The 288,358-nt window shown below is 38.1% G+C and overlaps 1 long non-coding RNA gene across 12 annotated transcripts; it reads right to left on the reverse strand.

Annotated features, from left to right (window-relative positions):
* Positions 1 to 59,442: 59,442 nt before the first annotated feature.
* On the reverse strand, positions 59,443 to 61,881 carry LOC127128368 (uncharacterized). Of its 12 annotated transcripts, none has more exons than XR_007805867.1 (4): positions 61,327 to 61,881; positions 60,903 to 61,210; positions 60,564 to 60,589; positions 59,443 to 60,418 (listed from the first exon to the last, which is right to left on the reverse strand). It is a non-coding gene; the product is annotated as an uncharacterized LOC127128368 (long non-coding RNA). The 12 variants fall into 12 exon arrangements; XR_007805876.1 differs by having other exon boundaries at positions 60,711 to 61,210; XR_007805882.1 differs by having other exon boundaries at positions 59,443 to 59,781; positions 59,913 to 59,978; positions 60,054 to 61,210.
* Between the last annotated feature and the right edge of the window lie 226,477 nt (positions 61,882 to 288,358).

The raw sequence follows: 288,358 nt of genomic DNA on the forward strand, positions 1-288,358 counted from the left end.
TATACCGTATTTTGCATTAGGATTACTTATATCATATATATAACTTGATCGATCTCAATTGCATAACCTATGGACGATTGATGTATCACTGCATCACCATACTAATGTCGGATTCCAAAGCATAGTCAACATTAATCATCCAAATCATACACACATGATGCCAAATTTAATTACTCGTTTATTCTTTGATTCATTCTGTCTTTTAATCGTATTAATACAGAAAATATAGGAAATAAACAGCTATCAGATGTATGGTTTCGTAAGTGGCTCTGATACCATTGAAGGAGAAGGGCGATCCAAAATGCAGCGAAATTTAAAATTTCTCCTTTAGTGATCCTTACGAATGGGCATGATCAGTGATAGAATCATTACCTCTTGTGGCGATTGTAACCTTTGATGCAGATCTACGAAGCGATCACGAACGTTGAACAATGACAACGCCTCTACTCAACCCACACGAACGGGTTCCTTCAATCTCAGTGCTAGCTGCTACGAATGAAGGCTTTGAGTGAGTGAGAGAGAGAGAGAGAGAGAGAGAGAGAGAGAGAGAGAGAGAGAGAGAGAGAGAGAGAGAGAGAGAGAGAGAGAGAGAGAGAGAGAGAGAGAGAGAGAGAGAGAGAGAGAGAGAGAGAGAGAGAGAGAGAGAGAGAGAGAGAGAGAGAGAGAGAGAGAGAGAGAGAGAGAGAGAAACAAAATTGTAACTGCACAAATGCTTCTACACAAGGGTTCTATTTATAGAACCACTTGTGTGGGCTGCAAGCTAAAAAGCCCACTCAAGTGTATGTGGCCCATATGTTATAATATGCCAAAATCACTTAAGCACGTGGTACCTTACCATATTTCGTATTCTGTTTAAGTACACCGTACCTTATGATGTTCTACAATTCACTTTAGGACACCGTACATTACGGTATTCCTTAGTTACTCTATCTCTCATCAATCCGTCCTTTTGTGTGTGACCCTATAGGTTTTCGCGACATTGGTAATTATATTAAATCACGTATTTAACATAATAAACAGTGAGCGACATCTAGCAACACATCACTGCTACCCAAGACACGAAAATGTCATGTGATCCAACAAATCCTTCTGTGATAATACTTTTGTGTACAATTACCCTTTTTCCCTTATGTTTATATTGAACACAAGGCATAGACTTTGTCATCCTTGTCCAGTTCAATATTGGGCCCATAGACATTTATCTTGTTACGCTGGATGGGCAAATTCCATCTAGGTCACTCATGTCCCTCAGCATGCTTCGTGGAGTACCCATCAACTGTCTTTATGGTCATCCAATTACGGACAACATTTTATCAGCAATAAGGCACTTGACTCTACATCTAGGGTCTATAGTGGTTTCAGGTCGAAGGGTGGTATACACCATTATCACCATGAGAATAACTTATGACACTTTGCATAACATTCTATATAGTATTCTCATAGCGGGTCAATCCAGTATAAATATTAATCTTAATATTCATACCTATGTTTAAGACTTGATAACTCCTTATCCATGATCCATGAGATGTGATCATCAGTCTATATACATAATAGTCTTAATGCTTTAGTGTTATCCCACTTCACAATAAAGCTCGACTACGGATACTTTAAGAATAGTGTCCTTATGTTTAATGTGATCTCATGATTAAGTCACACTTGATACATTAAACGGACTATCTATTATAGGGACTTTATTAAACAAACATAATAAAGAAAAAGCCTTTTATTATTAATAAACAATTCGATACAAGTACCAAAAGTATTGGCCTCTAGGGCTTACACCAACACGGAGGAACTGTCTTGGCTAAATTCTCCACCAACACGTGCCATGCTAGGGATGAAAAGGGGAATAAACCCTTCACCAACTGCTCTAGGCAAATACTACTGAGAGATAGCTGAAAGATAGCCATGCAGGGAACACATGCTCACTCTGCTGAGGACTTTTACTCATGCTGGGAATTCCTGCTCACTCTACTGGAGATTTCCATTTATGCTAGGGGGAAGACCAACTTCCTCATGAATAGATAGCATATCAAGTTTTATCAATTTATAAGGGATTTTAGGTCAGTCCATACAAGGGCTGACAACCATATAATTGATAAAACACAAATTCTAGACTCAGACTCTCCGGGGAGTTGAGGATGTTTGAGATAGAGGTATACACATCTAAAAGATCAAGGCCAAAACTCCAGACCCTTTGGGGATTTGATGATGTGTCACCCTCCTCTGCGCTCTCTGGGGAGACAACCTGAAAGATGATGAAAGAGGGTACAAACATGCCAAAATATGAACAAATGTCTTACCCTTTTGGAAATCGTACTATCCTTGGGAGAGCACTGAAGACATTCCATTTATCCTTTCAGTCATTGTGAATGTTCACTTTGTTTAAAAACAGTTTATAAAAACCTTATTTGTTTAAAACAATGATATTTATCAATTAAAACATGCAAACATCTGTTAAACAGAAACAAATAAGAATGCAAAGAATTGGATAAAGGCTTAAAATTATTTGATAGAATGGTAGTCCGCGAATAGCGAGACTCCATGGATCTTTACAAATTTGAAATTGGTGATATATATTGGAAAAAGGCTACATTGAACATAATGACCGTTTCTCCACTAACTCTGAATCCAATGTATTTGAAGCTTCAGTTGACGATGACCGAGCGAGAATCTTTGATAGACGACAGCTTGTAGAACAAAGTCTTGTCAGGATGCAGTTACTTGCCAAATCCCTAATTTTTGCCTAGATTGCCCAAGGTGAGGTACTCAATCTAGCGGGATATATATATTCATTTTTTATGTCTCTAACTTTTTCCTGGATCGCCCTTTCGGGTTTTCAATCCACCGAGACGCTCATTTTTTCCTAAATCGCACTTTCGGGCTTTCAACTTAGCAAGCTATTCTGTTTTTATTTTAGGCGAAGTATTTCTTGACTGCATCTGAATTCACAGGACGAGTGAAATCCTCCCCATCCATAGTTGTAAGCATCAAAGCACCGCCTGAAAAGGCTCTCTTAACAACATATGGACCTTCATAGTTTGGAGTCCACTTCCCTCTGGAATCGGGCGCGAAAGACAAAACTTTATTGACCACGAGGTCACCTTCTCGGAACACACAAGGCTTGACCTTCTTATCAAAGGCTTTCTTCATCCTTTGCTGATACAACTGACCATGGCACATGGCAGTTAATCTCTTCTCTTTAATCAAATTTAGTTGGTCGTAACGACTCTGAACCCATTCAGCCTCAGTCAACTTGGCTTCCATCAAGACTCTTATTGATGGGATTTCAACCTCCACGGGGAGCACAACTTCCACGTTGTATACAAGGGAGAAAGGGGTCGCCCCTGTTGAAGTGCGGACAGATGTACGATAGCCATGCAAAGCAAATGGCAGCATCTCATGCCAATCTTTATACATAACAACCATCTTCTGAATAATCTTCTTGATGTTCTTGTTAGCAGCTTCAACAACCCCATTCATCTTGGGTCTGTAAGGAGAAGAATTATGGTGTGCAATCTTGAACTCGCTACACAACTCCTTCATCATCTTGTTGTTCAAGTTAGATCCATTATCAATAATGATCTTGTCTGGCACACCATAACGACATATGAGTTGATTCTTGATAAACTTCACAACCACCTGCCTGGTAACATTTGCATATGATGCCGCTTCAACCCACTTGGTGAAGTAATCAATTGCTACGAGAATAAAACGGTGACCCTTTGATGCCTTTGGCTCTATCATGCCAATCATGTCAATTCCCCATATAGAGAAAGGTCATGGTGATGAAATAACATTCAGAAGTGTCGGGGGAATATGAATCTTATCCGCATAAATCTGACACTTATGGCATTTCTTCACGTATTTGCAACAATCAGACTCCATTATCAGCCAATAGTAGCCTGCTCTCCACATCTTCTTTTCCATGGCATGTCCATTGGAATGAGTACCAAATGAACCCTCATGGACTTCAGTCATTAACAGGTCTGCTTCGTGTCTATCCACGCATCTGAGCAGAACCATGTCAAAATTCCTCTTATAAAGCACATCACCATTAAGGTAGAAACTTCCAGATAACCTCCTGAAAGTCTTCTTATCTTTAACAGGTGCCCCAGGCGGGTAAATCTGACTTTGGAGGAAGCACTTGGTATCATAATACCATGGCTTATCATCTTTCACTTCTTCAACTGCAAATACATGAGTTGGTCTGTCCAAGCGCATCACAGTGATATTGGGGACTTCATTCCAATATTTCACCACAATCATTGAATCAAGTGTAGCAAGAGCATCTGCCATCTGATTCTTATCTCGAGGAATATGATGGAAATCAACCTCAGTAAAGAAAGTTGAAATCCTCCTCGCATAATCTCTGTATGGGATGAGGCCATGATGATTCGTTTCCCATTCACCTTTAATTTGATTAACAACAAGGGCCGAATCACCATAAACATCAAGATGTTTGATCCTAAGATCAATACATTCTTCCAAACCCATAATGAAGGCCTCATACTCCGCCATGTTATTCGTGCATTTGAAAGTTAGCCTTGCTGTAAAAGGAAAATGTGTGGCCTGGGGAGTAATAATCACTGCCCCAATACCATTTCCATATTGATTAACAGCTCCATCGAACACCATACCCCATTGGAAACCAGGCTCTGGCCCTTTATCGAGCGTAGGCTCATCGCAATCTTTCATCTTCAAATACAGAATCTCCTCATCTGGGAAGCCGTATTGAACATACTGATAATCCTCGATTGGTTGATGTGCCAAATGGTCAGCCAAGATACTACCTTTAATAGCTTTCTGAGCTCGACACTCAATGTCATACTCAGACAACAACATCTTCCAACGGGCAATCCTCCCAGTTAAAAAAGGTTTCTCAAAGATATACTTGATTGGATCCATTTTGGATATCAACCAAGTTGTATGATTTAACATATATTGGCGTAAATGCTTAGTAGCCCGTGCCAAAGCACAACATGTCTTCTCAAGCGTTGAGTATCGAGACTCATAATCAGTGAAGTTATTACTCAAGTAGTATATTGCATATTCCTTCTTCCCTGATTCGTCTTGCTGACCCAATACACAACCCATAAAGTCATCAAGTACGGTTAAGTACATAATCAATGGTCTCCCTTCAACAGGCGGAGACAGAATCAAAGGCTTAGATAGATACTCTTTGATACTGTCAAAGGCCTTCTGGCAATCCTCGGTCCAATCATGACGCTGATCTTTCCGGAGGATCTTGAATATAGGCGCACATGTGGCAGTCATGTGGGAAATGAATCTGGAAATATAATTCAAGCGGCCAAGAAAACCTCGGACTTACTTCTCAGTTTTGGGCGCAGGCATCTCTTGTATTGCTTTGACCTTGGCAGGATCAACCTCAATACCTCTTTCACTGACAATAAAGCCCAATAACTTGCCGGAACGGACTCCAAATGTACACTTGTTCGGATTCAGACGGAGTTTGTACTTCCTCAAACGCTGAAAAAGCTTCAACAAGTGCTCTACATGTTCAACTTCCGTTCTTGACTTTGCAATCATATCATCAACATATACCTCGATCTCCTTGTGCATTATATCATGAAATAAGGTAGTCATAGCACGTTGATACGTGGCTCCGGCGTTCTTCAAACTGAAGGGCATCACTCGATAACAGAATGTTCCCCAAGGTGTGATGAATGTTGTCTTCTCCATATCCTCGGGTGCCATTTTAATCTGGTTATAACCGAAAAATCCGTCCATAAATGAGAAGACATTGAATTTAGCTGTATTATCTACCAACATATCAATGTGTGGTAGAGGAAAATCATCTTTCGGACTAGCTTTATTCAAGTCTCTATAGTCCACACACATTCAGACTTTTCCATCTTTCTTAGGCACAGGCACGGTATTGGCTACCCATTGAGGATATGTAGAAGTCATCAGAAACCCCACATCAATTTGCTTTTGAACTTCTTCTTTAATCTTCACTGCCATATCAGGATGAGTTCTTCTGAGCTTCTGCTTCACAGGCACACACTCAGGCTTCAAAGGCAGGAAATGTTGCACAATATCAGTATCTAGACCAGGCATGTCTTTATATGACCAGGCAAAGACGTCGACATATTCTCGTACCAACTCAATCAACCCCCTTCTTCACAGACTCTTCAAGGAGTGCCCCAATCTTCACTTCGCGAACACAATCTTCAGACCCCAAGTTGACTGTTTCCAGATTTTCAAGATATGGCTGAATGATCTTCTCCTCGTGCTCAAGCAGACGAGCAATCTCATCAAGAATCTCTTCAACATCATCTTCTTCGGCCTCAAATACAGGGAACTCAAAGTTGGGAGATGGTGTCAGATCATTATGTTCAATGGGTTTGATCAACCTGCATAATGATTTTGAGTATAAAAGAGATTTCAGAATTCAAACAAGGAAAATCATTATGCAAATGAAAAGATTGATTTTATTCTCTTTTTTTGGGTTTTATTGTGATCACCCATTTCATGCAAAAAAGCAAAAAGGGAAAATAATTTGGAAAAAGCAAACATTTAACATGTAATTTTTTAATGAATATCATTGTATTAATGTTCCAACAATGTCATCACTTCTCCTTTTGGCATGGTAGAAAGGTTTTTAAACAAAAGTGAGCATATTACGCTGACTTATGGATAACTGTCAAAACATCAACAGTGACCCAATTATTGCAGATTCCTCCAGGGATGACAAAGTCGCCAAAATCTTCCTCTTTATCATCTTCCACTATGGAAGCAGCCTCTTGGTCTTCAATAGTGTGGATGAAACCTCCACTCTGGAACAACCCACGCTTGTTGGAAATTCCTGAAGAATACCCTATGCCAGCCCGGGATTTATTATCTTCCAGCTTTATCATTTATCCTAAACTAGTAGTTGCACCATGCTCAATGGCCAACTTCGCATCATTGTAGGAAGCAAATGAAGAAGGTCCTTTCCTTGAAGGCTCAGCAATAGACAAGGCTTGGAATGGAGTCCCAACCTCATCCTCAGCATCTATGTAGGAAAAGGAAGATAAATGGCTAACCAAAAGAGCCTTCTCTCCCTCTATCACTGCCAACTTCTTATTTTTGACGAATTTTAACTTCTGGTGTAGGGTGGATGTCACGACGCCTGCCTCGTGAATCCATGGTCTTCCAAGTAAGTAGCTATATGATGGATGGATATCCATGACCTGAAAAGTGATCTGGAAATCACTAGGTCCAATCTTGATTGGGAGTTCAACTTCGCCAATCACAGTTTTGCGCGATCCATCAAAAGCTTTGACTACCACTCCACTCTTCCTCATGGGAGGCCCCTGATAAGAAAGTTTTGCCAGAGTGGATTTTGGCAACACATTAAGCGATGACCCTGTGTCTACCAACACATTAGACAAGGCATCTGTTGGTGTAAGCCCTAGAGGCCAATACTTTTGGTACCTGTATCGAATTATTTATTAATAATAAAAGGCTTTTTCTTTATTACGTTTGTTTAATAAAGTCCCTAGAATAGTTAGTCTGTTTAATGTATCAAGTATGACTTAATCATGAGATCACATTAAACATAAGGACACTATTCTTAAAGTATCCGTAGTTGAGCTTTAGTGTGAAGTGGGATAACATTAAAGCATTAAGACTATTATGTTTGTAGACTGATGATCACATCTCATGGATCATGGATAAAGAGTTATCAAGTCTTAAACATAGGTATGAATATTAAGAGTAATATTTATACCGGATTGACCCGCTATGAGAATACTATATAGAAAGTTATGCAAGGTGTCATAAGTTATTCTCATGGTGATAATAGTGTATACCACTCTTCGACCTGAAACCACTATGGATCCTAGATGTAGAGTCGAGTGCTTTATTGCTGATCCAACGTTGTCCGTAACTGGATAACCATAAAGACAGTTGATGGGTACTCCACAAAGCATGCTGAGGGACATGAGTGTCCTAGATGGAATTTGCCCATCCTGCGTAACAGGATAAATGTCTATGGGCCCAATATTGAACTGGACAAGGATGACACGGTTTATACCTTGTGTTCAATATAGACATAAGGGCAAAGGGGTAATTATACACATAATTATTATCACAGATGGTTTTGTCAGATCACATGACATTTTCGTGTCTTGGGTAGCAGTGATGTGTTGCTAGATACCGCTTACTGTTTATTATATTAAACACGTGATTTAATATAATTGCCAACATCGCGAAAACCTACAGGGTCACACACAAAGGACGGATTGATGAGAGATAGAGTAACTAAGGAATACCGTAAGGTACGGTGCCCTTAAGTGAGTTATAGAGCATCGTAAGGTACGATGTACTTGAGTAGAATACGAAATATGGTAAGGTACCATGAGCTTAAGTGATTTTGGGCATATTATAAGATATGGGCCAAAATACACTTAAGTGGGCTTTTAGCTTGAAGCCCACACAAGTGGTTCTATAAATAGAACCCTTGTACAGAAGCAAAAATTAGCGGTTGCATTATTTTCGTTTTCTATCACTCTCTCTCTCTCACTCAAAGCCTTCATTCGTACCAGCTAGCACTGAGACTGAAGGAACCCGTTCGTGTGGACTGAGTAGAGACGTTGTCATCGTTCAACGTTCGTGATCGCTTCGTGGATTTGTATCAAAGGTTTTGATCGTCACAAGAGATCTGCACCAAAGGTTTCAACCGTCACAAGAGGTAAATATTCTATCACTGATCATGACCATTTGTAAGGATCTCTAAAGGAGAAATTTATATTTCCGCTGCGTTTTTTACCGCAATTCTCCTTCAGCATCATCCTTGCAGTTCATTGAAATGTGTAGAGCCAAATTGTGGTCTTTTCCCTCCTCAGGAAGATCAACATCGCAAAAGCTCAAATTGTTACAGGCAGTTATGTTTGCAACAATGCTATCAAACTGTTCAATTGTGACATCGTGGTCCACGTATGCCACGTCCAACACCCTCTACAAAGCTTCATGGTGTGGCTCAGAATTCATCAACAAAGACAATACATATATCTTTTATGGAGTTTGAAGTAGCTAATCAACAACATTATACTCGCTCCTCTTGATGAGCCTCAGCATCTCATCACAATCCTCTTTCAAAAGGCCACGCTGGCTAACAGGGACAGGAGTTTTCACAGATTTATCAACAACAGTAGGGTCAACACCCTTCACAATAAGTGCCGGATTCGACGAAGTCCCCATAGGATCGGCAGGATAAACATCAATTTTCACAGCGTCTTCATGGGGTTTCGGTGGCGCCGAGAAAACACGACCACTGCGGGCCATACCACTGACATCTGATATACTCACAACAGAGGTGGAGGGAAACGACACCTCCTTCCCATCTTCTAACTCCACTGCGTTATACCTGTAGGGAACATCTTTATCTGAAGAATACGGGACAGGACCCGCTAGCTTGATCACAAGAGAGGGAGAAACCTTCTTCTTGCTGCCATCATATTTGACAACAACAGGCTCTGGTATTCTGAACACAGGAGAAATAACATCCACTTCATCCTCATTGCGATTCTGAAGTATCTCTATCATACCCTGATCCAGCATCTCTTGGATGTCCTTCCTGACTTGGCGACATCCTCTCTCGTTGACAGTGCACACCTGCACCTGTCATGGTCATGCTCATAATGACTGTATCCACATAACAGTCTGTGTATCTCGACCAAAGATTGCCTGATATCATTGATGTACAGGACTTTATATTTTCCAGGACCACCCTGGACCATATTCACAACAGCTCTCTCATGCTCGGGCAATGGGTTCTTCTTGACATTAGGACCTACGTCCTCGAAAAACAAAATCCCACTTCTAACAAGGTCTTGCACCTTGGTCTTCAGGGGATAGCAATTCTCCACATCATGTCCGGGAGCACTGGAATGATATACACAATGTAGCTCAGGCTTGTACGACCATTGAGGATTGGTTGGTACAGCAGGTGGGTCACGTGGAGTAATTAGTTTTCTATCTATCAGAGACGGATAGAGTTCAGCATAGGTCATTGGAATTTGATCAAAAGTGACCCTCTTCCTATCGTAGCTGGTGTTGGTATTGTTGTTGTTTTGAGGCTGGTAGGCATGCTGTTGTGGATGATGATGTTGTTGATATTGTTGATGTTGTTGTTGATGTTGATAATGTTGAGCTTCCTTGAAGGTAGGTGCTACATGAGCCACCTGGTGTTGGTTACTGGCAGGGCGAACAGTCTTCCTCTTCACATAGGGTCTTCTCTTGATATGGGAAGACACATCATGTGCCTCTCCCTCTTTCTTCTTTGCAAAACCCCCATATCGCTTTCCAAAAGAGCCTTCATCCCTGGTCATACGTCCTTCTTGGACTCCTTCCTCTAGCCTCATTCCCATGTTCACCATTTCGGTGAAGTCCGGGGGAGCACTAGCTATCATCATCTCATAATAAAATGAACTCAAGGTCTTCAGAAAGATCTTAGTCATTTCCTTTTCTTCGAGGGGTGGCACGACCTGAGCGGCCAACTCATGCCATCTCTGGGCGTACTCCTTGAATGTCTCCTTCTCTTTCTGGGACATCGCCTTCAGGTGGTCCCTATCAGGAGCCATATCAACATTATACTTATATTGTTTGACGAAAGCTTCGCCAAGATCATTGAAAGAGCGGATGTTCGCGCTGTCCAGACCCATGTACCATCTAAGAGAGGCACTGGATAGGCTGTCTTGGAAATAGTGGATGAGAAGTCGATCGTTCTCTGTCTGTGTTGACATCTTGCGAGCGTACATCACAAGATGGCTGAGAGGGCAAGTGTTTCCCTTATACTTTTCAAATTCAGGCACTTTGAACTTAATAGGGATCTTGATGTTGGGCACAAGGCACAACTCAGCAGCAGATTTACCAAAGAGGTCTTTCCCCCTTAGAGTCTTCAGTTCCTTGCGCAGCTCAAGGAATTGGTCGTTCATGGCATCCATTTTCTCATAAACATCTGGGCCCTCAGATGGCTCAGAATGATAAATGGTGTCTTCTACTCTTGGTAACATGTGCACAACGGCAGGTGGCACAGCAAGGACCGGGCTAGATGCCGACAGAGAAGCGAAGGTAGGAGCGAGACCCTCAGGCACGAAGTTGGCGGGCATCCCCCATGGGATCCCGGTTGGCATAGTGGGTGCAAAGTGAGTAGTGGTGGAAGGCACTGTAGAGGAAGCTACCTCTAAGATGACTGTCCTCGCGGGAGGAGTATTAGGTGTTGGAGAAGATTGGCTCTAAGCAGCCAACACTGACTCCATCATGGCAGTCAGCCTAGCTACCTCCTCTTTCAGCTCTTTGTTCTCTTGTTCAAGGTGATCCATCAGCTTTGGAAGATTTTCCCTGGTGTAATACTGGTGCGTCAGCTTGTCTTCAAAATAAATGAAGAGCAAAGAGTTAGACCACTGATCAGAGCTGGAAAAAACCTGCTTATGCATATGATGCATGCATGTTTGTGCATATGATTTATTTTTAATCAGAGGAACTTTATAGAGACCTATTTGTAAATATTTGGAAATATTAATCTTTTAAGACATATATGGAATACTCATAGCAATGATATTTGGAAAAAAAATTTACACCAAAGAAGTACAGTCTTGGTAACCAAATACAATACAAGAAGAAAGGAGAATAAACATCATATGGAACCCTAGAAGCAATCGTCCAAAGCTCTTGAGACTGAAAGATAAGTTGCACGAAGCCTCTTCACCTCTCTCTCATAGGCTGCCTCCATATCTTCCTTCTCCTTGACGAGTTGATCATACTTCCTCTTCCAAAACTTGGATGACTGAGGAAGAAGAGAAGTGGCTACATCATCAGGCTCATCGATAACCTGATGCTCTAGAAACACTATCACAACATCCTTATCTCTGAGTTGCTGAAGTAGTTCCTCACGCTCACGAACCCAAGCACGCGAACGGTCTTCATCTCTCAACTCCTCTACTCCTTGGTTAGGGAGGGTTGGAGGTCCAACCATAACCATAGGCGTAGGTCTCGGATAGTCATAGGGCATGCGGTACTCAAGCGCTCTCCTCCTCACCCAAGAGGTGTAGGGTTCCAAAGCAATACAATTCTTCGGACCGAGCTCTTTCCTTCCCTTCCTATGAATCTTGCGCCAAGTGCGGACCATTCTGCCCTTCAAGTTCTGGGGATCTTTACCCTCTTAAAAGAACACACCTTCTAACAAAATGTTATTAGGTTTATCCTTTAAGGGGAACCCAAGCTGACGGCGAGCCAATATAAGGTTGTAGTTAATTCCACCACATGTACCAAGAAGAGGCACATTGGAGAATTCACCACAAGAGTCGATAATCTGGACACCATCATACACACGGTTATACCAAAAGATATCATCATTAGTGAGAGAAATAAGTCTCGTGGACCACCGTAGACATCCTTTGTTCTCCTAGAAGGCAAGCGTATGAGGCAAGTGCGCAATAAACCACTTGTACAACAGAGGCAAACAACACACAATGGTACCACCACCCTTTGTATTCCTCATATGCAAAGAGAAATAAGTGTCACCCAACAGGGCAGGAACGAGATTAAGAGTAGAGAAAATCCTAATAGCATTCACATCAACAAAATTGTCGATGTTGGGGAATAACACTAGCCCATAGATGAGAAGTACGAATATGGATTCAAAGATATCCTCACTCATGGCCTTCCCAAACAGAGTAGCTTAGGTAATAAGAAAATCAGATGGGAGACCTTGAATTCCACCTTTGGTAGTCGTATGAGCAACAATCTCGGATACATCTATGTGAAGCAGATCAGCAATCTTTTGGGAAGAAGAAACCCTCTCCAAACCACTAAATGACACTGATCCAAAATAGGTATACCCACATGATAGGCATACTCCTCAAGCGTAGGCAAAAGCTGGAAATCCGGGAAAGTGAAGCAACAATATAAGGGATCATAGAACTTCACCAATACACTCATCATACCTTTATCCACCTGAGTAGAAAGAATAGACAAAAGCTTCCCATGACGAGCTTTGAACTCCAAGGGATCTAATACATAAGATGTCAAACTCCTTAACTCTTTCAAGTCGGGTTGTCTGAAACTGTACTTCTTCGTATTCCTTCTTTGCTTATCCATGTCTGAAAACTTGCAAATAGACCTCTTAAATTCCTTGACATTTTCTTGTTGATGATATGGATGCAAATGAATGCATGAATGCAAGGATGCAACAATCACACTCAAGGATCAAGCAAGTCAAGCCACATAAAGGTCACGGGATGGATCAAGTCATCCTTAATATCAATCATCCATTTTGGTGGATTATGGTTTACACCTTATCAACGCCCAAGTTCCATTGATATTGAGGATATACGAGAGCGGATCAACCGCGAATCAAGGGTTTGTTGCAAGTCACGAGCATGGAGTCTCGGTTAAGAACCATCCAAAGGGAGTGTACTATGGTTAAACCTGACAATCATGTTCTACAAGAGGTTCCCATAGTCATCATCTCATCTTTCGGATATTATAGGATAAAACGACTACTCGTATTCCAAAAATATTCTCAAGAGAGACTCTTATGAGTGTAGTATCGCGTAACAATCGTATCAAATCTTACACTTGAACGACCTTCGCACTACGTCCTAAAATAGGCCAAGATGGGCTAGGTAATCTAATGTCCTTGGCTTTTAAGGTATATATTGGAAAGAGTAATGCCTAACCACGACTACTCGTGTGAAATTATTGATCCCAACAAGACCTCCACCAAGTGAATGGATTTGCAAGTCAACTTGCTAAGGAATAACTCCACACAAGTCAACAAGACTATGCCATTCTCCTATCATAAGTGCACTCGAGTTCGAGTATAAAACTCATCTCACAAGAGACCGCCAAGCACACAAGCAATTAATATATATCAAGCAATTCGTACATTACAAACAATACAGTCATCCCAAATTTGCACAAAAATATGTCAGAAGATGAATATAAACATACAATACAACAAAGGCAAAAAGTAGGCTAAACCCACTAGGAATAAGTTCCCCAGTAGAGTCGCCACTTTTCTGTAGCGGGGTATTCGTTACCTTTAGATTTATTGACTAAATCAAAAGTAAACATACAATTCGAGTCGCCACCGCACTTCTATTTATCCAAAGGAAAGGTTAGAAAGCGAACAAAAACCAAGTAAGAAGTTTTATCAAATCAAAAACTAATAAAAATTTCAGAGATCTGGGTAAGGGGGTTGGTTATGCAATAGGAAGGTTTTAAGCACCCAAAACATCCTTAGTACTCTAAGGGAACCTCTTTTTGCAAGTGTGTATTGTAGGTTGGTATTTGTGAAAAGATTTGTGCAAACAAGATTGGGGAGATGAGAAAAGAATATACATATTATTTACAATTTTGTTGTTTGAATGGATAAATCCATTACCTACGTACCATCATAAAGGTAGGATCAAAACCTCGTAGTTCGGGGTAAAAATCTCAAAATATGGGTGAATTGATTTGATCAAAAGCCTTAAGGTCTTTTTTTATCAAAGGGAGAAAACTCAACCTAAACCAACAATCCACCATGTGAGGAGAGCTTCAACATACTAGTGAGGGATCCACCCTATAATAAGTATGGAAGACTTATAGTCCAATTACTATGATAACTCAAACCTATGGCTACTGTTTATGAAAAGGTTTAGCAGAGGTGGTCATTGGAACCACAAAACAACTTAAGTGAGTTGTATTTACAAATTAGAAGTATTCACAAAATGAGGTCAATGTTGACTTAAGGTTCATTTACAATGAGTATTAGTGAAAAGAGTTTGAAAAATCAAAGGCATATGGCCTAAGTTTCTAATTTGAAAACAATGCCAATGTTTGCACAATGAGTTTGGCTTGGGTTAGAGTGGAGAGAAGAAGAGAAGGGGTAATCCTAAACATGCAAAGATTGGAGAAAAGATAAAACCCTTGGAGTTCCTTTCTTGAGATCATAAAGATAATTCAAGATGCTCCTTTCCTTTGGACTTAGCAAGCAACAAGCAATTAACTCGAGTAATCAATCAAGTATCACATTCAAGCTCCTAGGATATCCAATAGGCTTGTCTCTCATAACTTGGCTATCCATGAAAATGGTCCTTCTTACTATCTCAAGATTGGAATCCCTATCACACAAGAGCAAACAATCAAAAAGGTTCACAACACAAATAAGAGAAATGGACAAAGAAAGAGTTTTGGATTAGGGGTCCTTTGAAGTCAACTTTGAGATTAAGCATTCTAAAGGCATGAGGCCTAGTTGCTCTTCAACAAGTTTAGCATTCTAAAGGCATGAGACCTAGTTGCTCTTGAACTTCATTAAGCATAGGTAAGGTCCTAATTCTAAGTCCTTTCTCCTTTTTGCATTGGATTCACAGTAACAAAGACAAAACAATCACAAAGCAACAATATATTTATTCACAATAATGAGCTCAAGTGAGCAAAAGGAAAATAGCATAAACATAAAATATGAGCTCAAATGAGCAAAGGGAAAAGTCAATATGAATAAATGAGCAAGAAAATAAATTGCATTAAAGTAAATTGCAAGAATTAAATGCTTGAATTAAAGTTAGTAATTAGTAGTTAATGTTAGTGTGCCATAAGGCAATTTAGCGCTATGTTAAGCAATCGTAAGTGGACTAATGTAGTAGTCACACCTATCTGAGATCGGTCAATAAAACTATAGGCAAATAAACATAAGTTAGAGGTCATGACTAGTAAGCTAAGCTCCTACAACTTGCCATGCAAAAATAAAAAGAAGGAAAGGGCTTGTATGGATTTTAGGTTTTTTGCTTGACCAAGAAGCAACCTATCTTGGACACAAAGCAATTTACTTGATCTTTGATCAAGTTGAATTTGATTTGGATCAAAGAAGGTTAAGCCTCTCATATGTCAAGGCTAACCGCAAATCATTAACTCATTGACCAAAATAAAAAGAAGGAGATGAAGATGAAATGAAATGGACAAAATGAGAATTCAAATGACATAAACAAAACACAATGATCAAATGTGAATGAAATCAACATCAACCAATGGTATACAGAAGAGAAATGAAGATTAGAAGTCAATAAAGGTCAAACATATTTTTGGTATCTTTGGAATTAAAATAAAATGAACAAAGTAAGGTCAAACTTCAAATTTAATTCAAATCAACTTGCACAAGTCCAATTGAATCATCATAAGTCTAACATGGTCAAACAAAGTATGACAAATTTTCTCAACATTTTTTGAAAACAAAAACTATTTTTAAACAATTAAAAATCAAGAAAAATAACATAAATGAATTAAAATCTTAAATAAATCTCAAATCAATTAAGAAATTGATGAGAATATTTTTCATAGACTTATCATCATCCATATGTGTTGAGAAAAATATTTTTGGAACTTTGGGATATCAAAAAGTATTTAAAATGAATTAAAAACTATCAAAAATAAAATAATTCACAAAAAATATTAAATAGAATCACAAAAATAATTAAAAATCAGATTATGAAACTAGATTTTAAAAGAAATGTTTTGCAATTGGTCTCATATTATTGTGATTCCAAATAAAATAGTTATGAATTTTGGAAAATAAATAGAATAAAAGAAAAATAAAATTGAAATTTAAAAATATGAAAAATTAGGAAACGCTGGATGGAACTCATTAATTGACGTGGCAACATCTAATGGTCCAGAAGCACGCGCGTACCATGGTCCACAGTCAAATGCATCACACCATGAATTAAAAAAATCATAAGAAACAAAGGCCAGGATTAGATCGTGCATGTGAGATCCAATGGACACGAGGCATCCACGTGGGGACGGTGGTGGAAACCACCGTCTTCTCCGGTGAGCCAACTGATTCCGGCCACCAATTGCAGGTTTTCAAACCTCAACCAAAATGCACAAGCCTTATATCAAAATGAATCTGGGGTGATGTATATCACCCCTGTAACCTTGGATTATCCTCAAGATCTCTATGGAATGAGAAATCTGAGATGGAAAATCCAGGTGTGAAAACTGAAATGCTTCAATTCACAAAATCAAAGCCACCATTAGCTTGCCTCTCACACGAGGACTTCAGAGAACCAAATGAACACAAGCAATTCACAATATATGATGAGATATAGCTCAAAACAGTTGGATCATAAACCTTTGAAGTGCAACTTTAAACAACACGATCTACTCTAATTCTTGCTTCCAACTTGATCAGGAGATAATGGTGATGATAGACTTAGGAATTAGAAACTGAAGATCAATCAAGGAAGTTGAAATTCAAGTTTGAATTTGAGAAAATAAAATCAGAATTCCTTTAGTGTGGTTAGGTTTCCAATTCTGCAGAGCTTCAGGTTGAATTCAGGGTTCAATTTGAATGAGGCAAGACTCTTATTTATAGCTGAAGTGCAAGCAAATGAGGTGCCAAACTCGTGTGCATGAAGCTTTGGGTCCTCCATGCATGGGCCTGTACAGGCGCATGTGAGGCCCAGAAGCTTATGGAAATGAATGTTGAGCTCATACCAAATGGAAATGGATGTGTAATTTGAATTGTATTTGCTTGTGCATGAAGATTTCATGTGAATTGCATATTTGGTCACAAATGTTCCCCTCTTTGAAAGTCACTCATGTTAAATCCAAACATAGGCATGTGAGTAATGGTTGGAAAGATCTTGTCATAAGTAACAAAAGCTATGTTGGGAAAAAATCCATTTGGAGTTTGGAAAATTGTGAAAACTGGTCATGAAGCTTGAGGTACAAAACATGCCTTTGAAAAATTTGCCGAAAGTGGCCAACTTCAAGCCCTTCTGTTTCAATTATTCAAGCCTCAAATGGAAACACCTCCAAAATCAAAGTTGTAGATATTTTCAATATTATAAATTTGGACTTAAATTTTGCATCATTTGGATTTTTGATGAGAAATTTATGGGCACTTGAAGTTTGACATTTTCAAGATTCAATGGTTTTGGTCCAAAGTGACCTATAATGTTTTGTATTATCACATGTGTTTCTTTTAGGATTATGAAATTTTGTCAAACATAAAATTTGAAGTAGGCATATTAATATTTCCAATGAAATTGGTCTAACCTCAAAATAATAAAAAATGAAGGACTTAGGTCCTTGGGAAGTTGACCCAAAATTAGGGTTTCAGTCAAAATGACCTATAATGTTTTGAAATGAATGATGACCTTAAAAGTTTCCAATAGATTTTTGATGAAAATGAAAGTTGTTCATATGGTTCTTAAGAACATGTTTTCTCTTGGGGTCATCTTAATTTGACAAACACATAAAAAGTTAGGTCTCAGTGGATTTCAATTTGGTTAGATGACTTGACTGGTCAACTTCTCAACTCCAAACTTCAAATCTTGATGAATGAATGATTGAGGATACTCACATAACCTCAAATATTCATAATATGATGAATGAAAGAACTTCCCTTTATTTAATTTGATCATGGGTTGAGGTTGCTTCATGAGCAAGGCACAATCAATGCACAGTTGAATTAGGGTTTCCTTGGGAAACAATCCTCAAGCCCTTTGGTTTATCTTAATAAAATTGGCAAAATTGAGATACTTGGGAGACATATATGATGATTAGGAACTTTGTGAACCATTTTCATGCTTCCTTTCATCTTCATCTGGCCACTTCATTGAGCATAGGAGCCTCCTAGGAGCAAGGGCACACATGATTGCTTGAGCTTCAAAACAAAAGAGGTTAGTGACATATTTGTTTACTTTTGGTTAATAAACAAAATGAGAAAAGAAATAATATACAATTCAAGCATGCTTAGTGGTCTCAACTCACACAAGTCCCAACCCTAGGGTAAGGAGCCACACTTGTTATGATCCTTGAGGCAATGTAATGAGCAATGATATGATGCCATGAGGGATCTTAGGGTCAAAATTAGGGTCTTACAGGTAAGACAACTAATTCAAAAGGACCATGCTTTAATTACGGAAAGGCCGGTCATTATAAGTCGGACTGTCCCTTGCTGAAGAAAGACAAAGGAAAAGACAAACGTCACAACAAATCTAGCAAAGCTAGAAGAGCATACATTGCATGGGAGAGCAATAGTGAGTCCTCAAGCGATGATAACTCAAGTAATGAAGAAGAAAAGGCCAATCTTTGTCTTACAGCTCACTGAAAGAAGAAAAATAATGTAAGTCATTCTAAATATGATCATGTTGATAAAATGTCTTATTGTGATTTGTAAAATGCCTTTAGTACTCTACACAATGAGGCCAAGGAAGACTTCAAATAAGAAAATTTTCTTCTATTTAGAAAAGAAGATTTATGATTCCGAAAAGAAATTAGAAACTCTCAAGAAATCAATGGTAGAGGTTACTAAAGGCAAAACTGAAGATGATAAGGGATTTTGGTTTGGATGGTCCGGATGTGAAACCTGTCACATTTGGCAAAGAGAGGTTAGAACTCTTCAAGCCAAATTAGACATGGCTTTACAACCTAAAGTTACCTTTGCTATTGATCAATCACATTTTAGAAGTAACATGAATAATCCTTATAAAAAATACACTAATGTGGTAAAGGATCAAGTTAGCAAAAGCAACTTTCATCCTAACTTAAATTGTCTATATTGTTGCAAAAGGGGACATATTATTGCTAAATGTCGATTTAGGAGATTTCTAGTCCCTAAAGGAATTTTCTAATGGTTGCCCAAATGCAACCTAAGTTTCACTAACACACTAGGACCCAATTAAAATTGGGTACCTCCTTCCCTTGTTTAAATTTGTAGGTGGAATGTCTTGAGGATACAGAGAGAACATGGGTTCTCGATAGTGGATGCTCCAGACACATGACGGGTGACATCTCCTTATTCTTTGACTTTGTGGCTAAGAAGAAAGGGTTTATAACCTATGGTGATAATAACAAGGGAGCTATACTCGGAAAAGGTAGTGTAGGTAATCCCTCCTCTACTACTATCTCAGACGTCCTCTTAGTTAAAAGTCTTAAGCACAATCTCATTAGTATTAGCCAATTGTGTGACACATGATATAAAGTATCATTTTCAAAAGATTGTTTCATGATTGAACATAATGATAATAAGAATGATGTGCTTAAGGGATGGAGGGAAAATAATGTATACATGCTTGACTTGAATGAAGTATCTTTGTCTAGCGCTAAATGTCTCATCTCCATGAGTGAAGACTCGTGGCTTTGGCATAGGAGATTAGCACATGTCAACTTTGACTTGCTAAATAAAGTTGTTGCAAAAGATCTAGTAGTTGGTCTTCCCAAAATCAAAATTTTAAAAGATTACTTATGTGATGTGTGCCAAATGGGAAAGCAAACAAGGATCTCTTTTAAATATAAAATATTGTTTCCACAACGAGACCCCTTAAACTTCTCCATATGGACCTTTTTGGGACATCTAGAATTAAAAGTCTAGGTGGAAACTACTATGGTTTTGTTATAGTAGATGACTACTCTAGATTTTGTTGGACTATCTTCATAGCAAGTAAAAGTGACACTTTTTCTGCTTTTGAAAAGTTTGCCAAGATGTTTCAAAATAAATTGAACACTGCATAATTATTATTCGAAGTGATCACGGAGGTGAATTTGAAAACCACATCTTTGAGGAATTTTGTGAAACAAATGACATTGATCATAATTTTTCTGCTCCAAGAACTCCACAACAAAATGGAGTTGTGGAACGTAAAAACCGAATTTTAGAAGAGCTTCGAAGGACTATGATCAATGAAAACGGCCTTCCTAAATATTTTTGGGCCGATGCCATAAATACGGCTCGTTATGTATTGAGTAGGATACTCATTCGTCCTATTCTAAACAAAACCCCTTATGAATTGCTAAAGGGAAGGAAGCCTAATGTTTCACATCTTCATACCTTTGGATGTAAATGCTTTGTTTTAAACAATGGTAAAGAAAACCTTGGAAAATTTGACTCAAAAGCCGATAAAGGTATATTACTCGGATACTCTCAATCTAGTAAAGCATATAGAGTATACAACAAAAGGTTACTTGTTGTTGAAGAATCCATGCATGTTCCTTTGATGAATCGACACTAAATGGGTGTTTAGGAACAAGTTAGACGAAAACGGAGTTATAACTCGCAACAAGGCTCGCCTTGTTACTCAAGGGTATAACCAAGAGGAAGGCATCGACAAGGAGGAAACTTACGCTTTGGTTTCCCAACTCGAGGCTATACGCCTTTTGCTTGCCTATGCTTGTTCTCAAAATTTCAAATTATTTCAAATGGACGTTAAGAGCTTTTTCCTAAACGATCACATTAGTGAAGAGGTCTATGTATCTCAACCTCTCGGTTTTGAAAACTATGAGCATCCTAACTATGTTTATAATCTTAAAAGTGCTTTGTACGATCTCAAACAAGCCATAGGGCATGGTATGAGCGTCTTAGCAAATTTCTACTAGAACAAGGATTCTCAAGGAAAACACTCTATTTTAATTTAAGTCTATGTAGATGATATTATTTTTGGATCTACTAACATAAATTTGGTCAAGGAATTCTCTAAGTTGATGTAGGGAGAATTTGAAATGAGCAGGATGGGAGAGCTAAATTACTTCCTCGGACTTCAAATCAAGCAACTTGAAGAAGGAACTTTTGTGAGTCAAACGAAGTATTGTAATGAGCTACTCAAGCGCTTCGATATGGAAAACTCCAAGGTTATCGACACTCCAATGCCTACTGCTGTAAATATGAATCGGGATGAAAATGGTAAGGTTGTAGATATAAAAAGGTATAGAGGTATGATCGGATCTCTTCTCTATCTTACCGCATCTCGACCAGACATTATGTTTAGTATATGTATGTATGCTAGGTATCAATCATTTCCTAAAGAATCATATTTAAAAGCCATCAAGCGCATACTTAGATACCTCTGTGGTACGTCAAAGTATGGACTTTGATTTTCTAAGGGAAATGATTGCTCTTTGGTTGGCTACTCCGATTCCGACTCTGCCTGTTGCAAATGGGATAAGAAAAGCACTAACGGCAGTTGTCATTTTTATTCAAATTCCCTAGTGAGTTGGCATAGCAAAAAGCAAGTTTCAGTTGCTTTGTCAACAGCCGAGGCGGAATACGTTGATGTGGGTAATTGTTGCGCTCAAATTCTGTGGCTCAAACAACAATTACTCGACTTCAATGTTCATCTTGAACGTATTCCCATTTTTTGTGACAACACAAGCGCCATCAATTTAACCAAAAACCCTATACTACACTCGCGCACTAAACATATTGAAATTCGGCATCACTTCCTTAGGGATCATGTTGAGAAATATGATGTTGTCTTCGAGCATGTTGATAGAAAAAATCAACTTGCCGATATCTTCACAAAATCACTTGCGACAGAGCCTTTCTTCCACATCCGTAGGGAACTTGGTGGTCTCGATATCTCGGATCGCGTTTAAATACATATATTATGCCTGTTTATTCCTTGATTTATAAGTGCGGCTATGTGAGGGCACTCGTCGTCTATCACCCTTGGAGGTAATATTGTTCCTATCCATTTGACCTATATTTTATGTATATACTTGATCTATGTAACTCTTGATGTCATTTGATGGCTTGATCTAAGTTTGATCAACAACTATGTTTGAATTATACTTGAACTTGCTTAGGTATCATATTTACTGTATTTAGTCATTTGTCCTAAAGTTTATGCTAAACTAATGTGGCAATGTTATTTACTTATTTCTCTTTACTCCGTGTAATATTTATGCCTATACTTATTCCATTGACTTCATGTTATGTGTATGATTGTTGATGTCTATATGTTGCAAAGTCGTTGACTAAGTGCTTATGAATATCTTTATTTCATGTTGACCGTTTCATTGTCTCTTTTTGATGTTGTCAAAGGGGGAGGAGCAATGGAAATAAACACAATGGCTGATCTAATAGAAGGATAATAGTAGAATGTTTGAAGGCATGCATAAAATCAGGAGGAGGATGTCTATTAGAGTACGCGATTGTGCCACGGTTTGCCATCATAAAAAAGGGGGAGTATGTGAGGGCAAATATGCCTAGTCCTTATTTTAATGATGTCAAACCTTTCTAATCACACATAACGTGTACTTTAGACAGTATCATCGTATCATATAATGCATTCATCCTCTAACATGTTCAAAATATAAGTTCAACGTGTCCATGCATATAGAAGCATATCATAGAGGTAAATCATGCACTTGATAATTGTTAATATCCTAGGTTCATAAGAGATTGGTTTAAATTGGTCAAAATACATCTCAAAACTCATTTTTGGGAGTTTAAGATCTGTGAGCCGACTCATGACTCAGAGCGTAACTCTCGGGTCTGAACAGGTCGAGTCACAGGTCGACTCATTCCTGGGAAAAATGAAATGAGTCGACTCATCCACATGTTGCGTCGACTCAATGGCTATTTTATTTTAAACCATGTAGTCACGAGTCTGAACAGGTCGAATCATAGGTCAACTCAACCCTGGAAAAACTCTGTTTGAGTTGACTCATCCCCTGTTTGAGTCGACTCATCACCTGTTTTACTTGAATAATTTTTCCTCGGGTCCATATAGGTCGAGTGATCTGTATGAATAGGTCGAGTGGCCACTGCTTAGACTTGATTTTCTGATGTGTAACTTTGCAAAATAATTATGTTATGTCTATTAGTTGGTCCATGCATCATATAAATATTCTAGAGTCTCTTCTTCAACAAAAACAAGAAAAGTGAAAGATATACACCAAAGTGTTCATCATCTTCATTCTTCATTGTATTTCTCAATAATTACACATAATAATCTTTGTTTAGAATTGTGCATTGCTGTTGTGATAACGTCCAATTAAGATTACATTATCTTAGTTTGGGTTGAGGCTTTGTGTGGGTTTTTCTTGAATAAAACCATTGGGGTTTTGACCTCCAAGAATTTGGGGTTTTTGCACTAACCTTTGCTTTGCAGATTCAGCCGAGTGAAAAGTTTGAAGAATGGAAGGTTTGGTCAAACAAGTAACGGTAACCGGAGGATTGTGAAGAAAGCTTAGGGTTCAAACGACTTGCGTTCGAAATCAATCGAGTTGAAGTTTTAAAGAACGTGGCGTTCTTGCAATAAGGTAGCGGTAACCGGAGGTTTGTTCGAAGCGCTTGAAGGACATGGTTCAACTCGAATCAAGGAGAGAGAATAGAATAGGATATGCAACAACTCTAGGGGTTGATTGGCGGTGATCATTTGTTCTCTTGTATTGACTTTGCAACGTGTTAATAAAAAAATCTCAATTCTATATTTAGAATTGAGGGCAGACGTACCCTAAGCGAGGACGTTAGGGGAACTGACTCAACAAATCCGGTCTTGTTCTCTCTATCTCTTAACTCTTTAAATTCAACATTAATTACGATTTATGTGAAATTAATAGTAAAATCAATATCGCTTGATTGTTATTCATAGTAACTATTTGATAAATTATTGCAATCACTTTGATTGCAAATGAGTAAAATTCTGCACATTTAATTTGAGTGAAATTGAAACTTGGTGTGAAGTGCACAACAAGTGTTCGATAAAATTAATCTCACACAAACTTAGTAATATTTTACTTGATCTCTTATTGTGGTTAAGCATTATTAGAGGTAATGATATCAAGGATTATTGTAGGTGTTTAATTGGTTGCATTATATGGTAAAACACTAGCTGGATTCTAATGTCTTGACTGATGTCATGACATGGTGTGTATGTGTGACTGCATTGTAGGTTAGAATATCTAACTGTACTCTGATGTCTTGACTGATGTCATGACACACTTGAGTAGTTACTGCAGGATTAGCTAATACAGGATTTATTGAATGTCAAATTGGAGTCTGTGACATTCATCCCTGTCAACAGCTACTGAGGAATAGAACAGTTGGCGTTCTGTTAGAGCTCAGTATTCATTTGCAGTCTGGTTATCAAGGAAGAACCAGACCTGGCATAAGGCCTACTGTGTGAATGTCAAACTGGATGTTATGACATTCATCATGGACAGTATATACTGAATAATAGACAGAGTGGTGTTCTGCTACACTTCAGTATGTTTCTTAGTTTGTTCTTCAAGAGGATAACAGAACTAACTTAAGGCCAAATGTGTAAATGTCAAATTGGATACTTTGACATTTATTAATGTAAGTTGCTACTGTAGTATGGTCACTTTGGTCATGTACATGTCAGCAAAATTGTACAGTCTGTTTTCTGGAAAAACAGACTCAGCATATGATCCTTGATGTCTAGCTGAATGTCGTGACATTCATTCCTGACAACATATGCTATATTGTAGGTTGTTCAGTTTTCTTTTTCAGCTTTTTCTTAGGCTATTCTTCAGGAAGTCAACAGCTTAGAGAAAAACCAGGAAATCAACAACCAAGCTACATTTAATGAACCTAACAAATAGCCTATTTGTTAGTAACCTAGATATTGAATTTATGGGAACTCGCGTGACCTTAAATTCAGGAGAATACAAGTGCAAAAGCCCAGGTACTGCAATATAAAAGGAAGTCGTTCCTTCATTCAGTTTTGGGGATTTTGAGGCGTGAAGATTAAGTGTGTCCATCATACTTCACTGCTGTATTTTTGAGTCTTGTATTAGACATATCTTGTAAGCCAAGCCATTATCATGTTGATGATTGTTTTGGTATAGGGTGTTCATTGAGTTGTAAGTGTTGTGTCGCTCAAAGCTTTTAAGCGTGAGTGTTGTGTATCTTGATTAAAGTTGTTAAGCACAATCAAGAGTTGTTTGAAGTGTGACTTAAAAAGTGTCTTTAATATTGATTAAAGGTAGTAATCACTGAGGTGATTTAGGGGGAGTGAGTAGGAACTCTGATCTTAGAGTAAGATTTGCATTGGGTAGGGATTAAGTGACGAGTTGTAAACGAGTGAGTTTAGCTTTGAATTAATACTACTGATAGTGGATTTCCTCCCTGGCTTGGTAGCCCCCAGATGTAGGTCATGTTGGACTGAACTGGGTAAACAATTACTTGTGTTATTTACTGCACTTACTGTTAAGTTCTGCATAATTCTTGTCTGTGCAGAATTGGATGTCATAACAACCCGTGTGACATCTAAAGTCTGATAACTAGAATTTCAATTATAGTGGCTAATCGATTGATTTAGATAGTGGTTGATAATCTCTATCTTAGTAATTCCATTCGGTTTCACGCATATCCGATTTTTCCATTACCGGATCATTTAGACGATTATAATCTAGGATGCTTCCGCAACCGTTGAAAACAATTTTAAAAAGCACTAAATTTCAAAATTGATCTATTCAACCCCCCTTCTAGATCGGTACTATCGCCTAACAATGGATAGCACCTACAAGAAAACAAATATATACCACCTTTGTTTGAAATTGTTGGCATGACATCAACCGAGTTGACTTTTGCTGTCGCATTTGCGTATATGGAGTCTGAGCAGACATAGAATTTTTGTTGGGTATTGGAGAAACTCAAAGAATTGTTTGTGAAGAAAGATTTGTGTCCACAAGTGATTTTGACAGATAGAGATCCTGCTTTGATGAAAGCAATTGAAAATGTGTTTCTCAGGTCGATTAATTTGCTATGTAGATTTCACATTAACAAAACATTGGTGAAAAATGCAAGAAATATGTGGTGAATGACATGCAAAAGATGATAGACACATTATGGATGGAAGTTGTTTGGGCTAGTGATAAGGTTGAGTATGATCAACGGTTGCATCAACTTGAGCAGGCGTGTGTTGATTCTAGTGGATTTATTAACTATGTGAAAGACACGTGGTTTACTCCACATAGACAGAGATTTGTTGGAGCATGGATTAATCAAGTGTTACATTTGGGTAACACGACGACTAACCGGTATGTGTTATATTTTTTACTATGTATTTTTTTATATGTGATATTTCTAATATTTTCAATATGTTATTTTTAGGGTTGAATATGCTCATTGGAAGTTAAAGTAGATGTTGGGAAATAATATAGGTGACATGGTCAAATGTTGGGAAGCTATGAATAACAACTTGAGGTTACAATTGGGAAACATTAGAGATTCTTTTCAAAAAAGTTTTACGAAGTTGAGCACGCGCACATAAGTCCATTTTATGGTAATTTGCGTGGTTCAGTGTCTCGAGCTGCTTTGAGACGTATTGCTGAAGAGTTATTGAGAGTTGATTATGTTAGAACTAACATGCAAATATGTGGTTGTACTCTTAGAACATCTTATGGGTTACCCTGTGCTTGTGAGTTAGGAAGATACACAGTTGGTGGTATACCGATAACAATAGATGTTGTTCATGTTTGTAACACCTCAAAATTTGCCCTCCTCTCTTGGGACTAGCTTAACATATTGCATTTCATTCTTAGGTCATTAGGCATTACATTTTGCATATCATATGGCAACATCAAGCAAGTCATCCTCCTAAGTCTTGATCAAAAGATAAAGAGGTTGAGATTCAAGGTGAAGGTTTAATTGAACTGATCACCAATCATCTGAGGGTTGGTGCTTCAAATTAGGGTTTCTTGGTTCTCAAGGAGATTGATTATCATCTTGGTTGAAATGGTACATCATCATCATCATGGTTTTATCATCACCAGGAGATTCCTTATGCTTGATCAGATACCTTGGGATTAGGGTTTTGACCTCTGGTCAACCCTAATCATCTGAATAGTGCCAATCGGGGCTTGTCAAGGAGATGAGGTTTTCATTGAGATGAGAGATCATTCTATGGTTTTCATGAGCTTATGGAAGCTAGGGTTTCATCATTGAGCCATTTCATCAGGAGATTGAAGCTCAACTTCATCAATGCATGGCCAGTTCATCTATCAGTCAGCAAAAGTCAACCACAAGTCAACTGATGGATTTGGAGGTGGGAGAGGGTTAGATACACTTCATTCATATCCAAACAAGTTTCATTTGACATTTCAAACATCAACAATGAAGAAAATAAAGTCAGATGAAAACTTTCCAAAAATAGAAAGTGACTTGTAATTCAAAATTGCCAAAAATGGAAAGGTTTTCTCCTCAAAATTACATGTCCAAAAATGCTTCAAATGAAATTTTGTCCAACATGAAAGTTGAAGATCTTGCTCTCACCTTTCCAAAAAGTCCAAGAACATGAATTTCTCATGTGTGGTTGGCAAGTTATGATCAAATCATTGTCAAGAAATTTTGAATTTCAAAGGTGCATAACTTTTGATTCACAAGGCCAAATGGAGTGAGACTTTTTGGAGCAAATTTCTTTTGATCTCCTCTATCCAAAACAAGCATTACATTTCATGAATTTTGCTCACACAAAAAGTGCATTTTTCAAGTGGACTTAATTTGAATGTGGGGGGAAAAAAGTGACTTTCAAAACTAAGCATTTTCCATGCATTCCAAGCTTGGCATTTGGTCTTAAGTCACATTTGGAGTATGTTTGGCAAGGGAAACGTGTACTGTAGCAATCATACATGAACATGAAGGTTACTTTGGCCATTTAACATGAAAATGCATTTCACTTAATCACTTTGGTTTTGGCTAATTAGGATTAAGGAAATGATTAAGCCATGCTATATATTGCTAATCCTAACTGTTTTTCAGATTAACATTCATTGCAAACAGATCTAGATCCAAGAATTGCACAATTCTCTCAACTTTTCATCTTCATTTTTCTGCAAATTCTCCAAGAACATTGCATTGGATCTTCATTGCTCAAGCATACACAAGCCTTTTGGAAGTGAATTGAAGCCAGGGATCACCATTTTCGTGCTGTTTTCTGGGACTGTTACATTGAGCATCTTCAATGGCAAGTGTTGATTTGAGCTTCTTCAAGGATAATTGAGCCACGATCCATCATCCATTCATCTACTGGAGCTTGAAGGATCATCTGTTTCAACATTTCAAAGCCAGAAAACCACGATTTCATATCTGCTCTTCAATTAAGGTTGGATTTCGATGCTTATAATTCATGAAATTAGGTTATTCATTGGATAGATCTTTGATTCAGGAGTATGCTGCACTTCGTAGTTTTAATTTTCATTGAGAATTGAGTGAGATATGCTGCATTTAAGTTTGATGTTCAAATCTTCTCTTGCTCGATCTGGATTTGTTAGTGAGAATTAGAGGAAATCAATGTTAGATTAGTGATGTATGTTGCAAGACGAGTTCAATGATATATCATTTGTTAATTTCTGTGCAACTTTGTTCTTGAGTGATGAATATGATGAAGAACATCAAGAACCCTAGCTATTTCATGTCCAGATCGTGTTAGATCCATTTGCCTGCGTTCCTGCATGTTTTTTTGTGTTTTCCGCCCATGAAGCCAACCAAACGCTGCCATGTGTATTAGTGAAACGGCACGTTTCACTTGAAACGCGCCAGATTTGAATCTGGACATAGATCGAATCCGGGCGGTGACATTTTCTCTTTTGGCTTTGCATTATTTTTTCACATATGCTTCCATGTTTCACCATGCTTGTTTCACCTTTTTTTTATTTTGTCTTCTCAATAATAAATTCATAACTTCTTCAATACTTGTCCAAATAATGTGAGGTTTTTTCCATGATGATCCTTGCAATCTCTAGAATTTTTTGATGATTTTTGTGGAAATTGTGCACGTGTGGATTTCTGTTTTGGCTAGGGTTTATGTGAGCATGTCATTTGTTGCACCTTGTTTACCATTTTGATCATGAAATGATGGTGCTTAATTGGAAATTCTTGAGATTTTGCATGTGCAAACTAGAGACCTTAAGTGACATTTTGGCTTTGAGTTTGTGATTTTATGATTCCTGGTTTATGAGATATGAGCTGTTGAATCTAGGTGTGACAATTTGTGTCACACCATTTCTTGTCTAACTTCCTGATTTTATTTGCCTTGCCATATGAACATAATTGAGCTGAGTTTTTGCATGATGATGTTTAGGGATGTTAGGTTCACTTGTGAATTTTTCTGGAATTTTTGAATGCATTTCCTATTTGTTTGAGAATTTCTCCCCTGTTTGACCAATTGTTGACTTCTTGTGATACATGATTTTATATGATTTGTGAAATTCTGGTTGTTTATTGGATGGACTTTAAATTTGGCATGTGTATTATAGACATCTTGAAGTTTGCCATGGTTTTGGTTTCACTCATTTATCGTGTTTGGTTTCTGTTTTATGATTGCTTGAAGTTGATGCATGATTTGATGCCTTGTATGAGCTTGTTTGAGTATGCTTTGGATTGATGAATTTAATTGACTTGCTTCCCTTTGTCCAAATGGCCTGAAATTTGGTGTGATGATCCTTTAATGAGTGCTGTTTAGACATGAATTTTTTGGGAATTTATTGAAATGTTTGTGAGTTGATTTGAATTGGATCTTTCTGTTTGGTCCTATGAGGTTCTAAATTGCATGCTTTGTACTCTTTGCTTCATGAAATGATAATGGTTGATGATATGAATGTGAGACCACTTGGATTTGTTTCTAAATTGATTGAACTTGATTTTTAATAATTTTCATGTTCTGTTTTGGTTTATTGCTCTCATTTTGACCCTAGGCCATGTCCTAGTGGTTAGTGCCTAATGTTTGAGCTTTGTTTCAGGTCAAAGAGCACAATTGCTTATACTTGATAATGTGCACTCAATTGGGATTGGTTTATTGCTTGTTTATGACTAACTTTGAGTTTGTTTTGTAGGCATTGAGATTTATGCTTATGCCTTGTGGCTTGCACCTTTGTGCATTGATGCTTGTTATCTATTTGTGCTATGGACTTGTAATTGTCTATTTGCCTTTTGTTTGTCTGGTGTACTGATTATGTTAGATTGATTTCAGGTACCTTAGTTGCTCTAGTTCATTTTGAACTTGCTTGTGCTGTTGCTTGGTTGCTTAACCAATTGAGGTAGAATTTCTTTTCTCCATGTAGTCTGGAAGACCTGGCCTGTTACTTGGTCAGGCACCTGTCTGAAGTCCTCCTTAAGAGGCAATGCTTGTGCTTGTTTATTTTTGTCCCCAAGCAGGAAAAGACCTTTGTTAAGGCAATTGGCAGATACAAGAGATGTGCAATCCATCTCCTGCTATTCTTGTCGAGTCATCCCTTTGCTCACACAACTGGTGTTGATGCCTTGTGGGTAGTAACCCAAGATCCTTGTACAGTTGTACAGTTGAGTCAGTGTCATAAGTGTAGGAGGGTTCCCACTTTCTGGACCCACACTTCCTTTGTCTGAAGCTCTCCCTGGCCAGGGATAAGAGCTGTGAGGCACACCCCTCACTTCCTATTTCATCTGCTTCACCCTGACTCTCAATGTTAGGGTTAAGAGCTAACATCACCTGATACAGTTGGTTTGCTTTTGCAGCCTAACCCTTGTTTGAGCCCACTTTGTCTGTATATAGTGTGTGCTAATTGTGAATGTTTGCTTTGTTTTGATTATGCTTGCATGCTTTGCTTTGCATGTTTAGGATTAGCTTGCTGCCTGAGCAAGATAGATAGCCAACCTTAACTTAGGGATGATATGCATGATAACATCTAGGCTCGAGTCATAGTCTCCCTAGTTGTGTCTCCCTCTGTATCTGGTTAGGCTAGTCTTTCTCCCCTGTTAAGGGGAACTACGTTGCCCTGATCCTCATACCAGATGAGGTACGTAGGCAGGAGGTCGCACAAGATCTCTCCGGGCACCCTTTTTCTTTTTGTGTGTGTTTGCTTGACAGTTGCTAGGCTCGAGTTCCCGACTCCTTAGTAGCTTGTTGCTTGTTCTTTCTTGTGTGTGTTAGGAGACGGATGTAAGCCCAGCCATTGGCATTCCGTATCCTCTTGTTGTATGCTTGGAGTCTGGTATAAGCCCATCAAGTGGCATCTGGTTTCCAGTGTGGGTTTGTTTAGGTTCGGAACCTGATGTAAGTCCAGCGATTGGCGTTCGGGTTCCATGTTTGCCTTTCGGTGCGTGTGTTTTGTTTCGGCGTGCGTGAGCCGAACTACGGTAGCTCTGATTCTCATTCCAGATGAGATACGTAGGCATAGGATGCGATATCCTAGCGAGCCCTCTCCCCTCTTCTCCCACCTGTGTTGTGTCAGTGTGTGTGTGTGATGTCTGTTTTAGCAACCTTTTTCTATCTTTTGAGCGTGGATCCCGTCGAGTATGACGGATGCGTAGGGGTGCTAATACCTTCCCTTCGCATAACCGACTCCCGATCCCATTCTCTTTGGTCGCGAGACCATGCTTTTTCCAGGTTTACTTCGAGCGTTTCCTTTCCCTCTTTTGGGATAAATAACGCACGGTGGCGGCTCTGTTTGTTTTTTTTTAGCCCGCCGGTTGTTTTTCGCGGATGCGACAGCTGGCGACTCTGCTGGGGATACTAAGAAGTTGACCTATTGCTGGTCCATCTTCCCTAAGAGAGTCTCTCCTAGTGTTCTAGGATAGTTTAGGTTGCTTGTGCCGCTCTGTTTATTGCATTTATTATCATTCTGTTGTGTATATATTTGCATAAATACTTGCATGCATCATACTATCGTGTTGCTGTCCTCTATACAGGTGGTTCCTCTGTTTTGGGGTGGGTGTTCTGAGTGGGGCTAAAACCCAGGCCCGAGTATACACCTAGGGTTAGTGTGGTCTCACGTTCCTCATTTGCTTTATCAGCATATTGTTGCAACGTGACATACCACAAGCCGGACGAGGTTCATTTGATAGTGCCCTTCCTTTGTGGAGTATCCCCTTTGGTTGTGTCACTTCATCTGAACTATTGACTTCGGTGACCGTTCTTTCCCGGATCTTTGGTTTAGACGATCTCAGGAGAGCTACAATGGCACACCCGAAAGGGCAAACCCATTGAGTATCTCTGCCCGATCGTCGAGACTATTATCCGCCTTAGGATGACCTGATTAGAATTTACCTGTGAGGGGAGGGTGATTCTTTCGGATGCATGTTCTGTTGGTGACTTTGATGGTGACTATTGGTTCCGTTGATCAGAGTCATATTTATAAGTCGGATTTATGGGCATTTATTTCTGAGACGCCGGAGTTCTGTCCGTGGTATTTATCAGTGGGGATCCGTTTATTTCAGGATTCCCCGGGCCGATTCAGAGGATTGTGATTATCTGCTCAGAGATTGTCTGGTGATGATGGTGATGTATCTTTCAGTTCCGTTTATTTCGGAACTCCTGAGTTGGATTTGTGGTTACATATTCCTTCAGATGGTTGTGATCAGTTCAGGGGTCGTAACTCAGTGCAACAGATGTTCAGATGACTTGGAGGATGGCACAAAGCATTGCATTCATTCATCAGCATCATCCTCATTTTGCATTCATCGGCATCTAACTCATGTCTATCCATACTCAGGGTACATTCTCGATTAAGATTCTGGTTGAGAGACATCCTGATGTCAGAATGTTATTGTCAAAATATTATCTGTCTCGATGAAACCAGGATCAAAAGACAGAAGCTTCCTTGTACGGATAGACGTTGCATTCATGCATATTAACCTGTTTGCTGTTTTGTAGGTATCAGTTCTAACGTGCTTGATTGTTTCAGGAATCATTGCTCGTGCTCGTAGAGTTGTACCTTTGCACTCAACACGCCCTCACAGATACTTTACCAGACGCAACACTCCCAGACTGATGGATCTCCCAAACACGGATATTCTCGATCTGAAGGATAAAATGAACGAGTTGATCAACATCATGCAAGGTTTTGCAGTTGGTCAGAAAGCCCTGGCTGATAAAGTTGAGAAGCTCGAGCGGGCCTCAGCTGCTAACAGTGGTGTCAACCTGGATGGTGTCTCCAACCAAGGTCTTGGTGGTTCTAGAGACGAAGGAAAAAGAACAACTGTGGGCGTAGTGAACAATGTTGGTGGTTTTGGTGTTGCCACAGGTGGTCAACCTGGCCAGTGGGTAATAATATGAAGGACAGTCTATTCCCTCCATTCTTCGGGGTTGATGATGACAGAGAGGAATACCGAGAAGCTGATCAGTTCTCCATGCATAATGAACCATTCGTCCAGTACGGTGCCCAACCGCAAAACAAGGAGATTCAGGTGCTGGCAGAAAAGATCAGGGCTCTGGAAAGCCATGCCACTCCCGGGGTCGTAAATATGTCGAATATGGGGCTGGTCGAGGGGATTGTGATCCCACAGAAGTTTAATGCGCCTACATTTGACAAGTACAATGGGAGTTCCTGCCCAGAGACTCACCTTCAGGCTTTCGTCCGCAAGATCTCTGCCTATACAACAGATCAAAAACTTTGGATGTACTTCTTCCAAGATAGTCTGTCTGGTGGATCTCTTGAATGGTACACCAAGTTGAAGTCTTCGGATATCAAGAGCTGGCAGGATCTTGGCGATGCCTTCTTTAAACAATACCAATTCAATGCTGACATGGCTCCTAGTCGTACCCAGTTGCAGGGTATGTCTCAGAAGTCAAGTGAAGGGTTTAAAGAATACGCTCAAAGATGGAGGGAGTTGGCTGCCAGAGTGCAACCTCCACTGGTGGATAGAGAGATGTCTGATCTCTTTATGGGTACCCTGCAGGGGGCATTCGCCGAGAGGATGGTTGGTTGTCCAGTGACAAACTTCGCAGACATAGTGGTGGCCGGTGAAAGGATTGAAAGTTGGCTGAGAATGGGGAAGATCCAGGGTGGTAATGCTTCGTCATCAGGATCGAAGAAGCCCTTCAGAAATGGCCAAAGGAAGAATGAGGGTGAATCAAGTGCTGTGTATGCCCAGAGAGGACAAGGTAGGGATCGTTACTGCCAGCACACTGCTGCGGTAACTACCCCTGCTGGTAATCAGTCAGTACGACAGCAACATCAGCCACCTCAACAGAGAGCACAAAGAGCCGGGTACCAAGTGAGGGGAAAAGGGATTGATCGTCAGTTTGATAGGCCGCCCGTGACATATGCTGTTCTGTTCAAGAAGTTGATGGATCTTGGGTTGGTTCAGCCAAGGACGATGGTCCCATTAAGATCAGATCAGAGGCCTCCTAACTATGATGAGAACGCCCAGTGTGAATTCCATTCTGGTACACCAGGGCATAACATTGAGGGTTGTAGAGCTTTTAAGCATGTTGTCCAGGATCTGGTAGACTCCAGGGCCATCAACTTTGCTCCCTCTCCAAATGTTAATGCCAATCCCATGCCGGCACATGGTCAGGCGTTGGTGGGTGCAATTACTGAAGATTCGGATCACGCCTATTCGATAGGTGAAAAGACTGACAGTGACTGCGAGTTTGATGGTTGGATAAAGCCGTGCGCACCAGGGATGGAAGTCCAGAACTGGAGGGCCTAACAAGATCATCACTGTCACTCTACTTGAAGAGTAATATTTCCTGTTTTCAATTCTGTTTGCATGAAAGCCATACGTTTTGCCCGAAACGTAACGGTTCATTGTAAGGGCCTCCTCATGTTTCATTCTGCAACATTTTGCATCATAAATAAATGGATGTTTTTCAATTAAAAGCGGTGTTCCCTGTTTTTCATTTATTTTTACAGTTTAAAAAAAAACAAATAAAAATGGCAATGTTTATTTTCATTTTTCTTTCCTTGCGTCTTGTCTCGTTCCGACTTCGAAAAGTAATTCTCTGGATCTCGTTGATAACAATTTGGTTACACCTCATATGACTTCGACAATCCGGTCTATCATGCCGAAGAAGAAGACGAAGAAGATTGTGATCTGCTGGAAGATTAGCCAGGTTGTTGAAACAAGAGGAGAAGGTGATTCAGCTGCATGAAGAGCGAATTGAGATTGTTATTCCAGGCACCGCCGAGGTCAGAAAGGAAGTGAAAATTGGGAGCCGCTTCAGAGGCGAGTGTCAAGAGCGAAGGTGATGCCATTCGGTCTCAAGAACGCCAGTGCCACGTAGCCATGGTGACTTTGTTTCATGATATGATTTATCATGAAATTGAATGCTATGTTGATGACATGATAGCAAAGTCCCAAACAAGAGAGGGGCATCTGGCAGATCTGGCCAAGCTGAGTAGACCAGTTGAGACAATTCAAACTGAGGTTGAATTCAAATAAGTGCACTATCAGAGTGCGGGCCGGTAAGCTGCTGGGGGTTTATTGTAAGTAAGAGAGGAATCAAGGTTGATCCTGCTAAAAAAAAAAGAGAAAAAAAAGAAAGAAGAAGAAAAAGCAATAAGAGAAATGCCTAAACCGAAAAAAAAAGAGGTTCGTGGTCTATTAGGTAGATTGAACTACATGTCATGGTTCACATCTCCTTTAACATCCACGTGTGAACCTATACTCAAACGGTCAGCTGAAATAATGATTGCCAAGGGGCATTGAGAGATAAAAGAATAAGTTGCAGGAGCCTCCGATTCTGACGTCTCCCTGTGGAGGGACGACCATCAATTCTGTATTTGACGGCCTTCGAGGGGTCTACGAGGTGTATTGGGTCAGCATGACGAGTCTTGTCGAAAAGAGCGTGCAATTTACCTTAGCAAAAAGTTTACCGACTGTGAAACAATACATTCACTGCTCGGGAAAACTTGATGTACTTTGGCATAGGCTGCTCGCCGACCAAGACAGTATATGCTGGTTCATACCACTTTGTGGATTTCGAGATGGATCTGATCAGGTAGATTTTTGAAGAGCCAGCAATGACTGAATGGGTTGTGAGAGTGCAAAAGAATGCTGAATGATTTGTGGTACTCTCGGAAAGAGATTAAGGGGAGTGTATTGTCTGATTACCTCGCCCAGCAACCCATTGAGGATTATCAACCGAGGATGTTTGAGTTCCCTGATGAGGACATCTCGAGGTGCTCAAATCGAAAGATTGTGAGGAACCGATCCCGGAGGAGGGGCCTGACCCTGAATCCGAACGAATTCTGATGTCTGATGGGGCCATTAACATGAATGGAAACGGAGTTGGTGCTGCTTTGGTTACGCCAAAGAGATCCCCACATTCCTTGTGCTGCCTGACTAGCATTTGAATACACCGACGGTGTGATTGAGTAGGAAGCTTGTATCCTGGGTATTGAACCTCGGTGCGCCTACTGGATCAACGCCTTTCTCGTTGGTATATGGAATGAAAGGCCGTGCTACCGGTTGAGGTTCAAATTCCCTCTTTGAGAGTCCTGATGGACGTGAAGTTGCAAGAGGCGGAATGGGTAAGGACCCGATACAAAGAGTTGAGCCTGATAGAGGAAAAGAGGCTGGCAGTCATCTGTCATGGGCAGTTGTACCAGCAGCGAATGGAGCGTGCTTTTGACTGGAGAGTCTGACCTCGGGTATATCACGTAGGAGATATGGTGCTGAAAAGGATCCTTCCTCCTCAAAATGATCGTAGGGGTAAATGGACACCTAATTATGAAGGTACATTCGTGGTCAAGAAGGTTTTCTCTGGCGGAGCCTTGTTGTTGACGACCATGGATGGCGAAGATTTTCCATCCCCTGTGAATGTGGACGCAGTTAAAAAATACTTCGTATAAAGAGACCCGCTGGATGAAAAGAACAAAATAGTCCAGGCAAAAATGGGCATCCCGGCGAACCAAAAACAGAAAGAAAAGGTTCGGGCAAAAATTAGGGATAAAAAGGAAAACTGTACACCCGACAAGTCGAAAACCTGAAAAGGCGACTTGGGCAAAAAAGGGTATCCCGGTGGACTGAAAACCGGAAAGGGCGTTCCAGGCAAAAGAGGGATTGAAACGAACAACTGCGTCTGGCATGATCGTTTGCTTTGGGTAAGGCATCATGGATAATACCCGGTAGGGATCAATCGGAAGCGTCTTGTTCAGAAGGCAGAAAGCACGGAAAGTCTGAGGACATATGGGGTGTAACCGAGTTGGAACTCGATGAGATCACGGGTTTCACATTGCCATTAGGATAGATTTTTCCTTTTGTGCGCAATTACCTCTTTTCAGAAATTGCTTCCTTTGTATTGCTCAATTTGAGCCACACTTTTCCAATCAATAAAATGCATATTCAGTCAAATAATTTTGTTTTTGTTTTTCATTACCGCTTTGATTGCAAAAACATCCAATTATTTTTGATAAAGAATCTTTGCATTTTAAAGACATACAGGTCCCTTCCAGTGCATGCTTATAAGATTGAAAGTTTGAAATCTTATTCGGAAGGTTGGGTGACCCAAGTGTTGAAATCTTGACACGCCTGGGGCACGGTTTTATCTAACGATCTCTTTTGCAGGTGATGTTAGATATTTTCACTCACTTGCAGGGTGTGATGGGGAAGCTTTTGACGAAACAATCCCCATGGAGTCTAATTAGGGATGAATGAATAGAAGAACGATGAAAAGACGATGGAGGGACGTACGACGATCCTGGATATTAATCAAGAAGACTCTTCAAAGTCTGAAGATTAAAAAGTATGTATAGATCCCTGGAGTTCGCGCTTCGTCGAGTACGGAGCGGTTTGGAATACAAGATGATGGAGCAGAAAAGGTCCATACGAGTCTGGGAGTTCTCAAAATTGGAAAGCTGACATGGGAGTTGGATATGAATACCATGGTTCGACGAGTCGTCGGGTGTTCAGTACCAGACTGTCCTTCTCCCCAAGCAGAGTCGGAATGACTAATTCCCCAGCAGATCCAAGGTCTGTGGCTTCCCTAGCAGGGTCAGGATGGTTATCCCCAGCAGGTTTTAGATCAGTGCTTCCCCAGTCGCCAGGCCTGAAGGTTGCAATTCCCCCAGCGGAAGTATCTGTGTGTGGTGGTTTCTCAAGCAGAGTTGGGATTGTTGCATCCCTAGCAAGTCAAAGACTGTTGTTTCCCCACAGAGTGCATTGGTGGGTCTTTCCCCAGTAAAGTCCCCGAGCGGATTGGGTGCAAAGGAGGTCTTCCCCAGCAAGGGTTGCCTTTCCCCAGCAGCAGCGCTATTCCCCAGCAGGGTGGAATCGGAGTGTTGACGAGTTTCTCAGCAGAGTGCCTCGAGCTCCCCAGAAGAGTCCCTTGAGGGGGACGCCTTTTTATACATTCATCATGTAGATAAGCATAGCATATTGCATAAATCGCGTAGCATTTCCATAATTATGGAGCATTACGCTGAAAAGAATATCATGCATCATCATTGCAAGCATCAGCTAGTCTCAAGCCGAGGATGGCGTTTGAGATTTGTGTTTCTCCAGTGGGTGAAGGTGTTACTCAAGCCGTGGTTACTGTTTGAGAGGTGGTTTTGCTGGTTGGAAGATCAACATCAGCATTGCAAGCATAAGTTAACCCCAAGCCGTGGTTACCATCCAAGAATGGGTTTTGTCGGTCAGCAAAGATGTTACTCTGAGGAGTTTAGCATCATGACGTCAGGTCGGCAATGTTCCCCAGTAGTGCGATACTGGAGGAAGCTTTTCCGTCGGACAGAGATGGAAGTGAAGATCGCGATCAGCGCGACTCAAGCCGTGGTTACCATTCAAGAATGGGTTTTGCCGGTCAGTGAAGATGATGCTCCGAGGAGTTCAGCATTGTGACGTTGGGTCAATGGTATTCCCCCCAGTAGAGCGATACTAGAGGAAGATTTCTGTCGTGCGAGACGGAAGTTTGAAGATGTTACTCTGAGGAGTTTGGCATTGTGACGTTGGGTCAATGGTATTCCCCCCAGTAGCGCGATACTGGAGGAAGATTTTTGTCGTGCGAGATGGAAGTTGGAATGTGTTACTCTGAGGAGTTCAGCATCCTTGTGATACCAGTAAGTGTCGTGTCGATCCCCGTAAGGTCGAGTATTCTTTGGTGTCAAGTAAACATCATTGTTCGATGTCCAGTAAACGTCGAGTTCCCTCCCAGTCATTGGTTAATGTCTGGTCGAGTTTTCTTTGGTGTCAAGTAAACATCATTGTTCGATGTCCAGTAAACGTCGAGTTTCCTCCCAGTCATCAGTATATGTCTGGTCGAGTTTTCTTTGGTGTCAAGTAAACATCATTGTTCGATGTCCAGTAAACGTCGAGTTTCCTCCCAGTCATCAGTATATGTCTGGTCGAGTCTTCTTTGGTGTCAGTAAACATCATTGTTCGATGTCCAGTAAACGTCGAGTTTCTTCCCAATCATTAGTCAGTGTCTGGTTGAAGGTGTTACTCTGAGGAGTTTAGCATCATGACGTCAGATCATCAATGTTCCCCAGTAGTGCGATACTGGAGGAAATTTTTCCGTCGGACGGAGATGGAAATAAAATCAAAGGACGTTACGCGATCAGCGCGAACATGCATTTCAAATGGAGAAAGGGAGACACGAGGTGTTTTCTGGAGAACGGGGTTCACAATGGCGATCACAAGTTATCGTCAGGCGACTGGGGTTCAAATGGAGAATGGGGTTCATTATTTTGGCAAACAAGATGTCAGGGTTCAAATGCAGTGATCCGGGATCATTTGCGCGAAGGAAAATTTCGGGGTTCAAGAAAACGAAAAGAAGAGAAAATTTCGGGGTTCAAGAAAAAGCATTAAAAAGAGATGATAATCCCCAGCGGATATGTGGTGTTCAGGCCATGGTTATCCCTGCGTTACCATTTATTTTGGTATCCAGGTCGACATTTCTGTTTCGGTGTTCAGGCCGACTTTCTCCGTACCAGACGGATTTTTCTTCAAGATTGCTTCTTTGCCGATTCTGACAGGCATTGTTAATTATTTTCCCATCAGAGTGCAAATTGTTCGTCTGTTCTTGGTATTCAATCACTCTTCATCCTGATCATCTGAAAGCCGAGGCTATTCATATCGACAGGTTCACAGTGGATTGAATAGGGGCAGCTGTAACACCTCAAAATTTGCCCTCCTCTCTTAGGACTAGCTTAAAATATTGCATTTCATTCTTAGGTCATTAGGCATTACATTTTGCATATCATATGGCAACATCAAGCAAGTCATCCTCCTAAGTCTTGATCAAAAGATAAAGAGGTTGAGATTCAAGCTGAAGGTTTAATTGAACTGATCACCAATCATCTGAGGGTTGGTGCTTCAAATTAGGGTTTCTTGGTTCTCAAGGAGATTGATTATCATCTTGGTTGAAATGGTACATCATCATCATCATGGTTTTATCATCACTAGGAGATTCCTTATGCTTGATCAGATACCTTGGGATTAGGGTTTTGACCTCTGGTCAACCCTAATCATCTGAATTGTGCCAATCAGGGCTTGTCAAGGAGATGAGGTTTTCATTGAGATGAGAGATCATTCTATGGTTTTCATGAGCTTATGGAAGCTAGGGTTTCATCATTGAGCCATTTCATCAGGAGATTGAAGCTCAACTTCATCAATGCATGACCAGTTCATCTATCAGTCAGCAAAAGTCAACCACAAGTCAACTGATGGATTTGGAGGTGGGAGAGGGTTAGAGACACTTCATTCATGTCCAAACAAGTTTCATTTGACATTTCAAACATCAACAATGAAGAAAATAAAGTCAGATGAAAACTTTCCAAAAATAGAAAAGGACTTGTAATTCAAAATTGCCAAAAATGGAAATATTTTCTCCTCAAAGTTACATGTCCAAACATGCTTCAAATTAAATTTTGTCCAACATGAAAGTTGAAGATCTTGCTCTCACCTTTCCAAAAAGTCCAAGAACATGAATTTCTCATGTGTGGTTGGCAATTTATGATCAAATCATTGTCAAGAAATTTTGAATTTCAAAGGTGCATAACTTTTGATTCACAAGGCCAAATGGAGTGAGACTTTTTGGAGCAAATTTCTTTTGATATCCTCTATCCAAAACAAGCATTACATTTCATGAATTTTGCTCACACAAAAAGTGCATTTTTCAAGTTACTTAATTTGAGTGTGGAGGGAAAAAAGTGACTTTCAAAACTAAGCATTTTCCATGCATTCCAAGCTTGGCATTTGGTCTTAAGTCACATTTGGAGTATGTTTGGCAAGGGAAACGTGTACTGTAGCAATCATACATGAACATGAAGGTTACTTTGGCCATTTAACATGAAAATGCATTTCACTTAATCACTTTGGTTTTGGCTAATTAGGATTAAGGAAATGATTAAGCCATGCTATATATTGCTAATCCTAACTGTTTTTCAGATTAACATTCATTGCAAACAGATCTAGATCCAAGAATTGCACAATTCTCTCAACTTTTCATCTTCATTTTTCTGCAAATTCTCCAAGAACATTGCATTGGATCTTCATTGCTCAAGCATACACAAGCCTTTTGGAAGTGAATTGAAGCCAGGGATCACCATTTTCGTGCTGTTTTCTGGGACTGTTACATTGAGCATCTTCAATGGCAAGTGTTGATTTGAGCTTCTTCAAGGATAATTGAGCCACGATCCATCATCCATTCATCTACTGGAGCTTGAAGGATCATCTGTTTCAACATTTCAAAGCCAGAAAACCACGATTTCATATCTGCTCTTCAATTAAGGTTGGATTTCGATGCTTATAATTCATGAAATTAGGTTATTCATTGGATAGATCTTTGATTCAGGAGTATGCTGCACTTCGTAGTTTTAATTTTCATTGAGAATTGAGTGAGATATGCTGCATTTAAGTTTGATGTTCAAATCTTCTCTTGCTCGATCTGGATTTGTTAGTGAGAATTAGAGGAAATCAATGTTAGATTAGTGATGTATGTTGCAAGACGAGTTCAATGATATATCATTTGTTAATTTCTGTGCAACTTTGTTCTTGAGTGATGAATATGATGAAGAACATCAAGAACCCTAGCTATTTCATGTCCAGATCGTGTTAGATCCATTTGCCTGCGTTCCTGCATGTTTTTTTGTGTTTTCCGCCCATGAAGCCAACCAAACGCTGCCATGTGTATTAGTGAAACGGCACGTTTCACTTGAAACGCGCCAGATTTGAATCTGGACATAGATCGAATCCGGGCGGTGACATTTTCTCTTTTGGCTTTGCATTATTTTTTCACATATGCTTCCATGTTTCACCATGCTTGTTTCACCTTTTTTTTATTTTGTCTTCTCAATAATAAATTCATAACTTCTTCAATACTTGTCCAAATAATGTGAGGTTTTTTCCATGATGATCCTTGCAATCTCTAGAATTTTTTGATGATTTTTGTGGAAATTGTGCACTTGTGGATTTCTGTTTTGGCTAGGGTTTATGTGAGCATGTCATTTGTTGCACCTTGTTTACCATTTTGATCATGAAATGATGGTGCTTAATTGGAAATTCTTGAGATTTTGCATGTGCAAACTAGAGACCTTAAGTGACATTTTGGCTTTGAGTTTGTGATTTTATGATTCCTGGTTTATGAGATATGAGCTGTTGAATCTAGGTGTGACAATTTGTGTCACACCATTTCTTGTCTAACTTCCTGATTTTATTTGCCTTGCCATATGAACTTAATTGAGCTGAGTTTTTGCATGATGATGTTTAGGGATGTTAGGTTCACTTGTGAATTTTTCTGGAATTTTTGAATGCATTTCCTATTTGTTTGAGAATTTCTCCCCTGTTTGACCAATTGTTGACTTCTTGTGATACATGATTTTATATGATTTGTGAAATTCTGGTTGTTTATTGGATGGACTTTAAATTTGGCATGTGTATTATAGACATCTTGAAGTTTTCCATGGTTTTGGTTTCACTCATTTATCGTGTTTGGTTTCTGTTTTATGATTGCTTGAAGTTGATGCATGATTTGATGCCTTGTATGAGCTTGTTTGAGTATGCTTTGGCTTGATGAATTTAATTGACTTGCTTCGCTTTGTCCAAATGGCCTGAAATTTTGTGTGATGATCCTTTAATGAGTGCTGTTTAGACATGAATTTTTTGGGAATTTATTGAAATGTTTGTGAGTTGATTTGAATTGGATCTTTCTGTTTGGTCCTATGAGGTTCTAAATTGCATGCTTTGTACTCTTTGCTTCATGAAATGATAATGGTTGATGATATGAATGTGAGACCACTTGGATTTGTTTCTAAATTGATTGAACTTGATTTTTGATAATTTTCATGTTCTGTTTTGGTTTATTGCTCTCATTTTGACCCTAGGCCATGTCCTAGTGGTTAGTGCCTAATGTTTGAGCTTTGTTTCAGGTCAAAGAGCACAATTGCTTATACTTGATGATGTGCACTCAATTGGGATTGGTTTATTGCTTGTTTATGACTAACTTTGAGTTTGTTTTATAGGCATTGAGATTTATGCTTATGCCTTGTGGCTTGCACCTTTGTGCATTGATGCTTGTTATCTGTTTGTGCTATGGACTTGTAATTGTCTATTTGCCTTTTGTTTGTCTGGTGTACTGATTATGTTAGATTGATTTCAGGTACCTTAGTTGCTCTAGTTCATTTTGAACTTGCTTGTGCTGTTGCTTGGTTGCTTAACCAATTGAGGTAGAATTTCTTTTCTCCATGTAGTCTGGAAGACCTGGCCTGTTACTTGGCCAGGCACCTGTCTGAAGTCCTCCTTAAGAGGCAATGCTTGTGCTTGTTTATCTTTGTCCCCAAGCAGGAAAAGACCTTTGTTAAGGCAATTGGCAGATACAAGAGATGTGTAATCCATCTCCTGCTATTCTTGTCGAGTCATCCCTTTGCTCACACAACTGGTGTTGATGCCTTGTGGGTAGTAACCCAAGATCCTTGTACAGTTGTACAGTTGAGTCAGTGTCATAAGTGTAGGAGGGTTCCCACTTTCTGGACCCACACTTCCTTTGTCTGAAGCTCTCCCTGGCCAGGGATAAGAGCTGTGAGGCACACCCCTCACTTCCTATTTCATCTGCTTCACCCTGACTCTCAATGTTAGGGTTAAGAGCTAACATCACCTGATACAGTTGGTTTGCTTTTGCATCCTAACCCTTGTTTGAGCCCACTTTGTCTGTATATAGTGTGTGCTAATTGTGAATGTTTGCTTTGTTTTGATTATGCTTGCATGCTTTGCTTTGCCTGTTTAGGATTAGCTTGCTTCCTGAGCAAGATAGATAGCCAACCTTAACTTAGGGATGATATGCATGATAACATCTAGGCTCGAGTCATAGTCTCCCTAGTTGTGTCTCCCTCTGTATCTGGTTAGGCTAGTCTTTCTCCCCTGTTAAGGGGAACTACGTTGCCCTGATCCTCATACCAGATGAGGTACGTAGGCAGGAGGTCGCACAAGATCTCTCCGGGCACCCTTTTTCTTTTTGTGTGTGTTTGCTTGACAGTTGCTAGGCTCGAGTTCCCGACTCCTTAGTAGCTTGTTGCTTGTTCTTTCTTGTGTGTGTTAGGAGACGGATGTAAGCCCAGCCATTGGCATTCCGTATCCTCTTGTTGTGTGCTTGGAGTCCGGTATAAGCCCATCAAGTGGCATCTGGTTTCCAGTGTGGGTTTGTTTAGGTTCGGAAGCTGATGTAAGTCCAGCGATTGGCGTTCGGGTTCCATGTTTGCCTTTCGGTGCGTGTGTTTTGTTTCGGCGTGCGTGAGCCGAACTACGGTAGCTCTGATTCTCATTCCAGATGAGATACGTAGGCATAGGATGCGATATCCTAGCGAGCCCTCTCCCCTCTTCTCCCACCTGTGTTGTGTCAGTGTGTGTGTGTGTGTGTGATGTCTGTTTTAGCAACCTTTTTCTATCTTTTGAGCGTGGATCCCGTCGAGTACGACGGATGCGTAGGGGTGCTAATACCTTCCCTTCGCATAACCGACTCCCGATCTCATTCTCTTTGGTCGCGAGACCATGCTTTTTCCAGGTTTACTTCGAGCGTTTCCTTTCCCTCTTTTGGGATAAATAACGCACGGTGGCGGCTCTGTTTGTTTTTGTTTTAGCCCGCCGATTGTTTTTCGCGGATGCGACAATGTTCATTGGAGGAAACTAACTATGGAAGTTGAGTTAGAAGTAGGTGCAGATGATGGATCAAAGGTGGATATGATTTGTGCAATAGATGAATTATGGAAACAATTTAGGTCATTATATGTTGTTGGGAAAAGGGCATTAAAAAGTAGGATTTGTGAACTTGCATACCCCATAATGACTTTATTGTGTCCACCACTCGAGAAATTAAAAATAAAAGGAGGAGTGAAGAAGAAAGGAAAAAAATCAGAAGGATATGATGTTTATAGGGACCCTTCGTATCATGAGTATGTTGATAAGGAATCTCAATCTTCACAAAGTCAATCTCAACCATCACAGACTTCGAAGAAGTTGAAATTATCAAAGAAGCAACCACAATCAAAGAAACATTTCACTCTTCAATTTCCTAATCATATTAGGTCATACATTGAAGATGTATTTTCTGTTGTATCAGATGGTAATTGTGGATTTAGAGTCATTGCATGGATATGGTGAAAATGGTTGGTCAATGGTTCGCCGAGACTTGGAGTTGGAAATAATAGACAAGGAAAGATCAATTTTGTATGACAAGTTATTTTGTAATCGGTTAGCAGAAATGAGAGAATCTTTGATGATATAATCCTTCAGTTCACAACCACCATAAAAAAAGTTGACTCTACCAGATATGGGTTACTTGATAGCAAATCTCTATAATGTTGTACATGTCTGTTTAGGCAATCCGTGCATGAATTTCTTTCTTATGACAAGTTCATATTCACCAAATGTCTCCATTTATTGCATTGGTTTTATTAACCAAAATCATTGGGTTCAGGTACGTATTTTATTTTATATGACTTACTGTTTTAATTATTTTGCTTATTTAATATATTAAATATACGTTTTAATTATTGTTATCAGGTAAACATGAAAGAGGGGTTTCCGTTGCCAACGATCACATTAGATTGGAAGAAGTTTCGTTGTCCAGTAGCAACATCTTGGATGTTAGGATTTGCAGGACGTCTACAACATTGACAATTACTTACACCTATATTAGCATGAATATGTAATTGAAACATGAATATTATATTATATCAATTTTAATACATTCAGTTCTAAAAGTTAATACATAAATCAATGTGAACGAGAAATATGCAAAACCTCAAATAAATCAACAAATTGTGGATCTTCTTCTTCGGTATTAACTTGTCTCAGATAACGATGAATAAATGTAGAAACACAAGTCCAATTAGGATCAGATGGTCTTACTTCGTAAATAGGAACTGACACCTCTCTTGGTTCATCATGATGGGGCGGGATCAAACGAGGATATGAAACACAATAATATCACTCCAAGTATCCATCTTCTATATCAGATGGAGTGATGGACAATGTTGTTGGATGGATCACAACAAGAACGCTCTGATGGTAACCAATCTAATCAACATAAATATGATTAGCCATCATAAAATTAGGAGGTGGGGATGGAACATACTGCGTGTACCCGAACTGACGTATACATTTGTCAGGCAAGTATGGAACAACTATGGCACCCCACTTCAAACACCCTCTGTACAGACATAACTCATCAAATTGACTCCATCCTATATGATCCTCAAATGGACGCCATATGACGTCGACATGTGTCATCTCGTCTAAAATAGGTCGCAAGTCATCCACCTTCAGGACTCCTTGCTTATAGGACCATCTCATTGCTCGAGGAAGACCAAAATTATCAGTTGGCTTCCAATTCTCTCCTCTTTTTCCAACACTTGGAAAGTACTCGTGAATCCAGCACTGTTACAATATAAAAACATAATAAACAAAATAAATTAAATTAACATACTTTATAAAATTAATTAACACATAATAAATAAAATTAAATACCTATAGGAGAGTAGTATATCCACCGAGCTGCTTGCAACTGAACATGGACGCATCTCCAAGGTATCTGTATAGGGTAACCAATGCAGCTGCTCCCCAACTGTATCCCGAACATCTATCTAAGTCTGTAAACATTAATAGATATCGTGCCTCGACAAGCGTAAAGGTCTTGTCAGCAAAAATTATGGAACCCACCAACTCAACAAATAAGCTTTAGTCGCATATGCCCAGCTAGAAACAGCTCTATGTTGTATGAATAAATCGTATAACCACTCCAATTTATAATAAGAACCTCTGTAGCTACGAGCATGTGTTTGTGCCTCACTATGTGACACTCCTAAGTAGTCAACAACAAGTTCAACAACAACCTCTTTAGTGACATCTTCAGGACACCAGAACACACCCTTGATGGGCAAGTGAAGCAGACAAGAGACGTCATCCAAATTAATGCTCATCTCACCAAACGACATGTGAAATAAAGATGTCTCTAGATGCCATCTCTCCACAAATTCGGATACCAGGTTTGTGTCTATCTTGTTCAAACTAGTCCTCTGAAGTGAAGATAACCCAAACCTAGAAACCCAACTCTCCATCTGTTGTGGAAGAGCTAGTGGAACCCTCGATGTCAGCTTAAGTCCATGTCCAGCAACTTTCAACTCTTTTTTCAAACCTTTTTCCTGAAAACAATTAAAACACATATTATAAAACACAATATAAAATATTCAAATATTATTCAATTTCAAATATACGTCGTTTATTTACCTCACCAAACCATAAATGTCGAGCAACATGATACTCGTACTTTAACAAAAAAAGGCGTATTGCACGACCCTCCTGGATAGTCAGTCGGCTCTGCTGCAGATGTAGATGCGCCCCACCCTAAACTACGGTCTGGAATCCTACCGTCGGCACCTCGCCTTCGAACCACTATAAAAAAAGATTATAAAAAAAAGAAAAAACCACAAGGGAACACTTCTAAAAAAAGTTCCGGTGTGATGAAAATTGAGTTTCACTTCGGGAACACTTTTCATAAGACTTCCGGTTAATTGAATGAAAACCTGAAGTCTTTTACAAAGAGTTCGGGTAACAAGTCTTCAAAATCGGAAGTCTTCTAAGAAGACTTTTGGTAAATAATCTGAAAATCAGAAGTCTCTTAAAAAGAGTTCCGGTTCAACGCCTCAAATCTGGAGCAAACCGAAAGTCTTATGGAAAGTGTTATGTTGTTTGTGAACCGAAAGACTTACTCTTTTTGTTCCGGCGTACGTTGTCAAAAATGTTGTTTCGGAAGTCTTGAAACGAAAATGAAGTAAAACCTTTTTTTTCTGAAATATAATCTATTTATATGAGGGTATTTTGGTCCAAAAAATCTATTCTAGGGATATGAATATAATTAATGAGATATGGGGTAAAAAATTTCATATTACAATATGAATTTTTTTAGCCGAATCATAAAAAACCTGAAATTCGTTAGGGTTGAGTAATATGTGTTGGCAGCTTTAGCCATGACCATACGATCATATTTGGTGTCTCTAATTGTGTTTCGTAAAATGTATTATATGATTTAATTCTCAATTTTCTCTCTTATCGAGTTTAACTATACATAAAAAATATGTTGTTATGCACTCGAATAAGTGACTTGAAAGGACATATTCTCTTTTTCTGCAACTTATTAACTTGACAAATTTAAAAACACTCTTAGTAAATCGAATTACTTGGATTATTAGTGTAAGGAAATATTTTAGTAATAGAAAAATAAGAAACGAGATATCTTATAAATTTTTATTGGTTAATGCTATGCTATAAATTTCTTTAAATGATTCATTTACTTTTATAATTATTTATAACAATTGTAGTAGGTACTCATATTTTGGTGTTCAACTAGCTAATACTATTGCTTTTACATTTTATAATATAGAGAGAGAGTAAGGAGAGAAGATCAATAAATCATGTGATAAAGAGAGTAGATAAGATGGACAGGGAGAAATCAATTAGGTAAAAGTAAAGGAAGATTTAAGAAAATTATAAAAGAAGTTATTAAGAAAGATCTTGAGTTTAATAATTTAGATAAATACATGATTTTGAATAGAATATTATGGCGGAAATTGACACATGTGACGGATTTCATTATGTTATCCTAGAAGAAATATATTATAATAAATTTTTAGTCATGGTTATATGTGACATACAAGTATAAAGGATCATGTACTCCAACTTTGATGCATATATGTTCGATGAGGAAAGAAAGCTTTTTGGTTTGTCTGGCATTTTATTACAAATATGGAAATATGGTTTCTATGTTGAGGTAACTTGACCTGATGGGCATTCATTATAAGTATTCTAAACTTGTGATATATGAATCAATTAAAGCAATGCAAAAATTCACAACACATGTTCAACTAGTAACTATGGCATGAACTTATAAGGGGAAGTGGTTTTATTTTTTTATTACTTTGTACTTAAAATTTGACAAATGAAATTAGTCTTAAGATATTGATCAAGTTTTCATTAAGTTATAGACAGACAATCACATATTAATGTGTTCTGTTGAGTGTCAAACTGTTATATATACTACTTTATGTCTATAGTATGGTTGGGGTTTAATGTTGGAATCTTATAACTACTAGGTCGGATTGGAGTTTTAAATTTATTCAATTCATTGGATACCTTTATTATTTAAAATTTTAAACTGAAAACAAAATTTGTATCCTCTACTTATATTAGTAGTATCTCAGACATGAAACTAGGTTGCAGAAGAGATACCCCAAATGCATTTGAGAAGGCTCTCTACGGGAGGTTGAGAAGGAAAATTAAGAAAAGGGATGCAGGTTTAGCCTTTATGCATCATATTAAGTATAAACTTTAAAGAAATTGGTTATACTGGTTCATACCTCATTTGCCTAGTGGCTTGGTGGGAATATAACATTTTTTTGTCACTTATAAATGTTTGATGAGAAAGGCCTACCATAATGAACTCGTTACCATGGTTAATTAACTAGAAGAATAAAATATACATCTGAAGAAAGAAAAGGTGAAAGATTTCATTCATGTCTTCTCCCTCTATTTTTTGTATGTTGATTTAATGAGCGAGTCTAGATACTTTTAAATGATCTTGTCAGAGAAGTTATATCATTTTGCAGATCAAGTTAGTCTCTCTCTTATAGATCAAGTTAGTCTGTCTCTTATTTGTGTACTTTCTCATCAAAGCGAAAGTGGACAATTTCAATAACTCATAATTGATTGAAATCCAATACATTTAGTGTGTGAATTAATAATGTCTCATCTCTTTCAAAAAAAAATTATTAGTCATGTGATTCTTATTCTACAAAGTGAAAATCACATCACAAACATTAATTAGATTAAAAATCACACCATAAATTTATCTGAGACATTAATTAGCAACGTGAAAAATTAGGAGGCAAAACACTTGTGACAATTTTTTTGTCAAGTGAAAATCACGTCACAGATTTACCACGTAAAAATCACGTCATAAATTTTCCACATGGTTTTACGTCGCAACAATTTGCCACACGATTTTCACGTTACAAAATTTTACGTCATAAATTTCATGTCACAGAAATGAAAATATGGCTGTTTTGTGTTGTGTTTCCACACCAATAGATTGAAAACATTGTCATTATTTAGCGACGTGTTTGTCATACCGTAGACTAATTTTTTATTAAAAATATTTAATAAAGAATAAAAATACAAAAATTAATTAATAATACAAATATTTTCAAATGATAAGTAGAAATATAAATTCTTTTACAATTAAAAATATTTATTTTAATTAATAATTAAAAATATAAATATTTTCATATAATAATTAGAAATATAAATTTCAATTAAAAATGATTAAATTCAAAATAATTAAAAATATTTTACAAAAATTAACATTAGCATGTTTTTTAATTATATTCAATAAAACAAAATAAAAATAAAAATAATATTATGTTTAAAAAATATATATACAATAGATAATTCTGTTTTGAATTATATTTTTTATACATATATAATATATTCTACTTTTATTTATATATTATAAAAATAAAAAATAATATATTATATTTTTAATAAAAATATAATATATTCTATTTAAAAATAATAATATATTCTGTTTTTAAAAAATAATATATTCTAATTTTAATAAAAATATAATTTATTCAGTTTTTAATATATCTATATATTTTGTTTTAATAATATATTATAAAAATTTGGGTAAAACAGAGAGAGGTGAAATTTTTTGACGATTTCCTCTAGCGATTTCTGATCACCGAGCGGTTTTCTGGCGTTTGTAGACCTAGCGTCCTTCTTTGTGGTTAACGACGAAGGCTTGATTCAGGTTGATTTAAACTCCTAGTCCATGGACTATGGATCAACTGGAAAAAGTTGAGATGTATAATCGGAAGTATTATGGGTCGAGGGAGGGGGAGACCAAAGAAGAACAAGGTTCTATCACCTTTGAGCTTAGCTACACTCTTGCAACAAAGTTTCAGAAGAGATGATTCTGAGAGGGGATCAACGGTGGATACTAAATCCGAGTCAGGGAAGAGTTATGAGGAAAAGAAAGAAACCTTATAAGACATACAGAGATTGCCACTCTGGTGAACAACGAGGAAAATACAAAGGGGAAACAATGTGAGATATCTCCCAATTATGGATAGATGTCATCAGTGGCAACATGGCGCCGACGAATAAAGCCCCAATCGAATTTGTTACGCCAAACCTAGTGGAAAGAGAAATCGAGGTAGCCATTGAAGAAGAAGACATCAATTATGAGGTAAAATTCTAGGACTCAGCTTTAATCATGTATGTTATTGGTAAGGAGCTTAGTATGAATGTTGTTAAGCAATATATGGTTATGTTTTGGAATTTTGTGCAACTCCTTGATCTTTACTACCATGATAAGGGATACTTTTTGTGGAAATTTAGATCCCACAAAGAGAAAGATCTAATAATTATGAGAGGTCCTTACACCATACAAAATATGTCAATGGTGTTGAAAGATTGGAACCTATATTTTGACTTCAAAGGGATATGTTGCGTACCCTACCAGTTTGGGTCAAGTTACCTAATCTCCCTTTACATCTTTGGGGGGCTAGAAGTCTAGGAAAGACTGACAGTGCTCTAGGAAATCCTCTATTCACAGATGAATGCACTTCAAACAAGTTGAGGGGTCGTATGGTAGAATACTAGTGAAAATTTATGTTACACATAAACAACAAGAATAAATTACAATCAAGGATAATTCTGGAAATAAAAGGAAGCAACTAGTTGAGTATGAGTGGAAACCAACTTTCTGTGAAACCTGTCAAAATGTTGGGCATCAATGCAAACCCAAGGCTAAAAAGTAGCGACAACCTCAACCTACTTAGAACCAACCTAGCCAAGCTGAGACAAAGGAGAACAATGAGGAAGAAGAGACAACTGGATGGGAAAATGTAAAAGGTAATGGGATGAACAAAGGCAAGGAGACACTGACTTAGAACACCCAGGAGGACATTGCATGTAGGAATGTATTTGAGGCCCTTATGACTGGGGATCCTGGTGGATCAAATGCAGGCCCATCATGATTATTTCCTGGAATGTTAAGGGGATAAATAACGTAGGAAAGTGTCATGAGGTTATCTCCCGCCTCAAGAAGATGAATCCAGCTATAGCTATTCTGATTGAAACTAGAGTTAAGCCAAATAATGCTAAGAAGGTGCTTAATAAATTTGGTAAAAAGTGGAAGTTGATAGACAACTATGTGAATCACAACAATGACAGGATATGGATATTATGGGATGAAACTAGAATAAAGGTGATCAATCATGGCAGTTCTTCTCAGTTCATTCACTATAGTATTCACTACCTCAATGGTGACTTGAAAATTTAGTGCGCAACTATTTATGCTCTTAACAAGTTGAAACAAAGAAAGAAGCTTTGGGCAGACATAAAGCACATTCACAATAACATCAAAGATCCTTGGTTGCTTATGGGAGACTTCAATAATGTATTTAGAGATCAAGATAGACTACGAGGTAATGTGGTGCATACAAATGAGTATAAGGACCTCACTTCCATGATGGAGCAAGCCAGTCTGTTTGAAAAATACACTACAGATGACCATTTCACTTGGACCAATAACCAACGATATGGGATTATCTACTTTAGAATAGACGGGGTCTTGGGCAACATTAGTTGGCAGCAACAAAACATGAACATCATTCTCTCCATTTTGAATCATGGAGCATCTGATCAACCATGTCCCAGAAGAATCAATAGAACTCCCTTCAAATTCCAAAATATAGTGGTAACTAAGATGTACTACAATGATTATGTGTTGCAGAGTTGGAATGAATCTCCTGTGGGAAATCCTATGTATGTCATATGGAAGAAGCTGCAGAGATTGCAACTTGTCATCAGGGGTATGTGTAAAACTTTTAATGGCATAAATCAGTATTTTGGGGTAGCTAGAGTTGACTTAGCTTTAGCTCAATCTAATTTACTGATGGATAAAATTAATTTCCAGTTGATTGACAAGGTGAAAGAGTGTATAAAAGAGGTCCTTAGACTGAGTAACATTGAGGAGTAGGTTTTGAAGCAAAAGTCCAAGGTGGACTGGCTTAGATTAAGGGATGGCAATAATGCCTACTTCTTTTCCTCCCTTAAGTCTAAGAGGAGTCAAACTCAATTTATCAACCTGAAGGATGAATAGGGGAAGACTTTGTACCACCAAGTGGAGTTTGAGCAAGAGATAACTAGGTACTATAAGAATCTCATTAGAACTGCCCAAAGTAACCTTACTGGTATATACATTGTAGCTCTGATTACTCCTATAACAGAGAGTGAAAAAATTTATAGTCTCAAAAGGATAAAAGACATATACGCTCCTGACATAGATGGGTATAGTGCTAAATTCTTCAAAAGTTCTTGGGAAATTATCAAATAGGACCTCATAAAGGTTGTTAAAGATTTCTTTGAGAATGAGAAGTTGTATAAGTTTATTATCCCAAAGACAAACACAATTATCGAGGTTAAAGATTTCATACCAATATCTTGTTTCACTGTCATATACAAGATACTTTCCATAATTTTGTCTAAGAGGCTTGGCAAAGTCCTTGGCTCCATTATTCATGGCAGCCAAGATGCTTTTCTTCCTGGCAAGAAGATCCATGATCATATTTTACTGGACTTTGAGCTAATTAGAGGGTATAGGGTCAATAGTGGAGCTCCTAGATGTATGATCCAAATGGATTTACATAAGGCATATGATACAGTTGATTATGGGGCTTTAGAGAGCACCATGGGGGAGCTTAACTTTCCCTACCAATTCATCAATTGAACCATGCTTACATTTAGGGTTGTATCCTACAAGTTTCAAAATCAATGGTGTGCAATCCCATGTGGTGGAAGCCAGAAAGGGCCTTATACAAGGGGATCCCCTATCACCCTTGTTATTTGTTGTTGTTATGGAATACTTACAAGGAGTTTTTTAGAACCTTAGGAATCTGTCTGATTTTAATTTTCATTTAAAGTGTGAAAACTTGGCATCTTCAACTTGAGCTTTGCTGATGATTTTCTCCTCTTTTCCAAGGGTGATCAAAAGTTAGTTGATATGTTGATGCAACTCTTTGAAGCATTCTCTAATTCAACTAGGCTCAACGTGAATCCCTCCAAGTGTAAGTTTCGCATCGAGCTAGACTTCACTGGGATGAATGAAGGGTTTAGATGTTCTGTATGTGATTGGATCCATCTTTATTTCCAGGGAAGGAAATTGTCGGTCGTACTATGGAGTTATGGATGAGTACATAAAGCAAGGAGTTGGTTGGACAACGGTTGGAGGATGTAGTGACTTACAATGGTTTGTTGGTGACCATGTAGCAAAAGTTGGATCATCTAGTGGTAACAATCCTTCTTTCATGGGGATTTTAAGTCATTCCTCATAGATAGTGTTTACCATGAAAATTGGTAAACAATCGTTGATCTTCCAAATTACTAGATTTTGTTACTTACAGGATCGATCAAATTGATCCTAGAATGTGCTAATTATTTGTTAAAGTGAATTCTAATGAACATAAACATTTCGGCAGTGTTTTTAATAATAGTAATTCGTGAAAATACTCTAAAAAGGAGACGAACAACATAAAGTAAAGAGAATATTGTAAAAACGAAGATAAATAGCAACAAAGATAAATCCTTTAAATAAAGAAATACTAATCTAAATAATAGTAATTCATAAACATTTCGACGTACATTTCTCAATTTATTGTTTCTCTACACACGGATACTTGGTAAATTTTACAGATTTTGTACACACTTTGAACACACACGATCCTATCACTAAGACCTTTTATTTATACTAATCTAAATAACCGCTTCTAACGACCTTTCTACCATATCGAGACAAATGGCGTTTTGCATGGATGCAACTATCGACTATGCTTCACATGTATCTTCAGTAATTATATAAGAACAAGAGTTCCCTTCTTTATTTGAATTTGAATCTCTCGTCGAACACGTCTTCAAACACTAAAAATATTTCTAAGCCCATGCAACATCTTAACCCTCATCAAGGCATCTTCGACTAGAACTCCCAATATCTGATCTAGTCGAAACGTCTTCACAGGGAGCTCCATGTCTTAATTCAAATATGGGCGTCGAAATTAGGAGCTAACAAATTTCCCCCCAAAAATGTCATTTTCGACACATCAAAGAAAAAGGCATTTTTTGAGAACATGCTTCGACACCTTGGACAATTCTTGCATGTCACTAATGTCCCAATGTTATGAAAAAAAACTTTTCAGTTTCTCCCTGCTGTCTTGTGACGTCAGAGTCATCATTACCCTTTTCCTAACAAAGTCTTTTCAGCCCATACCCAAATCTCTTTAATCATCATATTTCCTAGACCCTAGGAGATCATGGGATTAAGCGTTAATTACCACCTCTTCAACGCATAATCCAGGAAAGACACGTATCCCACTAACTTGTCAACTATTAATGTTGATTTGAACCGTTTTTCCTTCCAAAATGCTTATAAAAGACACACCTCTTACCAATTCCATTTTTTACGCTTTCTGAAATCTCCAAACACTCTAACTTTTCATCTTCTCAAACAACCTTCAAGCAAATCCAGATTTTCTCCTTTCCTTCAAAACTTAACAACAATGACAACCTCAAGCAAAACCTCCAAGGACATAAGTAAAGTCGCTAAGGTGTTTGTCAAATCAAAAACCCCCAAGAAGATTTTAGAACTACCTCTTGTCGCTACATTACCTGGTCTAGTAATGGTGGGCAACCAACAGTATATCCCAGAACCAAAAACTGAAGAACAACGCAGAGTTTACGCCTCTTAGGTACTTACTCCCATTTCTGTTTCTGGTAAAAACCATGCGTTATTTGGACCTCTGCCTGATTTAGATACTGATTTTAGTAAGCTTAAGGAATACTTCCCTACTTATCACAAATGTAAACCCATAGGGCAAGCCAAGAAACTTAGGGTTGAACCAACCACTACTAAAGAACCCAAAACAGACGAAACCATAGATTTAAGATTTATGAATAATGACTTTAGGGTTTTTCGTGCCACTCCCTCATTTAAAGACCCAACCGATTTCATAGAATGGCTAAACAAAATAGAGAAAGTTAAAGCCCAAACTTGGAAAGATATGGGGATTTATGACCTAATAATATTGTCGAAAGTAGGCTTAGAGTATAGCTCATCTATGTTAGTCTCTTCGATGTACTTTTGGGATAGCACACATTACACCTTCCACCTTCCATGTGTTATGATCACACCGGCTCTCTTCGACCTAGCCGCTATCACATGTCTAAAACCTACTAGATACACATACGACCCCGATACTAATTTTGAGGACACTATAACCTTTTCCACCTCCTGGGCAACATATTCGACTCATATCACACACTACCATGACAAGGATACCGACATTGTTTCTGATGTGGAACACATTGCCTTCTTATCTTTGTGGTTATCCCATTTCGTCTTCTGCTCGAAATCCCTACAGGTCACCAAGAAGTACCTTACTCTGGCGAACCAACTGCATGTTGGACGTGACGTTTGTTTAAGAGAAATGATCCTAGTAAGTATTTATGAATCACTGAGTGATGGAGTCACTCAACTAAAGAACTTGGGAGGAAAAGGAAACCTCCTTCTCTCTGGTCCCTTATGGCTACTACAACTCTGGCTCAATGCCACTTTCGAGGCAAGTCTTCCCAACAAAGGCCCCGTTGATGAAGAAGCTAAAGAAGTAAAGAATAGAGGGGTCGAAGGAATTAGATTGGCCCAACTAATCCCCAACGACGAAGGGCAAGCTCTTCGGCCAACCTTCATGCGTTATGTCACGATGTTCGCCAAGCGCCATATATTCACGTCGAGCATGGCCCCCTTTGCAGCCAGAAAGTGTGGTCCATAATGGTTCACATGGCCTTTTCCATCTCCTTCCAAAAATGAGATACATAATCCCTTACGATTTGGGAGGAATTTTTTACTCCCAAAATCTTAACCCTTCGATTAAACCCTTCAAAGATCCAGGTCACTTTGATTGCCTATCAGCCCAATCTTGTGGCTCGACAGCTTGGGTTAATTCAGGCTCTCCCAAAGTTCCTGTATGAAAAAAAAGGCAGCCTTCTCCTCTACAATGAAATTCATAATGAAGCCACCACTCTCAAACAGATGGATAGATATACTAGACACAACTTACCCCTGTCAACTTCGGGACTAGCTTTCTCTGTACTCGAGAATTTGGAAGATGGTGGGACGAATATTATACTGAAGAATTTTATGATGTTCCCTCTTTTATCCAATACATTGATAAATCTTTCCTTTTTGTGCAGGAAAGAACCAAGAAAGGTACTCACACGCTCATCAAAGAAGTTCAAGCGTTCCAAAATTACTTTGAAACTTCCTATAGGTCCGATGATCTTAGTTGAACTATCCGCGAAGCAGCTGTCACACTAAAGGAAACATTTTTAAAGAAAATGGAGCATTTGAAAATCCCTTCGTACATTCCTCTCGAGAAACGCTACGTAATGGATTTCGAATTGTTTCCTCCAAAATTTTCTCAACTGCCAAATGATGACTTTGGAGTGGCCTTTGCCCTCCATTTCCAGACTGGTTTATCTGTGAGGACTCCATTAAAATCCTTTGACAACAGTCACAAAAAAATCCCAGCGGGTGTCATACCCCAATTTTGACCGAAAGGAAAACTTTCATCAGCATCCACAACTAGGGTTTATGATGCATGAACTTCAGTTTGAGACCCACACTTGATCAAGTTGACTCTAAACCCAGATCATGGTCCATGTCACCATAAAGATCCATACTCCTAACTCTATCTTTCATAACGTTAAGATTAGACAACGTTAACTTGACCAATTCTTCCCCTAACCTCTTAAGTGTAACAGGTGTTTATGGGCCCACTTGTGTTTGATTTTATAAGCCTCACACTTCCACATGTGCATCCTATGATTGTATCCCTCAGTTTGGTTCCAAATGCATGTTGAGCTAGTCCATTTGGCCTTTTCCATTTTGAAACATTTGGTTCATGTTTTGCCTATTTTCATCTGGTCTAGTTTGTTCAAGTTTATTCAAATCCACTCTTTTCGATTACCATCGGTACTTGGCCCATGAAATGTCCAGTTAGGTTATGGATCGTTTTGATTCTTGGCCCTTACTAAGGTCTTTGTTTCATAATTATCCAAGTCCTGGTTATTTGGGTTATGTTGGTCTTGCCCAAAGTGAAAGATATCTCCCTTCACGCAAGACTCACAAAGGACTAAAATTCATCAATACATTTGAAATCCAAGGCTTCTCGTTCATAAGCAATTTCATGCAATGCTTGTTTCATCTAAGATACAAATGCCATGTATTTACAAATGACCCGACACATGAAATACATAAAAAGAATGAGTTGCAAAAGCCAAAGTCAAGTTAATCATGTTACAATCCAAATCCTCTTGTTATTCTTCCATAATTCACCTTTGGCCCATTATAGTTCATGATTGAAACTAAAAGAATAATACAGTTGCAGAACATGTTCATGTACTAAATTACATCTTTCATTTACAAACCAACAATACAACATACAATCATTTATTCCAACTTTGACCGGTCCATATACGTCTCAAATCGTAAATACACGGTTAAACACAGATGAATGACCTACCCTAAGACACTAGGTATTACAAACAAAACGTGGCGAGGTGAGGATTACTCCGAACATAGCGAATGGACATCAAAAAAGTGAGGTCTGCAGCATCGCTAACAAATCTTTAACCACGAATAACTGACAACAATGCAGGAGGAATCTACTATAGAACCATCTTGTTTACACCAGAACAATAGGCCAGCGTTTACAACAGAATAATAGGCCAGCTGCAACCTGCATACCACAAACACGGCAAAAGTAATCGTCGGTCATGAGTTAGCAAAGCCAATAAAAGCAACCAATTCACATGGCTCAAATGGTTTAAGTCAATGCTATCACAAGAATGCGACATGAGTTAGTCATACAAACGCGTGGTTAAGCCAAGATCGACCTGCAATGAGCCAAACGAATGCCAAAAGGCCAACTGCAACCTGCACTACACAAAGTCGATCAAATATTGAGCACAAAAGACACAACTATTTATTGACTAAAATCCACTCACATACCAACTTGGTAATGCATGTCTGTCGACAACAACGCAGGAGAAGCATACGGCCATAAGCTAGCAAATAGGCACGAGCCAGGAAACACATTGGCCACAAGTTTTGCAATACCTGAACAGCTCCATAGCAGTCAGATCAGGAGTAAAATAATGAATAAATGAGGGCAAGGTTATAATGTGAAGCATACTGTACAAGATTCTATGCAGGACAAGTATATGTCAAAGTCGTTCCATTGGTTACACCAAGCTAAGCATCAACAACACAATGAAATCATGTCTTGGAACCTCGCAGGATTGATAGTAAGGGCCATGAACGAGAAGTGACAGTAGTGTACCAACTGGAAACAATGGAACCTTATGGCCAATATCCTGCACCGTCAAACAAATCCGTAACAGTCATGCATAGCAAACATCATTCATAAATTAATTAGAATTATTACTCAGTCAAAATTCAGCACAAAGCAAGGCCATAGATATATGCTGTTAGACAACGACGCAGAAGAAGCATGCTAACCAAGCGAGAAGCCTGCTGTATAAGGCCTGCAACAAATTCACGAAATAAAGCCATGAACACAAGTTGTAGAGTCACATAAAGCCATAAGCTACTCTGTCACATCAGCATGACCAAACTATATTATAGTACAAGCATATGTCTGCCTACCAAAGCACAAGTCGCGCATGTTATGATCATATTCAAAACCTGAACCAAACACCTAATTAACAAAGATAAAAAAAAATCCCAGAAAAACCAAAATGACCATATTCAAAACCTGAACCAAAGCACAAGTCGCGCATGTTATGGAAATTTCAAAACTGAATCAAGGCATCAAGTTAATTCCATCAAGATACTCACATAGGAAAATTAAAATTAGATGGTGATGTCATATCAAAAGAGGGACCACTTATGTGGAGAGATTTTTCCACCAACGAATTCGTACATGTTTCCCTCACTCTGGGACCACACGAGATCCAAACAAAATCCGTTCTCTAACGGAAAGATCCGCTAGAATTTTCCAGCTCATGATTGAAGAACCACTCATCTTAGCCCTATATAAGGAGACTCCCAATCATTTGCAAGGGGAGAGCGTCGTTGCCCTGTTGGAATCGATACCTCATCCTTACCAAAAAGCTTTTCTTCTTTTAAAGTTCCGTATTGAAGCTCTGCGGAAAAAAAAAACCTAAAACCTCATCAGTAGAATTCGAAACAGAGGAGCATACTGACAAGAATGGAGTAGGAAAGAAAAAGAGAAAATCCAAACCATGAAGAGAAAGCATACCTTGTCTGGACAATTGGTTGCAATCAGAACACTCGTCGGAAGAACTTGAGCGACATCGCCGAAAGCTGGACGTTCTGATTCTCTAAGTTGGTAAAGTTCATATCACTTCCCTGATTTTTCTCTTACTTTGATTGATATCACTGAAAATTACCTCGAATCGGTAGACATAAACGAGTATCATGCTTAGGTTTTGTTGGATTTCTGTAACTATAATGTTTTATTTGAAGGAAGGTAGTTTAAGATTGACGTTTGATGTAAGGGTTTGGGACGCGATTCCCTTTTGAAAGGTTGAGTTCTTGAACGAGAGAGAAGGGAGCGTATATTTGTTCTTCATTGTCGTTAATTATCATTAACTGCAGATTTTTGTTTTATGGCCAAAGTATTAAAGTGTATTGAAAAGCCACTAATTAAATTTGTAACAACAATAAACTACAATAATCATAGTATGCAACGTGGACCTTCCCGAGGAAGACCACGCGTTTTCCCCATTAGGAATTAGACGGCCACGTGGATAAGGCCAAAAGATTCGCCAGCTACGCGCGGAGCAACTGTAGAGCTGCCCCTTTAGATTCTTTTTCATTTCCTCTGTTTGGGTTTCGTTGGAGTTGGGCTTGAGGCCCACTCCGATCCACTGCATATTTTTTTATTATTTTTATTTTATGTTACTGTTGGGCTGAATGACTTGTTGATAAAATTTTACGTTATACCCCTATATTTATCCTTATACCCCTACATTTTATAAAAAATACCAATTTTATTCTTATATATTTTTAAATAATTTATTATTTTATTATTTAAATATTTTTTAAATTTTATTTTATATATCGGAAGACTTTGTAAAAAAATTCCGGTAGTCATTTTTCACGTATTTTTTAAACTTTTTTTATGTACCGGAAGACTTTACAAAAGAGTTCCAGTACACAAAAATTGACTACCGGAACTCTTTTACAAAGTGTTCCGGTATACAAAAAAGAAAGTAAAAAAATATTTGAAAAATGAGTACCGGAACTCTTTTGCAAAGTCTTCCGGTTCACAAAAATTGACTACCGGAACTCTTTTGCAAAGTCTTTCGGTACACAAAAAAATGATAAAAAAATATTTGAAAATGACTACCGGAACTCTTTTGTAAAGTCTTCCGGTACATAAAATTTGACTACCGGAACTCTTTTGCAAAGTCTTCCGATACACAAAAAAAAATGTTAAAAAAATATTTGAAAAATGACTACCGGAACTCTTTTGCAAAGTCTTCCTGTACACAAAAATTGACTATCGGAACTCTTTTGCAAAGTCTTCCGGTACATAAAAAAATATTAAAAAAAATACTTGAAAAATGACTACCGGAACTCTTTTGCAAAGTCTTCCGGTACACAAAAATAAAATTTTAAAAATATTTATAAAATAAAATAATAAATTAATTAAAAATATATAAGGATAAAATTGGTATTTTTTATAAAATGTAGGGGTGGAAGGATAAATGTAGGGGTATAAGGTAAAACTTTCCTTGGTTGATTGGAGAAGGCTCATTCCGTTTTTTTTTTTTGCTCTAGGGCCTCTTGTGGGCCTTTATAATCTTCTTTTTTTTGGATGCACCCCATTTATTCCCCTGTACATCCCATTCTATTCTAAATTTTATTTAATCATTTATCTCGCATGATTATTTTTGTTGATAAATTAAAATGATGTTAGTAGCAAAATAGACTATTGTTCTAATTTAATTTTCTAGATTGTTTTCTATTATGATTTTTAACCTTTGATAGAATACATGTCAATTAAATGGTTAGTTGAATATTAATAGATAAAATAAATACTCATTTTATCCTAATTATGATGAAGTATCGGTCCAACACCAAGTAATCCCTTTAAAACCTGATTAATTCTAATGAATTCGAACCCCAAATCCTTTTAATCAATAAATCCTCAAAACATTTAAACTTTGGATGAAAAGGAGTATAGTAAGCGCAAGCTTTACTATCTCTCGATTATTCGAATAATTGGCGTTCACCATATTGCTCGAATTTTCGTCATTCAATTAAAACCCTAAAAAACTTACAAATTCAAATCACTTTCCCACATTAAAATTCCTAAAAACTTTATTTGTTATCAATTAAATCTTGGATGAAAAGGGGTATAGTAAGCGTTCACTTAACTATCTCTCGAGCATTCAAATGATGGGCGTACGCCACATTGCTCGAATTCTTGTCACCCGATTAAAACCGTACCAAATGCAAATTCAAATTACTTCTCCAAATCAAATATAATTTCTAAAGACTTTATTTTTATAATCTAAACTTTGGATGAAAAAGATGGGAGGCGTTCGCCTCACTATCTCTCGAATAATTGAATGATTGGTGTTCGTCATATTGTTCAAATTATCGATTTCCGATTAAAACCTTAATCGTACAAGATCAAATCATTTTCCAAATCAAACGTAACTTCTAAGAATTTTTCCTTTATTTAAAATTCGAATGGAAAAGATGGGAGGCGTTCGCCTCACCATCTCTCGAATAATGGAATGATTGGCGCTCGCAATATTTCTCAAATTATCGATCTCTGATTAACATACACTAAATGAATTTGGATAAAGGAATGGGTGGTGCATGCCTTATTGTTCCTTGAATAAAAAATTGGGAGGCGCACACCTCATTACTGCGCATATTCGATTTCTGCAAAATAAAACTTTCAATAATAATTTAAACGAAAAGGCAGTAGAAGGCGTTCGCCTTATTATTCCTCAAAAGAATTGAACGATTGGTGTGCACCACATTGCTCAATCTTTTGTCGTTCCTCTTCAAAATATCAAACACGTTTAACCTAATTCCTCGCCCCCGTGCGATCGAAACTCTTTTAAAAAAGAACACTATTTAATCCTTTCTAACGCGCACAACAAACTAGTGCTTGAGCCTCCGCCGAGAGTAGACAAGCCAACGTTTAGCCTTTAGAACGTGATCTAAACAGTCGTTCATAAAAGACACCAACAAACCGTAGTCCCCGAACTACGAATGCTATGATTTCCTTATTGCACCATAAGGATACCTAGGCACGAGATTCCGAGATCTTGGCGAGCACACTAATAAAAAACCTCCCTTTTCCCCCTTCTGAGGTTTCCATCTATTTTTTCAATCTTTTATTCACTTGAAGAAAACAAACAACATTAACTAACATTCAAATCACAAATTAAACTAAAAGGTTTCTGTTGAGTACAACGGACGTGAATGGTGCTAATACCTTCCCTTTACGTAATCGACTCCCGAACCCGAATATGGTTGCGACGACCATTATTCGATTTTTAAAGGTTTTATCGATATTTTCCTATTCCTTCATTGGAATAAATAAAGTTCGGTGGCGAATCTGTTCGAACTAATTTTTTCCGCGACCATCATGGAGAATCGTATTTTTTGAGATGCGACAGCGGGTGGTTGCGACTAAGCATACTTGTCACGGTGAAGAATCAGAGACCAAGCTATTGATTAGACATGACTCATGAATCAAAGTATCACCACTGCACTTTAATTTATCCAAGGGAAGCGGAAAAGATTAAAAAATAACCCAATATGTATATGAAAATCTAGAAGATTAAACTTAAGCTAAGCAAAAGGGGGGGAGATTCTAAAGTAGGGGGTGTGTTATAAAAAGGGAGGGTATTAGCACCCTAATCATCTTAGTACTCTACAGGAACCTTTTAAATATATGTGTTTGGTTTAAAATTGATTGCTATTTGATTGGGGAGATGATAAAAAGAATATATTTTTATTGTTTGATGATTTGGAAAGACATTGAATCTTATGCCTACATACCCGTGAAGGATCAAAACCTCGTAGTTCGAATTCAAAAGTAAGAAGGGATTTGTTGGGGTTGATTTTATGAGAAAGAGATGAATTGTCATCTTAAGGAGAAAAATCACTTTTAAACCACCACAAACATGTGGAAGATATATCTTTACATCAAATTGAAAGAAGGACTCTCACTTGGATATAGAATCAACATGTATGCCACTTACCTCTTCCAAATGGAAAAGAATCAATATCAATCTCAACAATGTTATGGGGTAGGAGATTTAAATCTCAACTAGGGATGACTCATGTTTAATACTTTTATGAAAAGGTTTTAAACATGGAAAAGCCAAAGTGGCAAAAGGGTTTGAATTAAGTTTGTGTTTTTTAGGTGTTATGAAAAGATCTTTGAATATGCTTAAGTGTTTTGAAACATTTGATTTAAGAAATAAAAGGGAAAACAATGACCTAAGTCAAAGTTTATTATGAAAGTGGTTATAAGAAGGAGATAGAGAGAGATAAAATCCTAAGGTTTACATTGAGGGGAACCTAAGATTGTATCTAGAAGTTTTGGATTAAGGGGAATCAAAGTTTCATAGGATGCAGATGAACACATACATGCAAAACAACAAGAACGTCATGATTCCCTTCCCTTGGATATAAACAATAACAAGGTTGAATATGTATTAACATTAAGGCACAAAATATGGCTAAATACAATGACAATCACAAGGTGAGGGAGGTATAGAAGACAATATTGATCATGGTTTTTAGGCATTGAGATAAACATAAACAAGGCATGATGAAGTTTCACATAACATCACAAGACACAACACATTGATGGTGAAGACAAAATCATATTTGACATGGTAAATGCATTCATTGATACATGGTAAACGCAACATGAATTAATTTAGGTCAAACATGTATCACATTATAAGTCTTCACAAAATAAACATTACACTTGACTCAAAGTTCATGATAAGAACAAGCTTAAGTGGAAACCTAATCACCTCCTACCCAAGCATGTTTTCAAGGTGACTCAATTGATACATCATATGAAGATAATTAAGTTCAAAGATGTTAAGGATAACAATCAACATTTAACAGAGTTTGCTTTAATCCTACAAACTTTCAACATCAAGAACAAACAAGACATAAGCCAAAATAATCAATTAAGAGCCTAAAAAACATTTAAAAGAACATGTCTTCCATCCAATCAAAAGTGGTGAAATAAATAATATTTTTGGGAATTTTTTGGTGTCATCATAAAATAGATATTCTCATGAACACATGGCAAAATGAATGAGTCAAAAATGCTAAGGGATCATGAAGTTATGGATATTTGAAGTTATGAAGAAAAATAAACATTTAACAAGTGATAAAAAATTAACATTACACTGGCCAGGTTCGAACCCGCGTCCTTGAAGTTCCATGTACTGTTTGGAAAAAATAAAAACCAAAGTCTAGGGAGGTGGGGATTCGAACCCTAGACCTTTTGGTTATAAGTGACTTTGGACGTGCGCTTCTACCACTGGGGTGGCTATACATCCATTTGATTTAAGAAATAAAAGGGAAAATAATGACCTAAGTCAAAGTTTATTATGAAAATGGTTATAAGAAGGAGAGAGAGAGAGAGAGAGAGAGAGAGAGAGAGAGATAAAATCCTAAGGTTTTCATTGAGGGGAACCTAAGATTGTATCTAGAAGTTTTGGATTAAGGGGAATGAAAGTTTCATAGAATGCAGATGAACACATACATGCAAAACGACAAGAATGTCATGATTCCCTTCCCTTGGATATAAATAATAACAAGGTTGAATATGCAATAACATTAAGGCACAAAATATGGCTAAATACAATGACAATCACAAAGTGAGGGAGCTATGGATGACAATATTGATCATGGTTTTAAGGCATTGAGATATTCATAAACAAGGCATCACGAAGTTTCACATAACATCACATGACACAACACATTGATGGTGAAGACAAAATCATATTTGACATGGTAAAGGCATTCATTGATACATGGTAAACGTAACATGAACTAATTTAGGTCAAAAATGCATCACATTATAAGTTTTCATAAAATAAACATTAAACTTGAATCAAAGTTCATGATAAGACCAAACTTAAGTGGAAACCTAATCACCTCCTAACCATTCACTCAAGCATGTTTTCAAGGTGAATAAATTGATACATTGTATGAAGATAATTAAGTTCAAACATGTTAAGGATAACAATCAACATTTAAAAGAGCGTGCTTTAATCATACAAACTTTCAACATCAAGAACAAACTAGACATAAGCCAAAATAATCAATTAGGAGCTTAATAAAACACTTAAAAGCACATGTCTTCCATCCAATCAAAACTGGTGAAATAAATAATATTTTTGTGATTTTTTGGTGTCATCATAAAATATACATTCTCATGAACACATGGCAAAAAGAATGGGTCAAAAATGTTAAGGGATCATGAAGTAATGGATATTTGAAGTTATGAAGAAAAATGAACATTTAACAAGTGAGAAAAAATAAACATTACATTGGCCAGGTTCGAACCCACGTCCTTGGGGTTCCATGTACTATTTGGAAAAAATAAAAACCAAAGTCTGGGGAGAGGGAGATTAGAACCCCAGACCCTTTGGTTACAAGTGACTTTGGACGCGTGCTTCTACCACTGGGGTGACTATACATCCATTTGATTTAAGAAATAAAAGGGAAAACAATGACCTAAGTCAAAGTTTTTTATGAAAGTGGTTATAAGGAGAGAGAGAGAGAGAGAGAGAGAGAGAGAGAGAGAGAGAGAGAGAGAGAGATAAAATCCTAAGGTTTACATTGAGGGGAACCTAAGATTGTATCTAGAAGTTTTGGATTAAGGGGAATGAAAGTTTCATAGAATGCAGATGAACATATACATGCAAAACGACAAGAATGTCATCATTCACTTCCCTTGGATATAACTAATAACAAGGTTGAATATGCATTAACATTAAGGCACAAAATATGGCTAAATACAATGACAATCACAAAGTGAGGGAGCTATGGATGACAATATTGATCATAGTTTTTAGGCATTAAGATAAACATAAACAAGGCATCACGAAGTTTCACATAACATCACAAGACACAACACATTGATGGTGAAGACAAAATCATATTTGACATGGTAAATGCATTCATTGATACATGGTAAACGTAACATGAATTAATTTAGGTCAAAAATGCATCACATTATAAGTTTTCATAAAATAAACATTAAACTTGAATCAAAGTTCATGATAAGACCAAACCAAAGTGGAAACCTAATCACCTCCTAACCATTCACTCAAGCATGTTTTCAAGGTGAATAAATTGATACATTGTATGAAGATAATTAAGTTCAAACATGTTAAGGATAACAATCAACATTTAATAGAACGTGCTTTAATCATACAAACTTTCAACATCAAGAACAAACAAGACATAAGCCAAAATAATCAATTAGGAGCTTCATAAAACACTTAAAAGCACATGTCTTCCATCCAATCAAAAGTGGTGAAATAAATAATATTTTTGGGATTTTTTAGTGTCATCAATAAATATACATTCTCATGAACACATGGCAAAAAGAATGGGTAAAAAATGTTACGGGATCATGAAGTAATGGATATTTGAAGTTATGAAGAAAAATGAACATTTAACAAGTTGGAAAAAAATAAACATTACATTGGCGAGGTTCGAACCCACGTCCTTGGGGTTCCATGTACTATTTGGAAAAAATAAAAACCAAAGTCTGGGGAGAGGGAGATTCGAACCCCAGACCTTTTGGTTACAAGTGACTTTGGACGCACGCTTCTACCACTGGGGTGGCTATACATCCATTTGATTTAAGAAATAAAAGGGAAAACAATGACCTAAGTCAAAGTTTATTATGAAAGTGGTTATAAAAGAGAGGAGAGAGAGAGAGAGAGAGAGAGAGAGAGAGAGAGAGAGGGAGAGAGAGAGAGAGAGAGAAATGCTAAGGTTTACATTGAGGGGAACCTAAGATTGTATCTAGAAGTTTTGTATTAAGGGGAATGAAAGTTTCATAGAATGCGGATGAACACATACATGCAAAACGACAAGAATGTCATGATTCCTTTCCCATGGATATAAATAATAACAAGGTTGAATATGCATTAACATTAAGGCACAAAATACGGCTAAATACAATGACAATCACAAAGTGAGGGAGCTATGGATGACAATATTGATCATAGTTTTTAGGCATTGAGATAAACATAAACAAGGCATCACGAAGTTTCACATAACATCATAAGACACGACACATTGATGGTGAAGACAAAATCATATTTGACATGGTAAATGCATTCTTTGATACATGATAAACGTAACATGAATTAATTTAGGTCAAAAATGCATCACATTATAAGTTTTCATAAAATAAACATTAAACTTGAATCAAAGTTCATGATAAGACCAAACTTAAATGGAAATCTAATCACCTCCTAACCATTAACTCAAACATGTTTTCAAGGTGAATAAATTGATACATTGTATGAAGATAATTAAGTCCAAACATGTTAACGATAACAATCAACATTTAAAAGAGTGTGCTTTAATCATACAAACTTTCAACATCAAGAACAAACTAGACATAAGCCAAAATAATCAATTAGGAGCTTAATAAAACACTTAAAAGCACATGTCTTCCATCCAATCAAAAGTGGTGAAATAAATAATATTTTTGTGATTTTTTGGTGTCATCATAAAATATACATTCTCATGAACACATGGCAAAAAGAATGGGTCAAAAATGTTAAGGGATCATGAAGTAATGGATATTTGAAGTTATGAAGAAAAATGAACATTTAACAAGTGAGAAAAAATAAACATTACATTGGCCAGGTTCGAACCCACGTCCTTGGGGTTCAATGTACTATTTGGAAAAAATAAAAACCAAAGTCTGGGGAGAGGGAGATTAGAACCCCAGACCCTTTGGTTACAAGTGACTTTGGACGCGTGCTTCTACCACTGGGGTGGCTATACATCCACTTGATTTAAGAAATAAAAGGGAAAACAATGACCTAAGTCAAAGTTTTTTATGAAAGTGGTTATAAGGAGAGAGAGAGAGAGAGAGAGAGAGAGAGAGAGAGAGAGAGAGAGATAAAATCCTAAGGTTTACATTGAGGGGAACCTAAGATTGTATCTAGAAGTTTTGGATTAAGGGGAATGAAAGTTTCATAGAATGCAGATGAACACATACATGCAAAACGACAAGAATGTCATCATTCACTTCCCTTGGATATAACTAATAACAAGGTTGAATATGCATTAACATTAAGGCACAAAATATGGCTAAATACAATGATAATCACAAAGTGAGGGAGCTATGGATGACAATATTGATCATAGTTTTTAGGCATTAAGATAAACATAAACAAGGCATCATGAAGTTTCACATAACATCACAAGACACAACACATTGATGGTGAAGACAAAATCATATTTGACATGGTAAATGCATTCATTGATACATGGTAAACGTAACATGAATTAATTTAGGTCAAAAATGCATCACATTATAAGTTTTCATAAAATAAACATTAAACTTGAATCAAAGTTCATGATAAGACCAAACATAAGTGGAAACCTAATCACCTCCTAACCATTCACTCAAGCATGTTTTCAAGGTGAATAAATTGATACATTGTATGAAGATAATTAAGTTCAAACATGTTAAGGATAACAATCAACATTTAAAAGAGCGTGCTTTAATCATACAAAATTTCAACATCAAGAATAAACAAGACATAAGCCAAAATAATCAATTAGGAGCTTAATAAAACACTTAAAAGCACATGTCTTCCATTCAATCAAAAGTGGTGAAATAAATAATATTTTTGTGATTTTTTGGTGTCATCAATAAATATACATTCTCATGAACACATGGCAAAAAGAATGGGTAAAAAATGTTACGGGATCATGAAGTAATGGATATTTGAAGTTATGAAGAAAAATGAACATTTAACAAGTGAGAAAAAAATAAACATTACATTGGCGAGGTTCGAACCCACGTCCTTGGGGTTCCATGTACTATTTGGAAAAAATAAAAACCAAAGTCTGGGGAGAGGGAGATTCGAACCCCCGACCTTTTGGTTACAAGTGACTTTGGACGCACGCTTCTACCACTGGGGTGGCTATACATCCATTTGATTTAAGAAATAAAAGGGAAAACAATGACCTAAGTCAAAGTTTATTATGAAAGTGGTTATAAGAAGGAGAGAGAGAGAGAGGGAGAGAGAGAGAGAGAGAGAGAGAGAGAGAGAGAGAAAATCCTAAGGTTTAAATTGAGGGGAACCTAAGATTGTATCTAGAAGTTTTGGATTAAGGGGAATGAAAGTTTCATAGAATGCGGATGAACACATACATGTAAAACGACAAGAATGTCATGATTCCTTTCTTTTGGATATAAATAATAACAAGGTTGAATATGCATTAACATTAAGGCACAAAATACGGCTAAATACAATGACAATCACAAAGTGAGGGAGCTATGGATGACAATATTGATCATAGTTTTTAGGCATTGAGATAAACATAAACAAGGCATCACGAAGTTTCACATAACATCATAAGACACGACACATTGATGGTGAAGACAAAATCATATTTGACATGGTAAATGCATTCTTTGATACATGATAAACGTAACATGAATTAATTTAGGTCAAAAATGCATCACATTATAAGTTTTCATAAAATAAACATTAAACTTGAATCAAAGTTCATGATAAGACCAAACTTAAATGGAAATCTAATCACCTCCTAACCATTAACTCAAACATGTTTTCAAGGTGAATAAATTGATACATTGTATGAAGATAATTAAGTTCAAACATGTTAAGTATAACAATCAACATTTAAAAGAGCGTGCTTTAATTATACAAACTTTCAACATCAAGAACAAACAAGACATAAGCCAAAATAATCAATTAGGAGCTTAATAAAACACTTAAAAGCACATATCTTCCATCCAATCAAAAGTGGTGAAATAAATAATATTTTTGTGATTTTTTGGTGTCATCATAAAATATACATTCTCATGAACACATGGCAAAAAGAATGGGTCAAAAATGTTAAGGGATCGTGAAGTAATGGATATTTGAAGTTATGAAGAAAAATGAACATTTAACAAGTGAGGAAAAATAAACATTACATTGGCCAGGTTCGAAGCCACGTCCTTGGGGTTCCATGTACTATTTGGAAAAAATAAAAACCAAAGTCTGGGGAGAGGGAGATTCGAACCCCGGACCTTTTGGTTACAAGTGACTTTGGACGCGCGCTTTTACCACTGTGGTGGCTATACATCCATTTGATTTAAGAAATAAAAGGGAAAACAATGACCTAAGTCAAAGTTTATTATGAAAGTGGTTATAAGAAGGAGAGAGAGAGAGAGAGAGAGAGAGAGAGAGAGAGAGAGAGAGAGAGAGAGAGAGAGAGAGAGAGAGAGAGAGAGAGAGAGAGAGAGAGAGAGAGAGAGAGAGAGAGAGAGAGAGAGAGAGAGAGAGAGAGAAAGAGAGAGAGAGAGAGAGAGAGAGAGAGAGAGAGAGAGAGAGAGAAAAAATCCTAAGGTTTACATTGAGGGGAACCTAAGATTGTATCTAGAAGTTTTGGATTAAGGGGAATGCAAGTTTCATAGATTACAAATGAACTCATACATGCAAAACGACAATAATGTCATCATTCACTTCCCTTGGATATAAATAATAACAAGGTTGAATATGCAATAACATTAAGGCACAAAATATGGCTAAATACAATGACAATCACAAAGTGAGGGAGCTATGGATGACAATATTGATCATAGTTTTTAGGCATTAAGATAAACATAAACAAGGCATCACGAAGTTTCACATAACATCACAAGACACAACACATTGATGGTGAAGACAAAATCATATTTGACATGGTAAATGCATTCATTGATACATGGTAAACGTAACATGAATTAATTTAGGTCAAAAATGCATCACATTATAAGTTTTCATAAAATAAACATTAAACTTGAATCAAAGTTCATGATAAGACCAAACCAAAGTGGAAACCTAATCACCTCCTAACCATTCACTCAAGCATGTTTTCAAGGTGAATAAATTGATACATTGTATGAAGATAATTAAGTTCAAACATGTTAAGGATAACAATCAACATTTAATAGAACGTGCTTTAATCATACAAACTTTCAACATCAAGAACAAACAAGACATAAGCCAAAATAATCAATTAGGAGCTTAATAAAACACTTAAAAGCACATATCTTCCATCCAATCAAAAGTGGTGAAATTAATATATTTTTTGTGATTTTTTGGTGTCATCATAAAATATATCTCATTCTCATGAACACATGGCAAAAAGAATGGGTCAAAAATGTTAAGGGATCGTGAAGTAATGGATATTTGAAGTTATGAAGAAAAATGAACATTTAACAAGTGAGGAAAAATAAACATTACATTGGCCAGGTTCGAAGCCACGTCCTTGGGGTTCCATGTACTATTTGGAAAAAATAAAAACCAAAGTCTGGGGAGAGGGAGATTCGAACCCCAGACCTTTTGGTTACAAGTGACTTTGGACGCGCGCTTTTACCCACTGGGGTGGCTATACATCCATTTGATTTAAGAAATAAAGGGAAAACAATGACCTAAGTCAAAGTTTATTATGAAAGTGGTTATAAAGGGAGAGAGGAGAGAGAGAGAGAGAGAGAGAGAGAGAGAGAGATAGAGAGAGAGAGAGAGAGAGAGAGAGAGAGATAGAGAAGAGAGAGGGAGAGAGAGATAAAATCCTAAGGTTTACATTGAGGGGAACCTAAGATTGTATCTAGAAGTTTTGGATTAAGGGGAATGAAAGTTTCATAGAATGCAGATGAACACATACATGCAAAATGACAAGAATGTCATGATTCCCTTCCCTTGGATATAAATAATAACAAGGTTGAATATGCAATAACATTAAGGCACAAAATATGGCTAAATACAATGACAATCACAAAGTGAGGGAGCTATGGATGACAATATTGATCATAGTTTTTAGGCATTAAGATAAACACAAATAAGGCATCACGAAGTTTCACATAACATCACAAGACACAACACATTGATGGTGAAGACAAAATCATATTTGACATGGTAAATGCATTCATTGATACATGGTACATGGTTAACAAAATGAATTAATTTAGGTCAAAAATGCATCACATTAAAGTTTTCATAAAATAAACATTAAACTTGAATCAAAGTTCATGATAAGACCAAACATAAGTGGAAACCTAATCACCTCCTAACCATTCACTCAAGCATGTTTTCAAGGTGAATAAATTGATACATTGTATGAAGATAATTAAGTTCAAACATGTTAAGGATAACAATCAACATTTAAAAGAGCGTGCTTTAATCATACAAACTTTCAACATCAAGAACAAACTAGACATAAGCCAAAATAATCAATTAGGAGCTTAATAAACACTTAAAAGCACATGTCTTCCATCCAATCAAAAGTGGTGAAATAAATAATATTTTTGTGATTTTTTGGTATCATCATAAAATATACATTCTCATGAACACATGGCAAAAAGAATGGGTAAAAAATGTTAAGGGATCATGAAGTAATGGATATTTGAAGTTATGAAGAAAAATGAACATTTAACAAGTGAGAGAATATAAACATTACATTGGCCAGGTTCGAACCCACGTCCTTGGGGTTCCATGTACTATTTGGAAAAAATAAAAACCAAAGTCTGGGGAGAGGGAGATTCGAACCCCAGACCTTTTGGTTACAAAGGACTTTGGACGCACGCTTCTACCACTGGGGTGGCTATACATCCATTTGATTTAAGAAATAAAAGGGAAAACGACGACCTAATTCAAAGTTTATTATGAAAGTGGTTATAAGAAGGAGAGAGAGAGAGAGAGAGATAGAGAGAGAGAGAGAGAGAGATAAAATCCTAAGGTTTACATTGAGGGGAACCTAAGATTGTATCTAGAAGTTTTGGATTAAGGGGAATGAAAGTTTCATAGAATGCAGATGAACACATACATGCAAAACGACAAGAATGTCATGATTCCCTTCCCTTGGATATAAATAATAACAAGGTTGAATATGCAATAACATTAAGGCACAAAATATGGCTAAATACAATGACAATCACAAAGTGAGGGAGCTATGGATGACAATATTGATCATGGTTTTTAGGCATTGAGATAAACATAAACAAGGCATCACGAAGTTTCACATAACATCACATGACACAACACATTGATGGTGAAGAGAAAATCATATTTGACATGGTAAAGGCATTCATTGATACATGGTAAACGTAACATGAACTAATTTAGGTCAAAAATGAATCACATTATAAGTTTTCATAAAATAAACATTAAACTTGAATCAAAGTTCATGATAAGACCAAACTTATGTGGAAACCTAATCACCTCCTAACCATTCACTCAAGCATGTTTTCAAGGTGAATAAATTGATACATTGTATGAAGATAATTAAGTTCAAACATGTTAAGGATAACAATCAACATTTAAAAGAGCGTGCTTTAATCATACAAACTTTCAACATCAAGAACAAACTAGACATAAGCCAAAATAATCAATTAGGAGCTTAATAAAACACTTAAAAGCACATGTCTTCCATCCAATCAAAACTGGTGAAATAAATAATATTTTTGTGATTTTTTGGTGTCATCATAAAATATACATTCTCATGAACACATGGCAAAAAGAATGGGTCAAAAATGTTAAGGGATCATGAAGTAATGGATATTTGAAGTTATGAAGAAAAATGAACATTTAACAAGTGAGAAAAAATAAACATTACATTGGCCAGGTTCGAACCCACGTCCTTGGAGTTCCATGTACTATTTGGAAAAAATAAAACCAAAGTCTGGGGAGAGGGAGATTAGAACCCCAGACCCTTTGGTTACAAGTGACTTTGGACGCGTGCTTCTACCACTGGGGTGACTATACATCCATTTGATTTAAGAAATAAAAGGGAGAACAATGACCTAAGTCAAAGTTTTTTATGAAAGTGGTTATAAGGAGAGAGAGAGAGAGAGAGAGAGAGAGAGAGAGACAGAGAAGAGAGAGAGAGAGAGAGAGAGACAGAGAGAGAGAGAGATAAAATCCTAAGGTTTACATTGAGGGGAACCTAAGATTGTATCTAGAAGTTTTGGATTAAGGGGAATGAAAGTTTCATAGAATGCAGATGAACATATACATGCAAAACGACAAGAATGTCATCATTCACTTCCCTTGGATATAACTAATAACAAGGTTGAATATGCATTAACATTAAGGCACAAAATATGGCTAAATACAATGACAATCACAAAGTGAGGGAGCTATGGATGACAATATTGATCATAGTTTTTAGGCATTAAGATAAACATAAACAAGGCATCACAAAGTTTCACATAACATCACAAGACACAACACATTGATGGTGAAGACAAAATCATATTTGACATGGTAAATGCATTCATTGATACATGGTAAACGTAACATGAATTAATTTAGGTCAAAAATGCATCACATTATAAGTTTTCATAAAATAAACATTAAACTTGAATCATAGTTCATGATAAGACCAAACCTAAGTAGAAATCTAATCACCTCCTAACCATTCACTCAAGCATGTTTTCAAGGTGAATAAATTGATACATTGTATGAAGATAATTAAGTTCAAACATGTTAAGGATAACAATCAACATTTAAAAGAACGTGCTTTAATCATACAAACTTTCAACATCAAGAACAAACAAGACATAAGCCAAAATAATCAATTAGGAGCTTAATAAAACACTTAAAAGCACATGTCTTCCATCCAATCAAAAGTGGTGAAATAAATAATATTTTTGGGATTTTTTAGTGTCATCAATAAATATACATTCTCATGAACACATGGCAAAACGAATGGGTAAAAAATGTTACGGGATCATGAAGTAATGGATATTTGAAGTTATGAAGAAAAATGAACATTTAACAAGTGGGAAAAAAATAAACATTACATTGGCGAGGTTCGAACCCACGTCCTTGGGGTTCCATGTACTATTTGGAAAAAATAAAAACCAAAGTCTGGGGAGAGGGAGATTCGAACCCCAGACCTTTTGCTTACAAGTGACTTTGGACGCACGCTTCTACCACTGGGGTGGCTATACATCCATTTGATTTGAGAAATAAAAGGGAAAACAATGACCTAAGTCAAAGTTTATTATGAAAGTGGTTATAAGAAGGAGAGAGAGAGAAGAAGAGAGATAGAGAGAGAGAGAGAGAGAGAGAGAGAGAGAGAGAAAATGCTAAGGTTTTCATTGAGGGGAACCTAAGATTGTATCTAGAAGTTTTGGATTAAGGGGAATGAAAGTTTCATAGAATGCGGATGATACACATACATGCAAAACGACAAGAATGTCATGATTCCTTTCCCTTGGATATAAATAATAACAAGGTTGAATATGCATTAACATTAAGGCACAAAATACGGCTAAATACAATGACAATCACAAAGTGAGGGAGCTATGGATGACAATATTGATCATAGTTTTTAGGCATTGAGATAAACATAAACAAGGCATCACGAAGTTTCACATAACATCATAAGACACGACACATTGATGGTGAAGACAAAATCATATTTGACATGGTAAATGCATTCTTTGATACATGATAAACGTAACATGAATTAATTTAGGTCAAAAATGCATCACATTATAAGTTTTCATAAAATAAACATTAAACTTGAATCAAAGTTCATGATAAGACCAAACTTAAATGGAAATCTAATCACCTCCTAACCATTAACTCAAACATGTTTTCAAGGTGAATAAATTGATACATTGTATGAAGATAATTAAGTTCAAACATGTTAAGGATAACAATCAACATTTAAAAGAGTGTGCTTTAATCATACAAACTTTCAACATCAAGAACAAACTAGACATAAGCCAAAATAATCAATTAGGAGCTTAATAAAACACTTAAAAGCACATGTCTTCCATCCAATCAAAAGTGGTGAAATAAATAATATTTTTGTGATTTTTTGGTGTCATCATAAAATATACATTCTCATGAACACATGGCAAAAAGAATGGGTCAAAAATTTTAAGGGATCATGAAGTAATGGATATTTGAAGTTATGAAGAAAAATGAACATTTAACAAGTGAGAAAAAATAAACATTACATTGGCCAGGTTCGAACCCACGTCCTTGGGGTTCAATGTACTATTTGGAAAAAATAAAAACCAAAGTCTGGGGAGAGGGAGATTAGAACCCCAGACCCTTTGGTTACAAGTGACTTTGGACGCGTGCTTCTACCACTGGGGTGGCTATACATCCATTTGATTTAAGAAATAAAAGGGAAAACAATGACCTAAGTCAAAGTTTTTTATGAAAGTGGTTATACGGAAGAGAGAGAGAGAGAGAGAGAGAGAGAGAGAGAGAGAGAGATAAAATCCTAAGGTTTACATTGAGGGGAACCTAAGATTGTATCTAGAAGTTTTGGATTAAAGGGAATGAAAGTTTCATAGAATGCAGATGAACACATACATGCAAAACGACAAGAATGTCATCATTCACTTCCCTTGGATATAACTAATAACAAGGTTGAATATGCATTAACATTAAGGCACAAAATATGGCTAAATACAATGACAATCACAAAGTGAGGGAGCTATGGATGACAATATTGATCATAGTTTTTAGGCATTAAGATAAACATAAACAAGGCATCACGAAGTTTCACATAACATCACAAGACACAACACATTGATGGTGAAGACAAAATCATATTTGACATGGTAAATGAATTCATTGATACATGGTAAACGTAACATGAATTAATTTAGGTCAAAAATGCATCACATTATAAGTTTTCATAAAATAAACATTAAACTTGAATCAAAGTTCATGATAAGACCAAACATAAGTGGAAACCTAATCACCTCCTAACCATTCACTCAAGCATGTTTTCAAGGTGAATAAATTGATACATTGTATGAAGATAATTAAGTTCAAACATGTTAAGGATAACAATCAACATTTAAAAGAGCGTGCTTTAATCATACAAAATTTCAACATCAAGAACAAACAAGACATAAGCCAAAATAATCAATTAGGAGCTTAATAAAACACTTAAAAGCACATGTCTTCCATCCAATCAAAAGTGGTGAAATAAATAATATTTTTGGGATTTTTTGGTGTCATCAATAAATATACATTCTCATGAACACATGGCAAAAAGAATGGGTAAAAAATGTTACGGGATCATGAAGTAATGGATATTTGAAGTTATGAAGAAAAATGAACATTTAACAAGTGAGAAAAAAATAAACATTACATTGGCGAGGTTCGAACCCACGTCCTTGGGGGTTCCATGTACTATTTGGAAAAAATAAAAACCAAAGTCTGGGGAGAGGGAGATTCGAACCCCCGACCTTTTGGTTACAAGTGACTTTGGACGCACGCTTCTACCACTGGGGTGGCTATACATCCATTTGATTTAAGAAATAAAAGGGAATACAATGACCTAAGTCAAAGTTTATTATGAAAGTGGTTATAAGAAGGAGAGAGAGAGAGAGAGAGAGAGAGAGAGAGAGAGAGAGAGAGAGAGAGAGAAAATCCTAAGGTTTAAATTGAGGGGAACCTAAGATTGTATCTAGAAGTTTTGGATTAAGGGGAATGAAAGTTACATAGAATGCGGATGAACACATACATGTAAAACGACAAAAATGTCATGATTCCTTTCCCTTGGATATAAATAATAACAAGGTTGAATATGCATTAACATTAAGGCACAAAATACGGCTAAATACAATGACAATCACAAAGTGAGGGAGCTATGGATGACAATATTGATCATAGTTTTTAGGCATTGAGATACACATAAACAAGGCATCACGAAGTTTCACATAACATCATAAGACACGACACATTGATGGTGAAAACAAAATCATATTTGACATGGTAAATGCATTCTTTGATACATGATAAACGTAACATGAATTAATTTAGGTCAAAAATGCATCACATTATAAGTTTTCATAAAATAAACATTAAACTTGAATCAAAGTTCATGATAAGACCAAACTTAAATGGAAATCTAATCACCTCCTAACCATTAACTCAAACATGTTTTCAAGGTGAATAAATTGATACATTGTATGAAGATAATTAAGTTCAAACATGTTAAGGATAACAATCAACATTTAAAAGAGCGTGCTTTAATCATACAAACTTTCAACATCAAGAACAAACAAGACATAAGCCAAAATAATCAATTAGGAGCTTAATAAAACACTTAAAAGCACATATCTTCCATCCAATCAAAAGTGGTGAAATAAATAATATTTTTGTGATTTTTTGGTGTCATCATAAAATATACATTCTCATGAACACATGGCAAAAAGAATGGGTCAAAAATGTCAAGGGATCGTGAAGTAATGGATATTTGAAGTTATGAAGAAAAATGAACAATTAACAAGTGAGGAAAAATAAACATTACATTGGCCAGGTTCGAACCCACGTCCTTGGGGTTCCATGTACTATTTGGAAAAAATAAAAACCAAAGTCTGGGGAGAGGGAGATTCGAACCCCAGACCTTTTGGTTACAAGTGACTTTGGACGCGCGCTTTTACCACTGTGGTGGCTATACATCCATTTGATTTAAGAAATAAAAGGGAAAACAATGACCTAAGTCAAAGTTTATTATGAAAGTGGTTATAAGAAGGAGAGAGAGAGAGAGAGAGGAGAGAGAGAGAGAGAGAGAGAGAGAGAGAGAGAGAGAGAGAGAATCCTAAGGTTTACATTGAGGGGAACCTAAGATTGTATCTAGAAGTTTTGGATTAAAGGGAATGCAAGTTTCATAGATTGCAAATGAACTCATACATGCAAAACGACAAGAATGTCATCATTCACTTCCCTTGGATATAAATAATAACAAGGTTGAATATGCATTAACATTAAGGCACAAAATATGGCTAAATACAATGACAATCACAAAGTGAGGGAGCTATGGATGACAATATTGATCATAGTTTTTAGGCATTAAGATAAACATAAACAAGGCATCACGAAGTTTCACATAACATCACAAGACACAACACATTGATGGTGAAGACAAAATCATATTTGACATGGTAAATGCATTCATTGATACATGGTAAACGTAACATGAATTAATTAAGGTCAAAAATGCATCACATTATAAGTTTTCGTAAAATAAACATTAAACTTGAATCAAAGTTCATGATAAGACCAAACTTAAATGGAAACCTAATCACCTCTTAACCATTCACTCAAGCATGTTTTCAAGGTGAATAAATTGATACATTTTATGAAGATAATTAAGTTCAAACATGTTAAGGATAACAATCAACATTTAAAAGAGCGTGCTTTAATCATACAAACTTTCAACATCAAGAACAAACAAGACATAAGCCAAAATACTCAATTAGGAGCTTAATAAAACACTTAAAAGCACATGTCTTCTATCCAATCAAAAGTGGTGAAATAAATAATATTTTTGTGATTTTTTGTTGTCATCATAAAATATACATTCTCATGAACACATGGCAAAAAGAATGGGTCAAAAATGTTAAGGGATCATGAAGTAATGGATATTTGAAGTTATGAAGAAAAATGAACATTTAACAAATGAGAAAAAATAAACATTACATTGGCCAGGTTCGAACCCACGTCCTTGGGGTTCCATGTACTATTTGGAAAAAATAAAAACCAAAGTCTGGGGAGAGGGAGATTCGAACCCCAGACCTTTTGGTTACAAGTGACTTTGGACGCGCGCTTTTACCACTGGGGTGGCTATACATCCATTTGATTTAAGAAATAAAAGGGAAAACAATGACCTAAGTCAAAGTTTATTATGAAAATGGTTATAAGAAGAGAAGAGAGAGAGAGAGAGAGAGAGAGAAGAGGAGAGAGAAGAGAGAGAGAGAGAGAGAGAGAGAGAGAGAGGGAGAGAGAGATAAAATCCTAAGGTTTACATTGAGGGGAACCTAAGATTGTATCTTGAAGTTTTGGATTAAGGGGAATGGAAGTTTCATAGAATGCAGATGAACACATACATGCAAAATGACAAGAATGTCATGATTCCCTTCCCTTGGATATAAATAATAACAAGGTTGAATATGCAATAACATTAAGGCACAAAATATGGCTAAATACAATGACAATCACAAAGTGAGGGAGCTATGGATGACAATATTGATCATAGTTTTTAGGCATTAAGATAAACACAAATAAGGCATCACGAAGTTTCACATAACATCACAAGACACAACACATTGATGGTGAAGACAAAATCATATTTGACATGGTAAATGCATTCATTGATACATGGTAAACGTAACATGAACTAATTTAGGTCAAAAATGCATCACATTATAAGTTTTCATAAAATAAACATAAAACTTGAATCAAAGTTCATGATAAGACCAAACTTAAATGGAAACCTAATCACCTCCTAACCATTCACTCAAGCATGTTTTCAAGGTGAATAAATTGATACATTGTATGAAGATAATTAGGTTCAAACATGTTAAGGATAACAATCAACATTTAAAAGAGCGTGCTTTAATCATACAAACTTTCAACATCAAGAACAAACAAGACATAAGCCAAAATAATCAATTAGGAGCTTAATAAAACACTTAAAAGCACATGTCTTCCATCCAATCAAAAGTGGTGAAATAAATAATATTTTTGTGATTTTTTGGTGTCATCATAAAATATACATTCTCATGAACACATGGCAAAAAGAATGGGTAAAAAATGTTAAGGGATCATGAAGTAATGGATATTTGAAGTTATGAAGAAAAATGAACATTTAACAAGTGAGAGAATATAATTATTTCATTGGCCAGGTTCGAACCCACGTCCTTGGGGTTCCATGTACTATTTGGAAAAAATAAAAACCAAAGTCTGGGGAGAGGGAGATTCGAACCCCAGACCTTTTGGTTACAAAGGACTTTGGACGCACGCTTCTACCACTGGGGTGGCTATACATCCATTTGATTTAAGAAATAAAAGGGAAAACGATGACCTAATTCAAAGTTTATTATGAAAGTGGTTATAAGAAGAGAGAGAGAGAGAGAGAGAGAGAGAGAGGAGAGAGAGAGGAGAGAGAGAGAGAGAGAGAGAGAGAGAGAGAATAGATAGAGAGAGAGAGAGAGAGATAAAATCCTAAGGTTTACATTGAGGGGAACCTAAGATTGTATCTAGAAGTTTTGGATTAAGGGGAATGAAAGTTTCATAGAATGCAGATGAACACATACATGCAAAACGACAAGAATGTCATGATTCCTTTCCCTTGGATATAAATAATAACAAGGTTGAATATGCATTAACATTAAGGCACAAAATACGACTAAATACAAAGACAATCAAAAAGTGAGGGAGCTATGGATGACAATAATGATCATAGTTTTTAGGCATTGAGATAAACATAAACAAGGCATCACGAAGTTTCACATAACATCACAAGACACAACACATTGATGGTGAAGACAAAATCATATTTGACATGGTAAATGCATTCATTGATACATGGTAAACGTAACATGAACTAATTTAGGTCAAAAATGCATCACATTATAAGTTTTCATAAAATAAACATAAAACTTGAATCAAAGTTCATGATAAGACCAAACTTAAATGGAAATCTAATCACCTCCTAACCATTAACTCAAACATGTTTTCAAGGTGAATAAATTGATACATTGTATGAAGATAATTAAGTTCAAACATGTTAAGGATAACAACCAACATTTAAAAGAGTGTGCTTTAATCATACAAACTTTCAACATCAAGAACAAACAAGACATAAGCCAAAATAATCAATTAGGAGCTTAATAAAACACTTAAAAGCACATGTCTTCCATCCAATCAAAAGTGGTGAAATAAATAATATTTTTGTGATTTTTTGGTGTCATCAATAAATATACATTATCATGAACACATGGCAAAAAGAATGGGTCAAAAATGTTAAGGGATCATGAAGTAATGGATATTTGAAGTTATGAAGAAAAATGAACATTTAACAAGTGAGAAAAAATAAACATTACATTGGCCAGGTTCGAACCCACGTCCTTGGGGTTCCATGTACTATTTGGAAAAAATAAAAACATAAGTCTGGGGAGAGGGAGATTCGAACCCCAGACCTTTTGGTTACAAGTGACTTTGGACGCACACTTCTACCACTGGGGTGGCTATACATCCATTTGATTTAAGAAATAAAAGGGAAAACAATGACCTAAGTCAAAGTTTATTATGAAAGTGGTTATAAGAAGGAGAGAGAGAGAGAGAGAGAGAGAGAGAGAGAGAGAGAGAGATAAAATCCTAAGGGTTACATTGAGGGGAACCTAAGATTGTATCTTGAAGTTTTGGATTAAGGGGAATGAAAGTTTCATAGAATGCAGATGAACACATACATGCAAAACGACAAGAATGTCATGATTCATTTCCCTTGGATATAAATAATAACAAGGTTGAATATGCATTAACATTAAGGCACAAAATACGGCTAAATACAATGACAATCACAAAGTGAGGGAGCTATGGATGATAATATTGATCATAGTTTTTAGGCATTGAGATAAACATAAACAAGGCATCACGAAGTTTCACATAACATCATAAGACACAACACATTGATGGTGAAGACAAAATCATATTTGACATGGTAAATGCATTCATTGATACATGATAAACGTAACATGAATTAATTTAGTTCAAAAATGCATCACATTATAAGTTTTCATAAAATAAACATTAAACTTGAATCAAAGTTCATGATAAGACCAAACTTAAGTGGAAATCCAATCACCTCCTAACCATTAACTCAAGCATGTTTTCAAGGTGAATAAATTGATACATTGTATGAAAATAATTAAGTTTAAACATGTTAAGGATAACAATCAACATTTAAAAGAGCGTGCTTTAATCATACAAACTTTCAACATCAAGAACAAATACGACATAAGCCAAAATAATCAATTAGGAGCTTAATAAAACACTTAAAAGCACATGTCTTCCATCCAATCAAAAGTGGTGAAATAAATAATATTTTTGTAATTTTTTGGTGTCATTATAAAATATACATTCTCATGAACACATGGCAAAAAGAATGGGTCAAAAATGTTAATGGATAATGAAGTAATGGATATTTGAAGTTATGAAGAAAAATGAACATTTAAGAAGTGAGGAAAAATAAACATTACATTGGCCAGGTTCGAACCCACGTCCTTGGGGTTCCATGTACTATTTGGAAAAAATGAAAACCAAAGTCTGGGGAGAGGGAGATTCGAACCCCAGACCTTTTGGTTACATGTGACTTTGGACGCGCGCTTTTACCACTGGGGTGGCTATACATCCATTTGATTTAAGAAATAAAAGGGAAAATAATGACCTAAGTCAAAGTTTATTATGAAAGTGGTTATAAGAAAGAGAGAGAGAGAGAGAGAGAGAGAGAGAGAGAGAGAGAGAGAGATAAAATCCTAAGGTGTCGCATCCGCGAAAAACAACCGGCGGGCTAAAACAAAAACAACACAGAGCCGCCACTGCGCGTTATTTATCCCAAGATAGGGAAAGGAAACGCTCAGAGAAACCTGGAAAAAGCATGGTCTCGCGACCAAAGAGAAAGGGTAAGGGAGTCGGTTACGCAAGAGGAAGGTATTAGCACCCCTCACGTCCGTCGTACTCGACGGGATCCACGCTCTAAGAAAAGAAAAGGTTGCAAAAACACCACACGCACACGCACCGAAGACAACACAGATGGGGTTAAGAGGAAGAGAGCTCGATAGGACATCGCATCCTATGCCTACGTATCTCGTCTGGAACGAGAATCAGAGCTGCCGTAGTTCGGCTCACGCACGCCAAACAAACAAACACAAATACAGGCAAACTGGGAGCCTGAATGCCAATCACTGGACTTACATCAGCATCCGCACCAAAACACACACAAGAAGGCAAACGTGGAGCCCGAAGCCAATCACTGGACTTACATCGGCATCCGAACCAAAACACACGCACACTGGAACCCGAATGCCACTCGATGGACTTACATCAGCTTCCAAGCACACAACAACCAAACAAGTTAATAGGGAGTCGGAAACTCGAGCCTATAACCGTCAAGCACACACACAAAAAGAAAGAAAAGTGCCCGGAGAGACCTCGCACGGTCTCCTGCCTACGTACCTCATCTGGTATGAGGATCAGGGCGACGTAGTTCCCCTCAAAGGGAAAGAAATCTAGCCAGAAACCAAGGGGAGACACACTACCAGGGAGCTGTACTCGAGCCTAGTGTTATCATGCATCATTGCCCTATGTTGTGGTTTCTATCTACTTGCACCACGGCAAGCTAATCCTAACCAGGAAGAAAGTAAGCATGCAAGCATCAACAAGCAAAACAAACATTTCACATAGCACACACTATATCCAGTCAAGTGAGGCTCAAACAAGGGTGGACTGCCGAGGCAAGTCATCTGTACAAGGTAGAGTTAGCTCTTAACCTTGCCATTGAGAGGCTAAGGTGAAGCTGATGAGAGGTGAGTGAAGATTAGACTTCACAGCTCTTATCCCTGACCAGGGAGAGCTTCAGACAAAGGAGCGTGGGTCCAGAATGGAGGGACCCTTCTACGCTCAAGACTCTGACACAACTGTACAAAGTACAAGATCTTGGGTTTGTGTCCCAATGCATCAACACAGTGGTGTGAGCAGAGGGACGACTCAACAGAATAGCGGGGGATAGATTGCATATCCCTTGGATTCCGCCAATTGCCTCATAGAGGTCTTTACCTGCTTGGCACAAAAGTAAACAATCACAAACATCGCCTCTTAAGGAGGACTTCAGACAGTTGCCTGGCTAAATAACAAGCCAGGTCTTCCAGACTACATGAAGACAAGAGAGTCTACCTCAACTGGTTTATACAACCAAGCAGCAGCAAGCAAGTTCTTAAAGAACTGTAAGCGACTAAATGTACCTGAAATCAATCAAGTATCATCAGTACTCAGACAAACCAACAATAAACAGCAAAAGTCAATCTATACAGACAACACAAGTTAATGCACATAAGTGCAAGCCATGAGCTCAAGCTCAAGCATCAAACCTACAACACAAAGCCAATGTTAGTTCACAACATCAAACAAAACTCAATTTAATCAACTTGCACTTTTTCCCTTAAGCCTTTTGCATTTCAACCTGAAAATCCAAACCAAATGTGAGAAACTAGACCACTAGGCCAAGCCTAGGGTCCAAAGGGGATGAAAAAAATCAAAACAGCGAGTGAAATTTATCCAAAATCACATTCAAACAAATTAGAAACAAATGCAATTGGTCCCATGCTCATACCATTCACCATTATCATTTTATGCACAAAATAGCACCAAACATGCAATTTGCAACTCCAAATGACCAAACAGAACTATCTCAATCAAATCCATATCAAAACAATTCAATTAATTCCACAAAAATTCACACCTAAACAGGACACATTCAATGTATAGCATGTCAATTTTCAGCTCAATTGGACAAAAGGAAGTAGGTCAATGAAAATCAAGAAATCCAGACACATTTATACAAGCCAATTCAAGGTATCAACACAAGCATCAAATTCCATAAATCATAAAACAGTGACAACAATTAAGAAATGAATGGGATCAAAACCATAATGTCCTATAATGTGTCTACAGTCAACATGTCAAATTTCATTTTCATCCAATACAATATGAGAATTTCACAAATGAATTACCAACATGTGTCACACAATGTCACAAAATGAGCCAACAGAGAAGAAAATTATCAATTAATTAGAAAATGACATCAACAATTCCAGAAAAAATCTCATGTAATCTTGACATATTTATGATCATCCACACAAAATTTCAGCTCAAATCAACATCTCTAGGCATTTTAAATAAAATCATGAAGTTGACCTAGCTTGGTGTGACACAAATTGTCACACCTTAATTCAAAAATTCATATCTAATCAACCAAGTATCCAAAAATCACAAACTCTACACGAAAATCACCAGCAATGAGTCCAGAACAAGCACAAAAAATTTCATCCATTTCTTTAAAGGTATCATCATTTCATGAAGGATTTGGCAAAACATATGCAAATGTGACACATACAATCAAACCTTAGGCCAATTAAATTTCCACACGTGCAAAAAATCCACAAAAATCATAATCAAATTCTACACATCATCATGAGAACAATGCAAAAAATTTCACAAAATTTGGATGAGTTTTGAAGCCTCTATGAATTTTGTAAGATCATGTAATCAAATGAAATAAAAATGAAAAAAAGAAATTGAAATAATACAAATTAAATACGCCAGTGGCATTTTTGTAATACTAATGCCACTGGCCAAAACGACGGCGTTTTGAAAAGAAGCCATGGCGCGCGCTGATTGGATAGCGCTGGAGGGAAACACGAATTCAAACGAGGCAAGGCAAATTATGGATCAAACGCATTTCTCGTCATCTTCTTCAAACACAAATCCAGAAAATTCCAGAAAATCATGAACAATGAATCGTAACCAAATGCCTCGTGCCACATATCACTAGAACCGTCTCAACATGTACATGACGAATACGTAACTCAATCAACCTAATTCTAACCACACATCACGGATCGAACGATTTTAGTTTCACATCCAAACATTCAAACTCAGATTTCTCTCACCTCACTCAATCAATTCACAAACTAAACACATCATGTTCATCTACATTAAGTGATCTTCAAAACGCCTATAATAATGCAAGCAATGGTGAGATTCGAAAAAATACCTAATGATGAAGGCAGTGCTTGATCTTAATGCTTTTGCGTGTAATTTTCCAAAACAGATGGACATCAAGGTATAGGAAGTTGAATAGGACTCGTGCCTTAGCTCAAGGATGCTTCAATTGGAAGAAATCTCAAAACTCCATTGTCGCACAAGCTTTGGACAGTCACGAATCTTGATGTGTTTGGCAATGGCATATCAAAACAGTTGTAGATCTTGGTCCATGGAGCACGAATCAAAAAGAATTATCCAATTTGGTTGAGAATTGATGAAGATTTGATGAAAAATGTTGATGAGGTTCTTGGAGAATTTGGGAGAAAATGGAAGGAAAGTTTGTTAGATTTCTTGGAATGTGCAATTGTGATTAACATTCTGTTACAATTAATGATATATACTCCATCCTTAATCACTTTGTTAATCATAATTACCAAAAATGAGTTGGATTAGCATAATGTGATTTTTAAGTGCAAGGGCAAAATGGTCCATTCCTAATTAAGCCATGTGACAGCAAGATGACAGCTCAAACAACTTCTAAATGATATTTGGAGTGTGTTGGAATGGTTCTCATGTCCAAATTCCTTGTATTGCTCAAATTCACATGTTCACACCAAAAATACACTTAAGTCCACTTGAATTTTGACTTTTTGCATTGACCATTTTTGATGAATTTGGACCATACACCATGAAAGTACATGTGAAATGGAGTTTGCTCATAAAAAGATCATCCATTTTTGACATTCCATGTGAAAGTTATGCCACTTTGATTATAGGCATTTTTGGAAAATGAATGGACCATAACTTGTCAACCATACATGGGAATTTCAAGTTCTTGGACTTTTTCGAAAGGTGAGAACAAGATATACAACTTTCATGTTGAATAAATTTTCATTTGAAGCTTTTTTGGACATGTAATTTTGTGGTGAAAAACTTTCCATTTTTGGAAACTTCCATTACAAGTCACTTTCCATTTTTGGCAATTTTTTGTCTGATTTTATTTTCTTCATTCTTGATCTTTGACATGTCAAATGAAACTTGTTTCAACATGAATGAAGTGTATCCAACTCTCTCCCACCTCCAAATCCATAAAATCAAGCACAGTTGACCACAGTTGACTTTTTCAACTGATAGATGAATTTGGCAATGCACTGATCAATCTGAGCCCCAAATCTCTGATGAAATGGCTCAAGGATGAAACCCTAGCCTCCATAAGCTCAATACAATCATGAAATGATCCCCATATCCATCATAGACCCCATCTCCTTGCCATACCTTGATTGGCCCAATGCAACTGATTAGGGTTGACCAGTGGTCAAAACCCTAATCCCAAGGTATATGATCAATCTTCTGAATCTCTTGGATGATATCAAGACCATGATGATGATGTATCATTGCAAACAAGATGTAGACCAATCTCCTTGAGAATCAAAAACCCTAATTTGGACCACAACCCTCAGACAGTTAATGATCCAGTCCAATGAAACCCTAGCTTGCACCATGACCTCTTCATCTTCTGATCAAGACTTAGGAGGATGCCTTGCACAATGTAACCACATGATATGCAATATGCAATGCCTAATGACCTAAAAATGCAATGCAATATGTTAAGCCAGTCCCAAGAGAGGAGGACAAATTTTGAGGTGTTACATAAGGTTTACATTGAGGGGAACCTAAGATTGTATCTAGAAGTTTTGGATTAAGGGGAATGAAAGTTTCATAGAATGCAGATGAACACATACATGCAAAACGACAAGAATGTCATCATTCACTTCCCTTGGATATAAATAATAACAAGGTTGAATATGCATTAACATTAAGGCACAAAATATGGCTAAATACAATGACATTCACAAAGTGAGGGAGCTATGGATGACAATATTGATCATAGTTTTTAGGCATTGAGATAAACATAAACAAGGCATCACGAAGTTTCACATAACATCATAAGACACAACACATTGATGGTGAAGACAAAATCATATTTGACATGGTAAATGCATTCATTGATACAAGATAAACGTAACATGAATTAATTTAGGTAAAAAATGCATCACATTATAAGTTTTCATAAAATAAACATTAAACTTGAATCAAAGTTCATGATAAGACCAAACTTAAGTGGAAATCTAATCACCTCCTAACCATTAACTCAAGCATGTTTTCAAGGTGAATAAATTGATACATTGTATGAAGATAATTAAGTTCAAACATGTTAAGGATAACAATCAACATTTCAAAGAGCGTGCTTTAATCATACAAACTTTCAACATCAAGAACAAACAAGACATAAGCCAAAATAATCAATTAGGAGCTTAATAAAACACTTAAAAGCACATGTCTTCCATCCAATCAAAAGTGGTGAAATAAATAATATTTTTGTGATTTTTTGGTGTCATCAATAAATATACATTCTCACGAACACATGGCAAAAAGAATGGGTCAAAAATGTTAAGGGATCATGAAGTAATGGATATTTGAAGTTATGAAGAAAAATGAACATTTAACAAGTGAGAAAAAATAAACATTACTGAAATTCTGGTGTAGTTAGAGTTTAGATGTTCTACTCCAAGTAATGACATCTGACCTAACATTGTTACTAATACAGCAAGACAGTTATACAAATTAAAACCTAGTACTGATATGCACACATTCACAGATGTCACGACATCTGCTACTATATCACCATAGAATGGAAGAACACCCAGTTCTGTCCATCTGGTACAAAGACACAGCAGAGATCAACATAGAACTTACTTCTGTTGAGCCTGCACAGTTATCAGCATGATGTCTCAACATTGATTTGAACATCACCTGTTGCAGCATTACAGGTTTACCTTATTTTATAACAGACAGAATTATAACGTACAGAAGGTAAAAACACAGGTAATTGTTAACCCAGTTCGGTGCAACATCACCTACGTCTGGGGGCATACCAAGCCTGGAAGAAGATCCACTATCAGCAGTATTAATTCAGAGTTAAACTCCCCCGTTTACAACTCTTCACTTAATCCCTACCCAATGCAATCTATACCTAGGAACTCCTAGATAGAAACCTCCAGTTTCCATTCCTATCACTACAATTACAATGTAATGCTAACCAGCTTGAACTTGCTTCACAACTTCGTTCAAGCACATAATCACTCTTGCCTACAGGCTTGAGTTACAAAAACTCTCAACTTTGAACACTGAGAAACACATGGTAACCTTCCCACAGATTGGGAGGTTTACCTCACACACACCCCTAAAAATTCATTCTAGGAGGCTTACAAAAACTAGGTTACAATATGCTATTTATAACCTAATCACCCAAGTGGATTTGGGCCTTCAGAAATCGCAGCAAACTTCTCCTTTGCTGTTACAACATCAGCAGAAACTTTCTGCTACAAACAAGGTCTTCAATCTTTTAGTTCCTAAAATATCTCCATATTTAGTTCCTAAAATATCTCCATATTTAGTTCCTAAAATATCTCCATATTTAGTTCCTAAAATATCTCAAGACCTCCACAAATAATGCCACATAGGATTCTAACTAATTTCCACATATTAGTGTGCTAACAAATAGGCTATTTGTTAGGTTCCTTAATTGTAGCTTGGTTGTTGGTTTCCTGGATTTTAGCCTGAGAAAAATGCTGAAACAGAAAAACTAAACAACCTACAATCTAGCATATGCTGTCAGGAATGAATGTTACAACATTCAGCTTGACATCAAGGACCATATGCTAAGTCTGTTTTTCCTGAAAACAGACTGTACAAGTTTGCTGAACTGTACAGGACTAAACTGTCCATTCTATAGTAACAACTTACATTAATACATGTCAACGCATCCAATTTGACATTTACACATTTAGCCTTAAGTCAGTTCTATTATCCTCTTGGAGAACAAACTAAGAAACATACTGAAGTGTAGCAGAACCCCACTCTGTCTATTATTCAGTATATACTGTCCATGATGAATGTCATAACATCCAGTTTGACATTCATACAGTAGGCCTTATGCCAGGTCAGGTTCTTCCTTGATAACCAGACTGCAAATGAATACTGAGCTCTAACAGAACACCAACTGTTCTATTCCTCAGTAGCTGCTGACAGGGATGAATGTCACAGTCTCCAGTTTGACATTCAATAAATCCTGTATTAGCTAATCCTGCAGTAACTACTCAAGTGTGTCATGACATCAGTCAAGACATTAGAGTACAGTTAGATATTCTAACCTACAATGCAGTCACACATACACACCATGTCATGACATCAGTCAAGACATTAGAATCCAGCTAGTGTTTTACCATATAATGCAGCCAATTAAACACCTACAAACTCCCCCTTTGGCAAATTTTTGGCTAAAACACTTTGATCCCCATAACAGAGTTCATAGCAGCGGAATCACACATCTAGCAGGAAATAAACCTAGCTAATACACTCAGAGTGGCAGCACACTCACATACATGGAAGTTAAATAAAAACTTCACAAGGCAGCACACATACAGAGGAGCAGAAGTTAAATACAAAACTAGAGGAGCAGAAGTTAAATACAAAACTTCAACACACATCAGCTGCAGGGGAGGGAATCTTCGAATCTGTCATGAACGTCTGTTTTAACAGACCAATCTGTTGTCTGGGGTATCACCTGTTACTCCCCCTTTTTGTCAAAAATGTTGCCAAAGACAACAACATAAACAGAAAACAACTGACAGACTTACAGACTTGGTTTTACTTCACAGTTTCAACCAAGTTAGCACCCCCTTGATCTTGCTTCACAGCTTTGATCAAGTAATCACCCACTTTTGCTTTACTGTAGGTACACCCATATCAGATTCCATGACTTTGAGTCTGACATCTTTATCCACCCCTGCATGAACACTTTCTTGAACTCCAGCAGGCACATAAGATATCTTATGTTAAGACATCACATATGACATCTTGTGAATACTCTGTCCTTTTTGTTCTATCAGCAGTTTAAGCCACATAATAGTAGTTTAATCAGCAACAGAAGCAAAAACGATTACTAGTTATGGCTACTAGTAATACACACGTGCACAAGGGTACTTCTCCTCCCCCTAAATCTTTGCAACAATCAGAATTACTAGTTATGGATGCAACTAGTAAGACACACAAATGTACAATGCACAAGGGTACTTCTTCTCCCCCTGTCATGAACAACCCACTCTCCTCTTAAAACTGGGAGATCACACATGATCATATCCAACATCCCAAGGTTGGACCTTCACATACTTCCTGATTCAAAGAGAATCCAAACCACTTGATGAATGGAAAACATAAGACGCATCTTCATGTCTTCAAGAGCACACCCTCTGTTCAACCCTCTTAGCTGAACACGTTCACACTCTGTGTCAATCTCTCTTCTAACCAGAACAGAAGACCACTTCACAAGATGTTCTAACATCAGCTGGGACATCCTTCATAACAGGACAAGGCACACCATCTGATAGTCTTCAGATATCACTGAGTCACCAGCTTGATCAAGAAGAACCCAGACATACATTGGGACATATACATTTTCGTCCCATTACAAGAGATAATCTTCCATAGATGGCTCAGAACTCCTACCACAAGCTCCAAGGGATGAATAGAAAACACCTCCTTTTATCTTCAACTTACTACTTTTCCGCTCAAAAGTAATTTGTCTCAGACTTTCCTCAAGAATAATCAGCTGCCATATGTTGATTATCTTGATTCTTCGAACTCACTTCTGAGGTAGACCAACTGCCACTGGTTGATTACCTCCTTCATGAATCCTCATATGAAAAAGTCAAATGCCACTTTTTGACCTCTCCAAGTTTATCAGACTTCTCCCAAAGATATTCTGACCTTCCAAGTGAGATTTGAACTTCAAGCCTGTTGAAGTGTCCAATTTACAACCCTGCAGACCCTTCTATCTCAAGTTGATGTGCCACTTCACCAACTAAGAATCTGATGTTGAACCAAATGTCACAACATTGTGTTTTGACATCCAACTGTTGAATTCAGCTTCTTCTTCTGCCACTTGAAAGAGCTTCCTCCCTTCACAGAACAAGAGTTCAATGTTCTCATAGACTTGATTGTGGAACCAAGTTTAAGTAAACAACCTCCATCCTGCAGGTTTGCAGTTAAGTCATCCAAGTTCACACCTTGATGAATCCCTGCTTCTTCTCCAAAGACATCAGACACTCTGGTGCATGAGTCTTCAGAAGGACCAGTTAGCAACTAACCCTTCAGCTATACCAAGGATTCCACGTCCTAAGGCAAGGCTGTTTCCATGATGTCAAGAATGCTGCCACTTGTTCTTAACTCCACAGTGTGCATTAGCCAATGCACTTCATTACCTAGATCAGAAATAAACTGATCCAAGTAACCACCATCAAGACTATGATGTCTTCTTCTTCTTGTACACACTAAGGCTGAACAAGTTTCTTGCCAGGAAACCTTTTCAGAGATCATATGCTTTCGCTGCCACCAAAGAGATAGATCATACACCAATGTACTATCCTTCCTGTGATTCTGCATAGGATCTTGAAGAAGAGATGTTCCAACATCTTTAAGAACATCAGTTATCTTGAGCTCCAAGGATAATCAATTAAATACTTGTACTTGGCACAAGTAGACATTGATCTTAAATCCTTTCCCAATTATCCTTTCAGATACTTCCATCAAAAGAATATTTTGAAAATACTCTTCTTGTGTCATCATCTTCTGCTTGCAAGCACCTCAACAGATTTGAGAATCTTTCCAGATTAGATTCACCCTTAGGAATGAGAGAGATGAATCCTTCCTTGCAAATGTGTCACACAACAACCAGAACCCATGTGACACAGGTCAACAGCCAACCAGACCCTAGGCTGACCAAACGTGAGGAGGTTAACCAAAACTCCCCCTCAACTTAACAATCATGGAAACTCCACACCAATAACCATGCATTGTATATAAATGTCTCAACCTGACATACACCATCCCTACCAGTGGCAACTAACTCTATGAGTTATACCTATACATACTCCAATCACACCAATCAGACTCCAGCTGACCATAAGTACTAGTGATACAAGACAGCACCAGTCAATGGTAAATATGCATTGCTAGAGCATACTACCTCAACTAACCACTGAATCTTCATATTCTCACTCCTCGAAAGAACTGCCACTTCTGAAACGTGGTGTTTGAATAACGAGATTCATGGTTCCAATCCTCTTAAATGGTATAGCAATCAGGTTATCCCATTATTGACTACTAACATCCAGGGGACTTGTCGTCCAACACAACATAGTACTTCAGGGAACAGCTATCCAACCCTGATCAATCAACAGGAATATGCCAAACAGCAAGAGATTGCACAATGTCACATCTCAACCAGCTCAACTTCTAGAGATCAGACTTCTAAATGTGACCTTCTTGAGCACACACACAGTTGACCCTACCCTTGTCAACTTAGCACACACAGATGTCTCCTCTTCCAGGTCAGGAGTAGGTTCCAAACAGAAGTATCCCTTTGTTTGATACCTAAAAACATCTGCTCTTCAACCAGTAGCTGCATACTTGTTGAACAACATGTTCTAACATCGCATAGAACATTAGTTCCACCTCCTTGGAACAAACCTTCCTTGAAGGTCTTCAAGGTCTTCATACACCCTACTCAAGTGAGTAAAAGAATCAGTGATTAAGTGATTCTTACCATTCTGAAGTGAGAACGTCATGATGAGTGGACTTGAGGAGACTCAAGTATCTTTGACATCTTCAGTAGATTATGATGAGATCTTGAATACAGCAGCCTTTCATCCACATGAGGGGAAACAACATCAGAGTTTGAGTTTTGCCAGGTATTATGCAGCGGAAATCATAATACAACTCAACCTATGAACACACACTTCACCAAATCAGCCTCCAAGACCATACCAAGTTTGAATGTGATTCAATACTGGCACAGTTGTCCCACACACATGCCAATTGCCACCCTCCAGAGACAGGTACACACCATTCCTGTCATGAATAGTCCATCCACCTACTTCAAGGGACCATTCAGGGTAATCACAGAACCTTCCACAGGTTCCAGCATCAGTACTAACATAACTCCTTGCAAGATACCAGAAAGTATCACCCATGGATCTCATCCAGAAACAGAACAGGATGCCTGCTCTGATACCAATTGAAATTCTGGTGTAGTTAGAGTTTAGATGTTCTACTCCAAGTAATGACATCTGACCTAACATTGTTACTAATACAGCAAGACAGTTATACAAATTAAAACCTAGTACTGATATGCACACATTCACAGATGTCACGACATCTGCTACTATATCACCATAGAATGGAAGAACACCCAGTTCTGTCCATCTGGTACAAAGATACAGCAGAGATCAACATAGCACTTACTTCTGTTGAGCCTGCACAGTTATCAGCATGATGTCTCAACATTGATTTGAACATCACCTGTTGCAGCATTACAGGTTTACCTTATTTTATAACAGACAGAATTATAACGTACAGAAGGTAAAAACACAGGTAATTGTTAACCCAGTTCGGTGCAACATCACCTACGTCTGGGGGCATACCAAGCCAGGAAGAAGATCCACTATCAGCAGTATTAATTCAGAGTTAAACTCCCCCGTTTACAACTCTTCACTTAATCCCTACCCAATGCAATCTATACCTAGGAACTCCTAGATAGAAACCTCCAGTTTCCATTCCTATCACTACAATTACAATGTAATGCTAACCAGCTTGAACTTGCTTCACAGCTTCGTTCAAGCACATAATCACTCTTGCCTACAGGCTTGAGTTACAAAAACTCTCAGCTTTGAACACTGAGAAACACATGGTAACCTTCCCACAGATTGGGAGGTTTACCTCACACACACCCCTAAAAATTCATTCTAGGAGGCTTACAAAAACTAGGTTACAATATGCTATTTATAACCTAATCACCCAAGTGGATTTGGGCCTTCAGAAATCGCAGCAAACTTCTCCTTTGCTGTTACAACATCAGCAGAAACTTTCTGCTACAAACAAGGTCTTCAATCTTTTAGTTCCTAAAATATCTCCATATTTAGTTCCTAAAATATCTCCATATTTAGTTCCTAAAATATCTCCATATTTAGTTCCTAAAATATCTCAAGACCTCCACAAATAATGCCACATAGGATTCTAACTAATTTCCACATATTAGTGTGCTAACAAATAGGCTATTTGTTAGGTTCCTTAATTGTAGCTTGGTTGTTGGTTTCCTGGATTTTAGCCTGAGAAAAATGCTGAAACAGAAAAACTAAACAACCTACAATCTAGCATATGCTGTCAGGAATGAATGTTACAACATTCAACTTGACATCAAGGACCATATGCTAAGTCTGTTTTTCCTGAAAACAGACTGTACAAGTTTGCTGAACTATACAGGACCAAACTGTCCATTCTATAGTAACAGCTTACATTAATACATGTCAACGCATCCAATTTGACATTTACACATTTAGCCTTAAGTCAGTTCTGTTATCCTCTTGGAGAACAAACTAAGAAACATACTGAAGTGTAGCAGAACCCCACTCTGTCTATTATTCAGTATATACTGTCCATGATGAATGTCATAACATCCAGTTTGACATTCATACAGTAGGCCTTATGCCAGGTCTGGTTCTTCCTTGATAACCAGACTACAAATGAATACTGAGCTCTAACAGAACACCAATTGTTCTATTCCTCAGTAGCTGCTGACAGGGATGAATGTCACAGTCTCCAGTTTGACATTCAATAAATCCTATATTAGCTAATCCTGTAGTAACTACTCAAGTGTGTCATGACATCAGTCAAGACATTAGAGTACAGTTAGATATTCTAACCTACAATGCAGTCACACATACACACCATGTCATGACATCAGTCAAGACATTAGAATCCAGCTAGTGTTTTACCATATAATGCAGCCAATTAAACACCTACAATTACATTGGCCAGGTTCGAACCCACGTCCTTGGGGTTCCATGTACTATTTGGAAAAAATAAAAACCAAAGTCTGGGGAGAGGGAGATTCGAACCCCAGACCTTTTGGTTACAAGTGACTTTGTACGCACACTTCTACCACTGGGGTGGCTATACATCCATTTGATTTAAGAAATAAAAGGGAAAACAATGACCTAAGTCAAAGTTTATTATGAAAGTGGTTATAAGAAGGAGAGAGAGAGAGAGAGAGAGAGAGAGATAAAATCCTAAGGTTTACATTGAGGGGAACCTAAGATTGTATCTAGAAGTTTGGGATTAAGGGGAATGAAAGTTTCATAGAATGCAGATGAACACATACATGCAAAACGACAAGAATGTCATGATTCATTTCCCTTGGATATAAATAATAACAAGGTTGAATATGCATTAACATTAAGGCATAAAATACGGCTAAATACAATGACAATCACAAAGTGAGGAAGCTATGGATGACAATATTGATCATAGTTTTTAGGCATTGAGATAAACATAAACAAGGCATCACGAAGTTTCACATAACATCATAAGACACAACACATTGATGGTGAAGACAAAATCATATTTGACATGGTAAATGCATTCATTGATACATGATAAACGTAACATGAATTAATTTAGTTCAAAAATGCATCACATTATAAGTTTTCATAAAATAAACATTAAACTTGAATCAAAGTTCCTGATAAGACCAAACTTAAGTGGAAATCCAATCACCTCCTAACCATTAACTCAAGCATGTTTTCAAGGTGAATAAATTAATACATTGTATGAAGATAATTAAGTTCAAACATGTTAAGGATAACAATCAACATTTAAAAGAGCGTGCTTTAATCATACAAACTTTCAACATCAAGAACAAACAAGACATAAGCCAAAATAATCAATTAGGAGCTTAATAAAACACTTAAAAGCACATGTCTTCCATCCAATCAAAAGTGGTGAAATAAATAATATTTTTGTGATTTTTTGGTGTCATCATAAAATATACATTCTCATGAACACATGGCAAAAAGAATGGGTCAAAAATGTTAAGGGATCATGAAGTAATGGATATTTGAAGTTATGAAGAAAAATGAACATTTAAGAAGTGAGGAAAAATAAACATTACATTGGCCAGGTTCGAACCCACGTCCTTGGGGTTCCATGTACTATTTGGAAAAAATGAAAACCAAAGTCTGGGGAGAGGGAGATTCGAACCCCAGACCTTTTGGTTACAAGTGACTTTGGACGCGCGCTTTTACCACTGGGGTGGCTATACATCCATTTGATTTAAGAAATAAAAGGGAAAACAATGACCTAAGTCAAAGTTTATTATGAAAGTGGTTATAAGAAGGAGAGAGAGAGAGAGAGAGAGAGAGAGAGAGAGAGAGAGAGAGAGAGAGATGAGGCTTTTCCAAGCTTTTCCCTCTATTTATAGGGATCCTTGAGGGTTCAAGAAGCCTCAGATATTATAAAGTAATCATGGCTTGCACTTCATTCATTGCTAGGTTGGTTCTTGTATAATTCTCCAAGTGGGAAGCATGGTAAAAGAAAGGAGTTCATGAAGTGTTTTATGCTGTCCTTGCTGAAGCATAGGGGTTGACTTGAGGCATGAAGTTGGTATGTTTTAGTTCCAAGTCTATTTGGGAGCTCAATGATACTTCTTGTTGGATTAAAGCTTCTTCATGCAACAAATAGAATAGTTCATTGTGTATTGGTTTAGTTACTTGGATAATAGCTCAAAAGTGGGTGAAACATTCTTATTATGGGGGATTTAGAAGCAAGAAGTACATGTACTTGTGGATTTGTTTGGATTTGTAATGTATTTTGGCTTGAGATTCGACCTATGAACCATTCCATGAGGTTATCTTCCCAAATTCGATTCTCTTAGCTCAAGCATGGGAAATTCTTCATATTGGACATTTTGGAAAGATGGAATCATGATCTACAACTTTTATGTTGATCACTTTGCTTGAATCAATTGGGATCTAGGTGAAACATTGGCATAAAGTTGGTCACTTGACTAGGTCAGCATGCTGAAAATTTCACTAAGTGTTTTACCACTTGACAAACAAATGAATCATCCACTTCATGGCCACATATATCCTTATTCGTGCATTTTTTGAGGTTTCATCACCTAGGAAAAAGTTGATGTATGAAGCAAGGTATCTAATCTGATAATTGGAGAAAAGAAAATGGTGTCCAGTTATGATGTATTTGAAGTCTTTTAACCATACTTAAAGTTTTAGGATCATGCCTTGGCTAAAAAGTCAACCAGTTGACTTTGGGTCAAAACTCTAGTTGAGGGTATCAGATGAACTATGGTCTTGATTAATTTGAGATGGAATGATATTGAACTTGATTCTTGTTGATGGAAGTCACTTGATAACTTGGGAAGGATGACGAGTTTGAAAATTTGAAAATCATGTCAAGTCTTGATTGATCAATCTTTGAAAACTCTTGGTGCAAAATCCTAGATTTAGACAAAGTAGAAAATCTTTTTTGTATTTTCAAGAGGTTAGTAATGCAAAGATGTTAGATGTCATGCAAATGATACAAATGGTGGTGGCATCATAGTGTTGAAAATTAGGGTATGACAGATGCCCCTATTTAAGTTTCTTCAATCCGGAGATATGAATATTTGAATTTTCATCTCGACGTGATTAGAGAGACTTAAATACAAACATGCACAATTTTTTCCCCTAAGAGGCCACCAAATGCTTATGATATGATATGCATGTAGGACTCAGTAATTCTGTGAGGAACAATGTCATAGGGGAGTAATATTAGTTGAGAAAACACACAGGGATAAAGGAACACCACTGCGGGGACAAAGAAAAGGAAATTCCACTGAGGAAAAGATTACAACTTCAACTAAGGAAAAAGATTTGAAAATTCCAATGTATCCAAGCTTCTGGGGGAATAGATCATTCCAAATGATTGTGACTTCAACTGAGGAAATATCTTCGCATCAAGTTTCTCAAAGGTAGAGATGACTATCTATTCAAATAACGAGTTCTAGCTCTCGCAACAGGTTTCTCAAAGGTAGAGATGACCGCCTGCTCAAATAACGGTTTCTAGCTTTCGCAACAGGTTTCTCAAAGGTAGAGATGACCGCCCGTTCAAATAACGAGTTCTAGCTTTCGCAACAGGTTTCTCAAAGGTAGAGATGACCGCATGTTCAAATAACGAGTTCTAGCTTTCGCAACAGGTTTCTCAAAGGTAGAGATGTCCGCCTGTTCAAATAACGAGTCCAAATAAGCTTACATGATCAAAACATGATTCATCTTCTTCTTTACTTAAGTATTCCACTTAGAAAAGGCAAAATAAACCTATCCCCGATTCGGGTCATAAGCCAACAAATGGGCCTTGGTTTCTTCTTTAACCAAGTCTTTCTCTCGGAAAGGATCAATGAGCAAGCTCCTAAAAAGGTGACCACTTGTTGGGGAAAGAGAATTAACTTCACCGGGGATCTTCGAAGGACGCGGGTCAGTTAATCTTATAAAAAACTGGATTTCTCAAATAAAGAGAAAATCACAGTGAGGATCTTCAACATACTTCCACCGTGATTTATTGGGGAAAGTGCCATTGGTTGTGATTAAAACCTCATTAGTGATATAAGTTCTTGTAACGGAACACCTCACCGGGGGATATAAAGTCTTGTGAAAAAAGAAAGGTTCTTGTAGTAGTCTTCAACAAACTTCTCTGATGAAATTTCCTCGGGAGATGGCCATTTATTAGAAAGAACGTTTGATATGTTGATAACTTCATTGGGGATAAACAAACTTCTCAAAAAGAGGCTTCCATTTGTTATCCAAAATGGGCGTCAATAAGCTTCTCGGGAAAAGACAACTAATTATTAGGGATCATGAAACAGGCTTCTCAAATAAAGAGACAGCTACCTATTGGAAGTCTTCATCAAACTTCCATGGAGAGAAAACCATCTTATGGAAGAAAACTTCTATATTGATAATTCCTTCGAGATAAACAAGCTTCTCAAAAGAGATAACCACTTGTGTTCATACTGGGGAAAAGGATATGTCTTCACTGGCGATAATGAAGATTCTTCTCCTGGGGAGACAGTGCAAAATAAATGCACTCCCGGTCTAGGTTTAACAACCTAGAGAGATTCACCATTAATTTCCAAATATTTGGCTCACTCCAGGAACAACTTGAGAGAAAACAATCAAGTAAGACCCTACCAATAGGGAATGAAGCTCAATTAGGATTATATCCTATCCAAATATGGAAAAGGACAACTAAAGCAACCATCTTCCACGAGGAATAAACTCAGTGGGGAATTAGAAAGGATATAAACTTTCTGCTTAAGGTTGACGACTTTTATGGGGAAGGAAACATAACACCCAAGGATGAACATAGTCAAAGAAATAAAGATAAATGTCGTCAAGGAATGCAAAATGGATGTGAATTTGGTTATTCATGATATATATGCATGTATGCACATTATGTTTATGTTGACAAAAACAGACAAAACATATACGTTGGAGACATAATATGTTTCATAGCTCAACATGAGCCTGGCTAGTCTCATTAAGGTGGAAAACATCACTAGAGATGAGTTAAAGATCATCAAAGGAGAAAAGTATCGTCACGAGGTCCAATTCTCTCTAGGGAGAGGAAGATGCTTCATCTGGGGATGAAATGTGAACCTTTGATGGAGCAAAGATCTTGTTGTAGGGTTCCAATTTCTATGGAGAAGAAGACTTCACTTAGGAAATAGAAAAACATGTATACTCTACCAAGGACGGGTGTAGATTGGTCAGGAAAACCTTCAAAATGATTCTTCCGGGGACATCTGTAAAAACAAAGAGTCAGACAACATACGATCGCAAGTTTCGATGATGACAAAAGACCATCATGCACGTCTACAAACAAATGCAACACATTACCCATCATATCCTTTTCTACGTTTGTCTAAACCTATTATAATGATTAAAAACATATGTGGACAAAGTGTGATCATGACGAAATGCATGAAAATCACAAAACACAGATTTATGCAGATTTGAAGGCCTTGAGTCGACCATAAGGGTCAGCTCAAAGCTCACGGGTCAGCGCAAAACTCAGCTAAACTGGAGATTGGTCAGCGCATGCTTCTTTGCGTCGACCATAAGGGTCGGCGCATAACTCACGGGTTAGCGCATAAATCCCTTGAGTCGACCAGAGGTCAGCGCATGGCATAATGATGCTATCCTGGGTCAGCGCATGGAACCATGGGTCGACCATAGGGGTCGGCGCATCTCTCACGGCTCAGCGCACGCCGACCTATGGTCGACCGCTCGTGCGTAAACTCAGTTTTCTGAGTACTTTCCACTGTTTGAAAAGCTGTTATTTTTGGTTGGTTTGTCAGTTACTATATATAGAAGTCAAAACACTTTTGTCAACCAACATTTGTCAATTTGTATTCAAGTGTTCAAGGAAACAAGAAAGAGTGAAAAAGGTGTCCAAGATTCATCATCTTCATCTTCAACATTTCACAATACATCAACTGCACACAATTACTTTTGATGTGGTTCATGATCGATTAAAGGTGATAAGGTTCGAAGCTGCGATTGGAGAATCCGGTTCGAGTTGAAGCTTGTGACAGGTTCTTTCTTGAATAAAACCGTTAGGGTATTGTCCTCCAATACGGGTTTGTGTTTGGGGTTTTTTGGACGAATCGCTTCATCAATATTCAGCCGAGCGAAGGTGATTGAGAAGAGGAAGTCTTCATCAGTCTAGTAGCGGATTCGGTGACATTGAAGTGAAGGATTCGGGTTCGACTCGTTGTGTTTGAGATCAGCCGGGCCGAGGGTTTGAAGAATGGAAAATTCTTCAACAAAGGGGCTGGAATCGGAGGTCTAGCAACAACGATCGAAGGTCTTGATTCATCTTGAATCAAGGAGCAAGGATAGGAAGCATCATTCAACACATTGGAAGTTCTGTTGTTTACATGCTTTGCAATCCTTGTATAAACGATTAAATTTCACAGGTGATATCTAATTAATCATCTCAATTCTATTTTTAGAATTGAGGGCAGACGTACCCCGAAGCGAGGACGGCGGGGGAACTGCCTCATCAAATCTCTGTCTTCTTTAATTTTCTGCATAAGTGTTTTTCAGCTTAAAAATTAAGTGATTTTAGTTTAAGCAATTTTACCAAACGTTGATATAAGTTGAGTAAGAGATTAAAACTGCTGTTTGAATACACAGTACAATAGTATATTGTACTAGATAAATTTGAATTACTTACTCAACTCAAATATCTCTTGGAGTGTATGCACACCAAGTGTTTGTTAATTTGCATAAGCTAAAGTTGTCTTAAGTTTGCTTCCAGTTTAAATTTGGTATTTTGGATCATTGGAACTAGGCTTGCTAGTTAGTGAAATATATCAATTGAGTGTGCAAATAGTGTAGTGATTTGGATTTCTTTTTATCTCTAATCCATTAGCTTAAACGCATATCCGGTTTTCCAATAACGGTTCGTTTTAGACTAAAATTTTCCTCGGCCGCTTCCGCACTTAAAACATATTTTCAAAACCAATTTTCTTTCAAATTGGTAGCGCCGACTCAAGATTTTAATTGGGATCTATTCAACCCTCCCTTCTAGATCCGTGCCATAGTCTAACAAGTGGTATCAGGAGCTCCGGTTCACTCCGTGCTTCAAAATACAACTTTGATAGAAAATGGCTAACGAACCTAAAGGGGCTTATAATAGAGCTCCCGTTTTCAATGGTGAAAATTATAGTTATTGGAAAGACTGTATGCGGGTGCACATAAATTCCATAGATAGAAAAATATGGAATGTTATTCTCAATGGTCCAATTCAAATAACCATGACCAATGAGAACAACGAAGTGGTGCCTAAGCCCGAAGCACAATGGACCGATGATGATGAAAAGAAATACAATTATGATTGGAAAGCCAAAAATATCCTAATCTCCTCATTAGGTGTAGATGAATACTATCGTGTATCCCATTGTCCTACTGCTAAGGCCATGTGGGATTCACTACAAATTGCCCATGAGGGGACGAATGATGTTAAATTGGCTAGAATCAATACACTAACACAAGAGTTTGATCTCTTCTTCATGGAGCAAGGGGAAACCATTGCTGACATGCAAAAGAGATTCACTCATCTCATCAATCGATTACATTCACTTGGTAGGCCTGTTTCCAATGATATTGCTACTAATAAGATCTTAAGATGTCTTAACAGGGAATGGCAGCCGAAAGTGACCGCCATCAAAGAGGCAAATGATCTTACCACATTGGACTTGACAACATTGTTCGGTAAACTACAAGAGCACGAACAAGTTCTCTTAAGCCTGGAACAACACGAAAAGAAAGATAAGAAAGACAAAGCAAAGGTGAGTGAAAAGAAATCAATAGCTCTAAAGACTTCCTCCTCAAAGTCTCAAGCAAAAGAGCAAAGTGATTATTCATCGAGCGACGAAGAAGAAGAGGACAAGAGTGAAGATATGGGGCTGTTTGTTAAACGCTACAACCGTTACGTGAGAAAGAACGGCATCCAACATTCCGAGAAGAACTTGGTAAACTTCCGGAAGCAATCTAGGTACTCTAAAAATGATGACTCAAAAGGAAAAACAACTAGAGGGTCGTGCTATAAGTGTGGAAAGCCGGGTCACTACAAACCGGACTGTCCGATGAACAAAAAGACAAAAGAAAAAGATTCACACAAATCACATAAGAAACCATCAAAGCCAAGGAGAGCATACATAGCTTGGGAAAGCGATAACGACTCCTCCGATGATGAAAGTTCTAGTGATGAAGATGAAAATGCAAATCTATGTCTCTCTGCTCATCAAAAGAACAAAAAGAAACAGGTACGACATGCTAAATATGAAAAATCCTCTAGTATGTCTCATCATGAATTGCAAACTGCTTTTGATACTTTACACTATGAAGCGAAAGAGGCCTTTAAAAGGCTTGCCTCAAATAAGAAATTTTTTTCTCATTGGGAACATAAAATTCAAGAATCCGAACGGAAACTTGAGGCACTTAAAGCTTCTATAGTGGAAAGCACAAAAACAAGTTATGAGGACCTTAGAAGTAAAATGATGAACTTTGGGTGTGATACTTGTTACATTTGGCAAGGTGAAGTAAGAAATCTAAAGGCCAAACTTGACAAGTCTCTTGAGCCCAAGATTACTTTTGCTATCGACAAATCAAACATTCGAAAAAGTATGGTTAATCCATATCAAAAATATAAATATGTTATAAAGGATGAAGATAGCAAAAGCAATCCAAATGTAAATTTCTCTTGTCTCCATTGTTGCAAGAAAGGCCATTCCATTGCTAAATGTAGATTTAGGAGGTTTTTAGTTCCTAAAGGCATTTATCAATGGATGCCTAAATGCAACCATTTCGTTCCTCACCACTCAGGACCCAATAAGCAATTGGGTACCTTCTCTTGTTAATTATCTTGTCACAGGTACAATGCCTCGAGACTATCGAGAGAAGATGGGTTCTCGACAGTGGATGCTCAAGGCACATGTCAGGTGACATATCTCTCTTAATTGACTTTGTGGCTAAGAAGAAGGGATATGTAACTTATGGTGACAACAACCGTGGAGCAATACTTGGTAAAGGTAGTGTAGGTAACCCTTCTTCCACTACTATTTCTGATGTATTGCTTGTCGAAGGTCTTAAACACAATCTACTTAGCATCAGTCAATTATGTGACAAAGGATACAATGTATCGTTTTCAAAAGATTGTTGCAAAATTGTACATAATGATGATAAGAAGAGTATGTTTAATGGCCTACGTGTGAACATTGTCTATATGCTTGACTTAAAAGAAGTATCATTAACAAGTGACAAATGCCTTGTAAGAATGAGTGAAGATTCATGGTTATGGCGTAGGCGTTTAGCACATGTTAACTTTGACTTACTTAACAAAATAGTCTCAAAAGATCTAGTCCTAGGTCTCCCCAAAATTAAGTTCACCAAGGATCACCTTTGTGATGCTTGTCAAAAGGGGAAGCAAACGAGGATCTCATTTAAATCCAAAAATATCGTTTCAACAACGAGACCTCTCGAGCTTCTCCATATGGATTTATTTGGGCCATCTAGGATTAAAAGTCTAGGAGGAAGTAATAGTGGACGACTTTTCTCGATTTTGTTGGACTATTTTCTTAGTAAGTAAGAGCGACACATTCGCCGCCTTTGAACGATTTGCTAAGCTTTCCCAAAATAAACTGAATACAAACATTGTTGCAATTAGAAGCGATCATGGAGGTGAGTTTGAAAATCACTTATTTGAAGAATATTGCGGTAACCATGGTATTGATCATAACTTCTCCGCTCTACGTACTCCTCAACAAAATGGGGTTGTGGAGCGTAAAAATCAAATTTTGGAAGAATTGGGAAGAACAATGATCAATGAAAGTGGCTTACCGAAATATTTTTGGGCTGACGCCATTAGTACAGCTTGTTACGTTCTGAATAGGGTGCTCATTCGCCCCATTCTAAACAAAACACCGTATGAACTTTTAAAAGGGCGAAAGCCAAATGTTTCTCACTTACATGTCTTTGGTTGCAAATGTTTTATATTGAACAATGAAAAGGAAAACTTAGGGAAATTCGATTCCAAGGCCGACGAAGGTATCTTCCTCGGATACTCTCAATCTAGCAAAGCATATAGAATATACAACAAACGATTACTTACTGTAGAAGAGTCTGTACATGTCACTTTTGATGAATCCAATCCGAGAAACGTCGGAAAGGGTAGTGTTTTTCATGGTGCAGGTACATCTACCGAAGACATACTCAAAGGTGGCGAGCCGGGGATTGATCAACCCGACATAGTCAAAATTGAGGAGGACAAAGATGTACACCATGAGGAAACCGAGGTAGTTCATCCGCCTTCAAACGATGATCTCCCTCAAGCTTGGAAGTCTTCCAAAGACCATCCAATCGACAACATTCTCGGAGACATCTCAAAGGGTGTAACAACTCGATCTAAGCTAAGTAATTTCTGTTATCACTTCGCTTTCGTTTCGCAGATGGAACCTAAAAACCCTAAAGAAGCCCTACTCGATGAACACTGGTTTTTATCAATGCAGGAGGAACTTAATCAGTTCACCAGAAATGAGGTTTGGGACCTTGTCCCTCCTCCGCGAGATCATCGAGTAATCGGCACCCGATGGGTGTTTAGGAACAAGCTGGACGAAAACGGGGTAATAACCCGTAATAAGGCGCGTTTAGTCGCGCAAGGGTATAACCAAGAGGAAGGCATCGACTATGAGGAAACTTATGCGCCGGTTGCCCGACTCGAGGCTATACGCCTTCTCCTTGCTTTCGCTTGTGCGAAAGACTTTAAGCTATTCCAAATGGATGTCAAGAGTGCGTTCCTTAACGGTCACATAAATGAAGAGGTTTATGTCGCACAACCTCTGGGTTTCGAATCCCATGAGTATCCTGATCATGTTTATAAACTAAAAAGAGCTTTGTATGGCCTCAAACAAGCTCCTAGAGCTTGGTATGAGAGACTAAGCAAATTCTTACTCGATCAAAAATACTCAAGAGGAAAGGTTGACACAACCCTCTTCATTAAACGTCAAGGAAAGCACTTGATATTAGTGCAAATTTATGTAGATGATATCATATTTGGATCTACTAACATGAATCTTGTGAGAGAGTTTTCTGACCTTATGCAGGGCGAATTCGAGATGAGTATGATGGGGGAGCTCACATACTTTCTCGGTCTGCAAATTAAACAGCTCAAAGAAGGAACTTTCGTGAGCCAGACAAAGTACTGTTTGGACCTTATCAAGAGATTTGACATGGCAAAAGCTAAGGCCATAGACACCCCCATGCCTACTTGTACAAACTTGAACAAAGATGAAGACGGTAAGGAAGTAGATGTAAAATGGTATAGAGGTATGATTAGTTCACTCCTTTATCTTACTGCTTCTCGTCCCGATATTATGTTTAGCGTATGCATGTGCGCAAGATATCAATCATGTCCCAAGGAATCCCATTTAAAAGCCGTTAAACGAATACTTCGATACCTATCCGGTACTCCGAAGTATGGACTATGGTATTCCAAAGGTAATGATTGTTCATTGGTAGGCTTCTCCGATTCCGATTTTGCCGGTTGCAAATCGGATAGGAAAAGCACCAGTGGCACTTGTCACTTATTTTCAAACTCTTTGGTCAGTTGGCATAGCAAGAAACAGGTTTCAGTTGCTTTGTCAACCGCCGAAGCGGAATACGTTGCCGCCGGTAGTTGTTGTGCCCAAATCCTATGGATTAAGCAACAACTATTGGATTTTAACCTCAAACTTGAACGTATTCCCATTTTTTGTGACAATACAAGTGCCATTAACCTGACCAAGAATCCTGTGCTACATTCTCGCACCAAACATATCGAAATTCGACACCACTTTCTTCGGGATCATGTAGAGAAAGGTGACATTGTGTTTGAACATGTCAATACTGAAAATCAACTAGCGGACATTTTCACAAAGCCGCTAGCCACTGAACCTTTCTTTCATATCCGCCGAGAACTTGGCATTCTCGATATTTCGGAACGGGCACTATAATCTGCTGTTTTACCTTATTCCATATAAGACTTTAATCTTGTACTTCTAACAAATTTATGTTGTTGTAAGCACAAGTTTATCGTTCACCAAGTCACTCCGGCATCGAGGTGATACTGTTCCTCTCTTTCTCTCTCTGCAAAGTCTCATGATTAAAATAGTTATACCTCATAATGATGTTGTTTATATATATATGATCTCTCTCTTTGGATGTTTATTGCTGTATGAATTGTTAATTATGCATCAAAACTGTAATCGCATGTGCTAAATAGTGAAAAATTGAAATTTGGACTGTATGAGTCGACCGCAGCAGGGCTATGGTCGACGCACGCTTAAATAATTTCTGCATTTTCTCAAAAATCAAACAGTATGCGTCGACGCATACAGGGCTATGGTCGACGCATCGCTCAAAAATTTCGTTTTTCTGCAGAAAAATTTAAATCGTATTTCATGTATTCCCATTCAAAAATCATCATTAAGTGTGCATTTACATTCCATCATCTTTCAAACTACCCACTACTTTGTAACTTGCATCTACCTAGTGGCTATTGTTCCTTGATCTTCCATCTTCCCAAAACCCTAACCTTTCCTCTATAAATAGGGAGAAACCTCTCTCTAGTAGAATCACTCTCAAAACCCTTCATAAACCTTCACTCTATACCTAAAAACTTAGTTTTAAACCTGCTCAAATGGCTTCCGCATCACGCAGACCTTCCGGCAAGAGATCCCGAGAATCATCCGCCGCATCTCTCCCCATATCTGTTGTATCACTCGTTCCACCCGCTCGCGTCGAAGCCTTCAACAAAGATATCGGCAAAAGAGGAGTTGTGCAACAACATGCGTTCTACAAACTTACCGCTGAACGCATGCACCTCGCTCAAATCATGGCTCTGCTGCAACATCAAGGCTTTATCAACTTCTTGGAATGCAACACTAAATACAGTGAAGACCTTGTCCGAGTGTTCTACGCCGGTCTTCATGACAACTTTCGCGGGCACAAGTTTTCCTCCAGAATTGGCCCGACAAAGGTATCGCTTAAATCAAATATCTGGAACCAATATTTTGATATGTCTGTGGATGATGCTGAAAATCCTCTACCTGAGGTAACTGACTCTCACCACATAGATGGCTACGAGTTTAAGAGTGCATTGAATGACATGCTGAAACGGCCATATCCTGATGAGTTTGTGAACAGTGACGCATTCCCACGAACTGTCACTGCCGGCAAGCTGAAAGCCGGAGAAAGGATTCTTCAGTGGATTGTCTCACGCATCCTGCGACCAAAGAAGGGCGGTCTCTCCAGAGTCGAACAGGCCGAGGTTCATCTAATTTACATTCTGAAAAATAAGAAGAAAATCAACTGGCCATACCACATTGCTAGTAGAATGTATAATCTACGTGATTCCGGACGAGGAACGGCTCTTGCCTACGGATCCTTCATTCAAGAAGTCCTTACTGCAGCCAACGTTAATCATCCGTCTTTCCCATACACTTCCATCTCATCTGACAAAGAGTTTAGCACAAAAACTATGTCTAAGATGGGATATCTTTGGTGCAATGAGCGGAGAACGTATAAGTTTGTTAGAAGAGGAAATGTTCCTGCAGATGATGACAGTGATGAAAGCGAAGAACAAGAAGATGAAGAGGAAAATGAAGAAGAGGAAGCCAGGCACAATTTTGATCACAATGGTGGAGATGATAGTCCTCCACCCGTTGACACACATGACTACTCCGACTCCGCTTGGGTTCAGCAGTCACATACAACTGAAGAAGATGTTCCACGCTGGGGTGAATGGCAACATACGGGCTGGTCAACTCAACGTCAATTTTACCAGCCGTATCACCAAGATGATAAAGAATCTCCTCCGTCCCCTCCACAACAAGCAGAATCTTCAGAACTGTTGGATATGATGCGCAATATGCAGATCGCTCAACAGTCCTTCATGCAAGCTCAAGTTAAGCGTTATGCTCATATTAACGAGCAACTTCAAGCCCAAAATGAGCGTCTCGACACCTTCTCTACAAGCATGAATGACCGGTTTGCAGCCTTTTCGACGTCATTTGAACTTCAGGAAAGGTCGATCGACGAGAGTCTCAAGCATCTGAACGGTGTCACCGAATACCTCTCATCTCTGGCTGACCCTTACAAAAACCCGGGCATTTGTTATCATCCAGGACACCGCCACTAGGACATAGACATTCACATGCACTTTGTAGTTTGATTGTTCTTTTGAATGTATTTCTCTGTTTTACTTGTTCTTAATAAATGACGATTGCTCAGAAATGACATTGGTGTGTTATTATTATCTGTTTATGTTAATTCTTGTGAAATTTCCTTGTTATCTTGAATAATCACTCTGTCTCTCTTTTTGATGTTGTCAAAGGGGGAGAAAAAGTGCACAAAGCAGGCAGCCAAAAATGCCCATAACTAACAGTCGCTTTCTGCAGATAGCCTTAGATTACAAAAGAAAGGGGGAGTGTGCAAAATGTGTCAATACCACATGCTGTTTGTCACGTTGATTTATACAGGTTGTCATCATCAAAAAGGGGGAGTATGTAAAAACAAAGAGTCAGACAACATACGATCGTAAGTTTCGATGATGACAAAAGACCATCATGCACGTCTACAAACAAATGCAACACATTACCCATCATATCCTTTTCTACGTTTGTCTAAACCTATTATAATGATTAAAAACATATGTGGACAAAGTGTGATCATGACGAAATGCATGAAAATCACAAAACACAGATTTATGCAGATTTGAAGGCCTTGAGTCGACCATAAGGGTCAGCTCAAAGCTCACGGGTCAGCGCAAAACTCAGCTAAACTGGAGATTGGTCAGCGCATGCTTCTTTGCGTCGACCATAAGGGTCGGCGCATAACTCATGGGTTAGCGCATAAATCCCTTGAGTCGACCAGAGGTCAGCGCATGGAACCATGGGTCGACCATAGGGGTCGGCGCATCTCTCACGGCTCAGTGCACGCCGACCTATGATCGACCGCTCGTGCGTAAACTCAGTTTTCTGAGTACTTTCCACTGTTTGAAAAGCTGTTATTTTTGGTTGGTTTGTCAGTTACTATATATAGAAGTCAAAACACTTTTGTCAACCAACATTTGTCAATTTGTATTCAAGTGTTCAAGGAAACAAGAAAGAGTGAAAAAGGTGTCCAAGATTCATCATCTTCATCTTCAACATTTCACAATACATCAACTGCACACAATTACTTTTGATGTGGTTCGTGATTGATTAAAGGTGATAAGGTTCGAAGCTGCGATTGGAGAATCCGGTTCGAGTTGAAGCTTGTGACAGGTTCTTTCTTGAATAAAACCGTTAGGGTATTGTCCTCCAATACGGGTTTGTGTTTGGGGGTTTTTGGACGAATCGCTTCATCAATATTCAGCCGAGCGAAGGTGATTGAGAAGAGGAAGTCTTCATCAGTCTAGTAGCGGATTCGGTGACATTGAAGTGAAGGATTCGGGTTCGACTCGTTGTGTTTGAGATCAGCCGGGCCGAGGGTTTGAAGAACGGAAAATTCTTCAACAAAGGGGCTGGAATCGGAGGTCTAGCAACAACGATCGAAGGTCTTGATTCATCTTGAATCAAGGAGCAAGGATAGGAAGCATCATTCAACACATTGGAAGTTCTGTTGTTTACATGCTTTGCAATCCTTGTATAAACGATTAAATTTCACAGGTGATATTCAATTAATCATCTCAATTCTATTTTTAGAATTGAGGGCAGACGTACCCCGAAGCGAGGACGGCGGGGGAACTGCCTCATCAAATCTCTGTCTTCTTTAATTTTTTGCATAAGTGTTTTTCAGCTTAAAAATTAAGTGATTTTAGTTTAAGCAATTTTACCAAACGTTGATATAAGTTGAGTAAGAGATTAAAACTGCTGTTTGAATACACAGTACAATAGTATATTGTACTAGATAAATTTGAATTACTTACTCAACTCAAATATCTCTTGGAGTGTATGCACACCAAGTGTTTGTTAATTTGCATAAGCTAAAGTTGTCTTAAGTTTGCTTCCAGTTTAAATTTGGTATTTTGGATCATTGGAACTAGGCTTGCTAATTAGTGAAATATATCAATTGAGTGTGCAAATAGTATAGTGATTTGGATTTCTTTTTATCTCTAATCCATTAGCTTAAACGCATATCCGGTTTTCCAATAACGGTTCGTTTTAGACTAAAATTTTCCTCGGCCGCTTCCGCACTTAAAACATATTTTCAAAACCAATTTTCTTTCAAATTGGTAGCGCCGACTCAAGCTTTTAATTGGGATCTATTCAACCCCCCCTTCTAGATCCGTGCCATAGTCTAACAACATCATCAAAATTTACAACTTCCACCGGGGATAATGAAGATCGTTGAAAAAGCTTGACTGTTTATTTTAAAACTTGATAGAAAATCCAGGCTTAGCACTTTGCTGGGGAACATTGAGTTCCAACATCCAACACTTCACAACTTATTCGCCGCTTGGGGATTTAACTGTGGACGTTCTTTTTTGCATTCACAAATCAAAAGAAAACAAAATTTTTATTTAAAACTTTTTTTTTCAAATATTCGTTTCAAGAATCGTTATCAAAGTAAAAATGATATTTTTGCGGAGCAGAAATAAAATAAGGATTGCCAATAAATGGATAAGTCTCAAATTTTATTGATAGAATGATGATCCGTAAATGGCGCGATCCCATGGATATTTAAAAAGTTAGAAAATGGTAATATGGGAAAAGGCTACATTAAAATACAATGAAACTATTCTCTCTAACAAATTTGAATTCCAGATGTATTTGGGCTTCTGATAAGAGCCAATTGAGAGCTTTGACAGATAGGCGTTGCTCCAAGTGATCCAATATGATATGATGCAGTTACTTGCCATAATCTTTTTTTAACTATATTGCCTTTTTAGGTTTTCAATCTACCAGGATAATCATTTTCTGTTTATGTCTCTAATTTTTTCCTGGACCGAGACGCTCATTTTTTGCCTAAGCCACCTTTTCGGGTTTTCGAATTAGTGAACTGCGTCAGTGTTCATAGGACGTGGGAGCTCCTCCCCATCCATATTTATAAGAATCAAGCCCCCCCGGATAAGGCTTTCTTGACAACATATGGGCCATCATAATTAGGAGTCCACTTACCCCTAGAATCAGATATGAAAGATTGAATCTTTTTAAGTATAAGGTCACCTTCACTGAATACACGAGGTTGAACCTTCTTGTCGAATGCTTTCTTCATTCTCTGCTGATATAACTGACCATGGCATAAAGCCGTCATCTTCTTTTCTTCAATCAAATTCACTTGGTCATACCTGCTTTGACACCATTCAGCTTCAGATAACTTAGCTTCCATCAAGACACGCATTGACGGGATCTCTACTTCTATTGGGAGAACTGCTTCCATGCCATAGACAAGAGAAAATGGGGTTTCCCCTGTTGAAGTATGGACGAACGTATGATTTCCATGCAGAGCAAAATGGAGCATCTCATGCCAGTCCTTATAAGTCACTACCATCTTCTGAATGATCTTCTTGATGTTCTTATTGGAAGCTTCAACAACACCGTTCATCTTGGGTCTGTAGGGAGAGGAATTATGATGTTCAATCTTGAACTCTTCACACATTTCCTTCATCATTTTATTGTTTAGGTTTGAACCATTATTAGTGATGATTCTGCTTGGCACACCATAACGGCAAATAAGTCGATTCTTGATAAACCTAACTACCACCTGCTTGGTCACATTGGCGTATGAGGTTGCTTCGACCCACTTTATGAAATAATAAATAGCCACCAAAATGAAACGACGTCCGTTGGAAGCTTTGGGCTTAATCATGTCGATTTCCCACATAGAGAAAGGCCATGGAGAAGAGAGAACATTGAGAAGAATCGGAGGTACATGTATCTTGTCCACATAAATCTGGCATGTGTGACATTTCTTCACATACTTGCAACAGTCAGCTTCCATTGTCAGCCAATAGTAACCCACTCTTAACATTTTTTTAGCCATTGCATGCCCGTTGGAATGAGTACCAAAGGAACCTTTATGAACTTCTTGCATCAACAGGTCTGCTTCGTGTCTATCCACGCATCTGAGCCGAACCATGTCAAAGTTTCTCTTGTATAGCACATCTTCGTTCAGAAAGAAGTTACTAGCCAGTCTTCTAAAGGTCTTCTTATCTTTGTTTGATACCCCAAGTGGGTATTCTTGACTTTGGAGATAACACTTGATGTCATGGTACCATGGCTTATCATCAGAGAACTCATCCTGATATGGCAGTGAAGATCAAAGAAGAAGTTCAGAAGCAAATTGATACGGGGTTTCTGGTGACTTCTACATATCCTCACTGGGTGGCCAATATTGTGCCCGTGCCTAAGAAAGATGGAAAAGTCCGAATGTGTGTGGACTATAGAGACTTGAATAAAGCTAGCCCAAAAGATGATTTCCCTCTATCACATATTGATATGTTGGTAGATAATACAGCTAAATTCAATGTCTTCTCGTTTATGGACGGATTTTCCGGATATAATCAGATTAAAATGGCACCCGAGGATATGGAGAAGACAACATTCATCACACCTTGGGGAACATTCTGTTATCGAGTGATGCCCTTCGGTTTGAAGAACGCCAGAGCCACGTATCAACAAACTATGACTACCTTGTTTCATGATATGATGCACAAGGAGATCGAGGTATATGTTGATGATATGATTGCAAAGTCGAGAACAGAAGTTGAACATGTAGAGCATTTGTTGAAGCTTTTTCAGCATTTGAGGAAGTATAAGCTTCGCCTAAATCCGAACAAGTGTACATTTGGAGTCCGTTCCGACAAGTTATTGGGTTTTATTGTCAGCGAGAGAGGTATTGATGTTGATCCTGCAAAGGTCAAAGCAATACAAGAGATGCCTGCGCCCAAAACTGAGAAGCAAGTCCGAGGTTTTCTTGGCCGCTTGAATTATATTTCCAGATTCATATCCCATATGACTACCACATGTGCACCGATATTCAAGCTCCTTCGGAAAGATCAGTCTTATGATTGGACCGAGGATTGCCAAAAGGCCTTTGACAGTATTAAAGAGTATTTGTCTGAGCCTCCAATTCTGTCGCCACCTGTGGAAGGAAGACCGTTGATTATGTATCTGACAGTTCTTGAAGACTCAATGGGTTGTGTCCTTGGTCAGCAAGACGAATCAGGGAAGAAAGAGTATGCTATTTACTACCTGAGTAAGAAGTTCACTGAGTGTGAGTCGCGATACTCGATGCTTGAGAAGACATGTTGTGCTTTGGCTTGGGCTGCTAAACGCTTACGCCAGTATATGTTGAATCATACGACTTGGTTGATATCCAAAATGGATCCAATCAAGTATATCTTTGAGAAGCCTGCTTTAACTGGGAGAATTGCCCGTTGGAAGATGTTGTTGTCTGAGTATGATATGGAGTATCGAGCTCAGAAGGCTATAAAAGGTAGTATCTTGGCTGACCATTTGGCACATCAACCAATTGAGGATTATCAGTCAGTTCAGTATGACTTCCCGGATGAGGAGATTGTGTATTTGAAAATGAAAGATTGTGATGAGCCTACGCTCGATGAAGGGCCAGAGCCTGGTTCCCGTTGGAGCATGGTGTTTGATGGCGCTATAAATCAATATGGAAATGGTATTGGGGCAGTGATTATTACTCCTCAGGGCACACATTTTCCTTTTATAGCAAGGCTAACTTTCAAATGCACGAATAATATGGCTGAGTATGAGGCCTGTATTATGGGATTGGAAGAGTGTATTGATCTTAGGATCAAACATTTTGATGTTTATGGTGATTCAGCCCTCGTTGTTAATCAGATTAAGGGTTAATGGGAGACGAATCAGCCTGGCCTCATCCCATATAGAGAATATGCGAGGAGGATTTCAACATTCTTTGTTGAGGTTGACTTCCACCATATTCCTCGAGATGAGAATCGGATGGCAGATGCTCTTGCTACACTTGCTTCGATGATTGTGGTTAGACTTTGGAATGAAGTTCCCAATATCACTGTGATGCGCTTGGACAGACCAACTCATTTATTTGCAGTAGAGGAGGTGCAAGATGATAAGCCATGGTATTATGATATTAAGTGCTTTCTTCAGAGCCAAATTTACCTGCTTGGGGCATCTGTAAAAGATAGGAAGACGTTGAGGAGATTATCAGGCAGTTTCTACCTCAATGGCGATGTGCTTTATAAGAGGAATTTTGACATGGTTCTGCTCAAATGCGTGGATAGACACGAAGCAGACCTGTTAATGACTGAGGTCCATGAGGGTTCATTTGGTACTCATTCCAATGGACATGCCATGGCTAGAAAGATGTTGAGAGCAGGCTACTATTGGCTGACAATGGAGTCTGACTGCCGCAAATATGTGAAGAAATGCCATAAGTGTCAGATTTATGCGGATAAGATTCATATTCCCCTGACACTTCTGAATGTGATTTCATCACCATGGCCTTTCTCCATGTGGGGAATTGACATGATTGGCATGATAGAACCAAAGGCGTCAAACGATCACCGTTTTATTCTCGTAGCAATTGATTACTTCACCAAGTGGGTTGAAGTGGCATCATATTAAAATGTGACCAGACAGGTGGTTGTGAAGTTTATCAAGAATCAACTCATGTGCCGTTATGGTGTGCCAGATAAGATCATTACTGATAATGGATCTAACTTGAACAACAAGATGATGAAAGAGTTATGTAGCGAGTTCAAGATAGCACATCATAATTCTTCTCCTTACAGACCCAAGATGAATGAGGCTGTTGAAGCTGCTAATAAGAATATCAAGAAGATTATCCAGAAGATGGTTGTCACGTATAAAGATTGGCATGAGATGCTGCCATTTGCTTTGCATGGATATCGTACATCTGTCCGCACTTCAACAGGGGCAACCCCTTTCTCTCTTGTTTACGGCATGAAGGTTGTGCTCCCAGTAGAGGTGGAGATCCCATCAATGAGAGTCTTGATGGAAGCCAAGTTGACTGATGTTGAATGGGTTTAGAGTCGTTATGACCAACTGAATTTGATCGAAGAGAAGAGATTAACTGCCATGTGCCATGGTCAGTTATATCAGCAAAGGATGAAGAAAGCCTTTGATAAGAAATTTAAACCTCGTGTGTTCCGAGAAGGTGACCTTGTGCTCAAGAAAGTTTTGTCTTTCGCGCCCGATTCCAGGGGCAAGTGGACTCCAAACTATGAAGGTCCATATGTTGTTAAGAGAGCATTTTCAGGCGGTGCTTTGATACTTACAACTATGGATGGGGAGGATTTCACTCGTCCTGTGAATTCATATGCAGTCAAGAAATACTTCGCCTAAATAAAAACAGAATAGCACGCTAAGTTGAAAACCCGAAAGGGCGGCTTAGGCAAAAATGAGCGTCTCGGTGGATTGAAAACTCGAAAGGGTGATCCAGGCAAAAGTTAGAGACATGAAAAAATGAATATGTATCCTGCTAGATTGAGTACCTCACCCTGGGGAAATCTAGGCAAAAATTAGGGATTTGGCAAGTAACTGCATCCTGACAAGACTTTGTTCTACAATCTATCATCTTTCAGAGATTCTCGCTCAGTCATCGTCAACTGAAGTTTCAAATACATCGGATTCAGAGTTGGTGGAGAAATGGTCATTATGTTCAATGTAGCCCTTTTCCAATATATATCACCAATTTTAAATTTGTAAAGATCCATGGAGTCTCGCTATTTGCAGACTACCATTCCATCAAATAAATTTGAGCCTTTATCCAATTATTTGCACTCCTATTTGTTTCTATTCAACAAATGTTTTGCATGTTTTAATTGAGAAGTATCATTGTTTAAATAAATAAATTTTTCCATAACTTGTTTTTTAAACAAAGTGAACATTCACAATGATGAAAGGATACTTGGGATGTCTTCAGTGCTCTCCCAAAGATAGTATGATTCCCAACAGGGTAAGACATTTGTTCATATTCCCAGCATGCTTGTATCCTCTTCCTCCGGAGCCTTTTGTGGTTTTCCTCCAGAGCAGAGTGGTGGGTAAATATATTCATCTCTCTTTTCTTCAGCAGAATAGTGATCATTCCTCCTCTGCAGATGTGATCTCTTTGATAGTGTAGTATATGTTGGTGACCTTGAAAGCTTCTGATTGGTGGTTTTTCCTCACAGAGTTCCATCCTCCCCGTTGATAATTTCCCCAGTAGAGTTGCTTCTGCGGTGGACTTTATCTGTGTGATCCTATCCTCGGCCGAGATGACTGATGTTCTTTCCCCTGCAGAGATCTTTGTTTCCTGGTATCTCTTGCCCCCATCAGATTGGATGTTCTCCAGTGGGCCTGGCCTTCTCTCTCGAGATGTAGTACCAGATGTTTGTCCATCGATCTTTGGACCTGTTTGTGTTAGATATGTTTGTTTCGTCAGCATTCATCATACATAAGCCACGCATATATGCATATAATTTTAACATTCAGATATTCATGTTGCATTCTTTGTCATATATCTTTGATTGTTATCTCCTGCTAGTTGGTAATATATTTCTTAAGCAGATGTTTGTGTCTGATCTCCCCATGAAGAGTCAGCCCCATAAGCAGAAATCTACCCTTTCTTCCATATTCCCCACTGAGTTATGACCTCGTGGATGATGGTTGTTTCAGTTTCCTCCTAACACATATATTGGGATGGAGTTCCCCATTGAGTTATATCCTCATAAGGATAAGTCTTGCTTCATCGCGCCTCTCTAGTTTGTTCCTGGATTGGCTTCTTGAGTTTTCCCCGGCGGAGTATGTGGTTTTCTACCTTCATACCGATAGTTGTAAATCCTATTTTTATCCCCTTGCAGAGATAACCTTATTTTCGTTCATCCTAACCGATGACGGTTACTCTTCCGTGGTTTTCTACCCAGTATCTGGTAGATGTAATCCCCTCTTTGACGGTTATCTTTATCCAACATTCGGTATTGATAGTCCTTCCCTTTTTGAGTGTGTCTCCCAGTAACCGGTGATATGCCTCCCGGATCATTGCCTTTGACAATGTATCCCCCAGCGAGTCATCTTTCATTCGTCGATTATTGGCAATGATTGTTTCTCCCTTTTGATTTGGTCATCATTTTTATACCTGATATTTGGTATCTCGATGCCCTTTTCCTTTGGTCGATTTATCCTTCATTAACCCAATAACCGGTTGTGGATAATCTTCCATGCGAGTATATTATCTATGTTCTGACGGTAATAGATAATATATCTCATGCGCTCTTTGGTCGAATTCTTTTGTTCGTCCCTAGTCAAGTAAGATTCATATTCCCTTTTGTGGAGTCGAATGTCCATCCTATAATCGAGTCTGCTTTCTAGCCCTCTTTTGGATGATGAGTGTTTTGGGAATATTCCCCAATTCATGCTTTGGTTGGTCACCTATTATATGCCCAGTAACCGGTATCCCTGGTGTTCCTTCCCTTCTACTCCCTACTATAACTTTTTGTCCCCTGTGGAGTCAGATTTCCTGAGTCGAGACATACCTTTTTAGGTCCTCCTCAGATGATTTTTGGATGTTTGATATCTCTCACCCTTATACCGGTCTTAGATATTCATTCTTCCTGAGCATGTTGTTCTCTCACCCTTATATCGGTGTTTTGATCACATGTCTCTTTGAGCTTATTACCCAGTAGCCGGTAATACCTCGTCCTATTTTTTCCTCAGATGAGTCCTGTTTGGACTTTCCCCAGCAAAGTCCCTTAGTGGGTTTTCCCCATCTGAGTCCGTATTTTCATCCGAAGTATCCTTTGTGGATAGTTTTGTTGTATTGGCACATTCCCCCAATACATGCGCCTTTGAGTCAACTCTAGTCTTTCCATTGATTTACTTTCATGGAATTCTGCTCGTGTCTTTCACCAAGTTTTAAGTTGTGACCTACTCACGTAATTTATTCCCTTTCTTATCCCTATTTGAGTCCCTAGAGTCTTTGTCCCATGGAGCGAATTACTCATATGGATTGTCAGTTTCTCTGGATTTCTTTTCTTCTTTGTGGACACATATCCCCACATAGTATTACCTTTTGCATGCATACATTTACATCATGAGGTCTCTTAGGGACCAAAATTCGTCTCTTTGTTATTATTTAAGCCCATTCTACCTCGTCGAGACGAAGATTTTAAACTTCACTTCTCTGGCTAGAATGACCTTAAATAGGGGCATCTATAAGACCCTAATTTTGACCCTAAGATCCCTCATGGCATCATAACATTGCATTTACATTGCCTCAAGGATCATAAGCATCTTGGCTCTTGCCTTAGGGTGGGAACCTCTTGAGATTTGGTTTGAGATCACCAAGCATGCTTGAATTATATATTAATGCCTTTCTCATTTTATTCACTAACCAAAAGCACAAAAATATGTCACTAACATCATTGTGTTTGTAGATTGAGCAGTCACAAGGTCAAAAGCTTCTAAGAGATCCTATGTGCAATGATATGGTCAAGAGAAGATGAAAGAAAGCATGAAAATGGTTACCAAAGTTTTCATCCATCAAATATGCCTCCCAAGTATCTTAATTCATCATTTTGATCAAAGCAAATCAAAGGGTTTGAGGTGTGTTTCCCAAGGAAACCCTAATTCAACTATTCATCAACCGTGCCTTGCTCATGAAGCAATCTCAATCTATGATCAAATGCAATCAAGTGAAGTTCTTTAATTCATCATTTCATGCATATTGGAACCTGTTTGGGTGTCCTCAATCATTCATTCATCAAGATATGAGTTTTGGACTTGAGAAGTTGATCAGTCAATTCATCTGACTATTTTGAAATACACGGAGACCTAACTTTTGATGTGTTGGTCAAATGGAGATGACCCCAAGAGAAACAATATTCTTAAGAACCATATGAACAACTTTCATGTTCATAAAAATTTGATTTGAAGCTTGGAAGGTCATCATCCACTCTAAGACATTATAGGTCATTTTGACTGAAACCCTAATTTTGGGTCAACTTCCCAAGAACATAACTCATTCATTTTTCATGTTTTTGAGGTGAGACTTAATGAATTGGAAATCTTATTGTGTATAATTAAAATATTATGTTGAGCAAAATTTCAAAATCTCAAAAGAAATACATGTGATAATGCAAAACATTATAGGTCACTTTGGACCAAATGCATTGAAATGTGAAAAAGTCCACCTTCAAGTACCCATAACTTCTTCATCAAAAATCCAAATGAACAAAATTTAAGTCCAAATTGATTGCCTTGAAAAGACCTACAACTTTCATGTTAAGGGTTTTGTCATTTGGAGCTTTCATCATTGAGAAAGAAGAGCTTGAACATTGGCCAATTTTGGAAATTTCACATATGCATATTTTGCACCCTACACTTCAAGTTCAGTTTTCATTAATATCCAAGGCCTAAATGAAGTTTTGATCAACATGAAATTTGTTACTTATGCAATAAGCTTTCCAACCATTACTCATAAGGTTGCATTTTGATTTTGGACATGGCATTTTCGAAGGCTTCAATGTAATAGTGCATTTTGTGAAAATCATTTCAAACACATTGCATGAGCTCATACAGTCCAATATACACGTCCATTTCATTCAATAGTGATCTCAGCTTGCTAAATCAAGTGGAATTGGGCCCTCCATGCGCCTGTACAGGCCCATGCATGGAGGCCCTCTTCTCCCATGCACACGGTTTTGATCATGCTTGCAGCTCCCTCCATCTATAAATACAAGGCCTTTGCTTCATAATTCACTAACCTTAAGGCGCCCTACATGCTGTGCAACTGAAATCCCACCCTCTCACCAAAGGAACAATCTCAATTTTCTCTCAAATTTTAGATCTAAAGTTCCTTAGCCTTCTTCTCCTTCATCCATAGATCACTAGGCAAGCTTAAGTATCAAGAAATCATGCTCTCAAACTCTCCATTTCAGAGGTTTACTTCAGATTTTGATTTCTTCGAATCTCATTGTACATTGCTTGTTTCTTGTTATTGTTGTGTTGTCTGAAGTCCTCTTCATAGAGGCAATCATTCTGAGCTTTGAATTGTTGAAATCAAGCAAGTTCAGTTGAACACCATTAAAATTCAACCTCTGATTTCTCTCTCAATAGGAATCTAGAGTGAATTTGGTTGGTACAGGAGTGATGTACATCACTCCACCTTTCGTTTGGTACCTGGATCGTTCATTTTCATGCACATTTATTTCTCTGTAATTTCTGATCTCCGCCGGAGCTAGCCGGAGAAGACGGTGGCGCTGGCCACCGTCCGTTTGCCAGTTTTAATGTGGGCCGTTGGATCATGCTTCCAGATCTAATCAGATCCATTGGATGTTATGACTTTTTTTTATGTCCATGTGATTCAGTTGACTGAGGAACACGTTAGGCGCGCGCTTGTGGACTCTTGGATCTGCCAGCTCAATTAATGAGCTCAGATCCAATGGCTCACGCTTTTCCATCTTTTTTAATTCTGATTTTAATTTCCATTTTATTTTTTAATTCCATTTCATTTTCTAAAATTCATATCTCTCTCATTATTGAGCCAAAAATTATGGAACCAATTGCATTATTTCTCTTTTAATTTCTAGTTTCTTAAAATGAATTTTTAATATTTTTTATTTTATCATTTGCTATTTTTTAGTAATTTTCTCTTTTCTGGTTATTTTTAATTCATTTTAAATAGTTTTTGATATTCAAAAAATACAAAAATATTTTTCCAACCTCTTTGAATGATGATAGATCTATGAAAAATAGTCTCATCAATTTATTAATTGATTTGAGATTTATTTGAGATTTTAATTCAATTAGGTTATTTTTATGCATTTTTAATTGATTTAAAATAGTTTCTGACTTCTAAAAATGCTGAAATTTTTTGTCAAACTTTGTTTGACCTTGTTGAACTTGGGATAATTCACTTGGACTTTTCAAAGTTGATTTGAAGTGAGTTTGAAGTTTGACCTTTCTTTATTATTTTAATTCAAGTTTTATTTTAAATATTAAAAATGCCAAAAATATTTGACTTGTTTCTTGACTTCTAATCTTCATCTTACCTATGTTTTCTTTTGTTTGACCTTGATCTTCTTTATCTTTGGTCAACATTTGTTAATTAGTGCATATCATTTCATTTAATGCACTTTAATTCTTCATCTTCTTCTTCTCCTTCTTCTTTTTCTTTTTTGATCAATGAGTTAAAGATTGGTGGTTAGCATTGATTAGGGAGGTTTAATCTTTCTTGATTCAAATCTAATTCATCTTGATCATGGATCAAGTGAATGGCTTTGCATTAAGGATAGATTGCTTCCTAAATCATGCAAAGGACCTAAATCAATACAAGATCATTTCTCATCTTCTTTTTGGCATGGCAAGTTGTTGGAGTTTGATTCACTAATCAAGACCTCTAACTTGTGTTGTTGCCTATATTATTATTGACCGGCCTCAGATTATTGTGACTTCTACATAAGTCCAATTACGATTGCTTAACATAGCGCTAAATTGGCCTTATGGCACACTAACTACTAACATTAACCATTAACTATTAACATTTACGTATTGCACTTTACTTTTATGCAATTTACTATTATTGTACATATTATTCATTTGCTTTTCCCTTTGCTCATTTGAGCACATGTTTATGTTAATGCAATTTGCCTTTTGCTCACTTGAGCACATAATTGTGTATATATCATTATGATTGTGTTTTGTTTTGATTGTTGTGGACCAAATGCAAAGAAATGAACAAATGGACTTAGACTTTAGGACTATCCATATGCAAAATTTGGAGTCAAAGAGCAACTAGGCATTGGGCCTTTAGAATGCTATAAAAGTCAAAGAGCAACTAGGCATTGGGCCTTTAGAATGCTATACATGTTGAATAGGACTTTGAAAGGACCAATTTCTAAACTCCTACTTGTTCATTCTTGATTTGTTTAATAGAACTTTTTAATGTGTGTGTTCTTGTGCTAGGGATTCCAACATTGAGCCTAAGTGAGGAACCATTTCCATGAGCTTCTAAGAGAGAGAGATCTAAGACCCATTGCGGAACTTTCCAAGAGCTTAATTGATTGTGTTGATTGCTTGAGCTTACTATTATTTTGATTGCATATTCCAAAGGATGGCAGCTACTTGGATCATCAATATGATCTCAAGAGAGGAACTCCATTTGTGGTCTTACTTCTTATCCCTTATCTCTTGTATGTTTAGGACTTAGCCATTCTTCTTCTTCTCTCCACTCTAACCCAAGCTAAAACTTTTGTGAAAACATTTAACACTTCGTTTCAAACATTATAAACCTAAGCCTTATGCTTTTGATTTTCAAACTTTCTTTTCATAAGACTTATTTTGAATTGAACTCTTAAATCAACTTTGACCATATTTTGTAAATACTTTTCATTGGTAAACATAACTCATTCAAATACTTTTGTGGTTACAATGGCCACTTCCTTAATCAAATTTTTTTCATAACCTTTAGCTATTAGGTTTGAGTTATCCTTGAGGTAGATATAATACTCACCTATATCCTTAGTGATGGACAATGAGTCTTCCATGCTTATTATAGGGTTAACCCCTCACTAGCATGTTGAAGCTATCCTCACATGGTGGATTTGTGGTTTTAGGTTGAGTTTTCTCCCTTGGATAACAAAAGACCTTAAGGCTTTTGGACCAATCAATTCACCAACTCATTTTGAGATTTTTACCCCGAACTACGAGGTTTTGATCCTAATCTTTTTTAAGATGGTACGTAGGCAATGTGTTTATCCATTCAAACACAAAAATGTAAATAACTTGTATATTCTCTTCTCATCTCTTCAATCATGTTCGCACAAACAAATTTTCACAAAATACCAACCTTACAAAAAATATGAAAAGGGCTCCCTAGGAGTACCTAGGATGTTGTGGGTGCTTAAAACCTTCCCATTGCATAACCAACCCCCTTACCCAGATCTCTGACATTTTTACTAGTTTTTTATTCGATAAAACTTTTAGGTTTTTGTTCGCTTTCTAACCATTCCTTTGGATAAATAGAAGTGCGGTGGCGACTCGGCTTGTATAGTTTACCTTGGATTTAGTCAATATCTCTAATGGTAATGAATACCCCGCTACAGTATGTATCAGATCCAAGTCCATTTGGGAGCTCAATGGTACTTCTTGTTGGATTAAAGCTTCTTTATGCAACAAATGGAATAGTTCATTGTGTATTGGTTTAGTTACTTAGATAATAGCTCAAAAGTGGGTGAAACATTCTGATTATGGGGGATTTAAAATCCAAAAGTACATGTACTTGTGGATTTGTTTGGATTTGTAATGTATTTTGGCTTGGGATTCGACCTATGAACCATTCCATGAGGATATCTTCCTAAATTCCATTCTCTTAGCTCAAGCATGGGAAATTCTTGATCTTGGACATTTCGGAAAGATGGAATCATGATCTACAACTTTCATGTTGATCACTTTGCTTGAATCAGTTGGGATCTTTGTGAAAAATTAGCATAAAGCTGGTCACTTGACTATGTCAGCATGCTGAAAATTTCACTAAGTGTTTTACCACTTGACAAACAAATGAATCATCCACTTCATGGCCACATATCGCCTTATTCGTGCATTTTTTGAGGTTTCATCACCTAGCACAAAGTCGATGTATGAAGCAAGGTATTTAATCTGATAATTGGAGCAAAGAAAATGGTGGCTTGGATCACAAGTTATGGCCTTGGAAATTTGGGTACTTGGACATGATTTTTAGGGACTTAATAAAAATTTCAAATTCTCCATCTTTGCCCTTTTTGCAAGTAACCTTGATTTTCTTGACTAAACTTGATCAAATGACTTCAATGATCATATTTTCATAATCCTTGACTTGAAAAGTCCATAGTTTACCAAAAATCTTTAAAGTCAAACTTTGACTTTGCCTTAGTTGACTTTATATCAGATGAATCCAATTCTTGCAATCTTTAATGAATGGAATCTCTTGGGAAAATTGGATGATGTGAATGGATGACTTATGATGTATTTGAAGTATTTTAACCATACTTCAAGCTTTAGGATCATGCCTTGGCTAAAAAGTCAATCAGTTGACTATGGGTCAAAACCCTAGTTGAGGGTATCAGATGAACTATGGCCTTGATGAATTTGAGATGGAATGATCTTGAAATTGATTATTGTTGACGGAAGTCACTTGATCACTTGGGAAGGATGAGGAGTTTAAAAAATTTTAAACTCACGTCAAATCTTGATTGATCAATCTTTGAAAACTCTTGGTGCAAAACCCTAGCTTAAGACGTACAAAGTAGACACTATTTTTTGTATTTTCAACAGGTTAGTAATGCAAAGATGTTAGATGTCATGCAAATGATACAAATTATGGTGACATCTTAGGGTTAAAATTAGGGTATGACAATACTCTAGACAGTTTCAAAGGGCATCTTCATATAGGGATCGAAGATGTTCGCATCGAATCAGACATATATGAAGGTGTGACATGGGAGGTTTTTTTTAATCATACCCATCTATTAGGATATTCACCCATATCTTATAATATCTACTTTGTGTTGGTTTTCTTTTAGCCATCAGGGTTCCACCTAAGAAGCCAATAATTAAAAGGCTAGTTGAAACGAAGACTAGGGGAGGTAGAAAGCCCACAAAGGTACACCTTTGTCTTACCCATTACTCTTTGTTATGTATAATGGTATTAATACTTCAGTATTTTCATTCAGGTTGCTCGAAAACCTCCTCTTACTCCATCAAAAATCCAAACCAAAACAACAGAAGCTCCTATTGTAGTAGATTCTGAAGAAGAAGCCTTGTCACCTATTCTCGACCTCACTTCCCGGAAAAGAAAACAACAGCCAAAAATTATTGAAGCTTTGAGCTAGCCTCAAACAAAAATTTCCAAGAAAATGCCTACTTCCTTAACTATTCAAGAGCCTACTCCAAACTCTATGGCGAAGAAAGCATCGGCTCAGAGCAGAAGTGATAACTCCAGCCACGGGGTCGAAGGGAACAAGGTAAAACATACCTTACTTTGCCTTTATTAGTTGATTTATTTTCTTCTACCACTTATCTTTTGATTTTTGGTTTTAGGATGGTGCAGGTACTACCGTGCGAATAACATCTGCAACTTCCTCCATGCCAATTTCCATGGCAGGTGTCCTTAACAGTGCTGGAGAACCTACCTATCGACCATCATCAAAGAAAAGCTCCATGAGTGAAATCAATCAACCTATTCTTGGTGAGCTTGAAACTTCACCACCAAAAACCATTACCAACATTCACATACCAGTGGTTCTGATCACAAAGCTAATTCAGGCGAAGAAGACCAAGATGGAGTGAACAAGGATACTATGGTGGTGGATGAAGAGGTTCAAGATGGAGATAACCCTAAAGATGGTTCACCTAACATCAAAGGCACAGTCCATGCCAACGAAGAGGGTAACGATGGTGAAGATGCAACAATGAGGGAGGGACACGAAGGCAACCAGACCCCACTCAACGCTGGACATGATGGAAGTAACAGTGATAATGATGGAGACTCCGAAGAAGAGGATAAATATGGTGAAGGGAACCAGGACACAGTCGAAGGACAAACTCAGAGTCAAACTCTTGCCACTCCAATAGTTGTGGCTATTCCTGAAGGCAGAGTTTTGACATGAAGCACTAGTAGTTTTTCTTTAGAAGAACTAGAAACTCTGAAACGAAACCAACCTCTTGAATACCTAAAAGATTTTCTAAGCAGGAGAGAAAGCTCATCTGAGAAAAGCCTTAGCACTACTACGACATCTGATGACCAACCTTCGAGTACACCTGCGGATGAAGTGCTCTCGAAAATCAAAGAAAAGGTCTTCAAGGGTGATTCGTTCCGGCTCCTACTGGATGATCCTTCTACCCCTCTAACATTGAAGGCTCTACTCAACCAAGTCAATGTATTAGAAGCTTCTTCTGAAGTTGCCAACATCGTCCTGGAGTTAGGTATTATGATTAACCAAGAAGTCGAAGATCACAAGCTATTACCCCAGATAACCAAGGAGATCAAACAAAAGGCTGGTTCTGGAGCAACTGCTTGGGATCCCGCCACTGAGTCTACCAACAAGTCCATGGAACTGGAACAGACGAAATAGAAGAACAAAGAGGAGATCGAAGGCCACGACCGTGACATTGCTTCATGGCGAAAATAGATAAGGGAACTGCAAGCTAAAATCTCTGAAGCCGAAAAGCATAAAAACGAACTTCTAAAGTTTGATGATGCTTTGTTGGATAAAGAGCTAGAGTATGGTATGGAGTTCGTTGAAAAAGCACGCAAACTTGAGTTAGAGCTCATAATTCTCCGATCGAAACGGTCCTTATGTGAGAAATGTTTGGAACTTCTCAAGACAAAATACCTCCACATAAAGGTTAATCTTCCTTTTTAGTTTTAATATCCTTTTCCATTTGCCTATTGATAAATTTTGCCAGTAATGAGTATTAGCCCTTTGGGCCTTTGAAGCGAATTTAATCCATTTTGGCACTCTTTGCCATATTGGCTTTGTTTAACTTACATGCAATTACACGTTTATTATTTTTATTTCTTGGAGTGTTGGCTTATATTTTTTCAAATATTTTACATTTACTCTCAAGATTCCTCTGTCTTCGCTAAGTTCCCCAATCTCATAGGCACCGTTAGATAATACTTGCAAAATTTGAAGAGGGTCTTCCCACTTGGGAGACCACTTCCCTAGGGCCATATCCTTTCGATCCATTAGAAGGACAACTTTCCAGACCAAGTCTTCAGGAAAAAATGTCTTAATTTAAACCTTCTTATTATAAGATTTCTCTACTCTCTTCTTCTTCCTTTTAAATAATTCCAAGGCATTTAGTCTCTCTTCATCTAGATCGACTAGCTCATCCAACATCATGTTCCAATATGATTCTGATGGAATTTCATGATGCCTCTGAATTCTTGTGGATTATAGATAAATTTCTACTGGTAAAACTGCATCATGACCAAAGGTCAGTCAAAAAGGGGTCGAATTAGTGGCTTCCTTGGGAGAGGTCCGACATGCCCACAAAATCTGATCTAAAGTTTTGTGCCAAATTTTGGTTTCTTCCCCACATGCTTCTTAATCAAGCCAATAATCACCTTATTAGCTGCTTCGACTTGACCTTTAGCCTGAGCATAATATGGCGTATACGTTAACAATTTGAAACCCATTTCCTTAGCAAATTCTTGCATCTTTTGACTAGTAAATATTGATCCTTAATCTGCTGTGAAAGTCTCTGGTATTCCAAATCTATAAATAATGTGTTTCTGGATAAATTAAATCACATCTTCTTGGCCCATATTAGGCAAAGGTATAACTTCGATCCATTTTGTAAAATAATCAATGCCAACCAAGATATACATCTGATTCTTAGATGATGGTTGTCGAATTTCCCCAACCAAATCCAAAGCCCAGCCTCTAATAGGCCAAGGTTTGACTATAGAGTGCAATTCGCTCGCAGGGACATGTTTTATGCCTGCATGTACCTGACACTCTTGGAATCCTTTGGATAATTCTATGCAGTCTTTTAGCATGGTGGGCCAATACATCCCTTGTCGAAATAATAACCATTTCATCTTATGGCCAACTTGGTGCGCCCCACATGCCCCACTATGGACAGTCGAAAGGGCTGAATATGCCTCTGACTCACTAAGACATTTAAGCAAAACTCCCTCAAGAGTCTTTTTGAATAATTCCATCCCCAAAAGAAAATAACTTAAAGCTCGATACCTAGTATTTTGATCGGCAGACGCCATTGGATTCTATAAATATTCCATTATTGGTTTCCTCTAATCTCCGACTGCCAGGTTATCTATTTCAAATATTTCGAAATTTTCTTTATCAGCGAATCCCAGCTTCGTCTTTTCCAAGTCTGATGGGGTTAATCTGGTCAACACAACTCTTCCTCTGACTTCGATGACTTTTTGCAATTTTTCTTTTGAAATTTTATTCCCGGATACAGTTTGAGCCAAGTCATAGCCACTTGATTTTCCCATCGAGGTATGTGTTGAATATTAGCCATCTCGAATCTTTTTAGCAATCGACTAGATATTATGAAGTACACAATGAGATTCTCTTTAACACACATGTAGTCTTTTGTGATCTATTTTATAACTAATTATGAGTCAGTCATTATTTTGACTCGAGTTGCCCCCAATTCCAACAATATCTCAAGTCCGACTATGAGAGCTTCATATTCATCCTCATTGTTCGAGCAGAGGCCCTCCACTTTATACTTGAGTTTTGTTGGAACTTTATTAGGAGAAATAATTAGAACTCCTATACCTGTTCCATCTTTGTGACTAGACCCATCAAAGTACAACTTCCAGGGTTCTAATTCGAGATAGTCCAGTGCATTCTCAGCTATTGAATGGTCGACTATAAAGTCTGCTACCACTTGTCCCTTAACAGCTTTTAATGGCATATACGTTAAGGAATATTCAGTTAAAGCTAGTGCCCATTTTCCAATTCGATTGTGCAAAATTGGTTTAGACAACATATGTTTAATGACATCGAAGTGAGATAAATACAAGCATAAACATAATTTTTCAACTATGTTATACCTAGTTTCTGCATTATTTAAGACCCTACTGAGGTAGTAAATGGCTCTTTCTATGCCATTATCATCCTCTTGAGCCAACATGCTCCCTGGAGTCTTGTCAGATACAGATCTGTATAGTCTCATACTCCTATTCCTACAAGGTGGTGTCCGAATTGGTGGATGACTGAGGTATTCTTTAATTTTTTCGAACGCTTCTTGTTGAACCTACCCCCATTCAAATCCTTCCTTGTTGAGTGGAAGCAAAGGCGAAAAGGCTTACGCTTTTCCACTAAGGTTTGAGATGAATCTCCTCAGGAAATTGATCTTGCCCAACAGTGATTGTAATTCCTTCTTCGTTGATTGCACTTTCACCTCCATTATGGCCGTGGTCTTATTTTGGTTTATTTCGATTCCCTTTTTATGGACCACAAAGCCTGAGAAGTCCCATGCCTGGCTGTACGGATAAAGTTACAATGAAGAAGCCTCTCGACCTCCTCTTTGATCTTCAATAGAATTGTAGGTGAAAATCACCGTGGGTTCTGTTTGATAGGCTTTTTTCCAGGCTTGATTGGCAGCTTCAATTCGACCAGATCTTTGCTCAAACCAGGAATCTCATTATAATCCCACGCGAAACAGTCCTTGAACTCCTTCAGCAACTGGATCACTTCGACTTTGAGTTAAGGGTTGATATTGGTGCTAATGTAAGTTGGCATTTTTGTCAATCCTTCTCCCAAGTCTATTTCCTCAAGTGGATCTTGAGCTAGCATCTTAATATTTATTGCCAGCGGATCCTTCTCGAATCCTAAAGGCTCTTCATCATAGATGGCGTCGAGCCTCTGGCCTTGATCTTCATCCTGAACCTTATCATGTGACTCTTGATCAAAGTCTTTTCCAAGACCTATTTGATGGAACTCCTTGTTGGCTTCGACAACCATGTTTTTGAGTTCATCCTCCAAGGTCGATTGTTGTTTGTTTTCGGCTATGTAAGCCAAAATCCTTTTTAGAGCTTCGAACTCAGCCATCAGTACTGAATTCGCTTCCCCAACCTGTGGGGTCGACTCCTGACACTCCTAGCTATCCAAAATTATCTTTTCCCACCACCTATCTATCCAAGTGAAAGCCATTGTTGGGGTGTAAATACATGGAACAATGGGCATTGTTGCCTGGAGTAAATGCAAAATTGTTCGGATCACACGGAGCATATTGGCCAAATGTTTGTCGAACTGGCGTTTGTCGACATGGTTGATAGAAGTCTTGAAGTAACCTTGGTCTGCTTCTACGTTCTCCACAAGACTGTTTGGACTCCATATGATAATTCATTGGTGCATGAAAGATGGCACATCCCCAACCCCATGTATCCATTCTCTTCCAAGTAACAAGTTATAGTTGCCCTGTGTCTCCATAATTATAAACATTGTTGATCTGGTGACAGTTCCTATAGTTAACTCAACTTGGATAACACCAAGAGTGGAACTCACCTTTCCTTCATAATTGGAAAGCACCATGTTGTGGGGTTTGGCCTTTATGTCGTATTTGCCAATTTTTCTCAGCATATGATGCGACATCAAATTCACCGTTGCGCCGCAATCCACTAAGATTTCATTAATTGGAACATCTTAGATCTTCCTAGTAATAAAGAGAGGCTTAAGATGACTCTTCATAGCCTCATCGGGTCTCTCAAAGAAGGCATTTTGCTCCTCCACGCAACCATTGTTCATCAGATAATAACATACTGGCTTGTGATCAGACATTTCTCTTTCTGTATTGTTGTTAGTGTCTTCGACCTCTGTTATTTGGTCTAACTCCTTGGGCATCACTGATACCACACCAACTAAGATAGCCAATGAAGCTTCTGACCCAAAGTCGAAGTCATCCGTCAGCATTTCATCTTCTGCAGCCATTCGATCATATTTCTCTTTGGCCGCCTCTGCTGGAGTATTAAACTTTCCTTTGTCAAGGCTTAAGTCCTCCTTCTTTCTTACAGACACATTGGTGCTAGACTCAACATTTTCCTTTTCCCCGGCCTCTCTCTATGCTTTCCTCCTTCTCTATTCCCTTCTCCACTGGGACCTTGTCATGGTATTTTTTCCTTTGTAGTTTTTAGAGATATGGGATGTTTTTCTATCAGCCTACAACTCCTTACGGTATGTTAATGACGAACATCAATCTACCTCGAAGTTATGCCATTTTCCCCGACCGTGTTTTCTGCCATTGACTGGCTTCACCCATTTTCCATTTGAAGCCTTAGCGTTGGGTTTGAAGAAGGTGAGTTTGGCCGCAGGATCCCTTCGTTTTATTTCATCAAGCTTCACGATAGGCCTCCTTAGATCATAATACCTTCTTGGGTCGAAATCCCTTATGGGCTAGAAAGCCTACTGATCTTTAGTGGCTCTCTGGAACCCTTAGTTTTTAAACCTCTTTACTCCTTCGAGATTTTGGGCCTCTTTATTATCGAACACGGCGCTGCATCGGGGGCACATCATAACCTCTGATTGTTTCTTCTGGCATCTCCAAAGGAAATCAATTAAAGTTTCGTCTTCTTTGGGGAAGGCTACTTTATTGTACTCTTCTTATCGACACTCATTGTCAACATCCATGGAGGTTTCTTGGGAGATTTCAACAATATTAACCTCCATGTCGACATCTTCAGTGATGTTCGAATTCTGGAATTTCAATTGAAGTCCCTCAGTAGCCTTATCTATTTGCACGAAACCATCAACAGTTTCTTTGGTTACTATCATCAGGTTGGAATCTTCAGTGATTCTGGTGTCGAAACCATCAGTGTTTCCATTGGTGGTATTTCCAACAGCTCCCTGAACGAAGATCTTGAATAATCCCTGTTCAAGGTGCTCAGAGACCCTAACCATGACAAGTTCGTTGACAAAGTCCTCAGTAACTTCGGTCATGTCGATATCATTAGTGACTTAGACCATGTTTACTTCCTCTGGTTCTGTGTAATGGGCATCAACCATTTGCAGAAGATTGGAGTCGATCTTCATCTAGCTCCTATGTTTGTATCTAAACTTAAGTCTAATTTCTTGAATAGCATTCTGAATAAGAACCTTGAAAAGAAAACATTGAGATGTTTTATGGCCTAGAAAATTATGGTACTTGCAAAACCCTCTTTTCTTTCTTTGTTCCAAAGGAGGAACTTTAGCATCAAGAGGTACTATCATTTGACCATCCTTAACTAACAAATCGAGGATTTCGTCACATTTTGTAACGTCTAAAGTATAAGTTTTCTTAGGAAATTTATCATTCTTTTCTGGTTTAATAGGGTTTTTTCCATTTGACGGAGCCAAAACCTTACAAGCGTAAGGTGGCCCTAGTTTCAACTTAGCAAGGTCGATTTCATTTTCGTTGAAGTCTAAAGGCCCATTATAGGACCCTTCGCCATCATTACTGAATTCGATGTAGGCTACTCTTTTATTCTTATTTGCTCTAGCCTTTTCTTCCTTCAAGCATTCTAACTGTTGAACCTTATCAACCAGCTGGACCATATCTCTCAAATATTAGGTGTATAACTTTTCCTGATAGAATAGTTAAGGCCCCCAACGGCCATTTCGACCAATTCATGCTCTGGTACTTGTGTAAAACACCTATATTTGAGTAATAGAAATATATTTAGATAGTCATCAATTGGCTCAGTGAACTTTCATTTAATACTGGCCAATTCCTTCAGACTTATCTTTGGTTGCCCCATGTAAAACTGCTCACGGAACATTCTTTCTAACTGATTCCAAGTATGAATCAAATTTTGTGGCAAGGTGGTAAACCATGTTAAGGCATTCTTTGTGAGAGAACTTGAGAAATATTTCATCCTAAGTTTTTCGTTGTTCGAAATGTCTCATGCCTCTATTAAATATCTAGCCACATGTTCAACAGTGGATTCAGTAGTCTCTCCCTGGGGATTTGTGATTCAGCCCTAGGGGGTTCGACTCCTACTCCCTGATTTACCATCTCTTGTGGCGATTGATTTTGTGGAATTTGGTTAATAGTAGGGTCTTCTTCGAAGGTTACCCCCTGGTTTTCCCTTATCCAATCCCTCGGAGGGTGTCGATGAGGTTGTGGTACACCCAAGAAGTCAGATATTCGCGCCATCTGCGCTATCATCTCTTGATTCGATTGTGCTGTATTTTGAATCAAAGGATTCAATATGGTGGTCAATGTTTGGGTAAGCATTTGGACCATATCATGGTTTCTTTCGTCCATCTATTGTCTCCACACCACTGCGGAATTATTGGTAAGGTTGGGTATTTGTGTTTGGTATCCCAAGCCTAATATTGGTTATTTCGAACCACGTTAACCCCATATCCTGACCCTTGTAATGGGTGTAGCGGTAAATTCATGACCATCAAGCTATGGATAAACTTGACGTCAATTAAACCAGAGTCGCCACCGCGCTTTTATTGTTTCCAAAGGAAAATGGAAAAAGTACGAACAAAACCCAAAGATAAGAAGTTTTCATATCAAAACTAATAAAATGTCAGAGATTACAGGTAAGGGGGTTGGTTACACAGAGGGAAGGTGTTAGCACCCAAGTGTCCTAGGTACTCCTAGGGAGCCCTTTTTTATGTGTGCATATGTGTTTGGTATAAAAGATGTTTTGAGAAAAATAGAGTGTGGGGATGAGAAAAGAATTCATTGATTATATTTTTGTGTTTGACAAGACCTTCGGACTTGTGCCTACGTACAAACATAAAAATGAGGGATCAAAACCTCGTAGTTCGTGGAAACAATTTCAATGTTTGTGAATTGCTTTTAACAAAAGTTTAAATGAAAAGGGCACAAAGGGCCAAAAATTTGAATGAAGTTATTAGTTCTTTTTGTCTTTTGAAATTTTAAGTCAATAGGATTAAGTTTATTTACAAATTTGATTTAAGAAAAAGTTTAAAAATCCATTGGCATAAGGCTAAAGTTTCTAATTGAAATAAGGTCTAAGTTTAAAATCACCAGCAAAGAAAGTTTTTGAAAAGGGGGAGAGATTTTGAAATTTAAGAAGTGGGAGAAGATGAAGAGGCTACCCTAAGCATAAAATTAAAAGTTAAGAGTTGAAAAGATCTGACCAATGTGATGCAATCCAACAGACAAAAATGTCATATAGAAAACCCATTTTCCCTTTGGACTTTGAATCAAGCAATAATGAACAAGCATTAGAAATATCCAGATATCATGAAGATCAAGGCATCAAATAAAGATAGCCATATCCAAGAAAGCAAATCCCATAGCTAGCAGTCTTCTTTGTGGTCTCATGTATCAGATGAAATATTCCTTGATAAACTCAGAACAAAGGATCAGACACCAGATCAAAATAACAATTAGCACTCAGACAAAGTAACAGATCAATTCAAATAGAGTCCAAGGCTTGCATCAAATGAAGGCTTGGTTCATAATAACTTGGTCTCAGAATGTTGGCATTGGCCAAGTCCTTTTTGCACAAGGAATGTTAGCTAATCCTAAGTCCAAAAGTTCAGATCAAGATTAACAACCCACCAAATATTTTTTAGGTTTGTTTTTGTTTATTAAGTGTTTTAAAGTCCTAAGACAACAAACAAAATCAAAATGCACAAACAATATATACAGTCATAATATATGGCTTAAATAAACAAAGTTAAAATGGCATAAACATAAGCAATTTAAGTGAGATGTAAATGGAAATGAATGGTAAATGACTGAAATTTAAATTGCATAAAGTAAATAACTTGAAAGTAAAGAAATATTAACAAGAGTTAGTCAAATGTTAGTCAAAGGTTAGTCAAGTGTTAGTGATGTTTTTTAATTGATTAAGTCATTCTTTGGAGAACACTTAACCATCCATTCACAAGCATGGATCCTTAAACCAAGACATCTTCCATAAGAAAGGCTCCAACTTGGATAATTCAACAAGTATGCCACTAGCTCTCATGAAAGGGAAAAAGGTCAAGTTTCCACACAATACCATGAAAGATGGGAGACTTACAATATCACTTACTAGAATGTTATGCTTTTAGGGTCAAATTTAGTTCTATGTTAAGAAATCGTAATTGGACTTATGTAGAAGTCACAACTATCTGAGGCCGGGCAATAAAAATTTAGGTGTTAATGCATGTTAGCTATTTGGTATAATGAACCAAACTCCTAAAACATACCACACACTAAAAGAAAAGATCAAGAGGGATAGACTTATCACAGTCATACTAGTATTGGTTCATCTGACACAAGGTCATTAATGAACTAATTATCCTTAAGACATTAATAATTTCATTGGTCGAATGAGGCAATGGAAAAGAATAGAGATGAAGATGAAGAGGTAGGGGAATGAAAGAAACACAAATTGGTCATCGAAGGAATTTTATCAAATTAAAACCATTCATTCATTTTGGGGGATGAAATGTACATTTCATCAAACCTCTAAATCCAATGGTTTTAATCCAACAAAAGTCAATTCAACCTTGATGAAATGTACATTTCATCTCCCAAAATGAATGAATGGTTTTAATTTGATAAAATTCCTTCGATGACCAATTTGTGTTTCTTTCATTCCCCTACCTTCTTGAACCTTTTTGTAAACTTGACATTATTTTGATATTTGGTACTCATGGAGGATAATATATGTGTAAGATGATGTAATATGAAGTATCCCTTGAAATATTTGATCAAATGATGAAGAAACTTGTTGAGGAAGTCACACAAGATACCCAGATGAATTAGGGCTTCCAAGGCAAACAAGCTTCAATGTCTTGATGAATTCTTGATAAAAATGATATGTCAAGGCCATGGGGATCCATATATGATGTCTAGAACTAACGTGAACCATCTCTTGATTGATCTCTTGGTATTGAGGGTCTCAAACCCTAGATATGAGCTTGATGAGGCATTGGTGAATACACATACTACCTACAAAAGCAACAAACTATACATTGACATATTTTTGGTATTTTGGTTAGTAAATAATGAAAAACAAAGTATACTACAATCAAATGTGTTTGGTGATCTCCCCCAATGCAAACCCACTGAATGAGGGGTTAGGAGGATGCCAAGGTGTGATCCCAAAGCCAATGCATATGATGAGATGGCATGAGGGATGTTAGGGTCAAAATTAGGGTCTTATAGCTGCCCCTATTTAAAGACATTCTAACTAAGGATACGAAGATTAAAATCTTTGTATCAACTTAGTAGAATGGACTTAAATAACAACATCTAGAAACAAAATTTGGTCCCTAAGAGACCTCATGATGCATATGATATGAATGTTAAAAGTAATATTTGTGGGAAAAATATTTCCACAAAAGAAAAGAATTATGAGAGACTGGAAGTCCACAGGAGCATAAGACATTCCATAAGGAAAGCACACTAGGGGGCAGAGACTCTAGGGATAAGAGGTTATGTATAGGCTAGGCTATGTCTTAAAAACTGCTGGAGACACGAGGGGGATTTCCATGAAAATAAATCAATGGAAGGACTCACTCTGGGGAATAAGGGAAAATCTGCAGGGGAAACAGGTAAATCAGAACAAAACTAAAATACTCGAACCAAACAGGGGATTGGCGACTTCACAGGAGAAATACGCACTTAAACTCAACTGGGGAAGAATGAACTTCAACACAGGAGTACCAAAAGTATATTATCTATTACCAGTTACTGGGTAGGAGATAATGTACTCTGGCAGGGGGACATCCATTACCGATTAGGGTAAACATATCAAGGATGACTCGCTGAGGAAAAAGTGATGTATTCGTTACCGGATACTGGGTAATAACAACCTGCTGGGAGAAAAGGTCAAATAGGATTTACAACTGCCGGTTACTGGGCATAAGATCAAAGAGAGGAGAAAACTCGTCATCAGTTAAGATGAACATATCAAGGATAGACTCAAAGGAAGAATATATGTCATCAGTTAGGATGAAAATATCAAGGATAAACTGCCCGGGAGAAAAATAGGAATTATATCTATTAGTTACTGAATAGAATACCAAAGAGAATATTTGTCATCGGTTAGGATAAACATATCAAGGATAGACTCAGAAAGGGAAAGTGGGATTTACAACTACCTGTTACTGGGAAGAAGACCACAAAGAGAAGGAAATCCGTCATCGATTAGGATGAACATATCAAGGATTAACTATTTTGGGGAATAAAAGTAGGGATTATAACTACCTTTTTACTGGGTAGAAAACCAACAAAGGAAGAATATTTGTCACCGGTTAGGATGAACATATCAAGGATAGACTGCTTGGGGAATCATGAAAACGAATCTGCTGGGGAAAGAAAAGGAAGTAGATTATATTTTACCGGGTATTGGGAAAAAGTAATGTACTCAAAAATCGAGAAGAATATTACCACTTACTAAGAATTAAACTTTCGAGGGACCCGAAAATATCCATCTAGGTAGTAACTAGAAAGAAATGGTCAAACAATGACTCAACCCAATGAGGATATAACTCAAGGGGAGTGGTTCCATCCAGATAGTTAGCTGGGGAGAAAACTGAAATAATAATCATCCACGAGGAAATAACTCAGTGGGGAAGGAGAAAGGTTAAACTTTCTCTGCCTAAAGGGGTTGACACTCTATAATTTATGGAGGACAGACGCACCAAACATGTATGGGGAAATAATATCACCGTAGCAGGGGATCAGAAATAAGGAATAAAATATAATAAAATGCATAATGAAATATCTGATGATTTGTTTTATGCATGAATATGTATGTATATGATTATAATTATGCTGATAAAACAATCACAAAGGATACAAATATCACAGATCTGAGTCATCGTTGTAACACTCGGCTAATCTCAACAAGGTGGAAGCACCAACTGGAGAAAAATGTTAGGGATGAATATAAATCATCTGGCCCTAAATAACTCAACCTTGGTTGGGGGGAGCGAGAGAAGATCTGTTGAGGATCCAAAATGTCAACTCTGTGGGGAATTTTAGGTTAACACCATCTCAAATGGAAGACAACCTCGCAGGGCACCAAACGTTGCTCAGAACCAATACTTCCGGGAACGAGAGATTTCAATATCTGAAGATGAACTCCGTCGGGGAATACAAGAGATAAAACTCTGCACGGGGCTCTGAGCCAATTGCTTGGCATGGCAACATAACCCGTACCCGTGGGTACCCACCCGAGCTCGTCCCGAAGTTGACGGGGAAAACCCGCTTTGACTGGGTTTGGGTTTGAGTTTTGGGTTTTCCCCGATTATAAAATATGGGGACGGGTCGGGTAATGGGGACACTAGTACCCACCCCGAACCCGCCCCCGAATCCGCCCCATTTGTTTTATTATGTACGTTACTATTTATTTTTGATGATTTAGAATATTAAATATGTGGCCAATGTTTTGATGTTTTAATTTGAATGTATTATTTAAAATATATGTATGGAATTTTTTTAGATTATTTTATTTTATTATTTGTAATTTAATTTTGTTTTGAAATAAATAAATATTTTTATTAAAAAAATCGATTTCAGTAAATGAATGGTGGCGGGGCGGGGATACCCGAACCCGTTTAGGACGGGTTTGGGTTTTGATTCTCCATCCCCGTTTGGGTTTGGGACGGGGAACGGGGACTATTTGGGGATTCGGGTTTGGGTTTGGGGGAGGTAAAAACCGTCCCCGACCCGCCTGTAAGACCCCAATTTTGGCCCTAAGATCCCTCATGGCCCATATCATATCATATCATGGCCTCAAGGATCATTGCATGCCCTAGCTTCCCTCCTAGTGGGTAGGTTGCCTTGTGGGTTGTTTCTTGATCACCAAGCATACTTTGCATTTGTATATCTTTGCTTTTCATATGTTTATCATTCAAAAAGTACAAAAATATTGTCAGTCTAACCTTGTTGCTTGCAGTTGAAGCAGTCATCAGCAATTAGGTCAAAGACAGTCAACAGTCAGTCAAAGCAATGGATGGTGGCCATTCTTGCAGAATTTGGGCACCATGATCAATAATCAAGAGTTCATACAACTTGGGACATCATTTGAAGTCAAGGTCTCAAGGAATTAGGGTTTGGAATTCATCAGAAAGGCTTCAGTCACCCAAAACCCTAGAAAAGTCAAACTTGGTCAACTGTGGATTTAATCAGTGATTTGATGGATGGAATTGATTTGAAGGAGTTCATTCATGCTTATACAAGCCTCATCTATCATGCCAAACCTCATCATGGAATAATTTGAGGTCAAACAGAAAATTTCCCAAAATAGAAAGTGGACCTGTAATTTCAACTGCCAAAAATGGAAACTTCTTGATCTTAAACTTACATCATGATACAAGCTTCAAATGAATTTTTGCCCAACATGAAAGTTGAAGATCTTGTTCTCCCATTTTCAAAAAGTCCAAGAACTCTCAAATCCCATGTGTGGTTGTCAAGATATGATCAATTCAATTTCAAAAATTTGTGAACTTCAACAAGCCATATCTCATGAACCATTTGGCCAAATTTGGTGGGGTTTTTTCCTACAAACCACATTTTTCCTCCTCTTTCCAAAAATATAAATTTCATGAACCAAAACCTTGCCAATCAAAATGGCATTTTTGGCCTTGACTTTATTCATTTCAAGTTTGACCCAAAGTTGACTTTTTGATTTATTGATTTTTTCTCACTTTGGCCAATTGGGATTTGTTTCATATGGTATTTGCAACATGCTCCAAGTCCAATTTTGTGCTCATGCTACTATCATACTATCATTTTGGCCAAAGGTGTGAAATTGGAAAATTTTGCAAATAGCTTCATAAGTAAAGGTAATGTTTAGCACTTAAGGAGCAGATGCAAAACAACAAATTGGATGGTCATGTGCAGCCTGTACCAAGCCCAAACCGTGCAAGCATACACCCTCCACTTTCACTTGTGAAAAATTTAGCAAAATGCATTTTGGTTCCATTTGAGCTAATCCAACTTAGCATTTCTTAAACCAACCTTAAACAGACCTTTATAAGCTTATTTTCTGCTCATTTCACAACCCTAGAGACTAAGAGAAGCAGCCACACGACCAAAAAACCTCCATTCTCCCAATTTGCATCTGAACCAAAATTGATTTTCTGCACAAAATTTCCAAAACCTTCGAGTAACCTTTGGTTGATTCATCACATGGACATCATCTAGAAGTGATTGGTGGCATCAAACACCAGCTGTACAACCGTTTTCTCATCTGTTTTCTTCAAGCTCTTCCAATGGCAGATCGTGATTTACTTATGTCCAAGCATTCTTGAGCTGAAACAACTTCATCATCCATCATTTGGAGCTGGAACCTTCGACTGTTTGAGCAAATATCATCGAAATAACAACTGCTTCTTCCATTTCTTCACAACCAAGTAAAATCTCGACTCTCTCTTTTCTCTTATCCATGCTATGTGTTTGATAGTCCTTGCCTTGCTGGTTGTTATGAACTTGGAATCATGTTAAATGGTTGGTTGGTTTAGGAGAAATCTGGCTTTGAAATTCTATGTGCAAACTTGTTTCCATCGATTTCTCTTGTATGAGCTTGTTTTAATGATTTTGCTTGCTGGTATGTGATGCTTATTGTTGGTAGATTAGATAGCCATGCTTGATTTTAGCTTCTGGGGATTTTGTTCATGTTCGATTTTGCATGATGATGATGAATGCCCTGCTGTTTTGCAACCTTAAACCTGCCCAGAAATCCACATGAATCATGTCCTGTTTGTTAGTGTTATGATGCTGCCTGAGTGTTAATGCCATGATGTTGTGTTTTGCTGCTTGGAATTTGTTTTATGATGATGAACTCGCATGAAGATACCATGAACATTGCTGCTAAAACCCTAGGGTTTTTAAACCCAGAAAATTTGAACCTTGATTGGTCTGTTTACTGTTCCATTGGCCATCAGCCAATGAGAACATTTCGTTCTCCATGCCAAAACGCACAGTTTTGATAAATGAGGGCGCTATTTACAATTTTGCCACGCTGACCACATGTTTGACTTGTTTGCCATGCTATTTTGCTCATGTTGCTACAATTTGTTCCTCATCTTGTAAAATCCATTTCATCTTCATTATTCATCCAAAAATCCTGAAATTTTTTGCACAATGTTCACAAGAATGTCTAGTATTTTATTGTGATTTTTAATTAATTTTTGGTTGGCTGGATTTTAAATTGCATGAGGTTTCTTGTCATGTATGCCTAATTGATACCTTTGGCCAAAACCTTTGTGAAATAATGATGATGCATCCATTGGTTCTGAAATTTTTTGTGGTGAAACTAGACTCATTCATCTTTGTTTTGGTGTAGAGTTTATGCATTTATCATTTGTGATGTGTGAGATATGAATTTTGGAAGTAGGGTGTGACAATTTGTGTCACACCAATGTTATGCAACTTCTTGATTTTTGTTCACATGCTTCCTGACCTTCAAATAATGTGAAATTTTGCATGAATGATCTCTTACATGTCTAGCTTGTGTATGAATTTTCCTAGATTTAATGATGCCATTTTCCATTTAATTGTGAATTTTCTTCCCTGCCTAGTCAAATGTTGACTTTGTGTGACATATCTTGCCAAATCCTTTGGGAAATTCTTCATGCCTTATTGTATGATCATGAAATTTCATATATGCATACTAGACATCTTGAGCTTTGCATTGGTGTTAATCTCATTCATTTCTCATCTGTTTTCAATTTGATATGATTTTTTGAAGTTGACCCATGTTTGTTGACTTTCATTGTGCACATTTGAAATTGTGTTGACTTCCTGATTTTATTTGACTATCTTCCCATGATCCAATTGAGCTGAAATTTCATATGCATGCCATGTTATGGATTGTGATTGAGTGTGAATTATTTCATGATTTTTGGGATTGATTATGATTGCTTTTGAGCTTGGTCTTGCTATTGACCTTCTATGTGCTCCAATTTGCCATGTTTGACTTCTTTGGTTTATGAAATGACAATGATGCATGATTTGATTGTGAATCCAATTGAGGTAGCTTCTTAAATGTTTGAACATGAATTGGGTTGACTTTTCTTTGCTGTTTTGACCTTTTCTTTCATCTTTGACCCTAGGCTAGTCCTAGTGGTCTTTTGAGCTTACAATTGAGTTAATGTTTCAGGTTAAGCACCAATGCCTCAAAGATCATTCAAATTTGATTGAGTTGGATTATATATATCATGTGCTAACCCTTGTTTTGTAGGTGTGACTCATATAGTTGAGTCTTGTGCTTTGCACATTGGTCCCTCTGTGGTTGACTGTTGTTTATCCATTCCTTTTGTTTTAAACTGTTGAACTATGTACTGATTTGTTTGACTTTTTCAGGTACTCTTTAGTTGCTTTATTTGCTTGCTTTTCTATTTAGCAATTTGCTTCGAGGTATAATTACTTCTTCTTCATGTAGTCTGGAGACCCGGCTTGTTATTTGGCCGGGCAAACTGTCTGAAGTCCTCCTTAAGAGGCAATGCTTGTGTGTGTTTATATTTGTCCCAAGCAGGAAAAGTCCTTCAAGTAAGGCAATTGGTAGATCAAAGGGATAAGCAACCTATCCCCTACTATTCAGTGAGTCCTCTCCTTGCTCCCATTACATGGTTGTAGCATTGAGATAAAAACCCAAGATCAATCGAGTCAATAATGTGGAAAGAGTTCCTACTTTCTGAACTCCCACACTTTCTGAAATGCTCTCCCTGATTAGAGATAGAAGCAATGAGGCACACCCCTCATTCTCCTTTTCATCTGCTTCACCTTAGCCTCTCAATGGCAAGGTTAAGAGCGACATTTACCTATTACAGTGGACTTTCATAGTCAAACCCTCTTGTGTGAGCCCCCTTGTTTGGCTATAGAGTGTGCTGTTTGTTATTCATTGATTGATTGATTGCTTCATATGCACCTGTTTGCTTATATGTTGTGCATTTATCATCATCAATTGCCATCAATGCATGATCATCTCATTTGTCTTTATGACTTGTCTTTGTTGTTTACCCATTGAGGACAATTGTAAGACCATCCATTGGCCATTGCTCCTATGATATGGAAGTGAGTATAAGACCATCACCTTGGCCACTCATCCCTGTGCTTGATGCATTTGTTTGATTGTATGTGAGGTTGCAACTGTAAGTCCCTGCATGTTGGCATTTGCTTTCCTATGATCACTTGTTGCTTTGTCTGTTTGTATGTGAGGATACAACTGTAAGTCCCTGCAAGTTGGCATTTGTATTCCTAGGACCATACTGTGGAGGTTAGAGTAAGCCCAGACAGATTGGCATCTGACATCCATGTTTTGCTTTCTCTGTTTATGTGAGGTTGCAACTGTAAGTCCCAGCAAGTTGGCATTTGCATTCCTATGACCATATTGTTGCTTTTGTTCTTGTATGTGAGGATCCATTGTAAGTCCCTGCAATGTGGCATTGGTTTTCCTATGAGCATACTGTGGAGTTAACCTAAGTCCAGACAGATTGGCAGTTGACTTCCATGTTTCATCTTTGTTTTCTTTTTAGGAGATTAGTGTAAGACCATTGAGTGGCATCTGATATCCATTTCTGTTTTAGGAGACTGGTGTAAATCCACCTATTGGTATCCGGTATCCGCTTTTTATTTCTTTGTTTGAGGAGATTAGTGTAAGACCATTGAGTGGCCTCTGATATCCATTTTGTTTTAGGAGATTGGTATAAGACCATTGATTGGCATCCGGTATCCGTCTTTCTTATTTTGTTTGTTTATTATTGCTTATTGCTATTCCAAAGGACACACTTGAATCATCCTCTATATGATTTCAAGAAGTGAACCTTCTAAGAAGTTTTACAATCCATCCTCATCCATTCATCATTCATTATGTCCTAAACCTTTTCACACATTTACTTTCAAACCTGACATAAGTGTTGTGCAAACTTCTTCATGTTTTCAAAATCTAAAAACCTGGACTCGAGTCCTTGACTTTTTCAAACTCCATTTCATAATACTTCTCTGAATCAATCTTAATCATACTTTGACTCCACTTTCATAATCACAATCAATTAACTTCACCCATTCACTTGTTTTGGCTTTGTCCATTGTTAATCTTTTCATGCATTAGCCATAGGTTTCAATTATCATTGTGGTTGATGTAAATCTTGCCTATCCTTAGTGAGTCGACAGTAAGACTTCCGTACTTAAAACAGGGCTAACCCCTCTAGTACGTCGAAGCTATCCTCGCATGGTGGATGTTGTTTTTGGTCGAGTGTTCTCCCATTGATAATGAAAAGCCTCAGTGCTTGTGTTTAAAACTGAATCCACCAACTTTTGGAAATCTTTTAGCCGAACTACGGTGTTTTGATCCTTACCTTTGATGGAAGGTACGTAGGCAGCGGGTTCATCCGTTCAAACCCAATAAAAATTGTATATTCTTTTCTCATCATCCCAATCATGTTTGCACAATACTTATGTCATAACAAATAACAATTTAATACAACAAGTGTGAAAAGGGCTCCCTAGGAGTACCTAGGACGTAGTGGGTGCCTAACACCTTCCCATTGCGTAATTTACCCCTTACCCAGACTCTCTGATCTTTTTATTAGTTTTCTACGTGTAAAACTTCTTAGGCTTTTGTTCGCTTTTTAGCCAGTCCTTTGGATAAATAAAAGTGCGGTGGCGACTCGAAATTTCATTGTATCTCTTGCTTATGATTTAATCGATAAATCATATAGCGACGAATACACCGCTACAGAAAAGTGGCGACTCTGCTGGGGAACGAACCCAGAATCTCTGGTTGTATTGCCTACTTTTCACCCTTGTTGTGATATATTGTTATCTGTTATTTGACATATTTTTGTACAATTTGGGATCACTGTATTGATTGTAATGTGTGAATTGCTTGATATACATTTGCTGTTTGCTTTGGTGATCTGTGAGATGAGTTCTGTACCCGGACTCGAGTGCTCTCTAGGATAGGAGAATGGCATAGTCTTGTTGACTGGTGTGGAGTATTCCTTAGCCAGTTGACTTGCGAGTCCATTCACTTGGTGGAGGTCATGTTGGACTAATAATGTCACACAAGTTATTTGTGGTTAGGCATTATTCTTTCAATCATGTGCCGCAGAAGCCAAGGGCCTTAGTTTACCAAACCCATCTTGGCCTATTTTTAGGACCGTAGTGCGGAGGTCGTTCAGATGTCAGTTCTGATACGATTGTTACGCGATACTACACTCATAAGAGTTTCTCTTGAGAATATTCTTGGAATACGAGTATTCGTTCCTCCGATAATATTCGAAAGATGGAACGATGATTATGGGAACCTCTGATAGAACATGTCTGGCAGGTTTAAACCTTAGTACACTCCCTTTGGGTGGTTCTTAACCGAGACTCCATGCTCGTGACTCTCAACAAACCCGTGATTCGTGGTTGAGTCGTTCAAACATTGTTAATATCAATGGATCCCGGATCAGGTGTAAAACCTAAAGTCCACCAAAGCGGCTGGTTGATATTAAGAATGTCTGAACCGGTTCATGTACCGTTAATATCAATGGAACTTGGGTGTTGATAAGGTGAAAACCTAAATCCACCAAAATGGATGATTGATATTAGGGATACATAGAGCTTTCCCACGACCTTTGTTTGGCGTGCCTTGCGTGATCCTTGAGTGTGATTGTTGCATTCATGCATTCACGCATTCATCCGCATTCATGTCATCAAAAAAGAAAATTTTCAAGGAACTCAAAGGAGTTTATTTGCAAAAATTTTCAAATATGAAAAAACCGGGAAATTTTTTTTCACCTGATATATCTGATGAGATATTCTCATGTATGATCAAAATGCTTAACTATTTCAAAGTTTGCAAATAAAACCCTCGGGTTCCTTTGATATAAAAACAAGCATATGCATAAACACTTCATGCATCATTTGCATAAGCAGGTGTTTTGTTCCGTTCTCCCGTCCTGTGGTCTGACCCTGCGATCTTCATTTATTTTGAAGACGCACTTTGCCGGTATTATACCAGAGCCAACTCTGCCAGATTGATGGATCATCCAGAGCAAGAGAGTTGTGAACTCAAGGAGGATTTTGCCAGACTAAGCGCTGTTGATGGATTTATTCCTGGTTAGATCCCGGGCTGGCATTGGCTACTGTTATGGGGCACTTAATGAGCAAGGTTTGTTCGCAAGTGGAGGATTCATCCATGCTGATCAACCTGCAGAAGAGGAAGTTGCTGCTATCTTGGAAAGAGATGCAGAAGATTTGAACAATTTCATCATACCTGGTGGTGTCTGCCACTGTTGGGTCGCTGTGGATGTTCCTACGGTCATTCATAAGTCAGCGTGATTCGTTCATTTTGTTTAAAACCCTTCTCCCATGCCAAAAGGAGAAGTGATGACATTGTTGGCAGCATTTAATACAATGATGTTTTCATTCAATTAATGCATTGTTAAACATTTGTTTTTCCATTTGTTTTCACTTTTTGCTTTTGCATGAAATCAGTGATCACAAAAAACCATGAAAAACAAAAACAGCATTTTTCATCCGCATAAATGATTTGCTTGTTTAAAATTCAAAAGCTTTTCATTATCCAGAATCGTTATGCAGGGATTTCTAAACCCATTGAACATAATGATCCAACGCCATCTCCCAATCTTGAAGTCCTTGTATCTGAGGCAGAGGAAGATGATGTTGAGGGGATTCCTGATGAGATTACCCGCCTTCTTGAGCGCCAAAGAAGCTCATTCAGCTGTATCATGAAAATCAGCAAAACAGTCAAACTGGGGATTACAAAAAAAAAAAAAATCAAAAAAAGCGAAGAGGGTGAAAAAATAAGAAGATCAAAAATCAGGAAAAAATTTCAAAATTTTTCCAAGGGAAAAAAGAAATTATACCCTCAAGTCCCTAGTTGACTGATGCTGAATGGATTCAGAGTCGTTATGACCAATTGAATTTGATTGAAGAAAAGCGGTTGACTGCCATGTGTCATGGTCAGTTATATCAGCAGAGAATGAAAAAGCATTCGATAAGAAGGTCAAGCCTCGTTTGTTCAGAGAAGGTGACCTCGTGCTCAAGAAAGTTTTGTCTTTCGCGCCCGATTCCAGGGGCAAGTGGACTCCAAACTACGAGGGTCCATATGTTGTTAAAAGAGCCTTTTCAGGCGGAGCTCTAATGCTTACAACAATGGATGGGGAGGATTTCACTCGTCCTGTGAATTCAGATGCAGTTAAGAGATACTTTGCCTAGAAAAAAAAGTATATGCAAATGAAAAAAAAAACAAATGAAAAAAAAACAGAATTGCTCGCTAAGTTGAAAACCCGAAAGGGCGGCTTAGGTAAAAATGAGCGTCTCGGTGGAGAACCCGCAAGGGTAATTCAGGCAAAAATTAGAGACTTGAAAAAAAAGAGAATATTTGCATCCCGTTAGATTGAGTACCTCACTCTGGGGCAATCTAGGCAAAAATTAGGGATTTGGCAAGTAACTGCATCCTGACAAGACTTTCTGTTCATCAGTCGTCATTTCGTCAGAAGATTCTCGATTCGTCGTCAACCGAAGCTTCGGATACATCGAGATTCAAATTGGTAGAGAAAGGATCATTATGTTCAATGTAGCCCTCTTCCAATATATATCACTGATTTCGAATTTGTACAGATCTATGGAGTCTTGCCATTTGCAGGCTACCATTCTATCAAATCAATTTGAGCTTTTTATCCAATTATTTGCACTCTTATTTGTCTCAATTCAACAAATGTTTTGCATGTTTTAAATTGATAAAATGTCATTGCTTTAAACAAATCAAATTTTTCAAAAAATTTTTGTTTTAAACAAAGTGAACATTCACAAGATTGAAAGGATACTCAAGAATATCTCAGTGCTCTCCCGAGGGTGGCATGATTTCCAACAGGTAAGACAATGGTTCATATTCCTGGTTTGGTGGTATCTTCTTTCTTCAGATCTTTGTTGAGGTTGTTCCTCAGACAAAGTTGTTGTTGGGGTTGTTCCCCAGTACAGTCGCAGGTAGAGTGTTGTTGAAGGTTTCGTTTTCTCCAGCAGCGGTTTTCCCAGCATGGGTGTCTCTTTGAGAGTTTCGGCGGTTGATGGTTTGTCATCTTGGTGCCCCGTCACTTTCTTCAGTGGGTCGTATGCCCCAGACTTTATTTGTCTCCTCAGCGCAGTCATGAGTATAACTGATTGATTGATACTCCCCTCGAAGTCGCGAGTAGAGCTGTCATTAATATCCCCACCAGAGTTGCAAGTGGAGTTGTTACCGCTTTTCCCCATGCAGTGTGCCAGCAGGATTTGTCTGTTTCCTCAACACGTTTGTTTTCTTTTGAAGACTCGGTAAGTCAGTGGTTTGATACCCAGTACTTTACCTTTTCCCCGGCGAAGTCGTCTGTGGAATTGTTGTTATCTCTCCATCAGAGTTATTCTCTACAGCAGAGCAGGATTTATCTTCCTACTCGTTGTTTGTTTGGGTCGACATCCCAGTATATTGCAACCATCTTTCCCTCAGCGTAGTCTGCAGAGCGTTTGTGGTGGCAGTTTTGCCTGTTGAATACTCCTTCAATCCCCGACATGGTCGGATGATGGCTCTAGCCTCCAGTGAACGGATTGATTCCCTGACTGTTTGTGATCCCCGATAGAGTGGCTTATAGTGCAGAATCTACTTGTTGTGATCAGTTTGCTATGTATATTCTCCCCAAGTGGAGTGGTTCGGTCCAGAATCTGCTTGTTTGATCTGTCCTCCCTCAGCGGTTTGTTCCCAAGAGAGTAGCCGACAGTTTTCCCCAATAGAGTTGCTTATGCAATCAGATTCTATTTGGATGATATCATTCTCCCTCGGCGGGTTGTTCCCCAGTGGAGTTATGTGGATTTGCTTCTACAGCAGTTCGTGCTTATGCACTTTTTGTTTCTCAGTTGACACTGGGATCCCCTGCAGATACTTTGGGATTTCTCTTGTTCCCCTACAGATTCGTCTTGGTGGCTGTTATGCCCGTTGTGACTTTCTGTACCCTGATTGGGTCATTTCTTGATATCTCTGATTCTCTGCTTCTTCAGCAGTACCCGCAGATCTTTGCTTCTCAGCATGTGGATCTCCGCAGATTGGCTCTCCAGCTGGTTTTTCCCCTGGAAGTATAATACCGGACGTTTTGTTCCTGAACCTGTTTGTGTTAGAATTGTCTGTTTTGTCAGCATTCATCAAACATAAATCACGCATATTCATGCATATTTATAAACATTCAGATATTCATGTTGCATTTCTTGCCATATATCTTTTGTTTGTCGTGTCTCCTGCTATGGTGATATAGATCTCTTTACAGATCTCCCCAAGCAGATGTCGGGTGTTTAAAATCTCTCCATATAGAGTCAACCCCATAAGCAGAAAAAGTTTGTCTTTCCTTCTGCAGTTCCCCACCGAGATATATCCTCGTGGATGACGGTTTGTTCCGTTTCCTCCCAACACATATATTGGGATGGAAGTTCCTATTTGAGCTATATCCTCATTAGGACGTGTCTTGATTCAGTCTGTCTTTTCGGATTATTCCCGAATTGGCTATTTGTCAAATGTCTTGTGTTTCCCAGTGGGTTGGTCCCCAGCGGAATGTTTTTGGGCCTCTACCCTCATAACCGGTAGTTGTAAGTCCTACTTTTCCTGGCTTTCTTAACTGAATTTGTGGTTATACACCTTTTATTCTCCAGCCAGAGTTTTTGGTTTTCTACCTACTACCCGGTAGTTGTAAATCCTATTTTCCTGCTCTTCAGCAGTTTGTGGTTTGTTATAACCCTATTTTGGTTTCCCGTGCGGATTTGTGATTTGTTCTATCCCCACGCGGAGTTGTTGGTCTTCTACCCCATATTCGGTAGATGTAAACCCTAATTTTGTGGTTATCTTCATTCAATATTTGATGATGATTTTCCTTTGCTTGTATAAGTTGCTCAGATCAGCACTTATATCCCCAACAAGTCTTTTGTGGATAATTGCCGTATGCTAGCAATTTTATCCCCAGTGGGTCTTTTCACCGTATGCTAGTGATTTGTTCCCCGGATCATTGGTTGTATACCAATGCATCCCCAGCTAGCCCCTGTGGATAATTGCCGGATGCTTGTAAATTATCCTCAGCAGTTCGCCTTTCATTTACCCTTTTGTCGGTAATGTCTGTTGCTCCTTTTGATTGGTCATCATTATATACCTATTCTGGTATCCCGATGCCTTTCTTTTCGGATTTTTATCCTTAAACAACCCAGTAACCGGTTCAGGATAATCTTCCATGCGAGTATATTATTCACGGTCTGCCGGTAATGAATAATATATCTCATGCGCTCTTTAGTTGGAATCCTTCGTTGATTTTCCCCAACTGAGCAAGATTCGTATTCTTTGTAGAATCGAATATCCATCCTTTAACCAGTTTGTGTTTAGGATGATGAGTGTTTTGGAACACACACCAATTCACGCTTTTTTATCCATCCTTTAACCAGTTTGTGTTTAGGATGATGAGTGTTTTGGAACACACACCAATTCACGTTTTTTGCCCATCCTTTAACCAGTTTGTGTTCAGGATGATGAGTGTTTTGGAACACACACCAATTCACGTTTTTTGTCCATCCTTTAAACAAGTCTGCTGTTCTAGCTTTCTTTCGGATGATGAGTGTCTTGGAACACACACCAATTCACGCTTCTTTTTGCCCATCCTTTAACCAGTTTGCGTTTTGGATGATGAGTGTTTTGGAACACACACCAATTCACGCTTTTTTGTCCATCCTTTAAACAAGTCTGCTGTTCTAGCTTTCTTTCGGATGATGAGTGTCTTGGAACACACACCAATTCACGCTTTTTTTGTCCATCCTTTAAACAAGTCTGCTGTTCTAGCTTTCTTTCGGATGATGAGTGTTTTGGAACACACACCAATTCACGCTTTTTTGTCCATCCTTTAAACAAGTCTGCTGTTCTAGCTTTCTTTCGGATGATGAGTGTTTTGGAACACACACCAATTCACGCTTTTTTTGCCCATCCTTTAACCAGTTTGCGTTTTGGATGATGAGTGTTTTGGAACACACACCAATTCACGCTTTTTTGTCCATCCTTTAAACAAGTCTGCTGTTCTAGCTTTCTTTCGGATGATGAGTGTCTTGGAACACACACCAATTCACGCTTTTTTGTCCATCCTTTAAACAAGTCTGTTGTTCTAGCTTTCTTCAGGATGATGAGTGTTTTGGAACACACACCAATTCACGTTCTTTTTATCCATCCTTTAACCAGTTTGCGTTTTGGATGATGAGTGTTTTGGAACACACACCAATTCACGTTTTTGGTCGGTCACCTGTTACATACCTACAACCCGGTATCTTTGGTGTTCCTTCCTGAGTTTGTTACCCTTATGCCGGTAACATCTCATTTCTTTGTTGCTTCCCTCAGTGGAACTTTTTGTTGCTTCTCCCCAGGAGTCAGCTTGTGTCTCTCCAATGGATTTATTTTCCATTTGGAATTCTTTTCCCCAGTGTGAGTTCTTCACTCCCCAGTGAGGCCTCCAGTCTGTTTTCTGTTTTTCTTAATCAGAGTCGTGTCTTGTTCACGTTGTGTCAGTTTTGTTTATCCCCAATTAGAGTCTTGTCAGAGTCTCTGTTCCTGGTGAGTATACTACTCCGATGGATCGTCTTTTCTTCTGTGTGAATCATATTCCCCACAGAATTTGTGTCTTTTGCATACATACATTTGCATCATGAGGTCTCTTAGGGACCAAAATTTGTCTCATTACTGTTATTTAAGCCCATTCTACCGCGTCGAGATGAAGATTTCTAAACTTCACTTCTCCGGCTAGAATGACCTTAAATAGGGGCATCTGTAAGACCCCAATTTTGGCCCTAAGATCCCTCATGGCCCATATCATATCATATCATGGCCTCAAGGATCATTGCATGCCCTAGCTTCCCTCCTAGTGGGTAGGTTGCCTTGTGGGTTGTTTCTTGATCACCAAGCATACTTTGCATTTGTATATCTTTGCTTTTCATATGTTTATCATTCAAAAAGTACAAAAATATTGTCAGTCTAACCTTGTTGCTTGCAGTTGAAGCAGTCATCAGCAATTAGGTCAAAGACAGTCAACAGTCAGTCAAAGCAATGGATGGTGGCCATTCTTGCAGAATTTGGGCACCATGATCAATAATCAAGAGTTCATACAACTTGGGACATCATTTGAAGTCAAGGTCTCAAGGAATTAGGGTTTGGAATTCATCAGAAAGGCTTCAGTCACCCAAAACCCTAGAAAAGTCAAACTTGGTCAACTGTGGATTTAATCAGTGATTTGATGGATGGAATTGATTTGAAGGAGTTCATTCATGCTTATACAAGCCTCATCTATCATGCCAAACCTCATCATGGAATAATTTGAGGTCAAACAGAAAATTTCCCAAAATAGAAAGTGGACCTGTAATTTCAACTGCCAAAAATGGAAACTTCTTGATCTTAAACTTACATCATGATACAAGCTTCAAATGAATTTTTGCCCAACATGAAAGTTGAAGATCTTGTTCTCCCATTTTCACAAAGTCCAAGAACTCTCAAATCCCATGTGTGGTTGTCAAGATATGATCAATTCAATTTCAAAAATTTGTGAACTTCAACAAGCCATATCTCATGAACCATTTGGCCAAATTTGGTGGGGTTTTTTCCTACAAACCACATTTTTCCTCCTCTTTCCAAAAATATAAATTTCATGAACCAAAACCTTGCCAATCAAAATGGCATTTTTGGCCTTGACTTTATTCATTTCAAGTTTGACCCAAAGTTGACTTTTTGATTTATTGATTTTTTCTCACTTTGGCCAATTGGGATTTGTTTCATATGGTATTTGCAACATGCTCCAAGTCCAATTTTGTGCTCATGCTACTATCATACTATCATTTTGGCCAAAGGTGTGAAATTGGAAAATTTTGCAAATAGCTTCATAAGTAAAGGTAATGTTTAGCACTTAAGGAGCAGATGCAAAACAACAAATTGGATGGTCATGTGCAGCCTGTACCAAGCCCAAACCGTGCAAGCATACACCCTCCACTTTCACTTGTGAAAAATTTAGCAAAATGCATTTTGGTTCCATTTGAGCTAATCCAACTTAGCATTTCTTAAACCAACCTTAAACAGACCTTTATAAGCTTATTTTCTGCTCATTTCACAACCCTAGAGACTAAGAGAAGCAGCCACACGACCAAAAAACCTCCATTCTCCCAATTTGCATCTGAACCAAAATTGATTTTCTGCACAAAATTTCCAAAACCTTCGAGTAACCTTTGGTTGATTCATCACATGGACATCATCTAGAAGTGATTGGTGGCATCAAACACCAGCTGTACAACCGTTTTCTCATCTGTTTTCTTCAAGCTCTTCCAATGGCAGATCGTGATTTACTTATGTCCAAGCATTCTTGAGCTGAAACAACTTCATCATCCATCATTTGGAGCTGGAACCTTCGACTGTTTGAGCAAATATCATCGAAATAACAACTGCTTCTTCCATTTCTTCACAACCAAGTAAATCTCGACTCTCTCTTTTCTCTTATCCATGCTATGTGTTTGATAGTCCTTGCCTTGCTGGTTGTTATGAACTTGGAATCATGTTAAATGGTTGGTTGGTTTAGGAGAAATCTGGCTTTGAAATTCTATGTGCAAACTTGTTTCCATCGATTTCTCTTGTATGAGCTTGTTTTAATGATTTTGCTTGCTGGTATGTGATGCTTATTGTTGGTAGATTAGATAGCCATGCTTGATTTTAGCTTCTGGGGATTTTGTTCATGTTCGATTTTGCATGATGATGATGAATGCCCTGCTGTTTTGCAACCTTAAACCTGCCCAGAAATCCACATGAATCATGTCCTGTTTGTTGGTGTTATGATGCTGCCTGAGTGTTAATGCCATGATGTTGTGTTTTGCTGCTTGGAATTTGTTTTATGATGATGAACTCGCATGAAGATACCATGAACATTGCTGCTAAAACCCTAGGGTTTTTAAACCCAGAAAATTTGAACCTTGATTGGTCTGTTTACTATTCCATTGGCCATCAGCCAATGAGAACATTTCGTTCTCCATGCCAAAACGCACAGTTTTGATAAATGAGGGCGCTATTTACAATTTTGCCACGCTGACCACATGTTTGACTTGTTTGCCATGCTATTTTGCTCATGTTGCTACAATTTGTTCCTCATCTTGTAAAATCCATTTCATCTTCATTATTCATCCAAAAATCCTGAAATTTTTTGCACAATGTTCACAAGAATGTCTAGTATTTTATTGTGATTTTTAATTAATTTTTCGTTGGCTGGATTTTAAATTGCATGAGGTTTCTTGTCATGTATGCCTAATTGATACCTTTGGCCAAAACCTTTGTGAAATAATGATGATGCATCCATTGGTTCTGAAATTTTTTGTGGTGAAACTAGACTCATTCATCTTTGTTTTGGTGTAGAGTTTGTGCATTTATCATTTGTGATGTGTGAGATATGAATTTTGGAAGTAGGGTGTGACAATTTGTGTCACACCAATGTTATGCAACTTCTTGATTTTTGTTCACATGCTTCCTGACCTTCAAATAATGTGAAATTTTGCATGAATGATCTCTTACATGTCTAGTTTGTGTATGAATTTTCCTGGATTTAATGATGCCATTTTCCATTTAATTGTGAATTTTCTTCCCTGCCTAGTCAAATGTTGACTTTGTGTGACATATCTTGCCAAATCCTTTGGGAAATTCTTCATGCCTTATTGTATGATCATGAAATTTCATATATGCATACTAGACATCTTGAGCTTTGCATTGGTGTTAATCTCATTCATTTCTCATCTGTTTTCAATTTGATATGATTTTTTGAAGTTGACCCATGTTTGTTGACTTTCATTGTGCACATTTGAAATTGTGTTGACTTCCTGATTTTATTTGACTATCTTCCCATGATCCAATTGAGCTGAAATTTCATATGCATGCCATGTTATGGATTGTGATTGAGTGTGAATTATTTCATGATTTTTGGGATTGATTATGATTGCTTTTGAGCTTGGTCTTGCTGTTGACCTTCTATGTGCTCCAATTTGCCATGTTTGACTTCTTTGGTTTATGAAATGACAATGATGCATGATTTGATTGTGAATCCAATTGAGGTAGCTTCTTAAATGTTTGAACATGAATTGGGTTGACTTTTCTTTGCTGTTTTGACCTTTTCTTTCATCTTTGACCCTAGGCTAGTCCTAGTGGTCTTTTGAGCTTACAATTGAGTTAATGTTTCAGGTTAAGCACCAATGCCTCAAAGATCATTCAAATTTGATTGAGTTGGATTATATATATCATGTGCTAACCCTTGTTTTGTAGGTGTGACTCATATAGTTGAGTCTTGTGCTTTGCACATTGGTCCCTCTGTGGTTGACTGTTGTTTATCCATTCCTTTTGTTTTAAACTGTTGAACTATGTACTGATTTGTTTGACTTTTTCAGGTACTCTTTAGTTGCTTTATTTGCTTGCTTTGCTATTTAGCAATTTGCTTCGAGGTATAATTACTTCTTCTTCATGTAGTCTGGAGACCCGGCTTGTTATTTGGCCGGGCAAACTGTCTGAAGTCCTCCTTAAGAGGCAATGCTTGTGTGTGTTTATATTTGTCCCAAGCAGGAAAAGTCCTTCAAGTAAGGCAATTGGTAGATCAAAGGGATAAGCAACCTATCCCCTACTATTCAGTGAGTCCTCTCCTTGCTCCCATTACATGGTTGTAGCATTGAGATAAAAACCCAAGATCAATCGAGTCAATAATGTGGAAAGAGTTCCTACTTTCTGAACTCCCACACTTTCTGAAATGCTCTCCCTGATTAGAGATAGAAGCAATGAGGCACACCCCTCATTCTCCTTTTCATCTGCTTCACCTTAGCCTCTCAATGGCAAGGTTAAGAGCGACATTTACCTATTACAGTGGACTTTCATAGTCAAACCCTCTTGTGTGAGCCCCCTTGTTTGGCTATAGAGTGTGCTGTTTGTTATTCATTGATTGATTGATTGCTTCATATGCACCTGTTTGCTTATATGTTGTGCATTTATCATCATCAATTGCCATCAATGCATGATCATCTCATTTGTCTTTATGACTTGTCTTTGTTGTTTACCCATTGAGGACAATTGTAAGACCATCCATTGGCCATTGCTCCTATGATATGGAAGTGAGTATAAGACCATCACCTTGGCCACTCATCCCTGTGCTTGATGCATTTGTTTGATTGTATGTGAGGTTGCAACTGTAAGTCCCTGCATGTTGGCATTTGCTTTCCTATGATCACTTGTTGCTTTGTCTATTTGTATGTGAGGATACAACTGTAAGTCCCTGCAAGTTGGCATTTGTATTCCTAGGACCATACTGTGGAGGTTAGAGTAAGCCCAGACAGATTGGCATCTGACATCCATGTTTTGCTTTCTCTGTTTATGTGAGGTTGCAACTGTAAGTCCCAGCAAGTTGGCATTTGCATTCCTATGACCATATTGTTGCTTTTGTTCTTGTATGTGAGGATCCATTGTAAGTCCCTGCAATGTGGCATTGGTTTTCCTATGAGCATACTGTGGAGTTAACCTAAGTCCAGACAGATTGGCAGTTGACTTCCATGTTTCATCTTTGTTTTCTTTTTAGGAGATTAGTGTAAGACCATTGAGTGGCATCTGATATCCATTTCTGTTTTAGGAGACTGGTGTAAATCCACCTATTGGTATCCGGTATCCGCTTTTTATTTCTTTGTTTGAGGAGATTAGTGTAAGACCATTGAGTGGCCTCTGATATCCATTTTGTTTTAGGAGATTGGTATAAGACCATTGATTGGCATCCGGTATCCGTCTTTCTTATTTTGTTTGTTTATTATTGCTTATTGCTATTCCAAAGGACACACTTGAATCATCCTCTATATGATTTCAAGAAGTGAACCTTCTAAGAAGTTTTACAATCCATCCTCATCCATTCATCATTCATTATGTCCTAAACCTTTTCACACATTTACTTTCAAACCTGACATAAGTGTTGTGCAAACTTCTTCATGTTTTCAAAATCTAAAAACCTGGACTCGAGTCCTTGACTTTTTCAAACTCCATTTCATAATACTTCTCTGAATCAATCTTAATCATACTTTGACTCCACTTTCATAATCACAATCAATTAACTTCACCCATTCACTTGTTTTGGCTTTGTCCATTGTTAATCTTTTCATGCATTAGCCATAGGTTTCAATTATCATTGTGGTTGATGTAAATCTTGCCTATCCTTAGTGAGTCGACAGTAAGACTTCCGTACTTAAAACAGGGCTAACCCCTCTAGTACGTCGAAGCTATCCTCGCATGGTGGATGTTGTTTTTGGTCGAGTGTTCTCCCATTGATAATGAAAAGCCTCAGTGCTTGTGTTTAAAACTGAATCCACCAACTTTTGGAAATCTTTTAGCCGAACTACGGTGTTTTGATCCTTACCTTTGATGGAAGGTACGTAGGCAGCGGGTTCATCTGTTCAAACCCAATAAAAATTGTATATTCTTTTCTCATCATCCCAATCATGTTTGCACAATACTTATGTCATAACAAATAACAATTTAATACAACAAGTGTGAAAAGGGCTCCCTAGGAGTACCTAGGACGTAGTGGGTGCCTAACACCTTCCCATTGCGTAATTTACCCCTTACCCAGACTCTCTGATCTTTTTATTAGTTTTCTACGTGTAAAACTTCTTAGGCTTTTGTTCGCTTTTTAGCCAGTCCTTTGGATAAATAAAAGTGCGGTGGCGACTCGAAATTTCATTGTATCTCTTGCTTATGATTTAATCGATAAATCATATAGCGACGAATACACCGCTACACCGCCCTATTGCCATGTCTAGATGTGAAGCTACAACTTAGCGGGGAACACCTGATGAAATGTTGGGGAAAACATTATCGAACCAAACTGCTCGGGGAAGACCAACAAGGCTTCACATTTCAAGACTTACCTGTTCTCAGACTGTTGTTGATATTCCTTGCTGAAATCGATTGTTGTTAAAGTAATTGTTTTTATATTCTTAAGAAAAAAAAGATTTTTATTTATTATCTTATGTCAAAAATATCATCATAAAATTCAATTTTATTTAGCAGAAATAAATAAGAGTAAAAACAATTGGATAAAAAAGCTCAACTTTATTTAATAGGATGGTAGTCTGTAAATGACAAGACTCTATAGATCTTTACAAAAGTTGAAAATGGTAATTTACATGGAAAAGGGCTACATTGAATAAAATGATCACTACTCCTCCTACCAACTTCAATATCCGATGTGCTCTTGGCTTTGGTTAAGAATAACGAATCAGAACCAAATGACCTGCTCCAAACTATCTAAAGGACTAGGACCAACCGAATGCAGTTACTTGCCATAATCCCTAATTTTTGCCTAGATTTCCCCGAGGTGGGGTGCTCAATCTATCGGGATAAATTTCTGTCTCATGTCTCTAAATTTTTCCTGGATCGCCTGTTCGGGTTTCCAATCCATCGAGACGCCCATTTTTGCCTAAGCTGCCCTTTCGGGTTTTCAACTTAGCGAGATGTTCTTTTCTTTTTTAGGCGAAGTATTTCTTGGTTGCATCGGCATTCACATGACGAGTGAACTCTTCACCATCCATAGTTGTAAGAATCAAAGCACCGCCTGAAAAGGCTCTCTTAACAACATATGGGCCTTCATAGTTAGGAGTCCATATTCCCCTAGCATCAGGTTTGAAAGATAGAATCTTCTTGAGCATAAGGTCACCTTCTTTAAACACACGAGGCTTGACCTTCTTATCAAAACCTTTCTTCATTCTTTTTTGATATTACTGACCATGACACATGGTAGTCAACCTCTTCTCTTCAATTAAATTGAGCTGATCATATCTGGTCTGGCACCATTCAGCTTCTATCAACTTGGCTTCCATCAAGACACGCAATGATGGGATCTCAACCTCTACTGGGAGCACAACTTCCATGCCATAAACAAGAGACAAATGGGTTGCCCCTGTCGAAGTGTGGATGGATGTACGGTACCCATGTAAAGCAAATGGGAGCATCTAGTGCCAATCTTTGTACGTCACAACCATTTTATGAATAATCTTCTTGATGTTCTTATTCGCAGCTTTAACAACCTCATTCATCTTGGGTCTGTAGGGAGAAGAATTATGATGTGCAATCTTGAAGTCTTTGCAAAGAGCTTCCACCATATTATTGTTCAAGTTCGATCCATTATCGGTAACGATCTTGCTCGCCATACCATATTGGCATATAATTTGATTCTTGATAAACCTCACAATAACTTTCTTGGTTACATTTGCATATGATGTCGCTTCAACCCATTTTATGAAGTAATCAATAGCCACCAGAATGAAACAATGTTCGTTAGAAGCTTTGGGCTCAATCATGCTAATCATATCAATTCCCCACATGGAGAAAGGCCATGGAGAAGAAATGACATTCAACAGTGTTGGAGGAACATGAATTTTATCTACATATATTTGACACTTATGGCATTTCTTCACAAAATTGCAACAGTCAGATTCCATTGTCAACCAATAGTAACCTTCTCTTAACATCTTCTTTGCCATAGCATGTCCATTGGAATGAGTACCAAAGAAACCTTCATGGACTTCAGTCATCAATAGGTCTTCTTCGTGTCTATCCACGCATCTAAGCAAAACCATATCGAAATTTCTCTTGTAAAGCACATCACCATTCAGGTAGAAGTTGCCAACTAATCTTCTAAAAGTCTTCTTATCTTTCAAAGATGCCCCAGGCGGGTAAATCTGGCTTTGGAGGAAACATTTGATATCAAAATACCACGGCTTCTCATCTTTAACTTCTTTAACAACAAACACATGAGATGGCCTATCAAGACACATCACAGTCAAATTAGGAACTTCGTTCCAAAATTTCACCATAATCATTGAAGCCAACGTTGCAAGAGCATCTGCCATCCGATTTTCATCTCGAAGGATATGATGAAACTCAACCTTTGTAAAGAAACTTGAAATCCTCCTTGCATAATCTCTATATGGTATCAAACCAGGTTGATTCGTCTCCCATTCACCTTTGATCTGATTCACAACCAAAGTTGAATCTCCATAGATGTCAAAATATTTGATTCTGAGATAAATGGCCTCTTCAAGCCCCATAATCCAAGCTTCAGACTCAACCCTATTATTTGTACACTTGAAAGTTAATCTAGTTGTGAACGGAAAATGAGTGTCTTGAGGAGTAATAATCATTGCCCCAATGCCATTACCATATGAATTAACAGCTCCCTCAAATACGATGCCCCAACAGGAACCAGATTCTGGCCTTTCTTCAAGCAATGGTTCATCACAATCTTTCATCTTCAAGTACAAAATTTCTTCGTCAGGAAAATCATACTACACTGACTGGTAATCTTCAATTGGTTGGTTAGCCGGATAGTCAGCCAAGGGACTACTTTTAATAGCTTCCAGAGATCAGTATTCAATGTCATACTCAGATAACAACATTTGCCAACAGGCAATTCTCCCAGTTAAAACAAGCTTCTCAAAAATGTACTTGATTGGATCAATTTTGGATATCAACCAAGTAGTATGATTCAACATATACTGGCGCAGACGCTTAGCAGCCCAAGCCAATGCACAACAAGTCTTCTCAAGCATAGAATACTGAGTCTCACAGTCGATGAACTTCTTACTGAGGTAGTAAATTACATACTCTTTATTTCCAGATTTATCTTGTTGACCAAGAACACAACCCATACTCTCATCAAGCACAGTCAAATACATGATCAAGGGTCTTCCTTCAATAGGTGGAGACAAAATCGGAGGCTCAAGCAGATAATCTTTGATACTATCAAAAGCTTTTTGGCAATCTTCGGTCCAATCATAAGACTGATATTTTTGAAGAATCTTGGATATAGGCACACATGTGGCATTCATATGCGATATAAATCTTGAGATATAATTCAAGCGGCCAAGAAAACCTCTAACTTGCTTCTTAGTTTTGGGCGCAGGCATTTCTTGTATTGCTTTGACCTTTGCGGGATCAACCTCAATAGCCTTCTCGCTAACAATAAAGCCCAACAACTTACCAGAACGAACACCAAACATACACTTATTGGGATTCAAGCGGAGTTTGTACTTCCTCAAACGCTGTAATAGCTTCCACAAATGCTTAACATGTTCTTCTTTATCGCTTGATTTGGCAATCATATCATCAACATAAACTTCAATCTCTTTATGCATCATATAAGGAAGAAGAGTAGTCATAGCTCTCTGGTATGTTGCACCAGCATTCTTTAAACCGAAAGGCATCACTCTATAACATAATATTCCCCAGGGTGTAATGAATGTGGTTTTCTCCATATCTTCAGGTGCCATCTTGATTTGACTATAACCGGAAAATCTATCCATAAAGGAAAAGACTTTGAATTTAGCTGTATTGTCTACCAACATATCAATGTGTGGCAGAGGAAAATCATCTTTCGGACTAGCTTTGTTCAAATATCTATAATCAACACACATGCAGACTTTTCCATCTTTCTTTGGAACAGGTACAATATTGGCCACCCAATGCGAATACTTAAAGGTAACAAGGAAACCAATATCAATTTGCTTTTGCACTTCCTCTTTGATTTTAACTACCATTTCAGGATGAGTTCTCCTCAACTTCTGCTTGACCAGCGAGCATTCTAGCTTCAACGACAATTTATGCTCCACAATCTCAGAATCCAACCCATACATGTATTGATAGGACCAAGCAAACACGTCTAAATATTCTCGAAGAAGATAAATCAACCCCTTCTTAGCCTCTGGACGCAGTTAAGACCCAATCTTGACTTCCTTCACATCATCTTCGAAACCCAAGTTAACTAATTCAATCTGCTCTTTAAACGGCTGAATGTATTTTTCCTCATGCTCAAGTAAATGAGATAATTCATCAGATACTTCTTCATCATCAATCTCTTTCTCAACTTCAAACACAGGGAAATCAAAGTTTGGAGAGGGAGTAGGATCATTGTATTCAATGGGTTTGAGAACCAGCCTGCATAATGATTTGATATTTTGATTTTAGAGAAGTGAATTGTGACCAAATATTATGCAGATGGAAGATTATTATTTATTTATGTTTTTTGTGATTACCATTTTCAGAAAATGCAAAGAGTAAAAATAAAACATCATAGATGTGGATGAATAAAATTGTCTTTTATCGATGATAATAATAGAAATGCCCAATAATGTTCACTTCTCCCTTAGGCATAGGAGAAGGATTTTTTCTTAGAATAAAAAACAAATTACTTAGAGCGATGAATAACAGTAGGAACATCAACAACAACCCAATTGTTGCGAGTTTGGCCATGCATCACAAAGTTGGCGCAAGCTTCGTCTTTATCATTACTGTCTTCAATCACAACAGCTGAGCATTAATCATTCCCATGAATGAACCCTCCATTGTGGAAACTTGGTTGCACACCTTCAGTTCTAACGTTGAATGACCCTGGTTGAAATCCCAATCCAGCCCTATTCTTGTTCTCAGCAATCTCTATCATACAACCCCACTGATCAATGCTTCCAACCTCAATATCCTTTTGTGCATCTTTTAAAGAAGACATGGGTTCCCCAGTTTTCTTCTCTTCAGCAATAGACAAGGCTTGGGACGACATTCCAAACTCCTCTTCAGCTTCAACATATGAAAAAGATGACAAATGACTTACCAATAATGCCTTCTCTCCACCAACAATGACAAGCTTGTCTTTCTTCACAAATTTTATCTTTTGGTGTAGCGTAGACGTTACAGCTCCTGCTTCATGAATCCATAGCCTTCCCAATAAACAACTGTAGGCCGGGTGGATATCCATTATCTGGAAAGTAATATGGAAATCACCGGACCTATCTTCACTGGAAGGTCCACTTCCCCAATGACAGTTTTATGAGAACCGTCGAACGCTTTAACAGTTACTCCACTGTACCTCATTGGGGCGCCTTGATAAGAAAGTCTCGACAAAGTTGATTTTGGAAGCACATTCAGTGATGACCCCAATATCAACCAACACATTGGATATAACATCCTCCTTGCAATTCATCGAAATATGCAATGCCAAATTGTGATTTCTTCCTTCCTTAGGAAGCTCCTCATCACAAAAGCTCAGGTTATTGCAAGAAGTAATATTGCCACAGTCACATCATTCTCCACATAAGCCTACTCAAGCCCTTTCTGCAATGCCTCCCTATGTTCCTCAGAGTTCATTAATAGTGACAACACGAAGATCTTTGACGGAGTCTGGAGCAGTTGTTCTACAACATTGAACTCGCTTCTTTTGATCAATTTCAAAACCTCTTCATCATCATTAGCCTTCAGTTTGCTGGATTCACCAGACTGACACACTGAAGTACTAACCAGATTCGCTACTGGAATCTCTTCCTTCTTGCTTGCTGCATCATCTTCTACCTCTTTCTAGAAAAAAACAGACCAAACACACGACCACTATGAGTCACCTTTGCAATATCAGCAATATTCACCACAGATTCTGCAACTGGCAGAGGAACCTCTTGACCATTTTCTATCATTGTGGCATTGTATTGACAAGGCACAGATTTATCGGATGTATATGGAACAGGGCCCGCTAACCATATAACCAACAGTGATACCGATCTATTGACATCGTTGCTATCGCAACTATCAAACTGGATAACCACCCGCTCAGGGGTATTGAACACAAACACGATTACATTCACATCATCTATATCTCTTGACTGGTAAATTTGAATAAGTCTTTCATTCATCAACCTCTGAATATCCCTCTTGACAATAAACATCCACGAGGGTTCACACTGCATATCACACAACCATCATGGTCATGCTCACAGTCACTGACCAAACAGATATCTTTATGAATTGCCACCAAAGATTGTCTGATATGGAGAACATCATAAACCTTGTACTCACATGGATAACCATCTACCATATTGATAGAAGCATTACCATGAGTAGGAAACAGATTAACTTTCACATTAGGCGCTCTGTCCTCTAAGGACACCACACCACTCTTCACAACCTTTTACACTTCATACTTAAATGAATAGCAGTTTTCTATATCGTGGCCAGGGGCTCCCTGGTGAAAAGCACAACGAAGTTCTGGTTTGAACCACCATGGAAGTGGCTCAGGAATTTGCCGAGGATTTTTGGGTTGAATGAGGTTCTTGAGAACCAAGGACGGGTATAATTCTGCATACGACATAAGAATAGGATCAAATGAGACCTTCTTCCTCTCAAAGCTTTCCTGGTTATTATTGTTGTTATTGTGGTTGTTATTAACGTTGTTGTTGCTGAATCGAAACTGATTGATTATTGGAATTGTTGGAAAATACAAGAATCACTAATGAGACTTGATGTTGATGTTGACGAGGTTGAGAACTCTTTCTGACATGAGGCCTCATCTGCCTCCCCACACTGACACTGAATTAGTTATCCCTCCTTCCTTTTGGAGAAACTCCCACCATATTTCTTGCTAGGCGATGCTTCTTCTTTAGACAAACGTCCTTCACGGTCTCCTTCCTCTAGACTCATCCCCATATTTACCATTTCGGTAAAGTCATTGGGGGCACTTGCGATCATACGTTCATAGTAAAACGAACTCAACATCTTCAGGAAGATCTTCGTCATCTCTTTCTCTTCCAATGGTGGACTTATCTAGGCAGCCAAATCCCTCTATCTTTGGGCATACTCTTTGAATGTCTCTTTATCTTTATGAGACATAGACCTCACCTGGTCTCTATTGGGTGCCATATGCAAGTTGTACTTATACTGCTTAACAAAGGCCTTGCCTAAGTCATTGAAAGTGCGGATGCTTGCACTGTCTAAGCCCATATACCATCTCAAAGTGGCACCGATTAAACTGTCTTAGAAATAGTGAATCAGCAATTGATCATTATCAGTTTGAGTAGACATTTTTCTGGCATACATCACAAGATGGCTTAGCGGATAAATGTTTCCTTTGTACTTTTCAAAGTCATGGACTTTGAACTTCATCGGGATTTTCACATGAGAGACCAGGAAGAGCTCAGCAGCACTTTTCCTAAACAAGTCCTTTCCTCTTAAAGTCTTCAACTTTTTACGCAGCTCGAGGAACTGATCCTTTATCTCGTCCATTTTCTCATACACGCCTGGGCCTTCATATGGCTTAGAATGGTAAATAGTATCCTCAACATGAGGCAAAGTATGAACAACTGGAGGAGATACTGACATGACCGAGCTAGATGCCGACAGAGAAGCAAAAGTGGGTGCATACCCTTCAGGCACAAAGTTGGATGGCATTCCCCAAGGGAACCCAACAGGCATGGAAGGACCGGATTGGCTGGCAGCAACAGGAACGGTTGAGGTAGCAACCTCAGAAATAACAGTCCTCTCGAGAGGAGTTGCAGGAGTTGGTGAAGATTGGTTCTGCACAGCAATGACAGATTCTATCAATATTGTTAACCTGGAAATTTTGTCCTTCAGCTCTTTGTTCTCTTACTCTAGATGCTCCATTATCCTTAGTTGATTAGCGCGAGTGTTGTATCGGTGAGTCAGCTTGGCTTAAGCTCAGAAGAATAACCGATAAGACATCTGGCGGAAGAAAACCTGCTATGCAAATGATGTATCAAATGCAATGTTTTTGTGTTGTTTTTAATTTCAAGGAACATATTGTCGCATCTCGAAAAATACGACTCCTCGCGATGGTCACGGAAAAAATTAGTTCGAACAGAGTCGCCACCGAAATTTATTTATTCTAATGAAGGAATAGGAAAATATCGATAAAACCTTTGAAAAATAGAATAATGGTCGTCGCAACCATATTCGGGTTCGGGAGTCGATTATGTAAGGGAAAGGTATTAGCACCCCTCACGTCCGTTGTACTCAATGGGAACCTTTTAGCCTAATTTGCGATTTAAGTGTTAGTTAATGTTATTTGTTTTCTTCGAGTGATAAAAGATTGAAAAGAGAGATGAATGGAAACCTCAGAAGGGGGAAAAGGGAGGTTTTTTATTAGTGTGCTCGACAAGATCTCGCAATCCCGTGCCTACGTATCCTTATGGTGTAAGAAGGAAATCAGAGCATTCCTAGTTCGGGGAACTACGGTTTGTTGGTGCCTTTTAGTGAACAGCTATTTAGATCGCGTTCTAAAGGCTAAACGTTGGCTTGTTTACTCTCGGCAGAGGCTTAAGGACTAGCTTGTTATGTGCATTAGAAGGGATTAAACAATGTTGTTTCTGAAAAGAATTTTGAACACACGGGGGTGACAAGTTGAGTTAATATGTTTGATGTTTTGTTTGATTGGTTTCGATCGCACATGGGAGAGAAAAAGATATATTTGATGTGTTAAGATATTTTGTTGGATGACGATTACTCGGATAGTCGAGTAAGGTAACTTGTATCCTAATAGTCGAGGAGAGGAATCGAAGACTCTAGACCATCTCCCTTTTCATCTTTAATTGTAAAAGTATTTTATAATAATTAAGGTATTTTGAATGGATGACGAATACTCGGATAGTCGAGTAAGGCAACTTGTATCCTAATAGTTGAAGAGAGGAATCAAAGGCTCAAGACCATCTCCCTTTTCATCCTTTATTGTAAAAGGATTTAATAGTAGTTAAGGTATTTTGAATGGGTGACGAATACTCTGAAGCTCAAGATCATCTCCCTTTTCGTTTAAGTTATTATGAAAATGACTGATTTAAGCGAGTTTAGAAGTTTATAAAGGAATGACAATTGTCTAACTAACCAAGTAAGAAAACTCGTATTCAAACAATCGAGGAGAGGAGTTGAAGGCTCAAAACCATCTCCCTTTTCATTTCTTATTACAAAAATGATTCGGTTTAATTATGTTTAGGCAGATAGAAATGACAATTATTTGACTAACCGAGTAAGAGAACTCGTATTCAAATAATCGAGGAGAGGAGTTATAGGCTCAAAACCATCCCCCTTTTCATTTCTAAATGAAATGGTATTTAATCGTAATTAGATGTTTTAATTCATTTTGAATAAAAATACTCGACATTGGGTTGAGGTTTTAATATATGTTTTTATGAATAAATTGGATTATTTTAGTGTATCAATCCTCTACTCGATTAATTAATAATCGAATAGGTCTCATTGTAAGAAAGCCCAAGAGTAAGCTATCTGAGGTTGATGGAGATGCTAAAAGTGATCAACTTATAAAGGCATGGAAAAAAAGGGCTCGATATTGAATTGAGAATTGTGTGGTTTTAGTGGTTTAAAGTGGTTTGAATTGATGATGAAATTGAATTGGTTTGAGTTTGTATTATTGAAATGGTGGTGGAGTAGTTTTGGTTTGGGAATAATTGAAATGGTATTAAAATAAATAAATAAATATTTAATTTACAAAGTTAATTTATTAAAATTTGATTAAATCGATTAATTTCGTTAATTGAAATTTATTATCAAAATTATTTAATTAAATAAAATAATCAAGTTAATTAAAATTAATTAATCGAAATTAAACTAATTACGCAAAATTTTAATTAATTAATTGATTTAATTAAAAGAGATAGAAATAAGTGATGACGTCGATTTAAAAAATGGTCGAATTAAATTGGTCACAATGTGCTCAAGAACCGGTTTATACATAGCGACAATGGAGTTGGAGTGTCGTATGTAAGGATCGAAACGCGGTGAAAATTCAAAATCAATGTATAGAAACTTGGACGGAATAAAGACATAGATTTGTCGAATCCACGGATTAAGAATATGATTTAACACCATAGTATTATTTACAATACTTACATAATTATAATAACAATATTCAACTCACACACAACATAACCGAACCGTAAATCATGTACCCAAATCGAAACAACTAAACAACACAAACTATACTCAAATTATGGGATTTAATCGAAACAGTCCCAATATAATCGAAACAACCAAATATTCACGGTGTGACCAACAATCAAATTAACTTACACACAAAACATGACACATCCGCAACGCTGTGAAACCGAAATGAAGCCGAACATGGAACTCAAGCATACTCATTTAAACATAATGACGAAGCAACCTCACATTGGTTACCATGCTATTAACGTGCAATTTACAACATCACAGACTCAAGCAACAACACAGTAATTAATAATATCTTATTACAACCTACTAAAAAAATTAAACGTCAGGAAATAGAAAAATGAAACACAATCCAAATATACTAATCACTTTATGACATTGACTTAAAACAAAGCAACTCTAATGAAAGCAAATCCAATGTAAACTCACACATTTGATTTAGCTATTAACAACTTAAGAGAAATAACAAATGGATGCCTACCCCTTCAATAATTGATACGCATCTATGCCACAATAAATATAATCATATTCAATCAATAATAAACACTCATTATATCCATTGTAATCAATATTAACCACACAATAAGCGAGGTGATATACAAGGGACAACTCAAAACACAATGCCACAAAAACGAAATCAAAACAAGAACTTGTTCACTACAGGGTCTCATACAAATCAAAACTCAAACAAAAAATTACCGTGTGCAGAGTATGTCGTAAACGAAGAGAATAACTTTTCGGAAAGTTATGGTGGAGAGTGGATCATGATTGATGCTGTGTTGCTGAGTTATTGTTGTAGGAGAAACTCGACATTGAGATGTTAAGCTTTCACTGAATTATTATTCTGACGTTAGAGGGTTGGTAGCTCAGAATTTCATCCTATGTGTGATGAAACGGGTGTTTGAGTTGTTGAGTTTTGTTGCTCAAATATCCATTGTGAACTGTCCCACCAAGATGTTGATGACTATCGCTACCTGAAAAATACAGTGTGCGAAAAAAACAACTGGCGAAAGAAAATGACAGAAGAGTCGCCACCGCGCGTTATTTATCCCAAAGGAGGGAAAGGAAACGCTCGAAGTAAACCTGAAAAAAGGAAAGGACAAGACGGGGTCTCGCAACCAAATCTTGGGTTCGGGAGTCGATTATGCGAAGGGAAGGTATTAGCACCCCTACGCATCCGTAGTACTCTACGGGATCCACTTTTGTAGTTCTTGTCTAAAGGGTGTGAGTTTATCTTGTGCTGTTTACCAAAAAAGGGGTTAAATGAAAATGACTCGCGCGGATGTCGCATCCACTGCATACGTATCTCATCTGAATATGAGAATCAGAGTCTTCGTAGCTCGGATGACCTATGGGTTGGGGGCATGTGTGCTCGCTAAGACATCGCGTCTTATGCCTACGTATCTCATCTGGAATGAGAATCAGAGCAAGCCGTAGTTCGGCTAACTATGGGGTTATGGATTGGGTTTTAGACGAACGATGTTACTACGCAATCTACCGGATGCTCGACCTTTGGAGACTTGCTCACCTGTAGTAGAAGGAGTAAACGTGTGTTTAGGAGAAGAAAAATCAATGAAGGGTTAGGGTTTGGGATGCTCATGCAAAAAGGTAGTCCTTGACGAAGGAACCGCGCTACCTGCGGGGATACGAACACATACAAAACAAACATGTATAAAGTAAATGTGCCAACAAGGCAATCAGAATAAATCTCCCAAATGGTATCCCACAAGCAAAGTGGAATATCCAGCGAGCTATCCCTGCAAAAGTCATGTGAGCCTTCACAAAAACTCAACAAAAGGGTTAGTGAAACAAGATAAGGATTAGGAGAAAACATGCTCTGACAAACGTAAGTCAGATTAGAGCAAAACATTATGGTTTTTCATAGATAACAGTACGATTTCAGAAACCTTAAGCCCTGTGGCATACACTTCAGAAATTAAACGATTAAGCATTAAAGGCATTATTTATACATTCATACATAATACATCACACATTTAGAACATTCAAATTGAAGGCGTAAAATAATGGGAATAGCGCAAACCTGATTGGAGAGCTTGATTGAAATTGAGTTGCACCCGTGAGGTTTACAAAACAATCTTTAGGGTTTACTTGAGCTGAAAGTGTGTGAGTCAGAATGAACCTTTCAGAGTTGCCTGGGGGTTGCTTTGAACTCTGTTAGCTCTTCTCTCACTATCTTTTTTCCCCAGGGTTCTTCTCTCACTATCTTTTTCCCAGACAGGGTAATAGGAATAGAATTTTATGCCTTTTGTTTCACTAAAACTCTGAATTTATAACCTGATTTTTATGTACCTGTGGGCTCAAATAAGAGAGGTCCAAGTCCAAGATTGTTTCTTTTATTTATTTATTTATTTATTTTCATTTTCCGTTTTTTTTTTCCGTTTTTTTTTTCGTTTCAAAACACGTGGGCTTCGCCTGGCGAGCATGACAGCTCATGAACAAACCTTTGCTCCTTCAAGATTAACGTTTTGACTGACGAATAGACCCCTGTTGGAAGTAACTCAAGTCTTTCCCTTGTGTTGATTGATCATCTAAATAGAGCCCACAAAGTGTCCTGGATGATGTTCAAGCTTCTTGGATCCGATTCCGATTGCCATGATGAAATGCAAATGCTAAATAACCTAAAAATGAATGCATGCATGAGGTGTAAAACGTATGCTTCCAGGAAAAATGAAGGGTAAATTTTGGGGTATTACAGCTGCCCCTATTCAATCAACTAGAGACCTGGAAAGAAGATAGCATCGGCATTCGTGCTTTCGAGGTTTCAAGGGATTGAATACGATAAAAGCCCGAAAATTTACACTGAAGTGAAGTGAAGTAACAATGCCTGTCAGAATCGACAAAGAGGTGGTCTTGAAAGAAGAATCCATCTGGTACGGTGAGAGTCAGTCTGAATACCGAAAAAGAATGTTAACCTGGATACCAAAATAAATGGTAACACAGAAATAACCATGGCCTGAATGCCGCTCATCAGTATGAATACTGGAAATGACTTCGATCTGAACATCGGAAGATATGAGATTATTAATATCGGTCTAAACACCGAGAGGCTGGCCTGAATGCCACAAGTTGCGTCGACCTGAACGTCGGAAACTTCTTCGATCTGAACATCGGAAAATTGGCCTGAATGCCACTTCGGTCTGAATACCGGAAACTGGCCTGAATGCCACAAGTTGCCTCGACCTGAACGTCGAAAACTTCTTCGATCTGAACATCGGAAAATTGGCCTGAATGCCACAAGTTGGATCGACCTGAACGTCGGAAACTTCTTCGATCTGAACATCGGAAAACTGGCCTGAACGCCACTTCGGTCTGAATACCGGAAACTAGCCTGAATTCCACTTCGGTCTGAATACCGGAAACTTCATGTCTGTCAGCATCGGCAGAAATAGGGAACGATAATAGAGGCGGCGCATGGGCCAATGACACTTGCTAGGGATAACAAAGGTAAATCATGAACAATCTTCAGTCTGAGTACTGGAAACAACTTCTGGATTATCACTTGGGATACCGAGAATGTTTTATGCTTACATGCGTATGTTTGAATTTTTCAATGGCGTAATGCTCCATGAAAATGGAAATGCTACACGATTTGCAATGCAATATGATTCTACATGCAGGGATGCGAAATGCTGGGTAGAATGCCAAGCTAAGGCAAGGGGATCTGCTGGGGAAATGATCACCATCTTCTGGACCCTGGCAAGGCTGCTGGAGATGCACAACGCAAAGAATTCTGTGGGGAAATGACCCGCCACACGGTGTTCTAGCAATGACGAAATACCGAGATTCTGACTGGGGAGAAAACGGCACTGAAAACCTGCTGTTGGGGAAAGCGATAATGGTTCTGGCAACCACGGTCTGCGAGAGATGACTCAGCAGGGGAAGCAAACACCGATACGGTACCGAGGTTCTACTTCAAGGAAAGAAACCATGGATCTGGCATTAGGATTATCGATCTAGCCTCAAACTCTGAGGAGCAGCCGCTTCTGTTGGGAAGATACAGTCTGGCACTGTCAACTCTGCTGGGGGTATATAGTCTGACACTGTCAACTCTACTGGGGAGTGTATAATCTGGAACCACCGTTTGGGGGGAGGTACAGTGGTGAGAACCTGCTGGGGATTGAAGAATCCAACGCTCTGATCAGCTCTACAGGGATAAGATACCGAATTCGTCTGTTAGGGGAAAACATTCCCGATCATCTGCAGGGGATTTTAAGGAAATGCCCCGAGGGTACCTGTTCTGAATAGACGATCCAAAGCACTTAAAATTTACAGCAATTTTAAATGTTTATTAAGCATGTACCTGTAAAGCTCTTATGTGTCATGATGCAATGTTTATCAAAAAATCCGGACGTCATTTTTGCAAACAAAATAGAAAAATGAAAATGAAAACAGAGATATACTGAATAACATGATTTTATTGATTGAACGGCCTCTGAATAGGCATTTACATCAGGAAGCAATCCCTGGAAAGAGGTAATCGCACAACAGATAAAAACAGACATTAATCTAATGGCAATGTGAAATGGATTTCTATTGGGTTCCAATTCTGCTATGACTTGCTCGTCTTCAAGATCCTCCAGATGATCAGCTTTCTGAAAGAGTGATTGGACTGTTTCCTATCCTTCAAAAGTTTCCAGTCATTGACACGAGATGATATTCAGAACTACTCAGAACGCAGTCATTCGCTTAATCCCTAACTTTTGCCTGGATCGCCCTTTTCGGGTTTTCAATCCACCGGGATACCCATTTTTGCCTAAGTTGCCTTTTCAGGTTTTCAACTTACCGGGTGTACGATCTTTTCATTTTTAATCCCTAATTTTTGCCCGAACCTTTTTCATTTTCTTGGTTCGCCATGATGCCCATTTTTGCCTGGACTACTCTTTTTATTGTCCAGCGGGTCTATTTCATGCGAAGTATTTTTTAACTGCGTCTGAGTTCACTGGGGAAGTAAAGTTTTCACCATCCATTGTTGCAAGCATTAAGGCCCCACAATCAAAAACCTTGGTGACAATATACGGTCCATCATAGTTAAGAGTCCACTTGCCCCTGTGATCTGTCTGAGGATGAAGGATCCTTTTCAACACCAAATCTCCGACCTGGAAGCATCGAGGACGCACTTTCTGATCAAAGGCTCTCTTCATCCGACTTTGATACAACTGCCCATGACAAATGGCTGCCATTCGCTTCTCTTCGATAAGACTCAACTCATTGAACCTTGTCCAAATCCATTCAGCTTCGTCTAACTTGACATCCAAAAGGACTCTTAGAGAAGGAATCTCCACTTCAACAGGTAGGACTGCTTCCATACCATACACAAGGGAGTAAGGGGTTGCCCCGGTCGATGTACGTACTGAAGTACGGTACCCATGCAAGGAGAAGGGTAGCATCTCATGCCAATCTCTGTACGTAACGACCATCTTCTGCACAATCTTCTTTATGTTCTTATTTGCCGCCTCAACAACACCGTTCATCTTAGGGCGATAAGGGGAAGAATTGTGATGTTGAATATTGAAGTTCTGGCACAACTCCTTCATCATTTTATTATTGAGATTAGAACCATTATCAGTAATGATTCTTTCGGGAATCCCATAACGACAAATGATTTCTTTCTTAATGAATCGGGCAACCACATGTCTGGTGACATTCGCGAATGATGCTGCTTCGACCCACTTGGTGAAATAGTCGATGGCAACAAGGATGAAGCGGTGCTCATTGGAGGCGGTCGGCTCAATCTTTCCAATCATATCAATGCCCCACATAGCAAAGGGCCATGGCGAAGACATCACATTCAAAGGATTTGGCGGCACATGCACCTTATCAGCACAAATCTGGCATTTATGGCACTTCCGAGCATATTTGAAACAATCAGATTCCATGGTCATCAGTAATATCCCTCTCTCAACAATTTCTTAGCCATTGCATGTCCGCCGGCATGAGTACCAAAGGAGCCTTCATGAACTTCCTGCATTAACATGTCTGCTTCGTGTCCATCCACGCATCTGAGCAAAACCATGTCGAAGTTCCTCTTATACAGAACATCGTCTTTGTTCAAGAAGAAACTGCCTGCCAATCTTCTCAAAGTCTTTCTATCATTGTTGGATGCCCCTGCAGGGTACTCTTGATTCTTCAGAAAGCACTTGATGTCGTGATACCAGGGCTTATCATCAACTACCAGTTCAGCAGCAAACACATACGCAACCCTGTCGAGGCGCATCACATCGATCCTGGGAGCGTGATTCCACCGAATCACGTTGATCATGGAGCATAGAATGGCAAGAGCATCTGCCATCTGGTTCTCATCACGAGGTATATGATACAGCTTTACTGTTGTGAAGAAAGTCAATAGTCTTCTCGTGTAATCTCTATAAGGGACCAGAGTAGGTTGGAGAGTGTTCCAATCACCATTCACTTGATTGATTACCAGAGCTGAATCTTCGAAGATGTCCAAAGTCTTGATTCTCAAATCAATGGCTTGCTCAATACCCAAGATACAGGCTTCATACTCAGCTTCATTATTGGTGCACTCGAAAGTCAGACGAGCGGTGAAAGGCATGTGGGCACCTTTCGGAGTTGTAATGACGGCATCAATTCCACTTCCTCTGGCGTTGACGGCCCCATCAAACATTAAAGTCCACTTTTCGTCTGGATCATGTCCCTCTTCAACAACTGACTCTTCACAGTCTTTCATCTTGAGGAACATGATGTCTTCATCTGGAAAATCAAACTTCATCGGCTCATAATCTTCAACCGGCTGTTGAGCAAGATAGTCTGACAGAATACTCCCCTTGATGGCGTTCTGGGAAGTATACTGGATGTCGTACTCTGTCAGTACCATTTGCCAACGAGCAACTCTTCCGGTGAGAGCTGGCTTCTCAAATATATACTTGACTGGATCCCTTTTGGAGATCAGTAAGGTTGTGTGAGACAGCATGTATTGTCTCAATCGCTTCGCAGCCCATGCAAGTGCACAACATGTTTTTTCAAGCATTGAGTATCTTGACTCGCAATCTGTGAATTTCTTACTCAGGTAGTAGATGGCATGCTCTTTCCTACCGGTCTCTTCGTGTTGACCGAGAATACAACCCATGGAATTGTCTAGTACTGTCAAATACATAATCAACGGTCTCCCTGGGACAGGAGGCATAAGGATAGGAGGATTCTGCAAATACTCTTTTATCTTCTCGAAAGCCCTTTGACAATCTTCATTCCACCTGATAGCCTGATCTTTCCTCAACAACTTGAATATTGGCTCACACGTGGCTGTTAGGTGAGAGATGAACCTTGCAATTTAGTTCAACCTCCCTAAGAAACCACAGACTTGTTTCTCTGTTCTTGGCTCAGGCATTTCCTGTATCGCTTTCACTTTGGCCGGATCCACCTCAATCCCTTTTTCACTAACAATAAAACCCAGCAGTTTCCCAAATCTCACCCCGAAAGTACACTTGTTCGGATTAAGCCTCAGCTTGAATTTCCTCAAACGCTCAAACAGTTTCTAAAAATTCACCAAATGTTCTTCTTCTGTCTGAGATTTGGCAATCATATCATCAACATAAACCTCGATTTCATGATGAATCATATCATGGAACAGAGTCACCATCGCTCGCTAATATGTTGCTCCGGCATTTTTCAGACCAAATGGCATCACCTTGTAGCAGAAGGTGCCCCATGGGGTTATGAATGTTGTCTTCTCCATGTCTTCTGGTGCCATCTTAATTTGATTATAGCCAGAAAAGCCATCCATGAAGGAGAATACCGAGAACTGAGCCGTGTTATCCACCAAAACGTCAATGTGAGGTAAGGGGAAATCATCTTTAGGACTAGCCCTGTTCAGATCCCGGTAGTCAACACATATCTGTACCTTTCCATCCTTCTTAGGTACCGGAACGATATTTGCAACCCATGACGGATAATTTGTGACTGCTAGAAACCCTGCATCCAACTGTTTTTGCACTTCTTCCTTTATCTTGATAGCCATCTCTGGTCTTGTTCTTCTGAGCTTCTGCTTGACCGGAGGACAACCTTCTTTGAGAGGCAAGCGATGTACCACGATGTCTGTGTCAAGCCCTGGCATGTCCTGATAAGACCAAGCGAAGATGTCAACATACTCTTGCAGCAATTCAATCAACCCCTTCTTCACATTGTCTTCCAAAGCAGCCCCTATCTTGATTTCTCTCTTGGCATCCTCGGTGCCGAGATTAATCACTTCAACAGACTCTTGATGCGGTTGAATGACCCTTTCCTCTTGTTTTAATAACCTGGTAAGTTCTTCAGGGAGTTCACAGTCTTCATCACCCTCTTCTTCAGCTTGAAAGATTGGATTTTCAAAGTCGAAGCGAGCCATAGCAGAACCGTTATCAATAGGATCCGATGATGTACATCTGCATGAGTGATGGTATGTGCTTATGAGTGTGAAAGAAAGAAAAACAAAGTGGAAGCTAAACAAAACATTGCCATTTTTTTTGAAAAACTGCAAAAATAGAAAGACAGGGAACAAAATATTTGAATGCAAAAAGAAGTCCTTTATTTATGATAAAAAATGCAAGTGTCACATAAATGAGCCCTACAATGAGTCATTACGCCCTGGCGGAACGTAAGACTTGGATATGCATGAATAAACAAAGAAAATTACTCCTCCAGACAAGTGGCTTGGACAATCTCCTCAGAAGACCAATTGTTGAGAACTTCACCCGGGATCCTCGGACGCACCCAGTTATCGATGTCGCAGTCACTATCCCCATCTTCATTGTTGACCGCAGAGACTAATTTGACTTCTCCTTCAACCATGTTAACGTTGGCTCCACCATGCTGGGGCATGGGATTGTTGACGACATTAGGAGCTGGTGCAAAGTTAACGGCCTTTGAATCAATGAGGTCCTGAACTACGTGCTTAAAAGATTTGCAGTTCTCAATATTGTGGCCAGGCGCCCCATAGTGGAAGCTACACCTAGCGTTGGCGTCATAACCCACCGAAAGCCTACCAACGGGAGGAGCCAGAGTGCGCAATTGCACAAGTTGTAGTTGTTGAAGACTAGAAAGCAACTGTGCGTACGACATTGGAAGAGTGTCGAAACGCCGATCCATCGTCCTTGGCCTCGGTTGATAGGTGGGTCTGTTACCCGGTTGTTGTGGTTGGTACTGAGTGGGTTGACGCAGTGGTTGTTGTTGTTGTAGTGGTGCTGCAGGTGGAATGGTCACAGCCGCAACATACGGTTGCTGATGATAGTTCTGAAAGTTATTCCTCCGGTTATCCCTATTCTGATAAGAAGATATGGCACTTGCATCCCCTTCTATCCTCTTCTGTCCCTGAATGAATGGCTTCTTCACCCCTGATGAGGATCCACCTCCACTCTGGGTCTTGTATGTCCTCAGGTGATTCTCCACCCTCTCTCCGGTAGAGACTACATCAGCAAAATTGGAGGCATTGCAACCCACCAGGCACTCCAAATAAGGTCCTGGCAGAGTGTTCATGAACATGTTAGCCATTTCCTTCTCCAACATAGGAGGTTGAACACGGGAAGTTGTTTCTCTCCAGTGTTGAGCGTATTCTCTAAAGCACTCATTGCTTTTTAAGAGACAGATTCTGAAGTTGAGTTCTGTCTGGAGCCATGCCTGCATTATACTGATACCGCTTCACGAAAGCCTCAGCCAAATCCCTCCAGCAACGGATGTGGGCTCTGTCCAGCCTCATATACCATCTAGGGATGCCCCAGCTAGGCTGTCCTGGAAAAAGTACATAAGCAACTTTTTGTCATCGGAGTATGCAACCATTTTACGGAAATAGGCTTGCACATGGGTCTTCGGGCAAGAGTTGCCATTGTATTTGTCAAATATCGGGACCTTGAATTTCGGTGGCACTCTCACACGTGGGATCAGAACCAAGTCAGCAACATCTACTCCCAGAGGATTCTGTCCTTCCACTGCCTTCAACCTCTCTTCCAATCTTCTAAACATGGGGTCCACACCATGACCCATACCAAAGTCTTCCTGCAGCAGGGGAAACTGATCGTCCTAATCATCATGAACAGGCTGTTGACCGGAGGTGACATGTAGGATTGGGATAGGCCCCGGTCCATTGGGTCCATTAGCCTCTCCAGCTGGAGGATCAGTCACCGTCTCTGGTTGAGCAGGGGGATTCCTCTGTATCATCTGCCTGAGCTCTTGCTGTCCCTGAGCCACCCCTTGAACCACATCCATGAATTGATTCATGCGGATTTTCATCTCGGCGAACTCTGCCTGTAGGCTTTCCATTACTCTCTGTTGGTTTCTGCGGGTACCGTACCGGTGAATGCCTGGGTCAGCTATCCTGATGATTGAACACCAAACAAACTGAGAACACTGTGGCGGTACCTGTTATGTAAGACATGCTAATGAATATGTAAATGCTAAGGAATAACTCCACAACTTACTTGTGTGACATTATTGATCTCAACATGACCTCCACCAAGTGAATGGGCTTGCAAGTCAACTTGCTAAGGAATAACTCCACACAAGTCGACAAGACTATGCCATTCTCCTATCCTAAGTGAACTCGAGTTCAGGTATAGAACTCATCGCACAAAGATCACCAAGCAGCCATAGCCAGCCAATAGATACAACAATGATATGTACACAATGCAATAAGGTAAAGCAGGTAAATAAATAACTGTACAAAAGCATGAACACCCAATAAACAAACAAACTACAAAAGCTAGGAGGGACTCGCTTAGGGAAACCGGGTCCCCGACAGAGTCGCCAGCTGTCGCTACCTGAAAAATACAGTGTGCGAAAAAAACAACCGACGAAAGAAAATGACAGAAGAGTCGCCACCGTGCGTTATTTATCCCAAAGGAGGGAAAGGAAACGCTCGAAGTAAACCTGAAAAAAGGAAAGGACAAGACGGGGTCTCGCAACCAAATCTTGGGTTCGGGAGTCGATTATGCGAAGGGAAGGTATTAGCACCCCTACGCATCCGTAGTACTCTACGGGATCCACTTTTGTAGTTCTTGTCTAAAGGGTGTGAGTTTATCTTGTGCTGTTTACCAAAAAAGGGGTTAAATGAAAATGACTCGCGCGGATGTCACATCCACTGCATACGTATCTCATATGAATATGAGAATCAGAGTCTTCGTAGCTCGGCTGACCTATGGGTTGGGGGGATGTGTGCTCGCTAAGACATCGCGTCTTATGCCTATGTATCTCATCTGGAATGAGAATCAGAGCAAGCCGTAGTTCGGCTAACTACGGGGTTATGGATTGGGTTTTGGACGAACGACGTTACTACGCAATCTACCGGATGCTCGACCTTTAGAGACTTACTCACGTGTAGTAGAAGGAGTAAACGTGTGTTTAGGAGAAGAAAAATCAATGAAGGGTTAGGGTTTCGGATGCTCATGCAAAAAGGAAGTCCTTGACGAAGGAACCGCGCTACCTGCGGGGATACGAACACATACAAAACAAACATGTATAAAGTAAATGTGCCAACAAGGCAATCAGAATAAATCTCCCAAATGGTATCCCACAAGCAAAGTGGAATATCCAGCGAGCTATCCCTGCAAAAGTCATGTGAGCCTTCACAAAAACTCAACAAAAGGGTTAGTGAAACAAGATAAGGATTAGGAGAAAACATGCTATGACAAACGTAAGTCAGATTAGAGCAAAAAATTATGGTTTTTCATGGATAACAGTACGATTTCAGAAACCTCAAACCCTGTGGCATACACTTCAGAAATTAAACGATTAAGCATTAAAGGCATTATTTATACATTCATACATAATACATCACACATTTAGAACATTCAAATTGAAGGCGTAAAATAATGGGAATAGGGCAAACCTGATTGGAGAGCTTGATTGAAATTGAGTTGCACCCGTGAGGTTTACAAAACAATCTTTAGGGTTTACTTGAGCTAAAAGTGTGTGAGTCAGAATGAACCTTTCAGAGTTGTCTGGGGGTTGCTCTGAACTCTGTTAGCTCTTCTCTCACTATCTTTTTTCCCCAGGGTTCTTCTCTCACTATCTTTTTCCCAGACAGGGTAATAGGAATAGAATTTTATGCCTTTTGTTTCACTGAAACTCTGAATTTATAACCTGATTTTTGTGGACCTGTGGGCTCAAATAAGAGAGGTCCAAGTCCAAGATTTTTTCTTTTCTTTTATTTATTTATTTATTTATTTATTTTTTCGTTTTCCGTTTTTTTTTCGTTTCAAAACACGTGGGCTTCGCCTGGCGAGCATGACAGCTCATGAACAAACCTTTGCTCCTTCAAGATTAACGTTTTGACTGACGAATAGACCCCTGTTGGAAGTAACTCAAGTATTTCCCTTGTGTTGACTGATCATCTAAATAGAGCCCACAAAGTGTCCTGGATGATGTTCAAGCTTCTTGGATCAGATTCCGATTGCCATGATGAAATGCAAATGCTAAATGACCTTAAAATGAATGCATGCATGAGGTGTAAAGCGTATGCTTCCAGGAAAAATGAAGGGTAAATTTTGGGGTATTACAATGACCCAAGATGTTGATGACCAAAGGCTTCTCAAACCCAACCTCACTGCAAATGGACACTTACCAAAAGCAGGGGCATACGTCGGTGTTCTTTAGTGTCGGCAATCAGAAGGTGGTGGTTGGGTTAGATGATGATGAATTCGAAGAGTGAGGATTTGAGTGGTTAACAAATCTAGTGGCAAAAGTGGTTGGAGAAATTTAAGGATAAGAAAGGTTATTGAGGGTGGTACAACGACGAATCTGAGATGAGCGGAGGTTAATGGTGATGACTGGTAAGTGAAACATGGTGGGTTTTGGTTTGACGTATCTCCCACGATTTTGTTAATGAAGGTGGATGGTGGTTGCTCACGACGGATGGGGATTGAATGACGGAAGAAATTTTGGATTGTAGCGGTGAACGACAGAAATTGTTGGGATGGTGGTCGTGAGAGCGCGGTGAAGGTGCGTTGGTGAACGACTAGGATGATTCGCGGTGATGGAGGAGGTTGTGCGTCGGTGGGTTTATGGCATTGTTGATTTACGAAGAGTGGGAAAGAAAAAGATGGAAGAAGAATAGTGTTTGGGCTTGGGTCACGGCATAGGACATTGTGTGGTGGCGGCAGTCGCCGGCGAAACAGTTTGGAAGAAGAAGGTTCTCTTTTTTTCTTTCAGTTTTTCTTTTTCCCAGCAAGACCTTGAGAGGTAGTAACTTTTTGTTTTTTCGTTTTCGCAGCCAATGAGAAAAGAGCATCTTTTCTTAGTGCCTCATAAGCTGTCACAACAAAAAATATTCATCCGCCCCTTGCTAGTTGTCCCCCTTGTCATATGAGATGGTAGTGGATGCAAGAAAAATATATCCGTTAGTGCACAAAACAGCGAAACCATCTTTCCCTTGACCAATCTCTCTAATCCACGTGTCAGGTTGAGATAAGGATGAAAATTTCTTGTCCTTTGCTATCTGTCTACGTGTGAGGGAGAGATATTTATTTTTATTGTATTAAATGAACAAATAAAATAAATTCTAATTTGTGATTGGTAAATAGAAATGAGTGTGGATTGCTCATATTGACCATTGATTAATCTTGATCCAACGATCATGGTTAATTCAAAGAAACACGCCAAGAAGCATACATTATTAAATAAATTAAAATGCTTATAATGCTCTTTTTAGATGATTTAGTCGATTTAAAACAATTTAAATAAATTGAATCAAATAAAATTCCCAACTTCTAAAATGAGTATGATAAAAATAAAATAAGGACATGGAAAATTCTATATATTTAATTTGAATACTTTTCCAAAAGAATAAAAATAAAATGACTGAGAATGAATAAATGTCAGGCGAAAATTTGCTCGAAAAATTAAATCGGATGCACTAAAACGATCAACACAAAATGTACTTATTGAAAAAATACAATGTTTCTTTTAATTCTGAAACAAATTTTGACCGGTTAAAAGGCTCAGACTGACCAAAATGCAACTGAAAAAGTCGTCAAAAAAAAAAACAAGCACACCAGGTTAAATTACGCGAACCGTAGATTAATAATATTGACGCCTGCAAGTTTGATTGTGAAACTTTTTACCCGCTGATTTTGCACGTACTTAAGGAATGATTTAACCAATTTGTCTGTATATTCGAGAATTTATTTCGACTGATATTTTAGGTATTATTCATGATGAAATGCATGCCATGCTATACATATGATGAAAACTAAAATTAAAATTGAATTTATAAAAGTTTTAAAATGCGTGGACAAAATTGGGGTATGACAGCTGCCCCTATTTAATTACCTTGAACCAGAAGGTAAGAATGACATCAATCTTCGTACATTCATGGTGGAAGATAATGAAATACGAAAAGACCTGAATTTTGTCCTTTGAAATGCAAGGAAGAAATACCGAAAGAAAATGTAGTGAGGAATACACTGAGAAATGTTATTAGAAGGTAAATGAAACACTCAAGACTCTCTAGGAATCGTTAGAACAATATATTGGATGTCGCAATCAATATATCCCAACAATGGAATGATACCTCAATTGTATCTGAGACTTTCTAAAAATTAGCAGAACATTGTCTTGAATTGAACACACGATATTCTCTGAGGATCAACGAAGCAGTATCCTATATGATATAATCGAGATATTCCCACAAGGGAATTATACCTCAATCATATCTAAGATTCTCCGAGGACACTTAGAGCAGTATCTCAAACAGATAAATGAGATTCTTCAGATAAATGAAGCACTATCTCAAACAACAACTGAGATTCTTCAGATAAATGAAGCAGTATCTCAAACAGCGAAATGAGATTCTTTAGATAAATGAAGCAGTATCTCAAACAGCAACTGAGATTCTTCAGCTAAATGAAGCAGTATCTCAAGCAGATAAATGAGATTCTTCAAATAAATGAGGAAGTATCTCAAACAGATAAAAGAGATTCTTCAGATAAATGAAGCAGTATCTTAAACAGATAAATGAGATTCTTCAGATGAATGAAGCAGTATCTCAAACGGATAAATGAGATTCTCTTTATCAACGAAGCAACATCTTATATGGTATAATTAAGATATTCCAAGAAGGGAATGATACCTTAATTGAATCTAAGACTCTTCGAGGATACTAGAGCAGTATCTCTAAAAATATGTGAGACTCTTCAGATTAATGAAGCAGTATCTCAAACAGACAAATGAGATTCTCTTGGGTCAAGCGAAAGAGCATCTTATATGATATAATTAAGATATTCCAACATGGGGAATGATACTTTAATTGAATCTAAGACTCTCTGAGGATACTAGAGCAGTATCTCAAAAAACATGTGAGACTCTTCAAATTAATGAAGCAGTGTCTCATACGTTCATCTGTTGGGGGGAAATAATTCAGAAAAGACTCCTTTTGGAGGAGATTTACTAGAAATGATCTACAGGGGAAAAGCTCATAAGAGACTTTTTAGGGTAACCTCTGCTAGGGGAGCAATGATAGCAAAGATGCTGGGGAATATCGTTATTAACCATAAAGTGGAAGAATGACTGGCTGGGAAATAATTCCATGAGCACACGCAGGGTAACAACCCTATTGACTTTATGAGGAAAGTTTGGGATAGATATGAATGCCCTTGGATCTTGAGTTATGTTATATTGTTTCTTTGGTATGATCTTCCACTTTGGATGGAAGTACCATGCATGGAATGATACATGCAATATATGCAAGTATGCGATTGCTGGGGACATTTAAGGTTGCATGTAAGGATGCAAAATGATTTTTATTTTATTTTGTATAAGGCTATGCATAGATATGCTGATGATTGATATGATTATTTTTGATGAATTTTTGTATTTTGGCAGGAAAATAATGCATGAACCGATGCATGTGATGTATGTAGGAATGCAACTGGGTACTTGGATTTTTTTGTAGGGATTTATTTTTTATTGCCAAAGAGTTTGGACTTTGAAGGGGAACTGCCAGACGAGAACTAGTGAAAAAGATTGAGCTTCCAGATGAGAATAAAACTTGAAGGATATGTTACCAGACGAGAACTGGTGAAAATAATTGAAATGTCGACATGACCTGACTTTTAAATTAGGCTACCAGATGAGAACTAATTGCGAAAAATAAACTACCAGATGGGAACTCGTATCGAAATAGGTGACCTACCAGACGAGAACTGGTATTAAGAGATGATTTACCATACGAGAACTGGTATTTGGTAGATGATTTGTCATACAAGAGCTGATTTTTGGAATAGTTCGCCGGTCGGGAACTGGACTTTGGGAAATAAATTGCCAAACGAGAACTGGACTTTGAAATAAATTATCAGACGGGAACTGGGCTTTGAAAAGGATTTCCATACGGGAACTGGGCTTTGAAATAAATTGATAAACAAGAACTGGACTTTGAAATAAATTTCCAGACGGGAACTGAGCTTTGAAATAAATTGCCAGACGAGAACAGGACTTTGAAATGAATTTCCAGACGAGAACTGGACTTTGAAATAAATTGTCAGACGAGAACTGGACTTTGAAAAGGTTTGCCAGATAGGAACTAGGCTATGAAATAAACTACCAAACGAGAATTGGACATTGAAATAAATTTCCAGACGGGAACTGGGCTCTGAAATAAATTGCCAGACGAGAACTGGACATTGAAATGAATTGCCAGACGAGAACTGGACTTTGAAATAAATTGCCAGACGAGAACTCGACTTTGAAAAGGTTTTCCATACGGGAACTGGACTTTGAAATAAGTTGCCAGACGGGAACTGGACTTTGAAATAATTTGTAAAACGAGAATTGGACATTGAAATAAAATGCCAAACAAGAATTAGACTTTGAAGTAAATTATCAGACAAGAACTAGACTTCAAAATAAATTTCCAAACGAGAATTGGACTTCAAAATAAATTGCCAGACGAGAACTGGTCTTTAAAAAGGTTTTCCAGACGGGAATTGGGCTTTGAAATAAACTGCCAACTCCATAAGTGTTTTTCAACTTTAGAATCCTTTTCTTATCATCTTCGTCATAAGTGTTTTTCAACTTTGGGGTACCAACTCCATTCACCACATTTACCGGTTTGTGTGGACCTTCTTCAACTGCTTCCCATATACCTTCCCCTTGGGCTTCAAGATGTGCCTTCATTCTGATTTTCCAGAAATCGAAATATTCTCCGGAGAAGAGTGGGGGCTTGTTGCTACTTCCACCGTCTTTGAAAACCGGATTTATGCTTGTGGAAGCCATGCTGGATCTCTAGGAACAAGTTACCTATAACTTGCTCTGATACCAATTGTAAGTTGTAAATGCGCCTAAGAGGGGGGGGGGGGTGAATTAGGTGGTTAAAAAATCTTCGAACTTGTTTCCGGTTTTTGGTTATTTTACGTTTAAGTGCGGAAAGATAAATTGCGGAAAGTAAAAAGACACCGGAAATTATAGTGGTTCCCTTCATAATCCGAAGGTACATCCATTCCCCTTTCCACACGAAAGAGATTTCACTATAGTTAGAATTATGGTACAGCCTATTCACACAAACGGTAAATGTGGTGAATGGAGTTGGTACCCCAAAGTTGAAAAACACTTATGACGAAGATGATAAGAAAAGGATTCTAAATGAGAAGAAGGCAATCAACATACTCCAAAGCGCTCTTAGTATGGACGAGTTCTTCCGTATATCTCAATGTAAATCGGCAAAGGAGATTTGGGACACCTTGGTTGAAACACATGAAGGAACCACCGAAGTGAAGAGATCGAGGCTAAACACTCTAAGTCAAGAATATGAGATGTTCCGCATGCAGCCCGGTGAATCTATAGTTGCCTTACAAAAGAGATTCGTCCATCTAACAAATCACTTGATCGCTCTGGGTAAAACTTTCACTAATGATGATCTCAGCCTGAAAGTCCTAAGATCTTTGACAAGAGAATGGTAACCGAAAGTGACCGCTATTTCGGAAAAGAAGAGTCTCTCAACGATGACATCCGCGTCTCTATTTGGAAAACTTCAAGAACACGAATTGGAACTTGGAAGGCTCGAGAAGCACGAAAGTCAAGAAAAGAAGTCCAAGGGAATTGCCTTGAAAGTTGATTCAAGAAATGACAAAGACGATGAGACATCCGAAGATGAGAACTTTATGCATCTTGTGAAGAAGCTTGGTAAGTTTTTTAATAAAAATAAAAATTCCTCTTATCCTAAAAAGAATAAACATTTCAGGAAAAAGGAAGCATCCACATCAATGCAAGACGTCACTTGTTATGAATGTGGACAGCAAGGTCACATAAAACCGGATTGCCCAAAACTTGCAAAGAAAGGAGGATTCAAAGGCAAGAAGGAATTCAAAAACAAAAAGGCTTATGTCGTTTGGGGCGATAATGAGATCAGTTCATCTTCGGAATCGAAAAGCGATGAATGTGCGAACATGGCTCTTATGGCTTCACATCACTCCGATGAAGAAATCGATGAGGTTAGTAGCAATTTTTCAGTTTATGACAATGACGCACAAGATGTTATAAATGAACTCTTAAAAGAATGCAAGACATTGTATAAAAGTATTTCATCCCAAAAGAAACAAATTTCATCCTTAGAAGAAAAAAATATTGCTTTGGAAAAATATATTGAAAGTGGAAAACAAAAGTTGATGGATGAAAAACAAAGTCTTGCATGTAAGAATTGTGAATCTTTATCTTTTCAAATTGTTCAACTTAAAAGAGTTTTAGAAAGATATGAAAAAGGTCAAATTGGGTTGGAAGAAATTCTTAAGCACCAAAGGTATTCTAATGATAAAAGTGGATTAGGATATTCTAAGTTTTCTAAACCAAGCACAAATAAGACCATTTTTATCAAAGCAAGTGAACAAGTTGCTAAAGAGAAAGTAAACAATTCTAAAAATATGCATCAAAGTCATAAAAAGAAAATGATTGATAAGAAGAAGAATTATGTTCCTAGATATAGAAGTGATTTTCAACCTACTTGCTTTTATTGTGGAATCAAAGGGCACACACCTAATGCTTGTTATGTGCGAAACTTTAGCGTTCCAAAAGGGCATTATGTGTGGGTTAAAAAGGGTACTAACTACCAAGGACCCAAAGCAATTTGGGTACCCAACAAAACTTGATTTTGTTTTGTAGGTATGCTTGAAGACAACCTCGAATCAATGGTATCTTGATAGCGGTTGTTCAAAGCATATGACGGGCGACATCGACAAATTTTCACATCTATCTTTAAAGGCCAAAGGATATGTTACATACGGTGATGACACTAAAGGAAAGATCCTTGGAGTAGGAACCATTGGAGCACCTCCTTTTACCATCATCGAAGATGTCCTTTTTTTGTTGAAGGCCTAAAGCACAACCTACTTAGCATAAGTCAATTGTGTGACAAAGGGTTCCGGATCAATTTCTCAAAAGATGTTACGTTCGTGGATACACATAACCAACTCGCTGACATATTCACAAAACCATTGGCTAAAGAGCAATTCTTCAAGATTCGGCGAGAACTTGGTATTCTCAATGAAGGTGACATTTAACCTTGTCTTCAAATTACTTGTTATGTGGTATAGTTGCTAAAAATGTGTTTACTTTCAATTTTTATGTTATGCAATGCTAGCACTTCTTTTTCTCCGTTTTCCATTTTTCTTACTTTCGCATGTCCAAATATTATCCGTTTTAAAATATTTTTAAATCGAAAGTTGCGTATTGATAAGTGCTAATACTTTGTGTAAAATTTTTGTAAAAATCTTTTCCCGATTCTTCAAAACAGAGTTGCTGTTTTTCTTTTATTTTTGGAAAATTTCAGTCCGTTAACCGGTTAACGGTATAGGTTAACCGGTTAACACCTCCAAAACAACACTTCTGCCTTAACGTTTCGAATACAAATTTTTAATTTTATTTTTTTTAAACTTTAAATTTTATTGTGGTATGTGTGTTTATGTTAAATGCATGTGCTTTACTCTTTCACCTACACCTCATAACTCTCTCCTCCCTCATTACTCACCATAAACCCTTCATCTCATTTCATTCAACTTTCAACCTTCTTGAGTGTTGTTTCTTAAAACCCATTAAACCCCACTCAACCATACTCTCTTATTAACTCTCAAAATCCCAAAAATCCTCTCAAAACCCTACCACCCTCCTTTTCCCCCATGGCTCCTCCAAGAAGAGAAAAGGCTCCCGTATCGGCATCTAGCAGTGAAGAGGAAGAAGTGCAAATGGAAACAGCAAAGAAGAGGAGAATGGATTTCAAAGTCAGGGTTAGACATTTGCTCAAGGGTAAGTATGTGAATCTCAAATCCTTCACTACCTTCTCTTTTCCTGAGCTGTTGAGATATCAAGGGTTGCATGCCTTCATAATTGATAATGGCAAAATTTATACTGATTTGGTAAAATCTTTTCTGAACCATTTTACCTTAAATCTGAATGATGATGATCAACATATGCTGTCTGCCACTGTGAGAGATTGTGAAATTGTAACTTGTTGGTGTAAGCCCTAGAGGCCAATACATTTTGGTACTTGTATCGAATAATAAAAGGCATTCTCTTTATTATGGTTGATTAATAAAGTCCCTGGAATAGATAGTCCGTTTAATGTATCAAGTGTGACTTAATCATGAGAACACATTAAACATAAGGACACTATTCCTAAAGTATCCGTAGTCGAGCTTTAGTGTGAAGTGGGATAACATTAAAGCATTAAGACTATTATGTTTGTAGACTGATGATCACATCTCATGGATCATGGATAAAGAGTTATCAAGTCTTAAACATAGGTATGAATATTAGGAGTAATATTTATACCGGATTGACCCGCTATGAGAATACTATATAGAACGTTATGCAAAGTGTCATAAGTTATTCTCATGGTGATAATAGTGTATTCCACTCTTCGACCTGAAACCACTATGGATCCTAGGTGTGGAGTCGAGTGCTTTATTGCTGATCCAACGTTGTCCGTAACTGGATAACCATAAAGACAGTTGATGGGTACTCCACGAAGCATGCTGAGGGACATGAGTGACCTAGATGGAATTTGTCCATCCTGCATAACAGGATAAATGTCTATGGGCCCAATATTGAACTAGACAAGGATGACACGGTCTATACCTTGTGTTCAATATAGACATAAGGGCAAAAGGGTAATTATACACATAAGTATTATCACAGAAGGTTTTGTCAGATCACATGACATTTTCGTGTCTTGGGTAGCAGTGATGTGTTGCTAGATACCGCTCACTGTTTATTATGTTAAATACATGATTTAATATAATTGCCAACGCCGCGAAAACCTACAGGGTCACACACAAAGGACGGATTGATGAGAGATAGAGTAACTAAGGAATATCGTAAGGTACGGTGCCCTTAAGTGGATTATAGAACATTGTAAGGTACGGTGTACTTGAGTAGAATACGAAATATGGTAAGGTACCATGGGCTTAAGTGATTTTGGGCATATTATAAGATATGGGCCAAAATACACTTAAGTGGGCTTTTAGCTTGAAGCCCACACAAGTGGTTCTATAAATAGAACCCTTGTGCAGAAGCACTAAGTGCGGTTGCATTATTTTCGTTTTCTATCACTCTCTCCCTCTCTCACTCAAAGCCTTCACTCGTACCAGCTAGCACTGAGATTGAAGGAACCCGTTCGTGTGGACTGAGTAGAGACGTTGTCATCGTTCAACGTTCGTGATCGTTTAGTGGATCTGCATCAAAGGGTTTGATCGTCACAAGAGATTTGCATCAAAGGTTTTGATCATCACAAGAGATCTGCACCAAAGATTTCAACCGTCACAAGAGGTAAATGCTCTATCACTGATCATGACCATTCGTAAGGATCTCTAAAGGAGAAAATTTTTATTTCCGCTGCGCTTTGGGTCGCAATTCTCCTTCATAACAGACCTAAGGTCACTGGCTGCGTCTCTTAAGATTCCCTATTCAGGATTTTTTCTTCGGAAAGGTGTTAATCATGATGAAGGAAAATGGGCTCAATATGATAAAATGGAATATTACTACTCCATCTGTCGGTTTCCAAGGGATGCTGTTGTGTCGGGACAGCGCACTTCTCGCATACTCTGTTATGCTAAGAACCTATCGGTTGATGATCGAATGCTGCATTATGTTATTTGCCATGTCTTGCTGCCAAAGGATTCAAACCTTTCACAAATCAATGATTTGGAGATGCAAGTTCTATTTGCTGTGAAGAACAAAATCAGAATTAATTGGCTACCTACCATGATGTATCATCTGAAACAGCAACTATCTCTCAAAACAAGGCTGCCATACGGTCGTCTTATCTCAAGAATTTTGGAATTAACAAACATGGAAATCGGGAGAGAGCCGTTTCTGGCTATGACCACTACCGCCAATGAAATCAACGGCGTTACCATTATGAAGAATACTGGGATTATTCAATGCAATGACGGTTCCTACAAGTATGATGACGGGTCTTCTTCTTCAAACTTCCCTATTCCGGAAGGTGGCATTACAAACGAGTTCCTTTACACCACCATGATGAGCCAACACCGTGAAACCACCCGCGCTATCAAAAGTCTTCGGAACCTAGTGTTAAGTTCCCGCAACCTTCCCATGGAAGATGATGAAGGTGAAGCCGGTAGTGAAGCGGAAGGTGAGGAGAATGAGGACAGTTCGGAAGAAGATTAAAGCATTATGTTTTTTCTATGTTCCTGTTATGTGTTGTTCTATTGTTTTTGTTGTTAAACTATGTTTATGCTAATTATGCTTATCGTACACTTAACTTTTAATCCATTTTTGTTCTGTCATAATATGTGCTTGAATGCTTATCTAATGATCATAAAATGTGTGTATGCTTGTATACTTTTCCTTTTTCATAAGTCTCTTCCTTTTTGCTAATGCCAAAGGGGGAGAAGACTTGTTTCTCTAATGGTTTCTCTATGCAGAATTTTGTATGCCTCTCATTTAGGGGGAGTTCTTAAACTTAGGGGGAGAATCAACTTAGAGAAACTTCACTCTCAAGCATCTATCTCAAAGTGGTTGTCATCATCAAAAAGGGGGAGATTGTAGAAGCAAGCTTCAATCCAAGAAGTATTTTGATGAAGACAACATGCATCAATGCAAAAAGAGAAGAGCTTCAAAGATAATTCAAGCATCAAAGTGATCAAGCCATATACGCATGAGGAACTTTTTGATCAAGCTTCTTTTTCAAGTCAACCGTTTGCAAGATTGTTGATTCACTTCTTAGGTATATCTAACTCACTCTTAGATTAGTATACAAGTGTTCAACAATCATGATCTGCATTTGCATTTTTAAACATAACCATTTGTTAACACATTGAAATGCAAGACACAATTTTCTTAAAGTATTTTTCTGCATTTCAACAGTGTTAACCGGTTAACCATATGGGTTAACCGGTTAACAGCCCAGTTTTTTGAAATCCTGTGTTAACGTTGTATGCGTTAACCGGTTAACCCATTTGGTTAACCGGTTAACACTGTTCGTTGCAGTGAAAATGTTTTTGAAAAATTATATCTTTTCATCAATGTTTATGGAGAAAATGATACCTCTTTGAAAAGGTGTTTTGGCAATATAAATTCTTAAATTTTCAAAAATGAATTTTTCACCTCCAAGAATTTTCATACAAACTTAAGATAATCACTCTTTCATATTTCCTTCAATAATTTTTAAAAGTGTTCATAATCAAAGTTTCATCTCATTCTATTTCTTGAACACTTGTATATTATTCATTGAGTGAATTATTTATCTAAGGAGAAGATCAATCAAGAGAAGATTGATAATACTACACTTTGTTAATATCATCAAAAGAGTTATTTCTGTTTGACTTGTGATCCAGGATTGTTGGACACAAGGGGTTGGTGTTGAAGAGGATTGTTCTTCATACACTTGTTTACCTATAGGTTAGATAGTAGGCATCACCGTTTATGTGAATAGGCTGTACCATAATTCTAACTATAGTGAAATCTCTTTCGTGTGGAAAGGGGAGTGGATGTACCTTCGGATTGTGAAGGGAACCACTATAATTTCCGGTGTCTTTTTACTTTCCGCAATTTATCTTTCCGCACTTAAACGTAAAATAACCAAAAACCGGAAACAAGTTCGAAGATTTTTTAACCACCTAATTCACCCCCCCCCCCTCTTAGGCGCATTTACAACTTACAAAATTTTGTGTTTACAAGGCTTTTTGATGTCAGGTTCAATGTTATAGAGTTAGACGCGATGAATGTTATGATGTGCATGACTTTATGTTAGAGCAAAGCGACATGACTAATGCATCAGGATGATTTATGCAATGATTTGCAGGTTTCCAAAATGCCCCTGTGGATACTGGAAGGGAAGGTTCTTTGCGGAAAGGCTTTTGTCTGTCAAATGGTTGTTTTATGGGGTTATAGCATGATTCCCCGATACTCATCTTGAATCTGCAGTTGATGACGTCCGACAAGGCTTTTGCTTGAACAACTCGAAAACACGGAGAGGACTTGCTCCTATATGGCTCATCTTTCCCCAGTGTGATGGGTCTATGTGGAAGTTTACCTCGAAAGGGCTATGAAAGAAATTGTACCATAATTTGGAGATAGATTGCCCCAGAATTTTAAGTCATGAAAGAATTTGTCCTTGATTAACCGACTCTCGAAGTGGTTGACCTTCTACATTCTTGAGGTCGCTTGCCCCTATATGAGCGTTGAAGCGACTTAACTCACCCTGACTGAACATTGAAGGGATTTTCCTCTGGTTAATAGAGTCTCTAGGTGATCTGCCCCTTCTTGATGGAGTTCTGAGATGCTCTGCTCTGGATCAACTGATTCTTGAAATGATTACACCCTTATTAACAGATGTTGGAGATTGTTTCAGGATGACTGATTCCTGGAGTAATATTCCTCTGATTAACTAATGTTTTTAGGTGACATGCCCCTTATTCATGGGTTATGAGGTGGTCTTGATTTTGGTGAATGATCAAGTTCCACTGGTTGCTCTTTGTTGAAATTTCCCTGACGTCAAGTACTAAATTGCAATAAAAATTATTCATTCAGAAGTGGTAATTTTAATGTGATACTCATGTAGGTTTTGAAAAAATCATTTATTGGAATGATGTGATAGTGTGTGATGAATGGACCATTAACCCAAACACAATGATGATTTAGAAATGCGAAGGATACAGTAAGAAGATTATACCACAGTAAAATATTAGCAAATCTTTGGGAGTCAGTTTACACAACCTTGCTGTAAAAATGCTTTCAGAATAAACCATGCTTCAATTAGGTCTTTTAAGGGTTGTAACATGGCCTGGTTCATGGTTATCGAAAACAAAAGATAGGAGGCTCAAATTTTTTTTTGTACCCACCCTTCTTCTTGATAAACTCCAATCCTACGCTCAATTAATTCAACATACACATTCGTCTTTTAAGAGGGTTTTGAAGGTGTAAGGATAATGATGATGATTCAAGGTCTCTTGAAATGGCAGTCACCTTATTTCGTTTTATGGATGTTGGTGACCCTTTGATTTTGGTATAGTGGTCACTGAATCTTGTTTGGTTTTTGCTGACGATTTTCAGGACCTCTTTTGATTTTAATCTTATTGATCCCTAACTTTTTCCTGGACGACTTTTCGAAGCTCTTGGTCCATCGGGATTGCCTTAATTTTTGCCTAAGTCGCCTTTTTGAGGTGTTCGACTTAGCGGGCTGTCTTATTTTTTCTGATTTTGCTGAAGGGTCATGACTGCCAAGTCATTTGGTCATTGAAGAACAACCAATATAACCTTTGGATTTTTTCATGGTTCCTTCGACACTTCAGGATGTGTGCGAAGAATATCATGTGATTGATCCTCAAATGGGATGCTTCTTCTTGTAATTTGAATGTGTAGTCAGATTAACTGAACACTACCCTGCCCCAGGTTAAGTGTAAGGGTTTATAGATCCAAAAGAAACTCCTCCTTTTAGGATTGAAGTGGTTAACTAGGGACTAACTCCTTATCTCTCCAGTGTTTGAGGATTTGAAACAATGGTTGTACATCATTAGCAGGATTTTATCCGAAAGCATACAGTCAGTAATTATGGGTATTTTATTTTTGTCATCCTCCCTCCAATATTGCTAAAAGAACAGTTTGATAAAGAAGGCGAGGTAGAGAACATGGATGTATTTTTTTTTTGTTTTTTTAAATAAGAGAAGAAAAATGAGCGAATGCGATATAATTGGTTCAAAACATGCATCATTACTTCATTAATATTACCATTAAAGACAACAAAATTTAAAAACAAGTAGCATTTAACAACAAGGAAATTATAAATGCAAAATGGAAACAAATCAGTCCAATGATTTCCAGTGTTGATGATGTCTTCCTGTCTGAACCAATAGCATTATGAGATACTCCCTTGAAGTCTTCGAACTTATTCAGATGAGAGGTTGACGTGCACCAACAGGTTTCCTTCTGGAAAGGATATATACTTTTTATCAATCAATTGTTGCACATTGGCCTTGAAAGCGTTGCAATCTTCAGTTGAGTGTCCTATTTATCCAACATGATATCCACATTGCACATCGAGATCATACCCAGGTGGGTATGGTTCTGGAAATGGTCTGAGAGACTGGGGCTCCACCAACGAGTTTTGAATCATACATGGCAGAAGTTGACCGTATGACATAGGAATTGGATTGAGAGGAGCATTCCTTCTTTCCAGATTATTTCGAGGCCTGGATTGGTTCAAAGGCTGATTTTGATATCTTCGACCATGAGATAGTTGATTTGTATAAGGAGCAATTCATGGTTGCTTGAATGGTGCTCTAGGCAATGCTGGTTGCCCATAAGGACAATGTGGTGTTGGAACGGGTGACCGCTGCAAAGATGAGGGATCATAAGGTCTTGCTGGTGCACCATGCTAATACCCAACATATGTTATGACTGCATTGGTTTCATCCCCTTCTTCCTTTTGGGAATTACTGAGGGATTCTGTCTCGCTATCTTGGCTGCTCGAGGCGCCCTGGATTCTTCCATTTTTTAGGTAACTCTCAATGCGTACTCCAATTATCATTGGGTGGGAGAAGTCTGATAACGCATTGCCTACCATCCTTTAAAAGTAAGGACTCTGCAAGGTATCCTTAAACAAGTCAACCAATTCCTTATCCAAGAGTGGTGGTTGCACTTGTGCTGCCAATTCTCTCTATTGATGTGCATAGCATTTGAAAGACTCGTTGCTCTTTTGAGATAAGATTTGGAGCTACCTTCGGTCTGGAGCCATGTCCAAGTTATAATTGTACTGCTTCAAAAAATAATTGGCTAAGTCTTCCCATGAATGAATATGGCTTCTTTTCAACTTTATATACCAACTCAACGATGCTCCAATCAAACTGTCCTAAAAACAATGAATCATCAGCTTGTCATCGTGAGTATGTGATGCCATTTTTCGGAAGAACATCACCAAATGGTGCCTTGGACAACTATCCCCTTTGTACTTCTCAAAGTTGGGTAATTTGAATTTCGGGGGGATTACTAGGCCTGATACTAAGCACATACCGAGCCTAAAGTTGTCATTCACATCTATTGCTCGGACTCACTCCTCAAGGGCACAAAGTCTTTCAACATCAGGATTGGTCAATGGCATTAACTAGGATTAAGTAGGAATATTCACTTGTGGAGGATTATAGTCAAGAAGAGGGTCATACATTGGGTTGGTAATTACAGTAAAGCCTGATGAGGAACCAACATTCTCTATGACACCATGTTGAAAATTGTTCTTTGACTGGGCTAGCCTAGCTTCCAACATCTGGTCTATCTTGCCTTTCATGTTGTTCATATCCATTTTTAGCTTAACTTGATTATGTCCCCAATGCTCCCTTGTCTTTTAGTAGATCCCAAGGGTTCAGTACGAGTGTCGGGAAATCAACCTGTTGGTGATGGACAAGAGGACGAGATGAGTTGTTTTGTATTTGGCAAATGACATGCATGCTAATGGAATGCAGATGCATGAAATATGATGCAATGTTCAAGATCACAGGAATAAGTAAGTTCACATGTTGGTAAGAAAAACGGGTAAATAACTTAGTATCTCTGATTAACATAATCCCATAAATAGGCTCTACAGTTGGTAGGTTCCTAGAGTCATGGATCCTTCTTGAGAACGTCACTGCCGTGACGAAGGCTCGTCGGACAGTAACACCCTCAGATGATCACGTCTAGGTGAGGTCTTCGTATTGTCCCAACAAGGAAGGCTCCTTGGGGATTCTACTAAACAACTCTCGAGTCCAAGAATCTAACAAGGTTCTCAGAGTCATAGATCGAGGTTGGAAATATTACTGTAAGATAGTAATACGTCCAAGGGATCTCATCTGATTGGGGCTTTCGTATCAACCCAACAAATCCTAAATCTCGTAGGTTAATTCTACACAACCACCAGAGATGGAACGAGTTAGTAGGCCCCTAGAGTCACTGATCTAACTTGAAAATACCATCGTCGTGATGAAGGCTCGTCGAACAATAATATCTCAAGAGAATCTACTCTAGGCGGGGTCTTCGTATCGTCCCAACAAGGAAGGCTCCTTATGGGCCTCCACTACATAACCACCACCTTAATCCTATTGTTTTTCTCAGACTCGGGTAGAGAGCCTATCTCACAAAGTGCCAATAATCAGAGAGTAACCAATAGCAAAATAAGAATCAATTAATAAATCATAGAACAAATAATTACAAGATAGCAATAATAACAAAATAAAGATAACAGACAAACACGGTTAACATTAATACGAAAATTGAACTAAGTTAGGCATGACTCTCTCTTGCTTGGAGCATGTCCCCAGAAGAGTCACCATCTGTCGTATCTTAAAAAATACGATTCCTCGCGATGGTCGTGGAAAAAATTAGTTCGAACAGAGTCGCCACCGAAATTTATTTATTCCAATGAAGGAATAGGAAAATATCGATAAAACCTTTGAAAAATAGAATAATGGTTATCGCAACCATATTCGGGTTCGGGAATCGATTACGTAAGGGGAAGGTATTATCACCCCTCACGTCCGTTGTACTCAACAGGAGCCTTTTAACCTAATTTGTGATTTGTATGTTAGTTAATGTTATTTGATTTCTTCGAGTGATAAAATTTTGAAAAGAGAGATGGATGGAAACCTTAGAAGGGGGAAAAGAGAGGTTTTTTATTAGTGTTCTCGCCAAGATTTCAAAATCTCGTGCCTACGTATCCTTATGGTACAAGAAGGAAATAAGAGATTTTGTAGTTCGGGGAACTACGGTTTGTTGGTGTCTTTTAGTGAACAGTTGTTTAGATCGCGCTCTAAAGGCTAAACGTTGGCTTGTTTACTCTCGGCAGAGGCTTAAGCACTAGCTTGTTATGAGCATTAGAAGGGATTAAACAGTGTTCTTTCTGAAAAGAATTTTGATCACACGGGGGTGACAAGCTAAGTTAATATGTTTGATGTTTTGTTTGATTGGTTTCGATCACACATGGGCGAGAAAAATATATATTTGATGTGTTAGGTATTTTGTTGGATGATGATTACTCGGATAGTGGAGTAAGGAAACTCGTATCCTAATAGTCGAGGAGAGGAATCGAAGGATCTAGACCATCTCCCTTTTCATCCTTAATTGTAAAACGATTTGATAATAATTAAGGTATTTTGAATGGATGACGAATACTCGGATAGTCGAGTAAGGAAACTTGTATCCTAATAATCGAGGAGAGGAATCGAAGGCTCTAGACCATCTCCCTTTTCATCCTTTATTGTAAAAGGATTTAATAGTATTTAAGGTATTTCGAATGGATGACAAATACTCGGATAGTCGAGTAAGGCAACTCGTATCCAAATATTCGGGAAAGAGAATAGAAGGCTCTAGACCACTTTATTTTTCATCCTTAATTGATTATGAAAACAAGTTTGCGTATGGTTAATGTAGTTTAGAGATAAACGACGAATGATCGGATAATTGAGTAAAGCAACTCGTATCCAACTATTTGAGGAGAGGAAGCTAAAGCTCAAGATCATCTCCCATTTTGTTTAAGTTATTATGAAAATGACTGATTTAATCGGGTTTAGAAGTTTATAAAGGAATGACAATTGTCTAACTAACTGAGTAAGAAAACTCGTATTTGTTGGTTCTAAGTGTTGGCAGCAATTTTGGTATAACAAAGAGTGTTCACAAGATGTTGCATGTGGTGTGTTAACTTAAGATATTTGTGTACCTGCTGGAGTTTAAAAAATATAATTATGCAGGATTGTTTCAGGATGTCATACACAATGTCATGGCATCTGATATTATGTACCTGTTGGAAATTATAAATGGAATTATGAAGGATTGTTCCAGGATGTCAGACCCGATGTCATGACATCCTGTACACAAAACATTCAGGGTGAATGTTATGTGTTATGTGATTACGCATTTTATGGAAATTTATGTATGATTGAAGATCTGATTTGCAGGCGCATTCAATCATTGATTACAACCTGATTTACTTATTTTCCAAGGAGATCTAACCAGCTGTCATGAGAAGATTTAATTGGAAAATAGTTTAGGGTTTTCAAGATGTCCAAGCCCAGCTGAAAGCTTCTATAAAAAGGGACTTGGAAAACCTGATTTGTAACACAACCAATACTGAGCGAAATATTGAGAGAATATAAGGGTTTGTGTCTTGTTTAGTCGTGAGACTTGTAATCCATTCAATTCATCCTTAGATGATTGAATTGGTCTGATTTGTGAGTTGTAATTTGTCACTCTAATCTTTTAAGCATGAGTGTGTGTCTACTTGATTGAAGCTGTTAAGTAAGATCAAGTGTGTGTCTACTTGATTGAAGATGTTAAGCAAGATCAAGTGTGTGTCTACTTGGTTGAAGATCAAGTGTGTGTCTACTTGATTGAAGATCAAGTGTGTGTAATTGAAAAGTGTTTTCTTTTCAAGGTAATTGTTGCTTAAAATCACAGGTGTGATTGAGGGGGTGTGAGTGGGTTCTCATATCTAAGAGTGCTTAGGTATAAGTCGCACGGGTAGAGATTAGGTGAGAAAGACTGTAACTTGTTGAAGTGTACGGAGAGTCTTTGAACTGATTCTATTTAGTGGATTTCCTTCCTGGCTTGCTAGCCCCCAGATGTAGGTGAGTTGGACCAAACTGGGTTAATAATTGCTTGTGTCTTTTGCATTACTATTCTTTGTCTTTATCCTGTTTGTCTTACTCAGATATTAGTATAGTGACATTACCTTCGACATCTCATATCTGATACCAGAATTTCAATTGGTATCAGAGCAGGCATCCTGCTCTGGTTCTGGGTGAGATCTAGGGGCAATACTTTCTTGTACAATGGAGAGAGATGGAGGATTTGTTCACAGGCCACCAATTTTGGATGGATCTAACTATGACTATTGGAAACCTTGAATCGTAGCTTTCTTAAAATCTCTGGATAATAAGGCTTGGAAGGCTGCGTTAATAGGCTGGGTACATCCAGTAATTACTAAGGAAGGAGAAGCCACAATTGACAAGAAGCCTGAAGAACAATGGTCCAAGGAGGAGGATGATCTAGCCCTTGGAAATTCTAAAGCATTGAATTCCATATTCAATGGAGTATACAAGAACATCTTTAGGTTGGTAAACAACTGTGAGGTGGCTAAAGATGCTTGGGACATTCTCAAAACCACTCATGAAGGCACCTCTAGAGTTAAAATATCTAGACTACAGTTGCTCACCTCCCAGTTTGAAAATTTAAGGATGAAAGAAGATGAAACTATACATGAATTTCATATGAGCATTCTTGAAATTGCTAATGCCTCAGGAGCCCTGGGAGAGAAGATGTCAGATGAGAAGCTAGTAAGGAAAATACTCAGGTCACTCCCCAAGAGATTTGCTATGAAGGTGACAACCATAGAAAAGTCTCAAGACATCTCCAACATGAGAGTTGATGAGCTAATTGGTTCCCTCCAAACATTTGAGATGGGAATGAATGATGGATCTGAAAGGAAAACCAAAAGCATAGCCTTCATATCAAACACAGAGGAGGAAAATAGTCAGGATGTTGATGAGGATCTGGAAAATGATGTAGCAATGCTGGGAAGACAGTTCAACAGACTGTTGAAAAAGATGGATGTAAGATCTAGGGCTAATGTCAAGAACATCTCATATGACATCAGTAAATCCAACAATGTTGGAAGAAGAACAAGGTTAGATGATAAGTCCAAAGAAGGAAAAGAAGTACAATGCTATGAATGTGATGGGTATGGACACATCGGAACTGAATGTGGAACCTACCTCAAGAAGTAGAAGATGAGTCTTGCTGCCACTTGGTCTGATGAGAGTGAAACAGAAGAATCTGCAAATGTGGTGACTGCCTTGACTGGAAGATGGGGTTCTGATGAAGACTCAAGTGATGATGAAGTAACCTTTGAAGAGTTGGCCACTACCTACAGAAAGTTGTGTCACAAAAGTGCAGAGGTATGTAAACAGGTTGAAAGCCAGAAGAAGGTAATAACCCAACTTGAGAATGAGAAGGTAGAACACTTGGAAACCATCTCCAAATTAAAAGCAGAAGAAGTGGTTATGAATTCCAAGCTAGATGAAAGTCAAAGCCAGAAGAAAGTGATAATACAGCTAGAGAATGAGAAGGCAGAGTATGTGGAAACCATCTCCAAGTTAAAAACTGAAGCTATGTTCTTGAATTTTAAACTAGAAGAGATGACCAAGTATGTAAGAATGTTAAATAATGGATCTGACTCCTTAGACAAGATTCTCCATACTGGACAAATAACAGGAGACAAATCTGGCATTGGGTATAATGGATCAAAGCCTGAGTGCAGTTACACTGGTTGGAAACCTAAATCCAAACCTAAGTGCAGCCACATTAAAAGCAAACTTGAGATGTCACATCATATGTCACAACATCAGAAGGAAAGACAGCAGAAAGGGAAACATCAATGATGGAGATGCCATTACTGCACCTGAAGCCCGTCTGCTATAAGTTGTATGGTTATCCTAGCCCTGTTCATCATCAGACTCACTATCAACCAAGACCCAAACAGCACAGGGTTGTCAACAAGAAGCAATGTGTTCCTAAGAAAAATGTTACAAGTCTAATAGCTCACACTCCCTTCAGAGTTTTAGCCAAAGAAGATTGGTACTTTGACAGTGGGTGCTCTAGACACATGACTGGAAACAAAGACCTGCTAACTGGCCTTCATCCTCATGCCATAAGCCATGTAACCTTTGGTGATGGAGCAAAGGGTGAAATCAAGGGGATAGGAAAGCTTGATTGCCCTGGAGTTCCTAAACTTGACAAGGTCCTACTTGTTAAAGGCTTGACTGCAAATCTAATAAGCATCAGTCAACTATGTGACCAAGGTCTAAATGTTAACTTCACTAAAACTAAATGTCTGATTACCAACAAAGAAAGTGAAGTGATCATGGAAGGAGTCAGAACCAAAGACAACTATTACATGTGGAGCTCTCAAATTAGTTACTCCTCAACATGTACCTCAGTCAAAGAGAAAGGGATGAAGATGATTATATCTGCTAGAGGAACTCCCAAATTGAAAGTCTGTGGGAAATGTCAGACAAGGATGTCACACCAGAAACTCAGACTTAACATCACTTCCAAAGGAGAAAAGCTCATGATGGCTCAAATAGATAGGAGGTTGGATCAGATGGTTGAACATGTTGCTAGTCATATACAGTCTGAAGTTGGAAAGAGCTTTGTTGGACTTGGGCTACAAGTCAAGCAGATAGAAGGGCATATATGTCTATCTCAAAGCAAAAGTGCCAAGAACAATGTTGAGAAGATTGGGACGGAGAGTAAAAAGACACCTGCTCCTACACATTTGAAAGATGAAAATGGTGTTTATGCTGAATATCTAGCAGATGGAAGTAGCTGTTCTCAACGGGGTTGGTTGAAAGTACTGATGATTGCATACAATGTCACACACGATGTCATGACATTGTACTATGATAACCTGAATGCTACAACCATGTCCAAAAATCTTATTCAGCACAGTTGGACCAAGCACATTAATTTTTGTCATCACTTCATTAGAAAATTTGTGGAAGACAAATTCATAGCTCTAAAGCATGAAATGCAATTAGCTGACAAATTTGCAAGGGGTTTGGATGATAATCAGTTTGAATATGTAAGAGGGAAATTGGGGATTTGGATTCTTGTGAAGTTATGGCAATTAAAGTGGAGTGGAAAAGGTAATAAAAATATTGTCTGCCCACTTAAAAGAAAGAGCCACATTAATGATGAATCATTACCTAGTATTGGAACTAGTATCTATGCCATTTCCACATGCTACCTAAACACAGCCATTTCCATCTTCATCCAACTTCTCAGAAAACCTCTGCTAGGGCAAAGATATTTTTTTTCAAAAGTTCAACAAAATGTCTCAACATCCCTCATCCTCTGGTTAAAAACCCTCTCATCATGCAAGGACTCCCTCCATGGAGTTTCTAGATGAAGACGTGTTGGACGTTACTCCTCTTTGTGTGATACCAGGTGACGCCCCAGGCCCTTCTTCCATGACTAGAAGTAAGCAAGGTAACATTCCTGAAAAATCTCCCCATAAAGATGACATGCACTTTACTGATCGTACCATTAGGAACCTAGTTACTAGGACTCTGAATGAAGGGCATGCAGTCAAGGGTGTTTCTACCCCTTTGTCCATAAGGGACCCCTCTGTCCAGAAGGGACCCCTCTGTCCAAAAGGGACCCCTCTCCTGAGGTGGAACCCCAAGTTGAGAAAGATGATGATTCATCTAGATCAGAGAAGGAAGTGGTTGCTGAGGGATTCTGTTCTCTAAGTAAAACCTTACCTAGTAAGAAACCAGCAGATGTGTCTCATGAAACTGCTGAGAATGTTATCGATTTAGAGGAAGAATGTTTTGAGGAAGAAGATGACACCTTGGTCTGTCTTGTGAAACCAAGTGTAGCAAAGAAACTGAGGACCAGAAAAGGGAAGACTGTGGCTGAAATGAGGACAACAAGAAGAGTGAAAAAGGTTGCTGGTGTAGGACCCTCCAAATCATGGAGTAAAGTTGAGGTTAAGAAGAGGAAGGTTAGAGAGAGTTCTGACTCGGATGATGATGTCAAAGACGATGCCCCAGACATCTCTCCTGCTAAAAGACAGACTGTAAAGAAGTCTCCAGGCAAAGTTGCAGCTGTGCACTTAGATAACATCTCTTTCCATCTTGAAGATGGTGCTGCTAAGTGGAAGTTTGTCATTCAAAGGAGAGTTGTTGTTGAAAGGGAGCTGGGAATGGAGGCTGTAGAGGTGAAGGAAGTGATGGATTTGATCAAGAATGTTAGTCTGTTAAAAGCTGTTAAGCAAGATCAAGTGCGTGTCTACTTGGTTGAAGATCAAGTGTGTGTCTACTTGATTGAAGATCAAGTGTGTGTCATTGAAAAAGGTTTTCTTTTCAGGGTAATTGTTGTTTAAAATCACAGGTGTGATTGAGGGGGAGTGAGTGGGTTCTCATATCTAAGAGTGCTTAGGTAGAAGTCGCACGGGTAGAGATTAGGTGAGAAAGACTGTAACTTATTGAAGTGTACGGAGAGTCTTTAAACTAATTCTATTTAGTGGATTTCCTTCTTGGCTTGGTAGCCCCCAGACGTAGGTGAGTTGGATCGAACTGGGTTAACAATTGCTTGTGTCTCTTGCATTACTATTCTTTGTCTTTATCCTGTTTGTTTTACTGAGATATTAGTGTCGTGACATTACCTTCGATATCTCATATCTGATACCAGAATTTCAGTATTCATACAATCGAGGAGAGGAGTTGGAGGCTCAAACCCATCTCCCTTTTCATTTCTTATTACAAAAATGATTCGATTTAATTATGTTTAGGCGGATAGTAATGATAATTATTTGACTAACCGAGTAAGATAACTCGTATTCAAATAATCGAGGACAGGAGTTGAAGGCTCAAAACCATCCCCCTTTTCATTTCTAAATGCAATGGTATTTAATCGTAATTAGATGTTTTAATTAATTTTGAATAAAAATACTCGACATTTGATCGAGGTTTGAATATATGTTTTTGCGAATAAATTGGATTATTTTAGTGTATCAATCATCTACTTGATTAATTAATAACCGAATAGGTCTCATTTTAAGAAGGCCCAAGAGTAAGCTATGTGAGGTTGATGATGATGCTAAAAGTGATCGACTTACAAAGGTATGGAAAAAAGGGCTCGATATTGAATCGAGAATTGTGTGTTTTTATTGGTTTAAAGTGGTTTGAATTGATGATGAAATTGAATTGGATTGAGTTTGTATTATTAAAATGGTGGTGGAGTAGTTTTGGTTTGGGAATGATTGAAATGTTATTAAAATAAGTCAATCAATATTTAATTTACAAAGTTAATTTATTAAAATTCGATTAAATCGATTAATTTCGTTAATTAAAGTTAATTATCAAAATTATTTAATTAAATAAAATAATCAAGTTAATTAAAATTAATTAATCGAAATTAAACTAATTAAGAAATTTTTTAATTAATTAATTGATTTAATTAAAAGAGATAGAAATAAGTGATGACGTCGATTTAAAAATTGGTCGAATTAAATTGGTCACAATGTGCTCAAGAACCAGTTTGTACATAGCGACAATGGAGTTGGAGTGTCGTATGTAAGGATCGAAACGCGGTGAAAATTCAAAATCCATGTATAGAAACTTGGACGGCATAACGACATAGATTCGTCGACTCCACGGATTAAGAATCCGATTTAACACCATAGTATTACTTACAATATTTATATATTTATAATAACAATATTCATCTCACACACAACATTACCAAATCGCAAATCATGTACCCAAATTGAAACAACTAAACAACACAAACTATACTCAACTTATGGGCTTTAATCAAAACAGTCCTGATATAATCGAAACAACCAAATATTCACGGTGCGACCAACAATCAAATTAACTTACACACAAAACATGACACATTCGCAACGCCTTGAAATCGAAATGAAGCCGAACATGGAACTCAAGCGTACTCATTCAAACTTAATGACGAAGCAACCTCACATTGTTTACCATGCTATTAACGTGCAATTTATAACATCATAAACGTGCAATTTACAATATCACAAACTCAAGCAACAACGTAGTAATTACTAATATCTTATTACAACCTAATACAAAAATTTAACGCCAGGAAATAGAAAAATGAAACACAACCCAAATATACTAATCACTTTATGACATTGACTTGAAACAAAGCAACTCCAATGAAAGCAAATCCAATGTAAACTCACACATTTGATTAAGCTATTAACAACTTAAGAGAAATAACAAATGGATGCCTACCCATTCAATAATTGATACACATCTATGCCACAATCAATATAATCATATTCAATCAATAATAAGCACTCAGTAGATCCATTGTAATCAATATTAACCACACAATAAGCAAGGTGATATACAAGGGACAACTCAAAACACAATGCCACAAAAACGAAATCGAAACTATAACTTGTTCACTACAGGGTCTCATACAAATCAAAACTCAAACAAAAAATTACCGTGTGCAGAGTATGCCGTAAACGAAGAGAAAAACTTTGCCGGAAAGTTGTGGTGGAGAGTGGATCGTGATTGATGTTGTGCTGCTAAGTTGTTGTTGTCGGAGAAACTCGACATTGAGATGTCGAGCTTTCACTGAATTATTATTCTGATGTTGGAGGGTTGGTAGCTTACAATTTCATCCTCTATGTGATGAAACGAGTGTTTGAGCTGCTGAGTTTTGTTGCTCAAATATCCAATGTGAACTCTCCCGCCAAGATGTTGATGACCCAAGATGTTGATGACCAAAGGCTTTGCAAACCGAACCTCACTGCAAATGGACACTTACCAAAAGCAGTGGCGTAGGACAACATTCTTTGGTGTCGACAATCAGAAGGTGGTGGTTGGGTTACATGATGAGAAATTCGAAGAGTGAGGATTTGAGTGGTTTATAAATCTGGTGGCGAAAGGGTTGGAGAAATTTAAGGAGGAGAAAGGTTGTTGGGGGTGGTTCAACAACGAATCTGATATGAGAGGAGGTTAATGGTGATGGCTGGTGAGTGAAACATGATGGGTTTTTGTTTGACGTATCTCCGACGATTTTGTTAATGAAGGTGGATGGTGGTTGTTCACGGTGGATGGGGATTGAATGACGGAAGCGATTTTGGATTGTAGCGGCGAACTGCAAAAATTGTTGGGATGGTGGTTGTGAGATCACGGTGAAGGTGCGATGGTGAACAACAAGGATGATTCGAGATGATGAAGGAGGTTGTACATCGGTGGGTTTATGGTGTTGTTGTTTTACGAAGAGGGGGGAAGAAGAATAGTGTTTGGGGTTAGGTCGTGGTGTAGGATGTTGTGTGGTGGTGGAAGTCGCCGGCTAAACAGTTTGGAAGAAGAAGGTTCTCTTTTTTTTTCTTTCTGTTTTTCTTTTTCCCAGAAAGACCTTGAGAGGTAGTAACTTTTTCTTTTTTCGTTTTCGCAACCAATGAGAAAAGAGCATCTTTTCTTAGTGCCTCATGAGCTGTCACAGCAAAAAATATGCATCCGTCCCTTGCTAGCTGTCCCCCTTGTCCTATGATATGGTAGTGGATGCAAGAAAAATATATCCGTTAGTGCAAAAAATGACAGAACCATCTTTCCCTTGACCAATCTCTTTAATCCACGTGTCAGGTTTAGATAAGGATAAAAATGTCTTCTCCTTTGCTATCTGTCTACGTGTGAGGGAGATATATTTATTTTTATTGTATTAAAGGAACAAATAAAATAAATTCTAATTTGTGATTGGTTAATAGAAATGAGTGTGGATTTCTCATATTAGCCATTGATTAATCTTGATCTAACGATCATGGTTAATTCAAAGAAACACGCCAAGAAGCATACATTATTAAATAAATTAAAATGCCTATAATGCCCTTTTTAGATGATTTATTTAATTTGAATACTTTGCCAAAAGAATAAAAATAAAATGACTGCAAATGAATAAATGTCGGGCGAAAATTTGCTCAAAAAATTAAATTGGATGCACTAAAACGATCAACACGAAACTTATTGAAAAAATACAACCTTTCTTTTAATTCTGAAAGAAATTTTGACCGGTTAAAAGGCTCAGACAGACCAAAATGCAACTGAAAAAGTCGTCGAAAAATATAACAAGCATACCAGGTTAAACTACGTGAACCGTAGATTAATAATACCGACGCCTGCAAGCTCGATATCGAAACTTTTTGTGTTTGACAAGACCATCTGACTTGTGCTTACGTACCAACATAAAAATGAAGGATCAAAACCTTGTAGTTCGTGGTAACAATTTGAAAGTTGGTGAATTGCTTTTAACAAAAATTTAAATGAAAAGGGCACAAAGGGCCAAAATTTTTAATGAAGTTGTTAGTTCTTTTTGTCTTTTGAAATTTTAAGTCAATAGGATTAAGTTTATTTACAAATTTGATTTAAGAAAAAGTTTGAAAATCCATTGGCATAAGGCCGAAGTTTTTATTTGAAATAAGGTCTAAGTTTAAAATCACATGCAAAGAAAGTTTTTGAAAAGGGGGAGAGATTTTGAAATTTAAGAAGTGGGAGAAGATGAAAAGGCTACCCTAAGCATAAAATTAAAGGTTAAGAGTTGAAAAGATCTGACCAATGGGATGCAATCCAACAGACAAAAATGTCATATAAAAAACCCACTTTCCCTTTGGACTTTGAATCAAGCAATAATCAACAAGTAATTAGCAATATCTAGACATCATGAAGATCAAGGCATCAAATAAAGATAGCCACATCCAAGCAAGCAAATCCCATAGCTAGCAGTCTTATTTGTCTTCTCATGTATTAGATGAAATATTCCTTGATCAACTCAGAACAAAGGATCAAACACCAGATCAAATTAACAATTAGCACTAAGACAAAGTAACAAATGAATTCAAATAGAGTCCAAGGCTTACATTAGATGAAGGTTTGGTTCATAATAACTTGGTCTCAGAACGTTAACATTGGCCAAGTCCTTTTTGCACAGGGAATGTTGCCTAATCCTAAGTCCAAAAGTTCAGATCAAGATCAACAGTCCACCCAATATTTTTTAGGGTTTTTTATTGTTTATTAAGTGCTTTAAAGTCCTAAGAACACAAACAAAATCAAAATACACAAACAATATATACAGTCATAAGATATGGCTCAAATGAGAAAAGTGAAAATGGCATAAACATAAACAATTTAAATGAGATGTAAATGGCAATGAATGGTAAATGACTGAAATTTAAATTGCATAAAGTAAATGACTTGAAAGTAAAGTAATATTAATAAGAGTTAGTAAAATGTTAGTCAAAGGTTAGTCAAGTGTTAGTGGTATTTTTTAATTGATTAAGTCATTCTTTGGAGAACATTCAACCATCCATTCACAAGCATGGATCCTCAAACCAAGACATCTTCCATAAGAAGGGCTCCAACTTGGATAATTCAACAAGTATGCCATTAACTCTCATTAAAGGAAAAAAGGTCATGTTTCCACATAATACCATGAAAGATGGGAGACTTACAATCTCACTTACTAGAATGCTATACTTTTAGGGTCAAATTTAGCTTTATGTTAAGCAATCGTAATTGGACTTATGTACAAGTCACAACTATCTGAGTTCGGACAATAAAAATTTAGGTGTTAATGCATGTTAGATATTTGGTATAATGAACCAAACTCCTAAAACATACCACACACTAAAAGAAAAGATCAAGAGGGATGAACCTATCTTAGTCATACTTGTATTAGTTCATCTAACACAAGGTCATTGATGAACCAATTAGCCTTAAGACATTAGAGATTTCATTGGTCAAATGAGGGAATGGAAAAGAATAGGGATGAAGATAAAGAGGGAGGAGAATAAAAGAAACACAAATTGGTCATGGGAGGAATTTTATCAAATTAAAACCATTCATTCATTTTGGGAGATGAAATGTACATTTCATCAATCCCCTAAATCCAATGGTTTTAATCAAACAAAAGTCAAATCAACCTTGACCAAGGCCCAAACAAATAGTCAAACATCACAAGACCATGAAAATGACTCAACATAATTTATACACAATTAATCAATTAAAAATCAATTTAAAAATGCATTGAAATACAATTTAATTTGGTTAAAACCTAAAATCTCTTCAAAAAACCAAATAAATGGCCAAGAGATTTATCCTAGGCCAAAAAAGGTCAAAGGACCTTATACAAAAAATTTCATGATTTTTGAAAAGCCAGAAGTATTTTTAAATAATTAAAAACACAACAATTTAATTCATGAAAAATATCAAAATTAATCCAAAAAATAATTTTAATTCAAAATATGAAAGAGAAAATATTTAACGATTTTTGGTGAAAGTCCCATATTTTTTAGATTAAAAATGAAATTTCTATGAATAAAATAAAATAAGTGGATTAAATGGAAATTCAGAAAATACAAAAAAACAAGGGTCATCAGATCTCCCTCATTGATTGAGGTGGAAGATCTGATAGCCAAACTCGCGTGTTCCACCAAAGACCTGAGTCAATGTGCCACACTAAAGGTAATCAGAACCAAGGGTCAAGATTAAAACATTTTAAAAGGATCAGATGGGTTGGAAGGTGCCAACGCACCACCGGAGCTAGGACTCCAATCTTCTTCTCCTGTGGACCTCACCGGACTGGGTCACCATAAACCACCATATAAATGAAAAACAAAGACATGGATTTAAAGAAAAAAAATGCTCAGGAGCTCGAATCTGACCTCAATTTTCTCCAATTCCAAGTATATAAAAAGATACGGGGATTTGAATTTTGAGGATCATGAACTGAGTTGCTTCGATTTGACCTCAAAGCAACTCTATCTTGTTACCTACATTGGTAGGACTTTAGCTAACCAAAAATCACAAAGAATAGTGAAGAATTGAGAGAGAATCGAAGAGATAAAAATTCTGGAAACTTACCTTCGAGTGAGCTTCAAACTTGCTTGATCTTGCTTCCAATTGACCTTGGCTTGGCTTTAGAAGCTTGTAGGATATGAATTGGATCAAAGAAAAGCTTGCACTCTTGGAGTTTCAATCTCAAAATAGAATGAGATTTGAAGCTCGATTTTCAAATGAAAACCTTCAAGATTATCCTTTAGTGGTGAGGGTTTGGATTTCAGGTTCAAAGCTAGGGCATGAGGTCCTTAATTCTGAGCCAAGAGGGTTGCACTTATAGGAATTGCATTTGATTTTCACACACTTCCAAAATTTGCCAAATTTAGAAATTTCCTTGCATGTTTGCATGAGCGTGTGATAGGCCCTATCAAATCATGCTATTAGTTCCAAAATCACCAATGTGCAATGCTGAAATCATGTCATGTACTCATGCAATGGAGATTGAAAAGTGAATGTGAAATCCATCCAAATGATCCTTTGAAAAGAACTCATGCGCAAGTCCTTCATTTCTTGGCCAAATGAGATGATATTGGAAATTTTTAAAAGGTGAGATCGAGGGGAAAAACTTTAATGTTGAACACTTTTCTATTTGAATCTTGGATCATGATGAATTTTGAGGTGGAAGTTTGGAAAATCAAACATATTTGAAAATTTTCAAGTACCAAGTCAAATGTTCATTTCTTCCACTTTGAATAACTTTTGCTATGGGCTTCAAATGGAAAACATTCCTTCATAAAAGTTGTATCTATTTCAAACCTCTTCAATTTGGTCATAAATTTGACCTCATTTGGATTTGGCATGTAGGACTTATGCATTTTAGAAGTTAAAGAAAATCACTTGTTCAATGGTAATGGCCCAAAATGACATATAATGTTTCCTCTTGGAACATAAATTTTCAATTTGAATTTGAACTTATTACAAGAATAAAAGTTGGATAGGACATCTTTAATTTGATCATGGAACTTGTATGGATTTCATCTCATAAAAATTGAGCAAGTTATGGTCCTTGGAAGTTGACCTCCTAACTAGGGTTCAGACAAAATGACCTATAATCTTTCACCATAAAAATGAATTTCCAAGAAAAATAGATTTTTACTTCAACAATTAAAGTTGTTTGTAATGTCATAAGGAGTAACATTTATCTTGGAATCATTTTCATATGATAAAAGTTGTAGGAGATAGGGTCTAGGGAACCCCAGTTTTGACTAGTTGACTTTCTCTGGTCAACCACCATGAATCATCTTGCAAACTTGACATTCTCTTGATATTTGGGACTCATGGAGGATAATATATGCGTAAGATGATGTAATATAAAGTATCCCTTGAAATATTTGATCAAATGATGAAGAAACTTGCTAAGGAAGTCACACAAGATACCCAGATGAATTAGCGCTTCCAAGGCAAACAAGCTTCAAACTCTTGATGAATTATTGATCAAAATGATATGTTAAGGCCAAGGGGCTCCATATATGATGTCTAGAACCAATGTGAACCATCTCTTGATTGATCTCTTGGTATTGAGGGTCTCAAACCCTAGATATGAGCTTGATGAGGCATTGGTGAATACACACACTACCTACAAAAGTAACAAACTATACATTGACATATTTTTGGTATTTTGGTTAGTAAGTAATGAAAAATAAAGTATGATACAATCAAATGTGCTTGGTGGTCTGCCCCAATGCAAACCCAATGAGTGAGGGGTAAGGAGGATCCCAAGGTGTGATCCCAAAGCTAATGCATATGATGAGATGGTATGAGGGATATTAGGGTCAAAATTGGGGTATTACAATGGGGAGGTTATGTTAACCACTGGTTCTAAAAATATCGAAGCAACGTTGTGTAAACCTGTCATCACTGAAGTTGGCACTCCATATGGTTGTTCTCGACCACCAAAGCGTATAGAGAAACCAGGGGGTATTGAAGACCTGTTTAGAACATTCCCAATTGGTGGGGGGTGTTAGGAGCCCCCCTAGGCCCAATGTAAGTCAAACTAGGTTCAGTATAGGAAAACGAATGCGTAGGCATGGAACTTGCCATCGATGGTACCGGTTCAGAAACTTGCATTGTGGTCGTGTTCTCCCCTATTGAAGAAGAATGGGATGGTACGTTGTTGGTTGGTGGATTTTGAGAATTTTGGTTATTTGGGGCATTTAAATTCGCCATTCTCCTAGTTGATCTTCTCCTTGGTCAGTGTTTGTTGGTTGTGGCTACTTTACCACTTCTTAATAACATACAACGAATTCTTTCAAAGGGGGGAAGATGACTGACCAACCAGAACTGAAAAATGAGGAAAAATTCACTTTTCAAAATCGTTAGCACTGTCCCACAGGGCATGCCAATTTGTTTACCATGAAAATTGGTAAACAACCGTTGATCTTCCAAATTACTAGATTTGGTTACTTACAGGATCGATCAGATTGATCTTAGGACATGTGCTAATTATTTGTTAAAGTGAATTCTAATGAACATAAACACTTCGATAGTGTTTTTAATAATAGTAATTCGTGAAAATACTCGAAAAAAGGAGACGAACAACATAAAGTAAAGAGAATGTTGTAAAAACGAAGATAAATGGCAACAAAGATAAATCCTTTAAATAAAGAGATATTTCTGGAAATAAAAGATGAATTGAATTACTTCAAAGTAAATGACAATGGTGTAAATCAAACGTACATTTCTCAATTTACTGTTTCTCTGCACACGGATACTTGGTAAATTTTACAGGTTTTGTACACACTCTGAACACACACAATCCTAGCACTAAGACCTTTTCTTTATACTAATCGAAATAACCACTTCTAACGGCCTTTCTACCATATTGAGACAAATGGCGCTTTGCATGGATGAAACTATCCATTATGCTCCACGTGTACCTTCAGTAATTAGATAAGAACAAGAGTTCCCTCCTTTATTTGAATTTGAATCTCTCGCCGAACACGTCTTCAAACACTAAAAATATTTCTAAGTTCTTGCAGCATCTTAACCCTCTCATCAAGGCATCTTCGACTATAACTCCCAATATCTGATCTAGTCAAAAGGTTTTCACAGGGAACTCCATTTCTCAATTCAAATATGGGCGTCAAAATTAGGAGCTAACAGATAGAGAGGGGTTTCTTTTTCCCATGGACCATTGTCTGGATGAAATCTCCTTTGAGGAGGAGGAGAGGGTTTACACCTTCCCTTTTTCTTTTTTTTAGGAAGAATGATATCTTGTTCAATATCATTGTCGTGCATCCAAGAATCACAATCCAGGTCACATCTTGTTGGATCAACATCCCAGATGAAGTGCCCATCTATTTTATCAGTGTAGATGTGTTTTCCTTCTATTGTAATAGCATAGACAGAACACCAGTCTTCTTTTAGAACTGGTTGGATCATCATTATTTTGAACATTTGAGGTCGACCCTTCGTTTGGGTTTTTCCGTCTTGTCAATGGATCTTCTGAAAGTAGCCTCTTGGGATTGGATAGATATTATGTCAACATGGAGTCTCTCATAGTTGGTTATCCATTAAAGGGGAATTAGATTAGTTAATTCTTCCCTTGTGATCCTTCTTGGAATCTGAACTATAGAGGGTATGTCTTCTTCTCTTTTGGTGATAACCAATAGTGAATTAGAAGAGCAACTTGAGAGAGGTTGATCTATCGAGTGATTCTGTAAGCAGCATATTATCTGGTGATTAAGAGTAGCTGACATGTCTTCTGGTACATGGTCAGATCCGGTGATCTTGACTTGTACTTTTAGTCTCGTGGATAATGTATTATCATTGAGACTCATGTTATAGTTTGGAAAAACGGTGAGGATAACACCTCATGCATAAAGTATGGTTAGAACAGTTCCTATCACAATGTTTTCATAATGCAGGTAGCTTGAGTCCAATAGAGCTATTTTAAAAGAGATAGGTTGGTTCTTCCTTCCATGAAGAGAAAGTATGAGCCTGACATCCCTAGAGTGTAAGGTTGTATATCCTTCAGTCTTCCAGTGATTTATGAGATACTAGGGAATCTGCAGATCAACGTACTCCTCCTGGTTCGTAGCTCTTAAGCTACATTGGTCTAGTCTAGACGACTAGACATATTCTTTCATATGAGGTTGGTTTGTAGAGATGATATTTAAGATGGATCTGGTAACGCTTCTTTTTCTTTTTAAGATGTTGTACAAACTTAATAGAGGAGGTATTGTTTCAGAAATTTGAGCATCTTGTGGAACATGAGAATACTCAATAAGGTTTTCTATTTTATGAGAATTTATCTTTTTATAGAGCTTAGAAAGTGATAAAGAAGAAGTAGTATTAATAGGTTGAGTGTTTGGTTCAGGTGTTTCGATGTTTAAGTGGTTTTCCCCCTTACTCACTCTTTTTATTTATATTCATATCACATGCACCCCCTATTCTTAACAAGGCTCTGATACCACACTGGCCGAGAGCCTCACAAACTATGAAACCAGCCTTTACTGTATTGTTATCCAATAGACAACCATAGGCATAACACATACTAATAATTAAAACTGATATTTCATAATAGTGAGGATTGTAGTATGGACCGAAGGTCGGATGTTTTCTGATACACAAGATCCTCATTTGAGGCAAGTGTAGAGCATACTTGCATATATGTGGGGGAATTATGATATAAATATAATAACTAAAGCTTTTAGAGAGAAAGAAAAGATATTTAGAACATAGTTGTTCTTAAACACACAAGGAGTTTTATTTGTGATTGCTTGATGAAAATATGTTACAAGAGCTCTTCTTTTATAGGCAATGAGGTACATAAAGGAAAAAAACAACACTATTTACAAGCATGGAATTTTAATATTATAGAAATGCCTTTTTCAAAAGTCTGACACACTTATCTCTTAAGGATACATAATGGAATTACTTTTACACAAAAAGACGAGAAAGCACTATTCATAAGCATGCTTATGACATATAAGGGACATTTGTCAACTAGTCTTTGGAATGGATTCATGAGATAGGGACATATTCTGATCGGATAAATTCTCATCAAAAAAGAAATCTCTAAAATGAGATGATGCATGTTGCCAGATGTCATCCATCATGTAAGTGTGATCCATTAATTTTCTATTAGCTTATTTCACTTGTACTTCTGAGAATTTAGCTTCCATTGGAGAATATGGATTCTGCTGTGTGGCTTGAGTTAAAATTTCTCCAACTTCTGGTCTTCTGAATTTTTTATGACTTATACAAGTTATAATATCGTGAAGGTTCTTTGGGTCATAGAGATTGATGCGGCTAACATATTCCATTAATTCCCTTGTGATTTTTAGACTGGGAGGATAATCATCAATGGTTTCCCATAGGTGAACATAACTCTTACAGTTAAGTAACCTAGTTGCAGGATCTGTCTGATAGGGCTTGTGTAGAAAGAAAACAATCTTGAGTTTGCTAATAGCTTCTAAGGCTAATCTTCTCTTTTTGACCTCGTATATGACCGGTTTTAATTGATTTATCCACCACTATAATGGAGAATACCATTCAAGAGTAGTCCAAATCAAGGACTTGTGGTTCTTGGGATTCATCATGTGCTGATACATGGCTTCAGTGGGAATAAGAACAAGCATAAAATACAAACTGGTGGCACACCAATAATTCCATAAATGGTTTTTTGTGAATTTGACATTTGGGTTTATTAAAATTGGTAGGAGAAAAGGTGTGTCAGGGAAATAAGTAGTATGATTCGGGAGCTTATTCCTTATGATTTTGTCATGAAATAAAAGAGATTGTTCCTAGAATACTGCTTGAGTTGGGACGATGAAGAGGAGACTGTTATTCCTGGAGGAAAATTCTTGGTTGTGGATGCATGAGCTGGTAGTGGTTTGACCATAAGAATCAGAGGGAAATGTGCTTGGATGTGATGATCTGGATAGGTTTCATAGGCCAGGATAGTAGATCAGGGATCATATTTTGGGTTCCTTTGATATGTTTTATAGAGAAATCATATCTGGAAAAATAATCTTTGAGGCGAAGGGTTTAAGGATATGGTGGCATCTTATTTTTGAATTCCAGGATCTTGGGAAAAGGTGAATTATCCATCTGGACTTTAAACTAGTAGCCTCTTAGGTGGAAGTAAAACTTTTGAATTCCCATTTTTACAGCGAGAGCTTCCTTGTAGGTGGTGTGATAGTGTTTTTCAACATCTTTAAATTGGTCAATGGCATGGCCACAATAGTATCTTTTCCCTTCAAGTTCTTCTATCAAGACTGCTCCCCAATAGTGATCACTAGCATCGGTAGGCAAAATTCTCTTTCCATTTCCAAGGATTTTTAGGGCATGTGGAGATTGTGCGATCTTCTTCAAAGATTTTACTACTTCAATTTGCATTGTTCCCCATCGTGGGGTTTTTTTTCCCTCGGCATTTGGGATGGAGGACTCGGTTAAAAGGCCCAGATAGACCAAAATGCAAGTGAAAAAGTTGTCAAAAAATATACCAAGCACACCAGGTTAAACTACGCGAACCGTAGATTAATAATACCGACGCCTGCAAGCTTGATTTCGAAACTTTTTACCCGCTAATTTTGCACATACTTGAGGAATGATTTAACCAATTTGTCTGTATATTCGAGAATTTATTCTAACTGATATTTTAGGTATTATTCATGATGAAATGCATGTCATGTTATACATATGATGCAAACTGAAATTAAAATCGAATTTATAAAAGTTTTAAAATGCCTGGACAAAATTGGGGTATGACACATATGAAATCCTATTTGCAAATATACATATTTAAATAATAAAAATAATAACAATTTGATTGACCATAAAAATCTCTTTTTATTCATAAAATTTGGAAGGATTACACTTAGTACAATTTCAGAAACTAAAATACAAATACAAGAGAAAAGGAAACTAATTATCCTAAGGATCCCTTAGCAATGGTATCAGATGGTCTGGTTGTGGTGCGTACTTCCTTCGGATGCGTCGAATCTCAGACTCAAAAGGATGTCTTCATCTGAGCCTTCTCAAGAACTAGTTGATCAATAATCTTCTTCCAAGCACTGGAAGGATGAGGCATACTAGAGGAAGGTAGACCCTCTGGCTCTCTCTATCTCTTCACTGCTCGATCTTCAAGAATCTTAATAAGCGCATCCTTGACTTTCGACTCAAGCTGCAACTCTTCATGCTTTCGCTCAAAGCATGGAACCGCTCTTCCCACATATCCTTCTCTTGCTTCATCTTGGTGAGTGCATCTTCCAACTCCTCTACATCTTGGTTAGGGATAGTTGATGGCTCAGCCACAACCAAAGACATAGGTCTTTCACAAGCGTACGACATCTTCAGTTCCAAAGCTCTCTTATTCACCCAAATAGTGTAAGCTTCCAAAGCTACACAGTTGCACGAACCAAGATCGAATCTTCCTTTCCTGTGCATATTATGCCAAGCACGTATCATCCTATGCTTCAAATATTGGGGATCTTTACCCTCTTGATAGAACAGGCCTTCTAACTGAGTGTTATTAGGGTTATTTCTCAAGGGGAACCAAAGTTGACGACGAGCCAAAGCAGGATTATAGTTGATTCCTCCTTGTGTCCCAATGAGAGGCACATTAGAGAACTCACTACAATTGTCAATAATATCCAAGCTACCCAATGCAGAATCATACCAAACAATATCATCATTAGTGAGAGACATAAGTCTCTGAGACCACCGTGGAAATTGCTTGTTCTCCAAAAAAGCAGGTGTCTGAGGAAAGTGCGAAATAAACCACTTGTACAAAAGAGGAACACAACATACAATAGTCCCACCACCTTTAGAATTCCTCAAATTCAAAGAGAAATACATGTCACCCAACAGAGTAGCAACATGATTCCCAATCAAGAAGATTCTAATGGCGTTAACATCAATAAAACCGTCAATGTTAGGGAACAAAGCTAAACCGTAGATGAGTAACACAAATATGGCTTTAAAAGAATCCATACTACTGGCTTGAGCAAAGACAATAGCTTTACCAATGAGGAACCCAGAAGTCAACCCAAGAATACCTCATTTCTTCACCAAATGAGCATCAATCTCAAACTTCTTCAGATGAAGAGCTTCAGCTATAATATGAGATCTGGGAGTCTCCTCCAATCCACTAAAAGGTACCTTGTTAGATACGGGTATTCCCAAGAGATGGGCATACTCCTCTAACGTAGGTACAAGCTGATAATCATAAAAAGTGAAGCATCGGTAAAGAGGATCATAGAACTGAACCAAAACACTCAGAAGTCCTTCAACCACTTCAGTAGATAACACAGACAAGAGCTTTCCATTATGTTGCTTGAAGTCCAAGGGATCTAATACAAAAGATGAAAACTTCCTTAGCTCTTTCAAATCAGGACATCTGAAACTGTACTTCTTAGTGTTCCTTCGTCCACAATCCATGGTCTTAAATTATTTGCAAATAAGACCTCAATTCCTTGAAATTTATTTTTCTGTGATGAATGTTATGATGCTCATGTATGCATGAATGCAACAACTACAAATAAGGGATCATACACAAGGCAAACAAAAACAAAGGTCAAAGGATGGATCAAGTCATCATCAAGATCAATCATCCATTTTGGTGGATCATGATTTTCACCTTATCAACACCCAAGTTCCATTGATATTGACAATACTTGATCGGATCAACCGAGAATCAAAGGGTTTGTTGTGAGTCACTAGCATGGAGCCAAGTTAAAAACCATCCCAAAGGAGTGTACTAAGGATAAAACCCCGTAGATCATGTTCTAAACAAGTTCCCAAAGTCTTAATTCCATTTATCGGATATTACAGGTTAGGATGACTGCCTCATCAACCCATAATATTCTTAAGAGAACCTCGTCGGAGTGTAGCATCGCGTAACAACTGTTATCAGGTCTACACCTGAACAGTATCTTCTCTACATCCTAAATAGGCCAAGTTGGGTTAAATGTTCTACGGTCCTCAGCTTCTCGGACCCCAAATCAGATAAAGTAATACCTAACCACAAATGACTTGTGTGACATTAGTAACTCCAAAAGGGTCTCCACTGAGCATATGGATCTCAAGTCAACTTGTTAAGGACTACTCCACACAAGTTGAACATGACTATACCATCCTCCTCTTCCAATCCACTAAAAGGTATCTTGCTAGAAACAGGTATTCCTAAGATATGGGCATACTCCTCCAACAAAGGTCAAGGGATGAATCAAGTCATTGTCAAGATCAATCATCCATTTTGGTGGATTATGGTTTACACCTTATCAACACCCAAGTTCCATTGATATTGACAAGACTTGATTGGATCAACCGAGAATCAAGGGTTTGTTGTGAGTCACGAGCATGGAGTCTGGGTAAGAACAATCCCAAAGGAGTGAACTAAGGATAAAACCTGTAGATCACGTTCTAAAAAGTTCCCAGAGTCTTAATTCCATCTATCGGATATTACAGGTTAAGATGACTGACTCATCAACCCATAATATTCTCAAGAGAAACTCGTCTGAGTTTCGCATAACAACTGTTATCAAGTCTACACTTGAATACCATCCGCACTACGTCATGAATAGGCAAAGAGGGGGTAAATGTTCTACTGTCCTCAACTTCTCAGACCCAAATTAGAGATAGTAATGCCTAACCACAAATACATGTGTGACATTTCTAAATCCAAAAGAGTCTCAACTAGGCAGATGGGTCTCAAGCCAACTTGTTAAGGACTACTCCACACAAGTCGAACATGACTATACCATCCTCCTATCTTAATTGCACTCAAGTTCGGGTTACAGCTTATCTCACCACTCAGAGATCACCAATCACAACAAGCAGATTATATCATACAAACAAATATATAAAACATCACATATATACCATTATATACACACAAAAAAGTAGGCTAAACCCAATGGAGACTACTCCCCAACAGATTCGCCACTTAATTTCTATAGCGGTAAATTCATGACCATCAAGCTATGGATAAGCTAGACACCAAATAACAAGAGTCACCACTGCGCTTTTATTGTTTCCAAGGGAAAAGGGAAAAAGAAGAAACACAACCCAAAAGTAAGAAGTTTTCAAATCAAAACTAATAAAATGTCCGAGATTACATGTAAGGGGGTTGGTTACACAGAGGGAAGGTGTTAGCACCCAAAGTGTCCTATGTACTCCTAGGGAGCCCTTTTTTGTGTGCATATAAGTTTTGTACAAAAATGATGTTTACAAATAAATAGAGTGTAGGGATGGGAAAAGAATTCATTAATTATATTTATGTGTTTGACAAGACCTTCGGACTTGTGGCTACGTACCAACATAAAAATAAGGGATAAAAACCTCGTAGTTCGTGATACAAATTTCAAAGTGGATGCATTGATTTTATGAAAAAATTAAGTTTGAAAGGCACAAAGGTCTAAAAATGGTTTGAATGAGTTAGTTCTTTTTTGGTTTTTGAAAGTTTAGGTAAAGTATAGTTAAGTCTATTTGCAAGTTTGATTAAGTAAAGAAGTTTGAAAATGAAATGGCATAAGGCCAAAGTTTCTAGTTTACAAAGTAGTCAAAATTTAGAAAAATAACAAGTTAAGGTAAAGAAGTTTTTAAAAAGGAGGGAGAGATTTTGAAATTAAAGAGATGGGGAGGAGATAAAGAGACTAATCCTATGCACAAAATTAAAAGTTAAGAGTTGAAAAGATCTGACCGATGGGTAGCAATCCAATAGGCAAGAATGCCATATAGAAACCCCAAATTCCTTTGGATATTACAATCAAGCAAAAAAAATGCATACAATATTAACTTGAATAGCAAGACATGAAATAAAGATAGCCACATCTAAGCTTTAGCCACTCCATGAGCTTCTCCAAATTAACCCATGTAACAGATGAATTCCACAAGTCACAGGTTTAAAATAATAGTTTCACAATGATCATGTTGCAGATGAATTCAAAAGGATCTTGAATGATGTATCAGATGAAGTTTCAAATTGCAATCACTTGGTTTCACAAAAAGTTGGAATTGTCCAAGTCATTTAGCATAGGAAGGTTGCCTAAATTCTAAGTCCAATTTGTCCAAGATCAAGTCAACAGTCTAGACAAAAGTTTTTTAGAGTTTTTGTTCTTATTATGTACATTAATGGTCCAAGGCCACACAAACAAATAAGATATACACAAGCAAGATATATCACACAATATGGTCCAAATGGACAAAAAAGAAAATGACATTAACATAAACAATTAGAATGACATGAATAATGTCAAATGAATAGAACTTAAAAATTAAAGTGCATTAAAAATAAAGGACTTGAAATCAAATGTTAGTTGTTAATGAGTTAGAAGTTAGTATTGTTTTGGTTTTGCTTTTCATTTTAAGTCATTCTTTGGAGAATACTCAACCCACTTATCACAAGCATGAATCCTTGAACCAATACATCTTCCAAAGGAAGGAAAAAAGGCCAAGTTTCCACATAATACCTTGAAAGAGGGGAGACTTACAATCTCACTAACTAGAATGCTATGCCTTTTTGGTGTCACAAATTTAGCGCTATGTTAAGCAATCGTAATTGGACTTATGTAGAAGTTACAACTATTTGAGGTCGGACAATAGAATTTTGGTGTTAATGCACGTTAGAGACATAGTATAATGAACTATGCTCATGAAACATACCACACACAAAAAGAATATGCAAAAGAGACGGCCTAATCTCATCCATACTTATGTTGACTTTGCAATCAACTAACCTTAGGACTTAGAGATATCATAGGTCAAATGAGATGAATGCATAAAGAATGGGGATGAGATGAAGGGGGAGGGGAATGGATCAAAACTCAAATTGGTCAAAGGAGGACTTTTTACCAAATTAATATCATCCATTCATTTTGGGAGATGGAATGTACATTCCATCAATCCCTTAAATCCAATGATATTAACTTGACAAAGTTAAATCAACCTTGACCAAGGCCCAACAACAAGAGCCAAACTTATACAAGTCATCACAATAGGTCATTATAATTAATTGGCATTTTATTCAAATTAAAAATACTAAAATAATACATTTAAATTAAATATGAAAGAGGAAATTATTTAAATTTTTTTGGTGAAACTCTCATATTTTTTCGAACAATATTAAAATTAATATGAATTAATGAAAATAAGCTAATTAAAATAAAAATCAGAAAATAGCAAAAAACGTGAGCCACTCGATCTCTCTCATTAAATGAGGTGGCAGATCAAGTGGTGAGAAACGCGCGTTCCATGGTACACGCTAGTCAGCGTGCCACACACTTGGTTATTATAAGCAACGTCCCTGATTAAAACATTTTAAATCCCTCCAATGGCTTAGAACACTTCCAGCTCATCGCCGAAGCCAAAGGCCGGTCATCTTCTCCGATGATCCTTGCCGGACTGGTTCTTTCATCACCATAACAAAAATGAAAAAAGGAGGACATGATCTGAAAGAAAAAATGGCGTAGAGCACGAATCTGACCTCAATTTTAACTAATTCCACATATATAGAAAGATATGAGGAGTTGAATTTTGAGGTGTGTCAACTGAGTTGCGTCAATTTGACCTCTAAGCAACTCAATCTTATTGCCTACATTGGTAGGACTTCAGACAACCAAAGATCCAAGAGAATTGATGAGGATTGAGTGAGAATCGAAGAGATAAAGTTTTCTAAAAATTACATTCAATGTTGTGCAGAACTTGATGTTGCTTGCTTCAAACACAATCTGATCACACTTGAGAAGCTTGCAGGAAGTGATTAGCAAGGGTGCAAGGCTTTGGTGAAGGAGAATTGCCATCCAAGGCGCAGCGGAATTTAAAAATTTCTCCATTTAGTGATCCTTACGAATGGGCATGATCAGTGATAGAATCGTTACCTCTTGTGGCGATCACGAACGTTGAACAATGACAACGTCTCTACTCAGTCCACGCGAACGGATTCCTTCAATCGCAGTGCTAGCTGTTATGAATGAAGGCTTTGAGTGAGAGAAAGAGAGATACGAAATTCCAACTCTTCAGTTGTGTTGTATTCCCATGCAATGCTTCTTCACAAGAGCTCTATTTATAGAACCACTTGTGTGGGCTGCAAGCTAAAAAGCCCACTCAAGTGTATATTGCCCATATCTTACAATATGCCAAAATCACTTAAGCCCATGGTACCTTACCATATTTCGTATTCTACTTAAGGGAACCATACATTATGGTATTCCTCAATTATTCTATCTCTCATCAATCTGTCCTTTGTGTGTGACCCTATAGGTTTTCGCGGCGTTGGCAATTGTATTAAATCACGTATTTAACATAATAAACAATGAGCGGTATCTAGCAACACATCACTGCTACCCAAGACACGAAAATGTCATGTGATCTGACAAAACCTCCTGTGATAATGATTATGTGTATAATTACCCTTTTGCCCTTATGTCTATATTGAACACAAGGTATAGACCGTGTCATCCTTGTCCAGTTCAATATTGGGCCCATAGACATTTATCCTGTTACGCAGGATGGGCAAATTCCATCTAGGTCACTCATGTCCCTCAGCATGCTTCGTGGAGTACCCATCAACTGTCTTTATGGTTATCCAGTTACGGACAACGTTAAATCAACAACAAAGCACTCGACTCTACATCTAGGGTCCATAGTGGTTTCAGGTCGAAGAGTGGCATACACCATTATCACCATGAGAATAACTTATGACACTTTGCATAACTTTCTATATACTATTGTCATAGCGGGTCAATCCGGTATAAATATTACTCTTAATATTCATACCTATGTTTAAGACTTGATAACTCTTTATCCATGACCCATGAGATGTGATCATCAGTCTACAAACATAATAGTCTTAATGCTTTAATATTATCCCACTTCACAATAAAGCTCGACTACAGATACTTTAAGAATAGTGTCCTTATGTTTAATGTGGTCTCATGATCAAGTCACACTTGATGCATTAAACGGACTAGCTATTCTAGGGACTTTATTAAACAACCGTAATAAAGAAAAAGCCTTTTATTATTAATAAATAATTCGATACAAGTACCAAAAGTATTGGCCTCTAGGGCTTACACCAACATTTGGATCCTGGAGGTTTTGAATCTCCAACAGTTGAGATTCAAACTCAATTTTCAAATTGAAAATTCTCAGGTTTTCCTTTAGAATGAGAGGTTTTGAATTGGGGGGAAAAGATGGCGTGCAAGCTGTGTTTGAATTGAGCACAGAGGTCATGTATTTATAGCATGAGGGAGTGATATTTGCACACTTGAAATCTTGTCCAAATTTAGCAATGTGAATGGCACGAGTGCATGGGCATGTACAGGCCCATGAGGCAATACATTAAGGTCCAAATCAATCATGTTGAAGTCTGAATGAAGCTTGAATGGCAAGGCAATGTGAAATGAAGTTTGTACATTTGATTTCCTCCAATGATGCAACTCTGTTAAAGCCATGCACAACCCTAGCAAACCTCATCCAAAATGCATGAACTTGGGTTCTTTAGAAATCTTGGATCAAGGGGAACAAGTTTGATATCTAATACTTTTTCATTTGGAGCTTGGGTCATGGTAAATTTTGAGGTGGATGTTTGTAAATTTCAACATGTTGAAATTTTTCCTAAGTGTAAAGTCATATATCTCAATATTCCGCCTTACTTAACTTTTTATGTGAGCTTTGAATAAGAAACATGTATTCATCAAAGTTGTACATCTTTCAAAGAAATTCAAAATGGTCACCAATTTCATGTCATTTGGATTTAGAATGATAAAGTTATGCATTTTTGAAGTTTGGAAAAGTCACTTGTTCAATGGTATAGGTAAAAAATGACCTATAATGTATCCTTATATCACATGCTCATAAAAGTTGAATTTGCTTCCACTCCAAACATAAACGTTGAAGTAGACATCTTGAATTTGATTGTGAAACTTGGAAATCTTTAATCTCATAAAAATTGAGCAAGTTATGGCCTTGGGAAGTTGACTTTCAAATTAGGGTTTAGACAAAATGACCTATAATGTTTCCACATAGAAAATTATTTTCCAAGCAAAAATAGCTCTAGGTCTCAACATGAAAGTTGTTTGAAATGTCATTTATAGTAACATTTCTATTGTAATAATTTTCATATGGTGAAAATTGTAGGATATAGGGTCTAGGGAGACCCAATTTTGATCTGATGAATTCATCTAGCCAACCACCATCAACAAACTTGCCAACCTTCAATTCTTTTGACTTTATAGGCTCATGGTAGATCATATATGCATAAGGTGATGAATTTTTAAGTGTCCCTTTAGAAATTTGATCAATTGGTGAGATAGCTTGTTGGAAAAGTTACTCAAGATACCCAGTCAAACTAGGGTTTCCAAGACAAATCACCCTTAAACTCTTGAAGAAAACTTGATCAATATGACATGTAGAGATCAATGGAGCTCATATATGGTGCTCATAACCATTTATGGATCAATTCATGGCCGTGCTCTTTGTCATGAGGGTCTCAAACCCTAGATATGAACTTGATAGATCAATGGTGATCATGCCCTACCTACAAAAGAGTTAGGCAACTACAAAGACATATTTTTGGTATTTTGGTTAGTAAAATGATAAAATACAAGTATGATACAATCACATGGTACTTGGTGATCTCTCCCAAAACAAACCCAATGAAAGAGGGATAAGGAGGATGCCAAGGTATGATCCCATTGCTAATGCATATGATGAAATTGCATGAGGGATCTTAGGGTCAAAATTGTGGTCTTACACTTGTTTTTCATTTTCATGGTGGTTAGTGGTGGACCAGTCTGGTGAGGTCCACCGGAGAAGACAACCGGAGCCCTAGCTCCGGTGGTGTGGTGGCTTGCTCATATCCATCAGATCTTCCCTCCACGTTCTAATCATGACCATCCAATGTGATTACCACGTATGCCACGCGTTTGACTCAAGTGTTGGTGGAATGCACACTTTTGTCCATCAGATCCGCCACCTCAATTAATGAGGGAGATCTGATTTTTTGATTTTCTTTTTATTTCTAATTTTATTTTTAATTGCTTTATTTTGTTTAATTCATAATAATTTCATTTCTAACACAAAAAATATGACTCTCACCAAAAATCTTTAAATATTTTCCTCTTTCATTTTCTGTATTAAAATTATTTTTTGGATTAATTTTGATATTTTTCATGAATTAAATGTTTTTGTGCATATTTGCAATTGTTTAAAAATACTTTTGCCTTTTCAAAAATGATGAAATTTGTTTGTCTAAGGTCCTTTGACCTTGTTTGACCTAGGATAAATCTCTTGGCCATTTAATTGGGGTTTTTAAGATATTTTAGATTTTGACCAAATTAAATTGAATTTTAATGCATTTTTAATTTTATTTTTAATTGATTAATTGTGTAAAAATTATGTTGAGCCATTTTTATGGTCTTGTGATGCTTGACTATTTGTTTGGGCCTTGGTCAAGTTTGATTTAACTTTTGTTGGATTAAAATCATTGGATTTAGGGGATTGATGAAATGTACATTTCATCTCCCAAAATGAATGAATGATTTTAATTTTATAAAATTCCTCCCATGACCAATTTGTGTTTCTCTCCCCCCCCCCCCCCCCCCTCATTCATCTTCATCCCTATTCTTTCTCATTCCTTTCATTGACCAATGAAATCTCAAATGTCCTAGGGCTAATATGTTTATCAATGACCTTATGTCAGATGAACCAATACAAGTATGGATGAGATAGGTCCATCCCTCTTGATCTTTTCTTTTAGTGTGTGGTATGTTTTAGGAGTTTGGTTCATCATACCAAATCTCTAACATGCATTAACACCTAAATTTCTATTGCCTGACCTCAGATAGTTGTGACTTCTACATAAGTCCAATTACGAGTAAGTGAGATTGTAAGTCTCCCATCCTTCAAGGTATTATGTGGAAACTTGACCTTTTTTCCTTCCTATGGAAGATGTCTTGGTTTAAGGATCCATGCTTGTGAATGGATGGTTGAGTGTTCTCCAAAGAATGACTCAATCAATTAAAAAGCAAAACACCACTAACATTCAATTAACCTTGACTAACATTTGACTAACACTTATTAATATTGCTTTACTTTCAAGTCATTTACTTTATGAAATTTAATTTTTAGTCATTTATCATTCATTTCCATTTACATTTCATTTAACTTGTTTATGTTTATGTCATTTTTACTTTGCTCATTTGAGCCATATCTTGTGATTATATATATTCGTTTGTGCATTTTGATTTTGTTTGTGGTCTTAGGACCTTAAAACACTTAATAAACAACAAAAACCCTAAAAAAATGTTTGGTGGACTGTTGATCTTGATCTGAACTTTTGGACTTAGAACTAGGCAACATTCCATATGCAAAAGGACTTGGCCAATGCCAACATTTTTGAGAGAAAGTTATTGTGAACTAAGCCTTCATCTGGTGCAAGTCTTAAGATTGGTTTGAATTCACCTGCTACTTTGTCTTGGTTCTAACTGTTATTTTGGTCTTATGTTTGATGCCTTCTTCTGAGTTGATCAAGGAATATTTCATATGATACATGGGCAGACAAAGAAGACTGTTAACTATGGGAATTGCTTGCTTGGATGTGGCTATCTTTACTTGATGCCTTTATCTTCATGATGTCTGATATTGCTAATTGCTTGTTGATTCAAAGTCCAAGGGAAAATGGGATTCTATATGACATTCTTGTCTATTGGATTGCATCCCATTGGTCAGATCTTTTCAACCGTTAACTTTTAATTTTATGCTTAGGATAACTTCTTCATCTCTTCCTACTTCTTAAATTTCAAAATATCTCCCCCCTTTTTAAAAAAACTTTCTTTTCTTATGATTTCAAACTTAGACCCTATTTCAAGTAGAAACTTTGGCCTTATGCCATTGAATTTTTGAACTTCCTTTTTCCTAAATCAAACTTGTAAATAAATATAATCATATTGACTTAAAGTTTAAAAAGACAAAAAGAACTAACAACCCCATTCAAGCCTTCCACTACATCAGCAGACAAAATGGACAGAAGCTTCCCATGACGTTGTTTGAAGTCCAAGGGATCTAATACAAAAGATGCTAGCTTCCTTAACTCTTTCGAGTCGGGACATCTGGAACTATACTTCTTAGTGTTCCTTCGTCCACAATCCATGGTCTGAAAATATTTGCAAATGATACATTTTGTGTGATGAATGTTATGATGTGCATGAAATGCATGAATACAACAATCACAAGAAAGGGATCACACAAAAGACAAACAAAGAAAAAGGGATGAATCAAGTCATTGTCAAGATCAATCATCCATTTTAGTGGATTATGGTTTACACCTTATCAACATCCAAGTTCCATTGATATTGACAAGACTTGATTGGATCAATAAAGAATCAATGGTTTGTTGCAAGTCACGAGCATGTAGTCTGGGTAAAAACCATCCCAAAGGAGTGAACTAAGAATAACCTGTAGATCATGTTCTAAAAAGTTCCCAAAGTCTCAATTCCATCTATCGGATATTACAGGTTAAGATGACTGACTCATCGACCCATAATATTCTCAAGAGAAACTCGTTTGACTGTAGTATCACATAACAACTGTTATCAAGTCTACACTTGAACAGTTTCCGCACTATGTCGTAAATAGGCCAAGATGGGTTAGGTGTTCTAAGGTCCTCAGCTTCTCAGACCCAATTAGAAATAGTAATGCCTAACCACAAATACTTGTGTGACATTCCCAAATCCAAAGGAGTCTCCACTGAGAAGATGGATCTCAAGTACACTTGTTAAGGACTACTCCACACAAGTCGAACATGACTATACTATCGTCCTATCTTAATTGCACTAAAGTTCGGATTAGAACTTATCTCACCACTCAAAGATCACCAAGCACAACAAGCAAATTATATCACACATACGTATATACAAACATCACATATATATATAAATATATTCACACAAAAAGTAGGCTAAACCCACTGGAGACTACTCCCCAGCAGAGTCTTCACTTAATTTCTGTAGCGGGAAATTCATGATCATCAAGCTATCGACAAGCTAGAGATTAATTAACAAGAGTCGCCACCGCGCTTTTATTGTTTCCAAGGGAAAACGGAAAAAGTACGAAAAAAACCCAATAAGTAAGAAGTTTTCAAATAAAAACTAATAAAAGTTAGAGATCACAGGTTAGGGGGTTGGTTACATAGAGGGAAGATGTTAGCACCCAAAGTGTCATAGGTACTCCTAGGGAGCCCTTTTTGTGCGCATATGTATTTTATACAAAGTAATGTTTACAAACAAATAAAACGGGGGGATGAGAGGAGAATTCATTAATTATATTTTTGTGTTTGACAAGACCTTCGGTCTTGTGCCTATGTACCAATATATAAATGAGGGATCAAAACCTCATAGTTCGTGCTATAAATTTCAAAGTGAGTGTGTTGGTTATAACAAATATTAAGCTTGAAAAGCACAAAGGCCTAAAATGGTTTAAATGAGTTAGTTCTTTTTAGCTTTTTGAAAGTTTAAGTCAAGTATAGTTAAGTTTATTTACATGTTTGATTTAAGAAAAGAAGTTTGAAAATGTAATTGCATAAGGCCAAAGTTTCTACCTTTTTGCAAAGTGGTCAAAGTTTAGAACAAAAGTAGTTCACACAAAGAAGGTTTTTTAAAAATGGAGGGAGAGATTTTGAAATTAGAGAAATAGGGAGAAGATGAAGAGACTACCATATGCATAAGAATTTAAAAGTTTAAATTTGAAAAGATCTGACCAAATGGGAGCAATCCAATAGACAAGTATGTCAATAGAAACCCAGAATTCCCTTGGACTCTTTAGATTCAAGTAACACACAAATGCACAATTATATCAATCTTGAAGAGCAAAGGCATCAAATAAAGATAGCCTCATCCAAGCTTATCCACTTCAAAGATCTTCTTCAAAATAGCCCATGTAACAGATGAATTCCACAACTCACAGGTTCAACATAACAACTTAATCATGATCAATGTTGCAGAAGAATTTGGAGAGATCTTGAATGATGCATTAGATGAATTCAAACTTGCGAGTTCTTGGTTCTTCACAAATTGGCATTGGCCAAGTCCATTAGCAAGGGAATGTTGCCTAAGTTCTAAGTCCAATTGGGGAGATCAAACAACAGTCCACTCAAATGTCTTTTAGGGTTTTTGTTATTATTATGTGCATTAATGGTCAAAGACCAATCAAACAAACAAAGCAACAAAGTATATCACACAATATGGTCCAAGTGGACAAAGTGAAAATTTCATAAACATAAACAATTAGAATGATATGTACAATGGCAAATGATAATAGAACAATAAAAGTAAATTGCATTAAAAGTAAAAGCTTGAAAGTAAAAGTTAATAGTTAGTTTGGTTTTTGCTTTTTGATTTCAAGACATTCTTTGGAGAACACTCAACCCACTTGCCACAAGCATGGATCCTTGAACCAAAACATCTTCCAAAGGAAGGAAAGAAGGCCAAGTTTCCACACAATACCATGGAAGAGGGGAGACTTACAATCTCACTAACTAGAATGCTTATGCCTTTTATGTCACAAATTTAGCGCTATGTTAAGCAATCGTAATTGGACTTATATAGAAGTCACAACTATTTGAGGTCGGGCAATGAACTTTTGATGTTAATGCATGTTGGAGACATAGTATTAAGAACTATGCTCATTAAACATACCACACACAAAAAATATGCAAAAGAGTGTGGCCTAATCTCATCCATACTCATGTTAATCTTTCAATCAACTAACATTAGGACTTTGAGATGTCATTGGCCAATGGAAATAAATGGATGAAGAAGGGGAATTAGATGAAGAGGGAAGGGATGAATGAGATCACAAATTGGTCAAAGGAGGGCTTTTACCAAATTAATATTATTCATTCATTTTGGGAGATGGAATGTACATTCCATCAATCCCCTAAATCCAATAATATTAACTTGACAAAGTCAAATCAACCTTGACCAAGGCCCAACAACAAATGAGAAACTCAAATAAGTCAATCCAAATGATCAACACAATTTCAATGGCAGTTATTCAATTAAAAATATTAAAGTAATGCATTAAATTCAAATATTTTTTGTCCAAATCCTAAAATCACATCAAAACACCAAATAAATGTCCATGTGATTTATCATAGGTCAAACAAGGTCAAAGGACCTTGGATAAAAAATTTCATAATTTTTGGACACTTAAAAATATTTTTAAACAATTAAAAACAAATGAAAAATCAATTAATTCATTAAAAATATTAATAATGATCCAAAAAATAATTTTAATTCAGAATATGAAAGAGAGAAATATTTGAAAATTTTTGGTGAAAGTCCCTTATTTTTTGGATCAATATTAAATTCATTATGAATTATTAGAAATAATTGAACTAAATGGAAATTCAGAAAATGCTAAAATACGTGGACCATCAGATCTCCCTCATTAATTGAGGTGGCAGATATGATGATCCACAACACGCGTTCCACTAACACGTGAGTCAACTGCGCTGCAAACATGTTAATCAAAACGAATGGTTGAGATTAGAACATAGAGGTTGGATCACACGGTTTAGACCAAAGACACCTTATCACCGGAGCATTGGAGATGGATTGGATTGCAAGGCAATTGAGCATTGTCATTTGAAGTTTTATCCATGCTACTTGATACCACCCTGTTTAAGCCAAGTGCAGCCTATGTATTCCTCATCCAAAATGCATGAATTTTAGCTCTTTGGAAAGGTGAGATCAAGAGGAACAAGTTTGATGTTGAACACTTTTTCATTTGGAGTTTGGAACTTGGAGAAATTTGAGGTGGAAGTTTGGAAAAATTTGACATATCAAAATTTTTCTAAGTGTCAAACCATATGTCTCAATATTCCACCTTGCTTAACTTTTTATAGGAGCTTCAAATGAGAAAAGTGTTTTCACCAAAGTTGTAGCTCTCTCAAAGACATTAAAAATGGTTACCAATTTCATTTCATTTGGATTTGAAATTATAGAGTTATGCATTTTTGAAGTTTGGAAAAATCACTTGATCAATGGTATAGGTCAAAAGTGACCTATAATGTAGCCTCATATCACATGTACAAAGAAATTGAATTAGCTCCCATTACAAACATAAAAGTTGAAGTAGACACATTAAATTTAATTTTGAAACTTGGAAATATTTCATCTCATAAAAAATGAGCAAGTTATGGCCTTGGGAAATTGACTTTCAAATTAGGGTTTAGACAAAATGACCTATAATGTTTCAACATAGAAAATGATTTTCTAAGCAAAACTAGATCTATGTATCAACATGAAAGTTGTTTCTAATGTCATTTAGAGTAAGTTTTCTCTTGGAATCATTTTCATTGGTGAAAATTGTAGGAGATAGGGTCTAGGGAGACCCAGTTTTGATCAGATGAATTCATCTGGCCAACCACCATCAACCAACTTGCTAACTTCCAATTCTCTTGACTTTCTTGGATAATGGTAGATCATATATGCATAAGATGATGAATTTTGAAGTTTCCCTTGAGAAATTTGATCAATTGGTGAGATAGCTTGTTGGAGAAGTTACTCAAGATACCCAGTTAAACTAGGGTTTCCAAGGCAAATCACCCTCAAACTCTTGAAGAAAACTTTATCAATATAACATGTAGAAGCAATTGAGACTCATATATGATGCTTATAACCACTCTTGAGTTGATTCTTGATTTTGCCCTTTGTTCATGAGGGTCTCAAACCCTGTATGTGATTAATGAATCAAGGAGATCATGCCCTATCTACAAAAGAGTTAGATAGATACAAAGACATATTTTTGGCATTTTGGTTAGTGAAATGATAAAATACAAGTATGATATAATCACAAAGTGTTTTATGATATCTCCCAAAACAAACCCAATGAAAGAGGGCTAAAGAGGATGCCAAGGTATGATCCCAATGTTAATGCTTATGAGGGAAATGCATGAGGGATCTTAGGGTCAAAATAGGGGTATTACACTTGAGAAAAATAGTATCTTCCTTGATAAGGAAATGAGATGGCAACCCAAATAAACCTCCTTTCTTCACCCAATGAAACCTCTATCTCAGACTTCTTCAAGTGAAGGGCTTCAACAATAAGATGAGATCTGGGAATCTCCTCCAATCCACTAAAAGGCACCCTACTAGAAACAGGTATCCCCAAGAGATGGGCATACTCCTCTAATGTAGACACAAGCTGATAATCTGGGAAAGTGAAGCAACGGTAAAGAGGATCATAAAACTGCACTAACACACTCAGAAGTCCTTCAACCACATCAGCAGATAAGATAGACAAAAGCTTCCCATGAAGTTGTTTGAAGTCCAAGGGATCTAATACAAAAGATGCTAGCTTCCTTAACTCTTTCAAGTCGGAACATCTGAAACCGTACTTCTTTGTGTTCCTTCGTCCAGAATCTATGGTCTGAAAATATTTGCAAATAATACCTCAGTTCCTTGACATTTTCGTGTGATGAATGTTATGATGCGCAAGAATTCATGAATGCAACAATCACAAATAAGGGATCACACATAAGGAAAACAAACAAAGGTCAAGGGATGAATCAAGTCATTGTCAAGATCAATCATCTATTTTGGTGGATTATGGTTTACACCTTATTAACACCCAAGTTCCATTGATATTGACAAGACTTGATTGGATCAACCAAGAATCAAGGGTTTGTTGTAAGTCACGAGCATGGAGTATGGGTAAGAACCATCCCAAAGGAGTGAACTAAGGATAAAAACCTGTAGATCATGTTCTAAAAAGTTCCCAGAGTCTTAATTCCATCTATCGGATATTACAGGTTAAGATGACTGACTCATCGACCCATAATATTCTCAAGAGAAACTCGTCTGAGTGTCGTATTGCGTAACAACTGTTATCAAGTCTACACTTGAACAGTCTCCGCACTACGTCTTAAATAGGCCAAAAGGGGGTAGATGTTCTACGGTCCTCAGCTACTTGGACCCAAATTAGAGATAGTAATGCCTAACCACAAATACTTGTGTGACATTTCCAAATCCAAAAGAGTCTCCACTGAGCCGGTGGATCTCAAGCTAACTTGTTAAGGACTATTCCACACTATTTGAATATGACTATACCATCCTCATATCTTAATTGCACTCATGTTCGGGTTAGAACTTATCTCACCACTTAGAGATCACCAAGCACAACAAGCAGATTATATCATACAAACAAATATACATACATCACATATGTACAATTATATACACACAAAAAAGTATGCTAAACCCACTGGAGACTACTCCCCAGCAGAGTCGCCACTTAATTTCTGTAGCAGCAAATTTATGATCATCAAGCTATGGATAAGCAAGACATCAAATAATAAGAGTCGCCACCGCACTTTTATTGTTTCCAAGGGAAAATGGAACAGTACGAACAAAACCCTAAAGTAAGAAGTTTTCAAATCAAAACTAATAAAATGTCAGAGATTACAGGTAAGGGGGTTAGTTACACAGAGGGAAGGTGTTAGCACCCAAAGTATCCTAGGTACTCCTAGGGAGCCCTTTTTTGTTTGCATATGTATTTTGTACAAAGTGATGTTTTCAAACAAATAGAATGGGGGGATGAGAAAATAATTTATTAATTATATTTTTGTGTTTGACAAGACCTTCGGTCTTGTGCCTACGTACCAACATAAAAATGGGGAATCAAAACCTCGTAGTTCGTGATATAAATTTCAAAGTGGATGCATTGTTTTTTAACAAAAATTAAGTTTAAAAGGCACAAAGGCCTAAAAATGGTTTGAATGAGTTAGTTCTTTTTGGCCTTTTGAAAGTTTAGGTCAAATATAATTAAGTTTATTTACAAATTTGATTAAGAAAAGTAGTTTGAAAAGGCAATGGCATAAGGCCAAAGTTTCTAGTTTGCAAAGTCGTCAAAGTTTAGAACTAAGCTAGTTTAAGCAAAGAAGAATTTTTTTAAAGGGAGGGAGAGATTTTGAAAATAAAGAAATGGGGAGGATATAAAGAGACTAATCCTATGCACAAAATTAAAAGTTAAGAGTAGAAAAGATCTAACCAATGGGTAGCAATCCAATAAACAAAAATGTCTTATAGAAACCCCAAATTCCCTTGGCCATTAGAATAAAGCCACAAACGAATGCATACAATATTATATTGAAGAGAAAGGTATCAAATAAATATAGCCCCACCCAAGCCTTAGCCACTTCATGATCTCCTTCAAATTTGCCCATGTAGTAGATGAATTCCATAAGTCACATGTTCAAAATAACAACTTCATAATGATCATGTTGTAGATGAACTCAAAGGGTTCTTCAAAGATATATCATATGAAGTTTCAAATTGCAAACACTTGGTTTCACAAAAACTGGCATTGGCCAAGTCCTTTAGCATAGGAATGTTGCCTAAATTCTAAGTCCAATTGTCCAAGATCAAGTCAACAGTCCACTGTAGCGGTGTATTCGTCACTTTATGATTTATTGATTAAATCAAAAGCAAAGCATACAAAGAAATCGAGTCTCCACCGCACTTTTATTTATCCAAAGGATTGGCTAAAAAGCGAACAAAAGCCTAAGAAGTTTTACACATAGAAAACTAATGAAAAGATCAGAGAATCTAGGTAAGGGGTTAATTACGCAATGGGAAGGTGTTAGGCACCCAAAACGTCGTAGGTACTCCTAGGGAGCCCTTTTCACACTTGTTGTATAAAAAAATGTTTATTTGTTATGAAAATATTATTGTGCAAACATGATTGGGAAGATGAGAAAAGAATATACAATTTATTATTTTTGTGTTTGAACGGATGAACCCGTTGCCTACGTACCTTTCCATGGAAGGTAAGGATCAAAACGCCGTAGTTCGGCTAAAATATTTCCAAAATATGAGTGGGTTCAATTTTAAAACAAGAGCGCTAAGGCTTTTCATTACCAATGGGAGAAAACTCAACCTGAATCAACAATCCACCATGCGAGGACGACTTCAACATACTAGTGAGGGGTTAACCCTATAATAAGTATGGAAGACTTACAATCAACTCACTAAGGATAAGGTAAGATTTACATCAACCACTATGGTAATTGAAACCTATGGCTAATGTATGAAAATATATTAACAATGGACAAAGCCACAAAACAATTGAACGGGTGAAGTTAATTGATTATGAGTATTCACAAAAGGATGGTCAAAGTATGATTAAGATTCAATTCAGAAAGAAGTATTATGAAATGGAGTTTGAAAAGTCAAGGACTTAAGGTCCAGGTTTCTAATTTGAAAAGAGATGAAAATGTTTGCACACTATGCATTTACAAGTTTTAAAAGTCAACAAGTGAAAAGGGGTTTTGAAACAAAAAGGGTATGGATGAAGGAGTGTAAAACTTCCTAGAAGTTCACCTCTTGAAATCATATAGAATATGATTCAAGTGTGTCCTTTGGAATAAGGCAACAAAACAAGCAAGCAAATAAAAAGCAAGGTGATACCGGATGCCATCAATGGACTTATACCAATCTCACAAACAAAGGCGGATACCGGATACCAATAAATGGATTTACACCAATCTCCTAAAACAAAACAATGATACCGGATGCCAATAAATGGACTTATTCCAATCTCACAGAACAAACACGGATACCGGATACCAATCAATGGATTTACACCAATCTCCTAAAACAAACAAGGATATCAGATGCCAATAAATGGACTTATTCCAATCTCCTAAAGCAAAACAAGACATGGATATCAGATGCCAATCTATCTGGGCTTACTCTAATCTCCAAAGGGTGATCATAGGAATACAAATGCCAACAACATGGACTTACAATTGCATCCTCACATACAACAAACAAACAAGCACTAAGCAAAGAGGACATAAGTGGCCAATGAAATGGTCTTACACTCAATCCCTTCCAAATCATAGGAACAATGGCCAATTAGTGGACTTACAGTTGATTCCTCAATGGGCAAACTCAAACAAATCACAAAGATATGAAATGAGGATCATGCAATAATGAACAATTAATGATGATAAATGCATAAAGGCAAACAAGCAAACATGTACAGATAGCACCCGCTATATACAAGCAATTAGGCTCAAGCAAGGGTTAGACTTTAAAGTCAACTGGAATGGGGTAAGTGGTGCTCTTAACCTTAACATTGAGAGTTAAGGTGAAGCAGATGAAAGGATATGAGGGGTGTGCCTCATTACTCTTATCCCTGGTCAGGGAGAGCATTGAATATCAGAAGGTGTGGGAGTTCAGAAAGTTGGAACTCTCTCCACAAGTTAATGACTCTATAGATCTTCGGTTAAGATCCACAATGCTACAACATGTAATGTGAGCAAAGGGAAGACACACAGAATAGTAGGAGATGGACTACACATCTCTTTTATCTACCAATTGCCTTATCAAAAGGGCTTTTCCTGCTTGGGGACAAAGATAAACAATCACAAGCATTGCCTCTTAAGGAGGACTTCAGACAGGTGCCTGGCCAAGTAACAGACCAGGTCTTCCAGACTACATGAAGAAGAGATGTTATACCTCAATGCTTAAGCTATCAAGCAAAGCAAAAGCAAGTTCACAATGAACTATAGCAACTAAGGTACCTGAAATCAATCCAACACAATCAGTATACAACTCAAAAAAAGAAAGTCAACAGACAATACACAATCAACTATACACAAGCAATGCATCAAGCAAAGCACAAGCTCAACTCAAAGGAGCTAAAAGCATCCTACAAAACAAGTCAAAGTTAGTCCATAACAATCAAACAAACCAACTCAAGCCATGTGAATTAATCTTCTTAAAGCCATATGCTTCTTAACCTGAAAACAAACTCAAACATGAGAAGCAAACCCTTAGGCCAAAGCCTAGGGTCAAAGAAGGAGAAATATTCCAAACAGAACATGAAAATTGACAAGAATCAAGATTTATCAAATTAGAACATCATCCAATTGGTCCCATATCAAAAGCATCAACCAATTTCATTTCATAAACAAATCATGTCAAAGTAAGCACATGGAAGCTCAATGATGCAAACAGAATGATCACAAGCATATTAATTCCAAAATGACTCAATAAATCTCAAGAAAAATCATGGCTAAGCAGCACACATCCAATGATCAGCATACCAGAAATCATGGCATTTGGACAAGTATAAGCATGTCAATTAAAATCATCAAGTCATAGTAAGCATAAACAAGCTCAAACAAGCCCACAAATGGTGCATCAACTTAAGGCAATCCTAAAACAGAAATGACATAAGATAAATGACCCAAACCAAAGCCAAGACAAATGTCAATGTGTCTAGAATCAATGTACAAAATTTCAAGCTCATATGATAAGGCATAAGAATTTCACAAATCATGGAAGTTCAACACTCAACAAAAGTCCAATTATGACCAACCAGCAAATAAAATCTCAAACAAATTGGAAATGTATCTAAAACTTCTACAAAAAATCATGAGCAATCCTAACATCCAGAAGTAGCACCATGCAGAAGTTCAGATCATTTGGCATTTATATGGCAAGGTAAATAAAATCAGAAAATTGAACAAGAAATGGTGTGACACACATTGTCACACCTTCATTAATCACATCATATCTCAACATCCAGAAATGCTAAAATTGCAAACCATATACCAAAATGACCATTAGGATGTCTAGTTTATGCATGTAAATTTTCAGCTTCATTGGATCAATCATCACCATTTCACAACCAAAATAGCAAGCAAGGTGCAAGAAGACATAAGCATGAACAAACCCTAGGCAATTTAAAAATCCAACCGAGCACAAATTCTGGAAAAATTATCACAAAATAATAGACATTACAAGGAACATGGCAAAAAAAAATCTCATGTGAATTGGATCATTATTTTGAGAGTTATGAATTTTTTAATGTGGATAAAAAAATAAGAATGATGAATGAAGTGGACATGAACATGTAAAGCATAATTGAAAAGATGCAAAAGCAAAATGTGAGAGTGCTTTGGTCCAGGCTCGAACCGGCGAGCAATTTGAATTGAGCGCTCACTTAATGAAACGCTCCGTTTCATTAAATAAGGTGGCGCGCTGTGATTGGTACATGGGAGACAAACAACCAAAAGCATGCAAAACACGGCCAGGCAGATCAAAATATTTCTGGAAACACAAAACCCTAAGATTCATGCAAGTTCATCACGTGTTCATCATGATCAAGATCCAAACCTCACAGAAGTTCATCATACATATACCATTCGATCCGTCTTGCATCACACATCAACAATACAACATTGATTTAACCTAATTCTAATCATATCAAACACATCGAGCAAAGAAAGTTTCATCAACCAACATTCAAATCAACATAACTTTTTCAATATTGCATGAAATCAAGAGATCCAAAGCTCAGCATAACCTACGTTCCACGATCTACAAGATGCACATGATAATTGGAAGAATCAGAGCAATCGAATTTTTACCTTGCTGATGATGCAGAACTGGAATCGTGTGAATCTGGCTTGGAAGTGTTGAAACAGATGCTCTATAGTGTTGAGGAAGATGAATAGATGCAAAAAAGTAGCTCAGCAATGCTTGATTCTTCTTAAAACTCCAACTGCCATGGGAGAATATGAGCTTCGACAGTCCACGATTTAGCTGAATTCTCCAAGATCCTTCTTCAATCCACTTCAATAATGCTTGTATGTGATGAACAGAACAAGATCAAGGCAAAAGCTATGAAGAAAATCGATGAAAAGTTGAGAGAAAGTTGAGATGAAAAATTTTGGATCTGAAAAAATGAAGTTGTTTTTCTGATTTTCTGTTATGATTAGGGTTTTATATCACCTGCTAATGAAGCTTCTTAATCATGATTAGCAAAAATGCAAATGGATTAAGTGAAATGAAGATTTATGCAAAATGGCAAAATCACCCCTATTGCATGTGCATGGCATGAACAGTCACGAATTTCACTTGGAGCAAGCTTAAAAACCTGTTTTGATGCAAATGAGATTGATTGGAATTGAATAAAATGCATAATTTTCAAATTCAACTTTTCCCTCCAAAATTCAAATTAATTCAAGTAAAAAATGCAATATTTTTGTGATGAGAATTTGTGAAATATGATGCATGATTATGATAGTAGGGATCAAGAGTGAAATGCTCCAAAAAGAACCACTTGAATTGGCCTTTTAGTTCAAAAGTTATGCTAGCTTGAAGTCCAAAAATCCTTGCCAATGATTTGATCATAACTTGCCAACCACAATTGAGAAATGGATGTTCTTGGACTTTTTGGAAAGGTGAGAGCAAGATCTTAAACTTTCATGTTGGACAAAATTTGATTTGAAGCTTGCTTGATGATGTAAAGTTGAGGAGAAGACCTTTCCATTTTTGGCAGTTTGAAATTACAGGTCACTTACTATTTTTGGAAACTTTCCATCTGACCTCCAATTCTTCAAGGTTGATGTTTGAAATGTTAAATGAGACTTGTATGGACATGAATGAGGCCTCTCTAACCATCTCCCACTTTCAAACCATGATTGAATGCACAGTTGACTTGTGTTGACTTTTCTAGGGTTTCAGCTGACCTAGCTGTGATCAGATGAAATCCAAGCCTCTACCACTTGAGATCTTGATCCAAAATGATACCATGGTTCATATGAACTCTTGTGAATGATCATGGTGCCCAAATTCTTCAGAATGGCCACCATCTATGGCTCAATGGTTGCCTTTGACTGGTTTGACCTAGTGTTGCTTCATCTGCAAGTAACAAGGTTAGATGACAATATTTTTGTACTTTTGGGTTAGTAAACAAATGAAAAGCAATGATATATAAATGCTAAACATGCTTGGTGATCAAGAACCACTCTAAAAAAAAATGACCCACCCACAGGGAAGGAGGCAAGGTGCACAAAGATCCTTGAGGCAATGATATGATATGATATGATATGATGAGGGATCTTAGGGCCAAAATTGGGGTCTTACAGATGCCCCTTTTTAAGGTCATTCTAGCCGGAGAAGTGAAGTTTAGAAATCTTCATCTCGACGCGGTAGAATGGGCTTAAATAACAGTAATGAGACAAATTTTGGTCCCTAAGAGACCTCATGATGCAGATGTATGCATGTAAAAGACACAAACTCTGTGGGGATATGGTTCACACAGAAGAAAATACAATCCATCGGAGTAATACACTCACCAGGAACAGAGACTCTGACAGGACTCTTATGGGGATAATAAGAAAAAGGAATGCGTGAGCAGGACACGACTCTGAGTTGGGGAAAACAGAAAACAGACTAGAGACTTTACTGGGGAAGTAAAGGACTCAGACTGAGGATCAGAGGGTTTCCAAAGGAAAACACGTCCATTGGAAAGACACAAGCTGACTCAAACTACCCACAAAGGATACTTCGGATGAAAATCCGGACTCGGACCAGGAAAGATTCACAAAGAACCTCCCTGCCGGGGAGAAAATGCATATATTAGGGAACACGCCAATACAGCAAAAGGGCAAAAATCACCACAAGAACTCCACCGGGAAAGGTCTAATAAAGAGACTCTCCTGGGGAAACAACAAGGAAATGAGGTGTTACCGGTATAAGGGTAACAAACTCAGGAAGAATGAATATCTAAGACCAGTATAAGGGTGAGAGATATCAATCAACCAAACATCTGAGAAAGACCTGAAAAAGGTACATCAACTCAGAAAAATCTGACTCCGCAGGGGACCAAGGTCATAATAGGGAGCAGAAAGGAAGGAACACCAGGGATACCGAGGTATATAATAGGTGACCGACCGAAGGCGTGAATTGGTTTTTACTGCCAAAACACTCATCATCCGAAAGGAGGGCTTGAAAAAGCAAATCAACTTACAGGATGGACATTCGAATCCGCAAAGGGAAGACAAATCTTACTCAACTGGGGACACAAACCCAAAGAGCGCATGATATATAATATCCATTACCGTTAGAACGTGGATAGAATACTCGCATGAGATATATTATCTATTACCGTCAGAACGTAGATAATATTCTCGCATGGTAAGAAACACCAAGGATACCGGTTACTGGGTATATAATAGGTGACCTACCGGAATCGTGAATTGGTATATGTGCCAAAACACTCATCATCCAAAACACAAACTTGTTAAAGGATGGATATTCGATTCTACAAAGAATACGAACCTTACTCTACTAGGGAAGATCAACAAAGGATTCCAACCAAAGAGTGAAAGAGATATATTATTCATTACCGTCAGAACGTGAATAATACACTCGAAAGGAAGAGGCACCAGGGATACCGGTTAGGGTATATAATAGGGGATCAACCAAAAAGAGAGACAATCGATACCAAGCATACGGGTAAACGAAAGACAACTCAGAGGGATAAATTGCAAGCATCCGGCAATTATCCAAGAAACAAATATTCGATTCCACAAAGGGAAATAACGAATCTTACTCGACTAAACACAACAGGCTCCGACTGAAGAGTGCATGAGATATATTATCCATTACCGTCAGAACATGGATAACATACTCGCATGGAAAATTATCCGCAACCGGTTACTGGGTTAATAAAGAATAAATCGACCGAAAAGAAAGGCATCGGGATACCAAAACTAGGTATATAAAGATGACCAATCAAAGGGAGCAACGATCATTACCAAGCAAACGGGTAAATGAAAAGCGACTCAACTGGGGATGAATTGCAAGCATCCGGCAATTACCCACAAAGACTAGCTGGCGATATATTGATAAACAAACAATGATCCGGGGAACAAATCACTAGCAACCGGTGAAAGAACCCACTGGCGACTTCAAAAAGGATAAAATTGCAAGCATACAGCAATTATCCAGAAGACTTGTTGGGGATACAATTGCGAGCATACGACAATTGCCCAGAAGCAAAGAAGGAATATCAACATCAAAGCTGAATGAAGATAACACACGAGGCTTGACCTTCTTATCAAATGCTTTCTTCATTCTCTACTGATACAACTGACCATGGCACATGGCAGTCAATCGCTTCTCTTCGATCAAATTCAGTTGGTCATAACGACTCTGAATCCATTCAGCATCGGTCAACTTGGCTTCCATCAAGACTCTCATTGATGGAATCTCCACCTCTACTGGGAGAACAACCTTCATGCCGTAAACAAGAGAGAAAGGGGTTGCCCCTGTTGAAGTACGGACAAATGTACGATAACCATGCAAAGCAAATGGCAGCATCTCATGCCAATCTTTGTACGTAACTGTCATCTTCTGGATAATCTTCTTAATATTCTTGTTAGCAGCTTCAACAGCCCCATTCATCTTAGGTCTGTAGGGAGAGGAGTTATGGTGTGCAATCTTGAATTCAGCGCACAACTCATCCATCATCTTATTATTCAGATTAGATCCATTATCAGTAATGATCTTATCTGGCACACCATAACGGCAAATCAGCTGGTTCTTGATAAACTTCACAACCACCTGCCTGGTCACGTTCGCATACGAAGCGGCCTCAACCCATTTGGTGAAGTAATCAATTGCTACGAGAATAAACCTGTGTCCATTGGACGCCTTCGGTTCAATCATGCCAATCATGTCAATTCCCCACATAGAGAAAGGCCATGGTGATGAAATCACATTCAGAAGTGTCGGAGGAATATGAATCTTATCCGCATAAATCTGACACTTGTGGCATTTCTTCACATATTTGCAGCAGTCAGACTCCATTGTCAGCCAATAGTAGCCTGCTCTCAACATCTTTCTAGACATGGCATGTCCATTGGAATGCGTACCAAATGAACCCTCATGGACCTCAGTCATCAACAGGTTTGCTTCGTGTCTATCCACGCATCTGAGCAAAACCATGTCAAAATTTCTCTTATAAAGCACTTCACCACTGAGGTAGAAACTGCCTGACAACCTTTTCAAAGTTTTCCTATCTTTCACAGATGCCCCAGGCGGGTAGACCTGGTTCTTGAGGAAATTCTTGATATCAAAATACCAAGGCTTGTCATCATTCACCTCTTCCACTGCAAATACGTGAGCTGGTCTATCCAAGCGCATCACGGCAATGTTGGGAACTTCATTCCAATACTTGACCACAATCATGGAAGCAAGTGTAACAAGAGCATCTGCCATCCGATTATCCTCTCGAGGAATATGATGAAAGTCAACCTCTGTAAAGAACGTTGAAATCCTTCTTGCATAATCTCTGTACGGAATGAGACCTGGCTGATTCGTCTCCCATTCACCCTTGATCTGATTGGCAACCAGGGCCGAATCACCATACACATCAAGATGCTTGATTCTCAAATCAATACATTCTTCCAGTCCCATAATATAGGCCTTATATTCAGCCATATTATTCGTGCATTTGAAAGTTAGCCTTGCTGTGAGCGGAATATGCGTGCCATGAGGAGTAATGATTACTGCCCCAATTCCATTTCCGTACTGATTTACAGCGCCATCAAACACCATCGTCCATCTGGAACCAGGTTCCGGACCTTCATCAAGTGTAGGCTCATCGCAATCTTTCATTTTCAAATACAGAATCTCCTCATCTGGGAAGTCATACTGCATAGACTGATGATCTTCAATCGACTGGTGCGCTAGATGGTCAGCCAAGATACTACCTTTGATAGCTTTCTGAGCTCGATACTCGATATCATACTCAGACAAACAACATCTGCCAACGGGCAATCCTCCCAGTTAAAGCAGTCTCGAAAATATACTTGATTGGATCCATTCTGGATATCAACCAAGTGGTATGATTTATCATGTACTGGCGCAGACGCTTAGCAGCCCAAGCCAAAGCACAGCACGTCTTCTCAAGCATGGAGTATCGAGACTCACAATCAGTAAACTTCTTACTGAGGTAGTAGATAGCAGATTCTTTCTTCCCTGATTCATCTTGTTGACCGAGTACACAACCCATCGAGTCTTCAAGCACAGTCAAATACATAATCAAAGGTCTTCCTTCCACAGGAAGAGACAAGATCGGAGGTTCAGACAGATATTCTTTGATACTGTCGAAAGCTTTCTGGCAATCTTCGGTCCAATCATGAGACTGATCTTTCCGGAGGAGCTTGAATATTGGCGCACATGTGGCAGTCATGTGGGATATAAATCTGGAAATATAGTTCAAGCGGCCAAGAAAACCTCGGACTTGCTTCTCAGTTTTGGGTGCAGGCATCTCTTGTATTGCCTTGACCTTTGCAGGATCAACTTCAATACCTCTCTCGCTGACCACGAAACCCAATAACTTGCCGGAACGGACTCCAAATGTACATTTGTTCGGATTCAGACGAAGTCTAAACTTCCTCAAACGCTGAAAAAGCTTCAACAAATGCTCAACATGTTCAACTTCCGTTCGGGACTTAGCAATCATATCATCAACATAGACCTCTATCTCCTTGTGCATCATATCATGAAACAAGGTAGTCATAGCTCGTTGATACGTGGCTCCGGCGTTCTTCAAACCGAAGGGCATCACTCGATAACAGAATGTTCCCCAAGGTGTGATGAATGTTGTCTTCTCCATATCTTCGGGTGCCATCTTGATCTGATTATAACCGGAAAATCTGTCCATAAAGGAAAAGACTTTGAATTTAGCTGTATTGTCTACCAACATATCAATGTGTGGTAGAGGGAAATCATCTTTAGGACTAGCCTTATTCAAATCTCTGTAATCAACACACATACGGACTTTTCCGTCCTTCTTAGGCACAGGCACAATATTGGCCACCCATTGAGGATATGTAGAAGTCACCAGAAACCCCGCATCAATTTGCTTCTGAACTTCCTCTTTGATCTTCACTGCCATATCTGGATGAGTTCTTCTGAGCTTCTGCTTCACAGGCACACACTCAGGCTTCAAAGGCAGGAAATGTTGCACAATATTTGTATCTAGACCCGGCATGTCTTCATACGACCAAGCGAAGATATCGGAATATTCTTGTAGCAATTCAATCAATCTCTTCTTGACAGACTCTTCAAGAAGTGCCCCAATCTTTACCATACGAACACAATCCTCAGACCCCAAGTTGACTGTTTCCAGATCTTCAAGATGCGGCTGAATGATCTTCTTCTCGTGCTCAAGGAGACGGGTAATCTCATCAGGAATCTCCTCAACATCATCTTCCTCTGCCTCGAATACAGGGAATTCAAAATTGGGAGATGGCGTTAGATCATTATGTTCAATGGGTTTTAGAATCAACCTGCATAATGATTTTAGTTAATGAATAACTTTAGAATTTAAACAAACAAATCATTATGCAGATGAAAAATGTTTGCTTTTATTCTTGTTTTTATGGGTTTTTTTGTGATCACTGATTTCATGCAAAAGCAAAAAGTGAAAACAAATGGAAAAACAAATGTTTAACAATGCATTAATTGAATGAAATATCATTGTATTAAATGCTGCCAACAATGTCATCACTTCTCCTTTTGGCATGGGAGAAGGGTTTTAAACATAGTTAACAATTACTCTGATCTATGGATGACTGTAGGAACATCTACAGCGACCCAATTGTGGCAGACCCCACCAGGTATGATGAAGTTGTTCAGATCTTCTGCCTCCTCTTCCAGAATAGCAACAGCCTCTTCAGGTTGATCAGCATGGATGAATCCCCCACTCTTGAATAAACCTTGCTCATTGAATGCCCCAGAGGAATAGCCAATGCCAACCCGGGATCTATTGTCTTCAAGCTCGATCATCTTCCCCAAACCAGCAACTGCACCACATTCAATGGCCAGTTTCGCATCATGGTAGGAAGCAAATGAATGAGACTTCTTCTCAATTGGTTCATCAATAGATAAAGCTTGGAACGGAGTTCCAACTTCATCCTCGGCATCAATATATGAGAAAGAAGACAAATGGCTAACAAGGATAGCCTTTTCTCCCCCTACCACAACCAGTTTCTTATTCTTCACAAATTTCAACTTCTGGTGTAGGGTGGATGTCACGGCACCAGCCTCGTGAATCCATGATCTACCAAGGAGACAGCTATAAGATGGGTGGATATCCATAACCTGGAAGGTAACCTGGAAATCACTTGGTCCAATCTTGATTGGGAGATCAACTTCCCCAATCACAGTCTTACGCGACCCATCAAAAGCCTTCATAACAACACCACTCTGCCTCATAGGAGGACCCTGATATGACAATCGAGAGAGTGTGGTTTTTGGCAATACATTAAGAGATTATCCAGTGTCCACCAGCACGTTGGACATGGCATCAGATTTGCAGTTCATAGAAATATGTAAAGCCATGTTGTGGTCTCTTCCCTCCTCAGGGAGATCAGCGTCACAGAAACTCAACATGTTGCAAGCAGTAATGTTTGCAACTATACTGTCAAACTGTTCTACAGTGACATCATGATCGACATAAGCCAGATCCAATACGTTCTGCAGAGCCTCCCTATGGGGTTCTGAATTCAGCAGCAGAGATAAGACGAAAATCTTGGATGGTGTTTGTAGAAGCTGGTCTACAACATTGTACTCACTCTTTTTGATGAGCCTCAACATCTCATCACATTCTTCGTTCACAATGCCACTCGGGCCAACTGAAGAATCAGGAGTCTTTTGTACAGAGGAGGGTTTGGCAACAGGTGCCGGATTCTGAACATTAACAGCCGTCCCAACCGGACGCTCAACAGTATCAGAAGCAACAGCCTTAGCCTGAGGCTTAGGCGCAGAGAATACACGACCACTCCGGGTCAACCCACTTACGTCTGCAATATTAGTGACAGAGGTCGAAGGCAACGACACTTCTCTCCCATCTTCAACAGCAACGGGGTTATATCTGAACGGCACAGCTCGGTCAGAAGAATAAGGCACAGGGCCTGCAGGCTTGATCGTTAGAGAAGGAGAGACCTTCGGCTTGCTGCCATCATAACGAATGACAACAGGCTCAGGTAGCTTGAATACAGGGGAAATCACATTCACTTCTGGTTCATCTTCATCAACATTCCGATTCTGTAGAATCTCTATAGTACCTTCATCCAACAGCTCTTGAAGCTCTCTTCGCACTTGGCGACAACCCAGACGGTTAACTGAACAGATGCGGCACCTGTCATGGTCATGCTCCATATGGCTGTACTGACACAACAAACGGTGTAATTCGACCAATGACTGTCTAATATGACTCACATATTTGACTTTATATTTCCCAGGACACCCCTGGACCATATTCACAGATTTCCCATGCTCGGGCAATGGGTTCTTGGTAACATTGGGGCCTGAGTCCTCGAAGCTCAAGATACCGCATCTCATAAGGTCTTGCACCTTAGTCTTCAACGGAAAGCAGTTTTCGATATTATGACCCGGAGCACAACAGTGATACATACAGTGTTGGTCTGGCTTATACCACCACTGAGGATTTGCGGGCACAACAGAAGGATCCCTGGGAGTAACCAACTTCCTTTCCAATAAGGAAGGATACAACTCAGCGTATGACATAGGAATCGGATCGAAGCTGATCTTCTTCCTATCATAATTCAGATTAGCTTGGTTACTAGTACTGCCACGAGGCTGATAAGCCTGTTGCTGTGGACGGTGCTGCTGCTGATATTGCGGCTGCTGATGCTGATGCTGATTGGGTTGCTGATACTGAGCATTATCCCTGAAAACAGGTGCTATATGAGCCACCTGGTGCTGATTACTTGCACGGCGTGCAGGCTTCCTCTGAACAGAGGGTCTTCTGGACTTAACATGGGATTGCACAGCATGTGCCTCCCCATCCTTCTTCTTAAACGCCCCATACCGTTTAGAAGAGCTCTCATCTTTAGCCAAACGTCCTTCACGGACTCCTTCTTCAAGACGCATCCCCATGTTCACCATCTCGGTGAAATCAGAGGGAGCACTTGCTACCATCCGCTCATAATAGAATGAGCTAAGAGTCTTCAAAAAGATCTTAGTCATTTCTTTCTCTTCTAGCGGAGGAGTAATCTGAGCTGCCAGCTCTCGCCACCTCTGGGCGTACTCCTTGAATGTCTTTTTATCCTTCTGGGACATGGCCCTGAGTTGATCACGGTCAGGCGCCATATCAACGTTGTATTTGTATTGCTTGACGAAAGCTTCGCCAAGATCATTGAAGGATCAGATGTTTGCACTATCAAGGCTCATATACCAGCGAAGAGCCGCACCGGACAAACTATCCTGGAAATAATGGATCAGAAGCTGATCGTTATCTGTTTGTGTAGACATTTTTCTGGCGTACATGACCAGATGAGCAAGAGGGCAGGTGTTCCCTTTATATTTTTCAAAGTCAGGCACTTTGAACTTGATCGGAATTTTAACACCGGGAACAAGGCAAAGTTCAGCAGCAGACTTGCCAAACAGATCTTTCCCTCGGAGGGTCTTCAATTCCTTTCGCAGCTCGAGGAATTGATCATTCATAGCCTCCATCTTCTCATTAACATATGGGCCCTCAGACGGCTCAGAATGATAGATTGTGTCGTCTACCCTAGGCATGGTATGCACGACGGGAGGAGCAGCAGCAAGGACCGGGCTAGATGCCGGCATAGAAGCAAAAGTTGGAGCAGAAATATCAGGCATGAAACCCGGAAGCATACCCCAAAGAAACCCGGCTGGCATGGCATTGGGCACAAAATGGGCACTGGCAGCTGGCACAGTCGGAGCTACAATCTCTGAAATAACCATCCTCTGGACAGGAGTTGCAGGCGGTTGAGCAGGTTGGTTCTGGGCAGCAAGGAGTTGCTCCATCAAAGCGCCAAGTCTGGCGACCACTTCCTTCAATTCTCGGTTCTCTTGTTCCAACTGATCCATTACTCTGGCAGAATTGGCTCTTGTATAGTACCGGTGAGTCAGCTTGTCTTCAAAATAAATGAAGAGCACAGAGTTAGGCCACAGACAAGAAGACCAAGAACAACCTGCTCATGCAAAATGATGCATGCAATGCTTGTGCATATGCTTTGTTTTATTTTCAAGGAACCTTTAGGGTATTATTTGCAATTTTTTTGAATATTTAAGCATTTTAAGCATATGGAAAATATCTCATCAAATATATTTTTGACAAAGAAGTACAGCATTTTGATCATTACAAAGAGAAAAGGAAAATAAACATCCTATGGATCCCTAGAAGCTCGGGATGCTGGAAGACGAGATGCACACAACTTCTTGATCTCTCTCTCATAGGCAACTTCCATATCTGCTTTCTCCTTTGCGAGTCAATCATACTTCCTCTTCCAGAATTTGGAAGACTGAGGAAGCAGAGAGGTCCAAGTATCATTGGGATCATCGATCACCTGATGCTCGAGAAACTCAATCAGAGCGTCTTTCTCCTTCAACTGATGAAGCAATTCCTCTCTCTCACGGATCCAAGCACGTGAAAGGTCTTCTTCTCTCAACTCCTCTACATCTTGGGTGGGGAGGGTTGAAGGCCCAGCCACATCCAACGGTGTAGGTCTCGGATGATCATACGGCATAAGGTATACAACAACTCTCTATTTGACCCAAGAGGTGTATGGCTCCAAAGCGATGCAATTCTTTGGACCCAATTCATTCCTACTCTTCTTGCAGATCTTGCGCCAAGCGCGGACAAATCTGGCTTTCAGGCCTTGGGGATCTTTACCCTCCTGAAAGAATACACCTTCTAACAAAATGTTATGAGGTTTATCCTTTAGGGGGAACCCAAGCTGACGACGTGCTAGAATAGGATTGTAGCTTATCCCACCACATGTACCAAGAAGAGGCACATTAGGGAATTCACCATAATAATCAATAATCTGCACAGTATCATACACGCGATCATACCAAGAGATATCATCATTAGTGAGAGACATGAGTCTCTGAGACCACCGTAGACATCCCTTGTTCTCCTTGAAAGCAACTGTCTGCGGCAAGTGAGAAATAAACCACTTATACAGCAGAGGAAGACAGCACACAATAACTCCTCCACCCTTTGCGTTCCTCAGATGCAAAGAGACATAGGCATCACCCAACAGAGTCGGAACGGGATTAAGAACCGAGAAGATCCTAATGGCGTTCACATCCACAAATTTGTCGATGTTGGGGAATAAGACCAACCCATAGATGAGCAGCACAAATAAAGCCTCAAAGGCATCCTCACTCATGGCCTTCCCATAAACGGTAGCTTGAGCGATGAGGAAATCAGAAGGAAGACCCTGAATTCCACCTTTGGTAGTTAGATTAGCTTTAATCAAAGCTTCATCTATATGCAACAAGTCTGCGATCTCTCGAGCAGTCAGAATACTCTCCAAGCCACTGAACGACACCTGATCCAGAATCGGGATCCCAATAAGATGAGAATACTCCTCCAAAGTAGGCAACAACTGAAAGCCCGGGAATGAGAAGCAGTGATACAGAGGATCATAAAACTGAGCCAAAGTACTCATCAGTCCCTCATCAACCTGAGTAGTCAACAGAGGAAGAAGCTTCCCATAGCGAGCTTTGAAACCCAAGGGATCTAGTACATAAGATGTCAGATTCCTTAACTCTTTCACATCGGGCTGTCTAAAGCTGTACTTCTTTGTATGCCTTTTTGGTCTTTCCATGTCTGAAAATTTTGCAAATAAACCCTTTAAGTTCCTTGATTTTTTTTTTCTGATGACATGAATGCAGATGAATGCATGAATGCATGAATGCAACAATCACACTCAAGGATCAAGCAAGTCACACCAAAAAAAGGTCATGGGAAAGCTCATTGTATCCCTAATATCAATCATCCATTTTGGTGGATTATGGTTTTCACCTTATCAACACCCAAGTTCCATTGATATTAACGGTACATGAACCAGCTCAATCATCCTTAATATCAATCATCCATTTTGGCGGATTATGGTTTACACCTTATCGACGCCCAAGTTCCATTGATATTAAGGATATTTGAACGACTCAACCATGAATCACGGGTTTGCTGAGAGTCACGAGCATGGAGTCCTGGTTAAGAACCACCCAAAGGGAGTGTACTAGGGTTTAAACCTGCCAGACATGTTCTACCAGAGGTTCCCATAATCATCGTCCCATCTTTCGAATATTATCGGAGGAACGAATACTCGTATTCCAAAAATATTCTCAAGAGAGACTCTTATGAGTGTAGTATCGCGTAACAATCGCATCAGATCTGACATCTGAACGACCTCCGCACTACGTCCTAAAAATAGGCCAAGATGGGTTTGGTAAACTAAGGTCCTTGGCTTCTAAGGCACATGATTGAAAGAATAATGCCTAACCACAAATAACTTGTGTGACATTATTAATCCAACATGACCTCCACCAAGTGAATGGACTTGCAAGTCAACTGGCTAAGGAATACTCCACACCAGTCAACAAGACTACGCCATTCTCCTATCCTAGAGTGCACTCGAGTTCGGGTATAGAACTCATCTCATAGAGATCACCAAAGCAAACAGCAATTGTATATCAAGCAATTCAAACATTACAATCAATACAGTTATCCCAAATTGTACAAAAATATGTCAAATAACAGATAAACAAATATCACAACAAGGGTGAAAAGTAGGCAAAACCACCAGGGAAGGTAAAATATTTCCCCAGCAGAGTCGCCACTTTTCTGTAGCGGTGTATTCGTCACTTTATGATTTATTGATTAAATCAAAAGCAAAGCATACAAAGAAATCGAGTCGCCACCGCCCTTTTATTTATCCAAAGGATTGGCTAAAAAGCGAACAAAAGCCTAAGAAGTTTTACACATAGAAAACTAATGAAAAGATCAGAGAATCTGGGTAAGGGGTTAATTACGCAATGGGAAGGTGTTAGGCACCCAAAACGTCCTAGGTACTACTAGGGATCCCTTTTCACACTTGTTGTATAAAAAAATGTTTATTTGTTATGAAAATATTATTGTGCAAACATGATTGGGAAGATGAGAAAAGAATATACAATTTATTATTTTTGTGTTTGAACGGATGAACCCGTTGCCTACGTACCTTTCCATGGAAGGTAAGGATCAAAACGCCGTAGTTCGGCTAAAAGATTTCCAAAATATGAGTGGGTTCAATTTTAAAACAAGAGCGCTAAAGCTTTTCATTACCAATGGGAGAAAACTCAACTTGAATCAACAATCCACCATGCGAGGACGGCTTCAACATACTAGTGAGGGGTTAACCCTATAATAAGTATGGAAGACTTACAATCAACTCACTAAGGATAAGGTAAGATTTACATCAACCACTATGGTAATTGAAACCTATGGCTAATGTATGAAAACATATTAACAATAGACAAAGCCACAAAACAATTGAATGGGTGAAGTTAATTTATTATGAGTATTCACAAAAGGATGGTCAAAGTATGATTAAGATTCAATTCAGAAAGAAGTATTATGAAATGGAGTTTGAAAAGTCAAGGACTTAAGGTCCAGGTTTCTAATTTGAAAAGAGATGAAAATGTTTGCACACTATGCATTTACAAGTTTTAAAAGTCAACTAGTGAAAAGGGGTTTTGAAACAAAAAGGGTATGGATGAAGGAGTGTAAAACTTCCTAGAAGTTCATCTCTTGAAATCATATAGAAGATGATTCAAGTGTGTCCTTTGGAATAAGGCAACAAAACAAGCAAGCAAATAAAAAGCAAGGTGATACCGGATGCCATCAATGGACTTATACCAATCTCACAAACAAAGGCGGATACCGGATACCAATCAATGGATTTACACCAATCTCCTAAAACAAAACAATGATACCGGATTCCAATAAATGGACTTATTCCAATCTCACAAAACAAACAGGGATACCGGATACCAATCAATGGATTTACACCAATCTCCTAAAACAAGCAAGGATATCAGATGCCAATAAATGGACTTATTCCAATCTCCTAAAGCAAAACAAGACATGGATATCAGATGCCAATCTATCTGGGCTTACTCTAATCTCCAAAGGGTGATCATAGGAATACAAATGCCAACAACATGGACTTACAATTGCATCCTCACATACAACAAACAAACAAGCACTAAGCAAAGAGGACATAAGTGGCCAATGAAATGATCTTACACTCAATCCCTTCCAAATCATAGGAACAATGGCCAACTAGTGGACTTACAGTTGATTCCTCAATGGGCAAACTCAAACAAATCACAAAGATATGAAATGAGGATCATGCAATAATGAACAATTAATGATGATAAATGCATAAAGGCAAACAAGCAAACATGTACAGATAGCACCCGCTATATACAAGCAATTAGGCTCAAGCAAGGGTTAGACTTTAAAGTCAACTGGAATGGGGTAAGTGGTGCTCTTAACCTTAACATTGAGAGTTAAGGTGAAGCAGGTGAAAGGATATGAGGGGTGTGCCTCATTACTCTTATCCCTGGTCAGGGAGAGCATTAAATATCAGAAGGTGTGGGAGTTCACATTGAGAGTTAAGGTGAAGCAGATGAAAGGATATGAGGGGTGTGCCTCATTACTCTTATCCCTGGTCAGGGAGAGCATTGAATATCAGAAGGTGTGGGAGTTCAGAAAGTTGGAACTCTCTCCACAAGTTAATGACTCTATAGATCTTCGGTTAAGATCCACAATGCTACAACATGTAATGTGAGCAAAGGGAAGACACACAGAATAGTAGGAGATGGACTACACATCTCTTTTATCTACCAATTGCCTTATCAAAAGGGCTTTTCCTGCTTGGGGACAAAGATAAACAATCACAAGCATTGCCTCTTAAGGAGGACTTCAGACAGGTGCCTGGCCAAGTAACAGACCAGGTCTTCCAGACTACATGAAGAAGAGATGTTATACCTCAATGCTTAAGCTATCAAGCAAAGCAAAAGCAAGTTCACAATGAACTATAGCAACTAAGGTACCTGAAATCAATCCAACACAATCAGTATACAACTCAAAAAAAGAAAGTCAACAGACAATACACAATCAACTATACACAAGCAATGCATCAAGAAAAGCACAAGCTCAACTCAAAGGAGCTAAAAGCATCCTACAAAACAAGTCAAAGTTAGTCCATAACAATCAAACAAACCAACTCAAGCCATGTGAATTAATCTTCTTAAAGCCATATGCTTCTTAACCTGAAAACAAACTCAAACATGAGAAGCAAACCCTTAGGCCAAAGCCTAGGGTCAAAGAAGGAGAAATATTCCAAACAGAACATGAAAATTGACAAGAATCAAGATTTATCAAATTAGAACATCATCCAATTGGTCCCATATCAAAAGCATCAACCAATTTCATTTCATAAATAAATCATGTCAAAGTAAGCACATAGAAGCTCAATGATGCCAACAGAATGATCACAAGCATATTAATTCCAAAATGACTCAATAAATCTCAAGAAAAATCATGGCTAAACAGCACACATTCAATGATCAACATACCAAAAATCATGGCATTTGGACAAGTATAAGCATGTCAATTAAAATCATCAAGTCATAGTAAGCATAAACAAGCTCAAACAAGCCCACAAATGGTGCATCAACTTAAGGCAATCCTAAAACAGAAATGACATAAGATATATGACCCAAACCAAAGCCAAGACAAACTTCAATGTGTCTAGAATCAATGTACAAAATTTCAAGCTCATATGATAAGGCATAAGAATTTCACAAATCATGGAAGTTCAACACTCAACAAAAGTCCAATTATGACCAACCAGCAAATAAAATCTCAAACAAATTGGAAATGGATCTAACAATTCTACAAACAATCATGAGAAATCCTAGCATCCAGAAGTAGCACCATGCAAAAGTTCAGATCATTTGGCATTTATATGGCAAGGTAAATAAAATCAGAAAATTGAACAAGAAATGGTGTGACACACATTGTCACACCTTCATTAATCACATCATATCTCAACATCCAGAAATGCTAAAATTGCAAACCATATACCAAAATTACCATTAGGATGTCTAGTTTATGCATGTAAATTTTCAGCTTCATTGGATCAATCATCACCATTTCACAACCAAAATAGCAAGCAAGGTGCAAGAAGACATAAGCATGAACAAACCCTAGGCAATTTAAAAATCCAACCGAGCACAAATTCTGGAAAAATTATCACAAAATAGTAGACATTACAAGGAACATGGCAAAAAAAAATCTCATGTGAATTGGATCATTATTTTGAGAGTTATGAATTTTTTAATGTGGATAAAAAAATAAGAATGATGAATGAAGTGGACATGAACATGTAAAGCATAATTGAAAAGATGCAAAAGCAAAATGTGAGAGTGCTTTGGTCCAGGCTCGAACCGGCGAGCAATTTGAATTGAGCGCTCACTTAATGAAACGCTCCGTTTCATTAAATAAGGTGGCGCGCTGTGATTGGTACATGGGAGACAAACAACCAAAAGCATGCAAAACACGGCCAGGCAGATCAAAATATTTCTGGAAACACAAAACCCTAAGATTCATGCAAGTTCATCACGTGTTCATCATGATCAAGATCCAAACCTCACAGAAGTTCATCATACATATACCATTTGATCCGTCTTGCATCACACATCAACAATACAACATTGATTTAACCTAATTCTAATCATATCAAACACATCGAGCAAAGAAAGTTTCATCAACCAACATTCAAATCAACATAACTTTTTCAATATTGCATGAAATCAAGAGATCCAAAGCTCAGCATAACCTACGTTCCACGATCTACAAGATGCACATGATAATTGGAAGAATCAGAGCAATCGAATTTTTACCTTGCTGATGATGCAGAACTGGAATCGTGTGAATCTGGCTTGGAAGTGTTGAAACAGATGCTCTATAGTGTTGAGGAAGATGAATAGATGCAAAAAAGTAGCTCAGCAATGCTTGATTCTTCTTAAAACTCCAACTGCCATGGGAGAATATGAGCTTCGACAGTCCACGATTTAGCTGAATTCTCCAAGATCCTTCTTCAATCCACTTCAATAATGCTTGTATGTGATGAACAGAACAAGATCAAGGCAAAAGCTATGAAGAAAATCGATGAAAAGTTGAGAGAAAGTTGAGATGAAAAATTTTGGATCTGAAAAAATGAAGTTGTTTTTCTGATTTTCTGTTATGATTAGGGTTTTATATCACCTGCTAATGAAGCTTCTTAATCATGATTAGCAAAAATGCAAATGGATTAAGTGAAATGAAGATTTATGCAAAATGGCAAAATCACCCCTATTGCATGTGCATGGCATGAACAGTCACGAATTTCACTTGGAGCAAGCTTAAAAACCTGTTTTGATGCAAATGAGATTGATTGGAATTGAATAAAATGCATAATTTTCAAATTCACCTTTTCCCTCCAAAATTCAAATTAATTCAAGTAAAAAATGCAATATTTTTGTGATTAGAATTTGTGAAATATGATGCATGATTATGATAGTAGGGATCAAGAGTGAAATGCTCCAAAAAGAACCACTTGAATTGGCCTTTTAGTTCAAAAGTTATGCTAGCTTGAAGTCCAAAAATCCTTGCCAATGATTTGATCATAACTTGCCAACCACAAATGAGAAATGGATTTTCTTGGACTTTTTGGAAAGGTGAGAGCAAGATCTTCAACTTTCATGTTGGACAAAATTTGATTTGAATCTTGCTTGATGATGTAAAGTTGAGGAGAAGACCTTTCCATTTTTGGTAGTTTGAAATTACAGGTCACTTACTATTTTTGGAAACTTTCCATCTGACCTCCAATTCTTCAAGGTTGATGTTTGAAATGTTAAATGAGACTTGTATGGACATGAATGAGGCCTCTCTAACCATCTCCCACTTTCAAATCCATGATTGAATGCACAGTTGACTTGTGTTGACTTTTCTAGGGTTTTAGCTGACCTAGCTGTGATCAGATGAAATCCAAGCCTCTACCACTTGAGATCTTGATCCAAAATGATACCAAGGTTCATATGAACTCTTGTGAATGATCATGGTGCCCAAATTCTTCAGAATGGCCACCATCTATGGCTCAATGGCTGCCTTTGACTGGTTTGACCTAGTGTTGCTTCATCTGCAAGTAACAAGGTTAGATGACAATATTTTTGTACTTTTGGGTTAGTAAACAAATGAAAAGCAATGATATATAAATGCTAAACATGCTTGGTGATCAAGAACTACTCTAAAAAAAAATGACCCACCCACAGGGAAGGAGGCAAGGTGCACAAAGATCCTTGAGGCAATGATATGATATGATATGATATGATGAGGGATCTTAGGGCCAAAATTGGGGTCTTACATCCACACAAAAGCTTTTTAGGGTTTTTGTTCTTATTATGTACATTAATGGTCAAAGACCATACAAACAAACAAAATATACACAAACAAGATATATCACACAATATGGTCCAAATGGACAAAGTGAAATTGACATTAACATAAACAATTAGAATGGTATGAATAATGGCAAATGAATAGAACTTAAAAATTAAAGAGCATTAAAATAAAGGACTTGATATTAAATGTTAGTTATTAATAAGTCAGAAGTTAGTATTATTTTGCTTTTGCTTTTGTTTTAAGTCATTCTTTGGAGAACACTCAACCCACTTATCACAAGCATGGATCCTTGAACTAAGACATCTTCCAAAGGAAGAAAAAAAGGCCAAGTTTCCATATAATACCATGAAAGACGGGAGACTTACAATCTCACTAACTAGAATGTTATGCCTTTTGTGTCAAAAATTTAGCGCTCTGTTAAGCAATCGTAATTGGACTTATGTAGAAGTCATAACTATTTGAGGTCGGGAAATAGAATTTTGGTGTTAATTCATGTTAGAGACATAATATAATGGACTATACTCATGAAACATACCACACACAAAAAGAATATGAAAAAGAGGTGGCCTAATCTCAATACTTATGTTGATTTTTCAATCAACTAGCCTTAGGACCTTGAGATATCATAGGCCAAATGAAATGGATGCATAAAGAATGGGAATTAGATGAAGAGGGAGGGGAATAGATCAAAACTCAAATTGGACAAAGGAGGACTTTTACCAAACTAAGATCATTCATTCTTTTTGGGAGATGTAATATACATTCCATCAATCCCCTATATCCAATGATCTTAATAGCAAAGTCAAATCAACCTTGACCAAGGCCCAACAACACAAGTCAAACTTACACAAACCATCACAAGAGGTCAACACAAATATTTGGCATTTATTCAATTTAAAAATACTAAAATAATGCATTTAAATTAAATATGGTTTGTCAAATTCCTAAAACCTCATCAAAACATCAAATAAATGGCCATGAGATTTATCATAGGTCAAACAAGGTCAAAGGACCTTGGAGAAAAAAATTCAGAATTTTTAAAGACTTAAAAGCATTTTTAAACAATTAAAAATAATCACAAAATCAATTAAATCATGAAAAATATTAATAGTGATCCAAAAAATAATTTTAATTTAGAATATGAAAGAGGAATTTATTTAAAAAAAATTGGTGAAACTGTCATATTTTTTGGATCAATATTAAAATTAATATGAATTCATGAAAATCAGATGAATTAAAACAAAAATTAAAAAATCAAAAAAAACGTGAGCCACTTGATCTCCCTCATTAATTGAGGTGGCAGATCAAGTAGATCAGCGCGCGCGTTCCATGGTGGAACCTAATCAGCGCGCCACACGTGTGGTAATCAAAACAAACGCCTAAGATTAAAATATTTCAAATGGATCATGTGGTCTGGAGACGTGCCAACACACCGCTGGAGCCAGAGCACTGGTCTTCTTCTCCGGTGGACCTCACCGGACTGGTCCACCCTCAACCATCAACAAAATAAAAAAGGAGGACATGATTTGAAAGAAAAAATGGCGTAGAGCACGAATCTGACCTCAATTTCAATTAACTCCAAATATATAAAAAGATATGAGGAGTTGAATTTTGAGGTGTGACAACTGAGTTTCTTCGATTTGACCTCAAAGCAACTCAATCTCCTTGCCTACATTGGTAAGACTTCAGACAACCAAAGATCCAAGAGAATTGAGTGAGAATCGAAGAGAAGAAGTTTTCTGAATTCTACCTTCAATGTTGTGCAGAAATGGATCTTGCTTGCTTCAACCTTGATCTGATCACACTTGAGAAGCTTGCAGGAGAGGTTTGGCAATGGTACAAAGCTTTGGATCCTGGAGTTTCTAAATCTCCAAATAGTGAGATTCAAACTCAACTTTCAAGTTGAAAATTCTCAGGTTTTCCTTTGAATGGTGACGGTTTCAATTGGGGAGCAAAGCTGGCGCGCAAGGTATGTTTGAGTTGAGCTCCAAGGCCCTGTATTTATAGCAATTGAGACTGATATTTACACACTTGAAAAATTGCTAAATTTGGACATTTCATGCACAAGCTTGCATGGGCGTGTACAGGACCATGAAGCAATCCAATTTGATGCACTTGTAATTGTACTGAGGTTCAAATCAAGCTTGGATGTCAAGGCAATGTGAAATGTGATTTTTGGCATTTGATTTCTTCCAATCATGCAGACTTCTTAAAGCCATGCACATCCCTAGCAAACTTTATCCAAAATGCATGAACTTGGGCTCTTCGGAAATCTTAAATCAAGGGGAACAACTTTGATGTTGGACACTTTTTCATTAGGAACATGGATCATGGTGAATTTTGAGGTGGAATTTTGGAAATTTCAACATGTAGATAATTTTTCTAAGTGTCAAGCCATATATCTCAATATTCCACCTTGCTTAAATTTTTATGTGAGCTTCAAATGAGAAAAGTGTCTTCATAAAAGTTGTATCTATTTCAAATACCTTCAAAATGGTCACCAATTTCATGTCATTTAGATTTAGAATGATAGAGTTATGCATTTTTGAAATTGAGGAAAATCACTTGTTCAATGGTATAGGTCAAAAATGACCTATAATGTATCCTTATAACAGTTGATTAAGCTCCCACTCAAAACATCAAAGTTGAAGTATACATCTTGAATTATATTGTGAAACTTGGAAATCTTTAATATCATAAAAATTGAGTAAGTTATGGCCTTGGGAAGTTGACTTTCAAATTAGGGTTTAGACAAAATGACCTATAATGTTTCAACATAGAAAATGATTTTCCAAACAAAAATAGCTCTAGGTCTCAACATGAAAGTTGAGTGGAATGTCATTTAGAGTAACTTGGATTTGTAAATCATTTTCATATGGTGAAAATTGTAGGAGATAGGGTCTAGGGAGACCCAGTTTTGATAAGATGAATTCATCTGGCCAACCACCATCAACCAACTTGCTAACCTTCAATTCTCTTGACTTTTTTAGGCTCATGGTAGATCATATATGCATAAGATGATGAATTCTGAAGTTTACCTTGAGAAATTTGATCAATTGGTGAGATATTTTGTTGGAGAAGTTACTTAAGATACCCAGTCAAACTAGGGCTTCCAAGGAAAATCACTTCCAAATTCTTGAAGAATGCTTGATCAATATAACATGTAGAGATAATTAGGACTCATATATGATGCTTAGAGACATTGCGGATCAATCCTTGGTTGTGCTTTTAGCCATGAGGGTCTCAAACCCTAGGTGTGAACTTGATGAATTTTGATGATCATGCCCTACCTACAAAAGAGTTAGGCAAATACAAAGACATATTTTTGGTATTTTGGTTAGTGAAATGCTAAAATACAAGTATGATACAATCACATGGTGCTTGGTGATCCCTCCCAGAACAAACCCAATGAAAGAGGGGTAAGGAGAATGCCAAGGTATGATCCCAATGTTGATGCATATGATGAAATTGCATGAGGGATCTTAGGGTCAAAATTGGGGTCTTACAGGCCAGATAACCAAAACTCTCAAAACCCATCAACCAGTAACATAACACCTCTTCTTCTACAATAGGGGCAAACACGGACACAACGCATGTGTCTGAAATAGTTCCATCTATGGTGAGTTTGATACCTACACATTCGATCTCCTATACTTAACCTATTTTAACCTACATTAGGCCTAGGGGGCCTCCCCACACTCCCCCACCAATTAGAGATATTCCAAACAGGCCTTTGGTACCCTCTGGTTTCTCAATACCATTTGGTAGTCGAGAACAACAATATGGAATGCCAACTTCAATGATGGCCAATTTACACAAAGTTGGTTCTACTTTTTCAGAACCAGTAATTAACATAAACTCTCCAGTACAAGGGTATGGAGTTAAAAAAGGTCGAACTAACCAATCTTCAGGTTTGAGGCACCCGACACAACTACCTACTCTTACTAATAACTCTATGGCAGCATGGAGGCAACAGATGGACGAAAGTAACCATGAAATAGTCCAGATGTTAACCCAAACCTTGACCACCGTATTAAATCCTCTAATTCAAAATATGAATCCGTCGAATCAACAGAGGATAGTGCAGGTGGCGCGAATGTCTTAATTCCTTGGTGTACCGCAACACTAATGACACCCTCCTAGGGATTGGGTAAGAGAAAATCAGGAGGCCACCTTGGAAGAAGACCTTACTATCAACCAGATCCCACAAAACCAAGGGGGAGGAACAACACCCCCTAGGATTGAACCACAAATACCCAGGGAACCAAGGGTATTAATGGTGAATAGAAACCAAAATGTCAATGATATCATACGGCAAGTTCGATATGACAATTTGGCAACAGATAATAATTTAGCAGCCATGGTTGAGAGGATTATGGCACGAAATGGGGTAATTTTCGGCCTTCGAAGGCCAAATTATACATCACCTCTATTAGAATATATCTTACAGGTGGAAGCGCCCACTAGAACCAAAACCCCCAAATTTACTAAGTTTGATGGGGATACCACTGAATCCACTGTCGAGCATGTGGCTGGATACTTAATAGAGGCAGGAGATATGTCAATCAATTAGAGCCTTAGGATAAAAAAACTTCCAAGTTCTCTCACAAAGAATGCTTTCACATGGTTCACCACCTTTCCCCAAAGTTCGATCCACACTTGGAACCAATGTAAGAGAATGTTCCATGAGCAGTTTTACATGGGACAAACAAAGATAAGTTTGAAGGAATTGGTGAGTATCAAACGAAAGTTTACTGAGCCAATTGATGACTATCTGAATAGGTTTCGATTTCTCAAATCTAGGTGTTTTAAACAAATACTGGAGCATGAACGGGTCGAAATGGTCGTTGGGGGCCTTGACTATTCGATTAGGAAGAAATTGGATACCCAATATCTAAGAGACATGGCCCAACTGGCTGATAGGGTTCGAAAGTTAGAACATTAGAAGGAAGAAAAGGCTAGGGCGAATAAAGGTAAAAGGGTAGCCTATGTCGATTTTAGAAATGAGGAGCAAGGTTCCTGTCAGGGACTTTCAGACTTCGACGATAATGAGATCGACCTTGCTGAATTGACACAAGGGCCATCATATGCGTGTAAAGTTTTAGTACCTTCGAATGGGAAAAATCCAATAGAATCGGAAAAGAGTGACAAATTTCCCAACAAAACTTATACTTTCGACGTTACAAAATGTGACGAAATTTTTGATTTGTTAGTTAAGGATGGTCAAATGATAGTACCTCCGGGTGCCAAAGTACCTCCTTTAGAACAAAGAAAGAAAATAGGGTTTTGTAAATACCATGGTTTTCTGGGTCATAAAACGTCTCAATGTTTTCTTTTCAAGGATCTTGTGCAAAATTCCATCCATAAAGGGAGACTCAAATTTGGAGACGAAACACGGAGCCATATGAAGATTAACTACGACCCTCTACAAGTAGTTGAGGCCCATTACACAGAGCTAGAAGAAGTGAACCTTGTTGAAGACAGTGAGGATTTCGACATGACTAAAGTCACTAAAGACTTTGTCAAAGAACCTGTTATGGCAAAGGTTTCTGAATTGGTTAACCATCAAGCTCATCAGTTATTATCAAAGAATGGATTGATTTGTATACTGTTATGACAGGATGATCTGCTAATCACGACGTAGAACCTCCTCCAAATATTGCTCTCTGTATCTTAAGTCGCACCAACTCTGCGGTAATTGGACAGCAGTGTAACAACACACCTGGTTTTAGTCTTGGCACCGAACTGTCTTTAACTTCTTCTAAACACCTGAAATCAGTAAAGGGACTCAAGTTTTAAACTCATAAAAACATGCTTGCAATGTACGCCAAAAGCTATTGAAACTGGGTCCAACCATAAGTTTTTCAAGCCATACCACTGGACCAGAGAAGCAATAGAAATGTAACAAGTGAGTTTTCAAAAAAGGCATAATCATCAAGAATATATAGCTGAGCAGTTGGATTTTGCGAACCTGGCTATTCAACCTCAGGTAAAAGAAGTGAAAACTTTAGCATAAAATGTGAAATCCATTGATCCTAGTGTGAAGCCGCCCATAGTTCCTAAAGAGAAGATATCTCAAGCAACTTTGGCATCGAAAATTGAGGTTCAACATCAAAATTCACAACCATCATTTGATAGTCTCAAGGCTTTTATAGGCTCCATCATAGAGCATGGCGAGAATTTAGAAAAAGCTTCAAGAGAACAAAGTTCAACTTCACAGGTTTCCGGTTCTCAACCTTTAAAGCCATTCTGCATAAAACCGCCAAACCTGCGGAAACAGAACAAGTTAAAGGAAAATGCATTAATGGTTAATTTGCCGGCTAACCGAATGAATTCACCCTACACTTCCTTCAAACGAATTTCATGATGGAATTAACAATTCACAGGTATCAAATCGGGCTGGTCGAAACAACATCCAATCTGCAGAAATAGCTAGCATGGCTGACTTCGTTTCCTTTCAATCAATATATCTCTAGCTGGACCGTGTTTCAGTTCACTCAACCAAATCATGATCGAAAAGCTTTGTCATAATTGAAGCTTTAATTGAAACTTTTACCAAATTTCACTGCAGTAGAAAATACACTAACTTAGCAAGGCGGTAAAAGTCCAACAAGCGACCCAAAAAGGAATCGAGAAAAATTCAAGAGAAGAAAGTACAGGATTCGTGTTACCTTTTCCAGATCAAACACCAAAATAAGGTAGACAAACTGGAGCACCTCAAGCACTTCCAAATGGGATACCCCTTCTGATCTCATTAGCCAAACTCAAAACCCTAGCAGGGTGAGTATAAAAGGAGAACGCTACGGAAGAAGGAGAACGACCACCATAACCGTGAATCTGGACCTCAAAAAAACAGCCGCCTCCTCCACCAAATCGCTTCTCACGAACTCGCTCCGATCCACACTCAGAAAGAACAATCAAGGGACATCGCTGGTACGTCACCGTTTGGAATCGCCGGAACAACTCAGTGTCACCGGTAAAACCGCCGCTTCCGTTGAACGCTCAGATGCACCTTCCTACTCGCACCGTTCGCCTCCATCATCTATGAAAGTACCCGTTCATTCGTCGCCGGTAATCACTTCTCTTTATCCAAATTAGCTATCCCTTTTGTTGTGATTAGAGAACTGAACTAGAACTCGCGAGACATATTCCCTCATTGTCCTTCCCCTTTTGGAGTATATGCTTTGTCGTTGGTATCTATTTGACAGGGAGGTGGCTGCGTGGGCCTTTGGCCCATGAAGTTTCTTTTTATTTTTCATTACATACCCCTTTTTTTCTTTGTTGTGTGTTTTTTATTTATAAAAATCCAATTAGGTTATTTGATTCATATGATTAATTACTAATTGCCAAGGTTAGTGATTAAGGAAATTGTTTCACTTTGATCACCAATCAAATCATTCTCTTTTTTAATTCTAAAAATCCAACCTTTTAAACCATTCCAACTTCAATTTATAAAAATCCAATTAGGTTATTTAATTCATATGATTAATTACTAATTGCCAAGGTTAGTGATTAAGGTCATTGTTTCACTTTGATCACCAATCAAATCATTTTCTTTTTTAATTCTAAAAATCCAACCTTTTAAACCATTCCAACTTCAATTTAAACCATGTCTCAATTTATACGAATCAAACCTTGACCAGGTATCAATCGACTTTTCTTAATTCAAGAGCAATATTCAACCGTATTCTTCTCAATAAAATCTGAAGAAAAAGATTATCCTGGATGGAATATCCAGTCATAGTCCCGAATATTTGGCTCAAGCTGTAAGAGCTTGCAAGCCATAAATATTCGTCTTCTCTTCAAAACACTTGTAAATATTCAAACGATTTTCTTAAGAAAATCTAAAGAAAAGATTACCCTGGATGAAATATCTAGTCGTAATCCCGAATATTAGGCCCAAGTTGTAAGAGCTTGTAAGTCCTACGTATTCGTCTTCTCTTCAAAATATTCGTAAATATTCAAACTTCTTTTCTCTATAAAATTGAAAGAAAAAGATTACCTAGGTGAAAGGTCTAGATGTAACCCCGAGTATCAGACCCAAGTTGTAAGAGCTTGCAAGTCACAAGTACTCGTCTTTCAAACCCAAAAATATATTAATTCATATTTAACACTTTTTCAATAAAGATGGAAATGGAACATGGTGGATACCGTGCACTCTTGAGATTAAGATTCGAGGTGGATGCCTCGCCTATCTTAGCTCACGCCATCGTTTAAAATTGGCAATGCGGTTTCTTCAAACCCTTTCTCAATCAAATTCAAAACACTTAATCTTTATTAAACACTTTTTCCAATAAAGATGGAAATGGAACATGGTGGATACCGTGCACTTCTGAGACTAGGATTCGAGATGGATATCTCGCTCATCCAAGTTCTCGCCATTACTCAAAAATACATCCAACCAATCAAACACTTTCTCGCCGCCGTGCGATTGATCAGAAAACCTTTTCATAAACGAAAGATATCTTGTATTAAGATGATGTAAAGCAATGATTCGTCCATGATTATTGAGTTGAGATAAGTGACGTTTTTCCGAATATTGATTTGTAAATCCATTCGATGTGTGGTATACGTCCGCTCCTCATTTGTTTTGGGTAAAACAATGTTTCTCGTCGGTTAATACAAGATAGCTTTCTCCAAAATCGACCAACAAACAAATATTTTTCTATCCAGAACTACGTAAGCCTTGACTTCTCTATTGAGATACGTAGGAGCAGAATTTGTAAATCTTGTCAGGCCCACTAATAAAAAACTTAGGTTTAGTCCTTCGTCAAAAATCTAAAAGCATTCTTCTCTCTTATATTCTTTCTTTCCCACCTAATAACTCGATAAGCCTAACATTTCAAGCTAACACTGACGCACACAACTAACCTAATGGTTCCCGTTGAGTACAACGGACGTGAGGGGTGCTAATACCTTCCCCTTGCGTAATCGACTCCCGAACCCCGATTTGGTTGCGACGACCAGAAACATTTTCGTTTTGTCTTGGGTTTTATCGATATTTTGCCTTTCCTTTTTTAAGAATAAATAAAGTTCAGTGGCGACTCTGTTCAGTCCATCATTGCGAGCGTGCGATTGCGCTTCGCTAGGTCGTGTTCTCATTTCCCGAGGTACGATAGATGGCGACTCTGCTGGGGACATGATCTCTAAGTGAGTCAAGCCTAGTTAGGTCGTTTATGTGCCTTTGTTTGTTTACTTGTGTGGATTTTATTTCTTGATTTTGCTATCTTTATTGTCATATTGATATAAATCTGTTGTATTGGTTCCATTATGCTTTGGTACTTGGATACTCTGATTGCAAACCTTGTGGGAAAGACTTTTTACCTGAGTCTCGAGTAAAAACATAAGATAGGACGAGGTTGAGTAGTGCGGGTCCGCGAGATGAATTTCTCATTGGGTCAGTGCGAGAACCTTACTTAAGAGTAGATCTTTGGGAGGATGTTGTCGCCCGGTAAGTAAGTTGCCGTAAGCTTCGATATTTTCTTTAGGATCCATGACTCTGAGGACCATTTGTAGAACCTTAATCCTTTGGCCAACTAGGAAAGATGGTTGCGTAGTGTGGGTCTGCGAGATGAATTTCTCGTTGGATCGATGTGAGAACCTCACTTAGAGTAGATTCTTTGGATGGAGTTGATGCCCAGCAAGTAAGTTGCCATAGGCAGCAAACAGTCTAATGGATCCATGACTCTAGGAACATTTTTTGAAACCCTAGATCTTACCCAGTGAGAACCTATTCTTGGAAAGAAATCAGATTCATCAGTACCTCAGACTTTTGAACCCGTGTATTGAAAAAAAAATATGCATGGCTTGCATTGTATTCATTCACATTCCATTGCATCTGCATCTCATCATAATGCATGTCATTTTCCAGACAAAAATACAAAAAAAACCTATCCATCCTTTGTCCATGATCAGCAAAGTGATTCCTGACACGCGTTTAGAACAAAGAACCATGTCTCGAGAGATGATGAACGAGCTAAGGAAAAGTCAAGAAGCATTGAAGGAGGAACTCGATCTTTTGAAAAGCCAGATGGGATGGGTCGTGGGAACCCTGCAAGCCTTATTGAGAAGAGAGGATCATCCCATACCCATTGTTGTAACAGAGGGAGCTACTACTCCATATCCATCAAGTGTTACTCCAAGTCAAGGGAAATTCTATGTGGAAACTCCTCATCTACCGGTATATGGACCTCCCTCAAGACGTCATCATCAACATCCTCTGGCTATTCCTCCTCAAAATCACCGAAGTCAGGTTCAAAACAAAAATCAGAATCAGAACAAGGGGAACAAAGATCACAATGACCCGATTCCGGTTCCATATAGAAAGCTCTACCCGCAACTGATCCATAATGCTTTGGTAACCCCTCGAGCTCTCACACCTGCGTCACCATACCTGCCATGGTACAATCCAAATGCAACATGTGAATTCCATAAAGGGGAAGTGGGACATGACTTGGATTCTTGCTTAGCGCTAAAAGCCGTGGTACGAGAACTGATTAACAAAAAGAGCTTAGTTTTTGAAGAAGATCACCTGAAGATCAAGTGCGGATACCATACTGGAACAATGGGGCATTCCATCGAGGAATGCAAGAGTTTTAAGCTCAAGCTGCTGTAAGACCCCAATTTTGTCCCTAAGATCCCTCATGGCATCATATCATATCATATCATTGCCTCAAGGATCATTGTGCACCTTGCCTCCTTCCCTGTGGGTGGGTTATTCTTTTGAGAGTGATTTCTTGATCACCAAGCATATTTTGCATTTGTATATCATTGATTTTCACTTGTTAACTAACCAAAAGTACAAAAATATGTCATCTAACCTTGTTACTTGCAGATGAAGTAATCACAGGTCAAAGGCAGTCTATGAGCAATAGATGGTGGCCATTCTTGAGAATTTGGGCACCATGATCATTAATCAAGAGCTCACATGAGCTATGACATCATTTTGAATCAAAATCCCAAGTGGTAGAGGCTTGAATCTTATCAAGGCATTCTTCAGTCAACTGAAGCCCTAGCCAGTCAACTGCAAAGTCAACTGTGATTTTTGGAGGTGGGAAGTGATGGGAAATACTTCATTCATGTTCAAACAAGTGTCATTTGACATTTCAAACATCAACATTGAAGAAAATAAAGTCAGATGAAAACTTTCCAAAAATAGAAAGTGACCTATAATTTGAATTTGCCAAAAATGGAAAGGTTTTCTCCTCAAGATTACATGACCAAAAATGCTTCAAATGAAATTTTGTTGAACATGAAAGTTGTAGATCTTTCTCTCCCATTTCCAAAATGTCCAAGATCATGAATTTCTCATGTGTGGTTGAAGAGATATGATCAAAACATGGTAAGGTGTACATCGAGCTTCAAACATGCATAACTTCTTAACCAAATGGCCAAATGGAGTGGTTATTTTTGCAACATTTCTCTCTTGATCTCTACTATCCAATTCATGCATCATATTCCATGCATTTTTATCACAAAAATATTGGCATTTTCATTTGAATTTTGGAGGGAAAATCCAAATTCAAAAATTGTGCATTGCCTTCACTTCCCACCATTGGCATTTGATTCAAAATCACATTTTAAGTGCATTTCCACCAGAACACGTGCACTGTAGAATTGGCATCCATGCATAAAGGGTGCTTTGGCCAATTTGCATAAACACTTCAATTTCACTAATCCCTTGGCATTAGCTTAAGCATGATTAACAAGCATCATTAGGAGAGCATATATAATCATAATCCTAACAGCATTCTGTAACCATAATTCACAAATCTCAGATCTAGAAATTTCTCTCCAATTTTCTCTCAACTTTTTCATCCAAATTCTTCATAAGCATTGCCTTGTTCTTGATTTGTTCATCATCCACAAGCATCATTGAAGGTTTTGGAAGCAAGATCTAGAAGAATTGAGCTGATTCGAGGACTGTTGAACCTTGCATCCATTAATGGCAGTTGAAGATTCAAGAGAGATCAAGCATTGTTGAGCTATTATTCTTCATCCATTCATTCATCTAAGCATTGGAGAACATCTGTTTCAGCTTTCCAGGACCTGAATCGAGCCATTCCACTTCTGTTGCTTCTTGAAGGTCATAACTCGATTGCTTCCATTCATGAAATTATTGTGTGCTTATGGTAGATCTTTGAATGTGGAGTATACTGAGCTTTAGATCCATGATTTTCGTGGAGAAATGACATAGTTATTGTAGTTTAAAGTTTAATGGATGAAACTTCATTTGCTTGGATCTTTTAATACATGTTGATTTAGAACAAATTAGGTATGGCATGATGATGTATGTGAGAAGACGAGTCCATTGATATGCGCATTATGAATTTCTGTGGATGTTTGTTCTTGAGGATGATGAACACGAAGAACATGCATGAATGTTAGGGTTTTAGATTTCCAGAATGCCTTTGATCTGTCCAAGCGCTGTTTGCATGTGTTTTGTTGTTTTTTGCTCATGCATTGGTCCACATCCGCATATGCGTGGCCGTTTGATTGGTCCGGAGCGTTTGCCTTTGCCATGTAGATTAATGAAGCGCTGCATTTTGGCAGCCAGCGCACTTCATTCAAAATATTCACACGGTTCGATCCCAGCCTGAGACATTTCCAAATTATGCCTTTGCCTATTATTTCATTTCCTTCATCCATGTTCATGCCATGCTATTTCATGATTTTTAATTTTTCATTCACTTCAAAAATTCATAACTCCATAAATAATGATCCAAATGACCTGGGAATTTTTGCATGTTGTTCCTCATGATTTCTAGTTTTTTATGACTATTTTTCCAGAAATTGTGCACGCATGAAGAATGTTTTGGCTTAGGGATTGTGTATGTGTGTGCTATCTTGCACCTTGCTTACCATTTTCTTTGTGAAATAATGATGGTTGATTCAATGAATGTGAAAATGGACATGCTTAAACTAGACATCCTAATTGACCTTTTGGTGTTGAGTTTGCATTTTTAGTATTTTTGGTTGTTGAGTTATGATCTGATTAATGTAGGTGTGACAATGTGTTTCACACCTTTGCTTGCTCAATTTGTTGATTTTCTTTTCCATGCCAACTAAATGCCAAATGATGTGATTTTTTGCATGTTGCTTCTCCTGGATGTTAGGATTAATCATGATTTTTTGTAGAATTTTAGGGTTCATTTCTGATTTGTTTGGGATTTTTCTTTCTGGATTGTCATGTTTGAACTTTTGATGAGTGTTGAACTTCAATGATTTGGGAAATGCTTATGCTTTATTATATGAACTTGAAATTTTGCACATTGATTCTAGACACTTTGAAGTCTATTGTGGCTTTGGTTTGAGTCATTTATCAGTTGTCATCTCTGTTTTAGGATTGCCTTAAGTTGATGTATCAATTTGTGCCTCCATTGAGCTTGTTTATGCTTGCCTTGCCTTGATGAATTTGATTACCATGCTTAAACTTGTCCAAATGCCTTGATTTTTGGTGTGTTGATCATTTGATGTGTCCTGTTTAGCCTTGATTTTTCTTGAGATTTATGGAACCATTTTTGGATTGATGTGCATTTGTTCATTCTGATGTCACAATGTGCTTCCAACTTGCATACCTTGCCTTCAATTGATCATAAAATGCATTTTGTAAATGATATTGATGTGAGACTTTCTGCTATGTGTCAATAATTGTTTGAAGTTTCATCATGTCAATTTTCATGTTCTGTTTTGAAATATTTCTCCCCCTTTGACCCTAGGCCTTGTCCTAGTGGTTTGCCTCTCATGTTTGAAGCTTTGTTTCAGGTTGCACATGCAAGTTACACAATTGATGATGCCTCATCTTGAGAGCATTTGATATTTGCTTTTGCTCACTAATGTGTGTTTTGTAGGTTGATGTTGATTCAATTGAGATTGACTTGTGGCTTATGCCTTTGCCTATATTGGTTGTCTGTTGCATTAACTGTTGGTTGGTTGTCTGTATAGAAAAACTTACCCCATTCCAGTTGACTTTAAAGTCTAACCCTTGCTTGAGCCTAATCGCTTGTATATAGTGTGTGCTAACTGAATCATTGATTGCTTATCGGTTCATCTATACATGTTTGCTTGTTTGCCTTTGTGCATTTATCATCATTAATTGTTCATTAGTGCATGATCATCATTTCATATCTTTGTGACACATCTTTGTTTGTCCATTGAGGAATCAACTGTAAGTCCATTTATTGGCCATTGTTCCTATGATTTGGAAGGGATTGAGTGTAAGACCATTTCATTGGCCACTTATGTCCTCTTTGCTTAATGCTTTTGTTTGTTTGTTGTATGTGAGGATTCAATTGTAAGTCCATGTTGTTGGCATTTGTTTTCCCATGATCATCTGTTGGAGATTAGAGTAAGCCCAGATAGATTGGCATCTGATATCCATGTTTTGTTTTGCTTTAGGAGATTGGTATAAGTCCAGATAGATTGGCATCTGATATCCATGTTTTGTTTTGCCTTGTGAGATTGGTATAAGTCGATTGATTGGCATCCGGTATCATCGTTTTGTCTTAGGAGATTGGTGTAAATCCATTGATTGGTATCCAGTATCCACCTTTGTTTGTGAGATTGGTATAAGTCCATTGATTGGCATCCGGTATCACCTTGCTTTGCTCATTTGTTACTTGCTTTGTCGCCTCATTCCAAAGGACACACTTGAATCATCTTCCATATGATTTCAAGAGGTGAACCTCTAAGAAGTTTTACTTCCTCACCCTTCCATTTTTGTGTGTGTTTCCAAAACTCCCTTTTCACATGTTAATTCAAAAACTTTGACATCTATTGTGCAAACATTGTCATCTCTTTTCAAATTAGAAACCTAGGCTTTAGGCCTTTGACTTTTCAAACTCCATTTCATAATATTTCTTTGAATTGAATTCTAATCATACTTTGACCACTCCTTTATGAATAAATCCTAATTGGTTAATCCAACTCATTCAATTGTTTTGTGGCTTTGTCCATTCTTGATAAGTTTTCATGCATTAGCCATAGGTTTGATTTATCCTAGTTGGTTGATATTAATCTCACCTTCTTGTCCTTAGTGATTGAATTGTAAGACTTCCTTGCTTATTATAGGGTTAACCCCTCACTAGCAAGTTGAAGCTGTTCTCGCATGGTGGACTTGTTGTTTGTATAAGGTTGAGTTTTCTCCCGTGGATAACGAAAGACCTTAGGGCTTTTGTTTTAAAATGAACCCACTCATATTTTGGAAATCTTTTAGCCGAACTACGGCGTTTTGATCCTTACCTTTTCATGGAAAGGTACGTAGGCAACGGGTTCATCCGTTCAAACACAAAAATAATAAATTGTATATTCTTTTCTCATCTTCCCAATCATGTTTGCATAATATGTCATAAACAAATAAACTTTTTATACAACAAGTGTGAAAAGGGCTCCCTAGGAGTACCTAGGACGTTTTGGGTGCCTAACACCTTCCCATTGCGTAATTTACCCCTTACCCAGATTCTCTGATCTTTTCATTAGTTTTCTGCGTGTAAAACTTCTTAGGCTTTTGTTCGCTTTTTAGCCAATCCTTTGGATAAATAAAAGTGCGGTGGCGACTCGATTCTTTGTATGCTTTGCTTTTGATTTAGTCAATAAATCATAAAGTGACGAATACACCGCTACAGAAAAGTGGCGACTCTGCTGGGGATTCATTTCCTTGGTGGTATTGCCTACTTTTCACCCTTGTTGTATGATATTGTTTATTTGTTATGTGACATATTTTTGTACAATTTGGGATTACTGTATTGATTGTAATGTTTGAATTGCTTGATATACAATTGTTGTTTGCTTGGTGATCTCTGTGAGATGAGTTCTATACCCGAACTCGAGTGCACCTTAGGATAGGAGAATGGCATAGTCTTGTCGACTTGTGTGGAGTATTCCTTAGCAACTTGACTTGCGAGTCCATTCACTTGGTGGAGGTCATGTTGGATTAATAATGTCACACAAGTCATTTGTGGTTAGGCATTATTCTTTTAACATGCGCCTTAGAAGCCAAGGACCTTAGTTTACCAAGCCCATCTTGGCCTATTTTTAGGACGTAGTGCGGAAGTCGTTCAGATGTAAGATCTGATGCGATTGTTACGTGATACTACACTCATAAGAGTCTCTCTTGAGAATATTTTTGGAATACGAGTATTCGTTCCTCCGATAATATTCGAAAGATGGGATGATGACTATGGGAATCTCTGGTAGAACATGTTCGGCAGGTTTAAACCATAGTACACTCCCTTTGGGTGGTTCTTAACCGAGACTCCATGCTCGTGACTCTCAACAAACCCGTGATTCATGGTTGAGTCGTTCAGACATCCTTAATATCAATGGAACTTGGGTGTTGATAAGGTGTAAACCATAATCCACCAAAATGGATGATTGATATTAAGGATGATTGAGTCGGTTCATGTATTGTTAATATCAATGGAACTTGGGTGTCGATAAGGTGAAAACCATAATCCACCAAAATGGATGATTGATATTAAGGATAATATGAGCTATCCCATGACCTTTGTCTGGTGTGCTTTGCTTGATCCTTGAGTGTGATTGTTGCATTCATGCATTCATGCATTCATCTGCACCCATATCATCAAAAAATGAGAATTTTTTTTTCAGGGAACTTAAGGGGTTTCTTTGCAAAAAAATTTAGATATGGAAAGACAAAGAATTATCCAATGAGATATTTCCAGATGCAATAAATGCTTAATATTTTCAAAGTTTGCAAATAAAACCCTCGAGTTCCTTTGAAATGAAAACAAAGCATATGCACAAACACTTCATGCATCATTTGCATAAGCAGGTGTTTGTTCCGGTCTCCCGTCCTGTGGTCTGATCCCTGTTGCTCTTCATTTATTTTGAAGATGCACTGATTCGCCGGTACTATACCAGAGCCACCTCTGCCAGATAGATGGATCATCTAGAGTAAGAGAGCTATGAACTCAAGGAGGAATTTGCTAGACTGAGTGCTGTGGATGGATTTATTCCTGGTTAGCCATTTGTCTTCCTTCTCATACATTGATGCTGAGGATGAAGTTGGAACGCCTTTCCAAGCTTTGTCTATTGCTGAGCCGATTAAGAAGAAGTCTCCTTCATTTGCTTCCTATCGTGATGCGAAACTGGCCATTGAATGTGGTGCAGTTGCTGGTTTATGAAAAATGATCGAGCTCGAAGATAATAAGTCCCGGGCTGGCATTGGCTATTCTTCTGGGGTCTTTAATGAGAAAGGACTATTCAAGAGTGGAGGTTTCATCCATGCTGATCAACCTGAAGAAGTTGCTGCTATTCTGGAAGAGGATGCAGAGGACTTGGGCAACTTTGTCATACCTGGTGGTGTCTGCCACAATTGGGTCGCTGTAGATGTTCCTACAGTCATTCATAGATCAGAGTAATGGTTCACTTTGTTCAAAACCCTTCTCCCATGCCAAAAGGAGAAGTGATGACATTGTTGGCAAAGCATATATACAATGATATTTTCATTCAATTAATGCATTGTTAAACATTGGTTTTTCCATTTGTTTTCACTTTTTGCTTTTGCATGAAATCAGTGATCACAAAAAACCCTAAAAACAAGAATAAAAGAAATCTTTTTCATCTGCATAATGGTTTGCTTGTTTAAATTCTCAAGTTTTTTTATTAACCAAAATCATCATGCAGGTTGATTCAAAAACCCGTTGAACATAATGATTCAACGCCATCTCCCAATTTTGAATTCCCTGTATTTGAGGCAGAGGAAGATGATGTTGAAGAGATTCCTGATGAGATTACCCGTCTCCTTGAGCACGAGAAGAAGATCATTCAGCCGCATCTCGAGGATCTGGAAACAGTCAACTTGGGGTCTGAGGATTGTGTTCGTATGGTGAAGATTGGGGCACTTCTTGAAGAGTCTGTCAAGAAGAGGTTGATCAGTTTGCTACGAGAATATTCCGATATCTTTGCTTGGTCGTATGAAGACATGCCGGGTCTAGATACAAATATTGTGCAACATTTCCTGCCTTTGAAGCCTGAGTGCGTGCCTGTGAAGCAGAAGCTCAGAAGAACTCATCCAGATATGGCAGTGAAGATCAAAGAGGAAGTTCAGAAGCAAATTGATGCGGGGTTTCTGGTGACTTCTACATATCCTCTATGGGTGGCCAATATTGTGCCTGTGCCTAAGAAAGACGGAAAAGTCCGTATGTGTGTTGATTACCGTGATTTGAATAAGGCTAGTCCGAAAGATGATTTCCCTCTACCACATATTGATATGTTGGTAGACAATACAGCTAAATTCAAAGTCTTTTCGTTTATGGACGGTTTTTCCGGTTATAATCAAATCAAGATGGCACCCGAAGATATGGAGAAGACAACATTCATCACACCTTGGGGAACATTCTGTTAACGAGTGATGCCCTTCGGTTTGAAGAACGCCAGAGCCACGTATCAACGTGCTATAACTACCTTGTTTCATGATATGATGCACAAGGAGATAGAGGTCTATGTTGATGACATGATTGCTAAGTCCCGAACGGAAGTTGAACATGTTGAGCATTTGTTGAAGCTTTTTCAGCGTTTGAGGAAGTTTAGACTTCGTCTGAATCCTAACAAATGTACATTTGGAGTCTGTTCCGGCAAGTTGTTGGGTTTTGTTGTCAGCGAGAGAGGTATTGAAGTTGATCCTGCAAAGGTCAAAGCAATACAAGAGATGCCTGCACCCAAAACTGAGAAGCAAGTCCGAGGTTTTCTTGGCCGCTTGAACTATATTTCCAGATTTATATCCCACATGACTGCCACATGTGCGCCGATATTCAAGCTCCTTCGGAAAGATCAGTCTCATGATTGGGCCGAGGATTTCCAGAAAGCTTTCGACAGTATCAAAGAGTATCTGTCTGAACCTCCGATCTTGTCTCCTCCTGTGGAAGGAAGACCTCTGATTATGTATCTGACTGTTCTTGAAGACTCGATGGGTTGTGTACTCGGTCAACAAGATGAATCAGGGAAGAAGGAATCTGCTATCTACTACCTCAGTAAGAAGTTTACTGATTGTGAGTCTCGATACTCAATGCTTGAGAAGACGTGCTGTGCTTTGGCTTGGGCTGCTAAGCGTTTGCGCCAGTACATGATAAATCATACAACTTGGTTGATATCCAGAATGGATCCAATCAAGTATATTTTTGAGAAGCCTGCTTTAATCGGGAGGATTGCCCGTTGGCAGATGTTGTTATCTGAGTATGATATCGAGTATCGAGCTCAGAAAGCTATCAAAGGTAGTATCTTGGCTGACCATTTAGCGCACCATCCGATTGAAGATCATCAGTCTGTTCAGTACGACTTCCCTGATGAGGAGATTTTGTATTTGAAAATGAAAGATTGTGATGAGCCTACACTTGATGAAGGTCCAGAGCCTGGTTCCAGATGGACGATGGTGTTTGATGGCGCTGCGAATCAGTACGGAAATGGAATTGGGGCAGTAATCATTACTCCTCATGGCACGCATATTCCGCTTACAGCAAGGCTAACTTTCAAATGCACGAATAATATGGCTGAGTTTGAGGCCTGTATTATGGGATTGGAAGAGTGTATTGATTTGAGAATCAAGCATCTCGATGTGTATGGTGATTCGGCCCTGGTTGTCAATCAGATCAAGGGTGAATGGGAGACGAATCAGCCAGGTCTCATTCCGTATAGAGATTATGCAAGGAGGATTTCAACGTTCTTCACAGAAGTTGACTTTCATCATATTCCTCGAGAGGATAATCGGATGGCAGATGCTCTTGCTACACTTGCTTCCATGATTGTGGTCAAGTATTAGAATGAAGTTCCCAACATTGCCGTGATGCGCTTGGATAGACCAGCTCACGTGTTTGTAGTTGAAGAAGTGAATGATGATAAGCCTTGGTATTTTGATATCAAGAATTTCCTCCAGAACTAGGACTACCCGCCTGGGGCATCTGTGAAAGATATGGAAACTTTGAGTAGGTTGTAAGGCAGTTTCAACCTCAGTGGTGAAGTGCTTTATAAAAGAAATTTTGACATGGTTTTGCTCAGATGCGTGGATAGACACGAAGCAAACCTGTTGATGACTGAGGTCCATGAGGGTTCATTTGGTACTCATTCCAATGGACATGCCATGGCTAGAAAGATGTTGAGAGCAGGCTACTATTGGCTGACAATGGAGTCTGACTGCTGCAAATATGTGAAGAAATGTCATAAGTGTCAGATTTATGCGGATAAGATTCATATTCCTCCGACACTTCTGAATGTGATTTCATCACCATGGCCTTTCTCTATGTGGGGAATCGACATGATCGGCATGATTGAATCGAAAGCGTCCAATGGGCACAAGTTTATTCTCGTAGCAATTGATTACTTCACCAAATGGGTTGAAGCCGCTTCGTATGCGAATGTGACCAGGCAGGTGGTTGTGAAGTTTATCAAAAACCAGTTGGTTTGCCGTTATGGTGTGCCGGATAAGATCATTACTGATAATTGATCTAATTTGAATAATAAGATGATGGATGAGTTGTGCGCTGAGTTCAAGATTGCACACCATAACTCCTCTCCTTACAGACCAAAGATGAATGGGGCTGTTGAAACTTCTAATAAGAATATCAAGAGAATTATCCAGAAGATGACAGTTACGTACAAAGATTGGCATGAGATGCTGCCATTTGCTTTGCATGGTTATCGTACATTCGTCCGCACTTCAACAGGGGCAACCCCTTTCTCTCTTGTTTACGGCATGGAGGCTGTTCTCCCAGTAGAGGTGGAGATCCCATCAATGAGAGTCTTGATGGAAGCCAAGTTGACTGATGTTGAATGGATTCAGAGTCGTTATGACCAACTGAATTTGATTGAAGAGAAGCGATTGACTGCCATGTGTCATGGTCAGTTGTATCAGCAGAGAATGAAGAAAGCATTCGATAAGAAGGTCAAGCCTCGTGTGTTTCGAGAAGGTGACCTCGTGCTTAAGAAAGTCTTATCTTTCGCGCCCGATTCCAAGGGCAAGTGGACTCCAAACTACGAGGGTCCATATGTTGTTAAGAGAGCCTTTTCAGGCGGTGCATTGATGCTTACAACAATGGATGGGGAGGATTTCACTCGTCCTGTGAATTCAGATGCAGTCAAGAAATACTTTGCCTAGAAAAAAAAGTATATGCAAATGAAAAACAGAATAGCTCGCTAAGTTGAAAACCCGAAAGGGCGGCTTAAGCAAAAATGAGCGTCTCGGTGGAGAACCCGCAAGGGCGATCCAGGCAAAAGTTAGAGACATTGAAAAAAGAATATTTGCATCCCGCTAGATTGAGTACCTCACCCTGGGGCAATCTAGGCAAAAATTAGGGATTTGGCAAGTAACTGCATCCTGACAAGACTTTCTGTTCCGCAGCCGTCTTTTCGTCAGAGATTCTCGATTCGTCGTCAACTGAAGCTTCGAATACATCGAGATTCAAATTGGTAGAGAAAGGATCATTATGTTCAATGTAGCCCTCTTCCAATATATATCACTGATTTCAAATTTGTACAGATCTATGGAGTCTTGCCATTTGCAGGCTACCATTCCATCAAATCAATTTGAGCTTCTTATCCAATTATTTGCATTCTTATTTGTTTCAATTCAACAAATGTTTTGCATGTTTTAATTGATAAAATGTCATTGTTTTAAACAAATAAATTTTTTAAAATTGTTGTTTTAAACAAAGTGAACATTCACAATGATGAAAGGATACTTAAGAATTTCTCAGTGCTCTCCCAAGGGTGGCATGATTTCCGACAGGTAAGACATTTGTTCATATTCCTGGCATGGTTGTATCCTCTTTCTCCTGCTTTGTTGTTGGGGTTGTTCCCCAAGCAAAGTTGTTGTTGTGGGTTGGTCCCCAAGCAGAGTACTTGTTGAAGACTTCGTTTTCTTCTCCAGCTGTATTCTCCCCCCAGCATGGGTGTTTTCCTTTTGGTAGATTTGATAGGTGGTGGTTTGAAACCCCGGTACCCCGTCTCTCTCCAGTGCAGTCGCTAGCGGAGTTGTGGTTTCTCTCCTCAGCATGGTTGCTTTCTTTTTGAAGATTCAGTGGTTAGTGGATTGATATCCCGGTACTTTACCACTTTCCTCAGCGCAGTCACCTGCATATTTGTTGCTAGCTCCCCATCAGAACGTTTAGCCTTCAGCAAAGTAGTGATTACCATTCCTCCTTAGCAGTTGTTGATTTGTTTTTGGAAGGTGTAGCATTCAGTGGTTGATCCCCCCAGCTCTCCTCCATAGCCCCAATGGGTCCTTCAGTGGATGCCCTAGCCGCCAGTTGATTTGTGGTTTGGTGGATTGTATTTATGCAAAATCCCCAAAAGAGTTGGTATCCCCAACAGAGTCAGGATTGCATCTGTGATATTCCCCTCAGAGCCTCCGCCAGAGCTGGTATTCTCGACAGAGTTGCTTTTGTGGCAGTTTCTGCTTGTTGAAATCTCTGTTGCCCCAGTAGGGTCAGTTGGTGGTCTAGCATCCAGAGATTGGGTTGATTTTCTGATTGCTCTTGATCCTCAGTAGAGTGGCTTGGTGCAGAATCTACTTGTGTGATCTGTTTTTCCTTCAGTGGGTGTATTCCCGATGGGGTGACTATTTTGTGTTCTCCCCAGGTAGAGTTGCTTGTGCAGTAGATTCTACATGGATGACCTGTTCTCCCTTTGTGGGTTGTTCCCCAGTGGAGTTGTGTGGAGTTGCTTTCGTTGTAGTTCTCGCTTGTGCAGTGAACTTTTGATACTGAGGATTCCCCTGCAGATATCTTGGGATTTCTCCATTTCCCCAACAGATTTGTCTTTGTGGTCGTTGTTGCCTGTTGTGACTTTCTGTTCTCCAGTTGGGTTGATTGTTGATCCATCACTCAGAGATTTTGTGATATTTCTGATTTTTTTTGCCTCCCCGCAGATCTTTTCTTTTCAGCATGTAGATCTCCAACAGTTTGGCTTTCCAGTTGGTGTTCCCTCTGGAAGTGTAGTACCGGGCGTTTGATCCCTGGGCCTGTTTGTGTTAGATATGTCTGTTTTGTCAGCATTCATCAAACATAAATCACGCATATTCATGCATATTCATAAAACATTCAGATATTCCTGTTGCATTTTTTGCCATATATCTCTTGTTTGTTGTCTCCTGCTATGGGTTTTATAGATCTCCAATAGATCTCCCCAAGCAGATGTCGGGCGTTTAAATCTCTCCATATAGAGTCAGCCCATAAGCAGAAAGTGTCTGTCTTTCCTTCTGCAGTTCCCCACTGAGATTATCCTCGTGGATGACGGTTTCTTCCGTTTCCTCCCAACACATATATTGGGACGAATTTTCCTATTGAGTTATATCCTCATAGGATGAGTCTTGATTCAGTCTGTCTGTTCGGATTGATCCCGAATAGACCATTTGTCAACTGTTTCTCGTGCTTCCCTGTGGAAATAAATGAATGAATTGCCCAGTAACCGGCATTAATTCTTTTATCCCCAGCGGAATCTCTTGTGGGCCTCTACCCTCATACCGGTAGTTGTAAGTCCTATGTTCCCTCTTCTTGGCGGAATTTGTGGTTATATACCTTTTATTCCTCAGCCAGAGTTTTGGTTTTCTACCCAGTATTCGGTGGTTGTAAATCCTAGTTTTTCTGCTCTTCAGCAGTTTGTGGTTTGTTATAAACCCTATCTTGTGCCCGTGCGGAATTGTGATTATTTCATTCCCACGCGGAAGTTGTGGTCTTCTGCCCCGTATTCGGTAGATGTAAACCCTAAATCTTTTTATCCTCATCAGAGTTGTTGGCTACTACCCCGTATTCGGTAGTTGTAAGTCATATCTCTTTTCCCCTAGCAGAGGTAACCTTTGTGGTTCAGTCTAGTTGTTGGTGGATTTTGTGGTCTTCTACCCAGTATTCGGTAGTTGTAAATCCTATGTTGTTGTGGTTTTATTCCCAACAGAGTCTGTGCTTTTTGTGGATAGCTGCCGGATGCTAGCAACCCTATCCCCAGCCAGTATTTTGGTCTTCTACCCCGTATTCGGTAGTTGTAAACCCTAATTTCTCCCCTTTGCATAGTTAACCTTATTGTTCATCCTAACCGATGATGGTTACTCTTTGTGGTTATCTTCATTCAGTGTTCGATGTTGATATTCCCTTCTTGCTTCTGGATAAAATCCGGTTGCTAGCAATTGTATCCCCAGCAATCTTCTGGATCATTGCCGTATGCTTGCAATGTTATCCCCTTTGAAGTCGCCAGCAAGTCCTTGTGGATAATGGCTGTTTATGCAATTCATCCCCGGATCATTGATTTTGTATCAATGTATCCCTAGTGAGTCTTCTTTCATTTACCCGTTTGCTTGGTAGTGATTGTTGCTCCCTTTGATTGGTCATCATTATATACCTAGTTTTGGTATCCCGATGCCTTTCTTTTCGGTTGATTTATCCTTTATTAACCCAGTAACCGGTTGTGGATAATCTTCCATGCGAGTGTGTTATCCACATTCTGACGGTAATGGATAATATATCTCATGCACTCTTCATTCGAAGCCTGTTGTGTTTCCCTAGTCGAGTAAGATTCGTTTTTCCTTCATGGAATCGAATATTCTTTATTTCTTGGATAATTGTCGGATGCTTGCAATTTATCCCTTTGAGTTATCTTTCGTTTACCTTGTTGCTTGGTATCGATTGTCTCTCTTTTTGGTTGGTCACCTATTATATGCCCTAACCGGTATCTCTGGTGTCTTTTCCTTTCGAGTATATTATTCACGTTCTGACGGTAATGAATAATATATCTCTTTCGCTCTTTGGTTGGAATCCTTTGTTGATCTTCCCCAGTAGAGTAAGATTCATATTCTTTGTAGAATCGAATATCCATCCTTTAACAAGTTTGTGTTTTGGATGATGAGTGTTTTGGCATATATACCAATTCAAGTTTCGGTAGGACACCTATTATATACCTTGGTATCCCTGGTGTTTCCTTTCATGCGAGTATATTATCTACGTTCTGACGGTAATAGATAATATGTCTCATGCGAGTATTCTATCCACGTTCTGACGATAATGGATATTATATCTCATGCACTCTTTGGGTTTGTGTCCCAAGTTGAGTAAGATTCGTTTTCCTGTTGAGGATTCGAATGTCCATCCTGTAAGTCGATTTGCTTTTTCAAGCCCTCCTTTCGGATGATGAGTGTTTTGGCATATATACCAATTCACGTTTTCGGTAGGTCACCTATTATATACCCAGTAACCGGTATCCCTGGTGTTCCTTCCTTTCTGCTCCCTATTATGACCTTGGTCCCCTGTGGAGTCAGATTTTCCTGAGTTGATGTACCTTTTTCAGGTCTTTCTCAGATGTTTGGTTGATTGATATCTCTCACCCTTGTACCGGTCTTAGATATTCATTCTTCCTGAGTTTGTTACCCATATACCGGTAACACCTCATTTCTCTGTTGCTTCTCCAGGAGAGTCTCTTTGTTAGACCTTCTCCAGTAGAGTTTCCGTTGTGATTTTACCCTTTTGCTGTATTGGCGTTTCCCCAATATATGCAATTTTTCCCGGCAGGGAGGTTCTTTGTGAATCGTTCCTTAGTCCGAATACGGATTTTTTATCCGAAGTATCCTTTGTGGATAATTTGAGTCAGCTTGTGTCTTTCCATTGGATGTGCTTATTCCTTTGGAATTCTTTTCTTTTCCCTGTTTGAGTCCTTCACTCCCCAGTGAGGTCTCCAGTCCAGTCGTGTTCTGTTCACACAGTGTCAGTTTTACCCTAATTCAGAGTCGTGTCCTGCTCGCGCACTCTTTTTCTTTCTATCCTCAATAAGAGTCCCCGCAAGAGTCCTGTTAGAGTCTCTGTTCCTGGTGAGTGTATTACTCCGATGGATTGTCTTTTCTTCTGTGTGAACTATATCCCCACAGAGTTTGTGTTTGCATGCATACATCTGCATCATGAGGTCTCTTAGGGACCAAAATTCGTCTCATTGCTCTTATTTAAGCCCATTCTACCGCGTCGAGATGAAGATTTCTAAACTTCACTTCTCCGGCTAGAATGACCTTAAATAGGGGCATCTGTAAGACCCCAATTTTGTCCCTAAGATCCCTCATGGCATCATATCATATCATATCATTGCCTCAAGGATCATTGTGCACCTTGCCTCCTTCCCTGTGGGTGGGTTATTCTTTTGAGAGTGATTTCTTGATCACCAAGCATATTTTGCATTTGTATATCATTGCTTTTCACTTGTTCACTAACCAAAAGTACAAAAATATGTCATCTAACCTTGTTACTTGCAGATGAAGTAATCACAGGTCAAAGGCAGTCTATGAGCAATAGATGGTGGCCATTCTTGAGAATTTGGGCACCATATTCATTAATCAAGAGCTCACATGAGCTATGACATCATTTTGAATCAAAATCCCAAGTGGTAGAGGCTTGAATCTCATCAAGGCATTCTTCAGTCAACTGAAGCCCTAGGCAGTCAACTGCAAAGTCAACTGTGATTTTTGGAGGTGGGAAGTGATGGGAAATACTTCATTCATGTTCAAACAAGTGTCATTTGACATTTCAAACATCAACATTGAAGAAAATAAAGTCAGATGAAAACTTTCCAAAAATAGAAAGTGACCTATAATTTGAATTTGCCAAAAATGAAAAGGTTTTCTCCTCAAGATTACATGACCAAAAATGCTTCAAATGAAATTTTGTTGAACATGAAAGTTGTAGATCTTTCTCTCCCATTTCCAAAATGTCAAAGATCTTGAATTTCTCATGTGTGGTTGAAGAGATATGATCAAAACA

This window comes from Lathyrus oleraceus, chromosome 1 (assembly GCF_024323335.1).
Source record: "Lathyrus oleraceus cultivar Zhongwan6 chromosome 1, CAAS_Psat_ZW6_1.0, whole genome shotgun sequence".
NCBI classification, from domain to species: domain Eukaryota; kingdom Viridiplantae; phylum Streptophyta; class Magnoliopsida; order Fabales; family Fabaceae; genus Lathyrus; species Lathyrus oleraceus.